The sequence below is a fragment of the Mustela nivalis genome (assembly GCF_964662115.1).
Source record: "Mustela nivalis genome assembly, chromosome: 13".
In the NCBI taxonomy this organism is placed as follows: domain Eukaryota; kingdom Metazoa; phylum Chordata; class Mammalia; order Carnivora; family Mustelidae; genus Mustela; species Mustela nivalis.
This window is the reverse complement of record NC_139032.1, coordinates 2353730-2639900: the sequence shown is the minus strand read 5'-3', so window position 1 is coordinate 2639900 and position 286171 is coordinate 2353730. Positions and strand designations below refer to the sequence as shown.

At 52.5% G+C, this 286171-nt stretch overlaps 2 protein-coding genes and 1 long non-coding RNA gene across 5 annotated transcripts; 2 read left to right on the top strand and 1 right to left on the bottom strand.

Moving 5' to 3' along the window:
• The first annotated feature begins 161704 nt into the window (after positions 1 to 161704).
• Positions 161705 to 173914, top strand: S1PR3 (sphingosine-1-phosphate receptor 3). 2 transcript variants are annotated; one of them, XM_082694229.1, is made up of 2 exons: positions 161705 to 161930; positions 169532 to 173914. In XM_082694229.1, the coding sequence occupies exon 2, from the start codon at positions 169554 to 169556 to the stop codon at positions 170514 to 170516; it is 963 nt and encodes a 320-aa protein (XP_082550355.1). In that variant the 5' UTR covers positions 161705 to 161930; positions 169532 to 169553; the 3' UTR covers positions 170517 to 173914. The 2 variants fall into 2 exon arrangements, with proteins under 2 accessions (XP_082550355.1, XP_082550354.1); XM_082694228.1 differs by having other exon boundaries at positions 169247 to 173914.
• A 1021-nt stretch (positions 173915 to 174935) lies between these two features.
• On the bottom strand, positions 174936 to 267417 carry SHC3 (SHC adaptor protein 3). The gene is made up of 12 exons (XM_082694224.1): positions 266952 to 267417; positions 242930 to 243000; positions 215768 to 215831; positions 214826 to 214945; positions 212730 to 212783; positions 208853 to 208904; positions 205341 to 205467; positions 197139 to 197289; positions 196101 to 196188; positions 195363 to 195518; positions 191908 to 192203; positions 174936 to 179738 (listed from the first exon to the last, which is right to left on the bottom strand). The coding sequence occupies exons 1-12, from the start codon at positions 267405 to 267407 to the stop codon at positions 179610 to 179612; spliced, it is 1764 nt and encodes a 587-aa protein (XP_082550350.1). The 5' UTR covers positions 267408 to 267417; the 3' UTR covers positions 174936 to 179609.
• A 937-nt stretch (positions 267418 to 268354) lies between these two features.
• LOC309845860 lies at positions 268355 to 285800 on the top strand. Of its 2 annotated transcripts, none has more exons than XR_014301555.1 (4): positions 268355 to 269564; positions 273036 to 273145; positions 276561 to 276753; positions 285623 to 285800. It is a non-coding gene; the product is annotated as an uncharacterized lncRNA (long non-coding RNA). The 2 variants fall into 2 exon arrangements; XR_014301556.1 differs by lacking the exon at positions 268355 to 269564 and adding an exon at positions 270725 to 270950.
• Positions 285801 to 286171: the final 371 nt, after the last annotated feature.

The window sequence follows — 286171 nt, the reverse complement described above, 5'->3', positions numbered from 1 at the left end:
TTCAGCTAGCAAACATTCACTGAACAGCCACTCTGAGCCAAAAGTGTGTAAGTGCACAGAACATCTCGGTGAGCAAAAAAGCAAAGATGCCTACCCTCTCACGGGGACATGGGTAGTTATGATAAATGCAAGAATATAGATCACCATCACGTGCCATCAGGTTGTTCTGGATGCCGAGGTGGGAAAGAGTGGGGTGGGACTTTCTGGGGAGAACGTGCTGGGCAGGACGCACCACCGGGGGGGGGGCAGCCTCCTCCTGGCTAGTCCATGCTCCTCCTCTGGGTGTTGGTTCCTAGTGCTGGGCTGGGGCATTTTGCCAAGGCTGGAGCCCAAGCGTGGTGTCTGTCCTGATATGTGTGTGGGGACACCAGAGGGCCCTAGAAAGGGGAGTAGGAAGTGCAGTCTCCTGCTTGACCGCCTGCCCCAGCCCTCAACAAGCAGCTCCCCAGCCTGGGATCCCGGATCTGAGAGCGACCCTGGGTGGGGCAGGAAAACCCACCTTCAAAGCCTAGCCTGTCCTTGGAAAGTGGGAGCCAGAAATAAGCAGCCGTTCTCTTACAGGTGTTTAAAACCATATCATCAGCGGCTCTTTTAAACTCTCCAAAGTCTGGGTAGTTGATAACAGAAACGTTACGCATATTTAAACACATTTGGATACAGTTGAAGATCTGGAATCAAACTTTAAAAGTAAAGTAACTTTGAAGTGAAGTAAAAGTTGCAACAATCAGGGAGGATCTTGTTGAGAAAAGTAGGTCCCCTGGCTGGGATGATGCTGGACATTTTGCCACCAAGAATGTTTCAAAGGAGGCAATTAGCAATGAGATCCATTGATGGGCATTTAAGTAAGACACAGGCAAGGTTAATTGTTCCCATTCAAACAATGTCATTTCTTGTGCACGCCTGGCAATTGCCTTTCCTCGAAATCTTTTTCTGGTGGTGGTTGCCTTTGCTCTGCATGGCCCAGGCACCTCGACAGGACAGAGTGGCTTCTCCGTCCTATCAATCCTCAAAGGGTGTTGATTTTTAACTTCCTGGAGTCAGCTTTCTGTGCAGCCCTATTTTCTATAGCACACAAAGCAGTGCTAATTTTAAATGTTTGCAGAGTTGTTTCTCTAAGGAGAAGCATGCTGGAAAGACGATGAAAGTTTCATGGAGTGAGATCACAGCAGCAACTGGGGGCTTGCGCAGCAGAAGTGTTATCTTATCCAGAACAGTCCCCGGACGTCCCGCTGCGCAGAGGCGTCTGCACGAGTTTGGTGTGCTCTGGGGAGACGGGGGTTTCTGAGGAATCAGCACAACGGGAACTTGCTGTTGTCTCGTAAGCCCGATGGGAAGTTCCGCGCGTGCACACACACGTATTTACATCCGTGCATTTAATGGATCACATCATAACGCTGCTTCTCAATCTTTCCCTTTTTGTTCTTTGCTTGTCGTTCCCGCGTGTCCCTTCTGAGACCCATCCCTGCGGCTAGCGGGTCTCAGCGCGTGCGTGCTGGTGCTCAGGGGGTGCTCCTCGCGTGGAGGCTTACCCGCATGCCGGGACACAGAGGACGGGGCCGTGCCACATTGTTCTGAAAGCAGAACACTAAAATCCTCCGTTCTTCTTAGTCTTCTGTGAACCTGGATTTATTGGGTTCTCCCCCTTAAAAAGCATTTAATTGAGCTCATCTTTGGTCACTGTGAATAATGCTTCAAAAAGTACTGGTGTCCTTGCATTTTAAAAAACGCTGTTTTTTTTTTTTGTTTGTTTGTTTTTTAAAGCAGTTTTAAGTTTACAGACGGTACAGCGATTTCCCACTTACCTCCTGCCCACCCACAGCACCCACACCAGCATCCCCGCCAGATGGCGCCCTGGTCACACTGAGCGGATCTGCGTGGAGGCGTTGTCACCTCCCAGGTACGTGGCTCACATCAGGGTCATGCTTGCTGGTGTGCGTGCTGTGGGGTGGGACACACGTATGGTAACCGGCCCTACAGCGACATGCAGCACAGACTCAGTGCCCCACTGCTCATCCCTCCCTCCCCCCAGCTCCTGGCCACCTCCGATCTGTCTGCTGGCTCCAGGGTTTTGCTTGTTCCCGAATGTCAGAGCACTGAAATCATAGACGTCCTTGTGTTTTTATTTCTATGGGGTAAATGAAAGAGGGATGGAGAAGTTTCAGTTTTCAATTTTCAGTTGCTCTTTGCTCATCTTTATCCGCCATAGATGCTGGAAAGGTACAAACCTACCCAGGAAAGCTTCACGGCTGGAATGGCCAATAGACTGAGTCAGCGGAGGGGCAGGGGCCTTTGCTGAGGCTCTTCTGATACTACCTTCTTCCTGCCTGAAATGCAGTTGGTGCTGAGCCTGGCACAGAGTCAGGAGAAAGGGAGCCGGCTCTGTAAGTCCGCTTTTGGCTCCGCGAGTGTTAGTTGGGCCCCTGCTGTGTTCTGTAGGAGGCTTGAAGGACATAGAGACACAGACAGCGATGGAGATGCTTGAGAAAGAAGGGACGTGTGTGAACGGTTGGGAGGACGCTGCCAGGTGCCCTGCGGCCGTGATACAGCAGAGTGACTGGGGTCTTCATCCAGCGGGGCTCACACAGGCCTACTGAGGACCTGGAATGGGAAGGGAGGAGCTTTCCAGGCACAAAGAGCACTGTGGGGGGTGGGCAGGAGCTGGTCCTGTTTCTGGCAACAGAGAGAAGCCAGCATGGCTGACCGCCAGTGCTGGAGACATGGGAGGGGCTGGGTCAGATGTGGCCTTGCTGCTCCTTCAAGGCTTTTGAACTTGGGCTGAGGAATGGATGTTCGAGTTGATAGTTTCTTTTTTTTTTTTTTTAAAGATTTTATTCATTTATTTGACAGAGAGAAATCACAAGTAGATGGAGAGGCAGGCAGAGAGAGAGAGAGAGAAGCAGGCTCCCTGCTGAGCAGAGAGCCCGATGCGGGACTCGATCCCAGGACCCTGAGATCATGACCTGAGCCGAAGGCAGCAGCCTAAACCACTGAGCCACCCAGGCGCCCGAGTTGATAGTTTCTTGATGTAGCTTCCCCCATCTTTAAGTTTATTGTAAAATAATGCAGTGATGGCGATCTCTTCACCTACTCTTTTCCAGATTTGCCGGATAATCATTTTAGAATAAATTCTGGAAAGGACTCAAAACGGATGCCTATTAAAGTTTCGCCATGTATTCCCAAGCTGCTACCTCCAGCTGCGGTGAGGCAGACACGCCCCCAGTAGCAGGACATTGCCTGGACCCCGTCGGCCCCACGCAGCTGGGCTCTCAAGCACCCCCAGTCCAACGGGTGACAAATAATTTTTCATGATTTCTTGCACCCCTTTTACTGGGTGTGTGGCTCAATCTCTGTGATGCTACAACATCACAAAACCCCTGTTTCTCTTTAGAAGTTTATACTTTCCTAAAATGAGCTGTGGGAGGGAATAATAGGGTTAGAGAACGGATTTAGGCTTTCTGTCTTTTAAAAACACTGCTTCTTCCTCTGGTCACCGCATGAATCGCTCCTCTCAGCAGATGCAGGATCCCCTTGGAGAGCTCTAGTCCTGTGTTCAGTTGGGACCTGGTGATGACACTGAATAGGGCCAGTCGGGAAGGTGTCTTTAGACACGAGCCACGTGGCTGTTGGTCTCCTCGTAGGGGTAGGAAGAGCAGAGGACGTAGGAGAGACCCTGGCATGACACTCTCACTTTAAGAATGTCTCCAAAAGCTGCTGTTCCTTTCCTATTGCTTGTTCTCGAGATAATTCTATGGGATCTATAAGCCAGTGAGCCGGTAGGCCTCAAGACACATTGTATTGTAGCACTGTGTTTTGAAAAGACAGTCACGTCATCAGCACAAGCAAGATGCAGTAACAGGTGTGGGAGAATATGATAACTCCTTATAAATTCCGTGCGTCTTCGCATGGCGTGGGGGAAGGGGAAGGCAGAACCGCGTTGTCCACCGTACTGTGGGTGCTTCCCCGGTGCCGGGCACTGTGGGGTTGGTACCCGAGTGCAGGTTCCCTCCTGCAGGAATCCCCTATCACCCCCTGAGGTGGACCACACACTTTACCCTGTGGAAACCGGTCATAAACCTGGAAACTGGGAAACACTAATACGAATGCCCGGACAAGCCAGAGCTCCGATGCCTTGTGTATTCCTGATTCCCCTGCCAGGTTGCTCACAGCCACCCGAAGTACCAAGTGGTCAGTCCAAACCCAAACCTTCGGGGTATACATATACCAACAACCGGCAGCAGGAGAAATAAGCAAGGTTTTTGAGAAAAAAATCATTCCTTTTTCTCAAGAAGAGTGCTTCTGTCCTTTTGAGGGTTTCCAGAAAAACCATTGCCCCCGAAGCAGTGTTCTTCAGATATTGAAATGGACGCTGACTGGATCGCATGGGATTTCCACGTAGGAGGAACTTGGGACCCATAAAGAAAGAACGTTTGTGCGTGGCGAGTCCCACAGGCTCATGACCAAGGGCTCAGGAAACACTTCACCCTCCGTGCTCTGAGCACCGAGAGGCGTGCGTAGGAGGACCACGGTAGCAGTGAGCTACTCACTGCACTGATTTCTCCTGGGCCTGTCAGTTTGCACGTGGACCCAGGGAACTGATGAGGGTGGAGACGGATGAGTCTGGAAACATCTTCCGTGAAGCAGTTTCCTTTGGTTCCTTTGTTTTCATTGTGCCTTTAAAGTGAATGAGGAAGTAGTGTGGCCACTGTGTTAGCCACAGAAGGACCGAATATTCTTATTGCGGGGACCATGAGCGAGTGCAGTTACATTTCCAAATACTTACCGTGTCTTCTCAGAAGCTACTTGTTCATTGGTTATCCTGGATATACTTCTAATGTCTAGGGATAATAAGCTATCTCACCATGTGCTCCAGAAACTCGACTTTGCTGAAAATACGGGTTTTCAAAGACAAATGAAGAAATCCTTTCTGGCTGGCTTCCAGTGCCCATTCACTGAAAAGGAGAGTTCAGATTTCTTGGTTCCATTTCATGGACATGGCAGCAAGTTAACTGTGCAAATCGATCCAAGTAGTCGCTTTGCTTTGCTTCAGTTGTAGCAGAGAGCAGAGTGTAAATCAGAATTCCCCTGAGAAGCAGAGCTCGTCGGGTATATATAAATATTCCTTCTTTCTTTCTTTTCTCCCTTCCTTCCTTCCTTCATTGTTTATGAAGAATTGACTTGTGTGATTATGGAAACTAAGTCAAAATCTACCGTAGAGGCCCAGCAGGCTGGAGGCCCAGGGAAGCCAATGGAATAGATAAAATCTAAAGGCTATCTGTCTGCTGGAGAATTCCAACTTACTCAGGGGAATTTTTTTGTTCTGTTCAGCCCTCAACTGATTGGATGAGGCCCACCCACACTCAGGAGGGCAGAGTTAATGTCATCCAAAAGCACCAGTCCAGAAACACCTAGAATAATGATTAGCTAAGTGTCTGGGCACCCCATGGCCTGGTCAGATTGACACATAAAATGAAACATCGTGGGAAGGATGCCATATAAACCTGGAAATGGGGGAGCAAAGGAAGATAGAATAAGTCTGAAGAAGGCTCCATGTCTTCCTTGCATGAAACCCTCACGCCATCAGAGCCTCACACATGAGGAGAGCTGGCCAGTTGGAGGCAGTTCAGTTTGGGGCATTAAAGGCAATCTCTCAGGTGGACTGGAGAGCACGAGAGGTCAACCTTCCTCGTTAATGCGATTCCTCAATTTTTTATTCTGGATTAAAGCATCACTTTGTTTTGTCTTATCAATTCTGGAGAAAAAGAGAAATCAATAACTTTGGATTCCTTTTTCACTAATTTGCTTTTCTCATTATTGTGTTAATATAGAAGTGATGGGAGTTTTTAGGAAAATATTCTATATAGCAAGTCCTATAAAGAAGTTAGTGATTATTACTAAACACCCTGAAGCCTGCATATCCCAGGGGGTGCCTTTCCTTCACATGGGTTCTCCAAGGGACACAGCACTTTCGCCAGAGCTGCTGGCAAGGCTCCCAGAGTACCTGGACCCTTTCAGGAGTTCCTTTCAGAATGTGCACAAATGGTCTGAGTGCTTCACTGTTCCCCTTCATCCTGTAATATGAGTTTGAAGTTAGAAATAGTCGAGTGGGCTTGGATGGCTGAGTCAGTTAAGCATCTGCCTTTGGCTCAGGTCAGGTCATGATCTCGGGGTCCTGGGATCGAGTCCCGCAGTCCTGGGATACTTCTCCCTCTGTCTGCTGCTCCCCCTGCTTGTGCTTTCTTTTTCTGTCAAGTAAATAAATAAGAAACAGTCAAGACTTCATAATACCAAGCCTTATTAAGAAGGATAGTGCTGAAGCTGGGTAAACAAGTTGAAGTAAAACAAATAGACTAGTGTTTCATCCTTGACCTATAAACTGGTCACAGAGTTAGATCCACGTGAGGAGAGTTAGATCCACGTGAGGACACTCATATAAGTTACACTCTGCTTGGGGGGTGAGGAGCTCTGGAAGGTACTCAGCAGCTTCCATTTTATTGTGAGAACCTAGCAGAGTATTTAAGGTCTGTGCTTCATCGAATGCGTCTGAGGTCCAGTTTGAAAAGCAGTCCTACCTGCTGAGTTCCAGGAGAGTGGTCATAGTGTTTAGCACTGGGCACTTGTAATATCTCTGGGTGAAGATGGAAAAACCAAGGCCAGTTGTAGCTTGAGTCCTATGTGTGAGCTTTAAGTTCCTTGCAATTCGGTTCCTGGCGTGTCTATCCTTGGCTCCTGGAAGGGAGGGCTGGTCTGTGGGGAGACCTTGGTAGCCACCTGCAGATGAGGGGGGCACGTGGGTCTCTAAATGTCCCAACCCACCTTCAACCCAAGCAGCTTTTCTTTCATTTGTTTGATGTGTTTTGTATCAGAGGTCCGTATACAACTTTATTTGGGAAGAAAAAGCATATGCCAAATAAGAAGCAAAAATCACAATTAAAATGAAAACATAAAGCTTTGAAACCACTTGTGTAGTAGAAAAAGCTTGTGTTTTGAATCTGAAACCTGGGGCTGACTGATAAATTTTGAGATTTTGATCGAGAATAAAAATTCTGAACCTGTTTCTGTAAAAATGGGCACATAGCATATAATTGCTATGAAAAGGAAAAATTGATGTGCATAACATTCTTAGCATTATATGTGGTAGGGAGATGTTGTACTAGTTAGGGCTCAGGCACAACTGCTGTAAAAATGAGCCTCCAAAATGCAGTGCTTCACAAACCACAGAATGGTGTTTCTCTCGGAGGGCAGAGCCCCCAGAGGGGAAGGTTCCCAGTGGGTGTCCTTTCCCACTGAGACCCCAGGATGCAGGCCCTGCTTCACTGCTGCCGCCAGCTCCCCCCAGGCCCTCCTGCTGTGGTTGGAGGCTGAGGCATTCTTCCAGGTCCTTATGTGTATTCCTCTTGTTTTTTCTTAGAGTTGTGCAACCTTGCATGGAGCGGCTGAGCCTTTAGGGTCCCACCAGGTGGACATCTAAGTCACATGGATTGGCTGAGCCAAGACGTGTTAGGGTCCCACTGGGTGGGCATCCGTGTCACACAGAGTGGCTGAGCCATGACTGGTTAGGGTCCCCCAGGTAGGCTTCTAAGTTTTGCAGAGTGGCTGAGCCTTTACCTGTTAGAGTTCTGCTGGGTGGGCATCTAAGTCATGCAGAGCAGCTGAGCCATGACTGGTTATGGTCCCACTGGGTGGCTATCTAAGTCGTGCAGAGGGGCTGAGCTATGACCTGTTAGAGTCCTACGAAGTGGGTATTTAAGTTGTGCAGAGCCACTGAACCTTGACCTGTTAGAGTCCTGCCAGGTAGGCATCTAAGTGATGCAGAGGGGCTGAGCCATGACCCTTTAGAGTCCCCTGGGTTGGCATCTAAGTCATACAGAGGGGCTGAGCCATGATTGGTTAGGGTCCTGCTGGGTAGGCATCTTAAGTCATGCAGAGGGGCTGAGCCATGATTGGTTAGGATTCCGCTGGATGGGCAGCTAAGTCATGCTGAGCCATGACCAGTTAGGGTCCTTTGGGTGGGCTTCTAAGTGTCACAGAGCAACTGAGCCTTGACCTGTTAGAGTCCTGCTGGGTGGGCATGTAAGTCATGGAGAGCAGCTGAGCCATGACTGGTAAGGGTCCTGACTTGGGGAATGTGGGCGACTTTCTATTTCGTGTTCAGTGGAGTTGATCCTTTCCCCGGGTGACTGAGCACGTGTCGCATCAGGCAGGGCACCATAATTCTTAAGTGTGATTTACCTGTGGTTCACGATGAGAAGCTGGGACCTGCAGGGGCGAACTCGCATTTCCAAGGTTAATGCACCAAACGGTATTAACCGCTAGATTTATTAGTTTTAACCGAAGGTGTGTACTCATGCAAGGAGGAAGTCGGCGACGTTAATGAGAAAGAATGACTCCTTGCCTAGCTGGGGAGTTTACTGATGTATAAAAAACCCCCAAAGCTTTGAACTCACATTTTTCCTCTTCTGTCCCCCAAAAGGCTTTACCTCAGGGCCATTCTCAGGGTGGAAATGAGTTGCAAAGTTATTCCACATTCCTGGTGTGTTGTATGTGTTTTATACCAGACTGTTGGGTCACTGTTGGCCAGGCTTCCCTAGGAAGAAAGGGCTGCAGGCACGGAGAGAAGGTTCTTGGGACAAAGCAGGAGGCGGTGACCCCCTCAGGAAGAGTCGTTTCCCAGCCCAGGAAAGCCCAGTGCGTGGTGAGAAGCTGAGTGGGGTGGCCCAGTGTCCTTACACACCTGCAGGAGGTGGGCAGTTTCCACCCCAGGGGCCGATGTGAATGGAGGAACAGAAGACCTTTCAAATAGGCTCCTCTGTGCTAGGTCCTCAGGACCACCATGTGGCCCCATGAAGAGCTGGGGGCAGGTTCCCATGAAGACAGAGATTGGATTTTCCTCCAACTGAGTGGGATGGAGATTTTGACTCAGATTTCATTTGATTTGGGGGAAAACATGAGACATTTCTAGCATTCCCACATTAATGTTTGCAAGTTCATTTTACTACACAGAAAAAGTGTATCTTAGGCAGTTACTATGTATCCAAGGTATTAATCAACAAAAGATGCAAATGAATCAAATATTTTTAGCTTAGTGAGCACATGGATAAATGGGTACCAGACCACTAGACAATGAGGGTTTGATTGAAACTTTGCATCTGGTTCCTATTAACTGAATTGGAGACAAAATCCTCATTCAAGTTTTCCTGCCAGTTAATTTAAAAAGCAATTTGGATTTCATGGGCCTCAGCTGAAGTTTGGTTTCAGGGATCCCAAAGGCTGTAATGAGCCAGCCAGGCTCCTAATTTCTTTTCCATATGTAAGAACAGTAACAGTCACCTCTCAAATACGACGTGGAGCATTCCACGGCACATCTGTTGGATGGAGACCCTCATCTCCGTAACTGTTCCCTGTGGTGGGTCCCTGGGATGCTGTCGACTTCTTGCTGCTAGAAATAATGACAGCTACGCTGGACTCTGCCGTGGCTGCAAATCATGACTGCCTTCTTTTTCTTTTTTTTTTTTTAATAATTTTTTTTAAAAAATTTGACAGAGAGAGATTACAAGTAGGCAGAGAGGCAGAGAGAGAGAGAGGAGGAAGCAGGCTCCCTGCTGAGCAGAGAGCCCTATGCGGGGCTCGATCCCAGGACCCTGAGATCATGACCTGAGCCGAAGGCAGCGGCTTAACCCACTGAGCCACCCAGGCGCCCTCATGACTGCCTTCTGAGGGGCTGCGCCCTCTGCCCCGCCAACAGCCCCAGAGGGCTGGCTGCCTTGCTTCACGTGGCTTGGCAAACAGATATATCCTTGTTCTAATTTATGCTTTGCAATCACTAATGATCCTGAACATTTTCCCATATGCTTATTAACTAGCCGCTTGGCTGGTGTTATGAATCCATTCAGTGGCAGCTGGCTTGTGCCTTTCGATCACTTCCGCCTGATGTGCAAAGAAGACGCAGAGACCCATTTCCCCGACCTGCTCTGGTGTGCTCATGTGATGGGAAAGGAAGCTGAACATTTTTAAACCAGTAAACCAGCCTCCCTACGCTCCTCTGCTGGTGTCCACGGAGCCTGTGAGCTCCCGGCCTGCTTCTGGCTCCTACCACCCCACCCCCACGCCGCCCCTCCCCGCCCTCGGGTCATCTTAGAAACCATATTCCCACACAAAAGAAGCGGCTTATGTGCGGTGGCTTTTGAGACTCATTTTTAACTGTTTTTTTTTTTTTTTTAATATTTTATTCATTTATTTGAAAGAGAGTAAGAGTAGGAACACAAGCAGGCGGAGTGGGAGAGGGAGAAGCAGGCTTCTTGACAAGCAGGAAGCCTGATTCCGGGCTCGATTCCTAGGACCCTGGGATCATGACCTGAGCTAAAGGCAGATGCTTAACAACCAAGCCACCCAGGCGTCTCTCAATTTTTAGCAATGTAACTAGCCAACCTAAGCTGTTTAGAAGGATGGTTAAGTTGCGATGTCTATAGTCTGTTCAGAATGGAGGGCTGGGTGAGGCTGCTGCTCTATCTTGAGTGTGAGACCATCACCTGCAGTCTCATTGGGGACAGAGACAAAGCCCCCTGACTCAACTTCCCCTGAGGTGTCAGTTTTATTATCAACTGGGCTGATCTACAGTCCCCGATTAGTCAATAAAACACTCATCTAGGTGTATCTCTGAAGGCATGTTGCAGATGTCATTAAAGACCTTCACCAGCTCACTAAGGAAGCAGGATTAGCCTGGACGACCCGGGTGGGCCGTATCTGATCAGCTAAAGGGGCCCCATGAGGAGAGCGGAGGCTTCCCTGAGGCAGCCCCAGCCTGTGCACAGGGATTCCTGCACGTCCACACAGCTGGCCCCACAGACTTCAGACTTGCCTAGTCAGACTCCAGAGTCATGTTAATCGATTCCTTGTTACAACCCTCTTCACGTGTACTTCCTAGTGGCACCGTGTCAGTGGTTGAGTCCTGGCTGACCGCTGCCCCCCACCACCCTTGTCACCTGCCTCTCTCCCCCCGCCCCGACTCTGCGAGCGCTGTCCTCACACCTCTGGTTTCCCTGGAGCCACATGGACACGGAGAGAGAAGGGCCAGTTACGAGAAACCATAAACCAGAGGCATCGTGAAGTTTTCTACCTGTCCCCTCCCATCCGGTATTTCATTATGAGGATTTTCAAACTGTACAAAATGTGAAAACAATTATAGCAAACTTGTGTTCAGCACAGATTCTACTATTTTATTACACTTTTCTCATCTGTTATACATTCACCCGTGTATTCCTCTACTTGTCCGTCAACTGTCTTATTTTCCTGGGGCCATTCAGAGCAGTTTGCGGACATTAATCCCTTTCTTCCTCAGTACCTCAGCGTGTACATCATTAATTAGAATTTAATATTTGTGTACAGCTCCTTTTTTTTCCAGGAAAATTTTATACAACTCAGTGTGCAAATTATAAGCATGCTCCTTCAGTGTGTGTTTGTTTTCTTTGTAAGATTTTATTTATCTGACAGAGAGAGAGCATGGGAGGAGGGCCAGGCAGAAGGAGAAGGAGAAGCAGGCTTCCCACTGAGCAGGGAGCCCAATGCGGGACTCGATCCCAGAACCCCAGGATCATGACCTGAGCTGAAGGCAGACACTTAACTGCCTGAGCCACCCAGGTGCCCCTTCATTTTGTTTGGACAGGTGCTTCCACCCATGTGGCCTGAACACCAGCAGGACATTCACATCACCCCAGAGGGCCCCCTGTTCCTTACCCGTAAATCCCTGGCTCACCCCAGAAGCAACCAATGGGCTGATTCTCCTTTTTTATAGAGATTAGGTTTCCTGGTTCAAGAAATGAATGACTATGATCACAAGGTGTGTGGTCTTCTGTGTCTGGCTTTTTTCACTCCCCATGATATTTTGAGACCATCCGTGTTGTTGGATGTTTATTAGTTGTTTGCTGCACTTTGCAGCTGAGAAACATTTCATTGTATGGCTAAATCACCGTTTGTACCTTCTCTTGATGGACAGCTGCGTTGTTCTGGGCTAATACGAATAAAGCTGCTGTGAACGTTCCGTTATAGTCCTTTCTGTGGACATAGGTTTTTCATCTTGATCCTACGTATTAGTCTAGGATGGAGGAGGCTGTGTCACCTGGTAGGTTTATGTTGAGTTTTATGTGGAGCTTCCAGACCATTTCCCAGGGTGTTTGCACAGTTTGACACTTGTTCCAGCTGCGTTTGGGGATTCTGATGATTCTGTGTCCTCGCCAACATTTGTTATTGTCAGCCTGTTATTTTTAGCCATTCTGGTGGGTATGTAGCAATAGCCCTTTTGGCTTTAATTTATACTTCCCTGATGACAAATGATGGTGAATCATTTTTCATGGTAACACTGTCTTGATCATGTGCTTACAAGTCCCTGAATCCACCCCAGCTTTGTGTGGGCGTCCTGGAGAGCTTGTCAAGAGTTACATTCTGAAATTCTGTTTTGAGAAGTGTCTTCATGAACTGTGAGTGGGGTTCTTTTTTTTTTTTAAGATTATTTATTTATTTATTTGCCAGAGATACAGAGACAATACAGGCAGGCAGAGTGGCAGGCAGAGACAGAGGGAGAGGCAGGCTCCCTGCGGAGCAAGGAGCCTGATGTGGGACTCAATCCCAGGACGCTGGGATCGTGACCTGAGCCGAAGGCAGCCGCCTAACCGGTTGAGCCACCCAGGTGTCCCTGTAGGTGGGATTCTTGATTCCAGTGGGGAATCTGGAGACAAAGAGCCTCCCACACATTCCAAGTACCCGGCAGAAGGGGCATCCTAATAGGGCAACAGAGCCCAGGTCTGGAGTTGGGTAAGAGTAAGGGGGTCAGTAGGACTATGGGGCCAGTGGGATCATGGGGGCCACTGGGATTAGGGAGGGCAGTGGAATCATGGAGCCAATAGGCTCATGAGGCCAATGGGATTAAGGGAGGCCACAGAATCCTGGGACCAGTGGGGTGATAGAGGGTGATAGAATCAAGGGGCCGACAGGATCACGGGGGCCGGTGAGGATTGTAGTGGGCAGCGAGGACCTTGGGGACTAATGACAGCATTAGTCCTGAGATTTCTGGGTCTTTTGTCCACCTCTGTGTATCAGCCGTGGGCTGTGTAGGGATGCTTGGGGTGGACTAACTATACAGGGATATTTTTTCCAATTATGGCAATGATTTTTTGTTATGAATTAATATGATATTATGCAACAAAAATCATCAACCTTTTCCTGTTGTACTTACTGTAACGACTCCCCCATTCTGAGGTTTAAGATCCCAGCTTCTCACGTAGTGACTCCCCCATGTGGGGATGGAATTATGATGGTTTTTAGATGTTGACATATAGGTTAATGCATAACTTCTCTTGCATCTATCACTCTGCCATTACTCACAACCGTGACTGAGCAAAGACTAACTCAGATACTCGGTCACCCAGGAAGACCGAGTCTTGATGGTCAGCAGCCCTCAAAGCAGGGCTTCAGGCTCCGTGAGCACCTGCATGGAAGTGACTAGCCTTGCTAACGACCCTAGATTCCTTGCCTGCAGAGGATCCAAGCCTCCTGCTCCAAGCAACACATGTTATACAAAGCTAGGCTTTCACAAAGTTACAGAATGAGGGGTGATTTTAAATATATATATATTTTTATATAGACATAATTTATTTATATATATGTCTATATAAAAATATATATTTAAAGAATATATTTATTTAGAATAAAAGGATATATTTATTTAAATATATTTAAAGAATATATTTAGAATATATTTAAGGAAATACATATATATATATTTATATATAAAGAATTTATTTATTTATTTATTTATTTGAGAGAGAGAGAGAGAGAGATTGTCAAGCAGACTCCCAACTGAGCTTGGGGCCCCATGTGGGTCTTGATCCCATGACCCTGAGACCATGACCTAAGTCAGCTTATCAAGAGTCAGATATCTAACTGACTGAGCCACCCAGACACCCCTAATTTTTATATTTTAAATGGATTTTGTTAGGTGAGAGTTCACTAGAGTGTTCATTCAGATTTCCAGTTCTTTCCCAGTCAAACGTGATCTGACTGTCAAAAATTGGCCATTGACTCATTCCTCGAGGCAGGCACAGACTCCGCCAGAACAGGGCCTCCCCAGACACTGGGGTCTTCCTTCCTCAGGAGACGAGACGGAGTCAGCCAGCATGTGAGCTGGGGATGCCCTGGTGCATGTTGGGCCTGTGTGGCTGGCAGAGCTGTGCAGGGCTGAGGGAGACCAGATGCTTGTGTCCCCCCAGAATTCACATGTGAAAACCCAGCCCCCAGGGTGATGGGGTGAGGAGGTGAGGCCTTTGGGAGGTGAGCAGGTGCTGAGGGTGGAGCTCCACGGATGTGATTAGTGTCCTGATTGGAGGCTCCTCCCACACCGCCGGGGTCCTTCCAAAGCACACTGCATGGGTTAGACAACACAAAGTTACTGCTCTCTGTTCTGGAGGCTAGGGGTCCAAGATCAGCACCCCCCAAATCCAATTCTAGTGAGGGCTCCTCCTGGCTGGAGGTGGCCACCTTGCCGGGTCCCTGCACGGCAGGGAGAAAGAGAAGCTCCCTGCTCTCTTCTTGTAAGGGCACTCACTCTTCCATCATGCGCCCCATTCTCATCACCTCATCCAAACCCAGTCACCGCCCAAAGGTCCCCTCCACATACCATCACCCTGAGGACCACAGCTTCAGCATGCGAGTTTGCAGAGGACATAATTCAGTCTTTAGTATTCTGTCCCCAAATCCTGTCCTTCGCTCATGCGAGATACCTTCTCTCTGTACCGCCGGCCCCCAATGTCTTCATTCATTCTGGCACCGACTCTCGCCGCTGATGTCTGCGGCCCCGTCTCGGTCACAGGTAGGTTGTACTTGAGGTGTGATTCCTCCTGAGGAGAAATTCCCCTCCCGCACTGAACCCATGACACCGGACAAATTGTGTGAAATAACGCCCAGGATGGCCATTCCTGTTCCAGAAAGGGAGCACTTGGAGAGAAGGAGGGGTGATGGGTCCCAGCCAGGCACAAAACAAGACAAGGCAGATTCTCGTAGATGATAAGGCTGGAGAACAGTCCTCTTTGGTTTGATGTTCTGCCTTCTGGACCCATGGGGGAGACTGATTCCATGAGATCTATGACCAGGAATTGGCTTCTGTGGTCACGGAGGCCGAGAAGTCCAAGATTTGCAGGCAGCAAGCTGGAGACTGAAGGCAGCCGGTGGTGTGGCTCTAGTCCAAGTCCCAGTGAGAAGGCGGAGAGAGCAAACGCGCTTTGAGTCCACCGTGTGTGTCACCAGCCCCTCAACTGATGGGTCGAGGCCCACCCACGGGGGGGGACAGTTTGCGTCTGTCGGTGTGGGGTTGTCCTTCCACCTACCTGTTCTACCCCCAGCCCAGATTCCCGTGTGCACCGTTAGCAGACAAACTGGGGACTTGCCTGACTTGTGGGTGCGATCAACTAGGGGAGGAAGATTTTCTTTGAAAGAAACAGTCTTTTGTTAGACAAGACACAGGAATGAGAGAGAAATCACAACTTAGCAAGTCCAGACCACACCTGTGGTGGTGAGTGGATTGCTATAAAAGGACACAGGGGAAGGCACGAGTTGGTCCTCATGGCTGCTTCCAGAGAGCACCACGCTTTCGCTCTCTTTCGGCTCAGTGGAGTGTCGGTTCCTGGGGAAGAGCAGGCTCGCTCTGTCTGTCCCGAGACTTCCTTTGCTTGGGTGGGAGAGTTGAGCTGCACTCAAGGCCTCCGGATGTTCTGATAAGTGGAAGAGACAAGACCTGCACCTGCCTAGTTCTCCAGATGGTGGAAGAGAACGTGGACCCATGTGTACCTGCTGGCTGGGGGCCTGCGTGCAGGGAGCCTGTGGGACATGAGCCGTGTCCTCTGTGAGAGCCACCGAGGCTGCCGCGGGAGCCTGGAGAGCAGACCAGATGTTTCTTTCTTATTTCCACTAGAAACCAGGCAGGAAGGGGCGGGGGACAGTCTCCTCTTCACAGTTGGGGAAACTGATTGGGGACCGATACGGTTGTGGTGCTGGGGGCTGTGCACCTTCCCAGCTTCTGAAATAGGCGCCCGGTGGCTTATGAATGCCGCCTGCCACGGCTGCCTGCCCGAGGGAAGGGCTGGCGGCCTGTCCGTGGAGGGCCCTGTGTGGTGGCTGGTGGCTCGTGGCCTCAGTGAGCTTTGGGGCGTTCCGCCCTGGGCTTCGCGTGCATTGGATTCGTGATAGGGGCCTCTGCAGAGCTGCCCCTGGACGGGGGGCAGCTGAATGAGGGCCTGTGTGTTCGCTTCACCGTGTTTATGAGCCCTTGTTCACACACCGTCATGACTACAGCGTGGCGTGGGAAGGCCTCGAAACAGGGGTTGGGACAAGGCAGAGCGGGCGTCAGTGCTGGCAGTTGGCGATCAGGGGAGCTGCCCCAGGGACAGAGGCCACCGCGGGGACGCTCCTCGCCTGAGGCCTGGTGGGTGTCCAGGGCAACGGACTGCAGGTGGTGGCAAGGCTGGCAGTGCTCCAGGGTCGTGGGGAAAGTTCCAGACTACCTGGTAGGAGAGCCTTGACCAAAGCTTCTGGGGCCCCGTGTCAGAAGCAGTGAGGTTCTCCCTTGGCTTCTGATAGTGTATTCAGGCACATGTCTGTGGCAGGTCGACTCCCAGCTGGAAGACAGCCCGTGGGGGCGTGGATCCCTAATCTGATGCCTGGGAGAGCCCTGGAGCTTACAGCACAGGCCCCGGGCTCCTGCCCAGGGCTTCCACTCACAAGGAGAGGGGCAGGCTGGGTCACCTGGGTCCTGGCGGTGATGCTGCTCTTCTGGGGAGGTTGCACGGGCGTGGCTGGCTTGAGGTTCCCCCGCAAGGCTCACACACCCTCTCCAGCCTCCCGACGTGGGCAGGCGAGTGGACCCAGGAGGACGGTTCTCCTGGCCGCCCTCCCAGCGGGGCCCCCCTGCACCCAACACACGCCTACCCGAGAAACAGTCTCTACGAAACTTTAGAAAGGTTTGTAGAGTGAAGAATTGGGTTGTGAAGATGGGCAAACAGCCTGAGCCCTGGCTGAGGGTCTGTTTCTGGAGAGCAGAGTCGTCATCAGCGAGTGGAAGTTGTCTGCGGCCAGGAGACCCAGGCCGCGATCCCAGAGCGAGTCCCAGCATCACGGAGGATGAGGGGCAGGAGCATCTGGGTGCGGGGGCCCTGCCCCGTGGTGTGTAGCACAGATGGGGGAGTCTGCCTGCACAGGGCAGGCTCTCATTCCGCGGGGCCGAAGGCTCGTCGGTACATCTGTCCCCAAATCCCACCTTGGTCTGCATAATCTTCCATCTTTATTCCCCAGCACAGCCGAGACAGCCTCAGGAGAAGGCCAGGCCTGCTTTATTCCTGGAACCTCGCTGAGTGGGGAGCACTGGTGTTGATGTATCTGGGGCAGCATCTCCAGGGGCCGCCCATCTGACCCATGACACCAGCCTTTCCTTCCCCCAGGATGAGCCATGTCCACCCCACGCTCTGCCCCCCCTCCATCCGTGGAGGACGGGTTTCTTGGGTCCCTCAGAGCCACAGGGAATGAGTCCCCGAATGCTGAATGGGGAGAGAGGATTGGGGGACGGGGAAGGTCAGGCAAGGTTGGGGACGTGTGCACGGAAAGGAGACCCTCATTTCAAGGTGCACCTGCTGAGCCTGGAGGAGGGGGCTCTGGGCTCCCGGGCTGTCGAGCAGTGAGTGTGGCTCTGGTGCCTTGTCATGGGGGGGGGGAGACTCCGATGCAGCCACCGGCTTCACTTGGCGCAGATCCTTGGTAACGGCCCTTCCTCCCCATGTAGCCAGTGGTCGCCGCAAACATCCGCATCCTTTGGACCCCGTGTGGCTGGAGTGGAGTGGAGAGGAATTCTACATGGGAATGGCTTCTAGGGGTGGAATAGAATGAAATTCCCTTAAACTCCCCTGTGACTCAGATTTTAACCCTTAAATCTGTGCAAATACCTACACATACAAATACAAAACCCCCATCGAAACAATTACTTTAATAACAATAAGAAAACGGAGACCATCAGCATGAGAAAACTTACAGGAGAACAAAGACCTTAAAATATGCTTGGGAAACATTGAAAGGGACACATTCAAAAGATGAACCCTTGTAAGAGAAAGAGCTAGAAGTTTAGTGCATCCAAACACAGAGGATCCTGCGTCCTCCTACAGGCCTTGGGCGAGTGAAAGTGACTTCTGACGGCATCTAGCCCTTTAACACAGAGTGTGCGCTTTGTGATTTATTTTTAGTCGGTTTCCTGGGAAAACTGTAATTTTCATTTTAAAGCAGCACATTTTAAAGTATAATGTTTTATTACAACTCATGGATAACACTGTTTTCTGTGGGGAAGAATTTCTGATTTTATCGTGGAAATCATTGTAGAAATATGAGTGAGTTTCCCAAAACTCACTTTGCAGACGTTTCAGGATCTGTTAACCCCACAGCCAGTGGGAGGACTCCAGCATCGGCCCCTGGAAACCACCTGCCAGATGTGGGGACTTAGTCCTGCATCTCAGGGGTGCAGCTTCGCGGTCCCTCTGCCTCCGCGGCCACCGCACCACCTGCAGACACACGTGTGTCACCCAGGATGCGTGGTACCTCAGGGAGGCAAATCCCACCCAGATCCTTCCAGATGGAATGAAGGAGCCGGGCAGAGCAGAGCCATGACTGCAGGACACGGGGGCATGCAGCATTCTTGGGCAAGCAGCCCCTGGGCCGGGGACCGGGGTTTCCCTGGTGACAGTCACGAGGGATTGTGTGACATATTTGGAACACAAAGGAGAGGTTAAGGGAGCCCACGCAAATGACATTCAGATGCTGGCAGCAGCTTCACAGCTGAGACCTCACTGGTGTTTCCCACGGCCCACATTCCCGCAGAGGCTCGGGGCACAGCCCTCAGGAGACGGGAGCAAGGGGGTCGAGGGCAGCCAGACTGGGGTCCTTTGGCTCCCTGTCTGTGGGTGACAGCACCTCCCTCTGCGGGTATCTGGCAGCCATCACCCTCACTCCCCACCTCACCTTCAGCCTGCCTCTGGCTCCTGCGAATCAAGAAATGCTCAGGGGCGATTTGAGCTGTGGTGTTGTTGTTTGTAGCTGCTGTCAAAGTAAAAAAGAAAAAAGGTATAAAACTACAACTATGACAAAACGGGTCTGCACTGTTTTGGTGGACTCTCTCTCAGCAGCCGGTCCCCTTCGAAAGGGACCAACTGTCCGCCCCTGCTTGCGGCTCTCCATGCTCTCAGAATAAACCCACCTTCATCCCCTGCCTGACTGGTGTCTTCCCTCCACACCCTCACCTGCGTGGTCTTGCTTCTTCCTCTCCTGCGTTCTGGCCTCAGGCCCCGTTTCGCTGGTCTATATTTGATCAGGTATGTTCCCTCTAGCCCCATTCATGATACAAACCGTGAACAAAATGGGGCTAGAGGGAACATACCTGAACAAATATAGGCCAGCAACCAAAACCCCACAGCTAAATACTCAGTGGGGAAAAAACCAAGAGCTTTCCCCCGAAGGTCAGGAACAAGAGAAGGATGTTCTTCCTCTCCACTTTTATTCAGCATAGTTCTGGAAGCCCTAGCCTCAACAATCAGACAGCAAAAAGAAACAAAAGGCATCCGTATAGGGAGAAGTTAAACCCTCCCTACTTGTATGGACATGATATTATCCATCGGAAATCCCAAAGATGCCCCCCCGAAACCACCAAAACAGTAAGTGAATTCAATAAAGTGGCAGGATATGAAATTAATACCTAGAAATTGGTAACGTTTCCATACACTAACAACAAAGTCATAGAAAGAGAAATGAAAAAACAACACCTTTAGTATTTACTCTGGCACCAAAAAGAATAAAATACCTGGGAATAAACCTAACCAAAGAGGTGAAGGACCTGTACTCTGAAAACTAGAAAACACTGATGAAAGAAATTGAAGGGGACACAAGCAAATGGGAAGATATACCATGTTCATGGATTGGAAGAGTCAATATCGTCAAAGTGTCCATGGTACCCGAAGCAATCTACAGGTGCGAAGCAATCTCCATCTAAATACCAGCAGCATTTACCACAGAACTGGAACCAGCAATGCTCACATTCATGTGGAACCACAGAAGACCCCGAATAGCCAAAGCAACCTTGTCCAGTGATGGAAGCAAACCTTCCATGTAATTAACCCCAGGCCGGCTGGCTGCCCACATACCTGAATGGCACATGGTCAGCCTGCACGTCTATGTTTTCTGGTTTCATCTGCATAGTAACTGAGTGAGAAAGTTACTCCATTTCCTATTTTGCAGGTGGGAAGTCTTACACTCAAGCCCATAGCCACTAGGTAAGTGAACCGGTCTTTGAAGGCACTGCCTCGGCGCATTTATTTCCTCCTTCTGTGGCTGCATATTTCAGTCCTGACACACAGGAAGTACTGTGATAAACACTGAGAATGCGGGTGTGAACAAGACAGTCGGAACCTGTTTTCACAGAGTGCATGATTGCACGGACAGGCGTTCCACACAGAGTTGCACGGGGAACATTGAGTTGCAATTGTTAGACAGGCAACAAAGGAGAGCTACAGAAGGCTGTTAGAATGTGAAGCGGGACTGGAGCTCTTCGGGAGGCCCTAGGAAAGCCGGAGACAGAGGCCACAGGGAGGAGGCCGAGCCACCCCTGACACCCATCAGCACTGGTCCCTGGCCCCTCCTACCCAGTCCCTCCACCAGCTGGAGGTGGCAACACGAGGGACCCAAGGCTAGCAGAAGTCAACCCAGCCTCTAAGTTCTGGGGTGGTTTTGTATACCAGGTTTTGTATACAGGACAGAAAACTGAAATAGAGCCCTGTGGCTGAACAGGAAACCATGTCTCCCAGTTTTGCCCATGATCGCTTGGACCCAAGTGCTCAGCACAGTCCGGGTTTTTTGGCTGCTTGGCTTGCAGCCAGGATGAGACCGAACACAGACATCAGCTGTTCCAGGCCTCAGGGCCTCCGGCTCAGAGTGACTGTGCTGGGGAAGATGGGAAGAAGAGGAAGCTCAAGTCCCAACATGCGTCCCTGGTCCAGAGCCTTACTAAATGTGTTGATAGCATCACTCACCTCTGGTCCCCCAGGGTGACAGTAGCTAAAAATCAAAAACAGAATTAGAGCGGTTTCCCAAGTGGCAGTGACAGTGGATCAGTGACAGCTAGGCATCGTTCGGGAAGCCGAGGCCTGGGACGCTGGGACAGGATGTGGGGGAGGAGGGGCCAGCCCCTGGCGTGGCCTCCGTGGCTCCTGTTGAGGAAACTATAATTTCCTTGCCTGAGGGAATCGCCCTGTGGGAGGCAGACGTACAATTACGCCCGGATCCCAGGGACGACTTCCAGAGTCAGATCACAGAGCAGGAAGCTTCCTGCGGTGGCTTGAACACATGTCCTCAGATTCCAAGTGGCCTCCCCTTGAACCTGGGTGGGCCTCTGGTGCCCGGAGAGGGGAGGCCCTACGGCCCGCCTGCCCCTTCCCCAGGACGCTTGCTCTGGGAGCCTCGGGCTGTCTTTTATTTTTGTTTTCCCTGCTTCATGACTTACGCTGTGTCAGTGTAAGGGCCCAAGGTGATGATCTGATCCTGCCGGACTTGTGAGACGACCACCCCTCACTGGGGGTCAGCTCCTCACCACCTCACGTCGTCACCTTCGGGGTGCATGTGCAGCCAGAACGTCTGCCATGCACGCTCAGCAACTCCGTGGTCTCTGAAGGAGTCCACACACCCTGGGGCCGGTCGTGAGGAGACCACGCAGGGAAATGGCCAGGGGCCCCAGCCTTTACGTGCCCGGCTGAGTTTGCCCGCCTGGGCTCAGACGCGTGACAGCAGCAGCTGGAGGATGGAGCCGCCCCCCGGTCTCAGGGAGACACCGTTGAGAGCCATCTAGCTCCGCTTGCTCGGCACACACCTGAGGACGGGAAGGACATACGATTGATTTGCTTGAAGCTGCTGTTTGGGGATGATGGTATTGCACTGATGGAAAACCGGCACACGTGCCCACAAGTGAATAGCAAAGCGATCCTGCTTTATGTTGGGAACAACTTGGGGGGTAGGGGATGTGTGTAAGCAGGAGCTGAGTGCACACACAGCAGGTGCCCTGAGGAGGAGGAGAGGGACATCTCACCAGGACAGTGGGACGGGTCACTTTATGGGTCAGCCTGGCTAGACCATGGTGCCGGTTTGGGGAAACACCAGTCCAGATGTTGCTGTGAAGAGATCGTCCAGAGGCGGTGGACATTTACAATCAGCTGGCTTTAATTAGATCAAGTTACCCTCTGCAGCGGGTCTCATGCAGTCAGCTCTAGGCCCTCAATGCAAAAGACGGAGCTTTTTTCAAAAAATGAACTGTGCCACCAGTCGGCACCGTAGAAATCCGGTCTTGTTTCCAGTCTTTGCATCTGAAACTGCATTATCAGCTCTCAGCTGAATTTCCAGTCGTGTGGTTTTGCCAGCCAGCCCCTAGAGTCACACACCACGGAAGCCCTGACTGGAGTCGGGTGCTGACCCCCAGGAGACTTGGGGCGTCTTCCTGGGGGGGCGAATGTGCCTTTTGGTTGTACAAGTGAGAGCCATCTGGCAAGAGCTGATGTCTGGTGCGGGTGCTTATCTTTCTGCACAGGAACAGTATGGTCAGAAACACCCATGATGGTGACCGGGACAAAGGGATGGGCTCCTGTTGGTCATCGCGGTGTATTACGTTGGGGGCCAGTTCCTAAATCTCCCTCCCGTTCGGAGGGATCTGACGCCGCATGGGTTTGGCGGAAGGCAGGCCCAGCCCCTCTGCAAGCTCGGGGACCCCGTTGCTCTCCTCCTCCCGCACGGAATCTAGGACCACTGGGAGCTCCCGTCCGGGGCTCCGGATCAGCAAGTCACAGGTGCTGGGTCATGGCGGAGGTCACTCATGGTAGAATCACTGGTGCCAGAAGCCTGGTGGAGGAGGGGTTTCGGGAGCTGGGGTGGGGGCAGCAATGTCCCCGGGAGATGGGACACTGCTCCCCTGAGGGGCTCTGGCTGTGCTCTGGGCTCCTGGCCTCAGCTCCTGCGTGCTCTGGGATGGCTCTCAGATCTCTCTCGACGGGGAGTGTCTGATGATCCTGCAAGGATAGGCTCTGGTTAGCCAGCGTCTGTTTGCACCCAAGAACCCTCACCAGATCAGCTAACAAGGGCTAGTTCCCTGTCTGCCCGCACCTTTTCTTCCCGTGTCTCCTGCTCTGTTCAACTGGGGTTCATCAGATTTCACTGGGACATTGCTACGGGAATACCCAGGTCACATGGCCCTGCATAAACACATCTGAGTAGGAACCATGTGGGCAGAGACGGGTCGCTCTCTCCCCGCCTTCTCTGCCTCTGCTTGTATTGTGGGGCACCACGGCGAGGCCTGATCCAGGGCAACCTGCTTTGATCCTACGTATGAAAGGGCTTGCATTCTGCTTTGCTGTGATCAACTCTTCTGCGTCTGCATCTCCGGGGCTTTGTCTGAGGAGTGAGCACTTGGGTAGCTGGGGGGTAGAAGTGACTTCAGGGACCAGCGCCATCCCCTTGTGGAAGAAATTGCCAGTTGGTGAGGGTGAAAGTTGACAGAGGACAGGGACATGTCACCCCACAGCAGCTCGGCGACAAAGCTAAAAGGTGTGGTATGTGTGTGAAATGGGCATCTCCTCCCTGGGGCCACACAGCAGGCCCAGACCTCCCAGACAAAGAGGAGGCCCTGACTTGTGACTTATTTCCATCAGCGCTTCAGGAAGCCCTAAGTCGCCCACAGAGGTACTGGCCAGGTCCAGGGTCGACACACATTTTCTGAAAGGGGCAGGCAGCAAACGTGTTAGACCCAAAACATCTTTTGGGAGGTGTATCTCATCACGACTTTGCTTAGTCATTGGGTCATGGTGATGATGGAAAGGAGAATCGTATGAGGTCACCGTTTTGCGGAGTGGTGTGGGCGGGCGGCAGGCCATAGGAAACGTTCGTGTCTGCCACGTGAGGTGAGCAAGCTCCAGGTGGAGTGGTTTTGCAGCAAGGCAGAGTTGGGCAGGTCCCAGCCCGGGATGGTGCTACCATGGGGCATCAGAGACATGGCAGGTGAACCCCCAAGTGAGGGATGCAAGTGTGCCAGTCTCAATAGGTAGGCCGGCAGCCGGGGCCACAGGACGCACCTCCTGGGGTCTGCTAGACCCCCCAGAGGCAAGGCGCCAATAGGCCCAGGCCAGGCCAGATGGACACCATCACTATTGGACTGGCGACACTTTCTTAACTGGGTCCAGGAGCTCTGGGTTCAGAGCAAATCTTCAAGCAAAGGTTTGATTCTAATGGCTCAGAAGTGCCCTTATTCAGCGAGCACAGTAATGGGTGTTGTAACAAAGCGGCAAGCTCCGTCTGACGGCCATTTCCTCACTTGAGCATCACGAAACACCAGAGTCGCATCTGAATCTGAGCTGCGTGTGGGCTGGAAGGAAGGGTCACAAGTGGCTCGTGCCAGGCTGGGGACCGAGGCCTTCCGAGCCAGGGGCAGTGTCATGTCCTCAGTGCCTTTTGAGGCCTGACCACAGCACTCACACACACTGGAAGTGACCCAGCATGTGGGATAGAACGTGAGATGTGCTGGGTTGAGTGGTTGGGGTGATAAATGCAATTTTAGCTTCTGCAGAGAATATATCATTAGTTTTCAAAAGTCACCCTGGGGGGCTCAGTCCCTTAAGTGTCTGCCTGCAGCTCCAATCACGATCTTAGGGTCCTGGGATTGAGTTCCCCACTGGGCTCCCTGCTCAACGGGGAGCCTGCGTCTCCCTCTGATGCTCCCTCTGCTCGTGATCTCTGTCAAATCAATCAATCAATCTTTTAAAAAACCGTATTTGGAGAGTAGATGGGGACAAAATCACAGAATCTCTGAGTTGAAACCTTTTCAGTTCTGGGTCTGGGTCCCACCTAGTGGCTATTTGGTCTATTTCTTAGTAACTCCTAACTGGAGACAAAACCCCTCTTCCTGGATGACTCCCTTGCAAACTTCTCCAGTGCTTGGGATGCTGTAGTTGGGAAGGTCAGTAAACAGCTGGGCTCCGAAGTTGTGTCTCCCAGTGTCTCCCTGGAGGCCCCCTCTCCGGCCTCAGGTCGGGACCCACTGTGGTCTCCTGGCCGTGGCTGGCTGGTCTCTGCCCCTAGGGGAAGTGCGTCATAGAGAGGAAGGTTTGTCACCTGAGCTCTGACTGCACCAGGCAGAGAGGGGTGCCTCCCCTGTGGACACTGTGGCTGCCATCAGAAGGCACTGGGAGAGCCAAGGCCCCTGCAGCCCGCGCCTGCACACACGGCCTCAGCAGCTGTACTGCTCTCATAGTTCCTTCAGGTTTACTGTCTATGAGGAGCCCCTCAAGCCAGTTTTTCAGGTGGAGCTGCAGTTTCTACCTCTTTCCCTGGTATTTCTGCAACTGACTCATCTGACTGCGGGAGGCATTTTGGGGGTATCTGCCCAGAGCTGCTGTCCCCACCTACCCCACAAAGGGGCCATGGATTCAGGCACACCGCGGACAGTCCGTGAGCTGGTGTGAGGCCCGAGGTGTGGGCGCTGGGCTCTGCCCCTGCCCTTCAGCTTTGGAGCAGGGGTCCTTGATCACCGTCTTGGACGCGCACATGGACCCTGCGGGTGTTTGTGCCTTGCACAAATGAATAAACAGAGTGGGTCATTTTAGTGATGGGCATCAGGACAAAAGTCACAGGCATGTGTGACTAGTGTCCGAAATAGTGAAGATTCATCATCCAGCGTGTGTTCTTTGAGCTTTGTCTCGGCTGTCACAGACTTGCCTCCCCCCGAGTCCCTGTCCCGCTCTCTGCAGCTGTTGTGAGGCTCATGGATGCGCTGGGATCCGAAAGCGTTCACCTCAAGCGCAGACAGCGCCACGCCGACAATCGGGGCCGTCTGGTTTCGGTGACACCAGATGGCCTCATGAGCTTTGCTCCTGATCAGCGGGGTGTGCTCATGGGATTTACTCTGTGATCAGGCATCGGCCTTGACCAGCCCTTCTGATGGCCCTTCCCAGGTGTTAACCATACCAGAAAGGCTGCGGGGTCCTAGCCTCCCTCGTTCTGTTCTGTGTCTTCTGGCAGAGCCACACTTTTGGCTGTGAAGGTTGTTCTTTCCCCCCACCCCCCTGAGCCCCCCAGGCACGCCCAGCCCGTGCGTGAGGAACCGGGAACATTCCGGCTCCTGGCTTCCCTCCCGCCGGGCCCCAGGCGAGGCGTCCTGATGCTCTGGGCCCTTTCACCTCTCCAAGTGTGTCTGAGTCCCTGGGCCTCTGGGGCATAAAGGGGCTTTGTCAGTGCTGAGCCTCATTTGCCACTTCAGAGCATCGTGTCTGTTGACATTGCAAAACAGCAGAAGAATTCGACAACGGGCCTTTTTAGAGTGTTCGTGGTGAATGCACAAAGGATGGCCCCAAGTGGGTCAGCAGCTGGCTCGGAGATCTTTCCGGGTGAGAAATCACATGTGGGCATTCAGCCTTCACGGGCCCTGTCCTGCTCACCCGGTGACTCAGATGGGCAAAGGCAGCGGGTGGCTCCCTTCCAGAAGACAGGCACCGTGTGTGCGGCTTCCTGGACGGACATCGGACACCCTTTGCCCTGCGGCATTTGTAGGAAGAATCCCCAGACCTATCTGTGATCACAGAGGTGCCCTAGCGCTTGGCCACCTCATGTTTAGGGGGGCCTTGAGCCAGAGGTTCAAGCATCAAGGCAACGGAACCTTCCGGAGCTTGTTGAGTCCCCGCCCCAGTGTACGGAGCAGCCAGACAGCCAGGCCGGCAGCTTTTGAGGGTCTGATAGGGACAGGATTGGGGGCAGATGCTGGCCATAGACGTGTGCTGTGCAGGGGACAATGGGGACAGGTCCCTGCTCCCTGGTCAGTGTGCACCACATGGGGTGACAGTTCACACCCAAGGATGAAGGGACCCCATCCAGAGAGACACCTGAAGGTTCACCCTAGGTGAATGCTGTCTGTGTGACCTCCAGGCTTCAGGTAGCAAAACGTGTCCCAATGAATGTTACATGTTCCTGGAGGCTGGGGTGCTTCATGAGCTCCCACGTTGGTGACATAGATAACAGTCTGCGCGGAGCTGTTGGGCAGAGCCATTGCTCCCGGTGGTGAGCCCCAGAGCTGTACTGGGCTGCTTTACTCATGGCAGGTTATCATTTTTTTAAAAAGGTTATATTTATTCATTCAACAGACAGAGATCACAAGTAGGCAGAGAGGCAGGCAGAGAGAGAGGGAAGCAGGCTCCCCGCTGAGCAGAGAACCCGATGTGGGGCTCGATCCCAGGACCCTGAGATCATGATCCAAGCCGAAGGTAGAGGCTCAATCCACTGAGCCACCCAGGTGCTCCTCAAGTTAGTTATAATTAATGACCTTTTGCAGTAAGGACATAAAAATTCATGCCAGACGTGAAAACATCTAGTAATACGGACCTCGCCTTACTTGCATTCAAATGAATTCACACTAGAAGAAAATGTTCATTAAATTAAATATTTTTTTAAAGATCGTCACACTCAGAGCTGCCAACCATGTGGAGAAAGAGCCCTATCATATATTTGCTGGTGGGAACACATTTGGTAGAACCACGTTGGAGTCCCCCAACTTCGTAGCACACACCAGCGCGCATAAGTGTGTTCCTGTTTTTCAAGCCAGCAGTTTTATTTCCAGAGATCACCGTGGGGAGACAAATGTGAGCGTGAACAGAGCAAACAGTCCATAAATGGGCAATTTATCAAACTGAAAATGCAGTTTGAGGAAGAGGTGAGTCGGTGCCAGGGTGCAGTGACAAGATGACTCCGTCCTGGGACAGGAGGTGCCGCGCACTGACTGTAGCTAAGAGCACTCTCTTCTGGATTTGGAAGTTGCTAGAACAGATCTTAAAAATTTTTTTAGAATGTTATATGGTGGTGGATGTTAGGCTAGACTTACTGTGACCATTTCACAACATACACAAATAAGGAATCGTTATGGTGTAGGCTACTGTGAACGAATGTAAGGTTACATGTCAACTGTATCTCAATAAACTTGGGGGAAAGGTGTATCAGAATAGTGGGGAGAGGACCAGTCCGTCAGAGGTTTTGAGACACATGGCTATCCAAGGAGAATTTTGTGTATCAGCAAAAATAAGCTCCCGATGGATGAAAGAGGGGAATGCTGCCTGGTAACACAGCGAGAGGGAGTAGAGTAGAAACGTCCGCCCTTTGAGAGTGGGGAGGGATTTGTGGAGCAAGAAACAAAGCCAGAGCTGTAGTGGAGACGGGCTGTGAGTTCACCAGGTTGTGCCCTTGTTCTCCTGGGTGCAGAGGACGCCCACCTCCCCACCCCCCCGCAGGGGAGTGAGTTCTGGCTGCTGGTGTGTAGGGACAGTGATGTGTGTCTGCCCACCTCTGTGCGCTGGGGCCGCACTCCATCTGCCATTCACAGGAGGGGGGCAGTGAAGAACTTGGGGACGGCGGGGGCACAACGAAGGGACCTCAGATCCCTGAGGCGCTGCCTGGTGGAGAGTTGCCAGGATGGGTTGCTGGCCCAGAAACGTCTGCATTAGAAATAAAATCCTGTGTGTGTGTGTGTGTGTGTGTAGACAATGGGGTTTTAAAGCCACGACTGATAATGAAATCATCAGTGGAAACCCTCCAGCTTTAGTTACATGAATGTCTAGGTCTTGTGTGTGGAGGACCAGATGCAAAGTAAAGTTAAACGCAAGCAGAGTAGAAAGCATTTGCAACACATTCAAAAATGACAGATGATAGACAAAAACACTCCCATAAGTCAATAATGAAAGGCAAAAATAATTTATTCAAAAGATAGACAAAGGTTAAGAAGAGGATATTTGCAGAAACTTGTAAATATGAAAAGATAAACTCATTTCTGATCATAAAATACAAATGAGAACCATAATATACCCATTATTTGCTTACTGGAGTGGGAAATTTAAAAAATTTATTTATATTCAAGGGTTTGCAAGTATGTGGGAAGTAGGCATCAGTACACTTTCTTGTAAACTGTTTTAGAAGCATGTTATAAAATGTGCTTCCCTTGAACCTATCAGTCCCGTGTCCCAGTGCCTCTAGCAGAGGAGAAGCCTAAACAAATTATGGGGACAGAGTGATGCATATTTGGAACATGAAGCTGTGCTCTAAAGGACTTGACCACAGAAGAAAGTGGAGTTCACTGACCTGTATTGTGAGATAATGTGCCTTGCGATATTGTTAATATAGGATGGTTCCATGTATGTAGACATTCCCCAGAATGTCTTCGGTATATGTCAAAACATGTGTGAGGATGTGGGAAGCGAGCGGAGGAGAACCCGTGGATGCAGGTGGCCAGGACCAGCATGGGGGCAGTGGTGAGTTTCTGCACTTCTGGGGTGTTTGAGTCTTTTACAAGAGTCTGATAAGTGTTACGTGTAAGATTTTAAAAAAGAGGAATGCTATAAGCTATAAAATGTTCATGGGACAAAAAAAAAATTTGTTTAAAATGTTCATGGGAATGAAAAATGACCAAGCAGAGGAATTGTTGTGACAATTATGAGAGTGGATAGTGGATGGACAATGCGTATGATGTGGCCTCCAAAAGAAATCAAAATTACAAAAGCACCGCGATGGTTCAGAGGGAGACATGAGTTTCTTTGAGGATGAAAACTGGAAGGAAACACGGCTCCATCTGCTGTGGGAAAGAACATCCTGCCTTAGCAGTTGAACTCAAAACCCTACACTCACCTGTCCCTTGCCGTCCGTGCAAACTGTGATTTGAACGTTGGGCATCATAAAATCCAGGTTCAGAATTCTTTTACAAACAGTAATCGAGCTATTGATTAGACATGCCTTCAGCTTACCTGGCTGCTCACAGCTTCTTTATCTTGCTGCGGCAGAACTGTCTGCAAGCACAGTGGGAGTGAGGTCCTCAGCATTTTAAGTGTCAGATATGGCACCCATGACTTTGCAGAGAACTTATTTTTGTATGACGCATCTCTTAAACAGTGGACACTCATGTACTCACTATCCAGACCTCATGAATTGTGCCACCCTTGCGTCCCAGCTTTTGCAGTTGAAGCCCCACTTGCGCTGGCTTGTTTATCTGCATCTTTTCCCACAGTGCACTGGGAGATGGCAGGGACTTTTCTGCTTCCTATTTTTTGTAGTTGGGACCCCCTCTTCAGAGACTTTATTATTTATTCCATCAAGTTTATCCTGATATGTTCAGTTATTTCAGAAAACCGTTTCCTTCTCAAAAATAGGTAGTTCCATCCGAGCCTATTATCTGGATATGAGCTCAAAATCATCACCATCGTCATTATCACTGTCATCACCTCCATCCCTGTTATCATCATCATCGTTATCACCTGCATGATCACCGTCACCACTGTCACCACCGTCACCACCGTCACCACCGTCACCACAAGTACTACCGTCACCACCATCACCCCATCACCACCACTGTCACCACCGTCACCACCATCACCACCATCACAAGTACCACCATCACCACCATCATCACCACCATCACCACCGTCACCACAAGTACCACCATCACCACCATCACCACCATCACCACAAGTACCACCATCACCACCATCATCATCACCATCACCACCGTCACCACCGTCACCACCATCACCACCATCACCACAAGTACCACCATCACCACCATCGTCATCACCATCACCACCGTCACCATCATCACTATCACTGTCATCACCTCCATTCCTGTTATCATCATCATTGTTATCACCATAACATGATCATCACCACCATCACCACTTTCTCCACCGTCATCTCCGTCATCTCCAGCATCACCACCGTCACTGCCGTCACCACCATGACCATCATCACCATCATTGCCACCATCGTCACTGTCATCACCAGCATCCTTGCTATCATCATCACCGTAACATCATCACTGTCACCACCATCACCATCATCACCCACCACCTCACCTGTTACACGTTTACCAGCACACTTCTGCCCCACTTCAAGAAGAAACAAGGTGTGCAAAGAGGGAAATATGTAAAAGTTTAGGAAATAGATTTAAAAAGTCTGCCATGGCCTCAAAGTATGCAGTTTGGGAAGCGTTTCGTGCATTATAACTATACCCTATTTGTGAGATTCTCGACAGTATACAGTGAAATGTTGAACCGCTTCTTCTAGGGACTGAATTCACTGTTCCAATGCGACCTAGTGCCAAGGTGGGCCATGAGACGGCTGGAATGTGGTTTCCTTTGAGCCGTCAGTGCTTGCTGAGCACTGTCCACACAGCAAGAGGACCTGGCTGTCCCGTCAACAATGGCTGTAGCAGCCCGTTAGCAGCCATCCCCAAGACCTGCCTCTCCCTCGACCCTCACATCAGGATCGCCTCTCAAGCCCACCTGGGCTCCTCTGACTGCCTACATTTCCGGGCCCCTCTGTTCTCACTGTGACTGCCCAAGAGCTGGTCTGCATCAACCCCTGGGCTAGCGCCCCGCCACAGCCCGTCAGGTCCCTGCCAACGCGGATGCAGGTGCAAGTCTTCCTGGAGCATCTCGCGTTGCCTTTATCCACACTCCCCATGAGCCCCTCTGGCGCCCGGCTCTACAGAATAGTGAGCACCCATGGCGCTGGTCCCTGCAGTGGTCCCTCCCGAGGGCCGTGCACGGCTCTCCCACCCACCCGCATCCTAAGGCTCTCATACTAGATTCCTTCACTTCATCTGATGCATCTCCCACATCAGCTGTCTGCCTTTCTTACTAGGCCGCAAACACACAGAATGTTCTTTTTCATGGTGGTGTATTCACACCCTTTCTTTCTACCTTTCCCCCAATTTTCCTGGGTCTGTCTTCAAGTCCACCCAACCCGAGCCTTCTCCAGAGACTTCTGTCGCCTCTGGTCAGGAAACGTTCTCTGAGATGCCTGCCTTTAGCGTAAACCCCTTGTAGACATCTCTCCATCCCATGCGTCTCTTCTTCCCCCGCTGAGGCACACGGTCGCAGCCCTGCACCCCCTGTGATCTCCAGGGCCTCCTGCAGGACGGATCGCGGAACTGCACTCTCACAAGGCTCTGCTTTCCCGGGGGGCTACCCGCAGCTCCGTAGTCTCCGTCAGTCTCTGTCATTCTCTGGATACGTTGGATACGTATCTCCATTTTACTGGCAGTATTGTACAAAGAGTTCACGTCCAATACGACTGCCACCACCAACTCTCTTCCGAGTCGCAGGTCTGGAGCTGTCACTCAATAGCAGGTGCTTATCAGACCCCCAAGTTCTACCCTGACTGCCTCCATCCATCCATCCACTCACCAATGCCTGGGTCAGGTGCACAGGAAGGCCTCAGTACTCACTGCGCTAGGAGCAGAGTCAGCCTGCGAGATGGGCCTGCCGTTGGGTGTCCACTCTAGCAGACAAGACAGAGACGGGATGCAGGAGGTGCGGTGCCCACAGCCAGGAGCGCAGGGCGCAGGCATCCCTGCACGCAGGCCTGGGGGAGACACTTTGGCGGAGGCAATAGCTATGCTGAGTCCCTGAGCCTGAGGAGAGGTTTCCCCACTGACAGTCGGGAGCACACAGTCCCCTCCAGCGAGAGCAGCACAAGCTGCACTCAGGGGGCATGTCTGGAGACAGTTTTTAAGTCCACGCACTGTGACCTCTGGTGTGGAGCAGACAAGGCAGTGTCAGAGGGTCGTCCCCAGGCCAGGATTCATTCCAGGAAGCTCGGGGTCGGTGGGGGACAGAAGTGAGGCAGGGTCGGAAGTGGTGCTCTGGGCAAACACAGCCGCCCTTTGAGTGGCTGTGCAGACAAAGCCTGTGGACTGTCCCCTGAGGGGCAGGTAGCCGGTTGCTGCCTCTGCATACCTTCTGGTTCCCGGGCATGTGGGCTTAGCTCCTAGAGCAGAGAACACCCCCGGCAGAGAGTCACAGAACTGGGATCACGTACGAAGCTGTTCCGGGCCACCGGCAGGGCGAGGAGAGGGCTGGGCTGGGCTCCTGCCTCCTACAGCCGGTTCCCATTTCCACCCCCGGCTCACCCCCTGTCTAGTGCTTATCACCAGCTACTAAGGATGCTTTCTTTATTTATCATTATTCATCTTGCTCATTATGAAAGCCCAACGCTCACACAGAACCTGGTAGAATTCCATGTGGCACAGATGTGGGCAGGGGCCCTCTGTGCTGCTGACTCCCCGAGACCTGCCAGGGTACAGCCCCGTCTGTGCCCTGGGCACGCTTTTCCAGGGGAGCCTACAGTTGCCCGACTGCACGTGGCTTGCAGTAATTTCTGCTTTCGTCTTCTTACCTCTCCCTGAGCTGTCAGAGAGGTCTGTTGTGAGAAATCTGGGTCCCAGGCCCCAGGTGATTCCTGAAACCCTTTAGCAGCCACACCTGAGTCCTCTGTCTGTCCCACCTCTGGCGGCAGGTGCAGCTCCAGAGCCACCCAAAGTCTTAGCCCAGTGAAATCCTTCCAATTAAAGTCCAGATCTCTCTTTGGTTCTTTGGGTCCTGTCAGCACATCTACGGCTGTAATGATGCCATTTACACACTGTTCTAGCTCTGCTTACCCAGATGTTCTGCTTGATGGTACCCTGACCTCGGCAGAAAGGTGGTCTGGCAGCAGCCAAATCCCCTTAGGCTGCAGATGCAAGGTCCTGTTCTCCTTGGAGGAATGTGTTGAGTTGCATCACTGTCATGTGTTGGGGGAGTCTCCCTGTGACCTGGACCTGACAGCACCCCACCCCCAGGGACTCTCTGTTGGCCAGGGGGAGGGGGAGCTTGATCCCTGCTGCACTTGCTGACAAGCAGAGGCGCCCTTCTTCCTTGCTCCCTGCTGGACTGTCTACAAGAGCACTCATTTCCAGGCCTCTGGGTGGCCTCTGGTGAGATCCGCAGGTCAGCACGCTCCCTACGGAGGTGAGCCCGCCTTGGCAAGCGTTTTCTTGTATCTGTTTTTCTTTTCCTGACTCACCGCATCCCTGCCCCTCCCCACCCCTGCTTTCCTGGGATCCCATTCTGGGCCCAAGGGTTGGGCTCCCCTCCCTGGAAGTCAGGGCGGCCCCTTGCTGCTGACTGTGGTATTGAGGAGCTTATGAGTCAGGGAGGTCTCTGGGCCCTGCCCTCCACAGACCCTGAGGTTCCACGTGCCCCCCGCCCCTCCCACCCTGTTCTCCATGTTCTCCTGGGAAGCAGAAGGGGTCATCCCATTGAAGTTGTGGTTGAGTATTGCTGAACGAGGGAGTTGCAAACCTTTCCAAAAAGTCAGGAGTAGAGAGGCCAGCTACAGTTCCCCAGAAAACTCACTTGTTTTCTATCTTCATGTGTACGTTTCACTAAATAATTACGGAGAAGGCTCTCATCACGGTTCTCAAGCAGACGGAGGGAAGGCTGCGCAGGCCATTGTGCGGAGCTCTGGGAAGGTGATCAAAGTGCTCACATTCAACCGCCAACACACACACACACACACACACTCAACCGCCAACACACACACACACACACACACACACACACACACACACACACACACACACTGATGCTTCTTTACTCCCGCAGGGTGGGGGATGGGTTGAAGGTAGAATTCCTCCTACGTGCCCTAGACACACATCTGCCCTCAACACACAGCTGCGGGGCTCAATGGCCAGACTTTGCATGTGACTAGAAGTGCTCCTTATACTTGCCCAGAGCTCAGCGTTGCATTTGATGGGAAAGGAAGGGGAGTCAGAGCCTTTGACTCTGCCTGCTTCTAGGGGAAGTCAGCCCCTAAGCCTTTAATGTCCCCATCAGCATGAAGTTGGGGGGCCACCCAGGGAGAGAGTTCCTGTGATGCTCAAAAGGACGGATTCAGACTCAGCTCTCCTCCTGGATCTGGTAGCGGATCAAGAAAATGGACCATTTTGGTCCTGTTTTGATAGTATGTAAAACCCAGCACAGACCTCCAGAAAAACACTTGGTGTCCCTATTGCTTTCATTCTGTTATTCTAGCTCCTTTTAGATGAGTTGATGTAATTTGTATAAAAATATCAGTTGAAAATAAACATTTCCCTGCCGTGAGCATTGTGTTTCCTGGGGACTGATTTGCTGGCAGAGAATCCAAGGGCCTAGTCTTTCTATTGATCAGAGGTCCAGTGGGGAGGATGGAGAGAACTTAAGTATTGGCAGAAGACAGGCTTCCTCAGCCTCAGTACCCCTGACATTTTGGACCAAATAATTATTTATTGTGGACAGCTGCCCTGGGCCCTGTAGGATGTTGAGGGCATCCCTGACCTCTGCCCACTTGGCCTCTGGCTCTATGGCTGGGTCAGGACATCAGAAATGTCACTGGGTGGTAAAGTCTCCCCTGGTGAGAATCGTTCACATAATCTTACCCTGCGAATGGTTGGCATCCACTGTAGTTTGACAACCTAGAAAAGCAATGGCCATAATGTAATAATCCTTCCATGGCCGTCTTACTCATTATACATCTTGTTTATGGTGTTTTTGAGAATTCGTATTTCTTTTTAGGGGGCAAGGGTAGTCCGTTTCTCGGACATACCCTACTGACTTGGTGTTTATATTTCAAACAAAACAGCAGTGAACGAAATTTCCAAATAGGAGGGAAGGCCTGTAAGTCTATTCATAAAATGGTATTTTAGGCCTTTTTGCAGGCTCTGAGGGCCATGTGCTCTCCTGCCTGCCGGGGAGGCCTCCGAGACTGCTCACTCTGTCGGTGGCTCTTCAAGGGGCATGTCCTGGGACGCTTCCTCCAGCAACCGGGCTCCGAGGGAGTGAGACCACTCTTTCGCTAGGGGACCGTTTTCATATTATAGCTTTAAAGACTCACAGTTTTTTGTTTTTTTGTTTTTTTTTTAATGCAGTCATGTCCATGAATAGTAAGTAAAGAAATAGAGATAAACAAAAATGCTTCCTTCATGTCCCCTTGTTCTGGTTCTTGATTTAGTTCCTTTCGGGTTTGCAGAAACAATAGCTGCCGTAGGGAAACTCGCCTCTCCTGACTCGCCGAATGTACATCTTCTGAGATGTGTCGGTGGAGTTCGCAGTTTTCACGACAGACACAGGCATGATGAAGTGCCGTGGGCTCCCGCATCACGTGGGCTGGAGCTCGGTCCTCAACTCCCGTCTATACAGTGGGGCAACACCATCTTCCTCCCAGTGCTTCCGCTGGGACTCAGTGGAGGCCCAGCCTTGGGAGGTCATCTCTGACCTTGACCCCCTCCACTAAAAGGTGTGGTAAAAACCACACAATAAATCTACTGTCCTAACCATCGTTGAGTGGATAGTGAGCAGGTGTCCAGGGCTCACTCATTCTGCATGGCTGGATCTCTGTCCCTGGCAATGGCCATGCTGCTGTCTCTGTGAACTGGACACTTCTGGGTCCCTCATGCAAGTGGGATGGTATTTGATATTTTGTGACTGGCTTATTTCCCTCTGCACGATGTCCTTGGGGTTTCCGAGGCAGGTGTCATGCGGCGGGTGTCAGAATTTCCCTCCTTGAAGGCTGAAAGATAGCCCACCGTGTGCACATAGCAAATGTCTGTCATCCACGGCAGACATTTCATCTTGTCCCGAATCTTGTCTGCGGTGAATGACCCCACAGTGAACATGGGGTTGCAGATGTGTCCTCAAGATCCCGGTTTCAATTCCTTTGGATAAATACCCACTTTGGTCTTCTTCTTCTTCTTTTTTTTTTTTTTTTTTTTAAGATTTTTTAATTTCTTCTTGTAACGGAGAGATCACAAGCAGGCAGAGAAGCAGGAAGGGGGGGGGAAGCAGACTCCCCACTGAGCAGAGAGCCCGATGTGGGGCTGGATCCCAGGACCCCGAGATCATGACCTGAGCCGAAGGCAGAGGATTAACCCACTGATCCACCCAGGCGCCTCCCACTTTGGTCTTTTGGACTCTTTAGTCCTGCGATCATAATTTTATATAAAATTCAGAGACTCTAATCTTTTTCTTTAGCCTGGTCTGAGAGTGACTCACAGTCAGCAACTGTCTTCCTCGTCTCTTGTGTCCCCAGCACCTGACTAGTGCTCGATAGAGCTTGCTGTGTGCCTGGCAAGTTGGGCCAACAAATTACTCAGTGGTCAAATGGAAATGGTGGCTTGCCCGTGGAGGCCCCCAGTAAATACAGCATCTCCTTCTGCATCATAGGGCCATGGAGATAGGGTTGTATTAGGCTCAGTGTGTACACTTCACTTAATAACGTGTTCTCTGCTACATTTGGGCTACAGACAACCTCCTGGGTCTGAATACGGGTTTTTGAGACAGCAGTATCTATTCTATTTCTGTTAGGATATGTGACAGTTGCCTTGTTGGTAGGTGCGTCAGTAGGACAGGAAACGTGAGAACCAGTTCAGTACAAGTGTTTACAGGAAGACAGACCACCGCTGACCCAGTATGTGTGACCAACACAGGAGGGAATTTCTGGCCGCACCTTTGGCCAGAGCGCAGTGTTGGGCCCCGCACAGAGCCTGGCGGCTATGAAGTCGGGGAAGGTCGGTTTCTGCACACTGAGGTACTCGTGCACCCACGTCTTATAAGATCTTTCATCCAGCACCACCCACATGGTTTTTCCCCACCCTCGGTGCCTTCGTAAAGTTAACTAGCAGTGGGCTGTGAGCGGAACAGACGGCTTCCAGGTCTTGTGAGAAAGGAATCGGTTTCTTCTTCGGGGGGAATCCACACAGGCATGACCTGGTCCAGTCTCTGAGGGAAGGCGGGCATCACTTACACACTCGGCTCAGCTCTGGCCCCTTTATCTCTGGTTCTGACAAGGAACATAGCACCACCGTCTGGGACACCGTTGGGTGCCCTCCCACTCTGGGATTGACCGCTCGTCTTGAATTAGCTGCGGCCTCTAGCATGCAATATCAAGACAGCAGCGCCCGTCTCTGCCTGCCCAGAAGCATGGCATAGACGAGCAACCCTTGCCACAGTACAGCCCGAACCAGGGAACCTGCTGGCTTGTGGCTCTCCTTGCTGCCGGCACGAGGTCAGCACACAAGTTTGCCTGCAGCACATCGAGGGGACTGATGCTGATGACTTCCGGGGCAAAGGTGATATAATGAAGATGAAAGCCCTTTACACAGCGGCTGTCCTGTTTCATCTGACACTCACAGTGTCCTCAGCGGGATGGCCCTCAGACCTTGGGAGAGTTAGTGGCCACTGCGCACTCTTCCCGTACCTGCCGGTGTGCAAAGCTTGGCTCCCGAGAGGAGGAGCCCATGGGGGAGCCAGGGGACTGGTCGGGCAGAGAAAAGCCGGGCAGGAGCCTTTATCACCATCTCCTCGGCAAGGGGCGGGGGATGCAGGGCGGGCGGCCTTAGGATCGGCAAGTTGGGAGGACTCCAGCAGGCTCTGGGGTAGGCGGATGTGCTGGGTGTCCGGCAGCTGGCCCTGGGTGACCAGGGAAAGTGGTACTGGCCCAGAGCGTGAGTGCAGAGGAGGAGGTGGTGGGGTGGGCTCTGGACGGGTTGGCTTGCCTCTGAGTGGTGTGTCTACACACAAGGCCAGTCTTTTGTCTCTAGAATTGCTTGGCTGTGGGAGAGGCAGCGCGTCCAGGGTCAGCAGGGCCCCAGATGTCAGAGACACAGCTGGGGCTCAGTGGCCGGTTCTGGCTTTTTAGATCTAAGTGGATTCAGGATCGATGCAGTGAACTGCATAAAAGTCCAATGCCAGCATATCTGTACATCTGTTTAAAAAAGAGATTAGATCATTTTTTTTGAAACTGAGATCTTTATCTGGAAGCCTCTCCAGAGCTGACTTTTGGGGCAGAGCTGCCTTTTGGGTCCGTGGGTGGCTCAGTCAGTTAAGCATCTGCCTCCAGCGTAGGTCATGATCTCAGGGTCCTGGGATGGAGCCCCGCATCGGTCTCCCTGCTCAGTGGGGAGGGTCAGTGGCAGGCAAGTATGTTGCACAGTGAGAGTCCTTGTGGGCCATCCGCTGTGGACTTTGGGGACCCAGGTTTTTGGTTATCCCTGGTACTTCTATTGGAGGGAAGCCTTAGAGTATTGGAGAAGAGAGATTGAATCACTGGGCGTGATAGGGAACCGAGCCCTGGTTCGCCGGCACAGTCCAAGTACCACGAAGGGAACTGGCCACACGACAAACATCCTCTGCAGAAGGCAAATGAGAGCCTTCACTTACCCTTGATAAAAGCCAACCCTCATTTGAACAGTTTGGCTAGCAGGAGCGAATAAATGTCCTCCAACTTAAGTTGGTTTTGACAGCATCCCAACAGACTCATCAGAAGGGGTGTTGGAAGGGAGAGAACATTCTAGAGATAGGTAAGCAAATGTGACAAGGGCATGCAAGGAGCTTGGCTTGGGTGGAGCTTAGAGAGGGAGGGAGAAGTAAAGACGTCAGCTGGAGGACCACGAGGCCTCTGAGTGCTGACTTACCCTCGAGCCGTGGGACACACTCAGGGGCTTCCTGGGGACACACTCAGGGGCTTCCTGGGGGAGGCGGTAATGGCCTCATTTCGCTTACACTGTGGCCAGCAAGGCTCAGATCAGAGAGAAGGAAATCGGTTATGTTCTCAAACACTCCGGTTTCAGGTCCCCCCTTATCCTCAAAAATAAAAAGTTTTTGTTTTTGTGGGTTGTATCGACCAATACTTGTTAAATTAGAAATCAAGACAGAAATCTAAAAAATTTATTTAATCTAGTAAAAATAGCAATGATTAGTTATTATTACATATGAATATAGCAGATTTTAATGAAATGTAACTATGTTTTCAAAAACAAAAAAAGCTTCAGAAAAAAAGAGGGTCTTGTTTTACCCGTTTGCAAATATCTCTAAGGTCTGGCCCAATGGGAGAAGCAGATGGTTTCCTCTGCCTCCACAGTCAGTCTATGGAGAGTTTTTGGCTGATGCACACAGTCTGATGCACACAGATAGGCAGCTGGAAAAGAGATGGATGTTTTAATAGTCTTTTCAGATCATTATGCGTCTTTTTCTTTGATACTACACCAAAATTCAACAAGTGGTAGTTCCTTGAAGGCTAGCTGCTAAGTAAATCCGAAACCATATCCGCACACTTGCATTCTATTACATTAAAATCGATTGCCTCTCTGGTGCTTAGAATGGCTTTTGCTCATACTTGTTTGTGACTTTGCAAAACCATGAATGCATCTTGGGGATCCCCAGAGATCACCCCTTGAGAATTGTTTCAGTAAATCAAAGCAGCTCCGCCAGGAGCCTGGACAAGGGAAGCGCTGGAAAGAAAGTGAAAGAAGAGTGGGGGTGTGCGGAGGGCGGCATCGGCATCTGGGGTCCGGTATGATTTATGGGAAGAGGAGGAGTGCCTCCGGGTTCTCCCCCGGTGATGTGTGGCCTTCACTAACCTTAGAACACAGGGAGAGGATTACGTTTGGACAAAACAAGGGGGTTCTTCTGAGTAGGTTGGGACTCGGTGCTTAGCAGACGTCTGGGATGTCACAGACATGGGGTTCCAAAGCTCACGAGTGGTCGTGGATTGGAAGCCATCAGCATATGTGCTGTAATCAAAGCCAGAGACAGGTGAGATGTCCTGAGCGGAGTCTGTGGAGCTTGAGAGGAATACTGGGAGCAGAAACCTGTCCCCCCAGCAGACATCTGGGGGACATAAAAGAGGGAGGCGTGGTCCAAAGAAGACAGGGGGGAAAAACCCAGGAAGATGCCATGAGATGGAAGCAAGGCAGGAAGAGAACGCCTCCCGAAGGAGGCGGCCAATGGGAATGCCTGTTGCAGGTGGTTGAGGAAGACAGGAACCAACTTGGCACCGTGTTGAGAGCATGGGCCCGTTGGTGCTGTTGGCAGAGTGTGGTGGAGCAACGCATCCAAGTCAGAAGTTCCTCCCACTTTTCCTCCCACTTGTCTTTATTGAGCACCTGCTGTGTGCCAGGCACATCACATTGATCATGGTCCTCACTTTCATGATGATTGTAGTTAATATTATAGAGAGGGGAGAACATTGTTGAGTAAAACCACAAATGTGCTTATGAGTCTGTGGCTGTCTTCAAATGAACTCTAGGATAAAGACAAATTCACACTGTTATGTTCAATGCTAAGCTCCAAAATGCTCTGAAGACTGAAAGATTTTTTTCCAACTCATTTGGTGGCAAAGAAGTATAGTAATATACTATATGACCCTCTTATGGAAACTTCTGAATTCCTGATAAATTCACAAAGATTTCAGGTATGAGATCATGGACCTACACTGGCTCCATTTTACAGATAAGGAAACAAGACGCAGAAAGGTGAAGTTACTCCTTCATGTAGACACAGCCACACTGGGCTGCCGCAACTGGCTGACTCCCTACTGGGATGCCCAACGTCAAAAAAAATGGTACCTCTATCTATCCATCCGTCCGTCCATCCATCCATCCATGCACCCGTTCACCTGCCCACCCACACTTACATTCATCTGTCCCTACAGCCACCCCCCCAGGCGGCGAGCCAGCCACGCACCCGTCCAGCCATGCGTCTGTCTGTGCGTCTGGTCCACCCATCCGCCCACCCACCCATGCATGCGGGCGTCCATCTATCACCCATTCTTCTCTCTCTCCTAAAACATTTAATTGAGACTTTACTATGTCTTAGGCTGTAAAACATGGTTCAAAGTTTTGGAGAAGAGATGAAAACTTCTTTCTACTAAGTGGGGGTTGCAGAAAGTACTATTTCCACAGGTGTTACTTAGGACGTTTTGGAACTCGAGGTTCAAATGCTGGTTCAAATGCTGAGCTGAGTGCTGGCTGTGTAAGGTATTAATCAGAAGGGTTCTTCTAGCCCCCTCACCCAAGGTCAGGGACCACTTCTCATTCCTTTTGGCCTTTGTATTATCCCCAGGAGGCCTTTTTCAGTGTTTGGATACTGTGATCTCTCAAAAAAATTGACAAGGAGGAATTTAATGACTGATTGACTTTGTGCTTCAGAAAGTGGCAGAATAAAAACCAAGGGGTACGAACGCATATCGTAGAGCAGCCTGCAAAGGAGTCGTAGAAATATTTCTGGAAAACAGAATAAGAGAATCCATGGGAAAGACTGCCTTCCAAAGGAGAGGCAAGGCTATGGGAGGGAACAGTACAAAAACGGTACAACCAAGTGCGAGGGGGCCCATGAGGAAAGGGGGCAGCATCAGGAGGGGTCATGGGCTCTGTGCCAAGGAGCACCCCTGCGTGCATGAAGAAACAGTTGACGAGGACCTTTAATGCGCAGAAATGGGGGCCTGGGGCTCTTGACATGAGGTGCCCCGACACCTGTCTCTGGGTCACGCCATGGTTCCGTATCAGGGTTCCTCTCTCGTGTGGGATTCTGGACTCACCTTGTCCACAAGGTCATGGCTGCCTCCCAGCCCCAGCTCAGCACCTCTGCCTTGTCACGATGGCGCACCCCCACATGAGCTGTGGGCAGGAGGGGTCCTGAACATTGGGGTTCTCGTTTGCTGAATTTTTTATGAAGGATGAGATTGTTACTTAAAAACTTGGGTGTTTTGGTGTGTTTTGTTTTGTTTTTGACTTTCCAGCTGCAGAACCCTTCCCCCCCCCAAAAAAAAATTTAGTGCCCAGCCACTGTCCTTAAAACAGAGGGTGAGCCTTTGTGGTAGAGGGTGGACCGCCACCCCCCATGCCTGGGGGGTGGGGACGTGGCCACCTGCTTGGTTATTCTCTTCTTGATTTCCTCACAAGCTTGCATTTTGTGGGCGCCTGGGTGGCTCAGTGGGTTAAGCCGCTGCCTTCGGCTCAGGTCATGATCTCAGGGTCCTGGGATCGAGTCCCGCATCAGGCTCTCTGCTCAGCAGGGAGCCTGCTTCCTCCTCTCTCTCTCTCTCTGCCTGCCTCTCTGCCTACTTGTGATCTCTCTCTGTCAAATAAATAAATAAAAAATCTTAAAAAAAAAAAAATTAAAAAAAAAAAAAAAAAAAAGCTTGCATTTTGTAATATATCAGAGGTCGACTTTCACGATGTGTGTGCAGGCTTAGGATATGTGGCCACATTTGTATATCTGTTTTTCTATACTGTAGGTTATATGTGCACAAAAGATAGAAATATTCCATTGGTTAAAAGAGAAAAAGGATAGGTAGAGATCATAAGTATGCATTGTCTCATTGAAAAAAAAAATAGATTCTGGGCTTTCAGCAGTATGGTTTGGATCACACTCTACTTGAAGGCATTTGAATTACAAAACTGAATCCAAGCAGAGCATGTGTTGCTTATCAGTTCTTGAAAAAAATTATTTAAAAAGTCATGCCACGTTTTTGTTACTCTTGTAACTGTTCTAATGAAACTACAATGATCTCTAGGGAGTTTGCCCCACTTTAGGACACTCTACTTGAACCTTGAACATCATGGGCGTTAGGGGCGCCATTCCCCACACAGTCAAAACTCTGCGTATGATTTTCGATTCCCCCACACTTAACCACTAGCAGCCGAATGTTGACTGGAAGTCTTATCATAACATAAACAGTCGATGAACACATACTTTGTATGTTATGCGTATTATATATTGCATTCTTACAATTAGTAAGCTAGAGAAAAGAAAATGTTAAGAAAATCACGAGGGAGAAAAAAATGCATTTTCGGTATGTCCCGTATTAATTGAAAATAATCCATGTATAAATGGACCTATACAGGTCAAAACAGGAGGTTCAAGGGCCCACCATAATTGTTGGAGAAATTACACAAGTCGTCTAAAATCACACGGAGAATAGGAGGTGTAGTCTGGATTCATCCCGTCTGGCCTCGCCTTCTCTGCTCGTACCGCTATTCCCGGCCGAGGGCGAGAAGTAGAGTTTCTGGTCAGAAGCAAGGGATCAAAGGAAGACTCCCGTGACCAGAAACCCAAGTCCAGAAGTTATAAAGCCTCACGTTCACAGGGCTGGCCTGCATCAGGCAGGGGGCAGAAGCCGGCGCGCCAGCGGCAGACACACACACACTCACCAGAAGCTCCGTGCTGCTGGGTGTCGTTGGTGTCGGGGCCCCCCGTGCCCCGCAGAGGGTGAGAATGTTTTACCAAAGTGGCTGCTCTCCTGCTGTTAGAAACAATTTGTTGCTAACAGAGACAAGTGGACCCTGCTCTGTTGTGAGACGGTCCCAGGGAAACATGCCTCGTGGAGGGTGTGTGTGCCATGTTCCTGGTGCCATTGGTGAGTATTGACAGTGCTCATTGCTCCAAGAGCAACATTTCCAAGTTATTGGAAACTTGGATTCCCTGCCTGTCAGAAAAAACCTAAATCTCTACTGCACCAAGACTGCTGCGTGGGTAATCTCCTTTCTCTCTCAGAAACCCCGAGGATATGGACATTTTTGTCATATGTAGCCAGGCTTTGGAGAAATTATATAAGTTGTCTAAAATCACACAGTGAATAGGATGTGTAGTCTGGATTCCTGCTCAGGCAGCCTTACTGAAAAGCCTGGGGCTCTCAGTGACCTCACTAGCCTTACTAGACCTCACCAGTCAGTGAAATATTTCAGTGTTTAGAAACTCTATACCATTCCAATTAGTCACTACAATGTGCGGCTCGAGTTGGCAATGACCTCATTGGCTTGTAAGCCTTCGATGAGAGGAAAGTTCCACTAATACAGTTTTCAAAGACGAGATTCAGGATCTCATCAGTGGTATATTAACTTTTTCCCCTTGGAATTAGGATTCGTGTAATTCTGTGCTTTGGTTGTGTAAGGAACACAAAAGATTAACCCGCAGTAAAGAGCCAAAGAAGTGAAAATAAAATAGTAAAAACTCTACTCAAAGCTGAATGCATCATCATGAGACAGAGAGGAGATTCATTTTGCATTTGCAGAAATGTAAGGCACAGCCTCTGACCTCTCCCTTACCTGCTCGCCACAGGCAATCCCCCCTCAGCGCCAAGAAGATGCTCCCACCGTCTTCTCTTTTCACGGTTTCTGCTGAGAGTCATCTGTGTGCCTCCCCGAGGCCCCTGTGAAGTGAGCGTGCCGTAACATTTTTTCTGGTGGCTCTGAAGGTCCTTCTCTGTGTTGTCGATTTTCAGCAGGTGACCATGACGCTCCCTAGGTAGGGTCTTCTTTGCATGTAACCTGTGTGGGGTTCACTGAAACTCTCACATCTGCGGGTTTCCTGAGTTTTGAGAAATTCCCTTTGAATTCTGCTTCCATCATAATCTCTGTCTCCTCACTAACACTTCAGTGACGTGGCATTAGGCCATTCCATTGTGCCCCTGGTTTCCTAAATGATTTTTGCCCTTTATGTTCTTTTAAAAAAAAGATTTTATCATTGAACATTATATCAAAAATCAATGATGTACTCTCTATCTTGGCTAATTGGATTTAAATAAAAAAATAAAAATAAAACAAATAAAATAAAATTTTATTTATTTGAGAGGGAGAGAGAGGACAAGCAGAGGTAGGGGGAGAAGCAGACTCCTTGATAAGCAGGGAGCCCCGTGTGGGACTCGATCCCAGGACCCTGGGATCATGACCTGAGCCAAAGGCAGAGGCTTAACTGACTGAGCCACCCAGATGCCACCATCCTTCCTGCTCTTTAAATTCTCTCTCTTTCATTCTGGGTATTTCTATTGACCTCTTTTTCAGCTTCCTGATCCTTTCTTAAACTGTAACCGATCTGATCATAACCCCATCTATCGAGTTTCTGATTTTGGTCACTGTGTCCTTTCAGTCCTAGAATTTCCATTTGATTTCTTTCTTATCTATTTTAGTTTTTTTTTGCTAAGTCCTCATTTTGTCATTTGATTTCTTGAACATATGACTCATAGTTATTTTAAAGTCTGATCACTTGCCTATCTGGATTTGTTCTATATATTTTTTTTTCTCTTGGCTCTATCTTTTGGTATATCTGGAAACTTTTTGTTGCATGGTAGACATTGCATATAAGAAACTGCAGAAGCCCTGTCTATGCTGTCCAATAGGGTGGCCACGGGGTGCCTGCTGAACCCTTGACTGGTGGTTAGTTTTGTTTAAAATACTGGGTTTCAAACATTTGGCACAAAAAATATGAAATAGCTCAATTTTTATATTGGTTATATCTTGAAATAATGATATTTTGAAGACGTTGGTTAAGAAAAGTACTTTATTAACATTAATCTCACCAGTTTGTTTTTACTTTTTAAAGATGGCTGCCAGAAAATTTAAAATGACTTCTGTGTCTCAAGTTCTATTTCTTCTGCACCATGCTCTTCCAGATGGTAACATCCCCTCCAGGAAGGATTTATGGTAGCTAGTTTCTGGCACCCTGGTAGAAGGGTGCAGATCACATGCATTCAATTATAGATTGAGGTGATTGGGAGCCTGGTGGAGTCCTGGCATGATGCCGTATCTTGGGGTCCTAACAAGCCTAGGAAGTTTTCAGGGACTCTGCTCAGAGGCAGGCTCAGAACTCTAATACCTCAGCATGTGAGTTTGCCTAAGTTCTGTTTGGCTTGCTCTCTTGGTCTGCTTGGCGGCCGCAATAAAATACTACTGGCTGGCCGACTTAGACAACAGACATTATTTCTCACAGTTTGGGGGCTGGATATTGGGGACCAGGGTGCTGGTGTGGTGGGTTCTGGTGAGGACTCTCCTCGGAGCCTGCAGATGGCCTCTTCCCTTGGTGTCCTCACATGGGGGAGAGAGAATCAAGATCTCTGGTGTCTTTTCTTCTTCTCCTCCTCCTCCTCCTCCTCCTCCTCCTCCTCCTCCTCCCCCTCCTTTTTTTAAAAAAGATTTTATTTATTTATTTGACAGAGATCACAAGTAGGCAGAGAGGCAGGCAGAGAGAGAGGAGGAAGAAGGCTTCCCGCTGAGCAGAGAGCCCGATGTGGGGCTCAATCCCAGGACCCCAGGATCATGACCTGAGCCGAAGGCAGAGACTTTAACCCACTGAGCCACCCAGGCACCCCTCTCTGGTGTCTCTTCTTATAAGAACATTAACCCATCACAAGGTCCCCACCTTCCTGATCTCATCACCCCACCCCAAAGGCTATCACGTTGGGGAGTAGGGCTTTTGTGCGTGACATTCAGTCCACCACACCAACAAGTATTTAAAGTCTGCAAATGTTCCAGGTTAGAACTTGGACCGGAAAGTCAGACTAATGTCTCTGCATTTTCTGCTCATGAGATGACTGGTCTCTCTGGCTCTGGGCCCTCCACCCCACAGTGGTGTCCTACTGCTGAGTCCTTAGCATCTGCACATCTGCACATCTGCACATTCCTGCAGAGGTGAAGCCGTGTGGGGTGCTTGGCTCACCACAGTGTCCCCCTGCTCTGTGGGACCTTGGTTAAGTCCTAGCAGCCCATCTCCTGCATCTTAAGACAGATGCCGTGGTGCTTTCTCCAGCTTCCCCCAGAGGCATGGGCAGGAAGCGGCCGCCATCACAGACTGTCAGAGCCTGGGGTGGGTGTGGCAGGTCACCAGCTCACACGCCTTCCTCCCAACAAATGCGAGCCCGCTTTCCTCCCTTCATGACCATCCCTTTCTGAAATTCACAGCGTGAGTCTTTCCAAAGCCGGTGCTCTCCTGAAGCTAAACCTTTCTATCCAGCCTGTACAGGGCGAGGGCTAGGAACAGGAACAGCTTTGGGGCCTGCTGGTCACAGACATGGGAGTCCATCGGTGGCAATGACCTTCATGACTTTTGTTATGCTTGCTTTGAGCATTCTTGGCTAACCTTGAGCTTATTTATCTCCATGTTGTAGAACATTGGGAGGTAAGTGAGCCCAAAATTACTTGTTCATTGTTTCTAGAATGTTCTTTCCCTTTGGATACCCCCCTCCCCCCACCGTGTGACAGTTTGTGGCCATTCTCTTTGCCTGGGTTGACCCTTCATTGTTCATAGGCAAGTGGTTCCCTCCAGCTGCCAGCAGAGAGTGTGGCGTTGAACTCTGTGCTGTTGGACATTCGACAAAAGCTAAGTGGGGAATGAGCATGGGGTTCAAGTCTCCTTCTGGGTGGCCAAGAGTCTGTGCCCGGATCCATCAGCAGTGCCTCCTGATTGCCCTCTAGTAAGGACTAGGAAGCCTTGACTGAATTTTGTGTGGGATTGATGCCATCACCTGCCGTGGGAGGTAGAGGACACGCTCTCCGTATGAAGCCATGCCTTTTTTGGAATTTGGAACAAAACTTCTCTCTGGTGTTAGGATAAGGAATAACTAGACTGGTCCTTGGAAAATTCTTTGTTTTTATATTGCAAACTATGAATTATGTAACCAGTGGTATTTTCCTCTTGCATTGGCCACTCAATTGCTCAGAGTCATGCTTACAGCTTTCTTCTAACAAGCATATGGGGCCCACCACATGTCTCTGCTGTGCTCATCCCAAGTCTGCCTTCGAACTCTTCTCTGACCTTAGTGTTCTCCGTCTACCTCTCGCCCCATCACCCACACTGCCCTAGATCAGACCCACCTCTCCCCTTGCCCCACTACTGTGGCCGCCAATTTATTGTGTTTCCTCCATGCAGTCTTACCCCAATGTATTACCTACACTAGCCAGAATCATTATCTGTATTAACTGTCTACTGCTGTGTAACAAATTAGCCCCTAACTCGGTGGTTTAAAATAACATATTTATCATTCACCATTTCTGTGGGTGAATAATCCGGACAAGGCTTAATGGAGTGTCTCTGACTCAGGGTCTCTCAAAGGCTGCAGTAGGAGCTGATGGGATCTACGTCATCTGGTCTTCTCAGGGCAGCTCACCACTGCTGCTGGCTTCCCTCTGTGGGAGCAAGGGGAAACTATGAGAGGCATTCCAGATAGGAACCATAGGAAGCTGACCATTCTGTCCCCGGTGCTCTATTCTGTCAATCAGAAGTAAGCCACTAGGTCCAGTCGCTACTGAGGGAGTGGGTCACAGGGCCAGAACACCAGGATGTATGGATCCTTGGGGCTGTCACGGGTGCTGTCCACCCCGTCTCCTGATGCACAGAGTGTGCTCTGCTGACATTCCTCACATCCCTTCAATGAAGCCCAAACTCCTGGACTCGATGGGCAGGGCAACCTGGCCACAGCCGCCCCTGGCGTCAGTTAGAGAACCTCCCTTGCAGTCTCCATTAATCCTTTTTTTCTAGAAAGAAGAAAATGGGATCCATTTGGCTTCCTCTTCTCTCCGTCCCAGATGACATTTTCATAACGTAGCAGACTTCTCCAAAAAGCATGAAGCAGATGGTTAAACATGTCGTCAGAGTGGTGTGCCTTCCAGGAGCTGACCCCTGCGTAATTGGCATTTGTCTGTCACGGGACTGGAATGAGCAAAGACGCTCAGGAAGGCCAGGGCACATGACTGCTGGAGGCGCTGCTCAGGCGGTATGCATTAACTTACTCATCCCCCACGCTGCCTGCACGTATGCCCTTTCCAGTCCACTAGGGCTGGGCCCCAGAGACGGGCCTGGAGTCTCATCTGCATGTGCTAAGGCACTGTGGCGGTTCACATTGGCAGATGTGACCTGGCAGGGGGCAGCTGGAGCCTTCCACAGCAGCCAGCACCAGGCTCCTGGTTTGGTTCCCGCAAACAGTTTTCATTGGCTACTTTGGAGCATAATAACATTTTAAGAGAAAGGACAGAAACAACAATTTTGCACTATTTTTAACATGTTTTGGGATTTAGTGAATTTGATTCTATGAAGAGATTTTTTGGCTGTTGTTTATTTTACTTTGTTCCCCAAGTAGTCCTTTTGAAACAAGGACATTTAGAGAAAAAATTAAGTTCCTTTGGAATGCACAATTCAGTAGGAGGATTTTTCCAGAAAGTTTTCATCCTGGTTCTTTCTTCTAGAAAATATAAATAACCACAAGAGAAGTTGGTAGAGGCAGACTTGTTTTGGAAACCTCTGCCATCGGGGGCCCGCAGGTGACTTTAACTTTTTCTTACCTGTTTCTTCTTCATTCATCTTTTAGCAAATATGGTTCAATTTTTTTTTTTTTTTTTTTTTTTTTTTTGAGCAAGAGAGTGAGAGCAAGCAAGCAAGCATGGGAGCAGTGTTGGGGAGGGGCAGAGCGAGCGAGAGCGAATTGACGCAGGGCTCATCTCACTACCCTGGGATCATGACCTGAGCTGAGGTCAAGAGTCAGACACTTAGCCAACTGAGTTACCCAGACGCCCCAGCAAGTGGGGTTCTATTTTGGGGATCACGTCAGGTGATTTCCAGCTAAAAAAGTGACACCAAGACGGGTGGATTTGGGCTGAGTCAGGAAACCTCTTACAGCTGGTGACAAGGTGAGGCGCTGGCGGCTGGGGCATGTGGAGAGAAGGCAGCCGTCCTTGGGGACCCTTAGGAGGGTGCGTTGCTCTGGGCAGGAGGTAGGAGATGAGCACATGTGTCCTGCTGACCGGCGATTCCCACCGTCCAATGGCCTTGACGCCTTTCCCGCCCAATGTCTGAACCAGTCACAGTTAACGTTACCTGGAAAGATAGGCAAACCAAACAGCCATGCCCCCTTTGTGAGTATTAGCTTGCACGTCTGCCCGTGTTGTAGAAAAGAATGTCTCTGAAGATCTAGGTCTCCGATAGCAGCACCTTGCGGACCCATCCTTCCAGAATGAGTTGCATCCTGCTAGACTGGGAGCGCTGGGGACTTCCCTGCATTTTTCTCTGCCCAGACTCTTAGCTCCTGCACACGCCGTTCTCCCGTAAATGATGACTTTTTCACTTGTCCCACCTACCCCACCCCAAACCAAACCCGTATGTCTTAATGCATGCCATATTAACGGTGAGCGATTTCTGCTAATTACCCTCGTCTTGCAAACTTCAGCAGCACGTGGAGGAAAATAAAATGTGTCCGTCTTTAACCAGTTCAAACTGGCTGAGTCCAAGGGATCCATGTGCCCTTTAAAAGTCTGGTTTCCTGTCTCCCCTTCCTAGGAGTTTATTTTCTGCTGAACACAGGTTTAGAGGAGCTTTTTTTTTTTTTTTTTTAAAGATTTTATTTATTTATTTGACAGAGAGAAATCACAAGTAGGTAGAGAGGCAGGCAGAGAGAGAGAGAGAGGAGGAAGCAGGCTCCCTGCCGAGCAGAGAGCCCGATGCGGGACTCGATCCCAGGACCCTGAGATCATGACCTGAGCCGAAGGCAGCGGCTTAACCACTGAGCCACCCAGGCGCCCATAGAGGAGCTTTTAAGAAACCAGTAAAATCAGGGGGCGCCTGGGTGGCTCAGTGGGTTAAAGCCTCTGCCTTCAGCTCAAGTCATGATCCCAGGATCCTGGGATCAAGCCCCGCATCGGGCTCTCTGCTCGGTGGGGAGCCTGCTTCCTCCTCTCTCTGCCTGCCTCTCTGCCTACTTGTGATCTCTGTCTGTCAAATAAATAAATAAAATCTTAAAAAAAAAAAAAAAAAAAAGAAACCAGTAAAATCAGGGACCAGACCAACTTCTCTTCCTGAGACCCGTCAGGTGGCCCAGCCTCTGTCCTGTGCTGGCGAGACCCCGTTTGGAGTCTTGAATCTTTCGGACGCCGGCCCTCCTGGGATGCGCCAGGGCCGGCCCTCCCGGCCTCCCTTGTCCTCTCCCACACCGGAGTGTTGCTCCATGCGGAGAGGAAGCTGCTAAAACTCAGTTCAAAAACAAAACAAAAACAAAAAATTGTGAGAACACAATGTGTTCTCACACACCTCATTACATTTGGAAAAGGAGCCCCGTCTGCAACGGACAGCCCGGTGACTGCCTGTCTCGCTCAAACCTCCCACGACCCGTGACGTGCGGGCCAGTCACGCCCACTCTGTAAAGCAGGAGACAGAGGCTCACGGGTGCAAGGAGACTTGCCCGGGGCCGTGGCGCTTGGGGGTCAAGCCTGTGACTAGATGCGAGCTGGTTCCGCAGCCTTCCCGGTGGGTCCCGGAGGATATTGCTCGCTAGGTTCAGGGTCGGGCCACACTGGCAGCGTCCTCCATGCTCCCGGTCTGGAGGCCTTACGTCTGCACCCTCAACCCCTCTCCTATTCCCACAGTTGCCACTGCCCTGGCCACGTTCCCGTCCCCAACCCTTGACATGGGGCGGTCGCTGCATGGCCGCTGTGCAGGAGGGCCATAGGAATGGGAGGTGGGGGCTTGGGGCAGAACCAGGGCACCGAGCTACAGACACAAACTTAGTAAGACGGCCTTCTTAGGAAATAAGTCCCCGTAAGTCATGCATTTCCAGAAGCTGACAAATACCATGTATGTCACAATGTCATAAAAATGACATGTTTTCATAAACCCCCTGTGGAGCATGTGGGAACTATTACTGCGCTGGTGGCAATCTGCATGTTTCTTCTGAATAGAGTGTGCGTTCATGGCCTGGCTGTTTGGCCCAAGAAATAAGTTCTGATATGTTGCGTTACACGTGATTCTCATCAAAACAGGGAAACTGTATGCTACGTTTACAATTAAGTGTACTGCATTTGGAGCTTTTCTGTGACACGAGAACGCTGCTTCTGAGCAGCCGTCAGCGGGAATGGCCCGCAGTTTGTGAGTGTCATGATGGGAAGACTCTGTGCCTTTCAGACCACGCATCCCCCTGCCCCTCCCCTGCCCCCCAGTGCTGTAGGGAACGGTCCCGGGTCTTGGCACAGTGGGCAGGAGCACATCTCAGGAGGTCATTCCCCTGCAGTGGTCAGCATTAGGTTAACCATCCACGGAAGTGACTAACGCCATAAAAAATGCCGCCAGTCGGTGAAGTGCCTGACTCTTGATTTCAGCTCAGGTCATGATCTTGGGGTTGTGGGATTGAGCCCCGTGTCAGCTTCGTGCTCAGTGTGGGGTTCTGCTTCTCTCCCTCTCCCTCTCACTTTGCCCCTTCCCCTACTCGGACTCTCCCTCTCAAAAATGAATAAATAAATGGTGCTGGGAAAATTGGACAGCTATGTGTAGAAAAATAAAACTCGACCATTCTCTTACACCATACACAAAGATAAACTCGAAATGGATAAAAGACCTCAACATGAGGCAGGAATCCATCAGAATCCTAGAGGAGAACATCGGCAGTAACCTCTTCACATCGGCCACGGCAACTTCTTTCAAAATATGTCTCAAAGGCAAAGGAAACAAAAGCAAAAATGAGCTTTTGGGACTTCATCAAGATCAAATGCTTCTGCACAGCAAAGGAAACAGTCAACAAAACAAAGAGGCAACCCACGGGATGGGAGAAGATATTCGCAAATGACCATACAAAGGGCTGATGTACAAGATCTATAAAGAACTCCCCAAACTCAACACACACAAAAGAGATAATTGCATCAAAAAATGGGCAGAAGACATGAACAGACACTTCTCCAAAGAAGACATACAAATGCTAACAGACACATGAAAAAATGTTCATCATCACTGGCCATCAGGCAGATTCAAATCAAAACCACATTGAGATACCACCTTACAGCAGTTAGAATGGCCAAAATCAACAAGACAGTAAACAACAAGTGCTGTAGAGGATGTGGAGAAAGGGGAAACCTCTTACACTGTTGGTGGGAATGCAAGTTGGCGCAGCACTTTGGAAAACAGTGTGGAGATTCCTTAAGAAATTAAAAATAGAGCTTCCCTATGACCCTGCCATTGCACTACTGGGTATTTACCCCAAAGATTCAATATGTAGTGAAAAGAAGAGCCATCTGTACCCCAATGATCATAGCAGCAATGGCCACAGTTGCCACACTGTGGAAAGAGCCAAGATTCCCTTCAATGGATGAATGGATAAGAAAGATGTGGTTCATATACACTATGGAGTATTATGCCTCCATCAGAAAGGACGAATACCCAACTTTTATATCAACATAGACGGGACTGGAGGAGATGATGCTGAGTGAAATAAGTCAAGCAGAGAGAGTCAGTTATCATGGTTTTACTTATTGGTTTCACTTGTTTGTGGAGTATAAGGAATAACATGGAGGGCATGGGGAGATGGAGAGGAGAAAGGAGTTGGGGAAATTGGAGGGGGAGATGAACCATGAGAGACTGTGGACTTTGAAAAACAATCTGAGGGTTTTGGAGGGGCAGGGGCGGGGGTGGGAGGTTGGGTGAGCCAGGTGGTGGGTATTATGGAGGGCATGGATTGCATGGAGCACTGGGTGTGGTACATAAACAATGAATTCTGGAACACTGAAAAGAAATTAAAAAAATAAAAATTAAAAAAATGAATAAATAAATCTTGAAAAAACAAGAAAAAGAAAATGTTGCATGTTAATTAAAAAAACAAAAACCAAAGCAAAACAGAGATCAAATGAAGCGTGCTCCCATGTTCCCAAATCAGCTTTCCATTGTCCGGATCCCAAGTGCTCAGAGGCACAGGGATGGCCTCCAGCCTGAGGGGCCGAGTGAGTGAGGGGCTGCGGGAGGGAGCGGCCGTGCCCCAGTTCTGCTGTGGGTAAACCTCTCTCCAAGCCCTGTGGAGGCAGGACCTTGTGAAGGGGCTGCTTGGGACCCATCGCCACCTCGCAGGGCTCAGTCCCACCCAGTCCTGCCTGCCTGGGCTCTCTGGATGCTGGGCGGGTGCTGTGGGTTGTCCCATACTTCTGATGCGCTCAAGCCCTGATGCCCAGGACCTCAGACTGAGACTTCACAGAGGTGATGAAGGTAACATGAGGTCACATAGGGGCCCTGATTCAGCCTGCCTGGGGTCCTCATAGGGAGCACATGGGGAGGACAGTCGCCTGCGCACCAGGCAGAGTCCTGGGGAGAAACCAGCCCTGTCCATGCCCTATCTCAGTTTTCGGGCCTCCAGGGCTGGGAGACGGGGATTCCTGGTTGAGTGCTACAGGCTGTGGTCCTCGAAGCAGGGCTCAAGGCTCAAATACTGTGGGGTTCCTGGGAGGCGGCCGCAGTGTTCCAGAGCTCAGTAATGTTTAAGGTTGACTTGCAGCTGAGTTTATTTACTGCACTGTATAGCTCTGACTGCCGGCCAGAGGAGCGTGTACCCGACAGCAGAGTCCTTGCCCCTTCTCGGTTGACGTAGAAGCAAGCATGAAAACGTAGAAACCCGTAAAACTTAGTTTCAAGTAAAATGCATTGCAACAATGCAGACGCGTTCTGGTGCGGCACTAGAGAGAGCCTGGTGGTGAGGCCTGTCTGTGGGGGGGGGGGGTCACAGAGACTCTCTGAAGCCCCGACCCCCTGAGGGAGGCCCCGAGGAGGCCCAGATCACTGGGAAAGCCAACGCACAGGGAGGGGACCCAGGGCCGATGTCCTCGGGTGGAATCCACTTACGTGGGCTAGCCAGGCAGACACAGTGGGAAAAGAGGGGAGGCCCAGGACGGTGGTCTGTGATGATGGCAGGGCAAGCCAGGACGAGCTCGCAGGGTCAGCACACAGAGGCTGGGCTGCGTCTCATGACTTGGGTCACCCTGGAGGGCTGGACGCAGGGGCAACACCGTAGGACTCCCCCCCGAGGAAACAGCTCTGTCTGGTGTGGAGCCTGTGCCGGGGGGTACAGGGGATGGCAGAGGGAGGCCAGCTGGGAGGCTGTGAGGTCACCTTGCTGGGACAGTGGAAGAGGAAAGGGGGCTTGTTCGGGATCTATTTTGGAAGTCTAGCCCATCGAGGGAGAAAGCGGACATTCTGTGGGACCCTCACTGACATGCGGGAGGTGGGCAGGGCGTGTGGGCCGCGGAGGACACACTCCTTCGGGACTATGAAGTTAGGGTTGTCTGTGGGGAGATGGAGAGGCCCGGCGGTGGCCGCCTGATCGGCTGAGTTGGGAGACAGTGATGTAAGCAAGCGAGAGTGATGGAACCAGCAAGAGGGATGAGAGCGAGGTCAGAGAGCTTCTTCCCTCCAGAGGGAGGCCACTGCCGAGCCTCCCTGGGGACGGGAGAAGGACTGTGGGAGCGGAGGTCCTGGTGTGCACCTGCTCAGATGGCCCTGCAAGGGGCTGCACGTGTGCGGTAAGGCCTGAGGGATTCCGTGACTCAGGCTGGAGGACGAGACAGACAGGTTCTCAGTGAGAAGCGACTGGGGGACTGAGCAAGGGCGGGGAGGGATTAGTGGGTTGACCTGGGAGTGACCAAGAAGGGCAAGGGGCCTGGGAGGGCAGGTTCAGCAGGGGCGCCCCAGATCTTGTCCTGAACGGCTGACGAGGAGGTGGACTCGAAGATGCTCTGTGATCATCTGGCTGTCTCTGGTGTAGACCAAGGGGATAAGAGCGGTGCTGAGATGAAGTCCCGGCGGTACAGGTGCCAGTGGCTGGACTCCTGCAAGATCTCGGAGACGGAACTCCTCCGGCACCAGTGGGGGTCCCGCGAGGAACAGACTGCGTGAGAAGTTAGGCTGTTCTGAGGGGTGGTTCATGGAAAGGGTGGTAACGAGGTGTTGCAGGAACCACAGAGACAGCGAGGGACCCAGGGCGAGCAGCAGGGAGGGGGGACAGTTGCTGGTCCCAAAGGACAGAGGCAGCTAGAGAAAGCACCTGGAGTCAGTCCAAGGTGACCTTTGGGAGGAATCGGTGGGAATAAGCTCTCTGATCTCGCTCTCATCCCCCTTGCTGGTTCCTGTTGGGGCTTCCCAACCACAGCCAGGGACGAGAAGCTGCTGGCTTAGCCCACGTACACCGGCCTTCTCCGGCGGGACCGAGGGCGGTGATGGGTGGAGTGACCAGTGTAAGATACTGGGCACCTGTGAGGTTGAATCACCCTGGCTGACCCTGAGCCAGCCGCCCAACCTGAGCAAGGGGCCATCTAAGTCATCCGGCCCCCTGCCCCGTCATCTGACCTCCGACGGATGTGGGGGTGCAGCGGGGCCCCCACCCATCCGCCCTGCCTGGGAGGATGGTCTCCCCGACCCACAGCACTCTGAGAAGTGACACCTGTCCTTTGAAGCTTTGGGGGTGGTTTGCTGTGCGGCAGAAGCTGGCTTATTCAAACTCACAAGGGAACGTGCAGAGTGACAAGAAGAGAGGAGCGTTGGAGCAGAACAAGGGTTCAGTAAACGTTAGTCACTCCTGACACGGTGCTGTGTTCTGTTGCTTTTCCCTGTGAGCACTTCCTTGCCAGGAGGGTTCCTTTCTCTGCGGGAGCTTGGAGAGTCTGGCATCCGTGGGGGGCCCCGTGGGAGGCTGGTGCTCGCTTCTGCCCGGGGACCGTGGCTCTTCTCTCTCAGTTTCTCAGCTGGCAGTGACCGTCGCATATGGCTCACGTAGAGCTGTGCACAGCGCAGGTCTGGGTATTTGATTTCCCACTCCCTACTTCTGCTCATCCAGGTCTCAGACGCATGGCAAGCTTCTGCGGTGCTTCCCTGAACCAGCAGTGGGGTTTTGCATGTGCCTCCTTGAGAAATGGCGAGGAGTGCTCTGTGGCTCCCAGCCTGATCTGGGCACCCCTGTCCCACCGCCGGTCACCCCCATGGGATTGGGGGTCGGGGGTCCACACCAGTCCTGCCCTGTGCCAGTTTCTGCTCTAAGCTCCGTCGTGGTTCTGAGACTATTCCTTTTTGTTCTTGTGAGCTAGGCTAGGCGTTCTGCATTTCTAGGCCATCGTGTCTTCGCCTTTGCCATGGTGGCAAACTCAGATCTGCTCAGCCTGCCGTGTTGGCGGACGTCGCCAGCAATTGTCTTCTTGGCAGATCTAGTGGGTCTTCCTTTTCTCTGGATAATGTGGAAAATGCCTTCCAAACCTTGACTTTTGAGCTGAAAGTTATTGTCCCCCAGAGCTGTCTTCGAGAGGCTGGTTCAGATTTTCCTTGTAGTATTTTTCCTGGTAAGGCTCTTTCCCGGGAATTTAAATAATTCTCTTCGGTGTTGAAACAAGGCAAGGTCCCTTCGTGCTGCAAAGCTCATGTCTAGCAGCTCCCCGCCCTCCTTGGGACTGTCCCTCTTCCGTCTTGTCCACGTTTTGACACCTTCCGGTGGTCATCTCCCGCCTTGTAAATGACACACTCACATGTCCTGCTTGTTTTGAATTTCAGATGTCCCTTCCTGACTGTGCACCGGGAAGTCCAGGCACGTCCTCCCTCGTCCTATCCACCGCTCACTCCACCACCTCCCCTCCCTCCTTCCAAAGATGATCATTACATTGTATTTTGTGATTTGATTGATTGATCTAAATGACCCACTTCAACTCTGTTCTCCACCCCAGCCCCTTCCCAGGGCATCTCAACTCTACCTAGTTGGAATACAGACATTAGCATCTAAAGTTCCCCCAACTCCTGGCTCTGTTATCCATCAAATCCGTCGGCTGTATTTTATGGTAACCCTTGCATTCTGTTTTGCTCAAATTTCTATATTCTGGGCATAGATTGACACTAAGCATTGGGGAGAAAAGCACAGCCTTGACAGTGTGTTTTATGTCACTATTCATTCCCACTCTTTTTGCAAGGACCACACGTTCTCTGCAGGAGTCTCTCCGCCGCTAGGACAGAAATGCTCCTGCTCAAAAATCAAAAGCCTTCTCTTGTGTCTCCCACCGAGTGCTTCCCATGTGGACCATCACTACCTTCTGCTTCTCCCCTTGAGCTTCTGTGGCCTGTATTTCCTTTCCAAAAGAAAAATGTGCTTCACTTATTCATGTTTCTGTCTTCAAACGTTTATTTGACACTCCTTCTGCCAGGCAGCATTCTGAGCACAACGAGGCAGATGAAAGGGACCCCCGTCCCTGCCCTTCCCTTCATGCTCCCGGGGGGGGAGGACACCAATAGTCGCTTCGAGGGGCAAAGTGTGTTGTGGCCTCAGAGGCCGGCGCTGCGGAGGTGGGGCGGGCGGCCCCGGGGAGCGCCGTGCTGGGGTGTCTTCCCGGCGACGTTCTCCCTGGGACTACGTGCGGCCCCTTCCTCTGTGGGGTCAGGAGCATACCCTGAGTCCGCCATGTGGCCCTGGGGGCCCTTGTCCTGGCTCATTATAGGCCGTCCGTCCCTCTCATCCTGGCCGTCAGTGCCCTGGCCAGCTCTGGTCGCAGGACACCGTGTTTGGCCTGTGGCGCTCTGGCCCCGGGGCCGGGCAGAAACCCAGTGTCTCACCCGTCAGGTGGGTGATGAGGTCCCGCTGGTCTCAGGCTTTGACCTTCCGCTATGGGGTAAGGAGGGGGTACAGCCTTTTGTGCCCGGCATTGGGATAAGTGAAGCTTTTGCTAAAACGGGTTCAGCTACCCAAAACGGGCAGTTTTCTGAGATATGGTAGAGTGAGGGTAGCAATCTTGGTAAGGTATCAAATTCATATGAAACTGTCCAGTTTTCCTCTTTTATTATAAGAAATACAGTTTTGGTGTCCCAAAGCATTTAGAGGGCCAACCTCGCGGATGTGGCCAAGGACATGGGTCACAAGCTCACAGTGCTCGACTGCTTCAGACCATCAGGATTTCTTGTCGAGAGACTATGATAGGGTGGGGTGGTCACGAGTCATTTTTATTCTTTTATTTGGCACTTTCTGTATTCTCCACATCTTACTTAATAAACACAGCTGATTTTTACAATCAGAGTAAAACAAAAAAGTTTAAACAAAAAGTTCATCGGATCGGCATAAAAGGGCCTTTGTTAACTTTCAAAATTCTATCTGATGGAGTTTGAATTTATGCTTAATTCAATAAAGTGACTTTTACATGATGTCACAGAAAGAAAGCAAGGACAAGCAGACTCTTAACTGCTGTGGAACATTTTATATCAGTTCCATCTGGGCACAGCAACGTTTTGTTTGTTTGGGTTTGGACAGCTAGAAAGCCAGGGCAAGTGGATTCGTGGACGGTTGCAGACCCTTCCCCCACAAGTCGGGGCGCAGTGCTGGGTTGTGCGCTGCGAGCGCATCAGTTAGGATTTGCTGGTCTGGGCTGAGCTCCCGTTACATGTGCTCAGAAGACTGCAGTTTCTTCCCTTGAGATGGTTTTGTGTTTCAGAAGGGCCACAGGGCCCTCTGCTCTTGGTTTCCTTGTTCACGTGTGTCTTAGATTGGGGCTGGAATCACACAGTCTGCCGGTCCCTGCTGTATCAGCAGACCCCATAGGCTTTGATGGCAGACTACGTAGCCATCTCTTGCCCCTTGTGGGCATGGACAGCGTGCTACCTTGTGGAGAATGTCACCCTGGGGGGCGGTCTCACTGACTCCGAGCTGGGGGGTATCTCTGGGCTCTGAAGGATGCACTGTGTACGGGCTGGCCTGCAGCCCCATGGCCCTTTGACAGGTGAGAGAGTCGGAACCAGGGCCTCTTGTCCTGCATGGCGGTGATGGACCGCTCGCCCAGTTCAGCGCGGCCTGTTGGATGTGGGCTCCACTATGGGCTCCTTCCTGCCGCCCAGTCTTGTCAGGGAAGGTGCCTGCCATGGAGGGAGACAGAGTCTCAACAGCCTGCCCCAGGCACGCCGTGTGTGACCAAAATCAGGCATTGGCTCTCACCCCAGAGCGTGCACGCCGGAGGAAAGCCGGGGTAGCAGCTGGAGTGGACATCAGGGCAGGTTTTGTGGAGTGATTGGAATGTCTGCAACCCGATGTTTCTTAAAAACTTGCTACAAAACCCTAATTGTCATGTTTGGTACATTTTTTTCCCTGTTCTTTGGATAAATTGCACAGGGCAAATGCCACTTCAGAATCTAGTGTTTACAGCACAGAAAGTCCCTCCGTAGTGAGCATGCATGTGTAGAGAGAGAGAGAAGCTTTCTGGAAACCCAGGGCAGGCGTACAACAGGAGGGCAACGTGGGACGGCAGCATCATGATGACCCAAGTCCCCCGAGCACAGGGCCAGGGCCAGGCGGTCGGCATGGGCTAGGTCATCGGCTGGTGTTTGCGTGGGGAAGTCTATCGGGGTGCTTCAGGACACTAATGGGAGTTCAGAGGGCACAGGTTTGGGGAGGACGGTTAGTCTGGGGAACACTGGGTTGCAGAGCAAGCAGGGATCTTGCTTGTAGCCCTCTGAGTGTCTGTACTAAAGCCCCAGGTGGGGGAAGTGTGTGCACCCTCCTCAGGGTCCCTCGCCACGCTCTCTTTGGAAGACAAAATGGAAAGGTGTTTTAGACTCGGGATGCCTAGACTCACACGTGCCCCCCCTTGCCGACTGCTGTGGTATTGGTAAGCCATGCCCTGTGTCCATGTACCTGTGGAAGTAAGAGACAAGATGGTGAGATGCCACTACCACTCGGCATGTGTGCCCAGAACAAAGAGACGTTCAAAAAACAGGAACTCTTGAAATTATCATCGGAAAACTGGGTTCCAGAGAGTACCGGCCAGCTCCAGGCCACCCAGTTGTGTCCCTGGATGGCTCCTCTCCCCCTACTTCCCTCCTTCTGCCTTTGGGTGACTGATACTAGAAATTCTACATGAATGTGCTCTTCTCACAAGCATAGCAGATGAAACAGGGAATGCCGGATGCTTCCATCTTACAAAACAATGACATTTGTGAATGTGTATCAGGGCTCAGACCTAAGACTTCTAGAGAGATTGCTGAATACCAACAGCCATAAAAGGTGTCTGGTTTGGCATTCCAGCATCCCAGAGCAGCCCACACCACCATTTGGTCACATCTGGTCTCCATCAGGCCTGAAGTGTTACATAAATACACATGGTTTATAGGGTGAGGAGGCCTACAGAGACAGCCCAGGCTTTGTTCTGAGCTCTGCAGATGGGTCCAGGTGACAGCCTCGCAGCCCAGGCAGTGCTGTCCCAAGGGACAGAGCTCTCTGCTCCCAGCCATGGGGTCCGGCAGAGATACCACACTCTGTGCCCGTCCATCCAGCTGCCTCACTGCTGTCCGACACACCGGGAAATCCAGTCTTCCAGTAGAAACCTCTGGTTACAGAGAGCTGATGGAGTTCACTTGGTTAGACAAGAACAAAATACTTTATGACCCTATAGGCTCTACCCATACACCTACCCACCCATCCACCCATTCATTCCCCATCCATCCATCTACCCACCCACCATCCAGCCATCCAGCCATTCACCCACAACCCACCCATCCATTCACTCATCCATCCACCCACCTACCATTCACCCATCCCTCCCTCTATCCATCCATCCATTCACCCACCCACCATCCATCCACCCACACACCCATCAACATATTCATCCACCCTCCCACCCAACTACCCACCCATCCACCCCACCATCTACCCATCCACCCACCTACGATCCATCTACCCATCCAACCGTCCATCCATCCGCCCGTCCATTCATCCATACATACATCAACTCACCCATGCATCCCGGTTCCATCTACCTATGTAATGAATATGAACTCTTTGCATGTGTAAAGTGCTATTCTAGGCACCGGGAATGCAGCAGCGAAGAAGGCGGATAGAGAACTGACCCTTGTTCCACGTTCCAGAGTGAGGGACTGACATTAAATAATTGCACAGTTATGTACGGGCCAGGGTGATAAGTGCTCAGAAGGAGGATTTCAGAGTGCTTGGAGAACACGGAACAGGAGATGCCTCATAACTGGGAGAAAAAACAGACTTTCCTGCTCTCAGAGATGTGCAGCGGGACAGCCTCAGAGCACTGGCTACAGACTCTGGCCCGACTCCGGCCTCTGGGTTGCTGTGAGGTTGAGTCCTGCTGGTTTGACTGCTAATTCCTTTCCTGACAGATGCCTCCCAAATAAGGCTCTCTTCTACGCAAAACCATTCAAGTGTCCCTAGAGTCCGTTCCCTCGAGCAATCTAACTGAAGGGCTGAATCCCATAAAAGCAAAGAGGAGGACGGGAGGAAACAGGCAGAAGTCCCTCATCCTGATGCCCTCCAGGCCCTGCTGGAGGCTGTCTGACCACTGCCATGGACCTGCAGACCACCATGTGTGCGTGTAGAGGGGCCCAGGCCTGTGGCAGGGTGGTATGTCCCCCCAGGGTCTCATCTCTGTGTTACGCCCCTGCTTGGTGACCCTGACCCTAACAAGCCAGAGGAAAAGAAGTCTCCCTGCTCCTTGCCTTGGGGGAGGCAGAGCGCTCTCCCCTCCGTGAATGCCTGAGGTCGGGGCGGCAGCCAGGCAGGGCTGGGCCTCTCGGAGGATGGCTGGTAATTACACCCGGGAGGTGGTGACGCTGGCCTTGTTTCTGCTCCTTGTGGCTTTGCCTGGATCTTTAAGAAAGCGAACAAACCCTCTGCTTTGTGCTACGGTGTAATTTCTATGTAGGGACAGGACTTTTCGGTTACTCCCAAACTGGCTACCTGTTAGCAGTGGCTGCTCATTTCCTTGCATGCAGAGTAGCAATTACACAGCCAGAGGGCATCCACCCTCGTCTGTTCTCCAGGACAGGCCCTCTGTGAGATGCAGGGGACGTCTCTGCCTTCTGGAAGCCTCTCTTAAAATAAACACACAGACTCCTCCCTGGGTTATCTGCCTGGGAATAGGAGAGAGGCCACCACCTCGAGCTGCTCTTGGAGTCATGGGCAGCGGCGGCACCCGGAGACTGTGCAGGACAGAAGGTGGAGGGGCGGGAGGGGTGTGTGTGCACAGGTGAGCGCGCTCAGGGCACACTTCCCGCACATGAAGCCCGGACATGCTGTGTCCCCAACTGTCTTTTTAAGCTTACCAAGAAACGATTTCCACCCAAGCATCATGATGGTAAGACACTGGTGGGCATGAAGCTCCTTGCTGGACAGAGGACCACATGGCTTGCCCTGTGCCAGGTAGCAAGTTCTCCGCACAAGGGAGGAGAACGTGAGTGTCCTTGCGAATCAGAGCTGTAAGGCACCGTGGACACCCCTCCCTAAATTAACTGGAGGAAGCCGAAGGCCACGAGGTCGAACAGAGGTCCCCAACCTCCTCATGCCCAACTCCCATTTTGCCCGAGACAGGCCGATTCTGCGGCTCAGCCCTGGCATCTAGGAGGCCCCGGAACAAGGAGACCTTGATGGAAGTGGAAGACCAAAGGACGGGGACACGTCGGTTCCTTCCTCTGGATCTCGAGAAAATGGACCATGCTTTCCAGGGGGCTCGACTTCTGCCCAGCCCTCCGCGGGCTGGCGTGGGCTTCCCTGGCAGCCCGGGAACAGGGGAGCCGCAGCTCTGGCCGTTCGCCAACACCCTCCACAGACACAGTGTCGGCTGCCTATGGGGTTCATGCCTCGAAAGTGCAGCCTGAATGAAATCCTGGGAATTTCAGAATTCAGGAGCCAGGGGCCTCCCTCCAACACCGAAGTATGTGCTTCTTTCAGACATGGCCCTTCCCTGGGGTCCAGCAGCGTGTTGGAAGTTCCCTCTCTGCAGGGACCCACACCGCCGTGCTGGATGTCTCTGCGTGTGCTCCCGTATGTGGACAAACCAGCACCCAAACTCCATGCTCAGTGCTAAAGACAACCCGGATGGGGACCCATCCTTTGAGGGCTCGGACGACAGTCAGACAGACTCCATATTTTAGCACAGGGTGGGGAAAACAGGTGGTGGCCAGTCAGCATTCTGGGGGCACATGTCCTCCAAGCTCCTTTCTTTCCCATGAGCTCAGTGAGCCGGATGGGGGGCCCCGGGAGAGTGGGGCTTGTGGCCGGGCTCCCGCAGCCTGCACTTTCGCAAGCAGGGGCCACGTGGGGAGGGGAAGGGTCAGGAGGCTCCCGGGGGCCCAGAACTGCTTGGTGTGCACAGATGGCGGCCGCAGGATAAAGCTGCTGGGCCGGCTGGGGTGCGCTCACTGGCTCAGGGCCATCCCAGCTTTCCCCGCCGCAGCCCCCTCCCATCCAGGAGTTTCTAAAGCAAAGCAGGGGTGACTGGCTGCAAAAGGAAGACCCCACACCCACGAGGAGTTGGGTTCTGGATAGATGATGCGTCCTCCCGGTCCAGCTTCCAGAATGCTGCATCCCCCCCACCACCCCAACTTGTCCCTGAGGCTGCCTCGGCCTCGCGGCCCCTCACCCACCCCAGAGCCATCCAAGAATGTGGAGAGGTGCTGTTCCTCTGGGGGTGGGCGCCAAGGGCAGCCAAGGCGGCAGGACTGGCGGGATTCCTCCCTGCACTTCTCCCTTATCCTGCCTTGCTGATGCTGGCACCCCACGCGGTGTCCTCCCACACCTCGTCCCCGCATGCTTGGGCCGAGGCCAGAGGACCCCGTCTGTATGCACACAGCAGCTTGTACCGGGGGCGCATCTCCACTCCGTGACAGTCATAGGGCACGTGTCTCCTGTCATTCACCATGCACAGGGCACCCCGTGCAGACGGCCCGATGGCTCCATGCATGAGGTCCTTCAGAGCACTGACACCCACCCCCAGAGGCAGGCCACCTGTGTCCTGTTGTCGCTGGGTCCCCAACATCCACACAGAGTGGCCTGCGAGCTCCCAGCAGATGCCCACTGAGGACTGCATCCGTGGGGGCCGCACACAGACTCCAGAGAAGGCTCGTGTCTGGAGACGACCATGTCCTTGTGCCCACGGACCTGCCCTCTGGGCTCGACAGGGTGGGGGAAGACTGAGGTCAGCTCCTCAGCGGCCTGGCCTCCTCCGGCGGGAGATGCCTGGTGCTGTCCTGCGGTGGGAGGCCTCGGGGGGATGGTCCTGCGGTGGGAGGCCTCGGGGGGATGGTCCTGCGGCGGGAGGCCTTGGGGGGATGGTCCTGCGGCGGGAGGCCTCGGGGCCCTCATTATTCCCGGACCCGGGGCCAGCTGCTCTCCAGTCCGGCCCCACACTGGGAAATGCACAGCTCTCGGCTTCCGTGTGGAAAGGTCATTCCATCTGCCAAAACTCAGGTGAAACCGAGATCTTTTAGAAGCGGCGAGCTTGCCTTATGGCAAACCATCCATGCTCTAAAAGCAGGACAATGTCAAGAGCAGCCCTGGACGTGCACAGGGGGCATGCGCCCTGGAAGCCCTGGAAACCACGCCCAGACAGCGGTGCCCACCAGGGCTGTGGGGGCAGCAGAAGCTAGGAGGCACCTCCTGAAATTGTATTACTTTGAAAACTGTGGGCTGAAGCTTCTGTGGACTGTGCTGGAAAGGGAAAATACGATTTTCCTTAAGAATTTATCATTCTCTGTACTCAGCCTGGGTCCCCATGACCCAGCATCCGGTTTGCATTTATTTTTCTAAAGGGAGACCTCAGCGCGGGTGGGAGTTCCAGCAGAACTGCCGGCCGAGCCAGGAGGGAGGCTGGCTGTGTGATGGCTGCTGCACGGGGGGGTCAGACGGAGGGGCGGGGGTAGAGAGTTGGGGGTGGGGGCGGGGAGGCACCCGCTTTCCAGGTGAGGGAAGGGGGCCCGAGGGACATTCTGAGACCTGAGCCCCCGTCCCACCACCTGCTGTGGATGGTGCCAGGTGAAGACAGACCTGCCTCGCAGAGCGGGGGCCCAGACTCGAGATTCTGGGACTCTGCTGGGAGACGGGACGGCAAGCAAACCAGACCAGACCTCAGGTGGTCACGGTCACCCATGTACATCCCGCTGCCTGCCAGCCCGCGCACACGCAGCTCTCTGTGGACTCGACTAGGGTCTGTGAGTTGGGTTGAGTCCCCCTCCAGTTCCCAGCACCCGCGTCTCCAGGCTCGTACGGCTAGTAGAAGGTCGATGTTCGAAAGGCCCTCCGGATCCTGAAACATAAACACGGCATATTAAGAATGTTTAAAAAAACACAAAGATGGTTTCCAGCGTCTTCCCAGCTATCTGAGTTCATGGGCTGCTCCTCTGAGAACCGGGGAGATTAGCCTTAAGAGGAGATGCAGATGGCCAAGTGTGACCCCGGGGGACCCAGCCCAGGGCCTGTCACACAGCTGTTTCCTGATTCCCTCCCCCTCCAGTAAACACTTGATGAGTTTCGGGCCTGGACTGTCCCAAACCCTTTGATGTATGGGGAGGAGGAGCGGGGCGCAGATTTCAGTGAACTTGAAAACCAGGCGGGAACCTCTGTGACCCCAGGGGCTCGGGAAGGCAGGCTGGGCTGCGAGCGGGCTGGGGGCCCTGTGGGAAGACCAGGGTGCAGCCCTCCCCGCCCCCGCCCCGACCTCGTCAAATCCTGTCTGTCTGGAAGGGTAGGAGGCACACGGAGGCCCGCACAGGAACGAAAACATTTCCATCCTCAGTTTCCATAATTACAGGCCTAGGCTCCCCGCAAACGGGAGAAATGTGCCCACGTAGGGACTCAACATGAGGCACGAGGAGGGGTCTCGGGAGTGCCTGGGAGTGGGGACTGCGTGTGGAATGGGTGTGTCTGTGCACAGGCCACCGCTGGGGAAGGAGTGCGGGTCCCGTGGGAGACCAGCCACACCGGCGCACGCTGGGCGTCCACGCTCGAGATCACGACCAGCTCACGGGGGCCTGGCTCTACAGGTCTGATCAGGGTGCTGTCACAAAGCATCTCAAGGCCAGGCTGGAGCGGGAGGGCGAGCTGCCCGTGTGTTCGAGTGCTGTGGGCGTCTGAACTGTGTTGGGGGGAGACTCCCCTTGGGACAGCTGTCTGGAGGGTTGCAGGCGGGCACGCAGGGTGTCCCATCGGCGAGTGCCGCTCAGAGTGGACACTGGTCCACGAGGCCCTTCCTGTAGTCTGTCTCCCGTGTCTGACTCCCGTGTCAGCTGTGATGGCACAAACACGCAGGAAGCAGAACTCGATTTCCTGCTCTCCGTTTTGCCTTCTTGCTGAACAGTCTCAGAGCATTCTCTTTTCCCTGAATCAGCCATAAAAGATCAACAAACCGTCCTCAAGTCTGGGGAACCCAGGACCTCTGCTCACCCAGAGGAATGGAGATTTATTCTGCTTTCCCGACTCAGGGCCTGGAGACTTGTGCAGCAGGCGCCCAGCGGCTTAGTGCCGGAGCGAGCGTGGGCAGACGCTGGTGTGCTCCACCTCTTCCCCGGGCCGTGAGGCAGAGCTCTCCCAAGCCTGAGGACCTGCTTGGCTAGAGGCTAGAAGGCTAGAAAGGCCTTACCTGCCAATTCCAACACCTCCTTTCCTTTCATGTCATAGGTGAGGTCTAAAGACTTCATTGGCGTCTTGGAAGAAGCAGCGCCAAGGCCCTTCCCAAATGCTCACACTGTCTCTCACCTGAACCCCTACTCCAGCGTGGGTGTCTGTGTGGAAGGTCCCGAGAGCAGCCCTACCCACCCTGTCCTTTGCCCCAGTGAGTGGGCCCGGAAGCCAGGAAGGTGCTCTGGTTCTTCTTTCAATGAAATAATGGGCGTTGTTTTAGTAGAAGGTGAGGGAGAGGACAGTATTTGCCCAGACTTCCTCACCCAAAGCATGGTCTGTTGTCTTAACTCCCTGTCCCCTGTCCCCATGTGATGCCAACGGAGGACCTGGGCTTCTTGGCAACGCAGGCCCCAACCCTATACCTGCCCAGACCAGACCATGGGAGATGGGGAGTGGGACCCTTGAAGGGACAGCCCCGACGTCTGTGGTAATGATCAACCAGATTCCCCAGGTGCCCCTCCCCCTCTCCCTCTCGAGGGTTACACCTCCTGAAACTATAGTCTGTTATCGAAGCCCGAAAGTGGACATTGGCCCAGCATGTGTGTGGAGTGCCACGTCATTTTATCACCTGTGTAGATGATCCCCACAACCATGGGCTGTCCCATCACCATGGAGGTCTCCCTGTCACACCCGTCTCCACCCTGGCCACTCACTATCCTAACACCTGACGTTGCTGGTCTGCTCTTCGTATCCGCAGTCTTATTTTAAAGTGTTTTAAAAGTGGCACAATCTTTGGCTCAGCATGTTGCCCTGAGATCTCTCCACACTGGGTATCGACAGTTCACTTCATTTTGCTGCTGAGTCATACTCCGTGATATCCACAGACCTCCACTATTTCAACTTTACCTCTTGAGGTGGTTTCTAGTTTGGGGTTATGAACATTTGTATGGAGATTCCTGTATGGAGATTTTTATTTCCCTGTGATCAGTGCCCAAAGTGGCGTTGCCGGGTTTTATGGGAAGTGTATGTTTAGGTTTTTAAGAAACTGCCAGACTGATTTCCAGGGAAGCTGCACCTCCTTACACTCACACCAGCGATGGATGCAAGACCTAGTTTCTCCCCACCTCGCCAGCACTTGGTTGTAACTATTTCAGCTGCTGGAATATGTCATAGAGAGACAGATAATAGATAATATAATGTTATCTAATATATATGCATTCAATATATTACACATGTAAACTTTTTTGCTGGTTGGCCGTCTGTGACTTCCTCCGTGAAATACCTGTTCATGTCTTTTGCCCATTTTTCCAGTTGGGTTGGTTTTGTTTTTACTCCTGAGCTTTAAGAGCTGTGCAAATGTTCTGTATGCAAGTCCTGGGCCATCTGTCCCAGTCCACGGCTTGTCTTTTCACCCTCTTCACCTTGGCGTTCTGAGACCAAGAGTCTCTAATGTGGCTGAGGTCCAGCTCTACTGATTTTGTCCTCTGATGGATCCTTGTTTTGATGCCATGTTTCTTCATCACTCTTGGCCCCAAAGATTTTCCCCTGAAAGTTTAATAGCTTGATGTTTCACATTTAAACCTGTTACCTGTTTTGGGCTAATTTTGTATAAGGTGTGAGGTTTAGCTCAAGCTTCATTTACCTGATGCATGTTCAGTTGCACCCGCACTGTTGAAAGACTGAGATATAAGACTAAAACATTGTTTTCATTTGTCATCTTATTTATGAATACATAGGTGAAATCACATTTCTTTGAGATGTGTTTTTTTTAAGATTTTATTTATTTTTTTGACACAGAGAGAGCACAGGCAGAAGGAGTGGCAAGCAGAGGCAGAGGGAGAAGCAGGCTCATCGCAGAGCAGCGGGAACCCGACATGGGACTTGATCCCAGGACCCCAGGATTATGAATTGAATTGAAAGCTGTCACTTAACTGATTCAGCTGCCCAAGCGCCGTTTGAGGTAGGTTTTGACAGTGAAACTTCTTGTCAAGAAGGCATTGGATCCAACGTGCGTGCATAGGATCTGATGTCTATGTCTTCTCAAGGGCAGAGCGATCTTATCCTGGGGCCTCTGTTTGGTGTGTGGGTCAGTTTCCTGTGATGAACAACATGTTAGCAGAATGGCTATCTGCCACTGGTTGATGGCAGAATGAAATCTCTGCCTATGCTTCATGCCATCAGCACTCAGCCAGCTTCTCAAACTAACACAGGGCCCACAACCTGCTTTTCAGGCATGTGGGTGCACATGGGGCTTGTCTGAGACATGGGGCCATATGGTTGCCATTGGGAGCTCGGGGTCTAGTCCCCAGAGAGTAAGAATCTGTTTTAGGAAACACATAGAAGGGATGACTAAATGGCTGGGAGTTAAATCTAGTAAACTTTGTCAGTATGAATCTTCTTCTAGCACATGGCTTAAGTTTATAAGGCAGCAACCTTCTCTACATTCTTTATAAGGAGATTTAGTGTAAATTCAGATTTTTTTTCTTCTACCACCAAAACAAGAATGATTTTCTGCTTCTGTTCTGAAGAACTGATGTTTGGGCGTGCATATGGTGTTTGGACTTGGTGTTGATAGAAAGTAATGAGAGTGAGGGCTTTTGTTCGACTGTCCTATCAGCTCTCTGGGTCCTTCCCTGTGAGGGCAAGGTTCTGTTTACTAGTCAGCTATCTAATTAGCTTATTTTCACATTTCTTCCATTTAGGGGGTGAGTCTTCTTTTGGGAACTGGGGGGAGATGAGCATCAAGGCAGAACTCCAGTGATAGGACAATCCCTGTGGCTGTGGTCGACCCCTGGATCTGGGCTCCCTACATCCGGCCTCCACTGTAGGCCTTAGTGAGACCTTTAGGCAGGTAAGATGTGCAGCACGGGACTTGTCCTGGAGCCCAGGAAGGGATCCAAGACACCCAGATAAGGTCCTGATAGGATCAAGAGGTCATTGATGCTGGCTGGTTGTCAGTGAATCGCTCAGACCTCCAGTCTGCATGACTCTGTCATGGGGACACTGCGATGTTGTTAGATGAGTAGCATGGACACTCATCCCACTCTACCCACCACCCCAGTCAGAGCTGTTGAATAGACTGGGTGCCTGTTTTTTGTCTGGACTACAGGGAACACAAGGACAGTGCCCACGGCCTTTTCCATCTTACCCCTCTACTTATCCTTTACTTGGGCAATAAGAAGCCAGAGGACCTTCTGTGGATACTTCTTGGCTTTTTAAATTCCAATTAAGTGGTATAAATGAATACAGCAAGACCTCTGGGATAGGAGACATGGTCTTGCTGTGATCTGGGCAGGAGACCTTCATAGATTATGGGCACTTAACTGGGGCCTTGAAAGGAGCATGTGAATTAGATGGTGAGTCCCGCTTTCCCTTGGTACACTCACAAGTCTCCTTCACAGAACCCTGGACAGATTGTATGTGTCAACCAGCACTCATGGGTTAAACAGCAGAGAATCTAGTTGTAGACAATGAGATCCAGATTTAGGCAGAAATTTGTGTTGAAACAACGCAGGCTCCATTCCCTGGGAAAATAAAGAGAAAAAGGTGAACCTCATCTGGTGGTGCTGGAGAATGTCCCCTCAGAGAGAGACCATCACACAGGGAGGGGCTGGGAGCTGGGCAAGGAAGTCATTACCATGATGTTTCAAGCTTGCAGCTCCAAATCCAGAGCAGATGGAGAGTGTTAGGTTGCATTTCTGAGCTGGATTATAAATCAGCTCAAGGTAGCCTTGGCATTTCCTGAAAACCGCTGCAGCCTCACTGGGGAACATTCAACATTCCCCTGCAGAGAGCTGTAGCAGACCATGCTGTTTAGGACAATTATAATTGAAAAGAAAGATTGACAGAGTTGATTTAAAAAAAAAAAAATGACCCGACTGTGTGCTGTTTATGAAAAGTTTGTCAGCATAGGTATGTTAAAAATAAAAGATATCCCATGAGACTGTATCAATGAAAAAAAGCACAAGAGCCCATATTAATTTCCAAAAATGCAGATTCCAGACCAAAGAAAATATCTAAAGATAAAGAAGGACAATACATAAAGGTAAAAAGATCGACTTTCCCAGGAAGACGTTACAATTCTAAAATGTGAATGCAAAAAACAACAAACACTGAAAATACATGAAGCCCAACCTGGTGGAGCTGAAGGAGGAATAAATAAATCCACAGTATGGTTGGGAACTTCGGTACCCACATCTCATCGCCTGGAGAGAAAATCAGCCTGGGTAGAATAAGAGCAACACAATCTACCAGCAGTATCTAATTGATTCATGTGCAATCCTTGACCCCAGAGCAGCACATACACCTTGTTTTTCAAGTGCCCACGAACAGCCACAAAAACAGACCCTATCCTGCGCCAAAAACAAGTATCAAAGAATGTAAAGGATTTGAAGTCATACAGAGAATAATATGTGAGCATAACAGAATTAAGCTTGAAATCAACACAGAGACCAAAAAAAAAAAAAAAAAATCTCTAAAGAAGCTGAAGGTAAACAGCACACTTCTGAGAAATCCAGGGATTCAAGCGGAGGTGTCACAGGAAATGAAAAAAACACATAGAACCGAATAATGAAAGAAAATGGAAACAAAGTGTATTAAGGAATGTGGGATGTGGCTAAGGCAGTTTAGAGAGGAAAAGTCATAGTAGAAAATGCTTACATTAGAACAGAGGAGTCTTGCTCCATAAATCTACGTCCACACCTCCGGAAATAGAAAGAGAACAGCAAACAGATGGAAAGGAGCAGAAGGAAGGAAGTCACCAAGTTCAGAGCAGACATCAGTGAAATAGAAAATAGGCAAAGAGAGAAAACGAATAAAACTACGAGGTGGTTCTTCAAAGGGGGAAAAAAAAATCAGTAAAATTGATCAGCGTGCTGCAGGTCTCAGCAGCACCAGGATGGAAACCAGAGCCCTGCAGGCATCCCTCATCCGTTACTGGGATTACAGGGAAACAGGGAAATGCTCTAGATCACTTTATGCTCATACATTTGAATATTGAGAAGAAAAAGGTCTTTGAAAACCTAACACTGCTGAAGCTCAACCAGGGTGAGATAGTCTGCATAGTCTGAGAATGACGAAATAAATTGAGTTCATAATTGAGGATCTCCTGAAAAGGGAGTCTCCAGGCCCAGGCACCTCCACTAGAGGGTTCGACTCTATACTTGGGCTTTTGGTTCAAGACATTATTCTTATTATAATGGTGCAGAAAGGGAATCTACTTCTGCAGAGTATCGTTAAGGACTCTTTCTTCTTCCCAGAGACCCTAGGGCAGGAGCCGCTGTGCTGTGTGTGCTCAACCCTGTGGTTTCCTACTTTCCCATCTCCCAGGGCCCAAGCTCTAGCTTTAAGCCAGATGCCCGCACTCACTGCCCATAGCACCACCACACTGTCTTTCCCCACTAACTCAGCAAGTCCGCAGGAAACCCCAGGCACTGGTGGGTTTTCACTCTGTCTTCTAGGGTTTGGGGCCAGAGCCCATGAGTCTGACATGCTAAAGGGCAGGTCCGTGAGCAGGAAATCCTGAGCTCAGAAAGACAAGACGTGTCTCTGAGACAGCTGGAGGAGTGAGCTCCGACCGGGTGTGCGGCGACGGGAAATGTTCGTTAGGATTTGTAGGTGATGATGGGGCTTTGGTTATATATTTTTTAAATGGTCTTTACATTCTAGATACATCTATTGCCCTGTGTCCAGACAATGTCTGTTTCCACCAGCAGCTGGGCTGCGGGAGGCTGCATGGGGGTGGGGGTGGGGTGCCCATCAGGATCCCAGGGTTTCTTCCAGATGAGACGTGGGGGGGTACGATGGGCAGGAGCATGAGTGCCAGGTCCTCCCTGGACAGACACCGGCGGGAATGGTGTGTGGCTGCCCTGGACAACCAGGTGGCTGTGAAGTCTGGGAGCAGTCACCTTGTCGCCGTCTGGTCCACCCCTAACCAACGGGGGATGGCAGGGGACCTCCAACAAGATATTTCCCCCCTTCCTTTTTCCCGTGTCTCCTAGACAGGAGGTTTGGTCAACTTGACATTTTTACCAAAGAAGACATGGGGAGGAGTGGGGGTGGGGGTGTCCACTCACGTCAAGTGCCCGGCCCTGCGTCACCCCTCAGCCCTGTCCCTCCTTCCGGAAAGTGTGGTCCCACAGCGGGACTTCACTGTGACTGTGACTTTCCTCACTGAAAGCAGGACCACAGTTTTGGGGAGGCCCTGGCGGGCCTGGCCAGAGGACCTCAGTGGACCCTCAGATGCCACACCCCAGCCCCACCGTCCCTCATGAACCGAAGGCCCTGGCCTCTAGCAATAGGAAGAGGGGATGTTTGCGGTCACAGCCTCGCACCATGCTGGGAGCAGACCATGTCCTGGCAGGGAGCTTCTCCGTCTTTGCCAGGACCCTGCTCCTCGTAGCTGTCGGTTGTTGGCAAACTTCTGAACGCGAGGTTGCAGCTCGGGGCAGCACCTTGAAACCCGGGGCGGCACGGCCCATGGCGCTGCCTGGAGCAGAGGTGGCTGCAGCTGAGGGCAGGTGGGGGCTTTCCTGGGATTTGCTCATGTAGGAGGCATTCCGTTGGCTGAGAAGACGTTCCCTTCCGAAGCAGATAATGCCGCGCAACGCTGGAATCCTTCGGCAAACCTTCCTGCAGTTTGGGGGAGAAACACTGTCAGCAGCCTCAGGAGGTGGTCGTGTGAGGCTAACGTGGGGCTGGGGTGCCCCTCTCGAATTTCCAGAGCATTCACCATGCTCGAGGGCTCTGGCTCTCAGACCCACACGGGCTCTCGGGCTGCTTGGGGCTCGAGGCTCTGCCCCCAGCCGTGTGACATCACAGTGGCCGCGAGGGACCACGGCACCCACGCCACCCCCTGTGGCCCCCCACCCTCGTCTGAGTCTCAATGAGTGGATCCAGAGTGCCAACAGCGCCTCAGGCAACCTTCCTGACGTCCCCCCCCCACGGAAGCGCTCCCACTGACAGAGCAGGTGCACACGTGGCAAGAGAGTGCTGTCCTCCCCGTGTGAATAGCTGACACTGCCTCCAGTTTGAAGCTTTTTAAAAGCAGAAATTTTTTTTTTTACAATGCCATTGACTTATCGTGATTGCTTTTTATAAGGGCTGGGGATACGGCACTGCAGGTGACAGAGCCAAAAAGAAGCAGCCTGGGCACCATGGCGGACGGAGCGGGAGCCGGTCAATGGCCGTGGGTGCCCACCTCCCCCGCCCAGCCCCCCGGCCTTCCCGATGCCCCAAGGCCGCGGCAGGTGGGGGTCTGTTGGCCGGGCCAAGGCAGAATACAGCTCGGTCACGCAGGGTGTCCTTAGCAATGTGAAGAGTCACCCTATGCAGAACCATAGATGGGAAGATAACCTCTTTGTGCCGGTGGAACGGGAGGAGGGAGGCGTGTGTGTGTGTGTGTGTGTGTGTGTGTGTGTGTGTCGGAGGGGCGGGAAGGAGCCTTGGGGACGCCCCCTGGAGAAACTGCTCTCTGAGGACAAAGATGGAAAGAGTGGTAGGGGCTGCATCAGCCCGGAAAGCTCTCCAAGCCCAGGGATCGACCAGGGCCAGGGATCGGCCAGGGGAGACCAGGCAAGGACTCAGCAGTGACCCACCCAAGGACAGGATAAGCGCTTGTCGAGGGAAGCACGTAGGCTGGTTGTGGGCTTCATGGAGGCATCAGACGTGGTGACTGTTTCAGAATTTACAGTTTAGAAAGTATTTCATGCAGGCCACGAAGCCAAACTCCACCAGTTTAAACCTGCCACCCAGAAATATAGAATAACAGATACGGGTTGCAGGGCGTAACTGCGCAGAAAAGTGCTACAGAGCGAGCGTTCAGAAAGAGAAACATTCTGTTTAGAGACCTAGAGTGGGATCGCTGTGGGGTTCCTGTGTCGGGAAACAAGGCCGCTGAATGGGCTGGTCCTCGGTGGCAGGACTGGGCTGCATCCCGCATCCACGTGGAGAGCCGGCGGCTAGACCAGATCCGCATCAGCTAGGATGGGAGCGGGAGGTCAGTGCTGGGGACGGTCAACCACAGACATGTGACCTACCTGTGCGACCGCCCGCGGCCTGTGCCCACGTCCCTGGAGCAGCTCACTGTGCGCTCGGAACTCAGTGCCGGGGCAGGCGAGCGCTCGCCTCTGAGGTCCACGGCATTGCCTTAGTTTTGGGGGGCAGGACACCCCACACCTGAGCCTGGACCTAGGGAAACTCGTGTTGGTAAAACTGCTGCCCGTGACCGTCGGGAGGCTCGTCCCGTGGCTGCCTCAGTGGACAGAGGCATGAACGGAGATGCAGGTGTGTGGACGGACGAGCTTGGGGACGCTGGGCCATTTGCAAGGACGCGGGAGCTGGGGCCGCTCACGGTCGCGGTCTTGCGGGGCTGGAAAGCCAAGTCACAGGCAATGAGGGGTGGACTTAGAGGAGCAGAGGCCAGCGGGAGGGCGGCGCACCTTCTCCAGCGAACAGAGAGAAGAGGCCGACATGCACCTGAGGGCTGCCTGCAGGTCAGGCGGCAGGAAGAGCAGTTTCGGGAGAGCCCTGGGCGTGGTCGCTGGAGCTCCGTCCTCAATGGAAGCCAGCAGACCAGGAGCCCCGTCCAGGTTCAGAAGGAATCGCATCTCCAGAGAGACCACGAACACCCTGTGACCCACAGATGACCCACGGGCCGCCACGGCCGATGGCATCAGCGGCCGCACCACCACGGACGGGTCTGATCTCTCTCCCCACTCAGGGCATGCTCAGGGCCACGGCGGAGCCACCATCGTGGGATGGCCACGGCCAGGCTCCGATGGGACGTCGGCGCTGGGAACCGGGTCACCGTGCTGGGAGGAGGCGGGGCATCTGGGGACTCAGGTGGTGCAGGGGCAGGATGGCCGTTGGTGCAGTCTCCCTGGGAGGGGGTGCCTATGAGAACATTCGATGAGTGAATCCTGGCGGGGACCCGATAGTCTGTGACCACCAGGGCAGAGGTCACGGAGACTTCTAGTGTTCATCAGACCCATCTGCACTCCCACATTCCCAGACTCTTGACGTTAGCCTGGTCATGTGATGGGTCCTGGCCAGTCGGAGGCGGGCAGCTCCTTGCAGACCTAGTTCCTGAAATGTCCCACGCCATCAGCCACGTCTGCACTGTTCATCCCTGCGGCAGAAAGCAAAGGGTCCTGAGATGCCCAAGTCACTCTGTGAAAACAGCCCAAATTCACATCAGACATGCAGGGAGCAAGATTAACCCCCCCTTTTTTGGGATGGTAAGCCACTGAGATTTGGGGTTATCTATTACAGTCTTGAGGGTTAATGAGTCTGTCCACGATGATAAGCAAAGACGATGAACAGATACATGAAAGTGGAAAACACCCAAATGGCCTATAAAAATGAAAAGATTCTCATCATGATGAAAGGCAAAGCAGCACTTAAATACCATTTCCCTGCCCTATCAGATTGGCAAAAAGCCGTCCATAGACAGCGAGGAGAAATAGAAGCTTTCAACATCGATGGTGGCAGTGCTTGGAGTCAGAGTTCAGGGCCGGAGACGGAAATGGATACGAGCACTCTGAGCGGGGAGATCGCGCAGATAACAGTGCGCTGACGGGCTCCGGGATCCGAGGGGCGCTGGGAGGCGGGGAGGAAGGGGCTGCGGGCTGCGGACGTATCGCGGGATCAGAGCCCCTGCCCGCGCCCCGGAGCACACAGGGCCCCTCCTGTGGCAGGGGCGTGGGGGCCTGGACAGTGCCGTTGGAACCCCTCGATTCAGGGCCAGCGTCCTCCTCCTGTCCCCGAGGCAGGAGAGCTGGGATGCTGGCCGCGAGCGCCCACACACAGACCTCACAGGCGGGAGGCGGCGGGGGCAGCAGACGAGGCTCCTGTAACCCTCTGGACACCCAGAAAGCAGAGCACGTCACCAGCACGGCCTCCCCCGGAGACACAAGCCCTCGGGGACAGAGGCCCTGCTTCCTGATCCACACGGGGCTGTACAGCCAAGGGGGCTGTCAGTGTTCAGTGTCGGAAACAGTGAACTGTCCCTCAGCCTAAGTTGACTCCATGATTCGTTCTGCTACAGTGAACACTGGGAAACTGCACCGAAGCTGACTCGGGGGGCAGGAGGGGGAGGTTGGAGAGAGAGCAGCACGGCTCTCTGCCGGTCACAGGAAGAACTGGGGACTCCAGGCCCCTCCCAGAGGAAGCCGTCTTCAGCGGCAGCCCCTAACCGGGAGAGAGGGGCACAGCGTCTCCCACAAGAGACCCACCGGCCCTGCGGCTCAGCCAGGGAGAAGCCGTCACCGCCCTGGACTCTGGCTTGCCCCCAGTGGACCTGCCGCTCAAAACAGCCCCCTCCGCCCAAACACCCTCTTTCTTCTCCGTAGAATCACCTTCCTCTCCTTTGTCTGCGGGACTCGCCTTGTTTCTCCTCGGTTGCGGCCTTCCGGGGAGCCTGCAGAAGCCCCTCATTGCCAGTAGAATAGTTGGCCGTTTTGTATTTAAGCTTAACAATTCATACAACGGAATATTACAGAGCAGCAAAAATAAATGGACCAGATCTACATATGTTAACAAAAGTGAACAGCAGAAAACATTGTAATTTAAGGAGAAGGCATGTGACGAAGATACAAGGCAGTAGGCGTGCAAATGTCTCGCCCATCATTACCTCCTGAGTGGGTTCAAAGTGTTTCCTAATTAAAATGAATTAGAAAGTGATGTGAGGGCAGAGGCTGAAGGGGTGCCCTGCTGTGATGGGCACAGGTGACGGAAACATGATGGAGTGTGACTTCCCGAGTCAGAAACAGAGCAGCCATGGGACTGCAAACCAAGCTTCTAGTCCTTAAAACCATCAGAAATAGATGAATAGCACGGAAAGGGGGAATTCGGAAGCTCAACGCATGTTTATTTGTAATCAGCAGAACAGCAAGTTCACTGGATAAAAAGCTGGACTGGTCAGAAAATGAGATCAACTTAGTTTGCCGCCTGTATGCCTTAGACTCCTGATCCACACCCCTGGGTCTTTCCATCGTCATTTAAGTTGGTTTTTAATTTACTATAAAAAATGAATTTCAGTTGGATTTGAGAGCTAAATGTAAAATCAAAATTATACAAATAATACAGACAATTGAGGAGAATATGAATGACAGAAATAATCTTTCAGCTTTATTGTTACTTCTGTGGTTCAAGAGAAATCAGTGTGATACGTGTCACAGACTGGCCCAGTCCTGGAAATGAGGGCCTCTCCAGCAGTCTGTGATCTGATCTCAAGAACGTTGGCTTTCATGTGCAGCTATGTTAGATGGGTTTGTGTGCTGTTAGAGAATGTTCTGGAGAAGAGCTGTGGGTCACCATGGGGCGGTGCCACTCTCTGCTCCAGATGGCAAGTAAGACCTTGGAGAAGGTGGACTCTTAGCTGGTCTGGTTTCCTCGTGCGGACTGTGGGACTGTGCGGATGGTCTCGGGACAGAGAGGCATGTCCACACTTCCTCCTCCCCCCTCCACAGCCTGACTCCTGCGCGCCGCACCTGCTGCGGAGTTTAAAAACAGTCATTAGCTTATAGGAGCTTTTGCTTAGAGTCTATTCCTGATTTTTCTGTTCAAAGACAAGGATAGCAGAATGGGAAAGGAAGCTAGATTTCCTCTCCCTTCACCCTGCGGCAGGCAAGGCACGGCTGACCGTGTGGTGCCCACGGGTCCTTGGGAGAGGCACAGAACCAGCAGCGTTATCAGAGCTGGCCTGGAGTGCAAGGCCGGCAGGGCGACAGCCGCAGAGCACAACTAGTCTCCATGGGGCGGACGCTGGGTTCCAGCCAGCGCTGGGCCCCTGAGCCGGTCCCTGCTCTCCCCACAGGGAGCTCCGCCCCGTCTCGGACAGTCTGCCCTGGGGACACCAAGCCCTGGGCCAGCCGGCATGAGGGCGGTAGGGGGCTTTGTTTTACTTTATCTTTTTATGGCAAAAGAGTATGTTTTGAAAAGATTGCCCCTCACCAGGTCATTTCAGGCACCTTCTCCAGCAAGTGCACCTTTTCTCTCTGGTGGCTCCCCTATGCAGCGCTGGGTTTTCCTGGGGCCTCCAACTCCTCACCAGAGGCCAGGGAGAAGCTGCCTTCACGTGCAGATGGGACGTGGGTGGGTGAGGAGGGGCGTGCCCAGCAGGTGGGCTGAGTGCACGCACGCTGTGATCCCAGGGACAGCGGGTCCGTGGGCTCAGCGTCCTCCCAATGCCCCTGAGTTCTCTTGGATGAATTCCGTTACGTCGCAGATCCCGGGGGATCAAATGTGGAAGTTGAGGAACTCCCTAACCCCGCATGCGGGGAGGTGGGTGAGAGCATCCCAGGCTCAGGAGGACTGTGGCCATGCCCTTCTGCTCCCCTGCACAGCCTCCTTTCTGGGCTTTGACCCTGCCCCCCTCCCCCATGACAGAACCCACCCTGATAGGCTCAGGGGCCATCTCATGGCCTGCGCCCGGCCCTTTGGGTTCAATGGCACCCAAGTGTGGGACATTTTGTTGCTAAGGAGGTAGATTCTGTCCCAGGTTGGAAGGGGGCAGCCGGAAGGCACTGCGGCCGGCGTCGTGGAGACAAGGAGAGGAGCGCCTGTGCTGGGAGAGCGTGGTGAGAAGCGGAGTGGGGGAGACAGGTCCCGGCCTCGAATCTGAGCGCCTGGGTCTGCTAGTGCCTGAAGCCAGCCCTGATCTGCGTCCTTGAGTTCTGAAGCCAGTAGATTCCCGCTGTGTTCAGCAGGAAGATGTGGGTGGGCTCACTGGTCCTGATCTTGGATGTGGCTCTGCACTAGAGCCCCTCTGCTCCTGTGGCATGATGGGTGTTCAGGACTTGTTGTCGGGAAGCCCGAGCCTGGATCTCCTGCGATCAAAGCCGCTCGCTCTCTAGTCCCCCACACTCATGCATCCGGTGAGCCCTCCTGGCCTCTCCCACGCAGACCTGCTACGAGCCCAGTGAGTGTCTGGGCACAGTGCAGGGGGCGGGCACCATGTACCTCCCATGCACGACAGCTGGGCCCTGCCCAAGGGAACGCCCCCCAAGCTACCACCTGGGAGACTCCAGGACACAGTGCCATGGAGGGTGAAAATGCCCGGCCGTGGGTAGGGGGCCCAGCGCCCCCCGTCTGTGCACCCCCAGCATCTGCATTTCTGCATCAGGTCAGAAAGGAGTCCAGGAGGGGGTCTAGGGCAGAAACCCTCTGACCTGGCTCTGCTGAATCTAACAGGAAGGGCGTCAGCCACGCAAAGTGTGACTCCGGATAAGGCTTCTCTCGTGGGACTTCTGGACCAGGAATGTCTCTCAAGGTTTCACTCCTTGACCTACAAACTTGTCTCCAAGAAGCAACTCATCATTTCGGATGGCCAAGGAGTCAAGACTTGAGAAAGGGAGAGGGTGGCATCAAGCACATCTGTCCGGAGCCCACGTGGCCGTCCGCCCTGCAGACTGGTGTGGGGCGACCGGCTGCCCAGCCTGCCTTCGGAGCACCTGCTGGCTAACCCCTCTGTAGAAGGCCATCGTGGCTGCAGCCCAACCTCTGCGGCCCACATGGCAGCACAGGCATCCCCGGACATTCCTCCCTTTGCCAAATGTGCAGGGGCCGCGGCTGTGTTCCCTGCCTGCTCCACGACACAGCCCTATGAGTCCCTCCGCACCTCACCAGCCCGAGACCGGACACTGGGGACAGCCTTGAGCTCACTGATGTCATTCAGACTAGCGTGAGCCTGCTTCGACTGTCTCATCTGATCCTTCCCGTGGAAACCACGGTTCGAGATTCCGGCGCATGCTTTGGCTCACTCCCCTGCTGGCTGATTCCTGTCGCTCCGACTGCATGGCCGGCGTGCACTCTCCTCTTGCCCGGCAGTCATCTCCTGAGCTGTTGGTCTTGTCCTATCTCTGGTTTTCATTAATACTCTATACTTTATTTTTTTTTAAAGATTTTATTTATTTGGGAGATAGAGCATGAGCGAGCAGAGAGAGAGGGAGAAGCAGGCTCCCTCTCACTGAGCCAGGAGCCCAATGCGGGACTCGATCCCAGGACCCTGAGATCGTGACCTGAGCTGAAGGCAGACACTTAACTGACTGAGCCCCCCAGCTGGGGCTCAGTCCCCATACTGTATACTTTTGGAGCATGGCTGCAGTGACCACGGTCCTCTCGTGGATTCCCAGCTCTGGCCGTACTTCCTGGGAGGGGCTCACCGCGATGCATCTCCTGTTTTCAGCTCCAAAAGGCAGAATGTCTCCACTGAGTGGGAAGACGCTGTTTGTTCTTTCCTGTTTCTCCAGCCCAGGAGATACACATCAACCCAGAGTCTAGGGATGGAGTTGTTTGTTATTCTTGGAAGAGCAAGGAGAGAGGAGGCAAAATCTTGCATCAGTGTGCTTGTCCCCAGAGAGTCGTTATGCTGATGGGGGCCCCACAAGGAGGCCAGCTTGTCCGGGGCAGGGGGCAGCTAATCCTCTGCCCCATGGATGTGCCCCTTCTGTGACAGAAGGGAGGTGGGTGGCTGGGCCTGGACTGGACCCCGCCGGTGTGGGTGCTCCTGCCCTTGGCTGCACGACCCTCTGGCTCCCCCAGCCCCGCCCCACTGTCGCCCAGTCCCCCTGACCCAGGGGCCTCTGTTGGATGTGCCCCACTTCGGAAAGCCAGGTTTGAAAAGGACAAAGTTCAAATATGAGCCAGCCGGCCCTATCCACTTCTTCCCACAGAGCAGTGAAGTCCACAGCCATCGAAAACTTGTGCGGACGCCCAGGGACAGAGCCGGATGCAGCTCCCTGCCCCGTCGTGAACACGTTTGTCTTTCTCTGTTAGCGCAGACACCGCAGTTTGCATTTTTATCACGCAGTTACAAACAACACTCAAATGCAAACTCAACAGGCTTCCAAAAGACGACTGTGAGGCTGTTGACTTGGGAGCAACACCGAAACACAACCAGTCAAGGTAGAAAGTCAGCCCTAGTGGGGTTGCTTGTGGCTGTATTACGGGCTCGGGGAGACAGGGATTCTGTGCATCTTCATAAGTCGTCGGTGTTGCTTCAATTAACGGGTGCAGAATGGTGACACACGAGCATGACATGGGGGTGTGTCCGCTCCGGGGTCCCCGTGATCTCTGTGAGGGTGGCCGCCGGCCAGCTGTGTGGAACAGTGGGTCCTCACCGCCCATCCACACCACTGCTCTCTGAAGCTCCACGGAGAACTGTGGCCCCCCTTTCTACCCTTTAGCAAAGGGAATCCAACTGCAAAAGGCATCTGAGGGCAGCGTGTGACGTGTGACGCTTGCCGCTGACCGAGGCCGCACATGCCTCTCCCACTGCGGCCTCCCGGCAAAGACACGCAGAGGAGGCGAGCTCCAGCGCGCTCCTGCGTCCCCTGCGGGCTCACCCCTCAGCCTCTCCTCCACGCCTCCCAGCTGCGTCCACCGGACAAATGGCTGCTTGTCCACCCAGCATCTGACGTTCCTTCCGCAACAGGATGTGACTGTATTCTGGGGGTCAGCTTCCCGGCTACAGCATGACGCTTCCCATCCTGCACTGCAGCCAGGAGTGGGGGAGCTGCCCCGTCCTGGAGAATGAGAGGACCCAGCGGGCAAGGCTTCCGGGAGGGTCTTTCAAAGAAATGGACTTCGTGGGCCATTCTTTCTCCTTCCTCCATCTTTCCTCCTTTGTGACTCTGGAATGCAGATATGATGGTTGGAGCAGCAGCAATCATTTGGGATGACGAGAAAAATGTGAGGGTGGAGGCCGTGGCTGAGGGTGGGGGGACCCCGAGGGTGGGTTCCACAGGTGGCAGATGATAAAGTCAGCGATAGACCGGGACACGGAAGTAACAGGAAATCATCGTGCTACACCAGACCTGCTTTCCTAAGAATTTCACACAAATGGTGTGTGAAATACGCCTTTAATATATAACCACAAGTCACGGTTCGATGCTGACGCAGTCCCCCGCGGGCCTCTCCCTGTCACCCGCCCGCATACACACAAAGAGCCTGGATGCTCGCTTCAAGGGGCTCCGCTGCTTGACTTGTGTTCACTCAGTTTTCTCTTCCCTTTGTCAGGAAAAAGAGCCCTTTTCCCTGGAGTGGCGACCTCTCCTCCAAAATCTGTTTTGGGTAGAAGAGTCCTTCTTGGGGGTTCTTGAACAAGACAAACTCTGTGCCTGCCAGTGCCTTCCCTTTCCTCCCGTGTTCCCCAAACACACTCCTCCCTGCAGTGTTTCCGACAACAGCCGACCGTCTAATGAGAAGCTCCCAGACCTGCCCAGGTGACATCGGGGGCCCTTCTCTGTGCTTTCAAAGCGCGTCCAGGATAGCGGGGTAATTGGCTGCTCTCTGTTTCCCTCGTGGGAGCTGGGAATGCTCCAGAGCGTGTCCAGCCAGCCAGCCTCTACTGAACTCCTGGCTTTCGGACGAATGTTTGTTGAAGGAGTAAGTGAGTGGTTGTAGAGTGCACTTGAAATTTAGCTGGATGGATCTGTTGTGACATTATTGGCTATTTGGTTAGATGCCCCAAGGAAAGCCCCCAAACTTGACCTGGCCCAATGCCCCTGCTCTTTGGGAGGACTGTAGAAATGGCACCGTCATCTTCAGCTGAATGCATGCGTCACCCAGCCCGAGACCAGCAGGAATCTGTGGTCAGCCCACAGAGTTGTGAGAAATAACACTCAATCCCGGAATGGCTTATTACACGAGCAGAGAGTTGACCTAAGATTCTTCTCCCCTAACTCCCTGTTCCACCATTCACGAGGTGACCTGAGCACGTCCCTGTCCCTGAGAAGAGGACATGGGGACAAAGCGTTGGGGGGCGGTGAGGGCTGGCTGGGGGCCGGTGTCCTCAGAGTGACACCAGGCACGGGCTCTGCCTTTCTCTGGACCCTTGTAGTGACCAGCTTCTCTGGGCCTCCATGTCCTCTGTCCACAGGCAGCCTGAGTCGGCTCAGGGAGTTTTCAGAGTGTGCCCTGAGGACCAGTGGGGTGTGTAGCCAGATGCTGGAGGGGCCAGGCCAAGGGCATCCCCGGAACTTGGGGTGTGAGACTCTCCCCACCTGTTGGAGAAGCTACTCTTGTATAGGTTTTATACATTGGGCTTCTGTCTAAGATCTTATTTGAGAAAAGCATTTAGCTTCTTTGAACATGTGAAAATCACCGAACTAGATTATTTTCCAGGCCCTTTGGGGACCTCATTGAGTAAGTCGGAAGCCCATGGCTCCAGTGGGAGCCTGCTCTCATTTGGTGTCTTGACGCAAACATCCAGAAAAACCCAGCATCCAAACACCCTGCGGTTTCACATGGAGCCAGAGTATGTGCAGGCGTGTGGTGGGCGTCAGTATGAAGACGTGACTGGCTGGTGGGGTTGTACGCCGCGCCACCACTGCGCCACCGTGCACAGCAGGTCACTTTACCCATATTGCAATGAAGTGATTTAAAGGAAAAAGAAATTAGTCATGTGCATGCCTTTATTTTTGGACTACAGCTTCTTCTAACGCCCTGTCCCCCTCATGTTCCTTCCCCGTGTCCCAAGAGGCATTATTTCCATTGAAAGCATTAAGCAGACTAAGCAATGAGATTTATAATTTTCTTTGTTAAGCAAAAGGAGATTTAAAATTTTCTTTGTTAAGCAAAACTTTCTTTGGAGTGTGTAAACCTTTTGAAATATGACCACTCCAAGCCCAATGCTGAGCCAAGTGCAGCCCCTGGACACTGACCACAGTTAGAGCTTCCATGTTTGCTAGGCGCCTTAGCCGTTCTATCTGTCTGTCTATCTATCATCTACCTGTCTGTCTATCTGTCCATCCATCTATCCATCTGTCCATCAATCTACCTATCTATCTGTCTTTATGTATTTTTAATTTAAGTATAGTTGACACACAATGTGACCTTAGTGTTATGTGTACAACATAGTGACTTCACAAGTCTATACATTATAATAGGCTCCCCACAAGTGTAGTTCTGCAAAAAATTGAAAATAGAAATACCTGGGTGGCTCATTGGGTTAAGCCTCTGCCTTTGGCTCAGGTCATGATCCCAGGATCCCAGCATCGAGTCCCATGGGGGGGGTCCCTGCTCAGCGGGGAGCCTGCATCTCCCTCTCCCTCCGCCCCTCCCCACTCGTGCCCATGCTCATTCTCTCTCTCAAATAAATCAATTAAATCTTAAAAAAAAAAAAAAGAAAATAGAAATACCATATGACTCAATAGTTCTACTATTGGGTATTTACCTAAAGAAAATGCAACGGTGAATCCGGAGAGCTACAGCACCCTTACCACTCCCGCAGCGTTAGCTACAGTGGCCAAGATACGGAAGAGCCCTAGGGTCCACCCACAGCCGAATGCGAAAGGAAGTTGTTCTATTGAGACAGTCTCTGCTCGGGGGCCTTTTCTGGTGACCTAATGACCATATTCTTATAAAGGAGGGGCAGCTTCTGGATTTAGGTGAAAACTGGAGAGAACTGTGTCGTGAATGGATTTGCAGATGGCGGACCAGAGCGCCCCTCTGCCCGCTCTGAGGCAGTGTGAACACACCCCCGGGGTTCGTTCCTGCCAATGTGGTTTTAATCCAGAGCAAGGAATTCTGCAAACTTACATCCTGGGCCGCTCCTAATAATAGACTGCCCCCCGCCCCCATGCGGGCAGAGACCGCGGCCCGGGAATGCTGCGTCCTGATGCGATCTGCGGGCCGCGGCCGCCGGTTACGGCTCAGCCGGGGGCTCTGTGTTATTTATGACCCGCCTCCTCCCTTTCAAAATCCGTCAGCACACACTCATGGAAGTCAAATTAGAGGCTCTGGCCAAGGCCTGGGCTTGGGAAATGCACTTTCCCCTCCTTCTGTTGGGGACAGCCGTGTCCAAGAAGGCCCCACGGAGGGTCTGGGAGAAGGGCCTGGGGAGTGCGCGGCCCCCGCATGTCTCCGTCCACATGCCCAGGCTAAGAACCAGATTCTTGTACACATGCAGGGCCTTTTTTGGTTAAATTTGCTTCTTCCTGTGGCTCGCCACCCCGCTTGCTCCCCAGCTCCAGAAGAGATCTCCGGTCCAGCACTTACCTTCCAACCGTTTCTAGTTGGGTCCTTCTAAGTCACAGGCTGTCCCCACATATGTCCTGCGAGTCCCACCCCATTCTGTCATCTCAGCCCCTTCTCTCACTGGCCAGAGCCGCCCTGAGACGCGTGCTGACCCCTCCGCACTGATTCTCACTGCCTGTTGTCCCTCGGTGTGTGTGGACGGGACCCGGCCGGTAGGCACCCCCGGACAAGCCATCAGTGGACTTCCCCGCATGCATTTTCCACAAGAGAACCCTGCCATTCGGGTGCGAGCGAGAAAAGCAGTGGGCCAGTGTCAAGATGCCCTCCTGCCCATGTGGGCGTGGCCTGGAGAAGGCCCCGGGTCCCCCGGCTGCAGCCAGAGGCCCTGTTTATCCACTCTGCCTGTTAGGACCCAATACCCAAGGAGGGAGTGGGGCCCCTTGTTCAAGATCAGTAAGAATTTCAAGACGGCAGCAGCAGAGCACCCCGTGGGTGCGACCCTCTGCTCCGGGCTGGCCTGTCATCTGTCGTTTCTCTTCTGTGCTCTGTGTGCTGTTTTTTCTCATATAGGAACCTTGTTATCTTTGCCAACCTGCCTTCAGCTCCCGGGAAATGGTGCACAGCTTGGCTGCGTGAGGAGGAAGGTGCTTTCTGAGGGCCGGCGGCCACGGTCGGGGGTGGGGGGCGCAGAGGGACCCCGTCCTCGCCTTGTCTTCCTTGCTCTGCGTCGTGAACCCGCCTTGGGTCACCTGGCTCCAGCCCGAAGAATATGTCTTCCTGCCCTCCCACTCCCGCAGGCAGCCCCTGCCAAGCTGCCCCTGTGTTCCGAGCAGCCCTCAGACCGGGCGCTGTGCCCGTGACTCCAGGCACAGGCCACTCTTCCTTGCCTCCTCCTGAGTGTGGGGACGGCAGGGTGGCCGCCCGGGGCATCCTCCCAGAGACTGGCTGGTGTAGGGGAGTGTGCGTCACCAGCCCGGAGGCCCCTGCAGCTGTCTAGACCCCAAGAGAGGGGGGTTACCACAGCACAGCCACAGGACCAGCTCTCAGAGCCTCCTCCCTGCCACGTGTGACCGCAGAGTCCCTAGAAGAACATGCTGGTTGGAAATACAGGGTGGTGGGATGAAAACCTTGCAACATGTGTATCTTTAAAATCATGTGATTTGTCAGGTGCACAGGGAAGGCAGTTGGGGGGTGGTAGGTGCTGTGAACTGCATCAGGCCTGCCAGGTCGCGTTGCTGGCCTCCTACGGAACAGGTTGAGTGCCAGCCGGCACTCTGAACTCTGACCCGGGCTTGGTAAGCCCTGTGTTCGATGTCTCCACAGCCCGTTGCACGATCGTCAGGAGAGGAAGAAGTGTGCACACACGGATTATGTTAGGTCGTACGCTGTGGGTACTTGGTTTGGTTTTTCGGGGAAGTAAATGTTTGCAAATGAAGGATTGGGGAGCTGCAGCCGCAGAAGGAAATAATTGGCCTCCTGCACTGCGAGGTCGGCTGGAGGCATGGCCCCTGTATGTTGGGGCAGGAGTGACCCCCGAGGTCCGGGGGATGCCTGCCTTCAAGGTTATGCTCGCACTGGAAGCTCTCCTTCCTCGGGGCACATGGGGCTTCTGCAGGGGCGGGCCCAGGGCTGGAACGGAAAAGCTCAGGTGAGGGCCTAACCGTGGAAAGGCGCGTTCTCGTTCACTTGCCCCACAGACATCTGAGCCCTCATGGCTGCGGACTGTGGGGTGCCGGGGGCAAGGGCAAGGGAACCCCTGCTGTGGCCGGAGTGCACAGAGAGGGCACAGGGGACTTCAGAGCAGCTGCTCCGACCGAGACCCAGCGCCCCAGCAGCTCTCGAATGCAAGAGAGGGACCTGACGTCCTCAGAGCGAGGAGGAAGCCTGGGGACCCCAGAGGCTTTCCAGGGCCAGGCCCTTGCAGAGGATGGACACGCTGGGGCACCATCGGTGCGGGGTCATCAGGCAGGCCTGGACGGCACCCCAAATTCCTAGGTTCAGCAAGCGGGTACCCCAGGGTTCTTTGGCAGGAAGTTGTCTGAGGGCCCGAGGAGGGGTGGTGCGGGGACCCCTACATCCCGGGCCGGTGACCCTGTGCCAGAGCGGGGAGTCTGAGAGGCACCCATTCAGACACTGGCGGGTGGCAGCCCTGGCCTCGGGGCACTGGGAGGATGTGTCCTCTCTCTCCAGGTAACTAGAGCCCTAGGGCAAGTGATGCTCAGCAGGGGGTAAGAGGAAGAGCAGGGATGCGGGGGGGGGGGGCAGGTGCCGTAGGAATAGGGTCCTGATGAAATGCAGGGGGAGTCGTGGGGGGTTGGGTGGGTGGTGATGAGCAAGCCTTCCAGAAAGTGTGCTCTAGAAGGGAGGACAGATGCGCCGTAGCACCATGGGATTGAGGTTCCCAAATGCGTGTGGATGGAGGCCGATGGAGGTAACAGCGGGGTTGTTTTCAGAGGAACAGGAAGGGAGCGGGGAGAGGAGGGGACTCACAGCCCCATCCGGAGCTGGGGCACCATCTCCAGAGACAGACTAGACTTGACAAGCATCACTGAATTTCTGGCTGAGATGGAGGCAAGCCGGGTGCTCATGTCCAGCTGTACAGGTTGTACATCACAAAGGCATCACCACAAGGCATCACAAAGATGCCTTGCGTGGTGGAAGGCATCATTCTTGCAGCCGGTGGTGTGGGCTTACATCATTTTATGATAAGGGGGACTTCTCCCTAACCTGCCACAATGGGCTCTGAGTGGGGCAGGACCCTAGGGCGTCTGCTGAGTGTGAAGGGAAGGGCCAGGTGGGGTTTGAAGGAAGATGGAAGCCTGGGAAAACCAGGAAAGAGATGCAGAGAGGAGAGGCTTGCAGCAAGCGGTGAACGTTCTCCTCTTTCTCTTGACCAAGTGATGCCCGGGTCTGCCTGTGACTTAACCTTCTAGACTGTGACCTGACACCTTTCCCCAGGGACAGAGTCACAGACAGGAAGCCTCGGAACGGACCTCTGCCATCAGAAGACCTGACATGCCTGCCTAATTTTTTTTGAAAATCAGAGTGAAGTATTTAATTCCTTTGGTATTTCAAAATACTCAGCAAAGCCATTTCCTTCTAGATCTCATGTTAGATTTTTTTTTTTTTTTAAGTACTGATGGAATGCAGCTCCTGGCCACTTCTGTTTAACCCAAGCTCAGAAGTGCTCACTGCCGGCCCGAGGCCGCCCCGTTACACCGGACCTGCTGGGCCGTCGGGATGGTCTGGGCCAGCCACGTCCCCCTCCCGGAAAGGACATGGTGCAGCCTGCTGGCTCCGCTCAGGGGCTCACAGCCTCCGTTTCTGTGAGTGCGGCCTCATGCCGGGGAGGAACACTCTTCCCCTGCCGAGTGCACTGTTGGTCTCCCTGAAACTCGCGACCCAGCGGGTATCGTGGATTTGGGGGCGCTGGCTCAGATCCAGTCCTCGTAGGACTTGTGTGGCCATTAGTAATTGATGCAACTTTCCTTTGTCACAAGTAGAGCGGGAGAGACAGCAAGGCCCTCCAGGAGTGGATGCCCATGTAAATGAGATCACGCTTTTGAAGCCCAGAGCACAGCCTGGCAGAGAAGTCAGAAAATATTAGCTGTCACGGTTGCCTGGTTTTCTTTAGCACTTTTTTCCTATGTGTGATATCATTACTATTAACAACAACCTTTACAACACGAGAGTCGCTGAGTCACCCTTGGGCCACGCCTCTGGGGTTCCAGCCAGAACCAGTGCGAGGGTCCCTGAGCACCTGCTCTCCACCACGCAGGTGCGGCCAGGAGGACAAGCCAAGACAGCGAGGATGAAAGCTCGTCTCCCTCAGGCCTCACGCAGGCGTACGCCGGGGCTGGGCGCGAGCAGGCCCTCTGGGTGTGCAACCCGCACCCAGGATTAAGGGCTCATCTTCCTTGCGTTCTGCTGCACGTGTCAGGTAGTGAGATGCCGGAACAGAGTTACCTGTGAGCTGGGAGAACCTGGAGCGCTGAGCAGCTCTGGGCCAGCCGGAGCTGCCGGGAGCACGGTCAGTCCCTCAAAGCGCAATACCTACCCCCACGCCTGCGAGCAGGGCTCTGTTATCACTTGTCTCTGCACTCAGAACATTCCGATGAGCTCAGCGTGGGAGCCACGGCCAGGAGCCCAGCCTCTCTCCCCTGCTGTCACTATTGCAGACAACCTGGGCCGTCCCCTCCGTCACAGTGCAGGTGACCACAGGGAAGGACTCTTGGGGTCCTGGGCCGTCCTCCTCTGTCACAGTGTGAGTGACCACGGGGAAGGACTCCGGGGTGCTGGGCTGTCTGTGTGCCTAGGTCTCTTCCCCTGCATCACGAAACAAGCAGCACCAAGCCCGTGTTCCCCTTGTGCAGATGAAATGCATAGAAGCAGGGAACCGTAACAGCCGTGACTGCCGAGTCCCCTAACTCCCCAGCGAACCACGAGACGGCTCCTCCGCACCTGGTGCCCTGGCCGGAGTCATGCCCAGCAGAGGCTGCTCCCCGTGTTTGTTCCGGTCTCTTCCAGGGCCAGATCTCCCTGCGTCTCTGCTCCCTCCCGTCTCCTTCGCCTGGCCTCTGATCAGGCTGTGCAAGCTGCTTTCTTCCTGCCGCTGGGCCTGCAGGGACCCTACCTCCAGCTTGCTGTGCGTCAGTAGATCCCGAGTCTCCTCTCCAGGCCTCTCCCTCCCAACCCTCCCCGAGAAGCCCGGGGCTCTATCACTGTGCTCATGCGTTCCTTGTGCGGCTCCCACCCTGGCGGCCGTGGGGCTGGGGCACGGGCCCCGGGATGCCGAGTCAGACCTGAGCTAAACCCACTTCCACTGCTTGGCCCTGATGTGCCTTGAATTTGGTCTCTAATTTATTGAGTTTGTGCTACACTGAACTCCTTCCTGCGCTGGCAGGTGTTTCTGTCTCCGTGCGAGCGTGGCTCAGGAAGCATCGTCACAGGCTTGCAGACCCCGCGATCGGCACGCTGAGCTTACAGCTGGGTCTCGGGGCTGGAGCCAGTGCCGTGTGTCCTCTGGATGCCATGGGTGACTTCTGTTCTGTCTTCCTGAATGAAGTAGGTGGTTCCCCTGCTTCTGGACACTGTCATGGGGAGCACGTGTGCAGCCGCGCCACTGGGTCGTGGGGTGGATGGGGCGCGTGGGTGTCCACTGCAGTGTCCCTGGCACCCGGAGCAAGGCCTGATGCCCAGTTGCCCTGATGCCTGGGTGCTGATCCCCGTGTATCTGAGTGGATGGTGCATGCAGAGCCCTGGCCCAGGACCCGGCGAAGCGCGGACGAGCCGCTGTCAGAGGGGGGCTTGTACACGAGCTCAAGCCCGTCACCGTCCTCCGCCGAACCGTCGCCGCCGCCTCTGTCAACCACCGAGCCTAGGATGGAACCTGGCTCGCACGCAGCACCTGGCAACTCCCGTCTGTGCCCTGGGGAGGGTGGTGGCCCCAAGGCAGACAGAGCAGCCAGACCGGAGCTGCCGCCCCCAACATCAGAACATCAGAATATTCAGCACTTGCGGTGTGGTAGGCAATGGGAGCTCACTTTTCTGTGGTTCTTCTGACAAAAACCAAAGGGCCGGGGCGCCTGGGTGGTTGCATCTGCCTTCGGCTCAGGTCAGGATCCCAGGGTCCTGGGATGGAGCCCCGCCTCGGGCTCTCTGCTCAGCGGGAAGCCTGCTTCTCCCTCTCCCTTTGCCGGCTGTTTTGCCTACTTGTGCTTTCTCTTTATCTCTCTATCAAATAAATAAATAAAATCTTTAGAAAGGAAAAAAACAAAACAAAACAAACAAACCCGAAGGACCTGGTCCTCTTGTTCTTAGACAAAACTGGGGCTTTGGTGGTTAAGTTGCCCCTGGGCATGACAATCACAGAAAAGTAAGCGCTAAATCAACGTTTTGATATTGTTTACTTGGAAGGGCTGTTTGCCTTGCCCACTGGCCCCTGTGGCTGCCAAGGGGGCAAGGTCACAGAGCGCCCCTAACCCCCGGGGTCGACGGCAGGCTGTGCCTCCAGAGACCCTCCAGGGTCTTTCTCCCTGACACTGAGCAGTGCCCCAGAATGACCTGGAGGAGGTTGTCCTTGCTGCATCGAAACAGAATAAAGAACATCTGGGGGTCCTTTCTCCTTTCCAAGAACAACACAGGCTGCAATTTCTTTTTCCTTTTTAAAAAAAATTAACAAGAGAGAAAAATGCCCCTAAACTCCTAGGGGAAATCCAAAGACAGCTATTCCCACCACATTTTGAGGAAGTCTTGGACATTTTTCATTGGCGGACAGCAGATTCTCAGAAGGCGACTGCCCTTCTGCAAAAGCCATTAGAACGCTTCATCTGGATGGGGTTTCCAGAACAAAATACTGTAGCCCCACCGGGCAGCATGCAGACCCAGCCATTGGAGCCCATGCACGGGCCCAGAGGAGCCCAGCTCTGCAAGTGCGCCGCACTCATGGGCCACAGACCTCTCTGTTCTGCCCCCGCGGGGGAGCCTGAGCTGGGGACCCTGCACATTTCTGCCCCAGCAGGCCAAGGTGAAGATCAAGGGGAGTTTCATTTCCCGAATGGGCTGCTTCTTGTAGTAGAGGGAAGAAGGGCTGAGCCAGGGCGTGAGCCCAAGGCTGCTTCTGAGGTTTCCACCACAGTTGGACGTGCTCCAAAACAATGGCACAGGGACAGGGCGCCTGGATGGCTCAGCCGGTGACGCATCCGACTCTTCATGATCTCAGGGTTGTGAGATCGAGCTCCATATCGGGCTCCAAGCTCAGCAGGTGGGGAGTCTGCTTGGGATTCTCTCTCTCTCTGCCCTTCCCCATTTCTCTCTCTCTCTCTCTCAAATAAATAAATAAATCTTAGGAAAAAATAAATAATGCCCAGGGGTGAGCTCCCATTTGCAGATGATTCTGCCGACCGCCTCTGTGTTGTGGGAAACAAGATCACTTAACTAACGGGGAGTGGGCCGGAACCGGAGCCCAGGTGCTCCTTGGAGCCACATCCTGTCTAGTGGTGCGGAGGCCTCTAACATGGCTCGCCACCCTGTGCCCTACAAGCCATCAGCTACCGATGCAACATCTCGGGGCACCTGGGAGCCACACCTGCACTCTCACTGCTCACCCCGACTCCATGCGCTTGCTGGCTCAGATGATGTCTGGCCCGGGGCAAGGATAGTCTGGGCCTCACACACCTAGATATGTTAAAGCCCTGGTCCCAGCCCAAAGGAGACCACAAGCCAGCTGCTTATACGCAAGTGTGTGGGTGCACCAGCCGGTTCCTCAATGTCTAGGTCAGCCCTTGGGACCAGCGGTGTGTGTTGGAGAAGTGGTAAGGACTCGGGAAGAGGCCTAGTGGAGGTGGGCTTGGGATGTGCACACAGGGAACTCTGTGGTTTAGGGTATCCCCGGCATGATCTAGAAGGAGGAGTGTCGGCCCCAGGTGGCCCCTGAATGCCTCTGCCAGAAGAGACCCAGGAGGGCAGGTCCAGGGTGAGCCTCCGACTGCCAGTCCTGACCAGGGTCCCTCTAGTTGGGCTGAGGCCAGGCCGCCATCTCCTGTCCAGCCATACCTTCTGCCGCATGATACCAGCCTTTCCAAGCCATGTGCCATCCCTGGCATGTGCCGTGAATAAGTTTGTCATGGCCCACTTGCCTAGGATCCTCTCACCATGGTCTGCTGCCGGACCCCAGCCTCCTCAGCTCCTATGTGGCTCTCAGCACACTGTCTCAACATCACTTTAAGGTTTGCCTTCTGGACCAGTTGGAGATTTTGTCTGAGCATAATACTCAACACCGAGGTTGTGTTTAATCAATACGTTGTCTTTGCTTCGTGCCTGTCCTGGAGAAACAAGAGATCAGCTTCTGCTCAGGGTTGCAGATGCCCAGGAGAAGAAGGTTAGAGCAGTCTGTGCTTGGATGGTCTTCTCCCTAGGCCAGAAGCCCAGCTCAGCACCATCTCCCTGGGAAAATCCCAGAGAGATGTGTGAACGTCACATAGCATCACCCAACAAACAAACGTCAGACACTCCCTATGTATCAGATGCTGGCTGGACACTGGCTTACAGAGGAGCGGCCGATTGGCAAAAACACGCATCTGGGGCTCACATTTAGTGGCAGCAAAGGTCACTCGCCAACCCACATACCTGTGAGCATGGTGTCATCCTGCCATGCCCTGTCCAGTCAGGTAGAGCAAGCCCTTGTGGCTGCTTTGTTCCTGGAGACCAGGGATCAGGGGAGACATTATGCTGAGCCCCAGACACCAAGCAGAAGGCAGCCATGAGCACAGTAGTAGAGGTTTAGGAGCAGAAGGAGAAGACTTTCTACATTAGACAGGGTCAAGGGGGATTTACTGCCACAGAGCAGGCTTAGGGGATGGAAAATTACTAAGAGGAAGCATCATGGGTAGTGGGGGGCGGGTGTTTCTTGCTGAACCAGCCTGACAGGAATGCTGGGGGCAGGCCAGGTGGTGAGTCATCACCTGGAGGGTGGAGAAGGACCAGGGGACTTTGTTAGACACTGAGGGTGATCACATATTGACGGCGGGGCTTCTGGCTACACAGACCTAGCAGGAATTTTACTGAAATTGGGCAGTGCAAAGCTAGATGCAGAAGTTGGAAGCCTAGGCTTATTTGGGAAAACTCTTCAGAGGAGCCAGACTGAAGGGCCTTTGCCAGTAGCTCACTCCTTCCCAGAACCCATTCCCCCTGAGGCCTGAGCACAGACAGTGGGCAAGGCTGGCAACATGGAAACACACTGAGCACCCACAGGCAAGCATTCAAAAGTGTAAATCATCCCGGTAAAGGCAACACTGCAGACAAATTCAGCATGTGTCACACTGTAATGGTCATTTGTAAATTACTTTTAACCCTGATATGTAAGTCAAAATAGAAACATTTGTTAATGGCTACACAAAAGAAAAAGAAGCAGACTCTGAAAACCAAAACACAAGTGTGTGTGATGGGGAGTAAAGCGTACTTTTACATAACAATGTAAGTTAAGATGTTATCAGTTTAAAATAGATGGCATATAACAATAAGATATTTTATGCAAGCCTGGAGCTAACCACAAAGAAGAAAAACCTATAATAGGCATGTGAAAGATCAAGAAAAATGTATCAAAGCAAATTGCTACCCAAAGCCATCAAATATCAAAGAAAGACAGTGAGAGAGGGAGTAAACCATCACAAAATAGACAGAAAAGAACAAGCAAAATGCAATAGTGAGTCCTTACCTATTGATAATTATTTTAAATGTAAATGGATTAAAATCCATCACCAATCAAAAGAAATAGAGTGGCCAAAGAAATTAAAATAAACAAAAACAGAATCCAACCTATGTGACTACGAGACTCATTTTACTCTTAAGGACACACACAGGCTGAAAGTGAAGAGATAATATTCCAAGCAAATGGTAAGCAAAAGAAAGCAATACTTTTTTGGTACTACCTACCAATTGACTTTAAGTCTCAAAGTGTCATAAGATACAAAGAAGGTCATTATATAATAATCAAAGTGCCAGTCACCAGGAATATATAACATTTATAAATATACATACTCAACATCAGAGCACGTAATGTTGCAAAGCAAATATTGACTATCTAAAGACAGAAAGAGACAGTAATATGGTAATACCAAGGTACCTCAATACCTACACTTAACATAATGGATAGATCATTCAGGCAGAAAGTCCATAAGGAATCAATAATCCGGAATGCTGTGGACCAAACGGACCTGCCAGACGTATACAGAATGTTCCAACCAATAGCAGAACACACATTCATCTCATGCACACCCAGAACTTTCTCCAGGTTAGATCCCTTGTTAGGACACAAAACAAGTCTTCACAAATTTAAGGAGGCTGAAATCACATGAAGCATCTTTTCTGACCACAGTGTGATTTCTTCTTTGTCTCATTGTTTGAGCATGTTAATTTCCACCTATTTGTGAATTTTCTCATTTTCCTTCTGTTACTGATTTCTACTTTCATTTCATTGTAATCGAAGAAGATACTTGTTATGATTTCAGTCTTCAAAAAAACTCCCCTGCTTTATCAAGGTATAACTGACAAATAAAAATCATACATATTTAAGATGTTCAATTTGATGTTTTGATATACGTATACATTATCACCATGATTGCCGCAATAAAGCTAATTAACATATCCATCCCTCACAGTTACCTTTTTTTGTCTTCATCTTGCATAAGTGAAATTTCATAACCTTTGACCAACACAATCCCACTTCCCCCTCCCCCAACTCCCAGCAACCACCAGTTTCCTCTCTGATTGTAGAAGTTTGGCTATTTTGGGTCTCACATATAAGTATTTGTCTTTCTGTGTCTTGCTGTTTCGCTAATGTCCTTTAGCTCCATCCACGTTTTGCAATTGGCAGGATTTCCTCCTTTTTTTAGGGTTAATAATTCCATTGTATGTACACACAGACACATGCACATATTTTATATATTTATTTATTTAATTTATTTATTCATCTACCCGTGGACGTTTAGGTTGTTTCTGTATCTTGGGTATTGTGAATAATGCTGTAATGATCATGGTGGGGGGGGTGAATATGTTTTGTATCAGGTAATTTTAAGTTTCATTTCTTTGAATAATCATACCCAGAAGTAAGATTGCGGATCATAGGTTGTCCTATTTTTAATTTTTTGAGGAACCGTCATACTGTTTTCCAGTGACTGTACCAATTTACATTCACACCAATAGTGTGCAAAAATTCCCTCTTTTTTCCTAAATCCTCAATGACACTTATATTTTCTCTTTCTAATAATAGCATTTCTGATAGGTGTAAGGTGGCATCTCACAATGGTCTTGCATTTCCCTGACAATTAGTGATGTTGAGAATCATTTTATATACCTGTTGGCCATTTGTATGTCTCCTTGAAGAAACAAATAGTCTATTTCTCTTTTTAAAATTGGGTTATTTGGCTTCTTTGCCTTTTGGTTGAAGGAATTCCTTATATACTGTGGATATTAAGCCCTTATCAGATAGATGGTTTGCAAATATTTTCACTCATTCCATGGGTGGCCATTTCACTCCCTTGCTTGTTTCCTTTGCTGTGCAGAAGTTTTTGGTTTGAGGGGCACCTGGGTGGCTCAGTGGGTTAAGGCCGCTGCCTTCAGCTCAGGTCATAATCCCAGGGTCCTGGGATCGAGCCCCGCATCGGGCTCTCTGCTCAGCAGGGAGCCTGCTTCCTCCTCTCTCTCTCTCTGCCTGCCTCTCTGCCTACTTGTGATCTCTGTCAAATAAATAAATAAAATCTTTAAAAAAAAAAGTTTTTGGTTTGATGTGTTGTATTTTCTTGATTTTGTCTTTTTTTTTTTTTTTTTAAACTTTTGTTCCCTGTGCTTTTGGTGTTACATCCAAAAAATTATTGCTCAATAAATTTTTTCTCTATGTTTTCTTTTCTCTAGTTTTATGGTTTTACGTCTTATGTTTAAGTCTTTAATCCATTTTGAGTTTGTTTTTATGGGTGGTGTGAGATAATGTCATTTTTCAAGCATTTGTTGAAGAGATATTCTTTTCCTATTCTGTGTTCTTAGTATCTCTATTGCATACCAGATAGCAACAAAACTACAATGATGTTTGACAAAGTAAACAAAATAGACACACACTTAGCTAAACTAAGAAAAGGAGAGAAAATACTCAAATAAGATTAGAAATTATAGGGAGCTATGATAATATCAATTAATATAAAGTGGGGTGTTGAAGCTACTTGCTATTATTGTACTGTGAGCTCTCTCTTCAGTTCTGTTAATGTTCTTTACATACTTAGGTGCTCTGGTGTTGGGTGCACATATATTTGTAAGTGTTGTATTTTCTTGATGAAGTGACTCTTTCGTCATTATATGATGACTGTCTCTTGTGACAGTTTTTAACTTAAAGACTATTTTGTCTGGTAGGAACACATACAAGCATAGCCATCCTGCTTTCTTTTGGCTGCATTTGCATAAAATATCTCTTTTCATGTATTTCGTTTCTGCCTTCTGTGTCCTTAAAGCTAAAGTGAATCTCTTACAGATAAGATATAATTGGATCTTTTTTAAAAAATCCATTCAGCCACTCTGTGTCTTTCAATTGGGAAATTTGACTCCCATATATTTAAAGTAATTACTGATAGGCAAGTTCTTACTAATGCCATTTTGTTGATGTTTTGTACCTCGTTTTTTCTTCTCTCTTCCTCTTGCTGTCTTATCCTGGTTTTGCGTCCGTTCTTCTACGTCTTCCAACCACAGGATGGCTGCCATGCTTCGACTATCAGAACCTCATACAAATATGTCTAAAGGCCGAAAAAAAGGAAAGGAAGCTCTCCTCACATTCCTATCTTCTTTTATCAGGGAGGACAAAATTTTCTAGAAATGTTCTCATAGATCTCTCTTTGGGTCCCATTCCCACGGCTGTCTTTAGCTGTAAAGAAAACTGGTAAAGTGAATACCTGATATTTTCGGCTTGAATTGTGGGTCTGGCCAAAAAAACAATAGTGACTTAGAGAGTCCGACAGACCAACACCCACTATTTGGCAACATTTATCCTGACAGATATGGGGCAGGGATTGCAGAATCCCAGGAATTCCCCGTAAGACTCTCCCAAATATCCTCATTAGCATAATAAGTAAAACCAAGACACTGGTTTCCAAAGGACACCTTGAGCTTAAGAACCCAGCCAGATCATAACCACAAACACGACCATGAGTCTAATATTAGAGAAGGGAGAGAAGCAATATGCTTCCCCAGTTTTCCAGACATAGAAAATGTTAAAACTCAAAATAGGACAAATTCTCAATAGTATGTGGAATCAAATGCATGAAGTGTAAAATATTTCACCACGAGTTTGTGCATTAGACAACATGAAGTTCAAAAATTTATGTTGGCACGCGCACTTAGTTAAAAAGCCCTGCAATCGCTTTGAGGCTCAGATCAATATTTTCAGTGTAGTGCCTCCAAGCAGCTGGTATTTTCACCACTTACATTGGTGAGCTCACTTGTTTCTCTCAATACTCATTCACAGCTGTGCATGTTAGTAAACAAAATCAGCATCTTGGTAACTGATTAATTGTGTGTTTAAGTTAATGTCCGTTCTCAGAAACACCTCTGCAATCACAAATTCGGTGTGCAGAATTGACTTTGACCGCAGATGAGATTTAGATTCTAACGTCAAGCATGGTATAGGACCCCTAGCCAGAGAAATCAGACAAAATAAACAAAGAAAAGTATCCAAATCAGAAGATAAGAAGTAAAATTAATCTCTGTTTGCAGATGATAAAATCTTGTGTGGTGAAAACCCTAAAGACCCCCCCCACACACACACACACCCCTTCTAGACCTGGTAACTGAATTCAGTAAAGGTACAGGATACAAAATTAACATACAAAATCAGTTGCGTTTCTGTGAACTAACAATGAAAGGGAAGGCAGGAAAATCCCATTTATGATAGCATCCAAAGGAATAAAACACCGAGGAATGAACTAAGGAGGGGAAGGACTTGTACACAGGAAACTGCATCATCAACAAATAAAATTCAGGAAGACACAGACACATGGAAGGACCCGCAGTCCTCGAGTCCACGCCTTTCCCTTCGGTCCTGTCAGTTGTCCCCTCATATACTGTGGGCTCTACTGTGCGGGGCACATATGGTTATCATTGTTGTATCTTTCCGGATATCCTGGGTGAATTCACTCTTCAATCCTTATAAAGCATCCCTCTTTATAGTAACTTTTTTTGTTCTAAAGGACTTTTTTTTGGGGCTGATAGTAGAGCAATGACACCAGCATTTTTATGGTCGCTATTTAATGATACATCTTTTCCTATTGTCTCATGTTTAGCCCATTTTCAATCTTTGACTCTAAGCTGCAACCCCTGTGCACTGCATATGATTGTGTCTTGTGTTCCGTTTCAGGTGAACAGTTTCTACCTTTTGATTGGATTGTTTCATCCACTTAGGTCTGATATTATTGATATTATTGATGTGGTAGATTGATGTCTGCTGTTTCACATTTTGTTTTCTTCATGTTTGATGGCTTTTCCCCCTTTCATCTTTCTTCATTGCTTTTTTTTTTTTTTTTGGCACGGAGTTAAATTTTTAGCGTTAGGTTTTAATTAATGGTGTTCATTTCTCTTCCCTCCTTGTTCTCAGCTTCTCATATGACCTGACACCCACTGTGAACCTTGAAGTTTGCTGACTCTTCTTCTGTCATTTCAGAATGCAGTGTTATCTCAAACGTTCAGTCCCTCCAGTGAATTCTTCACGTCTGTTCCAGAATGTACCTTTCATTTTTTCTCCAGTTTCTATCTCTTTGTTTGATTTAAAAAATCTCTTTGTTCTTTATTTGATGACATTGTTCTCCTGCCTTCCCATTCTTCTTTATGTGTGGTTCCCTTCAGTCCCCCAAGGTAATCATGTACCTTACCGGTCCATGAGGTGCAAAGGCAGTACAGATGCATGTTTCTTCTTGTTTCTTGTCCACTTGCTTAAAAAACGATTGCGTAAAACATCATTCATTATGTAATGAGGTGTGAAGACGTGTTACAACGTAAGTGAGCCTCGATAGCATTATGCTAGGCGAAGAAGCCAGGGGCAGACCGCCGAGAGCGTGACGGCCCTTCTGTGAAAGTCCACGTTTTATAATTTTTTGTTTAAAATCTAAATGAAAATAACATGTATCACCATTCTGGATACTGACCCCTTCACCTACTGAGTCTTGTTTCTATGTGTTTGCTTCTGGCTGGACGGTCTCACTGCAGTCTCTTTCCGCAGTAGTCGGAGGGCTCTGATGTCAGTCCTCCGAGGGCTCTGTCCCGGACAGTCGCTCCGGGGGCCGGTGTTTGCACAGGGCTCTCTCAACTGTCTCTCTCGCCTCCCTGTTACGCTGTCCTTCTCTCTTGTATCTCGCCAGTTATTATGCTCCGCTAACTGGCAGCTGACTGCTCTGTTATTTTCAAGGATATTCCGAGGCACAAGTTGCTCTGCTATCTGATCCATTTAAACTGGGAGGCCAGACTTTAAAGTTTGTTCCGTTCTCTTTTCTGTTGTTCTCTGTAACTTAGCTGACCTACGGTTTGGCCCACTGCTGCCATGAAGGTGCCGGCTTCTGCTTCATTGCTTCCTGTCCAAACCCTCGCTGCTCCTGAGCGCTCCCCTCGGCTTGCACACCCCCCCACATTGTTTGACGTAAGTCTGTTTCTTGGAGGAGAGTTTTGGAACTCTCTGTTCTTTGGCCTGTCTCCCCTATGAGCAAAGTTTTGGAGCCATTGACCTGGAACAGGGGAGTGACAGTGATCCTGCTCTCCCGGGATGAGGGCCCTGGTTTATAGGCAGAGCACTGGTTGGGGATGGAGCCTCTGGTCTTCTCCACTTGTCCCTCTCTGCATGGAAACGTGCCCGATGAGCAAGCGTGGGTGAGGGTGACAAGGGCCTCAGTGTGCTTCGTCTGCGTGCCAGGATGGAGAGGCTGGGCAGGAAGCTACCGACCTCTCAGCTGTGCCAACCTGGGCTTTCGTCTCAACACACATACCCAGAGGCGATGAGCAGCGCTGAGGCCTGTCCCTCCCCGGAAGCACCGCAGTCTTGGACGGGCAGAGGGTGACAGAGGGACAGGTGTTCCTGCCGGCAGTGAAGCTGCCCTCGTGCTCATCCGGGAGAGAGGAGGGAGCCACAGACTCCGGCTGCTCTTACCAAAATCTGTTAAGTGTTCTTAAGTTAACATTTCTTTATTTTCCACACGTCTTTTTAGAAAACTTCCAGAGACCCTAAGTGGTTGAGTTTCTAAAATACATTTCACTAGTTAGGTTGTTGTACAGGGGAGCAGGTGTGTGGAGCTTCTCAAACTACCGAATCTACAGATTATTTTAAAAATTCACTCCGGGAGTGCTGGAAGACAAAGGAAAAGGTTCTCTCAGAAAAGAGAAAAAAGGGAAATAGAAGAGAAGACAAAAGACCTACAGGGCAAATCTGGTAGTCAAGCTACGGAGTGACAGGAGTTCTAGGCGAAAAAGGCAGAAAAAGGTTAAGGGGAGGAAATTATCCTAGAAATAACACAAGAATTTCTTGGACCTGTAGGACATGCATCTGCCGATTGAGTACATCTTCTAAAGCCTAGTGTTCATAATTTAAAATCTGAATAGTTAATGATATTGTGATAGTTTTCCGGGGACGAATGATAGCCACACTGTAATGAGAACATGTAACGTCCAAAGGCGTGGAGTCGCTTCACTGCACACTGGAAACTACTGTAATGTTGTGTGTCAACTGTACCCAAATAAGAAAAAAAACTTGGAAGAAAACAAAAACAAAGCTACATAATTATGTAATTTCAGGACATAAAATAATAAACAAAATGGTTAAAAGTCAAAAACAGACTTAACGTAGTGATCATTGGGCCATATCTACAAATACAGAGTTGTTACAGTGCGCCCCCGAAACCAATATAACAGTACATGTCAAGTATGCCTCAGGAATAAAAATTTTAAAATGTTAAAAAAAAAAAACAAGCTCTACCACCTTCAAAGGAACACCATTATGAATGACTAGCTTGAGAGCCGAAGACCATAGAGCAATCCCTTCAAAACTCTGGGGGGGAATCATTTTGAACATTTCTCTAATACCCACACCAAACATTACATATAATGACGGAATCAAGACATTTTGGACATGGAAGAACTTGAAATGTATTTCCCAGTGACCTGTCTTTGGCAGATAGTTTTGGGTGTATTTGTCTGAAATGAGGTACGAAAGCAAGTCAGAGCATCCTGCGAGCCCGGAGGCAGTGTCTGCACCGGAGGAGGGCATTCCAGGACAACAGCAGCGACCCAGCTGTCCCGGAAAAAGGCCAACCCCGGGGGAATAGAGGGGTTCCAGGAGGCACTGAACACTGAGGTTTGGGGAGGGAGTGAGGAGTGAGGGCCACTGAAGGGTAGACATCTTTTGCTGACCAGGCAGGGTAGAAGCAGCCAGCCCCGGAGACCAGACGCGCAGATGGAGAACCGCAGAACGCCCTAGCTGCTCGGGCAGGAGGGCGCACCCCTTCCCTGCAAGCGGTTCCACCCGGCCCAGGGGAGGCAGGAGGCGGAGCAGCGTTCATGACTGTCAGGAGCTAAATGATACACAAGAGCGAATGGATGGGAAACCAGAGCAAGCAGCTCCGTAGCTACAGAGAGAGCGACTCAGAGAAAGAGCTAAAGCCGTTAACGCGCGGTTGACGCCGAGGATCGTGGAGGATTTCATTCGTTGTCAGCAGTGTTTGTATTGCAGGCCTTCTGTGTGACTTAATATTATCGTGATATAGGATTTTGATTTTATAAAAAATTTTTTACATGTATTTTAAAATGCTTATGATTTTGCTTGGCTCTTAATTTCTGTGGGTTTGTTTGTTTTCCGTTCTTTTGTTTGTTTGTTTTTAACGACTGCAAGGCCCAGCATAGCCAGGAAAGCATCCGGGAGCCGCGAGGCCGTGCACAGAGCCTGACGCATTTGTCTGCGCCGTGTCCAGTAAAACTTCGGTTTATTTTCCAAATGCAATTATTTCATCTCCAGGTCACTCCCTGGCCATTCCCATTTTGTCATTGTCCCTCAGTATTGGTTGTGAACTTCGCTTTTGTGGTCTGTTAGCCAAAGCCGCCAGTCTCTGCTGCGCAGCCGTCTGGGCCCTTCAGGCTTCCGCTCAGCCTGCGGGCCAGCGGCCTGGAGCTTCTCCCTGCAGATTAGGAGTCCTAAACTCTTCTCCAGGACGTGGCCTTCTCCTGACGTAAGGAGGAAGGAAGTAGGGCAGATCCGAGCCAGAAGGAAAGCATTCCCTGGGAAAAACGGGGCCGTGTCAAACATCAAGAAACTTTCTGAAGCTAAATCTTCCTACCGCCTCTCTTCCTCAGCTCATCCTTCGTTGGCTTGTTCATGCGGTTGGAGCGTCTGCTCCGTGACTTGCGTCTTCGTAGCATTGGGGCTCCTGATGTGAGAAAGGGACATCACGGGCTCCTGCCCTGCTCCCTCTTCACCTGGGCGGGTGGAGACGCTCACCTGTCCGTGCTCACGGCCGCCGATTGCCCAGCTCACACCCGCCACCACCACACACACTCAGCTCACACCCGCCACCACTGCACACACCCATGAGAGAAGGCATTTGCTCTGAGGCTTCGATCTTCCGAATTCCCAGTATAGTTTGCTTCTTACGCAAAAGTGACAGAGTTCACGGCAGAAAGGAGTGAGGAGACCCCACTAGCACCACATTCTTATCAGTTGTCCGTCTGAGATGGAGGAGACTGAACGACTGAGATTATTGGAAGCCCGAGTTCCGCACAAGCCACTGAGCAGCGGGTCGTCAGCATCAGGAATAAAACCATCCCCACAAGTCTTGAGCCCAGTCACTGAGCCAGAACCAGAGCTTAAAATCGGTTTTGATTTTTAAAAATTAAATCTTTATGTATTAAAATGTGACTGACCCAAATATTTAAGTCACTGTTATATTTCTTGAAATAACATTGTTTGAATGTTTGAAAAAACACAAAATGTTTGAAAAAACATAATAATATTTCTTGGAAAAAAAAAATTTTTTTTGAACAAGGACCCAGTCTCTTACTGTGTTGGATGCTCCTGTGGTCTTTTCACTGTGGCTTTTGAAAGTGTGCAGCCACGGGGACACCCCCACCCCAATAGTCTCCCGAATCCCAACACATACCTTCGGGAAGCAGAGTGATTTGTCTCAAGACTCACGTCAGCCCTGAGATTGTGGGGAGGATGACTTACCAACAACACCTGGGTCTATGATACTCATACTATGAGCAATTACATCCATGAATTACATAGTACCCACCCCCCGCCAGTGTGCGGGGGTGACGACTGTGCCCTCTGCTGCCTAAGGAAGCACACATGACCCGGACACCGCCGTCCCGTTCCAGGGTCAAACCACAGCATCCAGCATGTGGTTCACGCTGGAGGACTGTCCAAGCCAGCCTGGGTCTTCAATAACAACCTCTAGGAAGCCCTGCAAGAGGGGAAAGTCATATTCTTCTCTTTTGCATTTGAAAGGATCCGTCTGGTCATGGAGTGTGTTGGGATTATGAAAAGCTTGGCATGATTGCAGATTCCTTTTCTCTCACTTACTCGTTAAACCAAATAATGATGGGAAACATCACATGTGCCCGTCGGAGTTGGGACCCGGTGAGGATAGCGGTGAGTGACGTGGTCGGAGCCTCACGGTCCAGGGCGGTGAGTGACGTGGTCGGAGCCTCACGGTCCGGGGCCCGTTTCCCGTCGTCCACTTGCTCCTCTTGACTGACAGGATGTGTGTGGACACCTGGGAGCCCCTGGTAGGTGCTGGAGACACACTGCGGCCCTGCTGCCGGTGAGTTCTATTTCACAGGAGACGCAGAGGACATGTGAGTGTCATGAGCTCCAGACCTCCAGGCTGTTGTTTGTCCAAAACCTTAAGATCCTTTGACAAGCCAGCTGTTTCTTAGCAGGTCAGAAGATACATTTATGCTTCCTCCCTTGTTGGAAAGCTGTAGGAAGGGAGAAAAAAATTCCCCTAGAGGTCACCCTCTGTTTTGGTGGACTATAGGTAATTTATCATCTCAACTCCTGGGAAACCACACCGTAGCACCCCGCAAAAATTTGCTCAAGGACACAGATCCTTATCTTAAGGTCAAGGCAGAAACTTGTCAGAGGAAGTCCAGAGAGGCTCCCGAGATTGCCGGCGTGCGGAGTCTCTTGTTGGGAATCTTTGGAAAGATGCCGCAGCGCCTGATTGTAGACGCCTCCTCCCGGGGCCTCACCAAGGTGTGTGCTCTTCAGGAGGATGAAACGTGGGGCTTGCTCAGTGCGAGAAAAACCAGCTTTATGTAGACCAACAATGGCTCCCTTTCCTTTTTCTGCCCTAGAGAAGCTTGTCCTAGCTGTCAAAGCCAGAAGCAGCAAGCGGTTGAAGGACAGAGGATGGGTTTGGTGTGTGTTTCCTCCCCGACACCTACCACACAGCGTGAGCTTGAAAGATTAAAGCAAGGCAAGCAACCCGAGGCTTCCACAGGGAAAACCGGAAAATAACCGCGCGTATAGCCTCCTCCTTCCTCACCCTGTGCGGGACAGTGTCTGGCAAAGGAGCAAAGCCAGAACTGAGCTCCCGGTAAGACCGCTGGGGGCCAGGAGGGGGCACGGAGGTGCGGAGGCTGGAGGCGGGTCCAGAAGGGGCAGCCGCGGGTCTGTGGGGCTGGAGGAGGCCCGGCTGCCCCTGGCTGGAGGGAAGAGAAAGAGAAATGGGGCCTTGAGACTTGAGACGGGAGCGTCCAAAGAAGACTTGTGGGGGCTCTGCTCTTGCCTCTGCATTCCCTGCTCTGGCCGCGGAAGCCCGGCGGGGAGACCCGCACAGGCGGCCGGGCTCGGGGGGCGGGTGCCCGGGGCGGGTGCCCGGGGCGGGTCCAGGAGCGGGAGCGCACCGGCCCGGCTTTGTGTGGTTCTCATATTTTCAACTCGGCTGCTTCACCGTTGCCAACCCCAGACGTGCGGCCCTGTCACAGCCAAAGCCCACATGCTCCCAGCGAGTAAGTGGGTGTTCGCGAAAAACGTCTAGGGCCCAATGACAGACGACACGCAGGTATCTGCTTGAGCCCAGGTGATGGCCGGGTAAGTGCGCGAGGGCCTCCTGAGACCGCGAATCTCATCGGGACCAGGGGTTCACTCTCCGGAAAATGCGGTAGGATGTGTTCTGAATGCCAGACCGGCGCTTGGGCAAACACAGCAATCCTGAGACGTCCGTCCATTAACAGTGCTTCGCATTTAGTTAGCATCAGGACAGAATCAAGTTCCAGCAGATTCCATAGCTCCAGTCATAAACTCCTGTAAAGACCACAGGCACCGCACTTCCTGTCTCATTTCTCTTCACGGTGAGAACCAGAGGGACAGAGAGCACTGTGACTTCTAAATGTGCGGAGAGCCCTCCCGCTTCCTGGCATATCTGGGCGCCTGGCCCCTCGGGCTGACCGCCCCGCAGACCTTGCTGCTGCGGGCGCAGACTGCAGGGGTTCTCCCCAGAAGGCCCAGGCTTTGCCGCCGAGCACCGCCCGTCACTAATCCGCTGGCCTCGGACCACACAGCGGCTGCCGGATGGCCACAGCATCACAAAGGCATTCCCGCGTCTGCGGCCTCTGAGCGAGCAGCTATGAAGTGCTGCGTCTTCTCTTTCCAGAAACCAATTAGTGTTCTCCGCCTGACCGGGCAGTGCTGGCGGCTTTCTCAGGGCGCAGAAGAGAAGCCGGCGACTGTGCCCCGGGTGGAGCCGTCAGGAGGTTTACGCAAACAAGGGGTTACTCTCAGAGCACACGACAGCTTTCTTTAGAGCAATGCAGACGGCTTGTGTTCAATTTCTTTTCAAAACACTTCCCCAAAGTAGTGTGTGGTGCGTAATGATGCCAATACCGTATTTCTGTAGGACAAACCCCTTGGCGGTGGAGTTGCTAGGTCAAAGACATGCGTATTTAAAATGTTGAAAATTATTGCCAAGCGACTTTCCAAGGGAGGTGTGACACCCGTTTATATTTCCATCAGAAAGATTACCCGTGCTCTTGTTGGTGCTGGATAATGTCAAACTTTTCACCTGATAGATATGAAATGATGTCTCATCATTGTTTAAATTTGCATCTTTTCAGTGAGTTACAAAGTTTGGACCCTCAATTCCTGTAAATGGCCACAGCTATTCCTTTTTGAGCCACCTGTTCAAGTCCTTTGCAGGCCTGAACTAAAGGATTGTTCATCTGCTTATTGATTTGTATGAGCTTTTTATATATTAAGGAGATTATGTGTGATGCAAGTAATTTTTATTTCCTGGTGGCATGGCATTCTTTGTTACTCTGTGTGAAGTTTCTGCAGAGCCAAATGTCACGTCTGGAATTTATAGCGTATTTAGAAAGTATTTTCACAATTTGTGAAGATCTATAAAATCTACATGTTTGGTCTATAGTGCTTTTGTGGTTTAATTATTACATTCACTTTTTAAAAAACTTATGTGAAATTTATTTGAGGATGAATTAAGGAATAAGCATTTCTGTGATTTTCCAAGTAAGAAGCTACCTCCCTCCCTCCTACCCCCTCACGGCCCTGACTCAAATACACCCTTTTCTGAAATGCCAGGTGTCCTCTACAGAGCTTCCACCTGCCTTCGGATCTGTTCCTGGACCCCGGGCTGTGGGCTTGTGGGGGAGCAGAGCGACCTCCACCTCCGTGGGTCTGCGCCTACCCAGCACTGCAGTGTCATGGCGAGGCTGTGATGCAGGGTCACTCCCAGGTGTGGGAGGCTCACATCTCTCGGTTTCTCCTGACAGGGCTTGGGCCAGTCCTACCCCTCCCGGCACACTTGACCACCACCTCTTTGTTCCTTTGCTCCTAGTTTTGCCAGAGCATTGAGAACTACACGGTCGCTCTTGCGGTCAGGGATGGAATCGTACCAGTTTCCGTCTCTGTTTCGTCTTCCCCTTTCCGTGGGGTCTCATTTCAGCTCGTTCAGTCGCTTGCTGGAGTATTTAGAACAACATTAGCAAGGGAGGTTTCCGGGGTTATCTTTGTCTTATTCTGATTTTAAAGATAATGCCTTCGGGGTTTGCTGCTAAATGGCAGTTGAGAGTTTAGGTTTGGAAATTGCTTTACTTGGATTCAAATGCCAACTCTGTTTCTGACCTGGTGCGTGGCTTGGGACAAATTCCTTAACAGGTGTTTTTTTTTGTTTTTTTTTTTTTTTTTAAGATTTTACTTATTTGTTTGACAGACAGAGATCACAAGTAGGCAGAGAGGCAGGCAGAGAGAGAGGAGGAAGAAGGCTTCCCGCTGAGCAGAGAGCCCGATGTGGGGCTCAATCCCAGGACTCCGGGATCATGACCTGAGCTGAAGGCAGAGGCATCAACCCACTGAGCCACCCAGGCGCCCCAAATTCCTTAACAGTTTTAAACCTGGAGTTCCCCATCTGTTAGATCGAGATGGGAATATTGCACAACTCTGTGTTTTCTTTCTTTGTTTTATTCCCCCCTATTCTCTGTCAAGTATTAAATCCCCCCTATTCTCTGTCAAGTATTAAAATCACTCTTACGTCCATTTCAATGTATAAATGTAGAAGTTTCTTGTCTTGGTACAGGCTTCAAACAATGCAAATATCAGAATCACATATGTTTTTGAAAGCAGGACAGAGCATCGGTCTGGCTATGTGCCTGGTAACACTCGGGAATTTTCACGCTTTCTTTTGCTTTTGTTCATCTCTTTAGATTTTGTGTTAGCCCCTTATCAAGTCAAATTTTATCATTTCTATTTTCCTGGAAAATCATCTATTTAAGTTTTGTTAAACAGTTTGTTTAAAAGGCAGGACACCTCTTCCTGGAACCACAGCTGCCAGACTGCTGTTTGGGACACAGACCTTTCAGGCTTCTGCTGAGCGTTCGCTCCGGAGTAACAAATACTTCCTAGCAAGTAGGCGAATTCACAGATGTGGAACGCACAAATTCTGAGGGTGAACTCTGTCTGTGCTCTGATTTTCTAACACATCACGATTTTCCGTCTGTTATCATGAGGAGCGTCGGTCTGCCGCTTTCTGGTGATGCCCTTACCAGGTCCGGTGTCGGAAGGTGGTAGCCTCACCATGAAGTGGAGAAGCATATCTTCTTCCTACTGCATTTTCTGGGGGGAGCTTCTGCACAATTTGTGTTGTTTCTTCCCTAAATATCTGGTAGAATGCACTACTGAAGTCATCCTGCCCTGGACTTAACTTTGTGGGAGGGATTTTTGTGTATACGTGTATGTGTGGGGTGGGGGAGAGGGTGCCGTATTATTTACCACCTTCTTTTAGAATAAACGTTTTATTTTTGAACAGTGTTAGAGTGACGGAAATCTTGCAAAGACAGTAGCAGGAGTTCCCCTAAACCTCACGCCCAGTTCCTTCTGTTGTAATATCTTATGTTACAATGGTTCACTTTCTACAATTAACGAGAAAGTGTTGATAAGTTATTAACAAGTGAAGTCCACTCTTTGTTCCTATCCCTTTCATGTTCACCTAATGTCCTTTTGTTAGCGCCCCAGAACCCCATCTAAGATAAGAAGGAAGGACGGAAGGAATTTAATCATTACAAAATAAATGCCTGTAACAGATGCCGAGTTGTTTTGTTTTGTTTTTAAGAGAGAGGAAGCATGAGTGGTGGCGAGGGGGAGAAATAATCCCGAGTGGACTCCACACCCACCAGCACAGACCCCGGCACCCAGCTCAGTCTGGCAATACTGAGATCATGACCCGAGCCAAAATCAAGTCACGTGTTTAATGGACTGAGCCACCCAGGCACCCCGACGCAGACCTGTTCAGATTACCTGTTTCTCCTTGAGCGACCTCAGGGGTTTGTGTCTTTCAATAAATTTGTCCCTTCTTCTAGGTTGTTGAATTTATTGGCATAGAGGGATTCCTAGCGTTCCCTTACAGGGTATTACTGTCTTTGGACTGTGTGCTATGACATCTCTCCTTTCTGTTATTGGTAACTTCTATCGTCTTTCTGATCTGATCAGATTCAAGGTTCATCAATGTTGGGACGCCTGGGTGGCTCAGTGGGTTAAGCCTCTGCCTTCAGCTCCGATTATGATCTCATCCTGGGATCGAGCCCCGCATCAGGTTTTCTGTTCAACAGGGAGCCTGCTTACCCCCGCCCCCGCTGCCTCTCTGCCTTCTTATGATCTCTGTCAAATAAATAAAATCTTTAAAAAAAGGTTTTTCAATGTTGACTTTCTCAGAGAAAGAGCTTTTCATTTTGTTGATTTTCTCTCTTACTTTCTTATTTTCCACTTACTTTTTTATTTTTATTATTTCTTTTCTTTTGCTTACATTTTGTTTCCCGTGCCCTACTTTCTCTGGCTTCTTATGGTGGAATCTGGGATAAGTCATTTGCAACATCTCCCCCCTAATATATATATATTTAATACCATAAATGTCCTTCTACCTAAAGCTTTCGCATTGTCTCACAAATTCTGATATGCTGAATTTTATTCTCAATTAGTTTGAAATACTGTCTGGTTTTCCGTTTTCCTTCTTCTGTGAATTATAGGTTATTTAAAAGTATGGTATTTAGTTTCCAAAGGTTTGGTGATTTTCCAGATGTTTTTCTTTTGTCGATTTTAATTTAATTCCATGGTGGGTGGCCTAAGAACATATTTTTGCACAAGTTTGAATCTTTTCTTCTCTTTAATGTCTTCTTTTTTTTCACATAGATGCTTATGTTCTCTATTTTTATTTTGCTTTATTATTTTTTTGATTTGAGTGTGGCTGATACACAGGATCACACGAGTGTCAAGTAGCCTATTGCGTGATTTGACATATTTATACATTATGCTAGGCTCACTGCAAGTGTAGCTGCTTTTTATTTTGATGTAGCCCCGACGGTTTATTTTTGCTTTTATTTCCCTTGCCTCGGGAGACACATCTGGAAAAATACTGCTACAGCCGATGTCAGAGAAGTTACTGCCTGTCCTCTTTCATAAGATTTTTATGGTTTCAGGTCTCACATTTAGGTCTTTAATCCATTTTGAGTTTATTTTTGTATACGGCACCAGTAAGCGGTCCAGTTTCATTCTTTCGCATGCGGCTGTCCAGGTTTCGCAGCACCGTTGGTTAGAAGAGACCGTCCTTTTCCCACTGAATATTCTTGCCTCCTTCGTTGTAGATGACTTGACGCTATGGGGGTGGGTTTGTTTCTGGGCTCTGCGATGGATGCATGGATCTGGGTGTGTATTTTTACGCCAGCACCATACTGCTTTGACGACTACGGCTTTGTTCTGTACCTTGAAGCTGGGGGAGGATACCTCCAGCTTTGTTCTTCTGTCTCAGGATTGCTTTGGCTGCTCCGGGGCCGCGTTCCCTTTGTCACTGCGTCTGTCTCTGGTTGTTTGTCAGTCCTCAGTTCCTCAGCAGGAACTGTCCTAGGAACACGTGTGATTGGCCAGGTTCTGGGGAGGATGTGAGTTCAGGGTTTTTCTGCGTCACCATCTGGAACCAGAACTCCCTGCCCTTTGATTTCTCCGACGTTTTAGATTGCAATCATCTGAATTTTTTCCTTATGCTTAGAAAAGTCTTGTCTTGGACTATATTTCTATATATATAAAAAAGCAAGTAGCCTTTATTCATGGTGTCAGATATATTTTTTCCAGCTTTAATGTACGTCCAGCTGAGGAATGACTGACCACTGTTTTTGGTCAGTGTTTTTGGTCAGTTTTTGGTGTTTTTCCTTTCCTTATTTACCACCCCTTTCTCTTTCTGCCTCTGTCCCTTTCTCTCTCTCTCTCTCTCTCTCAAGGAAAGTAGCAATGATAAATGTTAATATTTATGCCCAGATGTGACATTCAACATGCTTGGCTCAAACAAATTGGCAAGAGGGAAATTTCCTTCTGTAAATCTTTTCATGAACGCACTTGCCAGATGCTGGTGAGTAAGGCTGGTCAGATCCAGTCTTCAGGTCTGTCTCTGTGGGATACTTCTGAAGGCTTTCTGCTGAGTCACGTGCCCTCAGGGCTGTGTTCCCACCTCCTGCCTCCTGCGGGGCTCCTGGCCAGCAGCCCTGGCGAGGGGAGCGCGCCCCTCCAGGGTCCTTGCCTGCCTGGGTGTGTGGGTTTCCTTGGACAGCCTGGTCCTCAGCAGCACAGACCAGTGTGGCTGACACTGAGTCTTCTCTTTAATGTTCAGTCAGCAGAGATCAATTCATCCCAACCCTCTTTCGTGTCCAATTTTCTCCTTAGACCCTCTTTCCCCAGCATTTTCCCTGTTGGCTTGTCCCTTTGAGAGCGTGACCCAGACATAATTACTCCTGGGGCAGTTATGTGCGAGTGCAAATACCCGCGTACAAATCCTGGTTACCCTCACCCTCTTCCTTCCATGGCCCACGCGCTTTCTGTTTTGCACAGTTCTTCTGGATCCTGCCCCAGCCCCCCGAGTTCCCAGACAGATCTGGATATTCACTTAGACAAATGTCTCGTCTTCATCCTCACATCATGCCTTAGGTCATGAAATCTTGTTTGCTGTCCTGAGATTCCTAGTGTGCTCCAGAAAATCTTCAAGTTGCCAAAAGTCTACTTGTGAAACAGTGGCTTCCGTGGGGGCAGTGGGAAAGGACAGAATATCCCAGATACGAAGTTTATAGATCTTCCTGCTTGAAGAGTTTGTATTGACATCTTATATAGAAAGTTTTTACCATGTTTATATAGGTGTACATGTTATCAGAGGATGGCTTGCAGAATGACAAAAATAGTTCTCCTTCAAGGACACGGTCAGCACCTGCCTAACCTGTTAGTGGGGTACGCAGCAAGATGACAAACTTGACTCAGAGAAGTTAGATCTCAAGAAGAGATAGTGGAGGAAAGGCTTTGGAATGAGGACCCCCAGTTAGATGGGGAAAAGTGGTCAACGACCTACGTGGAGACCAGTGGAGCTGTAACTTTTGAAATTTTCTGTAAAAACAAACAAAAACCCACCACCACCAACAACAACAACAAACCCAGCTTTAAAGAGGTGTAATGGACATCAAATACATATTTAGAATGTACCTCTCGGAGTCTGTTGACATATCATGTATGAAACCATCACCGTAATCAAGATAACCATCACTCACCTGTCATCCCCAAGTCCACTGTCATCTTTTAACGGGAAATCTATTGAGAATGCGCACTGAGCCCAAGGAAGCTGTTTTCCTGGGTGGTCACCTTGAGCAGCATTCCTGCTCATCTGCTTTTGAGAAATGCCTGTTCAATTTTTTGCCTATTTTTTAAAAAGAGGTTATTTGTCCTCTAATTCCCCCAGGCATGCCAGAGAGTTGTGTTTTGTATTTTATACGAAGTCTCTAGGTACTTGTGAGACTTTCAATGTGTTGGGCATTTATGCCACTGTATTGGAAGCAGAATTCCCCACTCTCTGGTCCTGTATTAATTCAATCAAACACTACATTCAAGAGATACATTGTTTCATTTCCAAGAAGAAAAGTTTCAAACAGAGCATAGTTTCTCCTTCTGGTCCATTATAATACCAGTGATTTTTCTTTTCTTTTCTTTTCTTTTTTTTTTTTTTTTTTTTCCAGAAAACACTGGAACACAGTTTCCCCCCATATTCTTTCATTATATTTTTAATTTTATTTAAATATTAATTTGGTTAATCACTAGCAATTTAAATAACAGCTCATTGTTTGAATCTAATCATTGACAAAAACAATGCATGTTTAGAAATATCAAAATTGAGGGGCGCCTGGGTGACTCAGCTGTTAAGCGTCTGCCTTCGGCTCAGGTCATGATTCCAGGGTCCTGGGATGGAGCCCCATGTCAGGCTCCCTGCTCAGGGGGAAGCCTGCTTCTTCCTCTCCCACTCCCCTTGCTTGTATTTCGTCTCTCGCGATCTCTTTCTCTGTGTGAAATAAATAAATAAAATCTTTAAAGGAATCCAAATTTAGGAGTGTAGCAGACTGGAGCCCTCAAGCCAGCCATTTTTGTCCCCCAACATGTGGTCCACGTTGGGATGGTGCTGGACCCCATGTGGTCTGACAGCACACACTCGCGCCTCCCTTCCCAGTAGTCCTCTTCCGACACGCTACTTTTAAATGAAAGTCCTAAACAAATTTTAGAAAGAATCTGTATTTGCCCTTTTTAAGGGTGTAGTTTTGCTCATGGAATACGAGCTTCTTTGATTCCAAAACCCATACAGGGACTAAACAGAAGGAAACTCTGGAAATATATTCTTAACTCGGGGTTTCAGATTTCTATTCTTACTGCCATATTTCAGGTCCTGACGCACACCAGCTCGCCAGAAAGAGAAGGATTCTATATTCTTTGCCTTCTGATTTGGGCTGAGCAAGAAGGTGAGGGTTCTTAATCCTTTCCCCTGGGGTTCTGCAAGCTCCTGTTTTGCATGAAATCATTTCTGTCGGTGAAAGATTATAATGGACTCACTACTGTGTGGGGTTGACATCTCCAACGACAAGCTCTCTTTCCAGGCTCTGATTGTTTATCATATTAATGGGGTCCAGCCACCCTCCGGCGCTCAGCGCCCACGATGGACGTGACACCCATGCGCGGAGCCAGCTGGAGGCGGGCAGCCGGGATCGGGGCCCGGGCCGTGGTCCCCAGTCTCCCCTCCCATTCTCATCAGGGAAGCTGCAGGCCCACAGTCCCACTCAACCTCTGCGAAGGGCTGAGTCATGTCTCCAGGTCCATGTGGAGCCCCAGCCCAGGACGTAGGCATGGGACTGTGTTGCAGACAGGAAGTGTTTAAGTTAAAATGCAGTCACTAGAGTGGGCCTGATGCATCATGACTGTGTCTTTATCAGCAGAGGTCAGGGACACGGACATGCACGGAGGGACAACCCAGCCCTGGTGCTTTGTTATGGCAGCCGAGCTGCCTGAGACAATGTCCCCAATCCTGTGTCACACCGCTGGCCCCCCCCAGCTCTGTGCCAGGCCCTCGAGGGACAGCCACCTGCCTGCGTCCCCCGTGAGGGGCTCACCAGAGCCGCCTCCTCGTCTTCCCTTTGAGTGTCTTACCCCTGCCACCCCCTTCTGGGGGACAGGCGCCACCCCCTTCATCCGTCAGCGAGCCCTCCATTCGGGAAGTGAGCACGCCCTCCTCCTTATTTTGAGAGCACGGCCACCCTCCTAACAGCTCTTGAAATGTCCTGGCAGAGTCTGAGTTACTCTTGTCTGAATGTCAGTACCTGGTGGTCTGCCTCGAAGGGCGCCCTGAGTTTCAGAAATGGGACCCCCACCCTCTCTCTGGGGCTGTCTAGACCCGCAGTGCCCCAGTCCCTGGTGACGGGCCACCGCGGGCCACAACACATGTCCGTCGGGGAAGAGTATGTAATGGTGATAGAGCATGACCCCACATCTGGATGGGCCAACCAACAGCTCGGGAGTTGCTTCTGGGGACAACAGTGGCAGCTGAGGACACAGGGCCCGGGACGTTTAAATGGCCAGCCTGTCCCTGGAGCCTACAGGTCCCCGTCCTCAGCCGCTCACTGTCAGCCAGGCGCTGTGCCAAGTGATTCAATCCCCCCCAGTGACCTCGTGAATATAAAGTGGCTGTTACCACCGTTACTGCTCTGGTTCTCCAGGTTCATTCATCTGCCCAGAGCCGTGTGGCTAAGAGGCTGCCGACCGGGGTGGACAGGACCCTCCCACCGCGGTCCTGCGTGCCACACCGTCCTTTCCTGAGGGAGGTCCTCGCAGGGCACAGCCGGCTTTCCCGCCCATTCCCCCCCTCCCCCAGGGAATGGGCGCACCCCAGTGGGGAAAGCGCTGCTGCCCCAGACTTGAGTTTCCCGTCCCTGCAGGGCCCACCCGCACCGAGCAGAGAGCCTCTTCGAACGGTCTTACTGAAGACACTTAGGCTCTGAGAAGCCGTGGCTTGAGCATTCAGCTTAGGCATATTTACAAATACTTTCCAAGAAGTACAACTAATCCCACTGGCGATGGGATACCTCCGAGTGTGTTCTCGTTGCAAAAGTCGTGCTCCCACATCCCGGGGTCTGCGGCGCGAGGAGCTGGCGGCGAATCCAGCACCACCCGGAGCTCAGGCTGCAAAGCCCCACAGAGGAGCCGTCCGGGGTTTGCAGACGCTCTCGGGAGCAGAGGTCTTGTCTTCTATGTGCCTTCTGTGCACCTCCCAATTGGAAACACTTTCTCTTCTACGTTCTCGCTACACGTACAACCCGGCTCGTCCTGTGGAGAGAGCTGCCGTGTGGGCCTGGCTACAGGCAAGAAGTTCGGCAGAACCATCACCAAAAATAGATTGTTTCTGAGGTGGCGGTGATGACTGTTCTCCAGGCCTTACAGTAGACGTCTAGGCAAACCCTTGATGGAGCCAAAGGTGCTCTGCGCGGCTCAGCCTTCTGTGGAGACTGTGGCGAGCCAGCCTCTCCCGGCCGGGGGAGGTCTGCAGATGGTGAGCCGAGCTTGCTGCCCAACAGGCGTTGGGAAGTAGCAGCCCCGCAGGGAAGTGGCCGGTGTGGGGGGCGTGTGACTGTCTCCCCGTGGAGTCTCCAGAAAACCTCAAGTGCTCAATGAGGGGGTCTGTGGGCTGGCCCGTTGTGGCACAGCCGTGCTCCAGGTCCTGAGGCCGACGACCGCAGTGTGCTGGCTGTGGGACCACCCCCGGCACTCAGCTGCCCCCACGGACGAGGATGAACCCTTCATGAGCCTGGACAGAGCCACAGAGCAGACGTCTCACCAACTCGGAGTCTGCTGAACCCGACAGCTGGCGGGCTGGCTGGGGCAGAGCGTGCTGGGCCCGCCGCGTCATCCTGCCGGCCTCCCCAGGGCAGGGGCGCCTCCCTCCCCCGAGCCCCCAGGCCGTGTCCTGAGATGCTTCAGCTGGAAGCAGTAACCCCCGTGAGTCCCTTCCACGAGGGTGGCCATGGCACCTGGCTTCCATGATTTCCAGGAAGAGGAACACCAGCTCCACGCTGTGATCCTGTCTGCCTCTGCAAGGTGGCTAAGTGTCCAGGTTCCTTATCTGTAAGCTGGAAATCAGAAAACCCGGACAGGATCAAATGAGACAGCAGGTCAGAGCCTGCCCCCTCACTAGAGGGCGGTATGGATGGATCCTGAAACTGCTGCCCCAAAGGGACGGGTGTGGTGCGGTGGCGCACACATGGCTGTCCCACGAGGCTCGCGCCCGAGACTGCTGCACATGGGAACGCACCCCCATCACCCCAAAGATAGCTCCAGGGCCTGAATGCAGACGCGCCGCCTCCCCGGCTCGCACTGGAGCTCGCTTTGTCATCACAGGACGTTCTTGGTTCATTTAGATAATTTTGTTTGGGAAAGGAGGCAGGCACGGGGGAGTCCCTCTGTGATCCCCAGGGCTGCAGGACAGGCAGCTGGCTGGTAGTGACACTGCCCTGGGGCAGCCAGCAGAATGGAAGTTGACAAATCATCCATGGAGAGCTCACGTCTGAGCTCATGAGGTTGGGAAACAGCTCTCAGAGAGAGCTCTGTGATGAGAAGTAATTTGTGAAATGCAAACTTTTCACCAACCATCCCACCAAATAAATGCAGCACACTAACACTTTCTGGTTCTTGACTTGTTTTTAAGATTTTATTTATTTTTTTGTTTATGAGAAAGAGAGAGGGAGATAGCAAAAGCAAGGTTAAGTGCAGAGAAAGAAGGAGAAGCAGGCTCCTGGCTGAGCAGGGAGCCTGACAGGGGGTTCAAGCCCAGGATCACTGGGATTGGTCGTGACCTTGAGCTGAAGGCAGATGCTTAACCCGCTGAGCCACCCAGGCATCCCTGTTTCTTGAGTTTTTTTTTGGTGTGGGATTTTTTGTGATGTAAAATGTTGATTGTAGAATGTTTGGAAAGTGCCACGAGGCATAAGGAAGGATGCTGTAGCGAGCTGGGCCTTGGTGCCTGCGTGTGTGTGGCACGCGGGTGACACCAGGGGCCCGAGTTTGCCTCCATACAGCTGCTGGACGGTGGCCCTGCCCGGCACCTGTCTGTAGGGGCGATGGGCAGGCAGGGTTCACTTTGGCTGGGGGAGGGGGTCTCTGTGCCCTTGCTGGGGGCGGGAAAGGATGGGAGGAAGGACCCTCTTCTAGCAAGTTCCCAGCCCTGCCTGAAGCGTGGCTCACAAGACCAGAGGCTGCAGCTCCCCTTCTCTGGGATGGTGCAGGGGCACAAGGTCCTGTCCAGGGACTGTGGGAACTCATGGAGGACAAACCCAAAGCGAGTCGGGAAGTGAGGCGAACCACGTCAAGATGTGTCCTACTCCGGTGAAGGCACCGAGCCCGGAGTGAAAGGACAGCCCTCCGCAGCCCCACGTGACCTGGGCGCTGGGGGCCCCGGACATGGGTGTCTGCCGTGGGCCATCCCATCCTTTGCTCCGGCCGTAGATACAAAATTGTTACAGTTCTGTTTCATAACACTTCACATATAATTTTGTATCTATGCTCTTACTTTGAGGTCACAGTTTTGGTTTTATACCACTTTTTTCTGTTCTAAATTTTCTATGACAAGCATGCTTTGCTTTTATAATCAGAAAAATTCATGCTCTTCGAAAAAGAGGAGCTTGGTGAGTTGCAGAGCGTCTGTCCATGTAGCAGCTCAGGGAGCAGGTGGTGGGAGGGGCCGGGGGAAGGGGCGACGGCCGGTGAGTGGTTCGTTCTGGGACCGCGGGATGCTGGCCTGTCTGCGGGAGGTAGACCTCATGTGTATCGTTTTTAAGGAACAACTGTAAGGTTTACCCTCTTTTTTCCTCTCATTAACTCCTTCAAGGTGTGAAACGGAGGAGGTCGGCGTGGCAGGGGCCAAGCTGCCCCCAGTGCCATGCGTGGTCAACAGTCGCCAGCCCAGCTGAGCATGGTGTCCTGAGAGAAGGAGGACCCTGGCGTCTACGGTCTGCGGGCAGCTGAGAATTTGGCCCCTGCTCTTGAAATCCCGGCTCTCTCGACGGGGGTGACCGAAGCCCTGAGCTCCATTGGGCCACGTTGGAAGCATCAGCAGCCCGAAGTCCACAGCCAGCAGAGATCGCCCTGTGGCTTTCTGGAGCCTTCCTCGTCTGTCTGATGTCCCCGCTCCTGCGAGGCCCTGAACCCTGCCGCCCCTGCAGGCTCCAGCGCTCGGTCTGGGCTGGTGTCGGTGCAGCAGGACTCGCGGCCACGAGGAGAGGAGCGTGCCCTTCCCGTCCAGGGCCCCCCTCCCGTCCTGCTGATTTATTCCTCACCCGGCAGCCTTCATTCATCGTACCGCCGCTTCGAAAATCAGATGCACCATGAAGCGTCTTCCTGAGGGGACAAAACGCACCTTCGTGCGTGGGTGCACGGACAGTCTTGTGAAGATGCTGGTCCTCCACCAGCTGGTCTACAGAGTCACTGCAGCCCCATCAGAATGTCCTGCGGGCTTTTGGATGTTTGATAAGTGACTCTGAACACCCCCAAAGAAGTACAAAATACCTACAAGAGCCACGAGAACGGTTGAACCTCGGAACTCCTTTCAAGAGACACCATGATCTGATTTCCAGATTAGGGAACTTCCAGGAATCAAAACAATGCACGTTTTTGGAAACTATGGACAAAAAAGATCCACAGAATGCAACGGGTCCAGGGCTAGAGCCACACTATAGGGACAGCTGGTTCTGACCAAAATTCAAAGGCAGTTGGCTCAAGGAATAGTAGCCTTTTCTGTAACAGATACTGCCACCGTCAGACATTCAGACTCTAAAAGATGGCATCGTTGTGTTTTACAAAGTGAAGACGTGCTGGGGATGTGGGGCTGCAAGGGGCCAGTGGCCACCACCAGGACCGACACCAGGACCTTGAATCCTCGGTAGAAACTTGCCAGCGCTGTTCAGTCAACACAAACAGAGGAGAGATGGAGATGGATGATCGTAAAACACTACAAACACGTCTACACTTTCAAAATGACTTTTCTCAGAATTTCACATCAGGTGAGATACATATTTGAGGAGAATGGCCGGCTGGTGGCTTATCAAGACTCAGAGAAGCTTCTGGAGGGGGGGCCAGGTCCTGGAGGGAGGCGAGGCACCAAGGGCAAGCTGGGAGTGTGTTGGCGTGACCCCCAGCCGGGAAGCTCACTGTCCCTGGACATGTCCGGAGGGCCCAAGCGCAGCGTGTGGGGGCTCCAAGCAGGAGGGACAGCCTCTCGCACACACTTCCAGCTAGCCTGTTGCTGGCAGAGGAATAATATGGCAGGGACGGCCTCAGGATCCTCCCACCCCTCACACTCACCAGGTTCACTAGCGGAGTTCAAAAGGAGATGCTAAACCACCCCCCCATCATTTTAGGAAGGAACCTGGTCTCTCCAGAAAACACAGCTCATGCCTCCCAGGCAAGTTTGCCCCTGGGCATGGAAAGAAACCACTGGGCACTGTCACACCCACAGAAGACCTCCCTCTGAAGAAAGCTTGCTGCCACGCTCCTCTGCCAGAGCCCCTGGGTGGGGGGTGAGGGAGGTCATGTGGGCTGAGTCACCAAGTCCTGGCCTGTGTGCGGCCACCCCTTGGGGGCTCTGAGCACCTGCGCTGGACGCCAGACTCAGCTTAAATTTTTTTTTTAAAGATTTTATTTATTTATTTGACAGAGAGAGACACAGCAAGAGAGGGAACGCAAGCAGAGAGGGAGAAGCAGGCTCCCCGCGGAGCAGGGAGCCCAATGCAGGGCTCAGTCCCAGGACCCTGGGATCATGACCTGAGCCAAAGGCAGACGCTTAACGTCTGAGCCACCCACGCGGCCCCCAGACTCAGCTTAAATCGTGAGGGGAGGGGAAGTGAGGGGTTGGATCCCTGTCCTCCTGTATGTCCACAGAGTTGTTAAAATGAGAGAGATCTTGGCGAGTGTAAGGTCCGTTATTAAACGAAACGAGACTGAGACAGTGAAAGTTATTTAAAGCTTTATTTTATGCCAAGTATTAGAAGTCAGACTGACCGGCCAGGGGAACGAGACTGAGACAAGGTGAAAGCTATGCAAAGCTTTATTCTGTGCTAAGCATTAGAAGTCAGACTGACCAGCCAGGGCCATCTCTAAAGAGAGCGACCACCCTCAGCTTACAGGCTCACGAATTGACTGACTGACCGGTCAGGGCCGCCTCCGAAGAGGGCGACCCTCTCCATCTTACAGACTACCTTTTATAGAGCAAAAGTCTGGCCACACATAGGTGGCCAATGAGATTGTAGTCATGTTAGGTCACACTAGGTGGCCAATTGAATTACAATTTACCCTATAGTAGCTGTTTGACCCAACCTATTACTCTGGTCAGAATTGCTGCTCAAGGTTGGCGCCCAAACTGTGGGGTTTACATTCTTTGGTGGTTAGGGGAAAAGCATGTGTGTTTCTTACTGATCGGATGTCTCCACCTGGCCCGACGCGTCCTTGTATTCTGGGCTCTGTTACCAAGAACTGGCCCGACCTGGCCTTGTATTCTGGGCTCTGTTATTAGGACTGGCTGACCATATTTTACTGGTTCCCCAGACTTGCTTCTAAGTAAGTTCATCTGGGGGGAGGGGGCCAGGGTCAGTTTAAGTTTTACTGCACGAACAACAAAATGGCTTTTAACCAAGATGGAGTCGCTCTGGCTAAATAGGTCCTTACAGAGAGGTCTCCGGAGCAAATATAAAGTCTGCCCCATGAGTCACCGAAACCAGGCTCTCCAGAGGAGGTGGGGAGAGAGGGCTGGGGGGAGCCAGAGAGCGGGAGGGTGTTTTCTGTTTGGTGACATGGACAAAAGGGAGATGAGGTCCTGCATGGTTTATTGGGCATAATGAGTTGGATTTATGGGGTGGCTTTCTTCTGAAGATCTAAAGCCGTTTCCACACCTACTGTTTTGTTTCTGTTCGCAGCAACTTGAGAAACACAACCCTGTTGTGAAATAAACACGGAGCGCAGAGGTGCTGCTGGAGGCAGGACGCAGGGGCCCAGAGAGTGCAGCGGCCGCCGGGCTGGGGGTGGGGCGCGCAGTGGCAGGTGCTCCCCAGACCTGCTCGCCGCCTCCTCCGGGGTTTCCCGTTCCAGGTACCTTTGCCCATCCCTTTCCCAAAAAAACAGATTTTAGTCGAGGGCAGTTTTAGCTTCACACAAAACTCAGGAAGGAGCAGAGATCCCATGCCCCTGCCTACCGCGCACAGGCTCCCCCACCATCAGCAGCCCCCCCGAGTGGGCGTCAGTGGCAAGTAGTGACTAACCCACACGACCCACTGTCACCACCCAGAGCCCACAGCTCACGAGTGGGTTCACTTGGGGACGGGCCTCCTGTGGGTTTGGGCGGGTGTATAAGGACACGTGTCCACTGTGTAGAGTCCCACAGAGTCGTGCCAGTGCCCTGAGTGCACTCAACCCCCACCCTCCCCTCCAGGAGACCCCTGATTTTTCACTGTCTCCACACTCTGACCTTCTCCCGAATGGCTCCCCCCCCACGTACCCATTCCAGATGGGCGTCTCTCTGTTTGTAAGTGTCCTTAGGCTTCCTCCGTGTCTTGTCGTGGCCCGAGAGCTTGTTTCTTTCAGCACTGTTATTCTGTTGTCTAGACGGACCATGGTTTGTCTATCCATTCCCTGGCGAAGGACATCGTGGTGACTCTTCGAGAGTTTGGACGATGATGAACAGAGCTGCAGTGAACCCCGTGTGCAGATCGCTGTGGAGACCTCCGCGAGGGAGAGGCCCGGGACGGTGACTGCCGGACCCCTCGGGAAGGGCAGGTTAGCTTTTCTGCTGTTTTCTTCTCTAGGCTCCTAGCTGTTTTTCACCATGTTTGCATTGATACAAAGTTCGTATTGAAGCTTAGTATTGGTAGTATTGTAACATAGCACCACGTTGGTTTTGGATATCTGACATGGCGAGTTGACAAGTCTGTGCGCTCCAAGAGCAGCTCAGTTGATGAGAAACCACCAGTTTCCACGTTGTGTTCCCTCCAGCCACAAAGGGGAGTCCCTGTGGCTTCACTCACTCTGGCTTACGCAGACGTGCGACCACGGCAGAGCCGGGACCAGCCCGGAGGGTTGTCACTCCCTGCCTCTCAGACCTGGGCATGGTTGCGGGGTGCAGAAGGTGGCTGCTGTCCTGAATCCACAGTGGGGCCCAAGGCTGCCACCGGGGCTGCCAGCAAGAGGGTCAGCCCTGTTGTTTTGCTCGTTTCTTCAAGCACCGGCAACAGAGCCCCTGACACGCGTCAGCCTCCCTGCCGGCCCCTGCAGAGGTGAGGCAGGTCGTGGTGTCCCTGGAAGGAGGGGGGGTCCTGGCTTGGCTCATAGCCCACACCTCACAGAGGGCACAGTCCCTGCTCCGCTCCCGCAGAAATACGGGTCCCCGGGCTGTGGGCACAGAAGTGCGGAGACTCAAAAGGCTGACCATGTGGGACAGTCTCTGGGAAAAAGAGTGTGTTTCCTCCCAAATAACCAACAAACAAGTAGAGAAATAAATAAGATGAGAGAGGTTTGGGGAATAAAAGAATTCAGCAACTCATAGTCCGTGCAATGAGTGGGCCTCACTCGGTTCCAGGTTTTAAAAGCCACACGTAAAAAGACAATATAAGGATAATCAAGGGAGTTTGAAAATCCGCCTGGCTTGTGCTGGAGGTGGTGACGTCATGTCCAGAGCTTCTGGTCCCGGGGGCTGCCCACGCGGGCTTGCACCCGGATGGCCCCCTACATAAAGGGAGCGAGATGGTGGGTGACCACCGCGGCTGGGCTGGGGGCACCGGGGTGTCCGCATCCTGCTGCCCCTATGTGTCTCGGCTGGACGTGGAAACTGTTCAGACGTGGTTTACACAGTGTGGTGCCTGTAGCTTTTCCCAGTCCTTGCCCACACCTTCCTCTGCCCGAAGCTCCCGTGAGAAATTCCACAGCAGCTCTAGGAGACATGTGAGCCCCGTGCCCCCAGCCTGTCAGTCTCTCTCCTCCCACGAGGGCAGAGACTGTGACCGGAGCAGCCCAGACCCGAACCTTGGGAGGGAAGGCAGGACCACCTGCCACAGTGGGTGACGTCTTTTAGGAACGACGCCCATCTGGGTTCACGAGCCGTGGAAGCATTTGGTGCTGTTCAGGTGCCAGTGGCGGAAGCCACCTGCTGCTCCCCCAGCCTCCCTCCCCAGGGAAAGAAAACACAAAACAGTGGTTTAAAGGAGAGAAACATCTTCTCTTCCTTCTGAGGCCTCCTGAGCTGCGGAGGGGCTGGCGTCTGCTACGCAGTCCTCACGCCCCACATGGCAGCAAAGGCGGGTGGGCCGCATGAATCCAGAAGCCTCCCAGGCTACGAGCCCCACAGCTGGCGTCTTCCTTGGTGTCCTGTTGCCACTCCCGCAGGGGTGGCAGAGATGCGGGCCTGCGCGCCGACCAAACGGGGACAGACGGGCACTGAGCAGAAAGGGTCATGAACGGACCACACTTCCCGTCTTAGCACTCAGGACCTGCCTTTCAAACCTGTCCTGACTGTTCTATCAAGTCTCATGTAAGGTTGCCCAGTGGCTGACTTGGAAAACACGGGGCAAAAAACACCACGTCGCCCTTTAGCAGAGTGGGATTTGAATTCCGAGGCCTACCCTGTTCAGTGACATATACGTCCTTGATGTGTGGGGCAGAGACGGGCCCCCCTGGCCTGCAGGAAAGGCAAGCAGAAGTTTGCATCTTGTCTCTTCCCAAAAGGGATTAAGTTTGCAATTTCCAGACAATCTGCTTCCTGCAATTTGGTGACCTAAAAATAGCCTACACTTCAGCATAAAAATCCCTTCTGAGCTCTCGGTATTGATGAGGCAGGAGCCATGAATCTGGGTGTAGAGGGTAAGTTTGGAGCTCGCTGAGGGCCACTCTGCAGATGCAAAGGCCCTCTGGGCTCAAGAGGGAGATACCTAGTGAGGCAGGGGGAGGCAGCAACTCTCTGCTCTCCTCTCCAAGCAGAATTTAGTCTCAAGGCCCTAGAGATCTTTGTTCATTTAAAATGAAATGATGAAGTTAATACATATTCCTGTTGGAAAATTATAAAATGTAGCTAAGAAAAAAATATATTATTTTTACATGAGCTCTGCTAACTCTGTGTGTGCGAACTTGTGTGTGTGCGAGAGAGAGAGACCACATGTGTCACTAGGTATATTCTGCTTTTTTGCAAATGTGTAACTGATTTTAAAGCAAGAACCTGAAGTGATAATTGTCACACCATAAAGACTTAAAATAATTGAGATTCTGGGGACAAAGCTTGGAAATTTACACTTTGACTCTACTGGGCAATTCGGGAAGAGACGTTTTGGAAGGACTCTCTAGGTATTGGGGCAAGGCAAAGTCCAGCACAATGGAAACACTTTTCCCCACTCCAGTGGCTCTGGGGGGGTCAGTAAGACCTCAGGAGTCTGGAGCACAGCCGGCTGGAGGGCTCATCCTGCTTGGGGCCCCTCCAGCAGGGACCAGGAGCTCTGTTCCCACCTGGCCCATGCTCCTGGCTCCCCTTCCCAATGCAAGCTGGCGAGCCTGAGCTCTGCATGTGTGATCCTGTCCTCTCTCCTCTGTGCAGATGCAGGGAGAGAAGTTCAAAGGCGTCTGGGGAACAAGTGGCAAAGGCCGAGTCAAGCCCAGACCTGCCAACGCCCCAGGCCTACGTGTAGCCAGAGTGGGGTGGGGTGCCTGCCACTCCACTCGGGGAAGCACAGGGCCATCTCTCTCGTGCGTGTTCCTGAACAGCACACAGGCTTTCCTTCAGTCACACCAGGCTGCAGGAATGACCTGACAGTCCCAGGTGGACCGGCAACATGCCCGGGTAGGGCGGCCGACCTAGAAAACCAGCCCCGCGTACAGCTGTGTCTCTGATAGGATGGGGCCCGGGGTCCAAACAAGAGGCTTGTAAGGAGCCTTTGAAACCCCACACATGTGGACGGAAGCACAGCAGCAGCTGGACTCGCTGTGCACTCACCCGACCCTCCCCGGCTCTGTGCCCGCTCTGTCTGGGCGCAATGACAGAGAGGAATATGGCGGCCTGGCCGACTGGTGGTCCCCGTGACCAGCGCTCCCAGGATCCATGTTCCTGAGGGGCCCCTTCCCCCCTCACACGTGGGCTGGGCTGCAGACCTTGCATTTCTGGGCAGCTGGGCCACCTTATAAGGAATATGGTGGTGTCCTAGGTAGACCTCACAGAGAGGTCTGGCATGGAGGGAGATCGCCCTAGCCCCTGCACGCCCACGCGCTGGATGGGACGCGGGCCTGTTTCGTTCCAGCCCCCCACCACGGGAACGCAGCCCAGCAGCTCTGAAGCCCCCACCCCCACCCCTGGATTTCCCACCCACCTGTGGGACTCTGTTTGCTTCCTTGGTCCTGACCCGCCTCACGGGTCAGCTGTGCCTTTGTGGTTGTGGTCCTCAGAGGAGAGCCCCCTCCCCTCCCCACGCCGGCCCAGGACAGAGCAGGGATCAAATAGTGTGCATTCAGACAAGGCACCCCTGGAGGAGATGACTTACCCTGCGACCCAGAACCTTGGCCATTCAAGGAGAAGATTTATTGTTGAAGTCAATTATGAAAAAGATCACCAAGACAGCCAGCACTTAAATACCTTTTTAAAAATTTTATTTTTATTTGTTTTTTTAATTGAAGTATAGTTGACGGAAGTTTCGGGTATGCACCGTATGGTCTCTGTGCTGGGAGATGCTCACCCCAAGGACAGCGACCAGATGTCCCCATAGAGCACGAGGGTCGTCCCACCCGCCGGATGCCCCGTGCTGTGCCTGCCACCCTGGGACTCACCCCTTCCATAACCGGGAATCTGAACTTCCCTCCCCATCACCTGCCCCCACCCCTGCCTGGCACCCATCCGTGTGTTCTCTGTATTTGTGTGTCTGATTCTGTTTTTCGTTTGTTCATTTGTTTTATTTTTTAGGTTCCACATATAAGTGAAATCATATGGTATTGCGCCTTCTCTGCCTGACTCATTTCGCTAAGCATAATATCTTCTGGGTCCATCCGTGTTGTCCCAAATGTCAAGATCTCATTCTTTCTCATGGCTGAGTAATATTCCTGTGTGTGTGTGTGTGTGTGTGTGTGTGTACACGTGCCACATCTTCTTTATCCATTCATCTGTCGATGGGCGCTTGGGTTACTCTCATATCTTGGCTGCTGTAAATAACATTGCAGTAAACATAGAGGTGTGTATATCTTTTTGAATTAGTGTTTTCATTTTCTTTGAGTAAATACCCAGTAGTGGAATTACTGGATCATATGGTAGTGCTACTTTTCATTTTATAAGGACCCTCCCTACTGTTCTCCACAGTGGCTACACCCGTTTGCATTCGCACCGACAGTGCACGAGTTTCCTTTAAATACTTTTAACAGCAAGTGTTGTCTGCGCTGCTGATGGCTGCATTTTCTGTTTCAACGCTGATCCACAACCCTGGCGGATGGTTAGAATCCCCTAGAAATCTATTTCCAGAGCATTTAAGGCTTTCAAAAACACAGGTCACAGCTCGGAGGTTCTGACGAGCATCTGTGTTTGAGAGCCCTTGACCTTGGTGGCGTGTCGGGATGGTGTCCCTCAGCTGGTTCTGTGCTCTTTGCTGTTATGTCTGTTTTTCTCACCAACTCAAAATTTAGCCCCAACCGACAGCAAATGACAGAGATGCCGTTTCCAGCTGTAAAAGGAAAATTCTGGTAAACCCTGTTATCAATCACCCTATGTTTTAACTTCTTAAATTTTCATTGAAACAATTGTTCCGTTCATATGTAAGTCTTGGTTTTCAGATAACTCAATTTTAATTGTTGCTAAAGCTGTTTCTTAATCGTTAGCTGAAGGTTTGAAGAGTCAAAAGGAAAGTACTATTCATTTGTGTTTAATATCATGTATGATTTAGAATTCACTTTCACAATAAAAACAGCTCATTTTTATTGAGCTGTGGCCGTGGCCGTTACTCATGGCCAGCCTCTCTGCTGGTGGGAAGCATTTACTCGGGCTGACAACGACAGGACAGATCCCGCCTTTGCTGTGGGCATGGGGGGCCAGGAATGCCCATTGGTTCTCTTTTCTGACTCCTCCGTGCGCTGACACGGAAGCAAGAGGAGAGAAGCCAGACTGTAGAGCTTGCGAAGAGGAAGCCATCTTGTGCTCTGTGGGCCTCTGGGGGAGAACAAGCTCCCGGGGGGTATGCCCACCGCCTACTGCACCACGAGCCCAAACAAGCTGAGAGCCCAATAAACGTTTGCAGGGTGAGCACTGCGGCGCCACCAGCACCCTGATGTTAAATACAGCCTAGCCAGTGTGCCCTGTGCCCCCCGGGGACCCCTCCCCCGTGCAGTCCCTCCAAATACCGGCTGAGCTGACTTCTCTTCCCACACTTGGCTTGCTGGGAATGCTGGAAATGCATCCGTGCCGTGCGCGCCCTCCTGTGTCCGGATTCTTCTGCTCGGCATCACGTCAGGGGTGTTGTGCTGTCCCTGCAGACCTCCGCTCGTGCGGACGTTCCTCCCTGGGCTGGCGGCGGCGCAGGGTTGGGCAGGGGGAGCAGGTTCCTCAGTGGGGCTCGCTCCTGGGGCTGGAGGGGCTGGATCTTCCGACAGGTGTGTGTTCACCTGTACCGGGGGTTGACAAACCATGTTCCTACGTGGCTGCGTGTGTCTGTCCTCCCACCAGGGGTGTATGAGCTTCCATACACTCATCGCTCATCACTCATTACTGTTCCTCCTTATTGATTTGTAGGAGCTCTTTACATATTCTGGGTATGACCCCTTTGTCGAGTATTTGTATAAACTGCAAATGGCTCTTTTATAATCTTCGTGTTGTCTTTTGTTGGGCAAAGCCTGGCTGTTGTTTTCTGGTTTGCGGGTTATGCTGCCCTTCCCATCTCTTGGCCCCCAGGCTCTCTGAAGATCTACTAACGTTATTCGTCTTTTTGCACAACCGGCCAGCAGCTCTGCGGGTTTTCTGTGTCCACGTGTGTTTCTATTACCCTGGCTTCTCATCAGGATTCCCTCCCAACCCGTTTCGTTGCCTTAAACTGGCTATTCTTCCTCTGCCTTCTTGGGAGGCACACGTGAGTGATCAACTTCAGTCTTTCTTCTTTCTTGATCAGCACCTTAGACTATAGCTCCAGCAGTGCACACACCACGTGCAAGCTGATCCTGAGGCGCGCAGGGGTGTCGGGGAACGGCTGTGTCGTGGTTGCGCCCTCAGCCTCTGCGTGGTCCTGGCCCGCCTGCTGGGCGGTTGAGGAACATCACTTCCTTCCTCAGGATTTCAGGGAGGGGGCCCCCGTGGAGCCCCAAACCATTGTGTCACCACTCAGGAGGACGGAAGCCCCACACGGACACAGCAGCTCCTTGGAGCCCAGGACCCCGACTCGCTGTGCGGGCGTCAGCTCGTCTGCCAGTAGCAGCCCCTGAGTCCGGGTCCCTCCCTCCGTCTGATAGAACGTGAGCACAAAAGGGGGTGTTAAGAAAGGGTGGTGAGTACATCCCCCTCCAGTGGAAAGCAGGGCCGTGAAGAGATGTTGGTGCACCCACGTTCATAGAAACGTTATTCACAACAGCCAAGAGGTGGGAGCAGCCCCAGTGTCCACTGGTGGACGAGGAGACAAAGTGTGGTCCACAGGCACAGTGGAATATCGCTCCGCCCAAGAAGGGAAGGGATGGCCGGACACCCGCCGTGGCGTGCGAGGGCGTTGAGGACACGATCAGCCAGATGCAGAAAGACACACGGGTGACTGTCTTGTATGACGTCCCCCGAGGCGTCCCATTCACGGAGACAGAAAGCAAGATGGTGGCCCGGGCGCTGGGGACGGGCACTACAGGGTTGTTTTCATGCAGCAGAGCTTTGGTTTGGGGAGAGAAGAATGCTCTCCCGTCGGACGGCGGAGAGGGTCGCACCACTGTGTGAGTGTGCTTAATGCCAGTGAGTCGTGCATTTGAAACTCATTAAGACCACAAAGTTTATGTTGTCTGCGTTTTACTGCGAACGTTTGCGAACATTTTTAACGAGGCTGGAAGAGCTGGCTGGGTTCTCCCGCCTTCAGCCCCTTGTGGACATTCGCTGCCGTGACAGTGAACGGCCTGGGGTCGCTGGCGGCAGGGCCGCCGATGGGGGTCTGTCCTGCGGGACTAGGACTGCGAGCTGGCCTTGGGTGGTCCTGCCCACGTGCTCCCGGGCACGGCCGAGGCTGCTGCTGATGGTCGCACCCAGCGGCAGCGACATCTCCGGTATCCCAGGGAGGCTAAAGCTTGGCGCTTCACAGAGGCCACCGCAGCCGGGTTCCACACTGAAGGAATGTGTGCGCCGAATGGAGCCGGCCATCTCCGGAGGCCATCAGTCCCTCAGACACGGGCGTCTGTCCTCACGCCGTCTCCTCAGCAGCCCCAATCTCTCTGTCCTCCGGGGCTCAGAAGTCCAGGCCACCCAAAGCCCACAGATCTCCTGAAGCCTGTTTGGACCTCTAGAATATTCCAGCGCCGTCCCAGGTTGGATGTGCTCTGAAAAGTCTGACGCCTCCACCGGAGGTGTTTGACCGACTGCAAGCCCCAGGGTCGGTGTAGGCCAGCTGGGAAAGCAGGTGCGAGCGGCTGGGGTCAGCCTGCGTCCCACGCGGCGGGGAGGCAGGCCGGAGAGCATGCGGACTCCTCTCAGGGGCAGACGCCTCCAAGAGAAGGTGCCCTGGGCAGAGGGCCGCTCCTCCCTCCCTGGCCGGGAGAAATCACAGCCCCGGGCCGGGGCAGCACAGGAGGGAGCCAGACTGACACTCCCAGCCGCTGCCAGAGGTCCCGCAGGGGCGGCCCTGCCCACACACCCAGCACTGTTGTGGGGACCCCGTCACCTCCTCCAGTGGCACGTCCCGTAATGAGGCCCATGCGGATTCTAAGTTGAATGTCTTCTGTCCCATGGAAGTCGTCTCCAGAGATCTTCACCCGTCTGCTTTCCAAGAGACCAAAGCCCAACATGGGCAACTGGCTGATGGCATCTGTAGGGGACGGACGCCGTGGAGGATTCCAAAGCGTGTCCGGGAGCCAGGCCCCCAACGGCGCAGCCTGGCCCCCGGCCCCCTCACCGGCAAGAGAAGTGTGTCTCCTCAATGGTTCACATCAACCGCGTGTTTAACGGTGTTGTTGACCTTCATCTCTCTTTCATGAACTCACACTACACACATACACACAAGACACACATACACACATGTGTACACACACACATACACGCATGCAAACATGCCCACACAGGGACACACACACGGAAGGTTTAGAATTTCCACGACCAGCAAAAGGAGAATCTCAGTGGTGGAGACCCACTCCCCGGCGGTGTTTTGTTGTGTGAATCAGAACACGCTGCTGTTGATGTTGGTGATGTGTAAGACGCAAACTCTGACGACCCTCTTTTCTCGAAAACAAAGCAGCCTCAGGACCCCAGAGATTCTGCGAAATTCAGCTGCTTCATAAGACTTCCCCTCACTGGTTTCATTGTTGACAGTCGCTTCGGCCACTGAGACCCTGTGGTTGCCAAGGACGGTGTGTGCGCGGCCTGGCGCGGAGCCCGCGCAGCCTATCGCAGGGTGTGGGCCCACGGCCCTGCAGGTGGACAGAGCTCCCAGGTCGGCACACCTGCTTTGAGTAACAACGGCGGAGGCACTGAATTCTGCTAAGTGACCCTGGGGAGGTGGCCCCCGTCATCCAGGCCCTTCTGGATGTCCTGATGAGAACTGATGGGGTCACAGTGTCCCCAGGAGAGGAGCCACACACACAGTACGATTCAGTGGCCAAGGGGACGGCCTGGGGGCTATCCATGTGCACCTCTGCAGAAGCACTGAGCGCACAGGCAGAAGGAAGGGGATACAGGATGCAGGAGAGCCGGCGGCCCCTGCCCCCCAGGCCCACGTAGGAGTTTGCGAGGCCCCGCAGCAAGGCATCCCAGGCTGGGGGAGAGGCTGAGACAACAGAAAGCCATCGTCCCCACCCCGTTCTGGAGGCGTGAGGCCCTGGGTCCAGGTGCCGCTGCGCCGGCTCCGTCTGAGCCTGGGAGAGAGGCTCTGGTCCAGGCGCTCCTGTGGCTTACAGCCGCCGGGTTTCGGCTCACACAGCATCCTCCCGTGCGGTGTCCATGTCCACACTGCCCTTTTCTGTAAGGGGGCTGCTCATACTGGATTGGGACCCACGTTGATGGCCTCTTCTTAACTTGATTGCTTCTGCAAAGACCCTGTCTCCAAATAATGGCTTGTCTCAAGTGCTGGGGTTAGGACTTCAGCATACAAATTTTGGGGTGGGGAACAGACATAATTCAGCCCATAAACATGCAGAAAGGAGGGGTGCATGGTCCGAGGTGCATGGCCCGAGCTCTGGAAATTTCTGGAGTGCCCCCAGGAGCTCCTCTGGGTACCTGCCTGCATGGCCAGACCCCTTCTTTCTCCCCGGCTGGGAGAGCAAAGGAGCCACAGCGCTCGCCGGAGTGGGGGCTGGACACGACCGTGTCCGTGGCCAACTCCGATCTTTGAGGTTGCCCTGCGGAGCGTCACTGGCTGCCAAGGTCACGGGCAGGAGCGGGCTGGGTCCCAGCACCCGAGAAAGCACAGGGCCTGTTTCTGTCTCGAGAGAGTTTGGGGCTCCCTGGCCGGGTCTCTGCTTCTGCCCTCCTTTCTCACGCGAGCATCACCGCCTGTTCCCGGGGAGCTTGGAGAACAAACTAAAACCTCCATCTTCTGACGAGCTGTCTCACTCGAATCCAGTCTAGCAAACCTAGTGAAATAGGTGTTTTCAGTCTGGCACCCAAGGTCGTAGGATGGAACTCTCCGAGAACCCGCGGATACCTGGTCCCTTGGAAGGACTGAAAACAAATGTTTCCTCCCAAGGAAACATGATGAAATCTGGCTCATTTGGTTTGTTGTAAGTTCCCAAGATTCCTCAAGTCTGGCTAATCTCCAGAATGAACTGACAGGGTCGGGAACCTACAAGGATCTTGTCTGTGAAGGTGGAGAAAAAGCCATTTTTTTCCTGCCTTATTTAGCTCCGCTGACAGGGCCTTCTTGTGTCTCGGCACATTCCGTCGCTGTGGATATTCCCTCCCCGGTTCTCTCTATTCCGTGCGGAGGTACTGCATGTTGTCCGTGGCCCCTAATTTGGGACCCCTGCTCATCATTACACCCGTGGCTCCTCTTATGTCTCCTTGTTCTGACCACACACTGGTTAGGAGAGCTCAGAGCAGGGAGGATTTTTTCTGTTCGGTGTCCCACGACGTGGCCACCCACGGGCTGCAGACTCAGGTGCGTGGTGGCGTGGGGGCCCCTCCCCCACGGGAGCAGGCACGCAGCCCCGGGAGACGCTGTCCACACCCCGCGGCGCCCCGGTGGCCGGGGCTGCCCGTCACTGGGCTGGCACGGGTCTGCGTCCGCTCCTCTCCCTGCCTGCGGGTGCGTGCCGCTCACCGGCGTCGCCGTGGCTCGTGTGGGACCGTGGCAGAGGACGCAGTATCTGCGCGATTCTGCCGGCTTCCCTCTGCATCCCTGACTCGGAGCCTCGAACGGGTGAGCTCCTTGTCCCTTGCCTTCGGACATTTCACTCCTTCCTCTTTTTCTCTCCCTGATTGTTTGCAGAGAACAGATTTCTTCATCTTCAGGAATGTCAGCCTAATCCTCCGAAACTGGACATTTTCCATTAATCATGAATAAAAGGCCAGGCTGTGCTCCCCACGTGTGTTAATCTTCCTGCTCCGTTTGCTGGGCCCGCGGGGTTAACCATGTGCATGCTGGTTCAGGCCCTGTGAGGGCGGGGAAGGCTGGCCGCAGGCTGCTGACTCAGCGCCGTGGCCTCCCAGCGCTCGTGGTGCTGGACAGGAGCTGGGGTCACACTTGGGACGACCGGACGGGGAGCAACGCGGCAGTGGCCCAGGCCAGTACGTCGCTGCTGCCTTAGAAGTGTCGGCTCACCCTGGCCAGGGTCCAGGCGTGATCAGTGTCTGAGGACCTGCTCCCACGTCCGTAAGGCGTCTGGGACTGGAGCGCCTGTGGGACCTCGGCGGGTTAGTGTCTATGCGGCCGCTCACTCTGGCTCAGCTGTTGTGCCACACCGAAAGCCAGCCGCAGCCCGAAGCCAGGGGACTGGGTCCCTTTGTAAGCAGGACTTTCACGTGTTGACACCTGGAAGCAACCCCAAAAGCCTGATGTCAGTGACTCAGTGGGCGCCACCTCCCTTGGTTCAGAAGGTAAGAGCTGCAAAGGTGGGTCACGGCTGCAGAGGCCCCGCAGCTCGGCTGTGGACCAGCCACCCCGGGGGCCTGGAAAGCCAGGCGACCCCACTTCCTGACCGCAGCACCGGCGCCCGGCCTTCAAACAGTGGAGAAAACCGCGTTCGAGCTCCGTCAACCCAGATTTTAATTTTTATTCCAAGTTGAAGCCAATTCATGTCAAAGTCAAGAGCATCTTGGTTAAAAAATCTCTTAAACTTAAGATAAATAGAATCAAGTTCCCTTTGGCAAGATGCACCTTAGCCGTGTACCTGGCGGGAGCCGCGATCGCCGAGCCGCGGATCCCGTGGGGGAGGGTCTCTCCCTGGGCGGCCTGGGGGAGGGCAAAGGGCGAGGGCTTCGGGGACTCAGGTCAGGGTTCCGCTCTCAGCCGGTAAGCGTCCCCCAGCCCTTGCTCTGTCGGCATCCCCTGGTAGGAGCCTCCTTCTCCGGCTGGGGGGGAGGGAGGCCAGCCAGCGGGCTCTAAGTCTGCCTCGTGTTTTCTGTGAAGATGAAACGTTATTTAGCAAATCGCACCTTCCATGACCCTGCGTGGGGATACGGGCTACTCCCCATCCGTGCTCCCCTTGCCCTCGCATCCTGCTGGCTCAGCTCTCGTCCCGGCCGCAGGCAGGTGACAGCTCTGGTGATGAGGAGGAGTCCCTCCGTCGGCAGACACTCACCAGCAACCTCAATCCTGTCTACCCCCAGATGTCCCCAGGGTCGTTCTGCCAAATGCTACGGTCTCCAAGCAAAACCATCCTTCATGGGGGCATCTGACGGCTGTTCCAGGACTGCCCGGAGCCTTCCCTCTCTGAGGAGGAAAGAGCCGAGCTACGGGCGGTGTCGGTGTGAGCTGGGTGTTGTGCCCGTGGGAAGCTGCCTACGCCCTGGGTGGGAGCATCTGCCGCTGGCCCTGGGTCCGACTCCTGTCCAGCAGGGGGCACTGGGACAAGAGTGCCGGAGGGGCCTCTCCTTCGGTTCGGTTCCCGCCCAGCACGGATCTCATGGGCAGAGGCTGAAGCTATGCCATCTGTGGACCCCTGTGGTGGTGAATCCCATGAGCCTCTTCTCAGAGGGAAACATCAGCTGGGCCAATAGTAGAAATAGAAACTGCTGATTCGGAGTGTGGCTGAGTCAAGGGTATGTTTCAGGGTGAAAGGAGTAGAAGCTGATTATGGGGTGTGCAGAGGACAGGTGTGCACAGAGAACAGCTGTGTGCAGGGGTGTGTGCAGAGGACAGGTGTCTGCAGAGAACAGCTGTGTGCAGAGGACAGGTGTGTGCAGGGGTCAACTGTGTGCAGGGGACAGGTGTCTGCAGAGGGCAAGTGTAGGCAGAGGACAGCTGTGTGCAGAGAACAGCTATGTGCAGGGATGTGTACAAAGGACAGCTGTGTGCAGGGGACGGGGTGTGCAGAGGACAGGTGTGCACAGAGAACAGCTGTGTGCAGGGGTGTGTGCAGAGGACAGGTGTCTGCAGAGGACAGGTGTGTACAGGGGACGGGTGTGTGCAGAGGACTGGTATGTGCAGGGATGTGTGCAGAGAACAGCTGTGTGCAGGGGACAGGGGTGTGGAGCATGGCAGTGCGCTGTGGGCGGGGGAGGGTGGGGGCGAGCCGCAGCATGTTGTCGGTAGCGTTTGATGAGAGACCGAGCACAGAATGAAGGCTTTCTGTGGTTCTCCCGAAACTCACACAGTCATTTCAGGTCTCCATAAACATGAAAACCCTCACATAAAAACTTTCCCTAGTTAATGACGAGAAGCCGCTCACCCGCAGGGGAGGTTTTGTGGCGGCGACAATGGGAAATGCTTTGGGGGCACGTGATTGCCCCACAACAGTGAAAACTGTAAGCGCACCGGTCCCAGCGGCTCCTGGGGAGCCTAGTCACGAGTCCGCGCTGCCGCCTCCCAAGTGGCGGAAATGCTGACAGGGAGAGCCTCCCGAGGGCAGGTGGTGGACGGGGGGAGAGGGAGAAATCGGCGCCCTCCAGAAGTTTCTGGCAGAAAATTCGGCTTAGAACTAAGTGGCTCCATTGGGAAACACCATGTGTCCGGAGATACCCGTAGAAGAGCCGGGACCTGCGTGAGCCGGGGCATCGGGGGACCTGCGGCCCCGGGCTGTGTGCGGTGCCGTCCCCTTCCCGGGGGTGGGTGCGCCTGGGGCCTGCTTCCCCCCGGCAGAGCCCAGTGCAGGGGAAGGGCGTGCCTGCCCCAAGGAGGTTACAGTGAGTGGACGAGGCTACCTCGTCCTGCAGGATAGACACACGGGCCCCAGCCATGAGGGGCCAACTTCCGCTCACAACCCCGGTTGCGGGACAGGGGCCCCTGAGCTTCAGAGGAACACAGAGCCTGACGGGGACTTGCTTGCAGCCCTGTGAGATCCTGAGCTTGGAACTCAGTCCAGCCGAGCCAGGACTCCTGACTCACCGATGCTCCGAGATAATGAATGGTGCATTTTTTTTTTTGTCTCAAAAACAACTGCGTTGTAATATATTTCACATACATACAACTCGTCCATTATAATTCAGTGCATTTCAGTGTATTCACAGGGTCATGCAATCATCCTAGAACATTCGAGAACATTGTGGTGCCTCCTGGAAGAGCCCCCAGACCCGTTAGCTGCCACTCTCAATCCCTCCCTCCACCTAAGTAGCCACTGATGTAGTCTCTCTCTCTCTCTGTTTGTCTATCCTGGACACTTCCTATATATGGAATCCTATCGTACGAGGTCCTTCGTGACGATGCGTTCACATGTGCTGTACCGTTTCGGAGTTGGTAAACTTCTTTATGTATCCTGCACACAAGTCCCTGGCAGATATGTGATTTTATACAACGTCTATTTTGCGAGTTGTCTTTTCATTTCTTTGATGTACCTTTGGTGGCACCAAAGTTTTTAATTTTAATGAAGTCTAATTTATCTTTTCTTCTTTTGTCACCTGTGCCTTTGGCGTCATTATCTAAGAAACCATTGCCTAGGTGAACAGCATGAAAAGTTACTCCTATATTCTCTCCTGAGAGTTTTACAGACTTAACTCTTACATTTAGGTTGATGATTCATTTGGAGTTCAGTTTGTATGGTGTGAGGTGTGGGACCGAGGCTAGCCTTTAGCATATAGATGCCCACTTGTCCAACACCGTTTGTTGAGGAGTATCCTCTCTCTCCCCTTGTAAAAAGGAGCCGCCCATAGGTGTAAATCCTTATTTCTTATCTCTTAATTCTATTCCATAGATCTCTATGTCTGTCATTATACCCTGATTACGGTACCTTCGTGTTAAGTTTCGAAGTTGGGCTGTTTGGGTCCTCCACCTTTGTTCTTCATTTTCAAGATTGTTTTGGCTCTTCTGCACCTCTTGCCTGTCTATATAAATTATGAAATCAGCTGGTCAATGTCTGCTAAAAAAATGCCACCTGGGATTTTGATAAGGATCACATTGAATTTGTAGATGATGTGGGGGGTGTTTTTTGATGATTATTAAGATGGCAATCTTAACAATATTAACCCTTGTTACGCGTGATATGGAATGTCTTTCCATATATTTAGATCTACTCTAATTAACTTCGACAGTGTTTTGTAGTTTCTAGTGTAAAAGTTCTGCACTCACTTTGTTCCTAAGCATCTTCTTTTTTATACTATTGAAAACTGAAGTTTCCTTTCATTTCTTTTTCACACCGTTCATTGCCAGTATACAGATACACAACTGCATATTGATCTTATGTTCTGATACCTCACTGAACTCCTTAATTAATTCTCATGGTAGATTTTTATGGTAGATTCCTAAAGATTTGGTGTATACAATGTCATGTCATCTGGGAATATCATTTTTATCTCTTCTCCAATCTGGACGTATTCTTTTCTCTTTTTCTTCTTATTTTTTTGTTGGCTTGGCTAGGGCTTCCAGGGCAAGCTTAAATAGAAGTAGCAAGAAGAGATATCCTCGTCTTGTTCCTGATTTTAGAAGGAAATCCTTTAGTTTCTCGGCATTAAGTTTATCTTAGCTGTGAATTTTTCATAAATGTCCTTTTTTTAAAAATCAGATTTAGGAAGTTCCCTTCTGCTTCTTGTTTGTTGAGTGGTTTTACTATGAAAGAGTTTTGGATATTTTTCAAGTAAGTTTTCTGCGACTACTGATATGATCTTTTTTGTCTTTATTCCATTATATATTGCATTACATGAATTTTTGGATGATGAAATCAACTTTGTATGAGTGAGAAAAATCCTTTATGAGATCTAATCAATTTTCTTAAATGAATGTTTCATGACTTGCTAGATGGCTTTAGGACGACTTTCAGGACTTTAAATGATTGTTGGTTTGATATTGAAGTTGAAATTGTGGTATTATTGGAGAACCGAGTCCACAGAGCTCCTTATTGGTCATTTGGAAAAGCTACCAAGCATGGCGGCCGTCTGTTCCGTGGCATCAGAAACCGGGACGGGTGTGACTGGTTCTGACTGTGCTGGTTCTGACCACCAGTCTATTGAGAATGGAAAAGCAGCTGTAGAAAGGTGTAGGAAGAATGAGCGCAGGTGCGGCGTGGGCCCCGGGGTGCGACGGAGCTCCCTCTGCTCCTGCCCACAGCACGGAGCGCCCATGGCCCATTATTGACCTGAAGCCCCTCTGCTCAGAGCACCTTACCCCCTGAACATCAGGGAAACGATTCAGGGTGATGTAACTGCCAGCCCGAGACAGTAGCTGCAGATGTGACTTTCACAGACACTAGAAAATCGTTCAACTTAATTAAAAAGAATTATTAGCAAATAATCATCCTGTCAGGGACAGCGGGTGGATTGTATCTCAGTACAGCTGGGCTCCCCACAGTCCTGTGTCTCCTGTTAGGAAAACGCTCAGCTCTGTAAAAGTAAGATCGACTTCCTCTGATAATCCAGCCACTGAGAAATACTCACTCATCCTTCTTCCCAAGAACTGTCGCAGCCTCGCCAGCAAGGACAGGTCTGTAGTGCCAACCCTCTGGAGAATCGGTAACTTACTCTGGAGAAGGGGTGGGACTCTAGACGGTCACAGACATCACAGTGGATGTGACCCTGAATCTAAAAAGAGTCAGAGGCCCAGATAAGACTCAGGAGCAATGATTGCTGCTGGCCCTTCTCGGGGGGAGCCGACGGCAGAAAAGGGCGCCCATGCTGGTGGTAGGGGCTTCGCAGAGAAGGAGCTTCGCAGGGCTGTTCACGGTACCCATAACGGGGAGAACACGTTTGCCATCAGGCGGGAGGGGCGTGTAACAAGCAAATGGTCATGATATGGTGCAGACAGCCATAGGAAATGGTGTTTTGGGGGCGCCAGGGTGGCTCAGTGGGTTAAAGCCTCTGCCTTTGGCTCAGGCCATGGTCTCAGGGTCCTGGGATCGAGTCCTGCGTCGGGAATCTCTGCTCAGCAGGGAGCCTGCTTCCCCCTCTCTCTCTGCCTGCCTCTCTGCCTCCTTGTGATCTCCCTCTCTCTATCAAATAAATAAATAAGATCTTAAAAAAAAGAAAATGGTGTTTTTTGATGTTATATGTCATCTTTTAATGGCAGAAAAAGAAAATACGAGTTATTCTAACAAGCAGGGCAGAGGCATTATGCTATACAATCCTAATTGTACCATAAAGTACATGCTGGGGATTTCATTTATCTGGGTTGTGCGAACATACAAACACACAGATAGGACATGGGATCTTCCTATGTGCTACACACACGGACACACACACAGACACACGGACACACACACTTTTTAAGGACCCCAGCTGTGTGCCCCAGCATGCACAGTGCTAAGTGATTTAGAAACAAAATCTTGTTTACTGCTTGCAACCACTCCATGAAGGAGGTAAGTAGTGGGTTGAGTAGTGTCCTCCCAAATTCAACCCGCCTCGCACCTCTGCATGTGGTCTTATTCAGAAACAGGGTCTTTGCAGATGTCATTAGGTTACGACGAAGTCGTCCTGGACCAGGGTGGTTCTTAATCCAGTAACTGGTGTCCTGATAAGAGAAGGAGACGTGGGCACAGCCACATGGGGGTGGACAGGCCGTGCAAAGACAGAGGCAGATGCCTCAGTGATGTGCTGGGAGCTCAGGAGCACGCGGGATTGTGGGCCACCCCCAGGAGCTCGAGGATGCAGGGAGGATCCTCTCTAGCATCTTCAGAGGAAGCACGGCCCCACCAACACCTCGATTTGAGGGTTCTGGCCTCCAAAACTGCACAGAGCAAATTTCTGTTGCTTTAAGCAGCCTGCTGTGTGATACTTGCTATGGCAGCCACAGGGCATTAACACAAGTACGTTTATCCCCCTCTAATACATCAAGACAGCGATCAGAACTAAGTGCTCTGTGGCAGCCCCCACATTTGTAGTTGGCTGGGCGAAAGATGGGTGTCCTGGGCACCTCATTTCCAGCAGGTGCCGGAAGTGCGGGCAGCGTTGCAGGGCTGAGCCCCTCACTGTATCCCATGAACTCTGGGTTGGAGCATCAGGATTGAATTGAATTGAGTTGCTGGACACCTAGTTGGTGTCAGAAAATTGGGGGCTATTACTTATAAAATCGAATTAAGACCAAAATGTGATACCAAGATCCCCGTATTTGACTGGCCAAAAAAATAAGGAATCTAGGAGTGCCAGCAGTGGGGAAAGCTGTGAATGGAAGGGGCCTTAGACAGTCCCGGGGGCTGCAGATCAGAGGACCGCTGTGGAAGTGACTGACTTGTGTCGCAGAGCTAGATAGCCATGTACACGTGACTCAGCCACTCTGTTCTTCAGTGTGTATCCGTGGGAAACTCCTGCACACGGGCCCCAGAGTAACTGCACCACGTCCGTGCCAGCTAAGACTCTGAGACCATGAAAAATGACTGAGCATAGACCACACATAAGCATGGGCGTCAGTTGCAGAGTTGCATCACGAGGAGCAAGTCCCAGGGGATGTTACATGTATAAGATGGTATCCTTTTCCAAAGTTCAAAAATAAATAAAAAGAAACTGTATATATAGTTGGGGCATACAAACAATTCATCACAAAGCAAGGACCGACCCACACAAATTTCAAGCTAGTAAACACAGGTCTTGAAAAAGTCACCCAAACTGCTGATCGCTTAAATCAGGTCCACAGTTCGCCCTTCCACGCTTTCCCAGGAAGTCGGGCATCACGGCAGTTAGCAAATTACAATCTTAGGCAATGCTTTGCCCCGAGAGTTTTTCTCCACCAAGATGTGTCATTTCGGTTTTTATTTACTTGCTGATGGGTGTGAGAGGGTTTTCTCAGTAAATCCTTGGAGAATAGCCTTTCTTGTCATGTAGCAATGTTATGATATTTCATGGCATAATAATGTGAAAACATTTTGTTTGTATAAAACAATTAAGGCCTTTACAGGGTCATTTAACTGGGGATTTCTTTTTCCCTTTTCTTGGCAACAAACGTAGCTAAGCAATTCTGTTGTTCCTTTGGGTGGGGGATTCTATACACGGAAGGGGTGATGCTGGCACCAGCACAGGTTTGGAACATATAGCCCAGCGGCTCTGCAAATATGGCTGTGGTGAGGGGCCCTAAAGCCCTGGTCATGTCCATCTTTGGGATGAAGCCTTAGTTAGAGAGAAGGCAGGTGGCAGGAAGGATTCAGGGAGCAGCCGCTGTAGCAGCCGGACAAGAGGGTGAGAATTTTGAGGTGCCTAGAAGAGATCGAATCAAGCTCTAGGTGATCTGGTTCGAGGAGGAAAGGCCGTGAAACCATGGGCAGGGTATGGAAGAGCAGGAAATGCTTCAGACAGCGCTCACAGAGGGCTGGGGATCTGATCCGAGTCAGAAGCGGCTTCAAGCCATGACAAGATGGCCCGATGGCCTGGGTGCCAAGTGGGATGGGTGAGGTCATCAAAGAACAGCCAGTCTGCTTTGAGCACTGGTGGGAGGATTGTGTTTAATGTGGCATTTGTCAAAGTAGAGATCTACGAAGAAACTAGGTGAAAACCATCCATCTCTTTTTCTAATCATTTTAATTCTAGGAATTTATACCTTTCAAAAATATTATTAAACATAAGATTTCAAAGGATGCTACACGGCCTCCTATATTCAGGGTTCTTGGGGCTTCACAAAGCTTCTGGATCAACACTTACCTGAACCCCACTCCTATTGTTGTAGACTTCTGATTCAGGGCCTCTGTCATTTGAAGCTGCAAATATTCCAGCAGACATGGGAGCCGTTTGTACCGGGTGGTTTACGTTTCTAGGTCTCCCCCACCTACACTAACTCAGAGTAATTCTGCTGACCGAAATTAGCCATGAATTTCACCCCCTAAAAAACTCTTGCTTGCAAATCAGCTGCACCTTCAACTAAGGAAGGCCCAACAGTTTCCTTCTGGAAATGATAAAGCTATGGTTACATGGAGGACAAGGGAGGGAGATCCACTTTAAGACATTTTCACAAAATTTCACTGTGTAGGAGGCTAGGAACATGAATATTAAAACAACAATCACAAAAATGGAATTTGTTTTTGTTATTGAGACCAAGCTACAGGTCATCAAAACATCTGGAAGATTGGCCGTGCAGGGGACAAACACGGACAGTCACGGTTGGCTGGGGGCGGGGAAGGGGCAGTCCTCCCAGGCCCAGCCCTTTGCAGCCTGAGAGCACGGAGATGCAGACCCCGGCCTCCAGGAAAACAAAGGAAACCCAAGTTGGTTTTCTGAAGCTCAAACCCTCTGCTTATCAGCGCACACATGAACTTTCCGGTGTGGATTAGTCTTTTCTTGACTGTAGAAAATCAAATATGAAACCGTCGTCATTTGTCGTCATATGAGGGGGACCGTGGAGATGGGCAGCGAGCGCCATCCACCACCTGGGCCAGTGAGCGGAACCAGGCCCGTTAGTTCCTAAAATATCAACTTCTACCCAATGGCACCACAAGCCCCTGGAGGACCGGCTGACCCTAGCCCGGGGAGCAGAAGACATAGGATGAGCCTAGGCCATTTTGTTGCACTAGAAACTGAGAAAGTTCCCAGAAAAGAACGAGAAGACGACGAGGTGGGGCGATCTGACGGCACAGGAGCTGACCTGGAAAATCCCAGAGGCCAACGCCAGTGAGTTGAGCAACAAAATAAATAAGGAGAAGATCAGACCGGAACCCAGAGAAGAAACTGCGCAGCCGTGAGTGCACGCTGGCACAAGTACGTGACCAGAAGATCCATAAGTGGAAAAATGGGACAAATCTTCCTTCAAGAATCCCAAATAATACATGTATCAGGACTGGGGTTGGGGGGGAATCACCACGAGAACCACAGAAGTACTGTTGGCAGGGGCCACGGCCAGTGCTGAATCAGCGGGCCCTGGCTCAGCCTCAGAGGCCCTGCCACAAAAGGATTATTCATGACCGTGTGGTTGTAACGCATGTGCAGATTCTCTGATCCGCCTCCAGGATCCCACTTCTCCCCGAGTGTGAGCCTGCGTCTAACTCATGGAGGAGGAAACAGACATTTCACAGAGACCACACCTGGACCTGCAATCCAGGGTCCTAGCACCAGGGGCCGTCGGGTGGCACACAGCCCCTGAGGAGAGACCACGAGGCTGCCCCTGTGAGTGTCCTACCCCCAGTCCGTAATCCTGGTGTCACTAACCAGGGGAAGGCACCACAGGGACATTCGCAGAGTAGCACAGTCACGAAAACCGGACCCCAGGGGAGTAAGTCACGCAGCAGAGGCCCGGGGAACACTGGATAGGATTCTGGGAGAGAAGCAGGGTATTTGCAGAGAGACGCGTGGTGTCTGAATATTCTGGAATGCTGTGGATAACGTGCTACTAATGTGGTGGGAATTTCTTAGTTCTGATGAATGTCCCGTGGTTATGTAAAGTTGCAACATCAGGGACACGGGGCGAAGAAGGGAGCTCTCTGCACTAGTTTTATGACTCCTCCGTAAATATGACATTTTCTCCAGTGAAACGTTAGGACATTTCTAAAACAAGAGGGCGGGCCGTCAGAGGCTGGAGGGTGAGAGGCTTACTGAGCAAACAGCCGCATAACCTGGTGCACAAGGGACACCCAGAGTGCTGGTTCCCTTCCCATCCCGCGGTCTCCCCTCGCAGAGGAAGCACACACGTGCCCAATGTCTGCCCCAATGGGTGGCCATTGGATACATTTTTTCCTTAAGAAGGACTGTAACTGTCACCGGAGAGCCGTTTGAACGGGATCAATGGTCAGAAGTGGAATTTCCGGCACCAGCTCGGGGAGTCACCAAAGAGAACGGCCAGTGCTCGCGTAGTCACAAAGAATGCGCCTCCACCATCTGACTTAGCGACCCCATTTCCACTTGGAGATGTATCCTCGGGAAAAAATCCGGTACCCACGAAGACACTCACTGCTGGGAGGCTTCTCATAGTCCGAAAGAGAGGAAACATCTATGTATGAATTCCCCAAGAGAAACCGAAGTCAGACTTTCTTTTTGCAAACGCCCCTGCCCAGCATTCCCGCACTTGTCCACGTCAGTGTGCGTGGGCTCGGAGGCTTGCTCTGAACAGGTTTATCTTACACCCCGCATCCAAAAAGCCACCACATCTCATCAATACTCGTGAAACTAGGCCACCTGCCCACCAAACTCGCATTTCTTTCAGGAGTCACCTAATCTGTCTTTGCAACATGAAGGCCTGGGTGTGAAGTGACTTGTCCGCATCCATATCCGTCTAGTAGAGGCCGGGAAGTGCTGGAAACGGCCTTGCTAACTGGCTTGCCCATTCTGAAGAGACACTTCCAGCTACCAGCCGAGTGCTTAGCCGGAAGCTGAGACCGGCACCCAGGGCCCGTTTCCACACCCCACTGCAGCCCAGAGCTCACTTTCTACTCCTCCTACAGCCACGAAGTCCACTGGCCAGGCCACGGATCCCCGGAGATGCTGCGGGAAGCCAGGAGAGCAAAGCACTTGTCCGGACACGGCTTCCACGGACCGGTCCTGAAATTGCCCGTGACATCCCCCAGCCAAGTTCAGCAGCTGGTGCTTCTCCTCCCCTCCCCCCCAGCGCCTCCATTACCTCTGACTCTGCTCAAGAGACAACCCTCCCTGAGAGGTCCTGCCACCCCAGAGTCCCCAGGGCCCCCCACACCCCGACACCCTGTAATATGAAGGGAAGCAGACTTGTGCCATGCTCTGAGGCATTTGGGGTTCTCTGTAGAAAGCCCTCCCTGCCACTCTCTGCCTGGACAGGTGGTGGGCTGGCATCCAAACCTTGCCGTGTTCCATGGGCTCCCCGAACCCGACCCTGGTAAGGACCTCTGCTCACTGTAACTCGTGGGTCCCCAGGTCGGCATCACATTGGGCCAGGAATGGAACGGCTCACCTGCCTAGGGCACCAGTGGGGCCACGAAACCCAGTGTTCCAGTGTAGAAACACAACGGTTTTACTTCCCAGAGATGGTTCTCTCATCACAGCCATATTTGAATGTAATGCCTTGGAATTGTGCTTTTTAAAAAGGCAACAAATGTTTTGAAGCAGCCTCGTCTGCCCCCATCTATGGCTGGGGAAGCAGCTGGCCTCTCCTCGCCACACAGGTCCAGGCCCGCAAACAAGAGAAGAAACTTCCCCACCAGCTGCTCCAAAACATCTGACCGACATCTTCAGTCAAAGGCATAATCAATTGAAGGGAAAAATAAGATCAAATCCAAAGAAAAAGTCTAAGACATTTAGTAGGAGAGGTGGGTGTTTCATGAAATCAAGTTGGGTTATAAATGTCAGTTGACTTCCGGGGCTTTCGTGAATAAGGAGAGAGGAACCGTGATTCTGGTGGGCCTCTGGCTTCCCCCAGAGGACAGTGGTGAGGCAAGAGGCCAACCATCTCGTCTCAGAACTCCCAGGGAAGGGTCTCGGTGGGCTGAGTGCAGTGGGGGCGCCTCGTGGAGTCAGTGTGTGAAGCGTTCCGGACACGCTGTGGTGGGAGGCCTCTCGGGGCCCCTGGCTCCGTGCTGCTTGGTGAACATACCCCAATTCCTCACCCTGACTTGGGACACTGTTTCTTCTGCCCGAGTCTATCAGACGTGCCCCCGGTGAGTGCAGACTGCAAGCTGGGCACTAGTCCAGCTCCCCCTTGCCTCACCGAGCCGAGCAGGCTGTCCGCGTGGAGGGGTCCTCCCTGCTCTGGGGGGTTCAGCATCTCCCGAAGGCCTCCTGACACACCAGCCCTTCCTCTGTTCGTGTTTCTGGGTTTCCGTTCCTGCTCACCGAGCTCGGATCCATACCGCATCACAAGCAAGAGCTGAGTGACTTCAGGAAGGTTTCTCATGGTTCAGGTCCCTCCCCTGACCATGTCCTCGGCAGTTCAGCTCCTGCAGAGGGACCTGGGAGAGGACATGACTCAAAGTCTAATGCAGAAGATGTCTGCATGTCAGAGACGCAGAGAGGGAGCTTGTGAACCCAAGGGAGGAGAGCCCCGTCCACATGCCCACAGGTGGAGTTGAATGTCAACTTCTTGTCTTACAACCCCCATGCCAAGCATCACAAATGCTCTTGCTTTGAGGACATCTATGAAAAGTGTCCGGAAGAGGAGCCGTGCTGGGTCATTGACTCTTGCGGTTCACTTCTCCTGCTGGCGTTGTCCGCGTCCATCTCTCCAAGGGGCCTGAAAAGACAGCAGCTGTACTCACAATATCAGAAAACAGGCTTGAGCCTGGCTTTGCTGCGACTCTACACATTACTAAGGCCCTGTGCACTGTGCATAAGCATTCTTCCCGCACTGAAAGGCATGAAAAGTAATCCGTTTTCTAATCTACATTAGGAAGAGGGGATTTCCCCAGACCACGAACCCAGGGGTTCGCCCACTTCCCTCTTGCTGGTCCGCCTCGGGAATTCCTGCAGAGTCTGTGGGCCACCACATGGTGACGAGGGGCCTCGGGAGGCAGCCTGGCCTGGGCCCCCACCCACATGGCTGACCGCATCCGGCCCTGGCCCAGGCCATTCTGGGAGGCTCTGCTGTCTGTTGGGCCCTGATAGTCTGGGAGGGCTCTTCTTCCTCTGCCCCAAGGTGGAGTGTTGATCGGGGCCGGGAGACCCCTGCACCTTCTTGGGAGCCACCCAGGGTCCTGTCACCAGAACCCTCCCAGCCATGTACCCACTTGTCACCTTCACTCGACAACAGGAAGGAAGTTGGGTGTCTGGAGGGCTGGAGGGCTGGTGGCTGTGACGCAGGAGTGCGTCCACATCCCTCGTGTTCTTCCGTGTCCTAAGTGGGAGAATAACGCAGTGAGTGACAAGGAAGCCCAGGGCATGGTGACAGGGTTGTCTCTGAGCAAGGTGAACAGAGGACCAGGGACGCATGGGCCGCTCGCAGCCGCACAGTAGATGGGAAGCGGACCGATCGGTGGGAACTCTAGAATTCTCCCAGCTGCCTTCAGCTACTTGGGCCAGGAGTGCAGTCCAGGCAGGGTTTGATGAAACTGCTCAGGGATTTGCCCAAGATGGCTCAGGCGGCCAGCAGAGAGGGCGGGGGTCTTAGAGGGCTTGACCAGCGGGGTTGGGGCCGTCAGTGGGAATAGACTCCTTCCTCCCCGGGAGAGGCCAGGACACGCAAGAGGTGGACCCCGTACTGCACGGGGCACCCTGACACAGTGCTGGCAGGAGCCAGTGGCTGAGCAGGACAGTGAGGGGCCTCCACACACAGGGAGATGGAGCCCCGAGGGCCAGAGGCCTCCAGATCCTAAGGGCATGGGAGACCAAGGCCGGGAAAGGTCCATGTCCAGCAGCCACACGGGGAGATGGGGATGCAGGCTCCGGTGAGCCGGACCCACAGGGGGCGCTGCTCCTGGGCACGGCGGCCACCCGCTCAGCTGGATCTGCTGCTGGCCTGGGCCTGGGCCAGGGGATTGCAAGTTTCTCCAGGTGCTGCTGCACAGGGGACGGGCGGCCCTGCCACTCAGGGCCCCTCACTCCCGAGCTTGCCCGACCACCGGCCGGTCCTTAAAGAGCAGATCCCTGAGGCTGCACCTCAGCATTTCTGTCAACAAGAAGTGAAAGTCACCATCTCTGGGATGTTCCCAGTGAGCAGTCACAGGACCTGTCAGTCTGCCGGCAGATCCCTGGCTCAGAAGTGAAAGTTCTGGCAGCCCCCAGGGGCCAGCCCAGGCCAGGTCCCCTGCCTGCTCCTTCAAGTCAGAGCTCCTCCCTAAAGCAGAAAGCATGGCCAGCGTGTGTGCCCACGTGCACACTGGCTCAGGACAGCCTTGCTGGAACAGCTGGAAAGGCTCAGCCTGGCCGCGACAGGTGGGACCCTTCCTGCCACTCTGCCAGCCCCAGCTTCGCACCCCCACTGCAGCACAGCCACAGACATCAAGTCATTTCTGTGTGTGATGCCCAGAGTGCTTGGAGCCTGCCGCCGGGCCTCCACGGCTGGGGCTGGATGCCGTACCCATTCTGTGGGACAGATGGCAGCCCCTCCTTCTAGAAGTCTTTGTCCCCCTTGTTTGCTTTGTCTGGGAGCCCCCAGACCTCAGCCCGCTGTGGCCCACGGGAGAGCCCCCCGTGAGAGTGTTTCCCCCACTCTGCTGGATCGCTGGCTCCTTGAGGAGAGACATGTGGTCCTGGTCCAGCCTGGAGCCATGGGAGTAGCTGATGGATTGAATAAAACATCAATGAGTGGCAGGTGAGCGGGAGGCAGGGGAGAATTTAGGTGTCTGCGCCTGCGTTTTAGAGCTTTTCAAGGCCCTGGAGTTTGCTCCCTCTGGGACACGGTGCAGGAAACACAGGCCTGGTGGTATCTTCACCAAAGTGAGTCTAAAGGGGCCAGTATATGCCTGTGATGCTTGATGAAGGCAGGGACCTAATCTTCCACTCGTGGGATGTTCATGGGTACTTACCGTCCTGCAGAGTCAGCCAGCGTGGTATAAATGACACAGGAATGTCGGGAAATTCTAGGTTAACACAGAAAATACTCCACTTCATTGTAATTCAGATAAACTCAGATTCAGAGAGGGAAGGAAAAGGAGTTTTCTCGGACGATTTCAACGCGGGTAACAGGACACGGGGTGAAGATACTAGAGACCAAGTGGTCACTGGCATAAAAGATTTAAAAATCATCCTCAGGCCCACTGGGTTGCAGAAAGCACTCTTAAGGAGCTCAGAGGGGTGACAGGGGCCTGCAAACTTGGCCTCCAGAAAACGGGGCTGTCTGTACCTGGGAACGCTGCTCCACACGTGTGTGCACCAGCACAGACATGCACAGTCACACACAGACACGTACACACAAGCAGGCACATATAGACATATGCACAGGCACGTGTACACACATGCAGATACACACAGACACATGCACAGACAGACACTGACACAGATACATAGACATGGATAGACACATATACACATGTAGACATACACACACAGACACACACAGGCAGTCACATGTATACACGGGCAGACATACATGCTGACCCATGTACATACGTGTAGACATGCACAGACACAGACTTACACACTCACGCAGGCACATGCACACACACAGTCACCTAGACACACGTACTCATAAGTACACTCCACACCATTCTCAGGGTCATGAGGTGCTTCAGGACCACGGAACTGCTGGGCCTACATTCTCCCATCTCCAGGGTTTGGAATCCATCCAAAGAGGCCGTCTCTTTTCCCAGAGTCCTGGTTCCAAGTGCAGATCGGCCTCCTGCCCGCTTATGTTATGCAATCCATGGTCAAATGGATTGGTGAATCAAAGCCTGGTGACTTGGCAGGGCTGTGAACTCAACGTGACTTTGTTTTGTCTCTGCGCATCTAAGCCCACCTCTGGGGCTCCGACTGCCGAGGGAGTGAGTGAGTGGTCAGCCTGGCTGCGGGGTGGCCTGTCTCCCAGTGCTTCCCGGGGACACAGGGTGCCAGGTCCCAGTGCATGAGTCACAAGTACTCGCCTGTTTTGGAAGGTGACAGCCTTTATATGTGCATTTTCATCATGTGAATTTAAAAAATAAAAGTATCAGTTCATGGAAGAGATTGGAAAAGGGAAATCTCAAAGCAGGCTTGGGAACTATGCACTTTCAAGGCAGGCACAGGCGAGTCTTCACTCACATCAGAACTAGTTTGAAGGACACAAAAGCCATAGTAACGTGTTGCTAAATGCCACCTGAGGCCTCTCGATAATGAAGCTTGGGCTCTGGAGGCAGCTGTGGAATCCACATGGGGAGGGGGCTATTAGGGGTCCACTTATTTCTTCAGTGGTCAGGAGGGGACACAGAGCAAATTTGGCACATTGAGAAAAACTTCCTGCAGGAAGGGACCCTCACCTGGAAGCCCAAGTATGTGCAAAGGATTTAATGAGATGCTGAGGAAGGCAAGCACTCAAGGGAGGGGGCAGGAGATGCATGTACAAAGGCCCTGTGGTAGGACAAGGAAGAGGTTTCCATGGGTAGAGCTGAGGGAACATGGGTGTGGCCAGGTGGGAGGTGGCAAGAGCCAGGACACTCGGGTTACCAGGCAATGCAGAAAGAGGGCTCTGTCCTGAACACTGCTCGGCAGGGGTGAGGGCCGAGCAGAGGTGTGATCTCATTTTCCTTCTCAGAAGATCATTCAGGCTGCAGGGTGAAGGAAGGATGGATTAGGAGAATTTATGACTGCTACAGAAATTAAAAATGGGACGACTCTAGGTCCAGCCCCAAGGAAAGCCCAGGGTGAGCTTCTCGTAAAATAAAGCCAGATTTTCCTGCAAAGAAGAGCGAGGGGACATCAGAGAGAAGGATAAATACATGGCCACGGAAATAAAGGCCACCAAAAAGGTGTGGTCCATCCACATTGACAGTTGGCTGAGGGGTTACCGTGACCAAAAATAAGTACTGGATTTAGCAGCATGGGGGTCCTCAGTAACCCCAGCAGCAGGTGCTGTGGTCAGAGCGGTGGCTCACACCTCCTCTCCTCTAAGAAGCAAGATGGTAGCTGTGGGAGGAGGAGAGGGTTGTCAAGGGAAGGGTTGTTGTATTGTTGTTTAAAGTGAGAGCCGTTTCCCTGGGTGTGAATTCTGTCAGGCTTTCCAGTTGAATGTTTCCCACTGAGTACATTGCATCTCTCCCAGAGCCCCCACTAGAGTGGGGTACACTTACAAGCTTGGGGGGCCAGGGACAGAGAACAACGGAGCAGAGAGCTTAGGGAAAGAGATGCTTGAGCAAACTTTTGGGAGAAGATGCCTGGGCAGAGGTTGGAAACTGCCTTAGCAAGATGGGAGAAGCTGCAGAGAGGGAGCCCAGAAGTCTTTGGATGGGGACAGGAGGACTCTTAACTACCTCCTTACCCAGAGATGGCAGCATGTGATGTGGCTTGCAAATGACAGCATTGTAGACCAAGTGGGCATAGCCCGACAGGAACCTGATGCGAGATTCTACTGTTGGCCGGATCCCTGTCAACTCTCCAGTGGTGTGAAGGCCAGGGCCATCCTGGGGAGCTGACTGGGCCACCACCATCCCAAGACTTTCCTTCTCAGAAAGCTGGGATTCACTATTCTGGGTTGGATTTCTCATACTCAAAGCCTGTATTGTTCTCTTTCTTCATTTACTCTCATTTTGCTGAACGTCTTCTTCAAGTAGCTTCCCAAGATGGTTTGAACACTTCTTTTGTCTAAAAACATGTTTAGGATTCCCTCAGACTTGGTGGTCAGTTTGGTTGGGTATAGAATTCCAAGCTCTACCTAGGAAGCTGCTTTCCAGAGTGACTGCACCATGCTACATCCCTCCAGAGCACCTCAGTTTCTCTGGGCCTTCAACAGCACTTAGTATTGGCACTCTTTTTCACGTTAGCTGTTCTCATAGGAATGTAAGGAAATTTCATTAAGGCCTAAATTTTGCATTTTTCTAATGGCTAGTCATGTGCTTTCCTCCATATTCCTCTTCAAGCTTTTTGCCCATTTCCTATGTGAATTGTTTTATTTTATTTAATGTCAAATTTCCACAGTTCTTTATAAACTCTAGATATGAGTCCTTTGTCAGATGTATCATTTGCAAATATTTTCGTCCAGTGCATGGCTTGTCTTTTCTTCCTCTTAACAGGGACTTTTGCAGAACCAAAGTTTTAATTTTGATGAAGTACAATGTATCAGTGTTTTCCTTTTATGGACCATGCCTTGCTATCATAGTCTAAGAACTTTCCAGCAGGCCCTGGGCCCAAAGATGCTCTCCTATGTTATCTTACAAACATTTTAGGTCCAGGCCCATTTTTTTTTTTTTTTTTTGCTTGTGGACATCCAATTGCTGTAGCATCATTCATTGAAAAGATAATCGTTCCTTCATTGAATTGCTTTTGCAAATATCTGTCAAATATCAATTGACCCTTCCTATATGGGGCTATTTCTGGGCTCTCTGTTCTGTTTATTGATCTGCCTGTCTTTAGTCTTGAGTAATGTAATTACATCATAAGTCTTCAAATCTGGTAAAGTGACTCCTCCCATTTTATTCTTGTTTTCAGAAATGTTTTAGCAATCCTAGTTCCTTTGCTTTTCCATATAAATAGAATAACTGAATATTTAGAATAACTTAGAATAATTTTCTTTATTTGCGCAAAATTTATGAGGATTTTGTTAGGAATTGTGTTAGAGCTTTTGGAGAATTGAGTCCTTTATTTTATATATATATATATATATATATATATATATATATATATATATATATATATATATATGAAATGTTGAGTCTTCTAGTCCATGAACATGGTACATCTCTTCATTTATTAAGATCTTTGACTTCTCTCTTCAGCTCTTTATAATCTTCAGCATGCAGGTTCTGTGCATGTTTTGCTAGATTTTCACCTAAAAGTTTCATTCAGTGATTATAAGTTGTTCCCTATTTTTACTTTTACTTTTATTTTTTTTAAGATTTTATTTATTTATTTGACAAAGAGAGAACACAAGCAGGAAGAGTGGCAGGCAGAGGGAGAGAGAAAAGCAGGCTCCCTGTGTACCCTATTTTTAATTTCAGTTTCCATATGTTCATTGCTAGTATATTTAAAAAAAAACAGTAGATTTTTATAAGTTAATCTGTACCTGGAAGCCTTGATTATTAACTCTAGGAATTTTTATTTGTGTATTTTCATAGACTCTCTAGGACTTTTAGGAAGACCATCATGCCATCTATAAATTGGGGCACTTTTATTCCTTCCTTTATGATCTATAGGCATGTTATTCTTTTCTTTTCCTTATTGTGCTAGCTAGGATTTTGAGGACTATAATGAATAGAAGTGGCAAAGGTGGGCACCTTGTCTTGTTCCTGACCTTAGGGGAAAGCTTTCAGTCTTTCATCAAGTATGAGGTCAGTCATGGGTTTTCTTTAGATGTTCTTTATTAAGTTGAGGAGGATTGACTCCATTCCGAGTTTTTTGAGAATTTTATCACAAATGGATGTTAATTTTGCCAAATAGTTTTCTCCATCAGTTGATATGATCATATGTTTTTTTTCTTTAAGCTATTCATATTATGGATTATACTGCTTAAATTTTGAATGCTAAACCTGCATTCCATTCCTGTAATAAATTCAGCGTCATCACAGTAATCTTTACTTCTATATATTTATGAATTCCACTTGCTAATATTTTATTAGGAATGTATGTGTCTGTATTCATGAGGAATATTGATCTGTGGTCTTCTTTTTATACCATCATCACCTGGTTTTGATATAGGATGATTCTTCCTTTATAAAATGATTTGGAAAGTGCTTTTATTTTCTGAAAGAGATTGTTAGTGTTAATTCTTTTTTACATGGCATGGTAGAATTTTTTAGTGAAACCATCTGAACTGGAAGTTTTCTTTTTTGTGAACTCAGAAATGATGAATTCTACTTGTCAAATTGTTTATTTCATATTGGAAGAATTGTGGAAATGTGTACTTTCCAAGGAATTGGACTGTTATATCTAAGTTGTCAAATATATATGTGTAGAGCTGGTCATATTGTTCCCTTATTATCTGTGAGACGCCCTTAGAATGTGTAGGGACAGTCTCCGTTTCATCCTTACCATGCACTTGTGTCTGGCCCCTTCTTTGTCCATCTTGCAAAAGCTTGTCAATTTACTGATCTTTCAAGGAACTGCCTTTGTTTCTTTGATTATTTTTCTGTTTTAATTGAATTAATTTCTACTCTTATCTTTCTTTATCCTATCCTATTTAGGGTTTATTTTGCTCCTCTTGCATCATGAGATGAGAGCCTAGACTATTGATTTGAGACTTTTTCTCTTTTCTAAACTCAGCTTTTTAAGAGATATTTTAGGGGTGCTTGGGTGACTCAGTTGATTATGGGTTTGGCTCTTGATCTCAGGGTCATGAGTTCAAGACCTTATTTGGACTTCATGCTGGACATGGAGCCTATTTAAAATAAATAAGTAAAATATTTTTTAATCAAAGAGAAACGTTTGTGCATGGTTTCAACTAAATAATATGGAAGGAAAGCGTTTCACACATGTGCATATTGTAGAAAGTTGTAGGATTTCTATGATCCTTAAATACCCAGATAGTTAACACTGTACCCATTGAATATGGTACAATGCACCATTTTCCAGATGGGGACTCTGACACTCAGAAATTCAAGTTTCTTTAGTAAGAATTAAGAATGACAATAGAGGGGCGCCTGGGTGGCTCAGTGGGTTAAGCCTCTGCCTTCGGCTCAGGTCATGATCCCCGGGTCCTGGGATCAAGCCCCACATCGGGCTCTCTGCTCAGCAGGGAGCCTGCTTCCTCCAATCTCTCTCTCTGCCTGCCTCTCTGCCTCCTTGTGATCTCTGTCAAATAAATAAATAAAAATCTTAAAAAAAAAAAAAAAAGGAAGGCGATGAAAGCAAGACCCCCCATTCGTCTGCCCACCACAGCGCCCAGCCTGCCCGAGCTGTCCTCATGGGCTGGAGCAGGGGCTCTCAGGAAAGGATCTGGGTAGGTTCCATCCAGTCTCCCAGACCAGCTGCTCACAGCCCGGAACTGAGAGCAGATGTGGGGGCCGGCCAGAGTGAGGGTCTGTGGGTGGTGTCCATCCTGCTCCCCTACCTGTCCTCCAGCTCCAGCCAAGAGTGGTGGAGGGAGCAGGCCCTGGGCCGTTCCGCAGGCACCCATTCATACACAACGTCAGGCCAATGCCTTTCAGGAGGCTTGCAACGTCCAAAGAGCCAAATTAGATGAAGAAACTCCCAATGGACAGAGCATTCCAACCCTGCCACTTACCAGCTGTGCGCCTTTGGGTGCATGGATGATCATCTCTGCCTTGGTTTCCTTATCTGAAAAGCAAGATTATACCAGAGTTGGTCTCATAGCATAGTTGAGGAGTGATTCTGTGCGAAGCTCTTGGACAGTGCCTGGCCGGATAAGCACCGGGTCAGCACTGATCGCTGCTCTCACGGTCCCATCCAAACTCCTCCAGTCCTTTCTGCCCCAAACCCACAGGCCTTTGATGTTGGAGGAGTGAGGAAATCAGCAATTACTGCTGCTTTCCATGTCATCCTGTCTCCCCACCCCCACCCCCAAGCAAGCCTTCACTCAGCCAAGAAAAAGCAAAGCTGTTCGGCGCTGTTGCAGACACTTGTTCCAAAAGCCAGGAGTGCGGGAGGAAGACACAGAACCGGTCCAAGCAGAACGCAGACAGGTTTACGCACAACCTCCCCGTCCACAGCGAGCGCTGTAAGGATCGGATAAACACAACCTGGCATTTTTGTTGAGTTACACTGCAGACAGAGTGTGTGAACAGCCTTCCTAAGCAAGGGCACTGCTCCGGCAAGCCAGCCCCGCCGCAGTTTCCCAGGTGGGCCATCTGCGAAGACTGTTTTGGACCCTGCACTTTTTTGGACTAACACAGTCCAGTCTTCCCAGCACCAGGGCTGCTGCAGACAGAATTCCCGAGGTGGTGGGATTCAGAGCAGGCACCCCCACCGGCCATCAGACCACTCTCAGGACCAGGCACAGAACCCACAGGGCCTCCCCCAGCCCGTTCTTTCTCCTCCGGCTCCCAGAACACACAGACTTCTCTGGAAAACACAAACACACCAGACCCTTGCCACCTCCCTGGGCTGAGTTCACATTTCCGCATCCGCTCACTGAGTCTTCTGCCCAGCCGACCACAAATTCGGAGGTTCCCACAGCCACTTCAGGTCTGGCCTTTTGCTGGAACAACTCCCAGCACTCAGGGTAACGCTTTCCTTATGTTTGCTGGTTTATTACAAGGGGTCCAGGTCAGGAACAGTCACCTGGAAGAGAGGCAGAAAGCAGGGTGAGGGAAATGGGCCCAGAGCCCCACGCCCGGTGTGGGAGCACCCCCGCCCCGCACAGAGATGCGTCCAGCCACCCGCGGCTTCTCCAAGCCTCCCCGGAGACTGGGGACTAGCTGCGAGCGCCAACCCCTTGGTCCCTTGGTTGGTGCCTCTGTCAACCAGCCCCATCCTAAAGCTGTCTGGGCCCCCAGCCACCAGTCATCTCGCCAATGTACAAAAATAAATATATGCAAGGATTTTAGGAGCTCTGTGCCAAGAAAGGAACAAAGGCCAAATATTTATTTTCTATTTTACCGGTGGGTCCGTGTGTTCACCATACGTGGAGAGTGGAACACATTACCTCCTCCACATGATGGTCCATGTGTGGCGCACACACACACACACACACGTACACTGCATACACACGTGCACACCTACCCACATACACACGCACCCACATGCATGTACACACGCATGCACACGCCACCCACACACGTGCACACCCACGCGTGTACACACATGCTACACACGTGTATGAACACATACACACGACTTAGGTGCCCTTACAGAGTAAGAAACATGAACAGAACAGTTCCTGTCGTCTCCACTGGCTCCCGGCCGAGGCGCAGGGCGGGCGGAGCCGGGGAGGCAGGAGACATGAAGACACAGACAGACAAGGTGGTACCTGGAAGTACAGTTAAGGTTGTGGGGCTCAGCTTCGGCAGGTGTCTGCCAGGGCATGAACACTTGCTGTGAGACAGTCCAGGGACTCCGAGAATTCACTCGGGTCCGGTCAGGGTTATTGGACAAAAGGCCAACTTTGGGTCCGCGTCCCCACTGGTGTACGAAAGCGGCTTCTGCCAGCGCCGTGTGAATGACTTCCGTCGTGGTGGGTTGCGGGACAGCCACAAGGCCGAGGCTCCCCAGGGCTCCTTTCTTCCTCCCAGGCACCCCTCCCTGTGGCTCACGCAGCTGCCCTTGGCCTACCCAAGGTTCTGTGCACAGTGAGCTCACACCACACCAACCTGAGTGCGCGCCTCTAAGAACCATGGCATAGGCGACATTGACTGAAGCTGAGAGCCGGAGCAGAGCTAGGAACAGGTGCCCGCTAACTCTGACCCCAGGGACAGGGAGAAACATCCCAGATCCAGGAGGCAGAGGCCAGGAGAGGGAGGGGAGGCAGGAAGCAGGCGCGTTTCCAGGCCCAGGGGTCCAGCGTTGTTAGCACCTTGGCCCTGCTGGGTACAGCTTCCCTGCGGGTCAGAGCCCCCAACCTCCCTGCACCTGCCTGCTGGCCCACAGGCACCATAGCACTGGGCAAGGAAGGGTGTTGTTGCCTTTTGTAAAGTTATTAACAAGTAGGGATTACACATTCGTCGTAACACACAATACCTTTGTTCAAATGATAGTCAGATTTGGGGCATGGTGGTTTTCAAAAGGATTCACATATAAATTGTGCCATCTTTTAATTTTATTCCTGCAAGCCTAGATTTGGTTTCACAGCCTGAGAACAGAGGTGGAGAAATTTTTAAAGTATTTGGTACCTGACATTTTATTTTTCTTCAACTTTTTATTACGGAAAAGTTTCAAACATCCAGAGAAGGGGACACATCGTACAGCTCCTGCTGCCCCGCCCCCCGCCACCGCTCCAACCGCTGATTTTGTCCTGCCCGACCTCACGTGCCATATTGATTCTGCTGAGTCATCTGAAAACAATTTTCAGACACCAAGATGTTTTACCCTGGACAGTTGGTCTCCTGGAGATGCGGCCGTTCTCCCAGATGAGCACCGAGCTATGACGCACCAGTTCGCGCTGTCACCGAGTCTGTGACCTCATTCAACGCTCTGCCCATCCCAGCCTGTCCTCCCCACGTCTTCCACTGCCTGGCGTCGAGCAGGCCCATGCTGGTTGTTAGAAATGCTGCTTCTGTGGCCATTGCAGACCAACCCCACCCCTTTCCTGACAATGACCTGTTTGAGGGAGGTCAAACGCTTGGCTCTCTGCACCTGACGCTCCTTTCTCTGTGTCTTTTAGCCTGGGCTCTCCCCTTCTCTTTCCCACAAACCGGAAGCGAAGGCTCCAGGCTTGGCCTTTGATTCAGGGAAAGTGTCTCAGCAAGGACGCAGCATCGGTGATCCGTGTGCTGGTTTTGTAGCCGCTGATGTCAGCTTGGCCCCGCACCGGGGACGGTGAGTTCGAATCCCTGGGAAGGTGCCGACCGATGTCTCCGATGGAAGCGGAGAGTGTCTTCTCTTTCCCAGGCAGGACTGCAGGATCGACACGTCTTCTTCACACTGCCTTGTCCTCCCGCTCGGCGATGTCACTGAGGGAAGCAGAACGCAGAACTCCGAATTCCCCCACCCCTTCTCCATCTATGAGCCAGCATTCCCTGTAAAGAACTTCCCCGCGTTATTCAGAGAGGCGGAGGAGAGATTTTATCCAATAGACCCTTAGGGAGGCACTGGGCATTCTCTCTTCCAGAGAGAATATGGTCTCTAGGGGCTGTGTGGGAGCACAGAGCGCCCCCCAGTCAGGGTCTCTCTGAGCTTCATAGTCCGGGGAGGGAGGAGCAGGCGGGCTGGCGCCCAGCTTCAGCAGGGGCAGTGGGGGAGGGGGAGCGCTCAGGAGGGGAGTCTGTGGGGGAAAGGAGCATTTTCCTAAAAGGATTTTCAGGAATGCCTCTGCGTCAGATCCCCGTATCTCCCTTGGGGCACCGGCAGTCAAAAGGCCCGTTGTTTTTCAGGGCTTCAGGAGTCCCCTTCTGAGGCTGGTTTCGGAGGCATCTCCAGACCTCAGGGTGCCCCGTTCAGTCCGGATTTCAGAACCTGTCCAGCGAATGGAGACGGGACACCAGTCCTGGCAGCTTCGGCCAGTGACCAGTCATCCCACATGGCGCAAAGCAACTAGTTGAACGAATTACTGATGGACCAGCTGAGTGGCCAGGTGGAGACCTGGAGGCCGGGACGCTGTACTGCCCCCTGGCTCTGGCAGGTGGCCAAAGCAGCAGGTCTCTCTTCTCCTTGCCTTGGTTTAAAGCTGGAGGAGGCACGGTTGATCACAGTTGTGATTTGGGATAAAGCGGCTTCGCAGAGCCTGCTTGAGACACTTTCGGAAGGCCAGTGTGCAGACGGGGCTGAAGACAGGATTAAGTGGCAGCAAGGACAGCACAGGGGCAGCCCTCCTCTGAGCCTCCAGGACACGCCAGAGCGCTGCGGTGCCCACCCCATGTTCTGCAGGGTGTGGGTTTCTCAGCACAGACCAGCAAAGTGCAAACATGCCAGGCGCCCATCAGGGCTCAAACCCATTCCAAATAAGCATTTGCTCCCAGCTCTAGGGGAAGGTGGGACAAGGCTCCTTCTCTGGAAGCAGGAGGCCTCCAGATCTGGGGCAGGAACCCGAGGGGCACCTCCCCCCGCATCCTCCCTCCTGACTCCTGGTGTCCCTGCACCCCATCCTGTCTGCCCAGGCAGGTGCACACTTGCTGTGGGTAACAGGCTGGGGTTCCCTCCTGCCTCTCCTCTTCCTCTTCCTCCCTTTCCCTCTTGCCCCCTGCCTGTGCCCCCAGAGTTTCCAGGGTTGGTTGCTGTGTGCGTTCACCTGGCCTTTACTTTCCTTTGCCGGTGGAAAATTCTGTAGTCTGTCACCTCCCCGGGGCATTCTTTGGAAGCATTTGTCGAGGCTGTTTTATTCATCCGGACAAGAGAGTCCGTCTCTGTGGGGACAGCAGCCCCCGAGAGGGACCCATAGGCCTGGAGCCGGGCCAGCCTGTGTGGGGTGGGCCTGGGGTCCACAGCCAGTCCCTGAGCGCGCTAAGTCAGGAGTGAGTGGATGCTACCACCGTGAGAATGATAACGACGCCGTCACCATCATCACCAGCCGAACCCTCACCCGGAGCTCTCTGGCAGGGTGCTGGGGCAGGAGCCCGCCTGGGGCAGGAGCCTGGGACCAGCTGGGCCCCAAGGGCACCCAGGAGGGGGACTGGAGGGGCGGGAAGAGGAGCTCAACGGTGAGGCAGGCGCAGGGATCGGAGCGGGAGGGGCACGGAGGTGGGAGTGGGGAGGTGGGAACTGGGGCGGGGAGATGGGGGGCGCGGGGGAGGCGGGGCGATGAGGCGGGGACTCGGGTGGGGAGGGGCCCCCGCGCAGGGAGGTGAGGGCGCGCGGGAGGCAGAGGCGGGTGGGGGGCTTCGCAGATGGGGAGGTGGGCGTCTGGGAGCTCGGAGGAAATCGGGAGGGGGCGCCGTGGGGCGGGCCGGGAGCCGGGAGGAAACCGGGAACGGGGGCGGGGGGGGGGGGGCGGAGCGCGGGCCCCGCCCCTAAGAGCCGCTGGAAAAGTTTGGGCTCCGGCTTGCGCGCGCAGAGGCTGAGCCCGCGGTCCCGAGGACACGCGGCGGGGACGGCGGGGACGCGGCGACAGGCCCGAGCGACCGCGGCGACAGGGACCAGTCCGCGCCCCCCCAGCTCCTAGACTCTCCCGGTGCCCCGTCCCGCCGCCGCGCGGGAGCCGGGAGGCCGCCAGGATGCGGGTGGCCCGGGTGCCCTTCCCAGAGGGAGGTGAGTCCGGGGGCCGGGCTCGGAGTCCGGGCGCCCAGCCTGCGTGGGTCGGTGGGAGCCGCGGGGCCCGCTCTCCTCACCCAGTTCTGGCCCATCCCGGGCGTTTCGGGGACCCCCGGCAGCCCCTCTCGGGCCGTCCGGCGGGGGATGCGCCCGAGCGGCGGAGACCGAGGGCTTCCTCTTTCCGCTCCTGCGAAGAGCCGTTGAGGATCCGGAGCCGGGGGCTCCCCGAGTTAGGTGGGAAGTTCAGACTGAGCGGCACCTCCGCGACCTCGGCGAGAAGGTACCGCCGCCCCCACCCTCGCCAGCCTCCCCCACTTTTCCTGGAACGACTGAAAAGTGAGGCCCCCTCCGAGCTTGAGGACCTGGGGGCTCTGGGACTGTGTGGTTGTGGTCCTTCCCCTGGGAAAACCGTTCTTTTTCAACGATCCGCACCACAGAAGTCCATTGTTTCCCTCGGTTTCTTGAAGTAGGCAGCCCGGGCGGTCAGAATCAGGGCGCAGGACGAAGTCCCCGCTTTTGCAGTGGGACGATGGTGAGGTGCCCGCGTGCTGCATTCACAGCGGAGAGAAACCTGGAGAAGGGACCGGACATGTCCTTCTTTGGCCTGTCGCTAGCTTCGCCGCTTCTAACCGCCCTGGCCCCATCCGTCTCTCTCTGTCTCTCTCTTCTGACGCTGGCCACTCCTGGTGACATATTTCTTTGTGGGTTTTTATATTTAGATGTGAGAGAGGAACTTGTTGTTGGAGGTTTAAAGGGAATATGTTTTGTTAGACTGATAAAGAAGGGGGAGCGGCAGGAACACGGGGCTTTTATGAACGAGTATTTCAAGAGGGAGGGTCCACCCTGCCCACGATCCCCACCCCCAGCTGGAGCTCTGAGGGCTTCCAGAATGAGGCATCTTTCTAAAGTCTGGAGGCCAGAGGTTGCAGACCCTCGCTGTAGAAACTCACATCTTCCTCATTCATCTTTGGAACATTTTCTTCTTCTTCAGTAACATTCTTGCCGGCATGGTTATGAAAAACAGTTCCTAGAAGTACAGGGCAGGGTTAGGTCCCGCGGGTGTGTGATGGACAGGATGGGGGCGGGGAGGGGGCGCTTGTGGGGCGGGTGTGTTGTCCTCGAGGAGTCGTGGAAATGTCTGGCTCTGTAGGAGTTCTCAGGAAACTGATGCAGAGCTCAATCCAGAATGACGAACTCTGTGGCCATAGGAGGCCCACACAGTGGGTTTTCTCAGTGAACAACCTTCCCATCCTGCCGGTCGACTTGCTCTGTCACCTGACCCCAGAGACTGCACATCAGCCCTTCGGAGCCTCCCAAGGATGGGCCTACAATGGCATCTCCCCCAGCTTCACCTTCAGAAATGCCGCTTTCCTCTTTATGTGTCTGGATTCTGTAGAGTGCGAGGCTCCGCTTGTTTTTCTACGGGGTGTGGGTAGCAGAAAGTGGCTTCTCTTGAAGAGGGAGTCTCGGGGCACCTGGGTGGCTCAGTGGGTTAAGCCGCTGCCTTCGGCTCAGGTCATGATCTCAGGGTCCTGGGATCGAGTCCCGCATCGGGCTCTCTGCTCAGCGGGGAGCCTGCTTCCTCCTCTCTCTCTGCCTGCCTCTCTGCCTACTTGTGATTTCTCTCTGTCAAATAAATAAATGAAATCTTAAAAAAAAAAAAAAAAAAAGAAGAAGAAGAAGAAGGAGTCTCACACGTCTGCCTAACAATGTCCTCAAAATGTAGGGACTGATTTTCCTCCTTCCTCTAGAAAATATGGGGCTGATTTGACTCTGTGGCAACTTTTCCCTCCTCCCGCAGACACTTCGATACCTACAGTGTATGTATGTTTCTGTGATGGGAAACTGAGCATCTGGGCATGCCGTGACCTTGGCAATCTGGGGGTTGCCCTACTGTGAAACCCCCTTTCCTTCTGCAGGACTCGGTGTGTGGGAAGCCGCTGTGCTATGCTTTCTGGGGCCGTTCTGTCCCCTCACATGCGGCTTCCTCCTTCCTGTCTAGTGAGTGTGCGACCACTTCTTAGGATTACTTTGTGCCCATTTCTGTTGAATTGATTAATTGCCTGAGGAGACATTCCATGAGCTTTTGGAGGTAACAGGACGTGCTTGGTGGACTCCGTCCAGTGCCGAGACTCCCACACCCCGGGGACAGTGGTGACGGCACTGGGCATGGTCAGCCTCTGTTCTGTGTCGTTTTGCCTGTTTCTACGGCTGTGGGCGGCCCGGCAGAGAGCAGGGCCCCCGGGATGGCTCCGTGCTCTGGAGCGAAGCCTGAGCCCTTCTCCCTGTCCCCGGGGTCAGGTTTCCGCGCAGGTCAGCATTCCAGCATTTGGCGAGCCTGCTGGTGATGCTCTTGTCACCTCCGTCTAGGTGAAGACCATTGGGGAGGGGTGGAGGCCCCAGGAGACCTGACCCCCCACTGTGGTGCACAGGAGGCAGGGCAGGGGGAATCCGATGACCCAGACCCCCAGCCCAGCCTTGGCTTCTCTCTGTGTACAAACGGCAGATGCCGCCGTGGGGACAGACAGGCTGCCTGAAGGGCCATTGTGGGCTGCGTCACTGTGGCGCTGGGAACGGATGGGAGGGACCCCACTGTTAGGACTTCTTGGGCCAGATGTCTCTTATTTGCATCGGCTCTTTGCTGCCTGGAGGAGCTCATTCCCACACACCTTCATTCATCCCACGGCAGTCCGGGCGTGCGTCCAATCCTGTTACTAAGAACAAGCAGAGAAGGGAGAGTCTGAGAATGGGGCTGAAGAGCAGAGGGTAAGGCCTCTTGTGCCGAGACTGGGTGCCTTGCAGGGAGGGGACAAGCCCGGGGAATCCAGGTAACCAAGCACAGAGGTAGACCCTGGGGCCTATGGCCAGGCTCCTGCAGCCCATCCTGCCTACATGCGCTCGTGGGAGCGCGTCCATCTGTGTCTACTTTACCTGCCCGAGAGAGTCACATGTGGGAAAGCAGCCGGGCAGTGGCGCACCTGCCTATCCCGCTGCTCTCGCCGGGGGCCGGGGCCTGAGCTCCCAGCTGAGTGCAGGGGTGAGGGTCCCTGTGTGCACAAGGCCTCCCGCCGGGAGCTGCCTCTGAAAGTGACCACAAGGTCACTCAGAAATTTGGGGCAAGGGGAAATACTCATTAGCCCAGAAATTTCCTGGGGCAGCAAAATGGCCAGCCCGTTCTTCCTTTCCTACGTTCTTGTGAACAACAACAAAAAATCCTGCTTTCCAAGAAATTTTGCCGGTTATCAAATGCCTGGTGTTTTAGTTCTGTTTGGAGGATGAAAGAGTTGATTTCCCTGGGAAAACGGGCCCTTGACCAATAGCATCCTGCGTCTGACCCGGAGAAGTTCCTCACTGTCTTCTTGGGCTTCTCTTGTTCGCCGTGACAGAGGAGGAAAGGGAGAGAGACCCCAGACTCTGTGGAAATCTTCCCTTCACTTTTTTCTTGCCCTTCTTTTTATAGTTTGTTTATTTTTCAAGTTGACATGTGTAGAGAAAGTGAGTCACTAGCCTACAGAAGAGGACATCTGGAACCCATCGGCCGCCCGGGCCACCCCTCCCCACAGACGTGCCTCCTTGGGAAGGAGGGTTGGCTGGACTCGGTTTAACCTGGGTGATGCACGGTGGAGCCACCTTCTAGAAGGGGCTTCTCCTGAGGGCCTATCCCGCGCAGCAGCTTCTGGGACAGGCCTGCTCCTGAGACGCGCAAGACTGCCTCCCTCAGCATCAGCCTCTATTTCTAAGTTGTTTGGGGGAAACCAAGCCACGATCAGACTCTTACAATGAAAGTCAGATGGTGGTCTCTGCTGGCCGCAGATGCTTAACTTTTAAAAATAAAGCAAAGCGTCATCATTTGTAATGTGTAAGTCTTGCCCCTGTGGGTACTTCTCTAGCCGAGTGCCGCTAGTCTCTGCAGGGACCCTCGGCATCAAAGCTCTTCCTAGATGCCAACACGAGGCTGAGAAATCCAAGGCAGCCCACGGACGCACAGGCACAAGCTCAGGAGGACATTCCGACCCAGGCCCCGCAGCACTTGTTAGGACAATGACAGGGAGAAACCCCTGTGTCTGCAGACAAGAGTGGCTGGTGCGTCCATCCCCTGACCAGAGCAGGAATTACCAGCACCCGAGGACCCGGGGGAGCGTCCCGTGGGGAGAAGGACCCCGGGCACATTTGCAGGTCCCCATTTACATGAAGGTCGGAAACAGGCTATGGCCCTTGCGGGCTTAAGAAGCCAGCCTGTGGCCCCTTCGGGGGTTTGTGGCGGCTGGGACGGGCGGGACAGGCTGGCTTCCCAGGAGCTGGTGCTCAGGGTGCCCGGCGCTCCTCAGGATGAATGTGGCCCGAGGGCTGATGCCCCACCGGGTCCCACGCATGGCTGTCTGGCTCTGAGCTGGGGGGTGGGAGGGGCAGAGCCTTTTTCCCGCAGATTCAGGTCCTGCCACGCCCCTGAGAGGTAGAGATGGGACTCCTATGATGCTTTTGACCACAGATAGCAGCACTCCAGCGCATCCACAACCAACCTGGCCTTTGCCCAGCTCGTAACTCTCGGGATGATGCAGTCTGCGTGCTAATGTTGCTAATCCAAAGAAAACAAGCTTTTAGATTCTAAAGAGAGCCAGATGTCTTCCAGTTAACGAAAAATAAAAATGCGGAGAGTAGCATTCAGCAAGAGATGTTCTGAGAAAAAAAGTGCTCTTTGAATGATGAATATTTAATCAAGGGAAATGATAATTCAAACATTCGCGGGAAAAATACATTCACCCTTAAAATGCACGGACTGGGTTGGCCGTGGTCTGCTGCACGCCATCAGCGCCGTTCTCATCGTGGTTGCGTCCTGGGGGATACTGCCTTCGCTGCTGGCTCGCTTTCCTCCTCTGCTCAGTTCTTGGACGGTCCTGCCTGTGCAGCGAGGATAAGCCTTTCACTAGTCGTCCTTCCTCCTTACGTCCAGGAGGTCCAGATCCAGTGGGTTCCTGGGTGCCTATGTCCCTGCCCATGCTTGCGGCCCCGGCACAGCGGGCGGCGAGTTCGGAGGGCGCGAGGGACGTGGCCGGGCGCGGTCCTGGGGACAGAGGCGCAGCGGACAAGCTCCAGTTTATCGTGGTTTCCAGACCTTTCGGGTGGGGCTGCGTGCAGCCCTTTCTCGCCGCCTTGGGTGTGAATTCACGAACAATTCACGTTCCTCGCCCTGTCAGGTGGCACGCATGTTTCTACGGTTCAGACCGCGTGGGCGCTTGCTCACTGTGACTCCAAGTCCTGCTCACCACGTGTGTGCCATCGTTGCGGGAATGGAAGCCCCAGGGGGGAGCCGGACTAGTGGACAGGGTGGTCACCGGCCCGTGGCCAGGCCAGGCTGCCTGGCGTGGGGCATGTGGGGCCCCGGGTCAGCCGTGTGGACCCGGCACCGGCGGGGAAACAGCCGTTCTCAGGGCGCTGCTCCCTCCGACTTCCGGCGGGGCTGGCGGTTCTCCGGGCTGTGCCCAGGGCCCGGCAAGCAGAGCAGGGCCATGGCAGCTCCATTCGCTGCTCCCAGAGAAAGACTCATCGGACAAGCAGTAGTACAGAGCAGAGCCTTTGCGGGGCACGCGTGAGCGGACAGGCCTGGTGAACCCGTGCGGGTGTGAGCGTGAAGTGCGGGTGTGAGCGTGAAGCCGGCCCCAGGCGGGCTCACGGGGGGTCAGCAGCAGCATCATTTCCACCCTTCAAACGACAGCACTGCGAGTTGTTGTAAGGCGCGTCTAGTAGGCTCAGAGTAGCCTCGAGGGGCTGGGCTGACTCCAGAAAGTTTGTAGACCAGGAGGGATTCGACACGGGCTGTGAAGGACAGGCTGGAGTTACAGAAAGGAGGGGGCGGTGGCGGGGGCGGGCAGGACAGCGACCCACCGAGCGGACCCTGTGCCTCCAGGGGCTTCTGCGGGCTCGCACAACGCAGGGGGCCCCCAGAGGCCAGGGCCCACGGGGTTTCTGGAACAGCCACACACACATATTCACAGCCTTGGAGCAGTCTCTGCGGCAAAGGAACAGAGTGGTTCTTCCTAACCTCAGAGAACCCAAGCACCCCCGTGGCGCGGAGGGTCTGACAGCCTCCCCGGGCCCAGGCAGCAGCTGTGGGGCTGGGAAGCAGTGACCTAGAGGGTGCCGGGAGCGGGGCACCCCCGGAGTTACCTCTCCTTCTCTGAGAGCAGCCCCCAGCACTGCGTCCCTGGGTCCTTCCGGGACTGAGACCCTCTCGGGCCTTGCTGGTACTTGGCAGTGTGCTCGGATCCCACCACACCCCAAAATGCAGACCCCGTATCATTTGGGGAGCTGTTTGACTCTGAACCCAACTTAGGGCTATGACTAAACATTGTATAAGTAAAGAAAGTCATCGCGGGGTTCTCACGGAGGGCGGCGTCTAGCTGACCTTATTTGACTGCAGCAGATACTGAAACTCACGGTTCTAATTCGCAATCAGAGGATCCACACAGCCGCTTCCAGCTGTGTCGTCCCGTGAGGTGATGAGGGGCCCCCGGCGAGGGTGGGAAGTGCCGGGAGGGGACAGGGGACTAAATCTGGGGCTGTTGAGGGCCCGGTGCTTGGCTTTGCGCCTTCACCGTCTCCCTAGACCCCCCAGGTGTGTTGTTCCTTTCAGCTCACGCGCACGGCTGCGGCTTTGGGCCTCAGACAGCCTGAGCGCTCAGCCAAGTGCAGGGTCCAAGTGCTCGTCCTGCCTTCCCCGGTGGACGTCTGGGTTTCGGTTCTGTCGCGCCTCATGCTTTCCTTCCGTGGCCGTGCGTCCCTGTCCCTGGCCTCTCCTGGGGGCTGTCAGGACCCGACTCTGTCTCCAGCCCCGGTCCCAGGGACGCCGTTGGGACATAGAGCAGGTGCTCCCATGGTGTGGCTCCGGGCTCCCCAGGTGCTCCCCAGGGCCCTCATTCTGGTTCCATCCTATTGTGTTGACCCGGGATGATCCTGTTTGTCTCCAGGTCACGGGGAATCCTGGTTCGGCTGCTCCCGCGTCATGCATGGGGGAGCGTGGTTAGCACTTCCGAGTGCCTTGGGGTTCCCCGAGGGACATTTCCTTGGATCTATGTGTGATTACAGGAGCGGGCGATCGTGGAGCTCACATACTGATCTCCCTCCTGCGGGTTTGCAGGCACCGGGTGGCGTCCCGTGGCCGCCTCAGCCCCCAGGGAGCTCGGGGTCCCGTGTGACCGGACGTTTGCATACTTGTGGGGTTTAAGGGACTTCCTCCGACATTGCTGCTGTGGCTGCTGCCCCTAGGTGGTCTCAAAGCCCCTTAATCGCTGGGCGTCCCTGTTTTATCTTTGCAGGCTCCTGCTCTGCCCACCCTGGCTGGGGTCCGGCCGGGGCCACCATGGAAGCCTGAGCCGGACCGTGTTCTCCGGCCATGGACGTGCCCAGGGCGCCCTCTGGTGGGATCTGGAGCTGAGCCTGGCCCAAGCCATGGCCGTGGTCCCGACACCGCGGCCCAGGTCCTCCCCTGGGAACCAGACCCTGTACGAGCACTACAGCTACGTGGGCAAGCTGGAGGGCAGGCTGAAGGAGGCCCCCGAGGGCGGCACGCTCACCACCGCGCTCTTCCTCGTCATCTGCAGCCTCATCGTGCTGGAGAACCTCATGGTGCTCATCGCCATCTGGAAAAACAACAAGTTCCACAATCGCATGTACTTCTTCATCGGCAACCTGGCGCTCTGCGACCTGCTGGCCGGGGTCGCCTACAAGGTCAACATCCTGATGTCAGGCAGGAGGACGCTGAGCCTGTCTCCCACCGTCTGGTTCCTGCGGGAAGGCAGCATGTTCGTGGCCCTCGGCGCGTCCACCTGCAGCTTGCTGGCCATCGCCATCGAGAGGCACTTGACCATGATCAAGATGCGGCCGTATGACGCCAACAAGAAGCACCGCGTCTTCCTGCTGATCGGAATGTGCTGGCTCGTGGCCTTCTCGCTGGGCGCCTTGCCCATCCTGGGCTGGAACTGCCTGCACGACCTCGCCGACTGCTCCACCATCCTGCCTCTCTACTCCAAGAAGTACATCGCCTTCTGCATCAGTGTCTTCACGGCCATCCTGGCCACCATCGTGGTCCTGTATGCACGCATCTACTTCCTGGTGAAGTCCAGCAGCCGCCGCGTGGCCAGCCCCCACAACTCGGAGCGCTCCATGGCGCTGCTGCGGACCGTGGTCATCGTGGTGAGCGTGTTCATCGCCTGCTGGTCCCCACTCTTCATCCTCTTCCTCGTCGACGTGGCCTGCAGGGCGAGGGAGTGTGCTGTGCTCTTCAAGGCTCAGTGGTTCATCGTGCTGGCCGTGCTCAACTCGGCCATGAACCCTGTCATCTACACGCTGGCCAGCAAGGAGATGCGGCGGGCCTTCTTCCGGCTGGTGTGCACCTGCCTGGTCCGGGGCTGGGGCACCCGCTCCTCGCCTGCCCAGCCCGCCCTCGACCCCAGCAGGAGCAAGTCCAGCGGCAGCAACAACAGCAACCCCTCGCCCAAGAGCAAGGAGGACCCTCCCCAGAGAGCAGCCTCGCCCTGCATCATCGACAGGAACAAAACCCTGCAGAACGGGGTCCTTGGCAAGTGAGAGCAGCCGCCTCCAGGAGCGGGATCCTCGCACGCCCGTGGGACGGGGGCACTCTGCACGCAGCCACGGTCTTATTTATTGCATACCCCACCCCGGGAGCTCCAGAGCAAGGACTCGGGAAACCTACTTGCCAATAGCCTGTGTAGCGTGGACGTCACTTAAGGGGGGGACCCGGCGACTTGCCAGCTTAGTCCACGGTAGACAGTGTGCCCTGTCTGCATCGGCTCCAGAGTCTTCTGAATGTCCCTGGCTGTGGACGTGATCGGCTGCCTTCCCCTGAGTCCCAGCGGCCACTGTCTGTGGTGCCGGCAGAGGGAAGGTCGCAGGCCACACAGCGTATGGCGTGCCTCGCCGAACGTCACGGTGATGTTTGGGAACTTCACACTACATTGTGCACGGAGTAGATGCTGCTGTATCCGTCACATCCAGGTCACTGAGCACTGGTGTTTCAAACGTCTGCCATCGGTACGTGTCACTGCCTCCCTCGGGTGAGAGCAGCACGTGGCATAGTATAAGGATGTGGCTGGAAACCAGGCGGAGTCCCAGTCCCCTCAACTGACCTGAGGGCTCATGTTCAGCAGGCTTGGCTTGAATTCCCAGAAATGGCTGCTCCCTGGAGGGTCTCGAGCGTGTGGGTTGGACCCAAAGAGGCCGGAGAGCCAGAGAACTCCAGGGTTCTCTGCTTCTCCTCTGGCTTCTGTCCCTGTGGAATCCTCCATCCGAAGTCTTACTAGCCAAATCATGTAGTTGTTGGGGTTCCTACAGATCCCAGAAAAGCCAGCCAGGGTTTCCCAGGAGGCTGTCCCCAGGCCCACCAGGAAGAGAACCCACATTGGAAGAGGGGACCAACACCGTGGCCAGAAGCCAGAGGCCACGGTCTGTGTCACGTGATGGAACGTTTGTCCTGAGTGCGGAGAGCTTTACTTGCTCCTGTGTGGAGTCTGATTCTCTTTGACCGGAGAGCTGAGTCAGTGGCCCCGGGTTGTCCCCGTGGAGCAGCTGGGACAGTCAGCAGCTCTCCCCGCTCCCCAGCTGAGCCCGACGGTGCCATGTCAGGAGCGCGTCTGGGATCCGGTGGTTTGCACGATCTTCAAGGAAATGGAGTGATGCCGTCACCCCCTCTTCGGTGTAGGTTGGCCCTGCGCCCCGTTAGCAGGGAGTTGCTTAGAAGGCGTCTCTGTGCATGCCTTCCCCATGGATTCCAGCAGCAGGACAAACGGACGAGGAGAACGCGCACTCGTCTGTAAAGATCTCATAACCACAGAGGTGACGTGCTCGGTTCTTGGGAGAAACAGCACAGAGCAACCTTCCAAAGGACTCCACTTGGGCAAGCCCGCGTCAGAGCCCCTGGGGTCTTCTGATTCGCGGGACACTTCGACCGAGTCAAGACTCAGGAGATGTGTCGATACGTCAGCTTTCGAGAAGCTGGCTCCTGCGTGCTGTCCAATGTACGTTCCCTGATGGAGGAACATTTCTGTGGTCCTGGGCGGCCTCCACGTACTGATCAAAGACTTCCTCATTTTTGTTATTAAGAGTGAAGTCCTGTCTGTCAGGAGACGCTCAGCGGCGGCCATCGTGTTGGCTTCCTTCCGCAGTCGAGGAGGAGCTCGCGGTCTCCTCCGGGCACACGTCTGGAACGCGAGCACGGGGAGAAGGAGCCGGTGCTTTGGGGCACAGCCTGGGCAGTGTGTGTCCACGCAGCGGGCAAAGTGACTGCAGGGCCCCCAGCTCTGGCTCGGAGGGCTGTGGGGGGCCCTGGGGCTCTGGTGCTAATGTTAGTGACCCTTGCTCCTTGACCCCAATTTCTCAGAGACAACACAAAAGTTTGACGCAGTCTGAATGAAAAAATACGCCGAAAAGATGCAGGAAACGGTTACCTTTGATAGCGCTGCATGCGGTCTCCTGCATGCGTGTTTGTGCATGTTTGTGTGTGTTTGCATGTATGTATTATGTGTGTGCTGTTTGTGCACATGCATGTTTGTGTGTGCGAGTGTGCACTACTGTGTGCACATTCCTGTGTCCATGTGCTTGCGTGTGTGACTGTGTGTGCACAGGTGTGTTTGTGTATGCATGTTGTGTGTGTTTGCATGCGTGTATTGTGTGTGCACAGTTTGTGTGTGCATATGCATGTTTGTGTGTGTGAGTGTGCACCCGTGTGTGCATATTCCTGTGTCCGTGTATGTGTGTGCATGTGTGTTTGTATGTGTGTGCGCACCTGCGTGTTTGCGTGTGCATATTTCTGTGTGCATGTGCTTGCTCGCACGTGTGTGCACATGTGTGTTTGTGTGCATGTTTGTGTGTACGTGTGTTTGCATGTGTATGTGTATTTGTGTGTGCATGTGCACGCTGTCTACCCTACGTTAGACCTGCACTCGGCATAACTCGCCTGGGCGGGTGTTCACGGAGAAATCCTGCGGCACAGCCGAGGACCGCAGCCTGCAGCCGCCACCCTTGACTTTGCCCGCTGCGACCGGGCAGCGTGACCGTGACCGCGAAGCCCGCCGGGAAGACGGCAGCCAGGCCACCACGTGGACCCAGTCTGGGGCTGTCAGAGTACCTGCTCTCCATGGGAAGGTTCCAAGCTCTGTTCTCGCCCCCGTGAGGCAACACAAGACCCGGAGACTTTTCACACAGCCCTTCATTGCTCAGAGCCCCAGCGACAGCCGTCTGCACGGGAGCGGAGGAAGCGGCTATTTCTCTGCACCCCGGACCGGAGGATATAACGCGCTGGTGAAGAGCCTTCCACAGACATGTAACGAGGTGCATTTTATAGAAAACGTCTAATCGAGTGACCGACTCCATGCTTTGAAATTGTACCCACGAGGACAAAACCTCAACACCCAAATGTTTTTAGTATCTAAGTCAAGATATCAAACGGTCTGCTACATGGTCAGAAATGCACACACCGCTATCCCGAAATGAAGGCTCATTTTCTGATAACCAGTGAGAAGGAGACGAGTGGCATGGCTCCCGCGGGGGTGACCCCGGGGGACACCACGTCCCTCCACTCAACCCAAAGCCACATCACGTCCTGAAGGAGTGAGGGGTGCGCCGAGCCAGGAGGGCCCGGAGACCCCTGCCCGCCCCGCCGTGCTGGGGGCCCCTCCTGGGCTCCGCACTGCTCAGGCAGTCCCAGCTTTCGCGGGACAGAGCTTCGAAAGCTTCAGATCGGCGCAGGAATTCACTCCCAGCATCCAGGTGCTGTCCCAGCGTCAAAACAGAAAGTGGTCAGGAGGCCACAAAACCTGGACAGAGACCTTCCCAGCGACCCATGTTTGTCCCACACACGCTAATGGGAAACAGAACACAAAATTCTCAAATAATATTTATCAATATATAGAATTTGCCATTCAAATGCTTTTTAAAAAGTAATAAATATCCTGTTATTACACATGAAACTTCTATGGCGTTCTCTCCTGGTCCTTGGATTTGAACAGATGTTTAATTCTGAATGCAAAGAAACACTCACGTACTTAATTTTTTTACAATATTTATTCTGGAACAAGTTTTATTCAAAAGGCAAATGAACAGAGAACATTCCACTTGCAACCGACACACGGTCATTACAGAAAAAGGAAATTTGGTGTTCAAAGATGGATATGCCCCTTCTTTCCTGTGTTGATTGCTGCTTGATTCGGCTGGATAGAACATTTGGTTGTGGGAGAAAGGTCCCAGGTGAGCGTGAGCTCAATCCGCGGTGACACACAGAACCACACATGCTCTCCCTGTGCACTGACAGAAATCAGCGTTGTGGGGGGCGGCATCGTAATCTGGCCCTTTCTTCCATGAGAATGGTCCTCCTGGCCATCCGGGTGGGGGGGCGCTGCCAGCCTCCAGTGTCCCAGCTGACAGCAGCCGTTGTATGTGACACTGCCCTGTCCGCTCTGGGGCCCCTACCCTGTCTGCTTGCTCTGGCACTCCCACGCCAGCATCCCCCGGGAGCCCCGGCCTCCACCGTCCTGTGGAACAGGACTGCGTCGGCCATCAGGCTTGTCACATGCTCATGCCCCCTGCGTGCTTGTCCCCTATGAGGAGCCCAGCACCGTGCCTGCCACACAGGAACCAATGCACAGAGCAGGCCAAGAGCAGGTTGGCTGGGAGTGCCTAGAAGCCGGGCAGCCAGCTGTCCCCAGCACACCTGGTGGGGACAGCCTTGCCACGCCGGCCCCTCCTTGTCTTTCCTGTCTGGTCTCCGAGAGACGCCGCACGCTGCCGGGTAACACCCTCCGTCCTCCTCCACCGTCTCCCTCCTGGCCTGGTCTTCCCTGCTGGCTTCCCTCGCCTCCCGACCCTCTGGGACTTCCTCCGGGGCCTCCTGTCTGTTCCCATCCCCTGGCCCTCGGGCCGCACGCCCGAAGCATCCAGGACCTCCTCCGTGTATCTGCGGATGCCAAACTGCACATCTGGTTCACTTTCTGCTTGTCCCTGTTGGTTAAAATACCAGCACACGGGGGTGGGGGGGAGTCTCGAGGTGTGCACCGCCCAGGTGGCCTGCCTGCGCGCACACACACACACACACACACACACAGGTGTGCGTCCGTCCTGACCAGTGTAGGTACATGTGTGCATGCACAAGGGTGACATTCAAAGGCCTGGTAGGAAACTGCAGCTTTTCTAGCTACTACAAAATGGGCCAGTTTTTAAACTGTGCATTTGTTGCCTGCAAACTTATAAATATGTATAAACCCCATTATAAATAAATCGTAGCTGGCAGATGGCATTGTATGTGCCAGCAGCGAGTGCACGGAGTTCTAAACGCTTATTAATCCTCCATTTGGAAGGCCCAGAGCATGGACTCTGGGATCTGTGACGTGAGGTGGTGGGAAAACAAAGTCCTAAGTCAGAGGGGGACCTCAACAAGGGAGCGTCAGAGGCCAGCAGCTCACACCGCATGGCGGTTCTCAAAGTCCACACTCCCCACCAGCGTCGCTCAATCTACTAGAAATGCAAACTCTTGGTTCCTGTGCAGACCTCCTGGCGTGGGGCCCCGGGGGGGCGCCTCATTGTCCAGCCACTCCAGATCTGCTTAGCCTGGAGGCCAGTTGCCCTGCCTGGGACCCCCCCCCCGCCCCGTGCTCAGGTGTGCACAGGGCCTGCTTTCTACGTGTGATGGGCTGCTGGGTGACCGCGGACGTGTGTCCGGCCCCATCTCCTGCTGTCCTTGGTGCCGTGCATCTTCCGCATCACGGTGACCTGCCTGAGCGTGCCCTCGTCCTCAGCTTCCTTCCCTTCCCTGCCCCTGGGGCATCACCCAGAGAAACGACGTGCAGTTAGACCACCTCGGGGTCTGCTTCTGAAGCACCGCAGAAGCACTTCCTTATCCGTGTAAGGCTCGCGTCTTTATGCCTTTTGTGAAAAGAATGAGCATGAATGCAAACCCAAGGAGGAGCTCTGCGCCATTTCCCACCAGGGGCTGAGCTTTATACCCAAACGACAAAGGACCCTAATAAGTCCTGTGCTCTGTCTGAGATTCAGCCACTGACCGTCACTGCGCTCCAGCCAGTCTCCCGGGCCCAGCTCCCGCACTTCTGCAGCGGCACGTCCTAGACTGCTCCCTTGCTTGTCACCCCTGCGTAGCCCTGGCATGCCCAGGTGGCAACACCTTCTCATTAAGCGGTTTTCCCAATTCATTTCTCTCAGGACAAATGTTTTGAGTTTGACTGCAGCACCAGGTATTATCCTAAATCTCAGGACTGAGATCTGTCCGCGGCACACAATGACCTAAGCGCAGTTATTTCCACAATTCCCGTCCCCTTCCCATCGGGCTGTGTCCACCCGCAGAAAGGCGCAGGTGACCCGCCGGTGTGGCAGCCCAGCGAGGGAGCCCTTCGCACCTGCGTGAGGAGCAACTGTCCTTCCTGTTTCCGTAGATTCATGAGCAACCCCCCCATCTCGCGGGAGGGGTGCGGGCGGGTGGCGCTCGGAGACACCCAGCAACAAAGGTGAGGCCGTGCCACTCTGGGGAGGCCTGTGATCTTGTGGGAATTGCTTTCACCAGGGGACTGACTCAGGGAAGGGAGGACTAGAACCTTCGTCTCTGAGGGTCACTTATGGGAAGGAGCCACGTATGGGAAGGAGGCATCGGACACAGCCTCCATCCCTGGACCCTGGTCTCCGTCTGCCCATCCGCCCCAACACCTGAGACAGTGTCCAACGGTGAAACGTGTCACAGTGACGTGGCTGCTGGGCCCTTTGGCCTCTCGAGCCAAGAACCCGGGAGTGGCAGAGTCCACACAGAGTCGGGGCTGGAAATGTCTGAATGGTTGGCCGTCAGACAGTCCACGGGGTGGTTCGCTGCCCCCAGCACCAGGGCTCACCGAAACCACCGATGAAAGTCCCACTCGTTCACACGTAGTGGTGTGGGAGGGGGGGCAGTGGGTGGCATGGCTGTCGTGGGCCTGTGGGACCTGCCGTGCATGCCAGTGGCCTGGGCTGAGAAGCAGCATGTCCAGTGCCCCCTGGGCTCCGGGGGGCTGGGCACACTGAGCAGCAAATGTATCCGGGGACTCGGGGGTCCAGGAACACACAGCCTTGCCTGGCAGAGGTGTGGTCCGGGGCCAGACGAGGGGCACCGAGGCTGGGCAGGGAGTGGCCGTCTTTGCCTGGGAATCCTGATCTCCAGGCGCAGCAGAGCCCAGAAACGTGGAGGGAGCACAGCTCTGTGCCTGCCCATTGCATGGCTTAGAGCAGCGTGAAGCGCTCCCCGTGCCTCAGTTTCTCCCCCGTGAGTGGGGCTCCCTATCATGCCCATTTCACAGCCTTGAAGGGGAGCCGCGGAGACCTGTGGGGCCCCACCCCGCCTCACACAGGGGAGGGATGACCAGGAGAGAACAGTAGCCATCCGCTGGCGCTCCGGCAGTACAGAGAAGCCCAGATCTCCACTGGCCTGTTGTTTTGTAAGCAATCCTGGAATCCGAACTTCAAATAAATATTTTGAATTAATATTGAAACAAAATTTGATCGCCTCCAATATTTCTAATTTTCTAAATCGATTCTCATGCAAAAAGACAGGATATATGTTGCTTATCACCGCTGAGCGAATCACTGACTGCACAGCAGAGAGCTCTAAACCGTACTGATGATCATATCTCACATCCCCAGGAGCGCAAAAAACACAGGTCAGCTGTGCAGGGTCTCCGGGTCCCTAGCCAGCCTTTCCTACTTTGCCCTTAAATATGAGAATTTGGGGCCAGCCCTTAAGATTACTCAGGGGGGCCCGCAGGCCATCCAGAGAAGTCATTTCATCCGTTTATCATATGTGTGGACACTTGCACACAGGGCTGGGACCTCTGTGTATGTCTGCAGGGCTGCAGGCCTCCAGGGGATGGGACAGGAGGGTTCCCACAGCTGCCCCCAACCCGCTGCTGCCGAGACCTGTTCAGCTCCTATTGCTTCTGGGTAACGTGGAGTGGGTCTCCTCATGCGACTGAAACCAGAGCTACTCCAGGAGGGGTGGGTGGCCCTACATTAGTTCTAACCCATGGCAGAACATTCTAGGAGATCGAAGCCACTGTCTTCTGGGACTCCTTGGACGCTCAAAGGACAAAAACTCCTAAGAAGCCTCCACACAAATCTTCGGACCTGCCCGATGTCACCCACGCGCTGCACCCCACCTTCCATCCTGGACACACACCCACATCCTGAGAACAGAAATGGGGCTCCTTCAGAAATAGAACTTTGCAGAATTACTACTCGTCAGAATGTTTAAAATCCAGCCTTAACTCCTCATTCTTGAAGCACTTGCCCCACTATTCGTGTGCGGAAAGTCCCGCAGCCCTGACCCAGGGCCCCCGCGGGCTGTGGGACAGCAGGGGATGAGAGCTTGTGGCACCAGAGACAGGCTGCCAACCGACAGGTGAGCCCTTCGGCTTTTAAAAGACGGCATCTGTTAAATCACAAGTTAACCTCAACCAGGTGTTTTTTAAAACTAGAAACACTGTCCCCCCCTGTTGGCCCCAAATGACCTGGGAAGAAATCATAGGCCCGTTCCAGGGAGCAACTGGAAAATCTGTGGCAGAGACAGCCAGCGGCACTACCCACCAGCCACTTGAGCAGCAAAACCTCAATCCGATTCCCCACACTCCCGAGTCCGCAGCCCGAGACGAAGGTGAAGCGGGAGCAGCAGCCGTGCAGAGGTCTCAGGGCTGTTGGCGTCTGCCCCGGACGCAGCGCGTAGCGGGGGTGGCGTGCTGTCTCCTAGCGGCCACCCCGGCAGCTGCGATCGGCGTGCCGGCCGCAAGGACGCGGAAACCAAGACTTTGCCCCCCGCCCTCCGCACATGCTGGTTTGTCGTTACGCAGATGACCATACGGGAAGCACGTGCCAGTCAAGATCTTGGTCACTGAGGCTCGCTTTCTACCCCTATCTGGCCGTCAAACAGACCCCTGGACAACACTGGTCAAGACGGACAGCATTCCTGTGCCCAGCACTGCCACCGCCCGGAAAAGCTGGGACATCCCCCAGCCGTCTCCTTAGCACAGCGGCACCAGCCATCAGCACTGCGACCGCACAGGTGTGAGGCCGACAGCTGGGGGAGATGCATCACGGAGGAAGGGACACCAGCGGCTCCGAGTGGCAGCAACCAGGACCGGCGGAGGGTTCTGTGCAGAGCTCAGCTGCTCTGGGGAGCCGCCTGCCTTCCCCCGCTACAGCTCCACGTTGACCCCCAGCCCTCCTGCCTGCTTCTCTCCCCTCAGATAAAGCTGCAGGCAACACCTTCCTAGTGGAATTTTTCAGTAGAATGGGTCAGTTGAATTAAATTTTTGCCCAGACAACTACAGTCAAACATTTTTTTCCCATTAAAAACATACAGCACAGAACGTTAGTCTTACATCTCTCTTAGTCTTAAAAAATATAAATATAGAGGGGTAATTTGTACAGTGTATAGGTATGTACACCTTTAATATGCACACGAGAAAATCAGAACAAGTTTATGAAACTTGCACTTGACGGACACTTTCCTCCTGGGGCATTTGGATGAGGCTCTGAGCCCACGGGCAGCGGCCTGAGTTTCCAGAGCCTTCATATCCATCTTCCGGGAAGAGCCAGGACTCCTGACCATCGGTGTGGAGTCAGGACAGGGTGGCTGGCCGGTCACGGAGCCTTCTCCACCGGCTGCTGGAGGCAGAGCTCGCTTCCTGCGGAGACGATGGGCAGGCTGTTCTCCAGGTGGTGGTTGATGAGGTGGCTGATGCTGTCGAAGACCTTGTCCTTCGTCCGGATCTGGGAGGGACACAGAGGGTAGGAAATCATGACACACAGGCAGACGGGAGAGAATGCATGTGCTCAGAGCCAGCCAGACCAGGGGAACCTGAGTGGTGCCCTCCGGGGGTCCCCACACTCTCAGAGACATGTCTTCCAAGTCCCCAGTCATTGTCACTGGCCAGTCATCTGTCACCCCCCTTCAGCACCTACCTAGCCCTCCGCTACGAGCCTTTTCCCTGAAGTATCTGTCTAGCGGCTCTGCACTCCGATGGGAGGGATCCACACGGCTCTTCCGGCTCCCACCGGAGCGTGAGCCTGTCTGGGTGCCGACACTGTTGACCGCATGGCTCTGGAACCTTGGGATGCCCACCCGCCAGGTTCTCCTGAACAAATGAACACGTGGGCTTAGGGGCATGTGTGTGGAGAGAGGTCCACCGCTTCCCTCTGCTCACTGGGCCTGAGCCCTGGTTCCTGAGCTGCTACACTCCCAACGTAGCCCTTGCTTGAAGAAGGTAGATACGGCCTGGCCTGGGGCAGTCTCCTTGTCTTCTCTGGACAGGATCCCCCTGCGGCCGGCTCTTTTGGTGGGGGTGGGAGACAGGGCGGAGAGCAGGTGCCTGGCTACACCTGCTGGCCCTCCAGGCCTTTGGATGGTCCTCACGATGGCTCTGGGATGCCGTGGGTTCCTAGCCTCTCTCTCCAGCCTCATTGCTGGGGGCTGCCCCTCCCCTGGGGCGATCAGCTTTCCCCACCTTTCTCTCAGGGACTCTGAGGGCACTTCTATTCTCCTCCTCCTTTACCTGTCCCGGTATTCTCACTCCCACACCTAATGTGACTCTCTTGTCTCTCCCTCTCTACCAACCTACCGATGGGTTGTCAATCTCTGGGCCTTCAGCCCTGATCTCTTTCCCACCCCAAGTCTATACTCCAGGTGGGCCCATCAAAGCCCCCAGGCCATCAGCTCTGGGCTCTACCAACAAAGGCAAGAGCAGAAGCTTTGAAATGAGGATGTTTTCATCGCCTAGGGTCCCACTCTGAGGCAGGCCTCTGTCCCCACCGGTCTCTGTAAGCACCTGAGAGGAAGGGACCCAATGGGCCATGGGGCTCCCAACGTAGGAGGCAACCTGATGGGCACATTCAGAAAGAAATCCTTTGGTTAGACTTTGGGGCATCTTTTCATTGAAATTCTTCAATCGTCCGAGGTTTCTTGGAATTCCCATCCCAGAAAGACCCTGGGGTGACCCAAGATGGGGGGGCTATCTTAGAGGTAAGGGGTACTAAAGACTTGAGGCTTGAGCTTGAGACTACTATTGGGGTGTTGCTTTGATGTTGACTTCTTTTTCCCACTTCTTAGCGATTAATACTCATTTAAGTTCTGGGGCAACAGGGGTGAATGAGGAATTTTGACAGGAAGTGTCTGGGACAGTAGTGTCCACCTGGGCTCACATCCAAACCACCTGAGTGCATCCAGTAAGCCCCATGCCCAGGTCAACTCCACCAGGAGCTCATGGCGGGGCTCAGCCACTAGGGCATTTCACAAAAACCCTGTGACTCCAACATGCCATCCAAGCTGAGAGCCCACTGGTCAGCATCTTTGGCTGCCATAAACACACACACACACGCAAACAAAGGTACACAGAAGAGACAAATCATATAAATTTACTGCCCAAGGAAGTAGCCCAGTTTACTCCACTCTCCTAAATACTTACTGAAACTCCAGTCTGGCGCCTGGCCGGAGAACTTGCAGCCTACAGAGCTGTCTGTATGGACCCCCCTGCTATGTGGTTCAGAAAGGAAGAAAGATCTGAAATCAGTAACCCAAGCTTTAATTAGGAAACTAGAGAAAGAATAAAAAATTAGAGTAGAAACCAATGACATTAGGAACAAGAAATCAAGAGAGACATCAATGATCTCAAAGCTGGTCCTTCAAAAAGATTAAAAAATTAATAAACCTCCAGCCATGCTAAGAAAAAAAACACCAGAGGACACGAATTACTGATATCAGAGATGAAAGCAGAGTCATTACTATGGATCCTGGGGACATTAAGAAAATAAGTATGGAATGCCAGAAACAACGCGAGGCCCACATACTTGATAAACCAAATAAAAATGGACCATTTTCTTGAAAGACACCATCTCCTTAAACTCCTACAAGAAGAAATAGACTGTCTCAATAAGCCTATGTCTGTTTAAAAAACAGAATCTGTCATTCATAATCTGCCAACACAGAAAGCACCAGGCCCAGATGGGTTCGCTGGTCAATTCTACCAAACACTTGAAGAATAAGTGGTACCAAGTCCTTCCAATCTCGCTCAGAAGACAGAAGCACTAGGAGTACTACATAACTCACTCTTTGAGGCTGGTATTACTCTAATATCAAAAGCAGACAAAGACACTACTGGAAAAGAGAACTAGAGACCAACATGTCTTATGAACACAGATGCAAAAATCCTCAACAAAACAGCAAATTGAATCCAACACTGTACAAAGAGAATTACACACCATGACTGAGCAGGATGTGTCCTAGGGACGCAGGGCTTCTACATTCTGAAATCCATTAATGTGCTCCATCCCATCATTAAGCCTAAAGACAAAATACTGCATGATCATATCAATAGATCCAGAAAAGGCATTTAACAAAATTCAACCAATTCCTTTAAAATAAAAAAACTCTCAGGAAACCAGGAATGCAGGGGGGGGCTTCCTCCACTTGATAAGGACATCTACAAAAATCCTACCACTAACATCCTCCTCCATGATGAGAAACTTGAACAAGGCCAGGAAGTCTGGTCTCACACTCCTTCCACCATAGTGGAAGTCCTAGATACGCAGTCAGACAAAAAAGGAAATATAAGGCCAAGATACCATTTTCAACAAATGGCGCTGGAATAACTGGACGTTCACATGCAAAAAAAAAAAAAAAAAAGAAAGAAAGAAAGAAAAAGAGAGAGAGAGAGAGAAGAAAAGAAGAAGGGGGAAAAAATAAAAGGAGCCCAGACCAGACCTCACACCCTCACAGAAACTAAAAATGGATCACAGACCTAAATGTAAAAATGCAAAACTATAGAACTCCTACAAGATAACACAGGGGAAAGCCTGGATGACCAGGCATTTGGTAAAGACTTTTTAGATATAGTATCAAAGGGCTGATTCATGAATGAAAGAAATAATCAGAGGAACTTTATTAAAATTAAAAACCTCTGCTCCACAAGTGACATAGTCAAGAGAGTGAGAAGAGAGGCCACAGACTGGGAGAAGATAATTCTCAGAATTATCTCAGAATGAGTTGGTATCCAATATATACAAAGAACTCCTCTAACACTAACAGTAAGAAAACAAACAAACAGCTATCACCAAAGAAGACGTTCCGATGGCAAATGAGCACATGGAAAGATGCTCTGCATCACACGTCATCAGAGAAACACAAATTCAAACGAGCTACCACAAACATATCAGAATGGCCGAAATCCAGAACACCGACCACCCCGCATGCTGGTGGGGATGTGCAGCAGCGGGAGCTCTCCTCACTGCTGGTGGGACTTGCCACTTTGGAAGATGGTTTGGTGGCTTCTTATAAAACTAAACATGCATGAGGAGGAAGAGGCTGAGGCTCGGGGGCGGGGCAAGGTGTGGGAAGGAATCCACAGGGCAGTGGGCAAGGCGGTGGGGCCTATGCCTTCTGCGTTAGGCAGGGTGGGTTTGAGTTGCCTGGGGAACATTTAAAGTAGATGCCCAGCAGTTAGAAATACTGTTTAGAGATTATACATTAACAAGTACACTCCACCAAAGACGGAATGATTATATATGTCCTCTTCCAAAAGGTCACACTGGCTCGGACAAAGCCATCTGGCAGAGATGTTTCCTGATTAAAATCTGGTTCTGCTGCAAGAGCCTGCATCCTCAGACCTGCTGCCCTTTGTCTAATGTCTCAGCTTGGGCTAGATCCACCAGTAGACCCTCCACCCTCAGAGGCTCCAGCCCAAATACAACTAACTCAAGTGGGATATAGACCCATCCAGCCACACTGCCTGGCCTCCCTGAGATTTGAAATTAAGGGGGAAGTTCAGGTCCTTCCTAGACCCAATGGACGCAGTGCCAAAGAGTGCCAGGCTCACATCAGCCCCTGGGGGCTGGTCACCCTTGCGGTCTTGTATGCAATTGCTTACATCCTTCCAACCAACACATTGTCCCACACAAGCACTCATTTTCCCCAACAGCAGGAGGAAAATTTAGAAACTCACAAATAACCCAACCTCCCACTTTAAGACACTAATAAAAGGAAGCACGTTAACCCTGAAGCAAGCAGGAGAAAGGACATAATAAAGACAAAAGCAGAGATAAACAGAATGAAAATATAGGAAATCAATGAGACCTAAAGCTGGTGCTTTGAAAAGACCAACAAATTTGACAAAGTTGGAGGACTCACACCGTACCTCCCGATTCCAAAACTAATTACAAAGCTACAGTCATCAAAACAGTGTGGAATGGATATAAAGATTGGCATATAAACCAGTGGAAAAGAACAGAGGGCTTAGAAACAAACTCTGACGTACATGGTCAAGTGATTTTTGATAGCGGTGCCAGGACCATTCAATAGGAAAGGGACAATCTTTCCCACAAATGGCACTAGGAAGACTGAATGTCCATGTACGAAAGAAAGAAAGTACCCAGAGCTAAAGCCATATGCAAAACTTAACTCAAAATGGATCAAAGACCTAAACGTAAGACCTAATATTCTTAGAAGAAAACATGGGGGAGAAGCTTCAAGACATTGAATTTCCAATGGTTTCTTAGATTTGGTACCAAATACATAGGCAGCAAAAGAAAACCAGACAAATTGGGCGTCATGAAATTCATAAACTTTTGTGCATTAAAAGAACTATATCAACAGACTAAAAAAGCAACCGACAGAATGGGAAGGATAAATCTGTGAACTGTACAACTCATCTAATAAGGGATTAATATCCAGAATATATAAAGTTCTAAAACTCGACAACAAAAACGAGCAATCTGATTCGAAAATGGGCAAAGAACTTGAACAGACATTTCTTCAAAGAAGATCTGGAAATGCTCAATAAGCACATGACAAGATGTTCAACATCACTCACCACCAGTGAAATGCAAATTGAAACTACAGGGAGACACCACCTCACACCCGTTAGGAGGGTTGCTCTCCCCAAACCAGAACAGCCAAGTGTTAGCGAGGATGAAGAGAAATTTGTACAAACTGTTGATAAAAATGGTGTGGCCACTGTAAACTGATGGCTTCTCAAAAAATATTTGTTCATGGATTGTCATGTGACTCCAAACTCCACTTCTAGTTGGCTACCTGGAAAGTCGAAAGCAGAGTCTCAGAGAGATGCCTGGGTATTGTGTTAATAGCAGCGTTTTCCACAATAGTTAAACTGTGGAAGCAACACACGGGTCCATCGACTGATGAATGGGTAAGCAACATGGGGTCCACGCACACGTCGGAACCACAGGCAGGAAGGAGATCTGACACCTGATACAGCGAGGCCGAGCCTGAGGACACTACGCCGAGTGAAATGGGCCAGTCACCAAAGGACCAATACTGTGTGATTCTACTTGTGAGGCCTGTAGAGGAGTCACATTCCTAGAGACAGAAAGAACAGTGGATGCCTTGTGCTGGGCTGGGAGGGACAGGGAGTTACTTAATGGGGGCAGAGTTTCAGTTTTGTCTGATGAGGAGCTTTCTGGAGACGGCTGGTGGGGACGGCACCCTCACTACACGCACACATTCTGTACCACTGGACTACACTCTGCCCCAGTTTTGGTGACAAATTCCATGTTATATGTATTTTCCCACAATATAAAACAATCTGAAAGGAAGGAAGAAAAAAAATTGACAAAGGGTTTGAATAGACATTTCTCCAAAAATATGCATAAAAAGCCAAGAAGCACCTGAAAAGATGCTTGGCATTTTCAGTCATCAGGGAAACACAAGTCAAAATCACAATGGTGTACCACTTCCTGCCCGCAGGGATGGCCAGACTCAAAACACTGGTCGATGCCAAGGGCAGGAGCAGGTGCAGAGAAACTGGGGCCCTCGGGTACTGTAAGAGGGAACAGAAAATGGGGCGGCTGCTTTGAACAACCATCTGACAGTTCCTCAAGTGACAGATTATAGAGTTACCCTATGACCCAAAAAACCCACTCCGAGCTAGAGATCCGAGAGAACTGGGCACAGATGTCCACACAGAAACGTGGACATCAAGTTTGCGGCAGCATTGCTCCTAACAGTCTAATGTCCATCGGCAAAGCCGTCACAAGTCAATGTGTCGTGTTCATAGGTGGAACCGGCCTCGGCCAGAGGGTGGAATGAGCGGGTGGCGCGGGCTACCTCCTGGAGAAACCTGGAAAACACTACGCTCAGGACAAGAGCTTAGTCGCAAAGTCTACATATTGATCGGATTCTATCCAGAGGGGCGTCCATAAGGGAGACCCCGGGGAGGTTAAGGGACAGGGGCTGGGAGGCTGGGGAGGCCAAAGGCCGTCGCGCTCCTCTTGTGGGTGAAGGACGTGCTCCGGGTTGCGGTGACGGCTGCACGCCGCTGTGAATAGACTGACGAGCACTGAATCGTGCACTTGAGGCCACGTCAGACGGACACCGAAACCTGCTCGAAGCAGCAGGAAGCAAACAGGGCGGTCGGTGCTAACCCGCTAAACCACACAGGGAGCCGCGAATCCACACGGATGAAGGCAAATGAGCAGCATGAAGGTTCACATACATGGGCGTGTATGTGAAGTAGAGCCCACCGAGGCTGTTTTAACGCCTCTGTGTCTATCAGTTTATAGAAAATCCGGGCGTCAGAGAAGCCGGGAAATGAGACCGCAGGGGGCACAGCAGCCCGCATCACGATGTGGGGTATTCTGTAGACAAGTCCGTATCTAGTCGCTCGAACAAATCCCTGGTGTCAGGGGAAACAGAAGGAAAATGGAATACGAGGCACCACGTGCACCACGTTTGAATCCTGATTCCAACAAAGGTACCGAACGAAGAACGTCTTTCAGATACTCAGGGAAATCTGAACCTGTGGAGTAACCATCCTCACTTTTGTGGGCTGCAACAATGATGTTGTGTTGCTTGTGTGGGACACGGGGACAGCAGGACGTCGGGATACGCCATCGCTCCTGTTGCTCTCTGCTGCCTCTTCTTCCCGAATGAACAATCAGTCCAAACGCCTAGAAAGACGCGTGTCTGTGTTTCGGGTGGGGGCAGCCCCCGTGGCCCCCCTCAGGAGAGCAGAGTCCAGGCCGAGTCAGGAGTGTGCCGCGGGACAGGTTTGGTGGGGCCGGGGGCGGGGTCAGAGGCAGCGGCACCCAGCGGGGCACGCTGGGGGGGGGGGGACAGGGAGCCCATGGGGAGTGGCTGGGTGAGAGCAGCGTCCGCAAGGGAAGTGGCAGCGGCTGTGGTCGGGGGACTGGGGCTTGTCAAACAGCGGAGTTAACCAGAGAGTTGAAAATACGAAGGCTGTGGCCAGACTTCTCATTGCTGGAGAAAGGGTTATAAACGTAGAAAAAGAAAAAAGTAGGATGAGTTCTGTGATAATCAGAGTGGAATTGGAAGAATTATTGTGAATATAGGATTTCTAATGCACAGAAACACAGACATGGACCCAGATATGCACGTGTGTGTGCACGCCTGTGTGCACCAGCCTGTCCCCCATGGACTGCAGAACCTCACACCCATGTGCGGCTCCTGGTCTCCTCGTGAAAAAGAGCCAGGCTGGGGTTCCTTCGGAGAAGTGGCTGAGCGCGGGACCGCAGCGGGGGAGGGCGGTGCCGTGATACCCGTGTGTACTGAGGGAAGAAGGGGCAAAAGAATGAGGCCACGTCAGACGGACACCGAAACCTGCTCGAAGCAGCAGGAAGCAAACTGGGCGGTCGGTGCTAACCCGCTAAACCACACAGGGAGCCGCGAATCCACACGGATGAAGACAAATTCATTAGCAGCATGAAGGTTTGGTTGGGAAGAAAAAATTTAGGTAGGTTCATGGAGCCTGCCCCCAAATATTTAGTAATTACAGGGGAAGGAGTGGGTCTGCTGGGGAGAAGCCGGCCCAGCGCCCCCTTCGCCCAGCCTCCAGGTAAACGCAGGAGAACACCCCGTTCCTGGGACAGCTGGGGGTCGGGGGGTGAAGGGGGTCCGCGGGCAGGTGGTGGCAGCGTGTCGGGGTGGAGAGCTGAGGGGCGAGAGAGCCCCCCCCGGGTGAGTGGGGGCTGCCGCTCAGACCAGCAAGTGTTCCCATGTCATTGGTTGTTGAGCACCGTCTAGTCCGCCTGAGACAAGGAGCACTTTAAAATAACAAGGCTCTTTAAAGTGGAGAGATGGCGGGGGGACTTGTTTTCTTAATTACTCTCAGAATAAAATAAAATCCTAATACGTGTGGGGGCGCTGGACGGTTGCTGTCCTTCTGTGATTTCCCGAACGCCAAGCTGGCCTGTACTTTCAAATGTGCCACTCCCTGAGGCCACGTTTGGGAAGCCCACGGCACACCAGCCACGGGGGCAGGAGGCGCCGGCCACCCGTCCAAATGCAAGCAGGTGACCGCCCCAGTCTGCTGGCCCTTCTGGCCACAGGGACAGGGGCCTTGGGGAATATCTTAAACTCAGGAGGGCCTACTGAAGGATGGGGAGGGTGCTGCCAAGCGATGCCCGCGCCCCAGACTCCCTCTCCCGAGCTGCTCCTGCAGAGCCTGGGCCCCACCCTGCCCCGGGGGCTCAGGAGTTCCGCCCCTGCCCTCCTGGTCCCCCGAGACTCCCGCGACCCCAGGAGCCCCCGTCTTGTGCGATCAGGTTGGCGTACTCTGCAATAAATTTAGACTCAGAACCGTTTCGTATCCTTCTTTCTCAGAGGAATCTGTTCTGCCAAGTTTCCCCCTTTATAGTCAGGGACCAACCGATTCCCATGAAAATCAGATGAATAAATATTGAAGAGAATGTGCTCCACATCTATTTTGGCGTCCTGACGGCAAGGAAGCCACATTACATTTGGGATGAGGTCCTTCTCAGCTGAAGCCCTCCTCCACCAGATCGATTAAACTAGATGAGCCCACCCAGCAAAAAGCCTCCCAAAGGGACGGTTCTCAGGCGGTGTGACCTGCAGATTTCCTCAGCGGCACTAGACATTTTTCCTCCAAAATTGGAGCCATGTGGACAGCACGGCCTGGGTCCGTGGCACGCTTACACACCAGCTGTGAGCTCATGGCCCCAGCCCGGCCGCTCCCTAACCTTCCCTCCCCCGTGCGCGTGTAGAGGAGTGGTCATACCTGTCTTTCCATCATTGTCCTCTTGTCCACAGACAAGGACCGAGTAAATAAAACATTAACTGTCTTCGCTCTCTGAGATGATATAATTTAGATAAATTGTGAACCTCTCATCTTCAAAAAATACCCCAAATTTTCAGCTACACTCTTTATATTTTCACAGACTTGCCGGGGTGTTTTCTTTCCGAGAACACAGATGCCATAGCAGCCCTTGCACAGGGAAATCACTCTGCACAGGTTCTCAACACACACTCCCGTCAGTAGCACAGGCCCCTTAGCACCATGTGGCCTCTGCGGCTCTCAGCTCTCGAGAAAGCCCCGCGTCCCTCTGTGCCTCACCTGCCACGGGCATGTCAAACACGCACGAGGCGCCCAGCACGGTACCACGAGGATTAAGGCTGCTCCCTTCACAGAGATGATGGTCCAGTGGGGAAAACCAATTAATAAGCATGTTAACAAATAAATGAGTGCCTGTTTGTGACAAGGGCTTCAGGGTCAAAATAAATCATGGTGCGGAAGTAGGGGCCCGCCCAGGGGTTCTGTGTGACATGAGATGGGGAGGAAGGGTTCTCTGATCCGGAGTGAGCCTTGCTTGTTGTAAGAGGTGAACAGAACCCTATAATGGTCACACCCCAACCAGATTAGCAGCACAAACAAAAGGCAGCAAAGACCATGGAGACCGACCTCACCTCGCAAGTGCAACTGGAAATGTCCGAAAGTTAGTGTTAGATGCCCCAACCCAGCAACGCCGTGAAGACCACATCAGGACCAAGCAGAGCTCATGCCAGGGCGTAGCTTCAGAAAAACCTGCCTGAGCAGATCCCCACATTCACGGACTCAAGAAAAGACCACACTATTATTCCATTGTATCAGGCGATGCTGAAGAAGTATTCAATAAAATCCAGTATGACAAAAGTAATTAAGAGATTAATACGTATGACTTACACACAAGCAGGAATTGTGTTTTGCACCTGGTTCTCGGCCGTAGCCCAGGTGCCAAGCCAGTGCCTGGCCTCAGTAGCTATGCGGTCGGTGCACTTTGTGGAGTGAATGGACCCGGGAGTGCCAAGCTTTGGGCAGGTGAAGAGGAGCTACCAAAAGCTTACATCATCCTCACGGGAACAAAGCCTCCAACAGCCCCTTTCAGTCCGGGAACAAGACAAGGGCGCCCTCTCCCGGTCACCGTCCATGGGCGCCCGGTCAGCGCGGTGGGGCGGGACCATCCCGTGGGGTCGGGAGCGGGGAGGCAGGAGATGCAGCTGTTGGTGCCGGCCACTGCATAACCAGTGTCCCCGAAAAACCGCTGCCATCGGCAAGATTTCTGGGCACGGGATCACACCACATTCCTCTCCTGGCAGCAGTCACTGTTGAGAAAACGTAACCAAAGTAACACCGCGTTCAACAAGATTAAAACCAGACAGTCTAGGAAGTAACCAAACAAAGGAGCACAAGAACCTCCTGGAGAGAATTTTTTAATTCTAACAACGGGCATCTTAACGCTAAATAAGTAGACATCAGGCCATGTTCATGGACGTGATGACCGAAGGCTGCACGCGGTCGGCGGTCCCCAAAACTCGTCGGCAAATTCAACGCCGGTCCTACCAGAATCCCGCGTTCTCAGTGCCTGCATAAACGGGCTCTAAAACCCGAACAAAGAGGGAAAAGGCCTGAGAACACCCACGCTAGAGAGCACAGAAAGGAGTCTCACGAGGAAGCCGGGAAACCAGGTGATAAGACTGTTTCAAAGCCACAGTGACCGAGCGGCAGGGCACCGGTACCGGGACAGGAGGTCAGCAGGACGGAGCAGCGCGCACTCAGGACGCAACCCGACACGCCGGGCATGGGGTGTGGAGCACAAGGACCGTCCGCGGGACCCAGGTTGGCTCACTGCCTGCAGATCGAAACAGTGTGGGGTCCTCATCTTAGGTCATCTTCCAAGTACCTCCAGTGAGAATTAAAACATAAACGTGAAAAACAAAGCTTTCGAAGCCAAATGAAGAAAATATAGAAGAGCAAAGTATGTCTGTGACCAAAGGCGAGAAAATCCTCTAAAACTCAATACCGTGAGCCTCCGCGCAAGGGAAACTTCTATTTGGTGGAGAACATCACGGACAAAATGATCAGATGCGTGAGAACACGGGAGAGCTCACGTGGCAGCTGCGTGGCTGAGAACCAGTGGGAGAGTCCAGGGAGACGGTCAGAAGAGAAGCGTGGGGGAGGCGGGAACGTGATGTTTCCAGGAGGGACCCGGGGACATGCAGTCAGAGGACCACACAGCCAGCACCGAGACGTGCTTTCCTCCCCGTCGCACCACTCAGATTCGCCACCCAGGGAGGACGACACGGAGGAGGAGGAGGGAACCTCGGTGCTCAGCTGCCGCCCCGGTCGTCCAGCCATTCTGGAAGGAAAAGTGAGCCTCCGGTGCCACTAACTGTCCCCATATCCTGTGAGCAAAAACCCCAGCCCTGGGACGCGCCCTAGAAGACCCGCGGGGGAAACACACAAGAGGATTCTGGTGCCTTTAGCCCTTCTTGAGAGATTTCCACAAGGGACCTGCGGCCACAGAGTGGGGGACGCCCGGGAGACCAGCCGAGCGACGATTCCGCGTGTGGGAAGCACCCCGGACAGATCTCGTGCCGAGGGAAACGTGAACAAGAGGACATGGGATCTCACGTCCCTGGGGGCGGTGTCATGGTTCCAGGTCTCTAAGACGCACGCACGGTATGCATGTTCCCTGAGGTCCGTCTGTGGGGGAAATCCCCATGCCCACAGAAGGTGGGTCTGCACTGCGTTCCCGGGAAGGGCTGTCCAGGTGCAGGGGGAGAGGGAAAGTGAGTCACCCAGCGCAGAGAAGGGGAGTCCACTCTAAGGAGGCAGGTCGGGTCCCGCCCCGTGCTCACCGTGCCTTCCGGGTCCACGAGCAGCAGGTGCTTGGCCTGGCCATTGTGCCTTCCTGTGAGGACGAAGGAGCCCGGGTTGGTGGCGCTCTTCCGCACCAGGAAGTCCCCGTCGTTCTTCAGCAGCCCTTCGGCCTCCTGCCGGCTCGTCTCCCCTCGGTACCAAGGCTCCCCTTCCAGCTCCTCCAGCATCTTGGCGTCTGGGGCTCTGGGGGTGACGGGGCTGATGCACTCCACGGAGGCCGCTTTGCTCAGCACAGGCCCCAAGGACTGGTTCCTGAGAGCATCTTCAAAAGGTTCTGTCAACAACAATCACCAGAAACAAGTGAACCCCCAAGAAGAGCGAATATTAAAATGCACAAAGTGACCGATGGAAATGCCAAGACAACGTCCATAAGAAACAAACCGACAAAAAAAATGACTGACCGGTAATAGAAACCACAGCCCAAACTTCGGCACCTTTTTCTGACTAGTTGGGTTTCCCGAGACAGCCGGGTGCTGCGCCTTGTACCAGGGATTCAGACGCACCCTCTGTCTCACCAGTTAGAACGACTTCACTTTTGCACGCTGCACCAGGCCACGCATTATACAGACCACCTACTGCTTCTGGAACATCGGCTAGCCTTTTAACAAATCTGCTTCCTGCTGAATGAAAACCTGCCAATGCTAACAGAAATACATGAAAAGGAAGATAATCTGCAAGGTTAGATTTAGTGCAGAACCGACACCCAGCTATCAGATGTTTGCTTCAAAATTCTTACATCTGGCAAATTTTTAAAAGAGAAGAAAATGGACATTTTCCAGGTGCCCTTGTGTGACTTGGCCCAGGCTAGGAGCACCACCTCCCCGTGGCCTTCATTTGTGTCTGTGTGAGTGTCGGAGATGGAGCATGACCGCACGCCCTTCAGGACACACTGCCCACCGCAGGCAACAGACAACAGCAGCATGAAAAGTCCCCAAGGACATCTGATGAAACCTCGACTCTCCATTTTCAAAGGAGGTAATATGTACAAAAGCTCTCAAAAATGCCCACGGTGCCACACGGTGGCAGTGTAAGGTGTGATGACGACAACACAGGACCATGCCGACACGCAGCCCGAGAACGGGCACAGCTGCATCCCCAGAGTCCAACAACATCCCTGGGATATAGTCCACACCCACAGGTGTTCACCAAATGCTCTAGGAGGAGACCAATTGTTAGTAGAGAACGGGCAGGAGTCAGGTGAATAAATGAAACCCCCATCAGGGCATTTCGATACCTGTTACATTGTTCACAAATCTGGGAATAAAATCAGGTTAAAACTGGTGCCAAAATTAGATTTTTTTGTTTTTATCCTATTTTTCCTGATTATCTGGAGTAGCTGAAGGCTGTATTATAGCATTTCTACACCATCACCAACACCACCATCACTATGAAGACCATCACCATTGTCACCATCATCACCCTCACCATCACCGTCACCATGATCATGACCGTCATCACCACCATCACTTGCCACCATCGTCAACATCACCATTACCATCTCCACCATCATCACCACCATCAGCATCAACATCACCATCATCACTATCGCCATCATCACCACCATCACCATCACCATCAGCATCAACATCATCATCACCATCACCACCATCACCATCAGCATCAACATCATCATCATCACCACCATCATCACTGTCATCATCACCCTCATCACCACTCTCACTCTCACCATCACCATCACCACCATCACCACCATCACCATGATTATCATCACCATCGTCATCCCACCACTACCGTCAACACAAGGAGCAGCTCCATCACCACCACCATCATGATTTAGCTCTTGTGGTTTAAGAGAAACAACACAGAGTGCTGGCTTAATTCTTTTCCCAGACTTTTCAATAGCAACCAGCCTCGCCAGGGCCCTTTCTTCTTCTTGTCTCCCCTTCTCTGGTTGGGGAGCAGGTGTAGAAATGGACTGACGACAAAGCATGGTTCTGGTTCTGATTTTTCCATCTCAAACCCTTGTCTTTTCTATCTCTTCTCAGACTCTGGAGCCAGAAGTCACTGGTTAATTGACTAAAATAAACAGTAAAAATTGACCATAAATACTCATACTAAACTGCCTTTGGGAGGCATCATTATAGCTGGAACAGAGGCTCAGAGAGCCTCCACTTTGCCCTGCGTCGTGGGAAAGTGGCTTCATACTTCTGAGGCTGTTCCCACATGTTTTAAGAGATGGGATTTGATTAGATGATCGTTAAGGTGCCTCCAAGCCCCAAGAGTCTCCAATTCCTCTGTCAGTGGTGATTTTTGCAAGTCAGAATGGGAATCCACTGTCTGGGAAACCAAAGTGGCTGAGAAGAAATAGACTTTTGCTGGCAGGAGGCCGCCAGACTGTGGCAGCACGCACGCACATGCTCCGCCCCACACAGCCCCCATAGAGTGCACGCCGCACCGGCAAGGCTGCCCTGACCAGCCACGGAGCCATAGTAATGGTAGCTGCATGCAGGACTGTTGCAGAAATTAAATAAAGTAACGGGTGCCTAGCCTGTGGTAGACACTTGTTAAATTCTCAAGCAATTCCTCTGGCCCGTAAAAGTCTCAGGGAGCTGACAAAGCGGCATGAGCTTGTAAAGCTCTTTGAGAACTCGGGAAGCTCCTTCAAAGTTCCTTAGCCACAATTCCCACTTTCGTTACCGAGTTCCTGGCTGATTTACGTGCCCCTGCCCTCTTGATGCTGAGGGTCCACAGCATGTGTCCCCGCCCTGCTGAGGAGCTTCCTGTCACACTCCCCGTCCTGTGTGGGGGTTCACCAGGGCCCTGGTTGTCACCTGTGAACACAGCGTGGTTACTCACGCTCCACGGGACCCTCTGTTTGGCTCCCTCGCAGACCCCAGTAAGCAGAACGGTACGTGACCCACACGAGATGCTCAACGGAGAGGAACACGAGAGAGCAAGCGAGTGTGTGTACGGGAGAGCGAGTGAGTGTGCGCACGGGAAAGCGATCCAGTGTGCACGCGCCAGATGGCGGATCACTTCCTCGCGTTCGTGTTGGGCTTGGGCAGCCGACCGGGGGCTCTGTGAAGCAGGGGCGTGCGTGCCACCCCGGCATCCTCAGCCACCGATACAGAACTTGTCCCCTTACAGCTGACCAACATTTAAGTGAAAAAACGAGTGCTTTTCGTGTGTGTATCATTTGCCTTGACACACGGGCGGCTCTTCAAGAGGAGCGCCCGTTCAAAAGAGAGGGGCAGTGCTCTGCCCCCGGAACTCCGGGTGGTCAGCCCCAAGCAGAGGTCAGCCAAGGTCAAAGCCTGGAAAAGCCCACTCACAACCCAGAAAAGTGCAGACAGCCATCGCTGCTCATCAGAACGCTGCGAGCAGGAAGAATGTTAATGGCACAGGTTTCAAAAAGAAGGCGTCGCAGAAAGCGACCTCAGAAGACAGGACACCCGGATGAATGGCAACCCACTCATGTCGAAGAGGTCCTTCCGCGGGCTGCTCTCTGCGCTGCTGCCCGACGCCGGCGTGGCCTGAGGCGGGAGGTGCTGGGCGTTCACGTACGTGGGGGCTTCTCCGGGGACCGCGTGCGCTTTCCCCTCCGGCATGCCGTAGATGTCCAGGGACCCTGCAACAACGAGACGAGCCGTCTCTTTCTTACCGCGGAGAGGGTGGTCATTGGTGAGTCTGCCTGGAAGCCGCCCCCCGCACCGCTCCCCCTGCACGAGGGCGACCCTGCAGGCTGCTAGATAATTCCTCCCGTGGGTCGCCATTGGCTCAGTGCCCCTCTTTGGACCCTGTTCACTGCTGCGCTGCTCTGAGCAGGACAGTTTCCCAGCCTTCTTGTCAAAATGCGACGGGGTGGCCTGTGAGGGTGGACACATGACCACTAGGGCCTGACCGAGACCCTGGCCCTGACCTGGGTAGGGGAGTGGAGCGGGCCCAGCGGGGCCGAGGCTCCCGGGTCCCCGTATCCCCATTACAGAGGCCGCAGCCCAAGGAACAGAGCCGAAGAAACAGCCTCATTTCAATGGCCCTGTTTTGCCTTTAAGTGTGAGTGAGAGCTTTGTACGTTGACTCCATTCTAGCAGCGCAGGAGGCCCGGGGGGGGCGTGTGGCCGAGGACCCCCACCCACAGGCTGTGCCTCCAGGGACCTCCTCGCCGGGCCAAGAGTGTGCCGAGCCCAGCCCGCCTCCCGGTGCCTCTCACCTTGCCTGACGGGTGTTTGCTGCCAGTCCTCGCCGAACGGGTCTCCTAAGTGTCTCCCCTGGTAGTAAGTTTGCTCTTTTCCTGCAAACTACAGACACATGTAAATACACAAAGAGAAAAGGCATCGTCTCCCCCTTCCCCACCTGTAAACGCCACGGGGCAGTACAAGGGACCCCAGCAGAGAGTAGGGCGCTTTCCCAATTCCTCCCACTTTCCCCTGCATGCCTCACGGTCGGCGTTCGGTTTGGGGAGACAGGATTGCGTGGGTGTGAGGAAGAGGCTGCCTCGCATCAGAACTACGCGCGGGCATCCTGTTTTCATTCTCCGCCGCCGTCCCTCCCTCCGCCTGGCCGGAGATGAGCCCTCCTAGCGCAGCGCCGTCCCTCGAAAAGTAAACTTCGCTTGGCGCGTTTCTCTGCGTCGGATCTCGCTGCCCACAGCCACGCACACCTGGCCAAACCCACCCTGCCCGTCTCCGTGTCACAGCTATTGACACTTGATGTCACTGTTATTTTGTCACTTTTTTAGCATCATTGTTATTTGCACAAAGTAGGTGACATCAAAAATTTCTCTATAATGAAATAGAGATACTATAGCTCTAAAAAAGCAATGGCCTTACTGGCATACTGAGTTGGAGGACAAGTCAAAGAAATGAATAAAAGAGAAGGCTCTTGAAATTCTCACTATTTTAAGGGCCCACATCCACTCTCTTTTCAGGGAACACAAAGCCCCCCAGGCCTTTTAAAAGTCTTGACCTCTTTCTTCACTGAGCTCCCATAATGGGACCTGTCCCAAGAGGGAGGAGACCCCAGACTCCTATCTCCAGAATCATCGTATAATTTCAAGATACTGATTAACACCGTAAGATGTTACAATAAGAGCCTCCCCTTCTTGTCTACTTGGTGTCACCCCAGGGGAGAAAACAGGTGAGTCATCCTGTCAAAGACCGGACGAAACGCAGCCTGCCAGGTAAGTGGAGGAAGAAAAAAGGAAATAAAGCTCAGGCGGCCACGACCCAGGTTGGGGTCCAGGACTTACCTGGGCTGTGTCGGGGGCATGGGGTCTGGCCTGCAGCCGCACATCCGCGAAGCCCCCTGGAGGAGGTGTCTTGCTCGGGATGTTGTTGTAGTATGGGTGGTCCAAGCCATCCCCCTCCTCTTCAGTCCACGGCTCATCCAGACTCTGCATTCTGTTAGAAGAGGATTTTCCAGAGCTTTAGCCAAAAGTTGAGTTTGTCTTCAAAATGAAATCTAATGGGAGGACCTGCTACCCCAGACAAGAGAGTTAGTGACTGTCTCCTCACTATCTAGATCTCAACCCTGAAAAGCAGATGAATGGTTTGGCCGGATACTTCAGCCTTATTTGCAGTTCAACCTTCTGAAAAATTTCAGCCGTATTTGAAACAGGGAAGAACTCCTTTCTCAAAAGGACATTTAATTAGGAAAGAAAAGATTTATAGCTAGAGATAACCAGATCCTCAAGAACATTCATTTCAGTAAGTCAAAGCAAAATCAACTAAAAAGTGGAGATTTTAGTGACACAAGAAAAAAATGACAGAGTGAAAAATCTCTGAAAATTCTCTCTTCCATAAAACAAATAGGAAACTAGCAAAAAAAAATTTTTTTCAGGGTCAACTTTTTCAGAACCCTGAAAATTAATCAGAAGTTTGCAGCAAACCTCTGTGTGTGTGTGTGTGTGTGTGTGTGTGTGTGTTTAAGCAAACAGCTATAACAACAAAATGCCACAAGAATTTTAACTTGCCCTATTCCTGTCTCCACGGTAGGCTTGAAAACCAACAGCCCACAATCAGAGTGATAACCAGCAGCCTGGCCATCATAGGAGGGGACCAAACATCACTGAGTCTCTTTCAAAGCCCCCATTCCAGAGAATCTGACCTGTCTGGTCATTCCCTAAAAGACCCCATTCCAAGGCTGTCTTTATTTGACCTGATTCAGAACTTGTCCAGGGGAAAAAAGTCTCTTCCCCAGTGGCTTTGTAAAAAACAATTGGAGGCTAGTGTCCAACATCGTGGCTTCCTGAAACAGTGGAGAGCATTTGGTATTATAACAAACCAGTAGGTAACAAAGAGAGGGCTATTGAAAAGCTTAGAAGGAAAATCTGGGCAACAGGATGTCCATAGGGACTTTGATAAGCTTCAGTGTGTTTCTGGAAGTAAAGAAGACCACATGTTTGTGTAATATTGTATTCGAGATCTGGGTTGTGTGCCTGCTTAGGGAAAATGTGAAAAGGTCTTAGTTCTCACCTCTGGTTGAAGCCTGCATAAGCAGGAAGTAAAGGGTAAAGGAGAGTTGCCAACAGCTTGGCTGAATGTTGAGGAGTGCCCCGATACACAAACAGCTCCTCAGCAAATATGGGGAGATTTAATGGTCCCAAGCATTGAAGGAAATCTCTAACCATTAGCTAACTAATAAGGAAACCAAACAGAGTTGTCAGTGTCATATATGACAAAGAATACAGATTTTTACAGTGTTATCTTGGAAAGGTCATTAAAACAAACAGCCACGACAAATAGCAACAACAAGAAATCCTGAGGAGGTGAGCTTCTCAAAATTTGCTACTGTATTACTTAAAATTTCCAGTTTCAGTGAAAAATTAGAAAATATGCAAAGAAATAAGAAAGCATGGCTGATGTGCAAGAAAAAAGACTATCAACAGAAACTTTTCCTGAGGAAACTAAAATTGGGGACTAATGAGACAAAGATTTTAAATTGGCTACTTTTAATATGGAATAAAAGAAATCATCAACAAAAAATAAACATGAGACTGTTGTTTCACCAAATAGGGAATATCAAAATAGAGGTAGAAGTAATTTTGTAAAATAACCAAATAGAAAGGCTATAATTTAAAATGTTAATAACTGGAATAAAAAATTCAGGGGCACCTGGATGGCTCAGTGGGTTAAAGCCTCTGCCTTCGGCTCAGGTCATGATCTCGGGGTCCTGGAATCGAGCCCCGCATGGGGCTCTCTGCTCAGCAGGGAACCTGCTTCCCCACCTCTCTCTGCCTGCCTCTCTGCCTACTTGTGATCTCTGTCTGTCAAATAAATAAATAAATAAAGTCTTTAAAAAAATTCATAGAGGAGCTCCAAACAGGTGTGAACAGACTGAAGAAAGAATGACAGAACTTAAAGATAGGTCACTTAAGACTATCAAATCACAGAAACAGAAAGAAAAAAGAACTAAAGAAAATGAACAGAGCCTCAGAGACTTATGGACCTCATGAAGCAAACCAACATACACATGAGAGATTCCCAAAAGAGAAGGGATGGAAAGGGGCTGGAATGAGACACATGAAGACTTCAGGGCCAGAAACTTGTCAAATTTAATTAAAATAATTGTTTTACACATCCAAGGAGCTAAAAACAGAAAAAATACCCCAGAAAGGATAAACTTAAAAAGCTCCATACCTTAACACATCATAATCAATCTGTTTAAAGCCAAAAAGAGAGAAACTTGAAAGCAGCAAGAGAGAGGCCACTCATCATATGCAAGAGATCCCCACTAATATTACAACTAATTTCTCTTCAGAAATAACTGAGGCCAGAAGACAATGGGAAGGCATAGTCAAAGTACAGAAAGAAATACTGTGTAGCAAGAAATCTATATCCAGTAAAATTACCTTTTGAAAATGAAGCAAAAATTAAGACATTCCCAGATAAAAACCAAAGAAAATTCATTACAGCAGATCTTTCTTATAAGAGAGGCTAAAGGAGGTACTTCAGGCTGAAATCCAGCACTAAACAGAATCACATGTCTATACGAGCAAACAGACAACATCAGCAAAGTTAAACACAGGCAAACTTAAAACACAAGATGCAAGAACTACAGGTAACTACACCAATTAGATGACCTAGACGAAATAGAAAAATTCCTACCAAGACTCAAACTACCAAAACTCACTAGGGAAGAAATAGAAAATCTAAATAGACCTGGAAAGAGACTGAATTAGTGACAATTAAAAAAAACCTCATACTCCAAGAAAAGCTCTGCATCATGGCTTCCTCGTGAATTCTGTCAAACATGCAAAAAAGAGTTAACAGCAATTCTTTATAACTCTTCTGAAAAATACAAAAGGAAGGAATATCTCCAAACTCAATCTATGAGGCCAGTATTATCCTGAGACCAAAACCAGACAAAGTTATTACAAGAAAAGAAAGCTGTAGACCAATAACTGTTATGAAAATTGATGGAAAAAATTCCTTAACAAAATAAAAACTAAACCCAGTAAAATATAGAAAGAACTATACACCATAACTAAGTGGGATTTATCCCCGTGATGCAAGGTTGGTTCAACATTTCAAAGTCAACTGTTGTAATATATCATATCAATAGGATAAAAACAAATACCAAATACTTATCTCAATAGACACAGAAAAAGCATTTGACAAAATCCAACATCTTTGCATGACAAAGATACTCAATAAACTTTGAATAAAGGGACATTTTCACAATAAAGGGCATGTGAGAAGTCCATAGCTAACCAGTGGTTAATGGTGACAGACTGGGTGTGGTGTTTTCTTCCTAAGGGCAGGACAGGATAAGAATGTCCCCTCTCCCTACTTCTAGTCACCCTTATACTGGAGATTCCAGCCAAGGAAATTATATAATAAGAAGAAATTAAAAGGCACTGAAGTAAAACAGAAGAAAACATGGGTAAAAATTTTTGTAACCTTGCATAAGGCAATTGTTTCTTTTTTTGTGCCAATTAACCTCACCATTTATTTTTTTAAATTTCTTACTTAATTAAATTTGTTTAACATCTAGTGTATTATTAGTTTCAAAGGAAGAGTTCAGTGATACAATACGCAAAGCTCTTTCCATCTCATGCCCGCCTTAATGCCCATCACCAAGTCATACCATCCCCCACCTCCCCTCCAGACCTTCACTTTATTTCCTAGAGTTCAGAGTCTCTTATGGTTTGTCTTCCTCTCTGTTTTTATCTTATTTTATTTCTCCTTCGCTTCCCCTATGTTCATCTGTTTTGTTCTTAAATTTCACATATGAGTAAAATCATATAGCATTTTTCTTTCTCTGACATATTTCATTTAGCATAATCCTCTCTAGTTCCATCCATATCACTGCAAATGACTAGATTTTATTCTTTTCGATGGCTGAGTAATATTCCTCTGTGTGTGTGTGTGTGTGTGTATCTTCTTTATCTGTCATCTGTCAATGGACATCTGGGCTCTTTTCATATTTTGGCTGTTGTGGACTAGGCAATGGTTTCTTACCCATGACCCCAAAAACAAAAGCAACCGAAGAAAGAAAATAAGCAAACTGGAGTTCATCAAAATTAAAAACCTTGTACTTTAAAGGACACTCAAGAAAACAGGAAATGGGAGAAAATACTTGTTGATCATATATCTGGAAAGGGACTAGTATCCAGAATATATGAAGAACTCCTACATCAATAAATGGGCTACAGATCTGAGCAGGAATTTTTCCAATGAAGATACAGAAATAGGCAATAAGCACATGAAAATGACTCAATCATTGGTCATCAGGGAAATGCTAATGAAAATCACAGCCAGGGGGGCCTGGGTAGCTCAGTGGGTTGAGCCTCTGCCTTCGGTTCAGGTCATGATCCTGGGGTCCTGGGATCAAGCCCCGCATTGGGCTCTCTGCTCAGCAGGGAGCCTGCTCCCCCCTCCACCCCACCCCGCCTGCCTCTCTGCCTACTTGTCATCTCTGTCTGTCAAATAAATAAATAAAATCTTTAAAAGAAAATCACAGTCAGGGGAAGGTAGGATAGCTGTAATCAAAATGACGTAGAGAAATTGGAGCCCTCACACTTGGCTGGTCGAGGTATAAAAAGCTACAGTCGCTTTGGGGAAAAGTTGGCAGTTTCTCAAAGAGGTTAGCATAAAGTTACCACGTGATCCAGCAACGGCAGCCCCTGGTGTTCACCTGGAGCGCTGAGCACGCTGTCCACGCGGGGACTGTGCACAGCGTCACAGCAGCATCACTCACCCGAGCGAAGGGGTGAGCCTGGACAATGGGGACAAAATAAAGAATGGCCGTCCCAGAGGAGGTAGAGGGGTCCGGGGGAGGGTTATTTAGCCCTAACAAGGGCTGTGCTCGTCAATTCTACAACGTGGACGGATCTGGAAAACATCCTCCTAAGGGAAGGAAGCCACTCACGGAACTCTGTATGATTCCATTTATACAAAATGCCCCAAAGTGGCAAATCCACAAAGACAGAAAGATGAGCGGTTGCCCGGGGAGAAGGGGGAGAAAGAGGAGGAAATGGAGGCGACTGGTCCTGGCCAGACGTGACGGACATGCGCTCGTCTCTGAACGTGTGAAGTGCCACCAAATCAGATGCTTTCCAAGAGTTCTACCCAAGAGTTTTATTTGTGTTTTATCACAGATGAATTATATATTAATTTTTAAAAGCAGAACAGGGAGCATTAGCTACATTTGAATTGTTTGTCATGGTCTTCTCTGGTTTTGTGTTGAAAATGACCTTGGATTTCCATAAGAAACATCACAGGGGAAAAAAAAAAAATCTCCCAAGGAAAATCAGACCACACCAAAAAAAAAATCCCCATTCATTTGAAAGAACTATTTTTGATTTCCAGCTGGAAATGGGTGCTGAATCCAAATGAGAGTCTCTCCCCCAATAATGAATACAATGAGCAAGAAATAATTCACAAAAAAAGCCATCCACTCACCAGCCGCAAGAGAAGAAAGGCGAATCGTGTGCTGCGAACATGTTACCGAGATATTCGGGGCAGCCTGGTGGGCCCTAACACTGCCCCACTCCCTCCACGCCCATCTGTCCATGTCTCCGCTCCAAGCCGTGTGGGCGAAGGAGCTCGATGCACCAAATTCTCATACCTCTCGCTCTTATTAACCAAGATGGAGAGACTTGGCTTGAGGGAGTGAGATGAAACCCCAAGGAGCACTCCCCACCAACAGAAGCCTCTGTGCTGCTGCTGATCGCTGGGATCTTGGCAGATCAGGAGAAAAACAAGCCAGTGCCCCCTAGAGTCAGGTCCCTGGATGGGACACAATGCCGGCTGTCCCCAGCTAGAACAAAAGTAGTGTCCCCACCTCTCCTGTGCTCTCAGACCTGTTCAGTGGATGTGACCAGTAGCTTGTCAGATGAGGTCACGTGGGTGTCAGTCGGGTCCCCTGGTTCCTGTCTGCTTTAGAAATGGTCTGCCCGTACTTGTGTTTGGAGTCGAAGCCTTCGCCACAGACAAGCGCGCATCTACTTCACTGTCTTTCCCCAAAACTTTTTCAAACTCAATATAAAAAAATTCTATACAAAATTCCTACCTTCAGTACGTACCCAGAGAAGCAAGGCAACTCCCACACGTATTTTTGTACCTGTTTTTCATTTATTTATTTGACTTTGATGCAACATTTCCAAAGTACAGAAAAGCATAGTAATTAATATAAAAGATACATCTCCACCATGGAGATTAAACAAGTGTGAACATTTTGCTCTGTTTGCTTCCTTTTTTAAAAAAAGAAATAAAATGTATTAAACTTACTTTGGAAGGATGGATATACCAAATTAACAGTAAGATATGAATAGTGGAATCTGGGAGATGTCCACTGTAAAATTCTTTCTGGACGTTGGAATATTTTCACTGTGAAGTGTCAGGGAGGGGCCACCGGCCAGAGTTAAATCGCGCCCATCACCACCTGGTCCTCAGATGCTGTATGATGGGTATGTAATAATCTTACACGCTTTTCTACTCTTCATACACACGTTTTTATCCATAAACTACAGGCACAATTTTATTTATGGTTTTAAAACTTCCATAAATGTTTCCTTTTTCACTCCTTTTAAGATTTTTTAGGTTTATTCTGGTGACAGACACACACCGATCTACTTGAATGACTACATCCCATTGTATGGAAAACTTAAAGTCGGCAGAAGAGGATGGGCACTATCAGATTTCTACTCAGTGTGTGCAGATAATGGGTAGGTGGGTGTGTGTAAAGAGTATAAAAACACAGTCGGCCACGTTCTGTCCCCACTCTCTGCACACAGATGCGTCTGAATTCTGGGATGTGGAATTCACCAATTGGGAAAAATTGGGGTCTTACCAGGCATGTCCCCAACGGGTGTCTTAAAAGCCACTTCCCAGGAGATAAGAGGATGGATTAAAAGCGTCCGTCATAGGCATCTGAGTGGCTCAGTGGGTTAAGCCTCTGCCTTCGGCTCAGGTCATGATCTCAGGGTCCTGGGATCGAGTCCCGCATCGGGCTCTTGGCTCAGCAGGGAGCCTGCTTCCTCCTCTCTCTGCCTGCCTCTCTGCCTACATGTGATCTCTCTCTCTCTGTCAAATAAATAAATAAAATCTTTAAAAAAAAAAAAAAAAGCATCAGTCACGAAAGGGAGCAAGCTCAGAGGGAAGAGAGGAGCCTTCGTCATAACGAAGGTAAAAGTCGACGCTGCCTTCACGAGGAAGCCAGAAAGTGGGGCTGCAGACGTTGGAGCAAGAGTGGAAAACAAATTCAGGAGAAATAAGATTTCATGGATGGTGAACACAGCATCAGAAGAGGCTTTCAGGAGGCAAGCCCAATCAAGGACAGACCATCACCATCACCCCGTCACTTTCTCTGGACGTTTTATGCTGCACTGAACGTTCTTCTGTTCCCGGAGCTCGGTGGTACCTCTCCCAAGGAGAAGGTTTACTCCCCATGTTTAATCTTTCATCAGACATGAGTGTCAGGCTCTGCCATTCCCACAGAGAGAGCCGCCGAGGCTCATCCTGGCTACGGGTGTGTGTGCCCAGGGCACAGGAGCTCTGACTCCCCAAGCCGCCCCAGCTCAGGGCCTCGAGGTGGGGCCGCGCGTCATGGCCATGCGAACTACGACAGCAAGGACAAGGCATGTGTCACACCTGTGCCATGCAGACCCAAGGAGGAAACACACAGGACCCTTAGCTGGTTGCAGAGGAAATGGCACAAAACCTATTACAATGCATTCCTGTAACCTTGGCTACCGTCTCTATAGTTTCTAGAAAATGTTTTCCTCAACATTCGCAGCATCGCCCATATGTCGGCCTCCATCTGTGGGGCTCCTGAGCCGCAGCCTGGTCCCGCCAGGTGCCTCCGAGCCTGGGGCCCTGTGACTCACCATGTGTGCCCAGACCACACCCTGTGGAGGTCGTCTTGTGATATTCTCTCGAGTGATGTCGAGAGGAAAGTTTGTAAAATACAGAAAGGCCACTGTGAAGGGGGTCACAGCACTACTCACCGGCCGTGGAACGCAGGCACCTTGGAAGGACACTGCAAATATTGCTTAAAGCGGAGTTCGAAGGCCTGTCCGATGGAGCCAATGACATCCTGGGCCAGCCCGTCGCAGCACTCCAGAATGTGACACGCTGTGGACACAAGTGGCACAGGCTTTTCAGAGACACCGGGGCCACCAGGCTTGCCCACGCGAGGGGTGCATGTCCCTCACGGATGGTCCCGCAGCACACCTGGTCCCCATGCCACTGCTAGAAGATGCCAGCACGGGGATGCCTCTCTTAAAGGCTCTGCTCCCCTAAACTAATGGTTCTATTTGTAAACACATTTTAATATTTTAAATTTCATATGGATTGCTCTTAAGAATTTCTTAACAGTCTATAAAATACCAACTCAGAGCCCCGCAGAGAGAACCAGGATTTGGAAGGAAACGTTGATGGGTTAGAGAACCTGATCTAACAAGAAGCGAGGCCTGCCAGGGCCCCATGGCCCTGGGATTGGACCTAACCCAGCTCTCGAAGAGCGAGACCTAAGCATTGCACAGGGGCAACTGTCCCTGCACCCGCGACACCACCAAACTGTCTTCTGGCTGCACAAAGCCAGCCGGGCTCGGTGGAGCTCCCCCAGACAGCTTCCGGACAGCCGCTGCCAGTCCTGGGAGCCTCAGGCTTCTCTTCACCCCCAGGCGGGAGGGGTGCCCTGAGGACACAGGATACCTTGGAAAGAGCGGCGTGACGGTACAGCGGCTCCAGCTCGCAGTGCAAGCCCCTGAGAACGCTGGGGATGGCCAAGACGTGTGTCCCAAGGACACAGATGCTGGTTGTATTTTTATTGTTGATTATTGCTATTATTTTTTTTTATTGTTGATATTGGTTTTTATTAAACATCAACCTAGATACACAGAGCAAGGCCATATTACGTTGCTCTTGGAGGCACATGGTTGTGCATGACGCGGTGTGAGTGCAGGTGCCCTCCTGCCCATGAGGAGGCAGGGGCCCAGGTGGGAGCGGGGGGGACACCCTGGTCCCCAGCTGCCCGTTCCCAGCCAAACACGCCCACATCCGGTCTGCACCCGCTGCCAGGTCGGCACTTTGGAGATGGGTAGGCTGGGGAAGGGTCAAAACCCAGCAGCTTCCCCTCCTTCTGAAAAGCAGGGCAGCAGCCAAGGTGAAGGAAGGACGGGTGTGTGTGCCCAGGGCACAGGAGGCTCTGAGTCCCCAAGCCGCCCCAGCTCAGGGCCTCGAGGAGGCTTCGAGGCCGGATCCACCTGGGGGGTCCGCTAGTCTACACCTGTCTACCCGGCATGGAGCCCGAAGCCTGGGCGCAGCCCTCTTTAAGTTGGTTCCGGGGACATGTGCAAGGGGCAGAGCTGTGGGGGAAGATCCCTGCTGGCTGAGGGCCTGTCGTGCAGGTACAAGGGGGCGGCAGAGCCTGCTGATGCGGACCCAAGCCACGTCTCCGGGCTCTGCTCCCTCACCGCGCTCCCTGGGAGGAGCCCTGAACTAGTGAGCCCTCCCCAGGGAGCCACACACACCCCCAGCACTCCAGCCCCGTTTCCGGCCAACGCTGTTGTCTGGGGACTCCGCATCCTCCACCTTGCTCAGTCTTCTAGATCAGGGGTGTGTGCGGGCTCGAGGTCCAGCTCCCCCGCACAGATGAGGAGTGCGCTGAGCCTCCTGGCCCCGGAGGCGGGCTCGCCACTCTTAGAAAGTCATCTCACACCTGTCTGAGAGGCAGACACTTCACTGCCATGGAGCCGAGGTCACACTGGAAGATGGGCGGTGCCTAACCCAGGGGAACCAGAGACCTTAGAAGCAGATGGCCAGGTGCAGATGGACACGCGCTCAGGGCAGAAGCTGCGTGAAGACTGGCTGCTGGGGCCACCCGGCCACCAGCCTGGATGTCCAGCCTGGCCAGGGCACCTCCAGGAGCTAGGCCAGGCTGGAAGGATCCCCCTAGAAGCCTCGGAAGGGGCCCTTCCAGCACCTTGCTCTCGGGTCTCCTGGTCCGGGTTACGGCGTACTGAGCAGGAGCCTCAGTGAACCAGTAAGGCAGCCTGTCCGGGGAGGAGCAGGCTAGTGAGGCGCCCTCCCCCAAGCACAGAGAAGCCGCGGCAAGGCCAAGAGGTGTGGGCTCCATGGCTCGGCGAGGGGTCTCGGGGCCGGCTCCCCTCGGGGGGCTCATCAGGACCACCCCTACCTCCTCCTCGTCTGAGCACAAAGCTTTGTGGTTCAGAACTGAGAATCGCACTCACCTATGGCCCCCCCCGGACACCTACACCTGCGACAGAGGAAGGCTAACTCTGTAAGATCCCGTCATCTCTGACTTGGAGGAAGGCAGGTAGCCCGGCCACGCCTCTGCGGACTAACCCAGGGCCGGAGGAGGCGGGATGGAAAACCACCCTCGTGCACTTAGAGGGGAATGCAGATTTTTACAGCCTGACTAGGTGGTGACTTGAAAGGTACACTGTCCTACCCACCAGCAAACCTCCCTCAAATGCCTCTAGAAGGGGCCGCCCTACATCGGGGATAAGAACAGGGAAGGAGTCTGTATGCGGACCCCCGGGGGTCGGTGCACCTGGCAGAAGCGTCTCGTCCTAGGGCGTAACCTGTTCCCTGTGGGCTGTCGTGGAAACGTGTCCAAGACACAGCATGTGGGAGGGGCCGACCGGAATGCTAGGATCTCACTCACGCTGGAGTTTGACCACTAGAGAATGTATGTGTATGTGCGTAGATAGAAGTCCTGCAAAGCAAACTGGGAGCCACTAACAGGTGGTACCCGGGGTCGGGGGGGAGGAGAGGGGACCCCGGGCGCAGTGAGGAAGCCCCCTTTCTACTGCTAAAACACCAGCTGTGACCTTCCTCCGCCGGTTCTGCGTGGGCTGTGGGATGACCCGTGTTCAGGGGTAGCGCGGGGGCTCAGCCTGCCCCCAGGCCGCTCGCACCCATGGATGGGGCTTGGCTTTGATAGAAGGAGTGGGGTTGTGGGGGTGGAGGCAGGGTCGAGGAATAAAGGGTCTAGGAGGACGGAAGGTGCTCACGCGCCTCAGACCCCCTGTCCAGCTGCGTCCGAGGCCCTGGCAGCCTTGCGGGCTGTGAGAGGACAACAAGTGAGCTTCGCCCCTGAGCCCCAGGCCTGTGCGGGGCCATGGAAGCTTCTGGGATGGCGGAGTTGGCCACGGAGCTGGACCTGGAGCTGGGCAGGAGGTCAGGTGGGCTGTGGAGGGGCCCCGGGGTCACGGAGGCCGCCGGGTTCAAGGCCTGCGTGGGATCTGTGATGTGCAGTCCAGGTGCGCCATCCGCGAGCAGCTGCGTTTGAGCTCACGGTCGTCCAGGGCCTCCCAGCCCGGCCACTTAGCTGCCACCCCGGACTGCCCGCAGACCTCCGCTGTCAGTAGTAGCACACCGGGACGCACGGTCGCGTCGGCGAAGGGTGTGGACATGAGGAGGAACACCTGGTGCCCTGCGTCAGGCCGGGCCGCATGTGAGCAAGAGATCACGAGCCTCGGGCGCCGCTTACCTCTGCGATTAACGGGGTCCTTCGCCACATACGCCACGTAGTCTGTTGTGTCCTGTCAAAGAGAAACGAGACACCCCGTCACTAGTCACAGCCAGACACAACGCTCAGATCAGCTCAGGACGCAAACAGCCTGGTCAGGCGCGTTCCTCCCGCGTCCGTGGGCAAGAATCCCCGGACCTCCTGAGACGGGGAGTCTGACGCGGCAGGTGCCGCCGGGGCCTGAGCTTCTGCGGCCACCCCAGCTCGCGCTGGTGCTGATGCTGCTGTCCGTGCCCGGCCTCCGGCAGCAGGGACTTGACGGGCGGGACCCCGTTCTCGGTGTGTTGGACCCCCAAGGGGCTCTAACAACACTGATGTCCGAGGCCCAACTCCAGATAAGCTGACCTAACTGGACTGGATGAGAAGAAGGTCTGAGGCTCCCCGGATTGTTCTGCTCTGATGGGGGCTGACAAGCCCGGCCCTCAGCTCTGCCCAGCGGCCGTCCTCGGTCCGACCTGGCCGCGGCCTCTGTCCTGGGGCTCGTGAAAACAGACTGCGGGGCCCGCCTCAAGGTTTCTGATTCTGTGGGTCTGAAGTGAGACCCCAAATGTGCATTTCTGACAAATTTCCAGCTGATGCTGGTGTTGCTGGGCTAGAGGCCACGGGGAACGCAGGAGTTGGCGGCCGATGCCTTCGGGGGTGGACGAGATGTGACAGCTCTTTTCCTCCCAGACCAGAGCAGTAATTTGAATCCTTTTAAGACGGTCCAACACACGAGCTCTGTGGAGTAGTCTGGCTGCTCCAGGGGACACTCAAGTCTGCTTAGCAGCACGGAGGACCCTCTGGACTCAGAAATGGGCTGGGGCCGCCACAGGGGTTTTCGGTTCTAAACCAGCTGAGGAAACATAATTCTCTTCATTCTTCAAAACAGAAAAGTCTTCCCTGCAAAGGTGACATTTGCACCATTCAAAGAAGTCTCAGGGGGGCAACTGGTAAAGGTTCACCCATTCTGGCAGATACTTCCCAAATGTCACTGCTTCGAAGGTGCCAGAGTTAACCATGAGCTCCCGCTGAGTTCAGCATCTGACAGATTCTGTGTCGTGAGCTCCTCCGTTATTTCTCTCCGTGGGCAGGACACCCCGCCTTCCCTCTCTCTGCGGTGCTCCAGGAAAATGCTCTGACGGGAGGGGTGAGGACAGCGCGAGTGAGGGCGTGCAGGGTGGCGAGCCCCCACGGCGGGTGGCGCCAGGTGCTGGGCCCTGTCCACACGCCGTTTCCCAGAGTTCACAGTGAAGGCTCTCCCGGCAGCCTCTGACATGACGGGCTGCAGCCCGGGGTCCCTGTGGCGTGCAGCCTGCCTACACTGTTCCATCCGCCTGCTCTGCCCACTGGTATATCCATAGACGGAGCTGGAAAGGATGTGGACATGGCTTCTGGTCATTTCTGTCCAGGAAGATCTGGTCAGGATCTGAAGTCATCTGCAGCTCGGAGCCACAGATGCTCTTCCTGGGTTCAGGGGCTAACTGTCGCAAAGGGTCCTAGGACAGCACTCGTGTTCTCAGTCTGAGATCCGTGGAACCCTGAAGCGGGGCAGGTACCTTCCCCCTTGTTTGAGAAGGCATCAGAGTTTTTTTTAATTCGTGTTTTCATTTCCATGGTCATCTGAAAAATTAACACAAGAATATCCAGGACCGTCCGAATGACCACTGTGGTGTCAGTTCTGTGTGCAATGTCAGTGCCAAGGTTGTCTGTCGGGTTTCCGATATTACAGGTGCCAGGTTTGTAAAGAACTAGAGAAAAAAGAACACTTAGACTAGATGCTTTTGCCCCAACTCGAGCAATGAATGTCACATTTACTCATAATGATGTATCACTCAAGGGCTTGCTTGAATAGAATATATCAGTGGAAGAACTGAGTCATCCAGGCGGCCGAGGTAGTGGAGAGCTGCTGACCTTGAAGGATCCTGCACTGTGGTGGCCGGTTCCAGAGGCACGCTGAGAGCAGAGAGCCAGCGTCAGCAAAACCACCCATCAGAGCAAATTAATGTAACTTTGAATGTTGTCGGCTTTATTGTGTTTATCAGTATTAAAAGTGAACTGGATTGGGGTTTAGGGCTCAACAAGAAGTCGAAACAGGAATCAATACTGGATTTATATTTGTGCATATTTGGGTAACAAAATCAATTGGAGTCAGCACTCGTGGCATTTGCAAGGAAATTCTTCTTTTGAGATCCTTACTCCAGTCCGAGACATGCTGCTCTGGGGAAGGAAGGCCAGGAAAGAGCTGGGACGTGTGTCCCGTCCCTCCACTGGTTCGTGGTGAACCCAGAGCAAAGCTCTTCTAATGTCAATATTGATCATTTTCTGGCACGCTGTGCGGAGGGTGTGTATTGTTATTCAGAACATTTTTCTAGACATCACACAGCCACACACTGAACACCCCAGGTTCCGAGATGGGGTTTCCAGGTGCCTGTCCTGTGCCCATCCTGTCCCTGTTCCCGCGCCCCTAGACTTTCTGAGCCCGGCCGGCATTCTGACTCTCCTCAGGGGCCTTGGAACACTGTTAATCACAGTAGATTAAATCCTAGTGCACTTCTTGGGGCATTTGGATTAACAGCATTTTCACTGTCTTATTTGATATTTCAAAATGCTATTTCCTTACTGGGTAAACCAAAGCACAAAGTAGTAAACAGATACACACTTAGTGGCCAAACCAGGAATACAACTTGGAATTGTTAGTTTTATTCCAACGTCCACCAATTATAATGGCGACAAGCCGGTCTGGAGTGGGAACTCAAGCACAGCACGGACATGGATTTGATCGGTTGCAGTGGAACGTAACTGGGTTTCTGGTCCTCCTAGTGACATTTTCTGCATCAGAAAAAAATATAAAAATGTTATGAATTTCTTTAAGCGTCACTAAATGCTTCCTTTTTTTTTTTCTTTTAAATGATGAGACGATGAGGAAATACGAAAGCAGTTCACAGGCCTGTGTCCGTCCTGGAGAGCGGGCACAATGTCAACACAAGCCGGAGTATTTGGCTTCCAGAATTTTCCATCTCTTTGTGTCCACTTCTGATACCGGCATTAGATGAGGTTTAAGACAAGCTCTTGGGAGAATCTATTGCCGCAGCTGTGTTCTCTTTCTTCCTCTTACTTTTCAAGCTGGGTTGCCTCCCAAATTTCAGAAACTGGGTCCTCCAGCATCATATTGGGCCAGCAGTTAGAGCACCTGTAAGTCGATTAGAGCCGATGCTGGCTCTGGGGGAGGAAGAGGAGGAGGAGGAGAAGAAGGAAGTGGAGGCTTTCTGATGACCCCGAAACTGAGCGGGGACACCACCTCGTAGTGCTCCTGACCAAATGTAGGGAGCCAATTCCCTGTGACCCCACCTTCTGAATGAGAGAAGCAATACAAAAATAGAACATTCTCATCCTGCTCTCTCTCTCTCTCTGCCTCCTTCCCTGCTGGCAAAGCAAACCAGTAAGATGACAGCATTAAATTTGGGGAGAAAAATTCTAATTCCAAACATCTATGAATAAACCAGACTAAGTAAATTCATAGCCTTCCAGTTGACTTCAGATAGGAAATCAGAAGGCCCTCAGGAGGCCCAACAGAAACAAAGGAACGAGGCAGGACTCGCAGTCCGCAGACGGGAAACCCTGAGGACTCGGAGCCTGGGTCTGGTCCCATGAGCTCTTCAGAAAACCCTCACAAAGCCAACATGTGGAGGATTTTTGACAGCTTTGGGCTGATGAAATGAAAATTGGTGGTTGTCGAGAAAAGCTTATGGCATCAGGAGGGGGCATTAGGTATCCCAGTTACCCTTCCCAGGCGTGTGCTAAGAGGCACCCCTTGAAGCTAGGCCCCTTCTGGGGCATTCCCAGTGCAGGCACTTACCGGGTCTCCCCCTGACGCGAAGGAGATGGACTGCATGTGGTGGTTCGCAATGATCTGCCCAGAACGAGAAACGAGACACGTGGTCAGCACCTGGCCCACAGCTCTGGTCAGCGGCTCCCCTGTAGTGGGCTTTTCCCAACACAGCTGCTGCTGGTCCAGCCACTCAGCCAGAACCAGGTCACGTGCGTCTGACGGCAGCCCTCAAGGGAGGAAGGAGGGGTGCCCACTTCACGGACGGGGAGCCCGAGGCCCAGGGGCGACAGCGGACCGTGGGCAGCACTGGGACCACACATGGGGGTCTCCGACCCCCACACCGAGACACATGCACGGTGCAGTGTCTGTCTTCAGAGACCCACGCGGCCTGCCGCCCAGACCCGCGGTAAGCACAGAGGGGAACCTGTCACCGGCTTGAATCCCACGTGTGTACCAATCAGACAGCCTGCGTCAAGCGCGGGACCGTCCCGGGCACTCCAGGAATCAGTGGGATGGATTGGAAGGCCAGCGAGGACATTCCAAATTAATGTTAAACTGGGACATCCCCATGAGCATTGTCGAGGGCAGCTCGCGGTGGGCTTCAGGACACACTGAGGAAATTAGAAGCTGCCCTAAATTGAAAAAGCTACGTCCGTTTTCCCTGCTGTTCTTATCACTATTTTTATCATTTGGAAGACCATGTAATGACCCTGAAGTGAATTCCAGGGGTGGGAAGAGTGGCCCTGCCCCCACCCCAGCACCGCCACGTTGTCTCTGGACGGCTCCCCGCGGCAGGCAGGGGGAAGTTACAGAGGCGACACCCCACCGTCCCGGGGGCCTCCCCGCCACACTCCTGTAACTCTCGAACCAAGACAATGACTGCGCTGAGAGAAAATCAGACAGTTTAAAATGCCTCCTTGGGCTGTTGGCACTTGCAAAACCGCTTGGGATCTAGAAAGACCTGAGCGGATGACTGGATAGAAACCAGGAGGCTGGGCCCGGTCCCCGGCAGAGCCCCCTTGGTCTAACCCCCTGCAGCCGCATGCAGCCTTCCGGGACCCTTGTGCCTCCCGTTCCCCACAGGAGCCCCCAGGACGGCAGCGACCAGCAGCAATCCCCAAGAGAGGATAAACTTCTAAAAGGTGTTGATCTTTGTGTATTTAGTTTTTGCTCACGAGGCAGCTCTCATACTGGGGTTTGGAATTGACATGGATGTTAGGACTCGGGAAGAAAGGGAAATCGTTTTTGGACGCCACGATGCCTGACCGTTACTGTGTGGCTGTTCTCAGCCCTTGGGGTGAGATGGAAATTAAACGGAGAGCAACAGCTCTGGAGGTGGTGAACCGCGAGCGGTTTTTCCATCCTCGTGGGGTTCTGGTGCTTCACCTCTCTGAGCGCTCTGCAGAGGGGAGCGCTGGGCCCTTTCATGGTCGCTCTGCACGGGGCGGGGAGCACCCAGTGAGGCCAGCCCGTGTGCACTCCGCCACGGGAGAGCCAGGGGATGTGGCTGGGACACGCCAACCATCCTGGGCCGCGGTCCTGCCGTCTGGGAGGGTGCCCCCTCTTCTGAGCCCAGCCCCCACCATCCTCCACAGACAGTGACCCGGACCTGGCCAACCAGCTCCCCATCCTTTCTGCTCTTCCTCAGTCTGCTTTTTTAAGGGAGGGCTGAGGGAGAAGAGGGGACTAGGAGGCGTGTCCCACAGGACCGAGGGCATGGCCTGAGCATCCCTAGAAACTTGGGAGCAGCCGTGCACCGTGGAAGCGTGAATAGGGACGCGTGGTTCAGGGCCGAGGGGACCCTCCTTCCCCCGCTGCTGTGCAGAGCGAGGGCCTCTGCAGCCTGGGTCACAGGTGCTCAGCCCCGAGACAGCCCCAGAGAAAGGCTGAGCCTGCGGAACCCTCCTAGCCCACCACTAGATGCCGGTCATCGCAGCGGTGGGTGGACCAGTGTGAAAGACGGTGACCAGCTCTAGGGCGGGCGGGAGAGGCGTCAAAACGAAGCCCAGACGTTGCCTCTCGGTTCGATGCTGGATCCAGGCTTTACCTCAACACCTCTGGTGCGGGGCAGACGAGTAAGTGAAGCTGGGGAGCTGGGGGCGGGGCGTCGAGCGCCCACACACCTGTTTGGAGTCGGGCGTCCGCAGGTTCAGGCTGGCGGTCGATACGGTCAGCGAGATGCTCATCCCCGCAAACTGGAGGTTGGTCTTGCCCAGGATGCTGGACAGCATTTTGCTGGGAGGCTGTGGAATCAAACAGTGGGGTTTTAGGTTTTGATTCCGGTCGTCGAGACCTCTCTTGGTTCCTGTGGGCCGCACCTCCAAACCTCTACCCTCCCACCCCCTCGATGCTCAGAGGCTCGGGAAGGAGACGGTGCCACGCACGAGCTGGGGTGGGGAGGGGACCCACACCGATGCACGGGTTCTGCAGCACGCAGCAGGCAGCGGTCACTGCTCCAGCGCACACACCAGGATGAAGACCCTCGCGGGAGATCGGTGCAGGCGGACACGTCTCCTGTCCCTCCCGAGCCTGGGGACGTGCCACAGACCAGCGCCTGCAGCTGGCCCGTGCATCGTGGAGCTCTGGCGTTCGTGTCTACGGCCCCTGGACACCAGGTGCAACCCATGCGTCGATGTGAGGCAGCACGTCTTCGGGGATGTCACGTTGGAGCTTGAAATCGGCCAGGCGGGGTACATATGCCATGGAAACTGGCAAACACTACTTCTGGTGCTTCTTACGCAGCCCCAAGAGCCGCTGGTTACATCTCCCAGCACAGCACAGGCATCTATCACAAAAGCCGCTCTAGTGAAGTGGATTCAGGTCCATAAGCACTCGAGCAGCCTGGGCCCTGTCTCACGCGGCTGCTGTCATCACTCTCTGCGGAGCTAGGCCCACAGGGTGCAACTGGGGTGCTGACTTGGGTTGGCCAGTGACACCCAAGGCCATGGCAGGGGACCCCAAGTTCTTGTGTTTAGAAGTGCCAAGAGCCAGGCGGTGAAAGGGGGCCCTGATGGGTGGGGTGTGACTAACGGTGTCGCGCAGGGAGAAGACACGGGACACAGTACCTTTCTCTTCCTGAAGGCTCCTTTGGCGCCAGGGACAGCTTCACACACACGGCTGATGGCTTCCCTTAAGGGGGCAGAAGGAGAGCCATTTGTCACGTTAATCAGGATTCTGTGACCCAGAGACCACATGCGCACGTCCCCAGGGAAAACATCTGCTGTGCATCGGGCATAGACAGAGCCCCCCGCCCTGCAGGGGTCACCCAGTTCCCCTCGAATGAATAGGTCATCTTGAACCTCTGACGGGCAGCACCCGTGCTCTTCCTGGTGCTGGGGATGCATCCTGACCGTGTGACAAGAACTGAGGCCACACCCCTCTGTTGTACGTTTGGTTAGGATTCCATCTAATAAACCGGTACCCGGACATGCGGCCTCCTGGTGTTCCCTTCAAGGCCACGGTCCTGGCCCAGACCTGACCAAGCACTGCAATGGGCCAGCATCGTTCCAACGTGGCTGAGGGAGGAGAGGCGCTCCAGTGTGACACAGCTGGGTCAAACATGGGGTCTGTGCAGGGCAGCTCCCCCAAGCATGCGTTTACTGAGCAGCTACTACGTGCTGGGCACTCCCCTGAGGAATGGAGGCAAGGGGCCGTGATGGGAGGCCCGGGTGTCTCCCGGGGCAAGACACCCTGAGAGGTGGGGAGCAGGGAATGTGCCACACGGAGGCTGCTCGGGTCCAGATGCTGGAGGTGGGGGACGGGTGCCACCGGAGGGAGGACGAGGCTGGTGGCAGGTGCTTTCATGAAAGCAAACAGGTCTCTCTCTGAGCTGGCCTCCGTGGGGAGTGACAGAGATAAACCAGAGGTCGCTCTGAAGTCAGGAGCCCAGAAAGGAGCTGGGAGACTGTGAACCCCTCCCCTTGCTCGTGGGGAAAGGACAAAATAGTAAGAGAACTCAGAAAGAAATAAACCGGGATCTGAACACACCAAATGACAAGACAATGGGTCTTCAGAAACATGCTGCAAGCTTTCAACGCTACATACTTCTTGAAATTATTTTCTACCACCTAGAAAAAGAATTGCCACCACAAGACAATGGTCTTAAGAGAAATCTGCCCTTGTTAAATTAGGTAGGAGACTCAGGTAAGCCTCATCTTTGCTGCTAAATTCACTGCAGGGGTGGGGAAAGACTATTCTAGAAGTTCAGATGCCATGAAGACTAGAGAGTGAATCACCGAGACTCAGAAAAAGTTCATTTAAAAGGAATGAGTGTTTCTGATGTTTATGCTTAGTCATTTATTTTATAATAACGTTCCAACTGTGGTTCTATCGAAATGATCACTCAAGTACCTTCTAAAAGTAAATTCCTGTTGAAGAAGGTCAAGCTGTCTCTTTATAGGACGACATAAACCCCAGCATCTATATTTTATCTGTTTAATTAAAAAAAAAAAAGTTCACCGCATCTCTGCACTGTGCTTATTACATCAAGTGACAGACTTGGCTAAGCCAAGCAGCCAAGTCTCTGATGGTCTCAGCAGGCCAGAAAGACATCACCGGCGGGAAGCTTCCCGTAAGTCTCTCCTTAAATATCCATTATAAGCTTCGGAGCTCTTTCCTGATCCGCCAACGTGGACAATGAGAGAAAGAAATCAGCCTTGGGTGGCAGTTTCCCAAGAGGATAACCGTCCAGCGTCTAACCTGTGTGACATCCGTGTCTGAGCTGGTGGGCCACAAAGCTTGGGCCATGGGCCTCCCTCCCGCCTGTGCACGGCTTCTGAGAGAGGTGGGAACCACCCGTGGGCATAAGAATGGGTTGGGGAGAGACACAAATAATAAACCAATCTGTCAAGCGAGTCCTCCCACAGAGTCAGCCCGCATTCCAGAGCATTCAGAGACTCAATCTTTTGTCCTTAAGATTTGCAAATTTCAGAAATTCCAGAAACTTCTCCGAGCTCTAAAGTCGAAAGGATTCCCTTGCGGGTTTTAGAAGCCTCCAACACACTTGCAAATCAGGCTGCTCTTGAGAAAAATGGCCTCTCTCCATCACCGGCACACACTTGCTCCTAACGCTCGTGTGCGAAACTGCGTGCGTGGGAACGGTGTGTGCGCCCAGGCTGGCGGCGTCTGTTTCCACTCGAGAAAGGGGTGTGATGCGATGTAGGAACTGCAGCCCTTCGGTGCGGCTCCCTCAGAGGTCTGGCCGCGGAGCCACGATTCTCCTCAGTCCTTCTTGTCTAGCACTGTGTGTCTGCCTGTGCGGTCCTGACTCAGCCTATGCACGTAGGAATAGTTCTTTAGCTCTGCGTAAGTCGCCGAATCCCGGCTCGATTCTCAGGTGGCAAGAACAGGTGCTCCCCGTCATTGAGAACAGAGGTTGCGCCCCGACCCCACCTCGGTGAGCCACGACCTCAGAGCTCAGCTAACAGGGATCTCTGGCAGCTGTGCAGTCTCCGGGAAGCAGCTGGCGCCTCCCTCTGTCGCGGCCCCACACCGGCCCCGCCAGCACGAAGCGCTCATCCCAGCCAGCCGCGCCCTCGTGTCGCGACTGCTGCGCGGAGCGTAGCAGGATTTGAGAACTGGGTCCTTCGACTCACGAAGCACCGCTGCGTCCCCATTCATCCGTCTCGTGCTGCCCGCTTACCCTCCCCTCACACACATTCTGGAATAAAATCATAAATATAGATCGATCGGTAGATAGATGCCCCACATGGTGATTTTGCCGTAACAGGGTCATACTCTAGCCGGTGGAGAGGCAACAAACACGCGTGATGGCAAAGTGCGTCCATTCCACGAAGAAACGTGGTGACGGGAGCGGAACGTGCCGCCCCACGTAGGCCACACAGGCCACGCTGGCATCGGGGTTACTCTGCCCTGAAGGCCGCCAAGAAGCAGCAGTGCAAGAAACAGCTCTGCTCTTCCCTGCCTTTGCCTAAAAGCAGGACATAAATTTGCGGAGCTAGCCCCCACTCTGTCCACGGGAAGGACGTGCTCGTGTCATGGGACGGCCTCTCTCTTTCCCTTCCTACCCCTCAGGGCCCAGGGGGTGGTCAGCGTGTCCGCCCCGAAGCCACGAGACACAGGTGGGCAATGTCACAGAGCCAGACACCAGCCACACGGCGAGGACGGAGCCAGGAAGCTGCGGCGAGGACGGAGCCAGGAAGCTGCCCGCCAGGGTCAAGGGGCAGAGCGACTGGCTTCTGCTCGGTGCCATCTACAGGCAAAGAGAGCCCCATTCCCGGGACCTGCCGCCCAGACGACCAGGTATAACCAAACCATCGGGCAGGCGTCGAGTCCCATGGTAATCTCAGCCATCAAAAATGCTTCAGACTCAACTTCTAAAAAGCAGTTTCGCTGGAAAGGGTTGAAACCACCTAAGTCTTCCCAACGATAAGTCTGTCGCAGGAGGAAGGGACGTCGTGCGTTGGAAGAGTGTGCCGCTCTCGAGAAGTCAGCGGGGTGCCAAAGCGACCTTGCCAATGGCTCGTGGCGGCGCGGACTCCCCCGCCATCAGGGCCCCGGTGTGCCCGCGGCTGTGGTCTGCCCCCGCTCGTGCGTACAGCAGTTGCAGATCAGTACTTGCTGGTGGTTACGCCGCACAGGCAAGCTCCACCGGTCCTGTAAGTCCCCGTAGAACAGGGGTCCTTCATCAGGCTGCCCAGTACCCCCAGAATGAAAGAGGAAGCCCCGGGAAGGACAGGACAGGCGGACCCGTGAACAAAGCCCGCCAGCGGCACGACCAAAGCCGGTGTGCCCTTCAGTTAAAGGAACTAAGGTTAAAGTTCGCTCAAGGTCTCAGGGAGCGGCTTTGACAGATGAGGGGCTTCCTGTAGTCTCACGAATGCCTTCCCCGAATCTTCTCACCGTGGGGTTACACGGGTCCCCCACGTCCAACCCAACTGCTTCGCGACGCCGATGAACCAAGTCCAGCGACAGAAGGGCTCGGCGGCTGTTCTTTTGGGCAGACGTGACTTTATAAAGGAGTCGCGTCCTCAGGTTGGGTCCGTGGCTACGCTGCCCTGCAGGCCCAAGGGCGCCCCTGCCTTCGGGCCGTCACCAGCCGCCTGACTGGAGAAACATCCACAGACTTGGGGACACCCAGCCGTATCGACCCCTGCTGCCAGATTTCTGAACCACTTGCCTGTTTGGAGAGATGTTTTTGGAGATCGAACCCCACAAGCGTATGGAACCCAATTCCATTGAAATCCGCTGCCAGCTAGCCTGGCAGGAATGTCGGGGACACGAGCAAACCTGACCCCAAAGTCTCTGGCCCTTTGGATACACATACTGAACACAGCAGGGGCACCCTGCCAGGCCCTGTCCCCGTGCTCTTGACCATGGCCTCATTGAATCCACACACAACTGGAAAGTGGGGCCATTCACGCTGGTGTTACAGTTGGGGAAGTGGAGGCAGGCGAGCTAAGCCATATGCCCATATGCCCTAGAGCATGCAACCAACAAGTGCCTGCCCCTCAGAGCCCTGGCAGTGGGACCCGGAGACCACAAACCCAAAGCTACAAAGTCCGGCCACGTGGAGTTCTTCTGAACACCAGCCCGTGAACCTCCAGGCGCCTTTCAACCTGCTCCCCGGTAAGGCCACGCGTGACAGACTTAGAATCCCATGATCCTCGCAGAATCACGAGAGCTTCGACGCCCTAGATGCCGTTATAATCCACCGGGAGCTCAAGGGGTGAGGACCAGAAATCAGAATCTGTCCTGGGGAATAAAGCAGCTACGTGAACCCATGTTCCATGGCCAAGGAGAAGGCCACGGGTGCATCCGATGACGTGCTTGACTCTAGCCTAGCCATGCGGCGTGGGAGTGGGTGGACAACAGAACATGCTCCTGTCCATGTGTCAGGTGACCTGCAGGGACACAGCCGAGGGGAGCAGCAGGAGGCGGGGGGGGGGGCACCTGCTTGCCTGCTCGGGGCTGGCCTCCCTCCTGGTCCCCCGAGCCACCGCCTCCACCAAACACCGGCCTCCTCTTGGTCTCAAATGTTCCCGCGTCTGTACAAGGGTGGCTCCGTCGTCACCTGGAGGTGCCTGTCCTGTCCCGCTTGCCAGAGCCCAGGAGACGGAAGGCCATCCCCGTGAAGTCTTCCCCTTGAGTTCCTGCAGCTGGAAGGGTGCATGTCTGAGGGCCGCTGCCACCACCAGGCACAGGCCATAGGAGGACGCCAAATGCAGCCCTGGTCAGTAGTCACGTGCCACCTGGACATGGCCTCTGAGATCGTTTGCTATACATTATGAAGTTTGGCATCTTAAAAGAAAACCTTCCTGGCTGGGGGGAAAGGCCCCTCCTGGACTGGCCGATTCTCAGCCAAGGGCCAGCCCCGGGCACGCCTGCGATGTGCAGACCAGTGCACCCAGAGCCAGACCTCCTCTCTGGCCGTTTGCACACCCAGGACACAGCATTCCTCTCCTTGATCTGCCCCAGGGCCAGAGGCAGGCAGCTGGGGACACTGCGTCATTCGCTCAGAGCCTGCTTGAGATGATCTGTGCTGCCCTGCCCTGCCCACGAAACTGCATGAAGCGATGGCTTCGGCTCTCCTCTGCCTCCTGACCATCCTGGCCCTTCCTGTGGACCCATGTCAGGGCTGTCCCCCCTGTCTCAGGGACATGGGAAGAGACTCGACTGTGTTTTCCTGGGCTGCTTCTGTGTCAGCGCTGGTGGCCGTACCTGACTGACCATCACATAAAAACAAGGAACAGGGGCCTCGTGGGTTTCTATGGAGTTGTAGGAACAACAAAAAGTCTGATCCTTCCGTGATTAACTATGTGGGAAACATTCCTGAAATATTTCCATTAAGTCTTAAGGGGGAAAAGTCTTTGTCACTTTCCCCAGGCTCCAGATCCTGGGTTTGCCGGGAATGGAAGCTCTCTTTCCCGGGAGCTGGGACAGAGGGGGACGACTGGGTTCATTTCTCCTTGTCTGTGGCCAACAAGGACCATGTCTTCAGGCTCCATCTCCCAGCCGGGGACAAGGGTGTTCCCAGGACAAGCAGGGCACCGTGGGATGGGGGTGCACCAAATCACTGGTGTCTGGACCTCTAAAGAGATGAGATCAGAAAAATGTCACTGAAGCGGGGACAAAGGGGATTCTGGCCTACACCACACACTGTGACTTTGGGCATTAGGAAGGTGATTTGGGGTTGTTGTTGTTGATTTTTTTTCTTTTGTTTTGTTAGGATTTTTTTTTTTTGCATGCCTCATGTATTACATTCCTGTGGACTCATTAAAATGCACCCCAGCCTTTAGGCTTTGGTTCTCTCAGATCACAGATAAATCCGGAACTTAGGTGACTGTTTGCCTTACGAGTGACTATGCTCAGGGCATCAGACATTCAGTGCCTGCCCGAGGGTGTGGCACAAGTTCCAGGTTGTAAGGTTTGGCAAGTGCTGGAAAACCCCATCACTCGGACGTCTCATCAGGGCCCGTGTTTTCTTCCGACTTGCGAAGCTGAGAGGTCTTTGATCACAGCACCAAGCAGCTCTCTCCTGACTCCCACTAAGAGAAGGTTTGAAGGACCGGGTGCGAGAAGCCGCCAGGCAGCAGGCTGGGGTGGAGGGGACCTGGGGGCCGATGCTCTGCTCTGATCTGCCTCCCACGAGGCTTTCCCAGGAACACAAGCCTGAGGAAGGGAAGGCAGAACCTACTGCCCGAAGACACACACCGAAGACACACACTTTCCAAAACAGGGATGCACGGCTCTGTCAGCCCTCAAGGTTGTTAGTGACAGAAATGCCTGAGTCCCGGCACCATCTGGGCCGGCGAGGATCAGACACACGTTTCTTTGCCAATAGGACCCTGTGGATCCCTGCGCTGAAGGAGGTTGACAGGAGGAGGTTAGGGTGCACGTGTGAATTCTGCCCCCCGCCACCCCGGCTGCGTGAGGCACGCTTCCATGGGCTGAGGGCCAGACGAGGTCATCCAGGAGCCCGTTGGAGTCTCCTCACATTCACGGTGCCTGGCACGGGCCAAAGGCAGCGTGTCTGTCCCTGTTGCTGTCATCAGTATTCACGACAAAGCTCCCAGAACACATCGTCCTTCAGGACCGAGAGGAGGTTGGACCGATGGACGCACGCGAACTGGTCCTGAATCTAATTATACGATTGGCCCCGAACCACATGGGGGGAGTGGCTCGGGTCCACTTGTATGTGGATTTTTAAAAATAAATGTGGTACGGTCCCGTGAGTGTATCCTCTCTTCTTCATGATCGTCCCAATGACATTTTCCCTTCTCTAGCTTACTTTAGTCTAAGAATATGGCATATGATATATATAACATATGAAATCCGTGTTAATTGACTGTTGATGTTTTTGGTAAGGCTTCCAGTCAACAGGCTATTAGCAGTTATGTTTCTGAGAAATCAAATGTTGTACGTGGGTTTTTAACCGAGTGGAGGGTCAGTGCCCCAAGCCCTGTGTTGTTCAAGGTCAGCTGTCTGTACGTAATCACATACATGTGCCCATGTGCACATACAGACAGAGAGCGTCAGAGACACAGAGAAGGACAGATGTAAAGTCCCGGCAGCCTGTTCTGGCTCCAAACACGACGCACGTTCACATTGACCGTAATCGGATTCGTTTGCAGACATATGGTCCCTAGAAACATATGGTCTCTAGAAAACCACGGGAGAGTGAGCAGACCTGTGTGAGCATGAGCTACCGAGGAGTCCGCTCTCGGATCCTGCGGACATCTTAGTCCTAGTCTCCCGCGCCAAGAGGACGCGGAGGGCGGCTGGGGTGGCCGGTCCCCTCCGGCGCGTGGGTCTGCTGTGCACACGCCCCTCCACGCACGCAGACACACGTGCACGCATCCGGTGGGCCCAGACACTCTTGTCTGAGGTGCACAGATCCTCAGGAAGTCCATGATGAAGCAGAAACGAATTTTCCTCTTTTCCAGTTGAGGAGACTCGGATCCATGTACCAGGACCTGGGTTGTCAGCACGGCCGATGCCAGGCGCTCTTTCCGGAAAGAAGGAAACTGTGTTTCCCTCCTCACCTCGGCAGGGTTTCCCCGCCCTGGCCCCTCGTGTCCAGAGAACCGGGTGCAGATACCCCAAGACGGAGCAGAGCAGAACACTCCCGACAGCAAATGGCTCTCGTGCCTCGTGGCTACGTGGGGTCCCAGCTGGCTCCCCTCCTGATCGTGGGGGGCTGTCCCAGCCAGCTCCCCACTAAGGGCAGCTGAGGTCAGGGGGCCCCTGGAGTACGGAGTCGGGCCACACCCCACACTCCTGCCACTTCCGGGGGTGCGCCTGGTCACCACGCTATTAATAACGACAACCGTAAATTATTATACACACTAACTCTGGAAGACAAGGGACGTGAAATTTAAAAAGCCAAAGGACAAAGCCCTAGGAATAAGCACTCCGTGACTCAATGGGCCTCTCTTCAAAACTGCGTTGAATGTCAGGCAAAGAGCTACAGGGCCGTCAGGGAAAGGAGGTGGGTGGGCAGAGCTGGCCCCGCAGCACACCTGGCCGGGAGAAGCATGGGCAGGGCAGGGTCCGGAGAACCACAGACTCTGGGGTCAGGGACCCCGGGGAGGGGCTGGCCCCGGGCTCCTGCAGGCTCCCACCCAAGTCCTGCAGGAAGGACCTTGCAGGGAAAGAGCCCACCTGCAAGGAAGAGAGAAAAGTCTGGTTCAACCGTTCCTCACTGAACATTGCACTCATCAAACCCCTTGGGCGCCTGGGTGGCTCAGTCGGTTAAGCATCTGCCTTCGGCTCGGGTCAGGATCCCAGAATTCGGGGATCGAGTCTCTCACTGGGCTTCGTGCTCAGCGGGGAGCCTGCTTCTCCGTCTCCGTCTGCTCTCCCCCTGCTCCTGCTCTCTCTCTCTCCGTTAAATAAATAAAATCTTTAAAAATATCGTACCCCTCGTGTGGGCCGCATGCGCACCTGGAGTATTTACTGAGACAAGACGTACCTCCCTTTCCTCACCACAGTCTGCTCATCACAGACGGTCCGTCAGGAGACCTTCTATCCGTATCTACCTGCTTCCACGAAGAGGTGAGAACAGAGCCCTCGGACTGGAGAACAGGAGGGGCCCCCGCGAAGCCCAGGAGCCACTGGTCAGCCTTCGGAGAACGTGTCTGTCAGTCCCTGGGGGCAAAGGTGTCCTCGATGGGAAGGCAGAGCCAGAGGGGGCGCCTGGGGCAGAGGGCAGCGTCCGGGCTCACAAAGACTCTGCAGTGTAGGAGGGCAGCTTGCACACACACACACACGCACACACACGCACACGGACATGCACAGGTCATGAAGAGCCAGCACCCCCAGGACAGGGACAGCTGACCTGTCTTCGTGCCCCTCAACAACCTGAGCCACTTCCCCCGAGATGTAGGAGCTGCTCTTCCCATTCAGAAAAAATAAGTAACTAAGATAAAAGGAGTTCGGTTTGGAGAAGGCACGTAAGACTTCCCAGAGCCACACAGTAGTTCGAGGACTCAACATTGGAATTAGATCCTCCGGGGTCCGGAGCCGGGCTTTCCCGGGCTTGAGTGTCCTTCGAGGCTCACGCAATGCACACAGTGGCCCAGGGCCGCACTGCCCTCAGCTCCCCCATGAGCAAGCCAGCGTGCACCCCCAGGCTCTCCCAGGAATGAGGGGTGCCTTCCGGCAGGACCCCAACCCACAGGTCAGGGCAGCACAGTCCCATAGGCCCGGCTGCCTGGCCCAGTTTCAACACCACGGGGATTCGGGGCTGGGGCTGTGGCCATCTTCTCCCACAGCGAGCATCCAAGTACAAAAAGTAAAGAAATAGAAGTATCAGAAGATCGTCTGCATGGTCCCCCCACGAGGGAGCTCCTCAAGACGGAAAAACGTCTGGAATCAACACGCTCTGCTTTAACCCTTTCACTGTAATACAGAACAGTCCCAGCACACCTGGACATGCGGGACACCCCCTCGAGTCGAGAAGGAAATAGAGAGGAACCCAACAGAGAGTGGACGGGTGGTGTCACCGGGGAGGTCATTACAGAGGAGATGAGACCAGCCGGCAAAGGTCAGGGACGAGGTGCCAGACACTGAAAAACCGGCAGCAACAGCTTTTGACCATAAAACGGGACGGCGCATGACGCGAAGGCCCAGCGCAGCGGCGCTGAGAAGACGGGGCCACTCGTGCTGGTGGGAGCGTCAGCCACGGTCAAGGCGGGCGCCCTGGGGGACCGCGCAGGGGAACGGAGGCCCGCAGGTCCTCGAGGCAGAGCCCTGTCAGCCAAGCCCCCCGGGACTGGACGAGTGACCGGGGACCGGGTCGGCGCTCGGGCTTCGGGACGCGCAGCTGCCACAGGATGAGCGAGACCCAAAGCTCCGGACCTGCCCATGAGGAAGGACACCCGGGAGTGATGAGAGGGTGGGTGCCTGTGTGTGTGTGTGTGTGTGTGCGCGTGCGGGGTGTGTGGGCACGCGTGATACGTGTGTGTGTGATGTGTGCTGTGCGTGTCTGTATGAACGCAGAAAGACGAGCTGCCTGTCCCCGCACCGTGAGCGGGTGTGTAGAACAGGGAGAGACTTTCTCTTTCGTCCTGTATGTCTCCCTTGTACAATTTGTTACAAGAATACCGTTTTAATAACGTTTTTTAAAAGGAAAAATATTTTTAAAATAGAACAAGAAACAAGTCCATATTGTCACGCGCATCATTAAGTCGCTCCGTTCTACTGCCGAGCACATTTATAGCTCGCACAGAGCGGAACCCGCTCCTTCTCTCCCGGCGGGCTGGGGCCCGGCCGCCTCTCCCTCAGGGCCAGGGGACCGCGCTGCTGGGGCGCTGACGTCTGCGGCGTGTTGTCAGGTGCGGCTGTACGCACGCGGAGACTTAGCTTTGGGAGAACCCGACCAGCTGCATCCCACCGGCCCACGGTCACACACGCGACACAGGTGGCCCTCCTGGCGCTGATCTGCTCGAAGTTAGGACGGCCGCGGGCGGCCGTTGGCACAAGGGAAGTGGAGGGGAAGGAAGGTTCTGTCTGCTTTGCGGTGCTTCTATACAATTGCCCACAGTCATCACAGGGCACACGTACACGTCGCTGGATTTTACTTATGAAGTCAGCAGAGACGCTAGGGAAGGTAGAGTCCCATAACAATTTTTTAATGAGGCAAGAAGCATAGCCTACCGTTTGCCCAGCAGGGCACCCCGCGGGCCATGTCCAGGAGAAGCGGGCACACGCGGTCCCCAGAAGACACGTGCAAGAGTGAGCCTGGTCTCGCCCTCCCTGGGTGCCCCCGAGCAGGGAAGAACACGCTAGTGGGGCAGCGAGAGCATGAGTGAGGGTCGCAGACAAAAGGACGAGGGAGAGCGGAAAGGCGGGCCCAGGGTACACCGCAACCCCCGGTTACGAGTAGTTCAAGGCAGGCTTCGGGGGCCGTGGGGTGCACTCGGGACCCGTTCTGGGTCCTGGACTGGCTGACGGCCAGCGGGTGCCGACGCCTGAGAGCCAGGTCTAGTCCGCCGATGCCGGATACGGAGGAGAGGCGCCCTCAGATGAGAACAAGAATTTCGCCAAACGTACAAAACGGTACCCGCTCTTAGTGGGCACGACGTGATTCTTGATTCCCGAGAACCGGGACACCATTACTCGCGTGTGTCCTGGATTTGGGGAGCCGGGAGGAGATCGTGAAGCCGGCTCCACCCCAGCACCCCGAAGCGAGGTCTGCGCTCGACTCGGCCCCCCGACCCCCGATGTGGAGGCCTGAGCTCCTCCGCATCACCACGAGGAGGATCCACGGGGCGGGGTAACCTGGAGTGCACTCGTCCACACCACACGCAGTTCCGTTTCTCTGGGAGCCCGAGTTCTCACGAGGACCTGTGGGCACAAAGGAAGAGCCCGAGGCTCGGCGAAAGCGCTCGTGAAACGTGATGGAAACTGCCCCTTCTCTTTTCGTGTACTTTTGTTTTCTGCCGTGCCTCTAGGGACGATGCGATGTTTGCAATGACACAGAACCGAGTTTGGGGGCATGCAGGTTAGGGGTGTGCCATGGCTTTGGCCTGGAGACACCGGGCAAAGTCAAGACTCTGGTGGTCACAAGGTCGAGGGTGCGTCTAGCGGGTGGAGCTCCGCAGGGGAGCTGCTGGGTGTCCCAAACCGCCCGGGGCAGCCCCCAGCACGGAGCGCGGCCGGGCCCCGATGGCAGGGACGCCGAGGCCGAGGAGCCCCGTCCGGGAGCTCGGGTTTCATCTCTGCCCAGGGCGCTGGCCGCCGGGACTCAGGACCGACAGGACAGTGCGAAGAGGCACCATTCACACCGGTGAAGGGTGTCCCTGGAAGCAAGGCTGCGGGGACAGCCCCACCTTCACCACCAGCTGCTTGTCCTGCAGGTCCCAGGGGTCCACAAGGGCTGTGGTTCCAGCAGCAGGGAGGGTCGGCTGCTACTGTGGGCGCCTCCTCACCGGGGTCCAGAAACCAGATCCCTGGAGCGACCTGCCGGCTCCCTCCCCGCTCACCCAGACAGAGGGACCCGGGCTCTGGACAGAGTGCCTGTGGGACAAGGGGCTGGCAGTCACCTGTGCGAGGCTGGGGCCTGAGGAGGGGAAGAGGCTTTGCCCCACAGAAGAAAGCACCACGAGGACAGTGCACGGGCCGGCGGGGTTCAGGGCAGCCTCCTGGCACAGACCCCCGCCCCAACCCCGGTGGAGTGGGACAGCTAGGGTCAGAAGATCCCCCAGAGGGGGCTCTGCAGAACCGGGGTCCTGAGCAGATGCCCCAGGGCAAGGGCACCTGCCCATCCCTCCGGGCACCTGCAGGCATCCAACAGAGAAGGCTCACTGCCTCAGGACACCAGCCACTGAGCACGACCTCTGAAGGCAGGCCAGACCCACGGCTCAGCAACATGTCTCTCTCTCATTTCAGTGCATTTGAGTAAATGAGAGCGACCTCCAGGTTGGCTCGTGGAACTGTCTCTCCAGCGCTGAAAGGCTTCAGTGCACCAGCGGTTATAAACTGCTGATTCTGACGTGATCCGCGTCTTCACTCTTCCCGGCGGCAAGTGGTGAATAAGGACTTGGAGAGAAAGGACATTGTGCCACCACGGCCCCTCAAAGAAAGCCGTGTTTTCTACCAAAAATGGCCTTCATGCTGCTCACCACAGGCAGCCGCGCTGAGTTTCCCAGAAAAGGCCCCAGGGGCAGAAAGGAAGGAGAAATGATTTAATAACACCTTTCCCACACAGACTGTCTCACTAATCACATCCTCTGGGCCGCCACTATTAACAATCTGCTTTTTCTGATGCTTCGTTTTAGCCATTTCCCCAGACTCCTGCAAGCTTAAGATTTCGACAAACATTGGTTGACCACCGACCATGTGCTGGGCCACGAGCTTCTGGGGTCCCTGCTGGGAGTCCTGTTGCCCCGGCGGGCTCTGACAATGCCGCACCCAGACCTCATCCAGGAAACAAACCCTGTGTTGTTTTTTTTTTTTTTCAGATTTATGTATTTATTCGAGAGAGGGAGAGCCCGTGCACTAGAGCACAGGGGAGAGGGGCGTCGGGAGATGGAGAGAGAAACTCAGGCAGACTCCATGCTGAGCAAGGAGCCGGCCATGGGGCTCGAGCTCCCAACCCTGAGACCACACCTGAGCTGAAAGTAAGGGTCAGACTCTTAACTAGCTGTGCCACCCAGGCACCTCTGCTTTTTATTTGTTTTTAAAGATTTTATTTATTTATTGAGAGAGGAGAGAGAGAGAGACAGAGAGAACATGAGTAGGGGAGGGGCAGAGGGACAAGCAGGCTCCCTGCGGAGTGGGAAGCCCAAACTGGGGCTCGATCCCAGGACCCCAGGTTCATGCCCTGAGCCAAAGTCAGATGCTTAACCAGTTGAGCCACCCAGGCGCCCCAAACCCTGTGTTTAGAAGGCAGTGGGGTTCAATCCCCTGCCCCACCGGATTCAGACACCTTAGACTTTGTTATAATGACCAACAAATATGAATAGATTTTGATGATGGGAAAATGCTTATGATGCTAACGGAGGATCCGTGAATATAAGCTTTTATATACAGTCTGAACATTGTTATATCAAAAATGCATAAGAAAAACACCTTAACTGAACCATGTCAAAAGTGACATCATCGCTACTGAGACAAGGTGACATCATAGGGTGAGAAGGACACAATTTCTATCCTGTCAGAAGTACATGACCCAAAGGCAACAGACAAATTGAAATTGAGGGAAATTCTACAAAAAAGTCCACTTTTTATAAATGTCAAGACAACAGAAGGTTGGGGTTTGTGCCAGTGGAAGGGAGTCCAGAGCCGGGACAACTAGACACAATGGGTGATTCTGGCTGGAGCAGCCTCTTGATATCAAACCAGACAAGGCACTGCGAGAAAATTACAAGCCAGTGTCCCTGGTGAACACAGATGCAAAAGTCCTCAAAGAAACAACAGCAAACCCGACCAGCAGTATGCTAGAAGGATTGTTCACCTGGTCAAATGGGATTTATTCCAGGGACGCAAGGGTGGTCTGCAAATCAAGCACTGTGACGCTCCCCGGCTAATGTAGGACAAAAACCACACAATCATCTCGGTCACTTGAGAAGACTCATTGGACAGAATTCAACATATATTCCTGGCAGGAACTCTCAGCAAACTGGGTGTACAGGAAAGTACCTTAGCATAATTCAGGACATACGGGCCAAGCCTGACATCACACTCAGTGGGGAAGACCTACAGCTTTTCCTCTAAGGTCAGGAGCAAGATGGGGATGTCCACTGCCCCACCTCGATTCAATGTGCTGTTGCTTTTTCAAAACTGTTTTGGCTACTCTAGGTTCTTGACTGTTCTATGTACATTGAAGAACCAGTGTATTCATTTCTACAAAAAGGTTAGTGGGACTTTGATGAAAATTGCATTAAATGTTTAGATCGGGTTTGTTTGTTTTTTTAAAGATTTTATTTATTTATTTGACAGAGATCACAAGCAGGCAGAGAGGCAGGCAGAGAGAGCAGGGGAAGCAGGCTCCCCTCTGAGCAGAGAGCCCGATGCGGGGCTCAATCCTAGCACCCTGGGATCATGACCTGAGCCGAAGGCAGAGGCTTTAACCCACTGAACCACCCAGGCGCCCCTAGATCAGTTTTTAAAGACTACATTTTTACAACGCTGAGTTTTCTAACCTGAAAATACAATATTTAGTAGTTTGTTGTATATAAATCTCACATTTTCTTAAAATTAACACTGAAACAGTGTGGAGGTTCCTCAAAAAATTAAAAATGGAGCTACCCTATGACCTAGCAATTGCACTACTGGATATTTACCCCAAAGATACAGATGTCGTGAAAAGAAGGGGCACGTGCACCCCAATGTTCATAGCAGCAATGGCCACAATAGCCAAACTGTGGAAGGAGCCGAGATGTCCTTCAACAGACGAATGGATAAAGAAGATGTGGTCCACATACACAATGGAATATTACTCAGCCATCAGAAAGGATGAATACCCAGCTTTTATATCAACATGACGGGACTGGAGGAGATGATGCTGAGTGAAGTCAGTCAAGCAGAGAGAGTCAGTTACCATATGGTTTCACTTACTTGTGCAGCATAAGGAAGAGCATAGAGGACATTAGGAGACGGAAGGGAAAATTGAAGCGGGGAATCGGGGCGGGGGACAAACCATGAGAGACTGTGGACTCTGGGAAACAAACTGAGGGTTTCAGAAGGGAGAGGGTAGGGGTGGGTGAGCCTGGTGATGGGTGATTATAAGGAGGGCACGGATTGCATGGAGCACTGGGGGTTCTTTTCTGTTTTTAACATTTTTTTAAAGATTTATTTATTGGACAGAGAGGGATCACAAGTAGGCAGAGAGGCAGGCAGGGGTGGGGGGAAGCAGGGTCCCCGATGACCAGAGAGCCCGATGCGGGACTCGATCCCAGGACCCTGAGATCATGACCCGAGCCGAAGGCAGCGGCTTAACCCACTGAGCCACCCAGGCGCTCCGGAGCACTGGGTGTTCTATGCAAACAATGAATCATGGAACACGACATCAAAAGCTAATGATGTACTCTTTGGTGACTAACAGCACAACTAAAAAAATTAACACTAATTTGTGTTTTTATGCTATTCTATATGGTCCTTTAAAAATTTCATTTTGCAATTGATTTCTGCAACCTCACTTATTAGTTCTAGAAGCTTTTATGTAGATTCTTCAGGATTTTCTGTATAGATGGCCATGTCACATGTAAATAGAGACCATTTCATTTCTTTCTGTCCAATTTGTATGGCTTTTACATTGTTCTTATCTTAGCGCACGAAGATCTCGAGTACGGTATTAACTAAGGGCTGCTAACAATGGTGTTGGCTGTAGGGTTCTGTGGATTCTGCTTATCAGATTACGGGAGTGTCCTTCTACTCCTAGTGTGTTGAGAATTTTCATCATAAACGTATATTGAATTTTGTCAAAACCTTTTCTTCGTACATTAAGATTTCCATATTTTTTCCTTAGTCTGCTGATAAGGAGAATGACATTGATTAAACTGTTAATGTTGAGCCAACCTTGCAGTCTTCAGATAACCCTCCAGCATGTGATGTATTATTATCTTCTTGATAAATTGCTGGTCCAATTTGCTACCGCACTGTCAGGGTTCTCTATTTCACAAGGTGTTTTTTTGTTTTTCTTTTCATGCCTTTGTCTGGTTTTAGTATCAGATAATGCTGGCTTCCTAGAATGAACTGGGAAGTTTCCCTCCCGTTTTCAGGAAAAGACTGTGAAGAGCAGGTGTTATTTCTTCCCAAACGTCTGGTGGATTCCACCAGTGGAACCATGTGGCTCTAGAGCTTCTCCATGGGGAGTTTCGCTTTTTGATTTTAATTTCTTTAATAGACAAAGGTTTATTTAGGTTATTTTTTTCCCTTAAGCCACTCTGGTTGTTCTACCTTTCAAGGAATTTATCCATTTCATCTAAGTTATTCAATTTATTGGCATCAAGTTGTTCATGGGATTTTGTTATTATCCTCCAGAGCAGTAGTATCTGTGGGAATGTCCCCTCCTTCATTCCCTCTGTTGGTGATCCAAACTTTCTCCCTTTCCACGACTCATCTAATAGTTTATCAATTTTAGTGGTTTTTTTTTTTAAACCACCTTTTGGTTTTGAATGTTTTCTCTATTCTTTTTCTGATTCCAATTTCATTGATTTCCAGTGCTCTTGAAATGGCCTAAAGAACAGTGAAACATAGAGAAAACACAGCAATGATTCTGAGTCAAGAAATGGTTCACGATATTCAGACTCTGAGTTGGAAAAACGTTTTAGGGATACCTTTTTCGTATTGCTTATATTTTCCTTTTAACAGATGTACAAGGGTTATGGTGATAGAAATCTGTGCCTTCAGAAATACAAAATCGCCTTTTCAATATATATAGAAATTGATATGATTTTCAATACATATAAAAATTGAAAGCATTGTGTCATATTTTAATAGGCAGTGCTTTTCTTTTAATGCCTTCAAAATAACGAGTGGTTTTTTTCTTTTTACAGGAAGCAGTATTTTGGAGCGGATGGAATGTGGTCATGTCTTCAGATGTCTACTACCATGTCTAGTGAGGTGAGAGCGATTCAGACCATGTGGTCTTACAGCTCAGGGCAAAAGCGGGTGCTCCCGTAGCGGGACGCTTGGCCTGGAGGCAGGCACCAGGGCCAGGAGAATGAGGAGCAGCAGGTCAGCCTTGGTTCTGCAAAGGAAGCCTAATGGGGCATCCTGAGAGGTATATTCGGGAAGGTAGCTGGGGTGGGTCAGGCAGAACGCTGGCTGCGAAATTAAGAATTTTCCATTGTGGGGCACCTGGGGGGCTCAGTCATTAAGAGTCTGCCTTCAGCTCAGGTCATGATCCCAGGGTCCTGGGGTCAAGCCCCGCACAGGGCTCCCTGCTGAGTGGGGAGTCTGCTTCTGGCTCTCGCTCTGCCTTCTGCTCCCCCTACTTGTGCTGTCTGTCAAATAAACAAAATCTTTTAAAAAAATCTTCCATTAGATTCTGCAGGTAATGGATAAACAATGAAGGTTAATGGGGGAGTAGTACGTCCCAGGCAGACTAACCCCTGAGCAGGTGCCCAGGGAACTGAGGGAGGCTGCCCAGGGAGAGCCAGCGGGCACTAGTGTCTGAGCGAGGGAGGAAGGTCAGGTAGAACAGTCCTGGCTTCTACTCTGGGAGAAGACGCTGGCTGTTGTCACCGCAAGTACTCCAGGAGACGTGAGCTGGGCCCAACGGTCCAGGAGACGGTCCTGTTCTCACAGTGGTGGGAGGTGAGAACAGGAGCAGAGAGCCGACCCTTGGGACCTGGAACTGTGCCCAGCAAGACGCAGGTCTGTCTGGCCGCTCTCGGCGCAGGACTCAGAAGATTCAGGGGTGTGGACACAGGTCTGTGGCTTATGCACCCAGATGACTTAAGGCAACGAGACGGCCAACCTGGGCAGAGTATCATGAACGGGAGAGCGTCGATGTCCGCGAACGCGTCCCGAGCTCTTCTGTGCACTAGATGGCGCGTTAGGTGCTTTTCAGATATTAACTCAATCACTTCTCGACCCTTGGAAGGAGGCACCATAATGATTCCCGTCTTAAAGATGGGGAAACAGAGACGCAACATATTTAAGTCACTTCCACAGCTGCCCAGCTGGAGAATGGTTTCGTGCACACGGAAGCCCAGAGCATCTGTCTCCAGAACCTAGAACACGAGACCGTTCTCTTACAAGGGCAAGGAGATCTTTACGGAAGGATACATTGGAGTGGGGTGGGGGGACAAGTGAACTCCGAGAAAGAGACAGAAAAGGAGCAATCGGAGAGGTACTTCCTGACACAAATGTGCTTCTGGCAGGAGGATTATAAATACGCACCAGGCCAGATGGTTCCTGAGGAGAGTACGGAGTGAATGCCATCTACTCCTCTCTATTTAAACCATGCTAAGCCACCAAGTCAACTATGCTCTCCATTTTTAAAATTTCTGGATGAGTGGGATCACTTGAAAAAAAAAAAAAGATAAATGGACTCATTTTCAAAGCTGTGGTTTCATAGATGGGAGTTGCAAATGGTTGGGAAGTTATAGATAGATCTCTGGAGCTCTGCTTCTCCAAGGGCGGTACCTGGCCCGGGGGCAGCAGCAGCCCCTGGAGACTTGTTGCCAATGCAAATTCTCGGCCCCCACTCCAGACCTGCTGACTCGGAAACTCTGGGGGTGGGGCCCAGCCATCTGCCCGAAAATGCCGTCCACGTGACTTCAGCGGAGGCCCACGTTTCAGAAGGAGGGATCCAGAAAAGAAGACGACCTGTGCTGTGCAGCCAGTCTCCGCAGCCCCACCCCGGGTCGAGCACTGATGGAACGCAGACCATCCCTGCGGCCCCTCTGCCTAGCCTGCTGGGCTCTGAAAGGAATCAGACTCCAGGGGCGCCCAGGTCAGGTGGGGGCCCCTCCTCGCGGGGCAATATGGTAGAGGAAACACAAAGTTTCTCCATGCCTGCTGCCTTCACCCAGATCTTAGCAGGGTCGCGGGCACCTGGGTCTCACCCCACCGCGCCACGGCAGAATCCCACGGGAGGGCATCTTGACCATTAAGAAAGCTCCTGTGTCCTCAGCACGCCAAGAGTGACGTGCCTACCATGCAGAAGGTTCTAGCAGGAGCCGGCTTAGTAGGCTGCCAAAGAGGTAAATTAACAAACCAACAAATCCTGAGACTTTGCACGAAGCTCTGTGGAGTCCTCACCTGCTTTGCTGACACACGCAGACACGGCATCTAACCTTTCTGTGCATTCCGGAGACACCGGGGCTCACCCCAGCCACCTGCCCTTCCTTGCCACGCGTCCTGCGAGAGCCTGGCTCACCCTCACGGCCCAGCTGCCCCCCGAGCCTCCCGGCCAACAGCCAGCCTCTGGCCGGATGTGCCCATGCCCGCGGGTGGTGACCACAGCGGAACGTGTGCCCGTGCGCGGTAGCCGCTTACCAGAGTGTTAGGACCGCAAGGCCGGCCTGACGTGCTGTGAGCCAGGCCTCGAGGGGAAAGGGGGACGAGGAAGGACGTCGGGGTTGTCCAGGTGGGGAGGGAGCGAGAGCCAGGCCGGGTTCCGCAGGTCTTCAGGGCAAGCGAGGAAGACCCTGTCCCGGGGCGTCCTGCAGTCTGCGCTGGCGCGGCCCTCCGCCCACCGCCCCCGCCCGCCCCAGCCCGTCCACCCGGCTCGCCCGTCCTCACCTCCTCCGTCCCTGAAGCCCGCCCCAGGCCACCCCACCTCACCCCAGCCCATCCCCCCGTCGCTTCAAATAGCTGCGGGGCTTAGAGCCTCTCTTCTCTAAACCAGCCACATGAAGTTTTCGGTTATGAACACTTTTATTACATTTCCTCCTGTTATTTGGAGAAAGTTCACGGCAGTCGCTGGAGCACAGGACGGACAGCCCCAGGACGGACTGAGGGCGTGGAGCGGGGACAGAGCCCCGTTTGCACGTCCACGCTGCCTCCAGACGGAGCCCCGTACTCACGACTCCGGACCCTGAGCTCCGGCTCCCGGCCCCTGAGCCTGCGCAGGCCATCGTTCCGCGGCGGCCAGTAGGGGCCTTTGGAGCCCGCAGCGCTCCCCTATCCAGTGGCGTCTCGGGGGCTCGCCCCGCAGTCGTGTGCTTCCCCAAAGACGCACCTGTCCCCGTCCCTCGTCCCTCGACGGGGCCGCAGCCCTGTGGCGGCACGCCGTCTGGGGCCGCCGTCTGGGGCCGCCGCTGTGGCTCAGGTCTCCGCGCCACTTGCCAGCTTGTGCGGTCTCAGTCTGGGAGAACTTTCCAGTCCCGTATCCTCACATCTGGGAGCGCACAGCCCGCCCCAGGGCTCCTGAGCAAAGCCTCGCACAAGAGGCCACTCTGAGGTCGCTCACCGACACTTGACAGTGCTCACCCTTTCACTGACAAAAGCAGCAAGGGCTCATCGTGATGACGGGCTCTTCCCGGCGCTTTGTTCTCAAAATCCAAACGGCGGCCAGACACGGGATGTGACTGACACATGGTTGTTGGACGAACGAATGACACACTCATTGCAAGGCCGGAATGCACTAAGTACTTAGTACGAGAGCCGTGATTAGTATTATTACCAATTATTATTAGCAGCTGGCAAAGCAGGGACACGATAAAATATTAGACAATATTGGCTCAAGTGAAAATAAAGACACATTATTAAATATTTCACCCTTTTCAGTAACTTAACAGTTTTCTCTTCAGCTAGAAAAAAATACCCTGGATTGAACTGATATTGATAATTAGTAATAATATCAACGAGCAAACAATGTTACAGACTGATCATTGTATCAATTACAGTTACAATAATTACACTATCAGTGTTACTATCACACAGAAAATCAGAGAGAGGAGCCTGAGCCCAGAGAGATAACAAGTGGATGGGGCCCAGAGCTCGGCTGGTGCCCAGGGTCCCTAGACTCCCCCACGGGATTAGGAGCTTCATTGGGCATATGTAGGTTTCTCCTAGGAGGGGTCAGGACAGCTGCTCAGAGGGGCCACAGCTGAAAAGTCCGATTCAGAATGGACAGGCCAGGAACCGTCATCTTGACGCCCCCGAGCCCACTCTGGGGTCCATGGCCGGTGCCTATGACCCTGTCCAGCTGCCTCAGGGGCCCACTCTGGCACGGGCTGCTCTGACAGAGGCTCCTGCGGCATCCTCAGCCTGGCCAGGGATGGGGAGGGAGGGTTGTGTGCCTCTGTCTCTGCCCAGGACAATCCTCAATTTCACTTAACTTGGTGGGAGGCAGTGGTGGGGAGTGGCACCAGCGTCCCCTCCCTCTGGGAGAAGGAGGCCGGCCGGTGATGGGGCCTCTGTCAGCGACCCTCTTCCCTGCTCATCACCCAGGCCTATGAAAGCAATGGCCTCCCTCCTATGCTTCCTAAAAATCTACTGGCTTAAATGCTCCCTCCTCCGGGAAGCCTTCCCAGACTTGCTCAGGCCCTGGGGATGCTCTCCCAAGTGTCTGTGGTACTTCTGAAGGCTTGCACTGAACACCTGTAGGACTGTCTTGGGACTCTGGGCCTCTCTTGGGGTGTGGCCTGCTAAGCAGCTGTGCCCAGTACTTTCTCACACCCGGAAGCTGATGCGGGAGACATGGGTGTGGAGTTACGGGGGGGGGGGGGGTGAGGGAGAGGGACTCAGCTGTGCTCCAGAGCCGGGGGGTGGGGGTGGCTTGCACACGGGGAGCTGGTGTTGCCAGAGGAACTTCTCAACTGGAAAAACACCAGCTCCCTCCCCACCAGGCCTCACCCCAGGGGCACAGGGCTGCCAGAGGCTGGGTCCATGACACGTGTTCAGAACAAGTAAATTTAGAATGAAGCAGTAAGGCTAGAGTCACAAGGGAGTGGCTCTGAGTTCCCCGAATACGCAGGGACGGGTGGGCAGGCTGTCACACCCGCCGTCGCCTTTCTATTTCTGGCAGTCAGCTCGCCCCGGGCCCGAGCGCTACAGATCTGCTCCTCTTCCACGCGCCGAACTCCAGTCGACAGCAGAGGTGTCTGTTCAGTGGCGAGAAAGGAGCCTAGGAGAGCCACCATCCAGCGTTCTAACTCGGAAGCTGGGGCAGCACCCAGGCGCCCAAGCAGAACCCAGCCTTGCTCACCGTGTCCCACGCCACGTGCCAACGCACTCATCCTAACACCGCTGGTAGAGCGGATTTGCAAACACAGGACCTTCCGAATTACTTCCTCTGGGTTTGCAAAGGGAGAAGCAACAGAAGCAAGCCCCGCCCACTCGGGGCGGCGCATAGCTGTCACACCACCATTCTCAGACTGAGCAGATGTCCAGAGCCTACCACCCCGGGCTCTCCATCGTCCTACCGGAGGTGGGGGGTGATGCGATCAGAGCGTCCGTCCCTGGACCGCAGGCGGCTCCCCCAGTGGCCGGCAGCCCTACGCCTTCCTTCGTGTCCATCTCCGGCCATGGCAGCCGCTCAGAGCCCCATATCACATTAGCAGGTGCAGCCTTGCCCCACACCGCGCAGTACACTTGCTCTGATCCCCGACCGAGCTCGTGAGGAAGTGGCCGCGCCGCGCAGCCACGCTGGAGGCATGATGGGACAGGCTCGGGGCAGGTGGCTTGCAGGGGTTCGGCAGGGGCGCAGTCTCAGGAAGGCCCTCAGGCACACGGATGATGGACGATGGGGGTGGGTTCACCCTGGACTTGGTTCTTTGAGGGCACATAGAGAACGCTGGAGCCGGAAGTGCCTGGAGAAGCCGGCGCTGCCTGGCCTCCCCGGTCGACCGGGAGACGGGGTGGGGGGCGGGGGGACAGCGGGGAGGACAGAGTCTCGAGGCCAGGCTGCAGGCCTCGGGCTTGCCTTTTGGGTCACCACCAATGGGCCCCTCCACGTACAGGGTGGGTGAGACCAGTCCGCAAGCCAAGCGGCATCCTCCACTTTCACAAGCCCCCACGATCAGAGCGCCAGGTCCCCAGGGCCTCTGACCCTAGTCATCAAGTCACCAGGGTGAGTCCACTATTCTGTTCCGACTCAAGCCCCGGCAGCACCGACGGCCTGCCCAGCACGTTCAGACCCAACCACGTGGTCACACTCCCGACCACAGTCCACGCGTGAAACCTCAGATAGAAGAGATGACACCGTCACAGCGTTCCCACCAGCAGGCTGACAGCCAGTCCCGCGTTCACTACCCTCTGCCCTGCGCGGACAGTGTGAGGAGTGCGTGGCCGGCCCACACTCATCCGCTGGAAGAGAACAAAAGGGAATAACTTCCTGAAAGAGAGTTACCCAAAGCTTACCCAAGCTTTGATTTTGATTTTCACACTAAAGGGGCCTTATGCATGTTTCTAGAGAATTGTCCAGAAACGGTGATTCTGGAGCAGAACGGTGGGTGTGCATGCCACGGGGCATGCTAGGGAGCCGGTCACATCCATGCAGTGGTACTGGAGAAGGTCTGGTCCTGACCAGGGTCTTTGGGGCCCATGGAAACTACAGCAGCTCTTAAAATAAAGGAAGCAAAATCACAAAACCAGATTGCACTGCCGACTCCGCAATTCAGAAGAATGAGTTTATTTCAGGACCTAGACGATGCACTGACCGTCCACAGGAGCACACCAGAAAGAGTGGCACAGGCGCACGTGGCTGCCGACGGGACCGTCATCTGGCAAGTCCGAGCAGTGCAGAAGGTCAGCCGGAGTCATTTAAAGCCAACACGGATGGCTGGAGAAGGGCCACCTCGCTGAGAACTCTGGGCTTAAGTGGTATGTCTTTATAGCCTTCCAGGTCCTAAAAATGGCTTAAGATGACTCCCAATAATAGATAAAACTTAACACGATAAATAGCATAAAAATGAGCAGAGGACGAAATCCAAGGAAAGGCGGAAAGACACGCTGGTCCAGCGGCCAGAGGCACGTGGAGAGCCTCGCATCACTGTGCACGGGGCGCCCGAAGGGCAGAGACCACGCTCTCCCCCAGGTCCTCCCCACCTGACGTGGCTCTTCCCGCCATAACCCAGCTCAGCCCTCCACACCTTCCCCCTGCAACAGAGGAGAACCATCTGGAGAGAGGACGTCTCAGGGAGGTGAATGGCGTGGTCCACTCAGGAGGTCATCTGACCCCCGGGTTCAGGCCGGGCAGCTACTCTCGGGAGCACTGTTGGCCACCGTCACCTGGTTTGGAAATCCAGCTCGGTCCTCCCTGCTTGCGACTCTCCCCCCGACCTCCTGCCCGTCTCCCTGGGTGACGGCAGCCGGAGACCCTGCCTCACGCCCCTCCCCCAGGCCGAGCCGCCCACTCTGTGGGCGCCGCCCCGTGGGCGTCAGATCTCCCACGACCACCACCGAGGTGGGCATCGTGCTTGCGTCCTGTTCACGGGGGTGCAAGCTGAGCCCAAGCTTGCACAGGTGGAAAATGGCAGAGCGGGGCCCCACCCGTGGGACGTCCCTCCACGCGTGGGCGGCCTCCGGGCTGCTCCGCCGCCGCGGGTGTCCCGGTGCGAGGTGATTCACCGCGATCACCACAGCTAAGTATACAGTGGCCGGCAGCTTGCGGCCTGCTTGCGGAGTTAGCCGCTCGGAAGCGGCCGGCAGTCCACAGGCGGCTCTGTGGAGAGCATGACAGTCAGCCTAAACTCAGACCCAACACTCAGTTGACCCCCACAGAAGGACACGTGGTTGGCCTCCAAGAGACACTTACATCTACAGCTTGTACCCTCCACCAGAGGAGTAGGGGCTGGTCACTTGCTCACAGAAATACATATTTTTATGAACGGTGTGGCCAGGCAGCCCTTGGAAACACGTCTTCCCAGAGGCTGTTGACAACACCCTGATCACGTCTGTCCCCACCTCCCATTTCCCGGCAGCCTTCAGCATAGACAGCAAGTGCCGCGGGGACGCGGCCAGCACTGGGAGGTGGCCTCGGCCTCAGCCCTCTGCCCGGCGCCCCCCAAGGCTGCGCAGTCTTCTCCTGGAGCTTTGCCAAGGCTTCTCTCTGACCTTGACGAGTCACAACCTTGATGTTTCCTAGGCGTGGACTGCAGCTGTCCCCTAAAATAAGGACCGTGCCACGTGATCGAAACAAGGCAAGAAGCAAAAAGCATCGTGGAGACAACCACAGAGAGTTTTCAAAAAGCCTAACCAAGCCAGAACTCAACACACCAAGTCTCCTGAGCCCCAGAACGGCGCCCCCCTCCCCCCAGCCCATGACACCGCCTGCCTTTGCGGAAGCCTGAATGGACCGGGGCGGGGGGACGCACGCCTAGACCTCCACATCCACCGGGGGCTGCCCCGCAGCTTCCTGCTACGGTGTTACCGCTGCTCCGGGACCCTGATGGGAGGGAGCACCAGGGTAGTTCCCATCCCCCCCACCCCTGCTCCCCAGCCTGTGCCCGTCACACGCCCCTCTGTCGCTGCCTATGCACCTTGCTCCGCGGAGCAGGGGCCCGGCAACGCAGGATGGCGCACGTGGGCCAGCACGTGCCCAGCTGGCACAAACCCTTCGATGGATACACCAGGAGAACTGAATTGGAAGGAAGCCGTCTCAGAAGTGAAAGGAGCTATTAAGGGAATTCAGACGATTCTCTTTCATGAAACCACCAGCACACACGAGATGGCCAACAGTCCCGTGGTCCCCGCACCCAGACACGGGCCCAGCGCTCTGCCCACTGGCGCCACTCTGGTCCTGCCACCACGTCTGGAGGATCAAGCACTGGCTCCGTAACCTCCTGCTTCTCTTCCAAACACTCTGTTCAGAACACCGTTCCTTTGCCTTGGCGACTTCCATAAACCATCCTGTACCGACCCGCGGAGGCAGATTCTTCCCTCAGTGTGGGTTCAAAGGTTGGTGCGTTCCCACCGTGCATGCCTGGAGTTGCTTCGGAGGGGACAGAAACATCACTTCTTCTGAACGTGGAATTCTTCGGTGAGGAGGACATGCCACGGCGGTGTTTACCACAGTCAAAGTATGTACGATATTTAGCCGCTAATGACTACAAATAATGGCTTCCTAAAGTTCGGTCATTAGTTTTTGGCTTGCTAACCCAAAGATATGCACTAGACTGATGGAAGTGCCGTAAGTAGGAGGCGTTTTCTGAGGTCACTATTTAGACCAAGTAATTCCACAAACACCAAAGTGAGCAAAGCTTGTGGCCCAAAGCAATGGGCTCTTTCACAAACCCTCCTAGCTTTCCAGTTCTCCTCTTCCAGGTGACCTGAAATGGGTGTTTTTCTAAAGGTTTAAGCTCTACAAGTCAACGATTTTATTAAAAACAGTGCTTAACTATGGAACTGGCCCTCAAGGAGTTTAGAATCTAGTTGACAGCGGAGGACCTCTGTACACCTGCTCAACGTCACTGACCCCGTAAACAACCGGCTGCTTCTGAAATTACTACCGCTATGAACATCTCTGCCTGGAATCCATGCATTTTATTCTCTGTGTGGCTCTCTCCTGACACCTTCATTTTTCTCTTTAGAAAGAAATAGCACAGTTCAGTACATTTTGAAATATCAATCTGGTTTAAGAGTTTCAAGTATAAAGAAACGTTCACAAGCTCTACATGTGTCTGCAGCTCCATTATAAGGACAGCTTTGGAAGTGGGAACATCCCCAAGGTTCTTAAGCCTGAGGTGCACCTCACAGATGTGGGCAAACACATGGAAATCCTGAATCCACCAGGCTCTGACCCCCTGTCAGGGTCACCAGCACTCAAGGGGCAGACTCTCCTTCTGGAAATTTCTAGGCTGCTAATGCTGCAATCATTCCCTCCTGAAGTAAGATCACAGGAGTGCATGCTCAAGAGGGCTTACCTGGTAATCTGTGTTCTTGTGCTGAAGTCAAGAGACCTCATTGAGCGGAGAACTTCAATGCAGCCCAAGTACTGCAAGGGAAAAAACATAATCATGAGCCTGGGGGGCGAGATGAACAGATAGCTCCTAGCCACATGCAGGGCATTCCTGGAAGCTGCGCATGCTTCTTAAATCACATTTTAACTTTATGTGCCTCTCAAGGCTTTGTTCTCTTTCTGGAAAAGCAATAACTCACATCCATGAGAAAGTATCCTTGAAGCCTACAGGCCGCCAGACTTGACTCTCCCAAGATCCTTGAGTATTTGCATTTTATTCCGGAACATATTTTTCAAAAAACTTCTGTTGAAGTATGACGTGTACCATTAAGTGCAGAAATCTTAAGTGCATAAATCCATTATTGCCTAAACACGTCCCAGAGTGTGACCACCCCAACATCCAGACCTCGTATTTCTAGTCCTTTACAAGGGTCTAGAGGGTTATAATTTCTGAAGAAAGAATGAAAACACTCTAATACCAACATGTTGACCAATATTAGACTTCATTATTGAACCAATATATTTTGGGTTCTGTCAACAAACTATATATCTATGACCCTCCTAGTTGCTTTATTTTGGTTTACCAGAAAGCCCTCTTCTGCATTATATAACACCAACTTTCAGAAGTTTCAATTTACACATCTAAATTTGTAGCTAAATCTTTAATCCGTTTCACACATGTAAGCGTGTGTGCGTATGTAAATGTGCGGACATACCGAGAGCTGTACATAAACAACTAGATGGTGGAGATACAATATTTGTGTGCCAGAGCCCTTGGGAATTCGAAGGACAGATGTTTTATACCAATGCCTTTAAATTTAGACTTCGCAGGAGAGGCCTCATGGGGTAGTACAGAAGAGACTGCATTTGAATTATTCAGAAAACTGGAATTGGAGCCTGACTCTGTCATATCCAGTTATGTAACTTTGAGCAAAGCTTCAAAATTCTCTGAACGGAAGCCTCTGTACCCATACAACGTGACTATGCCTCCAGCCCTCGTGCAGCCACGTGACACCACAACCACCACATCGCACAGTTGCTGGAACACCACCACCACCACCACCACCGCCGCCACAGCCATGTGGATCCAATGAACAACATCATGGAGACACACAAAGCAGATGACCACTGGCACGGCAGAGTCTTGTGACTGCAGTGACCAACATCACAGATTTCTGTGCCTGCCAAGACGAACGTCTCAGGACCATACGGCTCCTAGCACCACTGTCACACAGTTACACAAATCCCACATCCACCGCCAAAGAGTTCCATGAATGACCCACTGATCATCCTCCATGATGCTGCGAGTCCCGTGAGAAGTGGGAACAACGCTGCAGGGTTGGGGGGGCAGGTGCCGCTGCTAGTACGGCTGTGCAGATGCCATCACCACCACGGCAGGGGTATGCGACTACCACTGCCGCTGTCACTTGGATATGTGAAGACCTCAACCCTCTTTGCAGAGTTATGGGATTGCCACATCCATCACCGTCACAGCATGGTGACATCACAGCAATGTCCCAGAGCTACGTGAATACCACCACCACCAACATTACGAAGTGAAGTAATTAGAATGACTGAAGTGGCAGAATGGTGTCAACACCACCACCGCTGCTGCTCAAAGATCCGTGAACACATCACCCCCACCACACAGAGTCACACAATTACTCATCCACAACTATAGACATACAGGACTACCCCACGACCACCATCACAGATGTGACTATGACAAGAACCACTGCAGATACCTGAGGAGTATGCTGCCCATCAGAGAGCTGCTGAATACCACAGCCAGTGTTGTCATTATGTGAACACAACTGCCACTTTGCAGAGAAATGGGAGTACCGTGAACATCATAGGCATGTGAGTCCACCGGCAAGACTGCAGCACTGCTGAAGGGATCACAGCCATCATGCAGAATTGTCTGAATACGACATCCAGTCTCACAGTTGCATGCTACCATGACTGAAGCTGCAGAGCTGTGTGAAGACCAAATCCTCCAGCACCGCAGCGTTACACGAACGCCATGATGAGAATTACCGAGTCTGATGGATAACACTCCTGGCTGTGCGTCTGTGGACGCATCCCCATGTCACCACTGCAGTTATGGAAGCATGGCACCGCCACCACTGTAGACTTATGCGAATACCACCGACACCACAAATACCCCACAAGCACCACTATAGTTAATTAAACACACCACCAAGAGCATCTTGGTTTCGTGGGAAGGTGATCAAAAGAATTGAAGAGGTCTGTGAATACTGTCACTGACTTCAGAGTTATGTGACTATAACCAACAGCCTCGCAATTATGGGGATACCATGACCACCAACAGAGGGTTATGTGAAGGTCACAGCAGCCCTGAAAAATTATGGGAACACCGTGACCACCCTTTCCGAGTTCTGTGAAGACCATGAGTGACTCTGCAGAGGTCTAGGATTGGCACAGCCAATACCATCTTGGAGCTATGTGAAGATCACCACTATGGCCATGTGGAATTTCCAGAATACCATGAGCACCATGGCAGAGCTAGGCGAATACCACCACATGGCCATCCCACAGACACGTGGACACCACAACTATTGTCACAACCACCACCTTGTGAATACCATGACCACCAACCAGGAGACCTATGTGACTGTCCTGACCAAAGTCACAGATCTACACGAATACCACCACCTTGCAGGGATGCACTAATGCCAACACAGCATCATCACAGATTTGTGTAGACACCATACCAAGTCACGGGGTTGTCTGAATTATACCATCAGCATTGTCACAAGATACATGACTGGCACCATCAGTTTTGCTCAATCATGCCAATGCTATGACAAATGCTGCAGGGTGGTAGGAACACATAATGAGCTTCACAGACGATGTGAACACAACCTCCAGCAACATTGCAAGGTCATGGGGAGACAAAATCTCCGTCACATAGTTATTTGACTACCACCTCTGCCACCATCCTGCTGGCATGAGAACACCATGACCAACCACACAGAGTCAGCAGAACCACACCAGCAACAACATCATAGAGTCACAGAAATGCGACTACCACAGTTGAAGATGATGTGCACGGAAACACCAGTACCATGCCAAGGCTATGTGGATCCATGACCGACTCATAGAGCCAGAGCTACATGAATAGAGAACCAACGATGCAATTATGGGAGTACTACCATCAACACAGCCATAGAGTTGTGCAACTACCAGGACCAACAAAATACGGTTATGGAGACACCATGACCAACACGACCAACTATGTGACCGACATGACCAATACCACAATGACATCTGAATGTCATCACCACCACACCACTGCAGGAATGGAATATCAGGACCCCCATAGCAGGCTTATGTGACTACCACGACGAACTTCACAGTCGTGTGGGCACCACCACCCAGAAGGAGAATTACACCACCGGTGCTGCAGAGTTATGTGGATACCACCATGGCATGACACGATGATGTCCACACCATGACAAATGTGCACACCTCCACCACCAGCACAGTCGTGTGGAGGCCACAATGTCAGAGAATTATGTGAACACCAGCGAAACCATCATAGCTACATAGGTATCACCACCAATAATACGGAATTCTGTGAGCACCATGACCGGCACACTTACATGACTACCACAACCACCTCTGCAGTAGTGTGTAAACTGACTTCTCAGAGCTCCGTAGGTACCTCCATCCCCACCAGCCATGTTGTTACCCTCACCGCTGTCAGAGGTGTGTGAATATAGCCACCACCGCCATCCCAGAGTGACACGAAGGCCACGACGAACTCCAGGGAGTCACATGATGACCACCACCACCACTCTGGAGAGTTAGGTGAGTGCCTCCACTAGCCTCACGGACCTGGGTCGTGCCCCCAATGTCTGCCTTAATTTGCCCCCTTACCATCAATGTGTCAGCAAGCTTATTTCTATCCTTCATAACGCTGTATAGCACTGCTCTCTGTATCTTTGACTCTCACGGGCGAAAGTACTTCCTTTCTTTTTTAATTTGGATTTCCCTGATATCTTGAGGATATGTGATTTTTCTCACATGTGTGTTGGCCATTTTCACTCCTTTTTCTGTAAGCTGTTGTTATCGTTGGCCTATTCTTTATGGGTTTCTCTTTTTCTTATCTTTTTCTTGTAGATTAATGGGATGATAATCTCTCATTCAATCATTTTTCTTTTGATGGTTTCTACATTTTACCTGACATAAGTTGTTACTACAGGAACACTGTAGTAATTCCTGTCATCACATGCCTGTCATATTCTCTATGGCTCGGGAGGGAGCCGTGTTGCTCAAGAAGGTCTTGATAGTCTCCTAAATTGTACTTAACAATATTTATTTATCACTTACCTATGCATTCACTTCTTTACATGTTTTTTAAAATTCATTTATTTGAGGGGGACATGCACACATGCAAGGGGGAAGGGGCAGAGGGAGAGAGAATCCTCAAGCAGACTGCCCACTGCGTGGAGAGCCCGATACAGGGCTCAGCCTCACGACCCTTAGATCATAACTTGAGCCAAAGACTTTGTGGTCTTTACGACATATGTCCCGTGCTTTTCTTCTCCAATGTATTCCAAGGCACTTTTTTTTTTTTTTAATTTTAGATACAATTAGGGATAACATTCTGGATTTTTGCCATTGCACGTCTATCTGGCTTTCACCAGAGAGAGAAAGTTATTGATTGAGGGTGTACGTAGAAAATTCAATCAGTAGGCCCAAGAAATGTACAAAGAACTACGGAAACTGGACAATGGGACCCAGAAAACATCCCAGCGGGGCTAGGAGACAGACATACAAAAGAAACTGTAAAGTGTTGGAGCTTGGATCCAAAGGTTCCTGCACCTGCCTCATACGAAGTCCAAGAAAAGGAAAGAAAGAGAGGAGAAGAAATATTCAAGAACAAAGAGAATAGAATGTTGAGTGTTGGACGAAACAGGAGTATCTATATTTTCAAGGCACTCGGAAATATGAAAAGACCCACTTGTGGACATATGGCAGCTCGGTTTCAGGAAAAAAGGACCCAGAGAGAAACATTGTGCAAACGTTCTGGGAGGGGAAGGGAAACAGGTTCCTCACGGAGCAAGTTCTCTTGCACACCCAGTACAAGAAGATGAACACCACCATTGAAGTCTGAAGAACAGCGGTATGCAGCCAAGAATCTTAGATCCACCCAAACTGGCATTCAGGTAGGAGGACAAAGCGAGGACTCAGAACGTTAACCACCCACAGATGCTTCCCCGAAAGAATTATTCCAGAAGAACAATGAATACAAAAAACAGGAGGACGTGGGCTAGGAGAAAAATAAAAAGGAATGAATCAACAGAAGTCACAGGTACGCCTGGTGCTTCATCGTTACTGACACGTAAGTTTAAATATTTTTTTTTACAGTGACAGGGAGCTCCATCTCAGAAGACCCCCAAATCGGCTGGCCAGGGCAGACAGAACACAGATGCTGGAGCTGGGGAAGCATGAGCAGGGGAAACAGGCAGCTCGGAAGGGATTCACGGCCGCAGCGAAAGCAACATACAATTACATGCATGTAAAAAGGCTGTAAACCCGGAAAAAACAAGAATAGGATGACTGAGCTCCAGACTGCTAGAGAATAGAATAGAAGGAGGAAGCAATAAAAGCAGTGAAGCCAGCAGGAAGAAGGGGAGAGCCAGAAGTACACAAAAGACCCGGGGAAACAGAAGTCAAAACAGGAGCGGGTCCAAACATCTCAGTAATCATAATCATCCTGAGTCGATCAAACCCAGCGGTTTAGTCAGAGCTTTCACCCGGGTTAAGAACAAGATATGTTACAGGGAGTGAGTGACGACGACAAGGTTGACAAGAAGGAGCAGATTCTCGACCAGGCAAAGGCCAGCACAAGGACCAGAGATCTAAGGGGGTCACTGTCTTGTTTACAAGTGTAGGAAACACAACATGAATTAAGTTTGAGAACTGTGCAAGATCATCTCTGCTCAGCAGCGAGCCTGCTTCCCCCTCTCTCTCTGCCTCTGCCTACTTGTGGTCTCTCTGTCAAATAAATAAATAAAATTAAAAAAAAAAAAAAACAGTGCAAGATTAAATTGAAGAAAACCTTGAATGAAGGACAAATAAGTCAAAGGAAACCTGCATCTGCGGAAAGATATATTGTGATTTCTGGACTCATGAAAATTGATCATTTTTGCTAGAAAAGACGTGATGAAATACCATGGAGAGACAAGTGAAAGATTGAGAAAAATGCAATCAATTGAACAGGGGAAAAAAATGAATGATCAGGCTACTCCACGAGGTTCTGCGAGTCATTACATGAGCCCATCAGCCCAAGAGAAAACAATGGGAAATCCAGAGGAAGCCAGACAGCCGGCCAGCAGCCCCGTGAAGACCAGTGTCAGCGCAGTTAAAATAACCCCCAACAGAGAGATCGTTTTTCACCCAGCTGAGTGGTCAGCCTGCGTGAGGAAGCAGGAAAAAGGGCTCTCCCTCATGCTCTCCTAATTTGGTGAAAACTTTTTGGAAGGCTGTCTGGAAGTGTCTGTGGAGATGTGACACGTGGTTCCCTTTGACCCAGCGACATCCTTTGTAGAACTTTATTCCTGTGTAAGTGCGTGAAATTGTACGTACAAAACATTCGTTGCTTCACGGCCTGCATTGTGACGATGTGAACCCCCTTCTCGAATGTTCATCCATAAACTCTTGGCTGAACATTTTGGACACATCCAAACCATGATCCCGAATGCGGCCATTTTTAAATGATTGAAGCTGAGAGTCTCCAGGAGACAGTCACTTCCTTCACATTGTACTGCTTGAAGTAAGGCACAGGGTCACCCCAGATTTGAGGGGGAAGGGCTCAGTTCTCAGTTCTCTGGAGACAGGAGAGCAGAGACGAAGAGGGAGCGAGTGCTCCACGAGGGGCCATGGGTAGGAGGCCCTACCTCTGGTGCTTCTGCCTTGTTTGAACTTTTTATAACAAGAACATAACCATCTATTCCTTGTACAATTACAGAATGATGAAAAACTTTAAATACGTTCTTCCCGGAAGAAAAGACCACGCTTATAAACACGGACCTCCATGCTAGGATGCAGACTTGGTCACAAGGCCCCCCTGGACATCTGGACACTCTAACTCCAGGGAGCTGGGACCTCCGTCCACAGCCCTCTGGGGTGTCACCTCGCTCAGGCGTGCTGGAGGAAGGGGGGCACTCAGTGAAACCAGCCACGCCTCTCAGATGGGCCTCCTGAGTTCCATCCCTGGCCTCAGCCACAGTCAAGGACGGGTGTGGGATCCCAGCCAGGCCAACAAGTCACAGTCCCAGGGGTCTGGCAGGAACTGCCTGCACCTTCTACCATCCAGGAGTGACAAGGTCCAACGCAGCTTCTGAGAACCAACAATTAATGGGAACCGCTCCTGAGCCACCAGACCTTCGGAGACTACATTAAGTCTGGGGTTGAGTCTGAACAGGACAGCGATCTGAATCCAAAGCCCCACGTTGGTCCAGCTGGTGGATGGAGCCTGGAGGAGAGAGGGCGGTGATGGTGGGGCACAGGAGGATGGAGCCTCTTGTCTCCTTTGGGCGAGGACACTGATTGCCCACAGCAGAGCTAGCGTTAGAGAAACGCTGGCAGGTCAGGTTGCGCATTTTGTTTCAAGGTAATTTCGAGGGACAGATGCACTGAGGAAAGGTGACTCCTGTCTTCAGCAGCGGGATAAATGCACATGCTGGTCCAAGTGAGGATGGGGGCAAACTCTTGGGGAACTGCGCGGCGTTCTCTCCGTGACGAACGTGTGCCTCCCCGTGACCAGCACCTCCACCGCGAGGGAGATGAGCCATGCGCCCGCCAAACAAGTGTGCGAGCACACGCACGGTAGCTCTGTTCGTGGGACCCAGCCCTGGAGGAACCACCAGGGACCCATCCGTGGTGTGATGAATCAATGAACAGCAAGAGAGTCCCACGAGGCAGTGGTGACACAGCAATGAGGACAGAAGAGCCACCACCACAGGCCACAGCTCTCTCCGGCCGTGTCACTCCCGTGGCAACCTCAGACCGAGCCCCAACGTGTGCCTGGCCCTCGTCCAAGATCCAGTAGGACACCAGCCGACAGGGCCCATGACCAAGGATCCATTCTAGTCAGGAGAGCAGGTGAATCATCGTGAGGAAGCCGCCGGTCTGCTGTTCCCTTGCCATTTGGGCTTCACGTGCCGTATCCCCACCCACGCTCCGGCCCCACCAAGCTTTCCATGCCTCCCACGGTCTGTGTCCACATATGCGGTTTCCCCTGCCTGCAAACTCTTCTCCCTCCCACCCCCCTCCCCTCCTCGAACCCTGCCGATCCCTAATGACCCCCCCGAAGATCAGACACTGAGAATCGCGTTCCTGATCCCGTGAGCACACGGCCCATGTTCTGCGCCCATGGAACCCGGCTGTGACCACAGTGCCTCCTCACCATTTGACCACGTCACAGCGCTCGGTGCAGACAATGTAAGAAAGCCTTGTTGTCGGGACTCAAAACCGAGAAAAGTAAAACCTTTCACCCCACCTTTCTTGTCAGGTCCCTAAGACCACAGCTCACCTCCAGAACGCCCTGTGCCCTGTGCTATGGTCCACAGATCTACTGAGGGCTCCAACACCCACTTACACAGTGTTCCCCAGAGGACTCTGTGGGCTGCATCTTTATCCCTGTCCACTTTCCTAATGCCTCGCGCGTAATGGGTACAAAATAAATGTTTGGTGACTGCATTCATCAAGGGCTAACCAAGTTAGAGTGACTTTCCACACCCCCCCAGTATTCAGAAGCAGATGGCTTACAGCACTTCATGCGCTCATGCAAGAATCTTGTGAACCGTAATTTCCTATTCATTTTTTTTATTTCACCTATTAGCACCAGTCTGGGCTGGTTTGTGGTACGTAATGTATTTGAACCTTCTGTTTCTGGACTTAGGACATCGGACCGTGCTGCGGCCTTCCCCCGAGCCGAATCCGTCGGAGTTACTGCTCGAGGGTGTGCATGGGAGGGTGGGGAGCAGTGACGGAGAAACGGGGGACAGGGCAGCCTCCAGCACCCCAGCCTGCCCAGCAGGAGGGAAGTAAAAGTACATTATGTTTGCAACCAGGAAGTCTGTCATTTTCTCCCAATAAAAAGTTTAAAAAATGTTTTTTCAGGGAAAAGAAACATAGACTCTAACCCTACTTGTATAACGTTCAACATCGGCTCTCAGGTTACCCCGGTGCCCACTTTCCCCTCTAGAGCAGAATCCTGCAAACACTGCAGGGAACCTTCAGCTGGGGCTACCGGCACATTCCCTAAAAAATCAGTAAGTCGACATTTTCCCACTTGAATCACATGCTTCAAGTTTCCCAACGATTCCTTATCATTTTAAGATGAATATACACTCTACGACGTGATCCTAAATCTGAACGTTGACTGGCATGTGGCCTCGGAAGCCAAGTATAAAATAATCACACAATTCAACATGGATTTGGTGTTTTACAGGCCAAGCACGAGACGACAGATGCTGGTCTGGCAAACGGCAAAGCCCCAAAGAACGTATCTGTGCCTGTTGCTGGAAGGTCAGGCGAGAGTGGACTTGGGACACACACAGCCCTGGGTTACAGACCCACTTCAGGGCTGACCACCTGCGTGCGCCTCAGCAAATCCCTGGACGTTTCTGAGTCCCCGTTTCTCCCTCTGCGGATGGGATGACCGTGAGAAATACACACGACGGAATGGGTTTTAAACCAGCAGGATTACGCCTCGGGTCACCAACACAAGCCCTAGACTCCGTCGTCCAAACACTGACTCTTCACCACAGCACGGCTCTGTGATAAGCATCTCCTGTCAGCTTTTCCTAAAACTTGCACCAACGGGCACGTCCACTCTCAGGGCGCGAGGGCGTCTTTCCCCTCCGTCCTTGCCAACTCGGCAGGATGCCGTGGCGGGTGACTGATTCTCATTTTGTTATTTATCTGAATATCATTATTTTTACAATGAACTTTACCGCTTCAGAAATGAGATTTTACTGACAGTTCAATGCCGCGTCTCTTTCGTCTGATCCAGGGCAACGATGAGGGGCACAGTCAGAACACGGACCCTTCCCCCTGGGCCCCTGTCACGTGGGCCACCTTCCTCCCTCTGCATCCAGACAACTGCCACTTGCATTGGGACCTCACATCCTCACCAAATCGCTTACCCCTGGCTTGTTTTATTTAGCATGACTACATTTTTTTGTGATGATGTTTTATTGATATATAATTCACGTGCCATCAGAATTCATCCTTTTGAACTGTTCAATCTTGTCATTTTCAGGAGATTCACAATACGATCCAACCACAACGACTATTTCATTCTGGAACACCATCATCACCCTAAAAAAAAGGCTGGATAGGGCCCATTGGCAGGCATCCCCACCCCCAGCTCCTGGCAACCCCCAACCCACTTCTTGTCTCTGCGGAGTTGGTGGTTCTGGACATCGTAAGCGGAATCACGTGGTATGTGCTTGCCTTTTTGGGTCTGGCCTCCTCACTCGTCACAATGTTGCAAGGTCCAACGTGCTGTAGCAGGTGTCAGCATTTAACTTCTTTTTATAGCTGAATACTAATCCATTATATGGACAGACCACAGTCCGTGTCTCTGTCCCAGCTGGTGGACACCGGAGTTCTTTCCAGGTTGGGCAGTACAAGCGAGGCTACCGGGGACATCCACAGAGGGGTCTTAGTGTGAACATATGTTCTCAGTTGTCTCGGGCACGCCCCCGCGAATGGAATCGTGGGTCACGTGGTAGCTCTGTTTACCCTTTTCAGGAGCAGCTGCAGTGTTCTATATCCCTGTCACCGGTGGAGGAGTGCCAATTACCGACGCCCCTATCATTGCCTGTCATTTTTATTTTAGCTGACCCAGTGGGCGTGAGGTGGGACGTCGCAGTGGTTTCAATTTGCAATTCCCCGATGACGCTGAGCATCTTTCACATGTTCATGGGCCATCTGTGCGTCTTTTGCAGAGAGATGTCTATTCCAGTCCTTTGCTTATTTTTCAATTGGGTTATTTTTGTTTTTATTGTTGAGTTGAAATAGTTCTTTATGTAATCTGGGTGCCCGTTCCTCATCAGACACACGACTTGCAAATATTTTCTCCCATTCTGAGGCTGCCTTTTTACCTTCTTGGTGGTATCCTTGGAGGCACAAAAGTTTTTCATCTTGATGAAGTTCAAGTATCTATTTTTGTTGTTGTTGTCTGTGCTTTCAGGGTCATATTTAAGAAACCACTGCCTGATTGAAAGTCACAAATATTTACCTTTGTGTGTTTTCTATGAGTTTTAAGGTTTTAGCTCTTACAATTAGGCCTTTGATCCATTTGGAAATCGCTTTTTTTTTTTTTTAAGATTTTATTTATTTATTTGACAGAGAGAAATCACAAGTAGATGGAGAGGCAGGCAGAGAGAGAGAGAGAGGGAAGCAGGCTCCCTGCTGAGCAGAGAGCCCGATGCGGGACTCGATCCCAGGACCCTGAGATCATGACCTGAGCCGAAGGCAGTGGCTTAACCCACTGAGCCACCCAGGCGCCCCTGGAAACCACTTTTTTATATGATGTGAGAAAGTTTCCAACTTCATTCTTTTCCATGTACACATCTAGTCGTCCCACACACCCCATCTACTAAAAAGACGGTTCTCTGTTGCGTGGCCTTGGTATGCTTGTCAAACATCAACTGAACAAAAATGTATGAGCTTACTTCTGGTCTCTCAGTTCTGTCTCATTGATCTAGGTGTCTATACTTGGGCCAGTAACATATTTCTTTAAATCAGAAAATATGAGTTCTCTAACTTTGTTCTTCTTCATCAAGTAGGTTTTGTACATTTGGGGCATTGATGCATTTTATAAATTACCTGATTTGTGGCTTCGTTAAGTCTCTATTTGATTAGTTTGTTTCGTCTCTGACTTCTTCACCAGAACATAAGCTGTAGGACAACAGAGACGACATCTCTTTTTTTATTCCCAAATGTGCCTCAGGACCTCTGCGGGGCCTGACATATAATATAAACTCAGTGCAGTCTGTTGACTAAATGAATGAATGATTAAATACTCCATTTTTATAACGATAAGTAGGAACAACGTAAATACTCAAAACTAGGACAATGTCTAAGTAAGTTGTAAAAATCAGTGGGACAGAATGTCATGCAACTATTAAAAGCCATGCCTTCCAATAAGATTAAACGATTTGGAAAATCACTGAGCCTGACCTCAATTTTGCATAAATGAAAATAAAGGACAGGGAAAAGTCATGGGAATTTTAGTAGAAGTCATCATGGAAGACTGGGATTACAGTTGGTTTTAATTTCTTCTTTTGTTTTTCTCTATTTTCAACAATTAGCATGTGTCGCTCCCATAAAAGAAAGCTAAGTACAGGTAACCCGACGCATCCGTGGGCATCCAGCTGTGCACGGATGTCTGGATGGGCCGTCAGAACGATTCCCCTGCTGGGATTTTGCTACTCATGAGGCCGATCCCTAGTGCCTTGAATAGTTTCAGAGTCCATCGTGGAATCAGGGTCGAGGCCATGGGGTATCAAATCAGTGTTGACCTCTGCCCGGGTCCCATCCATGACATGGGGACGCCTCACTCAGCAACCTGTGAGGACCCAAGGCCAGGGCGAACTGTGAACTTCACCTCTTCCAAATTCCCAGTGGGGCCAGTGCGTCTGGGCACGTGCAGGCACTACCGTCCACCCAATCAGAGTTCAAATGTCATCAACTGACAGAGAGCGTGGCAACTTCGGATTCAAGGGAAATTCTGTCCACCATTGCTATTGAATAATCGAGGTTCCAGAGTGACTCAATTTTGGGACACTTATTTGTTTGACTATTTATATATATTTGAGAAGAGGCTAACTCTAGATTTTACTAATTTTCCCAATCTACTTTACATAGGATTATAGCTCATTAAAGGTATATACTTGGAAAATTTCCTCAAAAGTAACCGTCAATTTGCTAAAAAGTTACTATTCACATTAAAGGAATGGCCCTACCTAACAGCCCCAATTTGACCATTATTGTTAAGTATTTTTTTCATTTAACAGGTCAGGGACATAAACTAATCAATGGTAGCAGAGGGCAGGAGACCGGCCCCCACCGTTGACTGGCAGGGAAATGAGGGAGCCCAGCGGGGCCTGGGAATAGTCAGGTGTCTGCGTGGGTGTCACATACGTGTTTATGTGCTCACCGAGCTGAACATTTAAGGTTGCATGGTTTACTACACACGGACCAAAAAAAATTGAAAGAAAAAAAAAGATCATTGCTTTCAAGAGAGCCGTTGAAGTTATTTTACAAAAATAATGCTCATCTTTTTCTGATAAATAATGTGCGTTCATTCTACAAAACTTTGGAAAATACTAACAGCATCAAAAAATAAAAATCGTTTCTCATCTACTCTGCAGAACAACTTGGCATGATGATAGATGCTGTTCAGAGCCCTGTGACAGCTCAGCTCTGCTCGCTGGCTTCTAGGGTGGCCGACAAGCTCTCTACCAACGCCGGTCAGCTTGGACCCCAAGGCTCTGGCTGTGGCCGCACAGACCCGCCCACCCCGACCGTGTCTGGGGCCACCATGCAGGCTGCTTCCTCCCAAAGGCTGCCCGGCAGCTGCGGGTTACTACCAGTCATTCACTCCCCTCCAAGAGAAGCCCGTGCCGGCTGCTGCTGTGGCCCAAGGACCATCTGCAAAGGCTGAGAAGCTGAGAGCCCGAGGCAGGGGCCAGGAAGACCACCGGTGCCCTCTGCCGTCCCCCCAGCTGTATCTCCACACCTGCCCGTGGAGCAGGTTCCCCGGCGTCAGGAGGCAGGCTGACCGGTCGCATGACAGGACAGAACTCTCTCTCCAATGAAGGAGTCACCGACCTCGCTCATGCAAGAAGGCAGAGGTCGGCCCTGACCCCCGGAGCACTGGTGAGCTGAGGCCTGGACTCCAGGACGAAGGCTACGGGGCCAGACAGCCAGCATTCCTGTGCCACTGGCCACACATGCTGCCAGCTGTCCCTCCGCCCTCGGGGCTGTGCCCTGCCCCATGTCACATGAGGGACCAGAGGCTCAGAGGCGCCCTGGGGAAGGAGTAGGCGAAGAGTCAGGCGAAGCCATCCTCCCACCCAATGGCCAGGGGCACCCCGGACCAGACACATGCTCGCATGGCGGGCACAGGGCCCTGTGGGCCGGTGCCGCAGGACAGCCAGAGTGGACACGTGGGCTGGCCATGGAACCAGGGGACGACCGGCCTTCAGCTTGCCCGTCTTCTTCGTGAGGGTTCCGCCCAGAGAGGGAGGAAGCTGGCCACTTGGGTTCAGCCAACCCTGCATCCAAGCTTCCTTCTCTTCCCATCTCTCATCTCATGGAGAAAATGATACGAACACAAGTGCCATCCAGGCTCTCATCAAAGGAGCCAGGAAGCCTTTGTGAGTGCTGGCTGGTGGCGTGTGTCATCCGTCTCACGCATGGCAAGGACGCTGCGTCAGGGGAGGAAGGGCGACCAGGGCTCGGTGAAAAGGAGACCACTGTGCTCCGCTTCATCTGAAAATCACCGCAGTGCCAGAGGCCGCATCCGGTCTTCAAAGTCCGAGGAGGCGAGGGGAGCAGTGCTCCCGCAGCACACACCCGGGCTGCCGCGGGAGCTGCCTCACAGCGGGTGTGCAAAGGACGCAGGGCAGACTGGCCCTCTCCATCCAGGTGTGTCCCCGTTCACCTCCGTGTACCACTGTCGCCCCCATCGGGACACCGAACTAGCTGCTCGGTCTCAGAAAGTGCCATCTGTCCCTTTGAGCACCCCTTTTCCTCACTCCTCCTTCTCCCCAAAACAAGCTGGCCTGGGCCCCAGTCCTGGGCCTCCGTTGGACGGGAACACATGTTGCACCACAGGCCCTTTGCACGGAGCCAGCTGGACGCTCCTCGCCCCGAGGAAGCAGCCACGGGCTGTGCCTGCGCTGGAGAGCCCTGGGGCTGGCCGGAGCCGCGGCGGGACCTGCGAGGCAGCCGCCATCCCGTTCCCGCGGCGGGACCTGCGAGGCAGCCCCCATCCCGTTCCCGCCACGCAGATCTCCGTCTCCTCCTCGCTGTCCGCCTCCCCGGGTTCATCCATCTCATCCATTTCTTCCGATTGATTTTCTGTTCTTCATTTCATTGATTTCTGCCTTTACCTGCGCGATTCCCTTCCTGCTGCGTTCTTGCCGTGTACTTTCTTCTTTTTTGGCGTCTTGAGAAACACGCTTGGGTTGTTGACGGGAGAAATGTCCTCCTCTCCCGGGCGAGCATCCGGTAGCGTGTGCGTCGCTGCCCGCTCCGTTTCCGCGCACCCCGCGCCCTCCGATCTGCGGTGCCTTCCTGTTCATTCAGTTCTGGGTATTTTTAAATTTCCTTTGAAATGTCTCCTTTGTCCTCTGTTATTTATAGGCCTGACGCCTAATTTCCAAGCGTTTGGAGATTTTCCCGTTGTCTTCCTTCATGCATTTCTAATTGGAATCCATGCCGGATCTCGGTCGTTCTGCTCAGGGTCGATCTCCGGCTCCAGCTATGGTCTGCCTCGGCGGCGGCAGCACGGACACCCGATAGCGCGCTTCCTCGGGCGGGCCTCCCCGAGCACTCTCTGCGCGGCCTCCCGCGCCCGCGTTTCAGCGTCTCTCGGTCCTGTATCCCCTGCTGACTCTCGGCGCAGAGCCCGGCAGCGGCTCCGGACGGGCTGCTGGAGGCTCCCGCCGGCCCTGTGCTAGTCCCTGTCTCGAAAATGGGCGGGGGTGACACACGTCATGGCCCGTGCTCTCGCTCGCCGGACTACCCCTCATGGAGACCCCTTCTAGTCAACCACGGCAGGACGCTCCCGTCTGTCTTCAACGGCTGCACGTGGCCATAGGGTACGGACGCATCAGAGCGCACTGCCCTCCCCACCCCCACGCTATCTGTGACGGGACATTCACTTTGCGGGACAGGTGGTCTCATCCCCAGGGACCACCGCACTGGCCTTCTCCGTTGCAGTTCTGAGCCCTGATGGCAGAGGCTATGGCTTGAGGCCCAGCGGAGTCCGACCAGCGGCCTGCAGCGGGCAGTGCGCAGGGAGGGTGGGAGGCAGAGAGGAAGGAGCCCTGAGCCTTTCAATAAAAGGACGAGTGACTCTGAAAATCACGAATAATGCTGCTTGGAGATCACAAGGAACCAGCCGTAAGGAAAACCCTACCCCCCTTTTTTGGATCTCAGGCAAAGACGAACTCACTCTCCATTGTGTCACCGTATGACCCAAGGCCCAGATTATCCTCAGGACAGGGCAAAACTCTAAAAATGGCTTGAACAGCCGTCCCAGCAGGTTCCTTCTATGGGCGGAGTCTGACATGAAATCTACAGCTGGGATGTGAGCAGATCAGGGAAGCCAAGAAACTGAGGTCCGCGGAGGAAGAAATGTTAGAGAATTGGAGGAAGGGGCGCATACCCTCGGGGTCCCTGCCCAATGCGGAGGAGACCCCCCAGCAAACGCCAGCAACCGGCCAAGGGCCAGCAGCGCAAGGGCCTCTCCAGTAGATGGGGAGCTTCCCGGCTCCAAGGCTCCGCAGCCCGAGCCCCAACACATGGCGCTGATGTCTCACTTCCTTCTGACCTGGGCCACCCCAGCGGACCCCGTTCCTGGACAAACGCCAGGCCTGCTCCTGCCTCCAGTGGGTCTCCTGTCCTGCCTCCCCCCGCTGGAACATCCTTCAGCCCCTAACCGCCCAGCCCCGCCAGTCTCCCAGGACAGGCCCCCACCCCTGCGGGAAGCCTTCCTGCCCGCTCCAGGCTTGCTCCGCCCTCCCCAGGCGACAGCAGCTTGCTGGCTCGAACCCGTCTCTGTCTCCCGCTCAGTGGGATCGTGCACTCCTTTGGGAAAATAGTCCTGAACCTCCTTGACATCCCGCAATGCCTTCACAGGGCATTAACGGCCCCTCGAAACAGTTCCTGCATCCACTGCCCCCCGCCCCCGCACCCGTCTTTTTCATAAATCTGGTGCTTTCTTTGGAGGAAGGGGCACCAGGAAGGGTTCAGGAGGTTAGCTTTCTGTGTGGAAACGTCCTGGTGAAATCTGGCTCTACAATATTTGACTTCATAATGACCACTCACGGCTCTCATTAAGGCTGATCCTCTCAACGAAAGCTTCCCATAATTAGCTTCAAAGAGAACTCGTGGGCCTGCTAATTGTGCTTGCCGTCTACGGGACAGCCTGGAAGGACCCTGGCTGGGCCACGCAGACATGCCTGTTCACAGAAAGAGTAATTATCGAGCCATTTTTTTAAATAGAAAAGAGTTCAAAATGTGCCTCTTTGGAGTTACATTCTTAATAGCCAAGTGCATGTAAACAGGCCCCAGGTCAGCCCCTGACCAGTCCCCTCGGCTCTGTCCAGTTCCCCTCTGGCCCTCGGCTGCCTCTCTCCCTCTGTCTCTGCCACTGTCTGCCTACCTGAGGCTCTGTCCCCAGGCGCGTCTGGGGAAGAGCCGACGGACCACCTTCCCCATAGCTCCTGGCCTCATGGAACATGGAACCCACTTAAGGAGTGACGTCCGCCCTGGAGGGCAGGGACCGTTTGATTCCTGTCGGCTTCTCAAGGGTCCCAGTGTCGGCACCTGCCAGGGACGGAGATAAGCAACACGGAGGCCAACACACAGAGCCCGGGACCCCCACGGGGACATCCCCAGCTCACAGAGCTGGATTCGAATGAAGGCCCAGATGGGGAGAATGTGAGCGAAGGCCAGAGGTGCATCTGCTCTGGGGGGTCCAGCTGTTTCCTGTGGCCCCAGTGTTGGGGCTCAGGGGACAAGAGAGAGGGCCAGACCATGAACGTCTGTGTCTCTTGCCAAGCAGCAGGACGGACTTCTGTCTGCACAGCCCAGCAGCAGAGAGGCCGAGACACGTATGTTACAGAGATAAGTGATTCGCCACATTAACAGCAAAAGGTGAAAAATACCTATTTATTTCACTAAATGCTGAAAAAAACCTTGGTAAAATTCAACAACTATTTCAGTTTTGAAAACTAGGATTACAGAAAACTGGGTTACGGAAAATATTTCTTCATGTGAGTTCCACCCATCACGGTGCTGGGAGGTGCAGCCTGGGGACATTGGTGGCAGGTGAAGCCACACAGCCACAGCACAGTTTGTGGGGTTTTGACCTCAACTAAAGATCGGTCCCTGTGTGAGGCCCACCCACCCAGAGACCGCCGCTGCGCTCAGTGCCCCGCCGTGCAGACACGCCATATCCACCCCGTACTGTGTATCTTCTATGCTACAAGTCAAATTTCTCTTTGTTCTTTGCTCCGGAAACATGCCCACCTGGCCATGGCTTTCCACGTCATCTGAAACCATCTCACTTCTGAATTAAGTAATTCTATGTGACTTCATGGGTCCTTGACGATTTCCCTTTAACATGCTGGGTCCTCACCGCACGTCCTCTGAACCCACGAAACATCCCGGGTAGCAGCGCTGTGCACTCTGACACACCCCCCCCCGCAGCACGGTCTGAACACCACAGAGCAGGCCCCTCTCTGCCAGCCCAGGGAGCTCGGGAAGCGGGAGCTGTCCTGCTGTGACACCCGCCCTGACACCTGGCTGCCCCCTTCCGTGACACCCGCTGTGACACCCGCTGTGACACCCGACTACCCACCTGCTGTGCCACCTGCCAGGATACCAGCCGTGACACCCGCCCCCTCCAGAGCCGTGCCACCCTGTGGGGCTGAGGCACTGCATCCACGTGAGGGGCTATGGGCTTTGCACGTGCTTCGGGGCGAGCCTATTGGCTGGAAAGCCCACCTCTCCCCTGGGTTTGCACGTTCACTGCCTACATTCTCCGCTACCAGGACTTTGTTTAAAAAACACGTATTGAGGGGCGCCTGGTGGCTCAGTGGGTTAAAGCCTCTGCCTTCGGCTTGGGTCATGATCTCAGGGTCCTGGGATCGAGCCCCGCATGGGGCTCTCTGCTCAGTGGGGAGCCTGCTTCCCCACCTCTCTCTGTCTGCCTCTCTGCCTACTTGTGATCTCTGTCTATCAAATAAATAAATTAAACAACAACAACAACAACAAAAAACACGTATTGTGCATTCCTCACCAGTAAGACACAATCAAAGATAAGCTTATACTTTTCAGGATTGAAGTATGATCAGTAGCTTATCTTCCCCAGAATAATTTTCTCTTAACACGAATATGAAAAAATGAATGAGATAATCAGGTATTTCTGGAAATATGACATTTAGTATTTTCTAACAAGAAAGAAAATCATCCCTGTCTAAAGTTATCACAAGTTGTCTACCTGTGGAGTGTGTGTGTGTATGTTTGTGTGCATGTGTGTGTATGCACACATGTGTGTCTCTGTGTGTGGTATGTGTGCAGTGTGAGTGTGCTGTATAGGGCACACCCATTTAACACACTTGCTATATTGTGTCACATAAAAATAGAGATGATACACTTTCCAGATCAAGCTAATAATTTTGTCTATTAATCTCAAAAGAATTTCTTAAACTTTTTCAAGCAATTTAGATAATATTTACATGTAAGCCACCCATATTACGAGATTTAAAAAAAAAAATTCTTACTCCACATCAAGGAACAATTTTGTTCATCTAGAACGGAAACAGAATTCAGTCAATCCCACCATGATAACATCTCCCACCGTGATAATGTCTCATGGCTATCCTTGAAACAAGTTTGCGGTGACCTTTGCTTATGGCTTCACAGGAATGCAACACTAAAACACGGAACATTTAAAGTATTCTTTTAAATGATTGTTATTTATTTATTTATTTGACAGAGAGACAGTGAGAGAGAACACAAGCAGGGGGAATGAGAGAGAGAGAAGCAGGCTTCCCACTGAGCAGGAAGCCCGACGTGGGACTCCATCCCAGGACCCCAGGATCATGACCTGAGCCGAAGGCAGAGGCTTAACGACTGAGCCACCCTGGCGCCCCTATTTAAGGTATTTTTAATGACACTGAGGCAAGTGGAAAAAATACCAATTAAGAATAATTTTTAGAGTAAGTGCCGTTTATGAAGGCCATCTATAAAGAGCAATAGAACATTTATAAATAAAATGAATAATTTATACCACCCCAAATATCATCAGATTCACAAATGGGAGAAACAAAATAATCCTTAAAGGAGTTGTTGTAAAAACAAGGCTTCATTCCAGAAGAAAAACAGCCCACAGTATCAGGAGGAAAGTCTGCAGCTCTGCTTGTTAGAGTGTCCTTCAAAGAGCCCCTAACAGAGACCGCGGTGAGAGCAGACGGCAGCCTGCAGACGTGCAAAGGGACCACCACGGTATTTGGCAGCGGGTCACCGTTCCTGTCTGTGTTGAGAGCGACCAGTGAGAACCCCAGCTCACCGCTCCTCACTCAGCTTCCAATTCTTGGGCACTGGAGTCGGCCCTGAATGCGGTCACCTCCTTGCCTATTTCGAGCATGTGGCATAATGTGCTCTAAAAAGGAGCCCTTCTCTTGGCGACCCTGGGCGAGCAGTGTACCCCCAGGCAGCCCCACAGTTACTGCCGCCCACCAGGCGGGTCAGAGTTGAACCTCAAGGCCATGCCAGCCTTCAGATGGCTCTCCTACCTTGGCCAGTGGCCTGCCCATGCCTGCCTCTCCTTCCAAAGCGGTTCACTCTGCAGGCCTGTGCACGGAGCACCCCAACATCACCCTCAGAACCTGTCAAAGACCAGCAGCAGCCACCATGGATGCCCAGCGGTAGTCGGCTTGGACTCTGAGGCCAAGGACGTTAAGGTGGGCAGAGTGGAATCAACACAATTTCTATCCACTTCCATGTCCAGATGTGGTTTCGAGATGGAATTGTCCTGAGAATATTCATCGGGGTTTTTTGCAGCTGTTTTACCAAAAGTGAAAACCAATGGTCAAGCACACCTAGTGTGTAAAGGACAGGCAGACCTGGGTAGGGAGAGATGGGTAGGGGGCTACGGGACCAGGCTCCCAGTAATCCCGGATGTGGAGAAATGCCAGAGACAAGGGAACATAAGGAGACCCCCTTGTTGGTCTTAAATGTCATAGACAAGACGTTTTCATTATAGCTACAAGCTGACCACTGAAAGTAACCAAAAGAGACCGGTCACGGGTGTTACCAGTGGTGACCTCAAGAAGACTTAAGTTCCCTGGTCAATTTGCTATGAAAGACCAGCCCTAAAAGCCCACAGTGGCCACGCATTCCTCACTTGAGAGAGATTTTTTCTTTCCTTCTGGTTCTCACCTTCACTTCATAAACTTTCACTTCACTACCCTTCTACGTCCACGAGATTCAGTCTTGGGCTCCGTGAAATGGGAGCCTGCACCACGCAATGCTAGGAGGGTACAAAAGTCCTGCCAGTGAGGCCTCCTGACGCCCATCCAGCCCTGGAGTCTGCATATGGGGGAGCCGAGGGTCCTGGGGACGTGTCAGCAGCAGACTCGCTGGGGGCACACGGGACGAGTGAGAGCCCCTGAGCTCAGAATTCTGGTGCTCGGGAGCGTCTGGTCTATGAACTTCATACCCTTCATTAATGAAGACGACAACCTGCTGTTGGAACACTGATGTTTCCTAGGTCAGCAGCCCCACCCCCAGACTCCCTCACAGTTTCCACTCCCATCTAAGCAGATGGAGTGGAAATATTTTTCAATAAAAATCGTGCAGACAGCATCCTCGGAGTGCCATAGCAGGTATGTCTACGAGGGGGAAATCCTATAATTACACAGCATATGGGTTTTCCAAAAAATAGGAAAACATGGGGGGGTCCTTAATTTAGAAATAAATTTAAATCCAAGACAATCATGAGTTCTTCCCCAAACCCCCAGCCTTCAGACTGACGGCTGCGGGGCAGGCATGTAATAAACATTGCCTCTTTCTCTCTACCAGTGAGAAAAAAGCCAAGATACTGATAAAATTCTTTGAAGATCGGCAAGCAATACCGAGTTAAGAGTTTTTTTCCCGCTTTTGTGATTTTTCCAGAGAGTAAGCCCATGATGTTCAACTCAACACAGGCAACACAGAAATGTGCCCCAGCAGAGCGCCGTGGGATCATGGGAATCAAGTGTGCGCACGGGACATTCTCCTTAGAGTCCAACCCCCATGCTGTGTGCTTCCAAAGTTCTCTGGGGAAGCCTGAGCTGATGTCCCCGTGACCACGGTTCACCACACTGAGCACTAAGCAGGCACACTAGGTGCCCCCGGGCACTGCCACCATTTACTGGGGGCACGATCGTGTGATTTCCCCCCACCCCCCAAACGCAGAGGCTCAGGCCAACCAGCTTCAGCCCACGGGAGCTCTGCTGTCGCCGGGTTCACAACCTCACACCAGCAGGTTGGCCTCGCAGCCCCGACGCGCTCGCTCGGCTCCAAAGCCAACCACAACTGACCTTTGGAACGAGTCGCTCCTCAAAAAGCAACAGCAAAGCCCTAAGCCAAGGGAATGATTTTATTTTTTTAAAGGAAAACTTTAAAGGCATAAGTTTAAGAATTCCCTCTCCTTTTTGAAAACTACCTCCTATGTTCAACATGACAAGCATAGAGAGAGAGCTTTGCCAAGGTCTGTCTATTTTAAAGGTAGGCTCTCTTTCTGGTGCTTTTTCGTGTTTCTTTTGTTTGTTTGTTTCAGACAGGAGTCCTGCTGGCCCACTGGAAGTCATCTACTCCACCATGGTTTCACCTCAATGTTCTCGGGATTTTTTGCTTGACTTTTTTTCGTTTTTATTTTGGCTCCTGGTTATATAATTTAAAGAAGGACCACAAGGAGAATAGTCACTTTCTTTTATCATAAACTCAAGCAGGCATGCATTTTTCATGCCGATCTCCATCCCTTCTGTAAAGCAAATTGGTCCATTTCAGAAGGGAAGATGAAGACTCCGAAAGCAGCCTCAAACGGGTGGCAAGCCCCGTGCCTGCACCAGGGACCACATTCCTTTGTCAGGTCTATTTAGACAGTTAAAGATAACCCACAGCTAACCTCTTCCTCTAATAATTTGGGCTCCAAATGGCCAAGATGCAACATTTCACCCGAGGCTGGGTCTGCTGAATGTCTGAACGGAGTCCATGGCTGATGTGCGGAGGCTAGACACCCTGGCAGGCTTCTCCGCGCGCTTGACGACACACCGTGGACAGTGTGTGGGTCTCACCGCTTTTTAAACGCATAGCCGTGCCTTGGAGTGACCTGACAAAGAAGAGACTCCCAGCCCTTGCCTCGGTCTGGCAGATGTCTGGCTGGCCACAGGGCACAGGGACAGCTCACGACTACCCATGAGGCAGGAAGACATGACTGAGAAGCAGGCCCGAGGACGGGGGCTGGGTGCTGGCTCTTTAAGCATCCCAAAATATTTGTACAAGGGAGGAATTTTATGGACCACATTGGGCATGATTGTATAATTCTTTGTGTTGGAGGAAAAACCTCCTTTCCAGCCAGCAGCTCCAGTCCCCATGCTTTTAGCCTATTTAAAGGGAAGGCTACAGCCCCAGGGAAAAACAGTCCCAAATTCTCTTCTGCTGCTGTGAACCAAAACCCCTTAGGTATGGAAGGAATGGCAGACACACGTTGCTGGGTAGGAAAGCACTACCCACTTACATAAAGCAAGGCAGCCTTTGGCCTGCACTGCTAGGAGCTGCGGGATCCGAACCACCCACCCTGCCTCCTGGGGCAGACACAGCAAAAGTAGTGACACCCACTGCGTTTCTCAGGACAGGGCTATGAGGTCCTTCCAAGTGTGTTCACTGTATGGGCCTGATGCCCACTTGCCCGGGACAGGGGCCCCTGCCCAGAGGGCCAATGGCCGGACACATGGCACAGCCAGTGGCCAGGGAAGTGGAGCGAAGGAGAAAGCAGGCCAGAGTGAGGTCACCCACGGCAAAGCGTCTCTCCGCGGTGCGCAGCGGGCGCGTTGGCAGAACCCCGGCCCCGCGGCCCCGCGAGCAGGCCAAGAAGGAGCGCTCGCCTCCCAGCCTCCGCGGCCACCCACCCTGCGGCCCGCGCCCGCACCCACCTTGACGACGTAGGTGACTCCGGCCCCCAGCACCTGGTCGCTGGCGTGCGGGGCGCGCGGCGGCGGCTGGTCGCCGGGCCGGCCCTTCCTGGCGGCGCGCATGGCCGGGGCGCCGGGGCCGGGGGCCGCGCTGCCGTCCGGGGCGGCCAGGCTGGGCGCGCTGCAGCTGCCCGAGAGCCGCGCGCCCGCCCGCGCCCTGGCCGCCGAGCGCCCGCGGAGGCCCGAGCTGGAGAGTTTCAGGTGGGACACCTTGTGGAGCAGGTGGCCCAGGCTGCCCGGCCCATCGTCGGGCGCCCGGCGCAGCGCGTCTCCGGACACCAGGTAGGGGGCCGCCGCCGGGGCCGCGCGCGCCGCCGAGACCTTGCCGCCGCCGCTCACCGACAGGTTGTGCAGAAGGTCGTCGACCGATGTCACCGAGTCATTCCTGAAGCGGTTGTACTTGGTGCGTGGAAGCATGCCCCTCCGTGGGCTGGCCGCATCCGCCCGGGCGCTGCAGGGGCGAGCGCGGCGGCCCGGCGGGACGCGGCGGCCGGGACAGCGGGGGACAGCGGCGCCGCCTCCCCGCTAGCGGCCCGCGCCGCCGCGGCCGCGCAGCCCCGGCCCCGCGCTCGGCTGCGGAGGGCGGCCCGCTCGCGCCGCTCCAGGCATCGCTTCGGAAGGGGAGCGCCCGGCGGCTAGGGCTGCGCACGGCGAGAGCGTGACTCACTCCAGAGGAGACCCTTCTCAACAAAGGCCCGGGGAGCACTGCAAATCACTTCCTGTAGCGCACACACGCGCACACACACGCGCGCGCACACACACACACACACACACACACGAAAGAAAGAAAGAAAAAGAAAGAAAAAAAATGCATACACCCACTGACTGCACACTAGAGCCAATCAATTCTCAAACTGCCTTTTCTACCTTCCCAGAGACTCCCTTCCGACCTTTGCTTGCTCGCCTCCCCATCCCCCGACTCAGCATCTGTGCCAGAGGTCAGTCCGGTCCCTTCGGACGGTCAGATGAACTTTCTGAAACCCCTTCTTCTCTGCTAAGGCTTCCTGTCCCCCGCTCAGCCCTCCGTGGGGACCCCTGAGTGTCTGACAGCCATGAGTTAAAATGTGACGAAGCCTTTTTAAGAATAAGATCTTCAGCGGATCCTCATGAATTCTGATTTGGAAAGCACCAGCAATTGGTAAATAGCCAAAAAAGAAAAAAGAACAGAAAAGAGAAGAATATTTACTCCCAGGTGAACATAAAAAACCAATTTCCTGGGTTTTTCTTTTTTCAAGTCAGCAGAGCAGCCATGACAAGTGTCTTTGTAGCAATGCAGCTCCTCCAAAAAAAAAAAAAAAAAAAAAAGAAGAAGAAGAAGAAAAGAAAAAGAAAGAAAGAAAGAAAGGTCTGCACAGAGCCCGTGAGGATGTGTCCCCTGCTAAGGACAACAGCCTTCCTCAGTTAGGGTTGGGTTGAAACCTGCTTCCAGAAAAGAAGAGGACCTCTCTGAGGAATGGTAGCTAGCTCCAGGCATCCATTCCAAAAAGGGGGCTGGGCTCGAAGCTTTATCCCGATTGAATGTGCTCGAGGTCTGGAAAAATGCCTACCAGACGTACAAATACATTTCAATGTCCCTTCTGTTGCTGCCTTGCAACCCTGCATGAAGGAAGGAAAAAAAAAATGCAGCTGCTCTGGTTACACAGAAAATCCGTGTCGGGAGTCAGGCTCCGCTTCGAGGGAGAGGCGAAGGCCTCCTTCCTCTCAGCGAGGACAACGGGGCGTTGGCGGCCCCCAGAAGGTCGGCGGAGACTCAAACCCTCCGAGCCCTTGCACCCGGGGCTCTGCCGGTCTCCGCCATGCTTGGAGATAACCCACCGGACACAGAGAAACCACCCTGTGCAAATTGCCACGCAACTCTGTGTAAGCAAATAAATTTATCTCCGGCACCCTGCCTTCTCCCACCCACGACTAGGCGTGTGCCCCCGGAGGCACCGACCCCAGCAGAACTTTATGGCCCCGGTGCCCGGAGGGCGTCTCCTGGCCGGCAGGTGAGGCCAGCGGCCTGGATGCAGGAGCGCAGGGCCGCGGCGGCTCCCCTCCCCGGGCGCAGGCTCTCATCCTCGCCCTTCCTCTTGCTCGCTTAGCAACAGCAAGTGCACACCCCATCCACGATGGTGATGGTGAGCGGAACTCCCCCCAGATCTGAAGCAAAAACGCCCTATCCTTCCCAAACCCCGCTCTTCATTAGAAGCAGACAAAAACAGCAAAATGTGAATGAGAGGCTGTTTGTGTGAATGGAAGGGCTAGCAGAGAGCCAGCGATTCTGTGAATGAAGCCGGGCCCTGCGAGCCGGTGCCAGGCAATCCCCTGGCTCCAGCGGCCTCAGCCAATGAGCAGCCGCCCTGATGACTCATTGAAGAAGGCTTGCTCAATAGTGGAAGATTCCATTTCAATCAAAGGCGGGATCTTTATTCCAATGGCAGTGTGGGAAAAAAAAAAAAAAAAAAGCCAGCCTGATTACAAAATGCATGGAGGAAGGCAGGACTGTCACGGACAGCAGAAAAACTAGTTTTTCACGAAAATTCAAGAACCGTTGTTCAGCTCCCAGTGTGAACAGGACGGCCTCTGCTGGAGGTGAGCTGTGCCCCAAAACTTCCATTCAGCAGTTCATTTACAAGCAAGAAACAACCATGAATGTGCTCCTCGGTTCAGCATTTATCATGAATGTACAGGAAACGCACATTCAAACCCTAGGCGTCTCGCCCTCCATTCTGTTTGTGAAAGGATCATCCAACACGCGTGCACGTTCTGAGTCTCCAAAGAAGGGGGAAAAAAATCCAAATCTCCATGGTTAACCCTTTAGCCAACAGGAGATTTTTTTTTTTTATTCCTTTTATTATGACGAGCCAAGTGGAGAGAAATTGGCCATTTTAAAAAATATCACAGTAATAGAAATGTACTGCATATGAGAAGATCTGTAATCAAAGAGGCTAGTTAATATTCCAGGGATGCAGTAGAACGGTAAAACCTCACTTTCCGGGAAGACGATGGGGGCGGGGGTGGGGGAGCTGTAAGCCGGGCAGGAAACCCACACTCTACCTGTCAGGCCATGCCCGGCGCCCTCACCCAGGCTGGTCCTGCCTACTCTCAGGCTATCATGGTGTAGAAATCGAAGACCGATGAGATGTTCGTTGTTCGGCAGCACAGAAGCAAAGCAAAGGAAGGAGACCACCATAACACCAGCCTCCAGCCTCAAGCATGCCTGAGGTCATCGACAGTAGCTCTTCCAGAATATTGTGGTTTCCAGAATACTGTGGTTTCCCTTTTTAAAATCTATTCACTTAAAGGTGTCTTGTTTTTCTATTGCTGTCATAATCCCAAGATCAGTGGTTTAAAATGGTGTTTTATCTGCCGGTGCTGCAGGCAGAAATCCAGCATGGGCCACCCGGGGTAGAGTCCAGGGTGGACGGCAGTGAGTTCCTTCTGGAGTTTCTAGGGGAGAACCCCTCTCCTCGCCTTTCCTGTGTCTAGAGGCTGCCTCTACCTGCCTGAAGTTGGCTCATGAGCTGGGCCCTGAGGACGGTGGCTTTGTTCCCGAGAAGCTTTCATTCTACCTGGAGAGGCAGAAAATCTGACATTATCACAATAACCCGGTACACTACGCAACAACTTAAATGTATGGGATACGAACCTTGCGCAATGGAGCCTGCTGACCTTGGCCGCAGGGTGTCAGGGGGGAGCCTGCTGACCTTGGCCGCAGGGTGTCAGGGGAACCTCAGCAGGGGTGAGGGATTTCTGAGATCTTCCAGGGACATGGGGGCAAAGAGACACCTCCGGAAGAGGGGCTGTCTGGGGAACAGCCCAAGGCCTGCACCGCTCAGCGTTTCCCGAACCTACGTAGATGGTCGGATGGGGGCAATGTTGGGAGGCCAGGCCGCTGAGACAGCTGGACGTGGAGGGTGTGGCTATAGCCCGTGTCTCCCTCATGATGTGGGATTGGAGGCTGCATGGTGTGGGCAGGTTTGTATTGTATGTGGACACCTTGAACAGTAACCCAGGGTGCTCTGGGTGGTTGAGAGGGTGGCAGATAACAGCACAGGGGAAACATGATGGGGTCTCGAAGGAACGCAAGGGCGGCGGGATGGAGCGGAGTGGGTGGGCCCAAGATACGGTGAGAAGGTTGAATAAGCAGATGGGGCAAGTGAACAGGTCAAGCTTGTCTGGAGGCGGAGCTGAGGTGGAGTCTGGAGTAGCAGGAGCCCCATGGGAAGCAGGGAAGGCCACAGGACTGGGCCGAGGGAGAGGTGGGCCTGCAGAGCCTCCTCCTGGCTTCCTCAGTCCTCACCCGTCCTCACTCAGCAGCCACCAGAGCGTGGCCGTCCAGCCAAGTCCTTCTGTAGCTGAGCTCCTGAGGGAGGGGGCCATGGAGACCTCCTGTCTCCCCACACCCCTGTGGCAGGGAGGAGGACTGCTGGGGAAGAGTCTGGGCAGAGTCCTCTTCATCTCCCAGGGAGAGGGATAGAGAGCAAAGGCCATGCTTCTGACGGACGGTGAGGCTGAGTGTGTCTCACCCATTGGAACACAGAGTGCAGGTGGAGGAAGGAAGGTGAGCCTGGGTTCTGGGTGCGTGGGAGTGGCACGTCCGTGGACAGCCGCCCCGTGCTGAGGAGTGGAACTTGAAGGCCATTGGCCTGCAGGTGATGCTGAGCTCTTTGGTTACTGGTGCACACTTAGGAAGGAGGAGGGACGAAGGGGATCCCAAGGAAAGGACAGGCTGCCCGGGTGGGAGCTGCGAAAACGTGACCAGGAGTCGGAGGCATGTGTGGAAGCCTGGTTGGATGGACACCCATCCAGCCAACCATTCTTAGCTCGGCTGCTGTGACAAAATGCCATAGACCGGGCAGCCCTAACAGCCTGTATTCCTCCCAGTTCTGGGGGCTGGAGGTCCAAGATGAAGGCTCCAGCAGGTTGGGTGTCCGAGAGAGCCCGCTCCTGGCTCCTAGAGGGCTTCTCAGATGTCCTCACACGTGGCTGATGGGGCAGGGGGCCCTCAGAGGTCCTTTTATAAAGGCACTAATCCCATTCTGGGACTCCACCCTCAAGACCCACTCACCTGCCAAAGACCCCATTGCCTCACACCATCATATTGGGGGCTAGGTTTCAATACGAATTGGGGGGTGGAGGGAGCCACACTGGTTTCAGGAGATGATCAGTGGTGGTTATCATGAGCGCTGTCGCAGCCATAAGTACTTAGAGCATCCCGTACCGGGCCATGAACACCTGTCGTGCCCCTCAGCTCCCATGGTCCGTGAGATTGTACTTAGATCCTCTTCTGCACAGAGAGAATCCAGGGATCAGAGGGGTTTATGAAGTAAGCCAGGGCCACACAGGGTTAGGAACTGGCCCAGCTGCCTGACTCCAAATCCACACTTATGGCCAGAACCTCACCCAGTTCAGAGAGCTCAGGTCAGGTATGTATTGAGAACCATGACACTTCAGCAAGGAGAATGAAGGGGCTACCACTTAGGTCACAGGATGGTGTCAAACACATGAGAGATGAGAAAATAGATGGAAAAAAAAAATCGTGCTTTCCAGAAGGCAGAGTGAAATACAAGGGAAGATCTGAGGCCATGGCTAGAGGTGTAGCATGGAGTGTAGAGCGAGTGATGGAAGAAGGAGAGGTGCATTTAGGGGGAGACCAGAATGGGAAAGATGAACATTTAGGGAAGGGGGAAGGCCAGGAGAATGGGCAGAACTATCACCCCAGAGGGGAGAGGTTAGAGAGGGGGGAACTGGGGATCTGCATTGGGGTTGAGTAGGAGTCAGGGATTCTAAGGAAGAGACCTGGGTAAGCAGGCACTTCCAGGGGTGGGGTTGAGGGAGTCCAAAGGGCGGTGACACCCCAGGGATTCCTTACATCCACCTTACGTCTCACTAAGGGTTCTTACCCCTCGCACCTATGGTGCTGGTGGAGGACAGTGACATCTCCGGAGCCGGTGGAATGCCAGCTGGGATTTTGGAGGAGAGCTGACGGGAAGGCAGAACCAGGGATGGGAGGGAGTGGAGAGGAAACGCCCCCTCTTGTCTCTCCCCCATCCACGCTAGGTGCCTTCTCTTCGCCAAACCCGCAGGAAGCCAGAGTGCAGGAGCCCGGCCATGGCAAGCTGGGCGGGGCAAGGAGAGCTGGATCCCAGATAACTCTCTCCGCGGCCCTGGTAAGCAGTCAGAAGTTCTTTATGCCTGACTTCGATGCTGTACCTGGTTTTCTGTACAACATGAGAAAGTGAAGTTTGTACTGAAAACGTGAGAAGGGTTCATTCCGGTTGAGGGGGATTTGAGTTGAGTGGTAACAGAGGATGCCACCAGCCATGAGGAAGAGGACCGTGTTGCTGCAGTATGTGCCCCCCCCCAACTCTGCGGTGCCCCTCAGGGCAGAGGGCTGGTCTTCTCTGATAGCGTACATCCGCCTACACATCAGCTGGGAACAAAGTGAATTGTTGGCTGGAGACTCATCCAAGGACGCAGGTGGGGGAGGGAGGGAGGAGGACCGCAGGCCGACAGGGTGGGCAGGAGGCCGGAGGGAGGAAGGACAGAGATGCACGTGGCCACCGAAGGAGAAGCAAGTGCAAGCCCAGGGGTCTTGGAGGCCTGGGGAGGCCGCAGCCCGGCTTCTTGGGGATGCACATCCCAGGGAAGCGGATGGAAGCAGAAAGTCCCTGGTGGTGCCCCTGAGGCATAGGTGGGGAGAGGAAGCAGCCACAGCAGAGGGCCTGCGTGGGGTGTGTCTCAGCTTCACTAAAGCCAGAGGATGGGGGTCGTCCTGTGAGGAGGCTGGAAACAGGAGGGAGGTTATTGCTGATGACACTGTGGGAAGGGGTGGACAGCTGGACACTAGGGAGAGGGAGAACAGGGCACAGAAGCCTCAGAGGGGAAGAAAAGCAAACCACATCTAGAACTAACTCGTGGACGCATTGGGCGTCAGAGCCGGGGGAGGGCCCCCAAGGTGGCAGATGTGCTCTCTGCAGGGACCCTCAGGGGCACACCCTTCACCTGCTGGGTATAGGAATGTTTGGGTGGGAGATTACTCTGTAACAGGTCCCGCAGGTGGAAACCCAGTGCCCAAATCGTTGAGCCCCACAGTTCAGCACGACGGACAGTTCCCCGAGCACGACGGACAGTTCCCCGAGCACGGCCGGAGCTCCCATTCCAGAGGCTGTGGCCGCTCCAGGGAGGTCTCTCTCCAGTGCTCTCTCTTCACTTCTAAGCCCAAATGTTGTCCCTCCCTCCAGAGGCTGATCCAGCCGCCCACACCCATGTGAGCAGTGGGAGGAGGGCCGCTCGCTGCATCCTCAGTGGACACGACTCCACTGCCCCTTGCCCAGTAAGCCTTGGGCTGAGAACCCTTTATGTAGAGGTCTATCCAGTCCTGATGAGCCTGTCCTGTAGATTCTACTCGTGCCCCATTTGACAGGTGAGGACCGTGAAACCGGGAGAGGTTGAGTGACTTCACAGGGTGACCCAGCTAGTGGGAGGCAAGCAGGGAAGCCAGCCTGACCTCAACACTCAGAAACACAACCCCACAACAAGACGGGGGTTCCTCATTCCAGCCCTGCCACTGCTCAGTCCCTCTCTGTGGGAGGAGCGCAGGAAGACAACTGCCACCTCCGTGCACTGTTGCCATGGTGACCAGGCAGCAAACCACAAGTCCGTGCAGGGCCAGCACGAGGTGTTTTATTACTGGCGAGGTAAGGCAGGTCACCGTCGACTGCACACACAGAGAGGGGAAGAAGCAAACTTGTCCTTTGGTGGGAAAGTGGTGGAAGTGCTGGCCCAGTGGGGGAAGATGGAGCAGGGAGGGGATGGCGTCCGTGCACGCTGAGGACAGACCCAGCAGAAAACAAACTGGTCCTCACTTCCCAGAGAGGAGTCTGAGGGCCGAGCCTCAGGGAAAGAGGGAGAGAGAGGACTGCCGGGACTGGCCCTCGAGGGGCTGGCTGGGCAGGCTCCACTAAAATATGCGAGAGCCTCACTTCCCTTGGAGAATAAACCGTGGCTTTTCCTGAAGAATTAATTCATTCAGAAGAATTTCAGCGGATTCTGTATTCCCATCAACTCCTCGACCCATGTGCATGTCAAGTTTTACGTAGGAATTATTTTGTGCTTGTGTTTCCTCAAAAGAATGTATTCTTACTTTTATTCTTTTGAGATTTTATTTATTTATTTATTTATTTGAGAGAGAGAGAGAGAGAAAGAGGGAGCAAAAGCGGGATTAGATGCAGAGGGAGAGGGAGTGGACTGCCCCCTGAGCTGGGGTGCCCGACATGGGACTGGATCCCAGGACCTGAGCTGAAGGCAGACGCTTAACGGACTAAGCCACTCAGGTGCCCCCAAAGAATGTATTTTTTAGAGACGTCTCGTTTTATTGTATGATCTCCACATCTCATGGTTGAATGATGTTCCATGAAGTTGAGATGTGATTCCCTCGGGCTCCCCATCGGTGGACCCTGGTGTTTCCGGTGTATGAACGTTGTGGCCGCGCCATGACGGAAGCCTTTGGCCCTCCAGCTCCCTCTGTTTCCCTGAATTGGTTCCCAGTAGAAGTCACAAGGGAATGCAGACTTCTGAGCTCTTGACTGGTGCGGCCCGACCTCCTGGGGACCCCCGATGGGTTTTCACTGCCGGCCGCTGTCAGTTGGAGCACAGCAGGCTCACGGCAGCCTCGCCAGACTTGGGCTTCGGTACTCTGTAAATGGCTCCTTGAGCATTGGGACCGAGGTGGGTGGAGAGTGTGCCAGACGTCGGCCTTCAGTCTGACTGGCTGCTCCCCACCCAGGTGGTGAGATTTGCACAGCCCTTGATGGGGGTGGTCTGCCTGTGCCCGGAGCCTGAGCACACAGGGCCCACACCTCTCCCTCAGCGGCTCACTTGGGGCCTCAGACTCATCCTTCGCGGCTCACATGATCATTTTGGCTATTTGTTTTTGAAGATTTTATTTATTGATTTGAGAGAGACAGAGTGAGAGAACATGAGAGGGCAAGTCAGAGAGAGAGGCAGACTCCCCACGGAGCTGCGAGCCTGACGTGGGTGGGACTCGATCCCAGGATCCCAGGACCATGAACTGAGCCGAAGGCAGTCGCTCAACCAACTGAGCCACCAGGCGCCCCTCATTTTGGCTATTTTTAACTTGGGTTTTTTTTTTTTTTCTGCCAGTCTCTGTGTGTGTTTACCATCTTAGCTGTTTTAAAAAATATTTGAGCAGATATAAACTTAAGTACAATATTAGTTACATTGTGTTATGTAATTATTTACGTACTATCTGCTATATTAAGCGTTGTGATTTACACATAATCATGTTACTAACATACTTAGATGGCCATCATTGCTGTAACATCGGTGTGGATTAGTTATAAGCGCTGATCCCTTGCCATGGACACGTGCTGTTTACACATAACTACAAACCCGTACTTGTAGAACGTTTGTGTATCTTCATTATATGTGTTACTGCTCTTTCACAGGGATGCGTTATGTCGTGATTTGTACATAATTAGATATACTGACAACACATCCAGTCTGTGTCGGTGCCGTATTTTTGCATATAGATTCTATGTATTGTTTCTTCTTCATGTGGAGACACAGTGACCACACATGGACATCGATATGAAGACAGCTAGAACCCCAGATGGCCTCCACTGTCTCAAGGCTGAGAAGGAAATGGACACCAGTGGCCACAGCGTGTCGGTCTAGGAGTCTCAGACTTGAGGATACTCTGGCAGACTTGTCACCACACAGAGAGCTGGTGTCACCACCCAGAGTTTCTGCTCCGGTGAGTGAGGGACAGCTCCCAGGGGACCTCAGTGCTGCCCAGTCAGGAGAGAGCTGTGTCACAGGAAGGGACCGATGAGGGAGAGCATGTTCGTGGGGTAGGTGGGGTGGTAGTCTAGCTGGGCCCCAGCATGATGGAGATGCTGGTGGAGGCAGCCGTGGGTGTGAGTCTGGGTATGGAAAGGTTTGGAAAGAACGAGTGGAGGTAAGACAGGATGCTTCGATGCCATTAAAGCCACAATACCAATGAGGTCAACATGGGGATGAGATGCCTAAGGAAGGAAAGTGGTTTCACAATCAAATCGTGGGTCAAAACTAATGCTGGGTGGTTTGAGAGACAAACAGAGCAGGAGAGGCCAGTGGGACCAGAAGAGTACACACAGCAGCAAGAACAGAGTCCCACGGGGCGCCTGGGTGGCTCAGGGGGTTAAGCCGCTGCCTTCGGCTCAGGTCATGATCTTAGGGTCCTGGGATCGAGCCCCACATCGGGCTCTCTGCTCAGCGGGGAGCCTGCTTCCTCCTCTCTCTCTGCTTGTCTCTCTGCCTACTTGTGATCTCTGTCTGTGAATAAATAAATAAAATCTTAAAAAAAAAAAAAAAAGGAACAGAATCCCACAATTGTAAACACAATGGAATGCACCGCTCTGGAAACAAAGGGAGGGACAGATTTCAAAGAGAAACGGGCAGACCTTGTCCAACGGAGCCCATGCAGGAAAGACGCAGGGATCTCCTCATTGCAACAGAATTGTTTCAACAGGGGATTGTGACTGAGACACGACTCTGCACAAAGGAAAGGATCAAAGAATGTTTACTAAGTACATGCACTGACGACATAAATTCTACCTCAAGAACTCAGTCTCAAAATAAAAGAGAATTCAGCATATTTCCACCACGACACCCACCCCCCGGATATTCTTTTCCTGGGGCAAATGAAGACAGACTTATTTATAAAAAAAAAAAAAGACACGAGCATAAATTTTGGCAATATCTTCATTCATATAGAATACTAGAACAAACACAAATGTCCGTTATAAAGAGAATGGATATTTTGTGATATGCTCTTACAAGGACAAATTACTCAGCTCTAAAAAACAGGATGAACCACTCATTCATCTAAAACCATGTGGGTCTCTAAAACATTTCTTCGAGCAAGAGACAGACATCGAAGCTCACAGTGTGACTTACCTCATTGTCAGAACATTCAACCGCCGCAAACTAGAGGTGTTTCATCAACACTAAAACAGGCTGCCAAAGTCCTCAACAGCCAAACTATGGAAAGAGCCCAGATGTCCTTTAACAGATGAATGGATAAAGAAGATGTGTTATAGACATACAATGGAATATTATTCAGCCATCAAAAGGAATGAAATCTTGCCAGTTGCAGTGGCGTGTTTGGACCTAGAGGATACTATGCTTAGCGAAATAAGTCAATCAGAGAAAGACAAATACCATATGACCTCACTCATATGTGGAATTACAGAAACAAAACAGACGAACATAGGGGGAGGGAAGGAAAAATAAAATAAGATGAAATCAGAGAGAGAGGCAAACCGTAAGAGACTCTTAACTCCAGAAAACAAACAGGGCTACTGGAGGGGAGGTGGGTGGGGGATGGGGTAACGGAGCGATGGGCCTTAAGGAGGGGACATGATCGAACGAGTACTGGGCGTTACATGCAACTGATGAATCACTAAGTTCTTCCACAAGACGAAAAACAAAAGCAAAAACAAACAAAAAGCAGGTTGCCGGTGCCCAGGTTGGTAGCACTTTAACTGAAATCCTACCGAGGGCTCTTTTCTGGGTTAATGAATCTAGTTTGTATATTGATAGAGCTTTTGGAAAATGTAGAGAGTCACACATTTCAAAAATTGGTCAAGCCATACCCTTAAGCGCAGGTTTTCACTATACTTTCATTTTGTGTTGATGCGCAGACATAGACGAAGAGGTGAGGAAGAATGCTCTCCACGCGGTGATGGGAGGAACACATTTTATTTCTAGATCTCTGCACACCGCCAGCCAGATGACTGACCTATCGGTGATGCCAGTTGCCGATTGGATTCCGGATGGATGTTGGGTGTCTTGTGGGGTTCCACGACGACCGTGCAGAGCCTGTGCCGGGCAGTGCCATGGAGGGGCTGCCTTCCTCCGTGGAGCATGGCTTTGGGATGTCCCGTGGGCAGCTGGGAGAGGAGGCAGGGGAGTTGCTGCCCAGTGACTGCCTCTACAGCTCACTTTGCACAGTCTCCCATGGGAGCCTGGGGAGTGTCTGCCTGTCACGGGCTTATTGATGGGTCTTTTATTTATGCTCAGACTCATTCAGTCCGTTAGAAGTGAGCTTTATGTAAGATGTGAAAAGCAGCTTGCGAAACCCTGGATGCAAGGGTCACGGAGAGATGCCAACTCATCGACAAGCTTTGTGCAGCCAAGAAGGAGCACGCCACGGCTGAGATGTCTCTAAGGAATGCCCGGAAAGGGCCACTCAATGCACCCAGCCTTGCAGATGCTTACAGAAGGGAGGTGAGGGCCGCCTCGTTGCTGCAGAAATTAACTTCTGTGGCTCGAGAACAGAACGAAGAGGGAGTTCAACGCTCCCAGCCAGAGATGGTGAAAGATGCCAGAAGTGTGAAGTCCCTGGAAGAAGAGGCTCTGAGAACGGCCACACCACAGGGAGCTTTTCCTAACCTGCCTGGAGGCCAGGAGCCAAGCCCTGGCAGTCCCTTCCCTGGAGCAGCCCTGGTCCCTCCCCTCCACTCTGGCCTCCCAGCTGCCAGGCTGCCTTGGCCACGCCCACCCCCACCTGACCTTCCCGGAGCCGGTGGGTACAGGGGAGCCCCTCCCTGAGCGGACATTCCTGGAGCTCCGCGTGCTGGGCTTGACCATCAGCTCCTTTGTGGACCGCTTCTCCAGATCTAAAGAATAGTAGACGTCAGGACACGCCAAGAAATGGGAGACCTTCTTTGTATTCACAGAATGTTCGGATCCTCTCCTATTTGCAACGAGAGAAAAGTACGGAAGCGTCGAATCGTTTACGGAACTTGAGTCATTGAACCACATTTCTCAAAGCAGTTTTGGTAAATATTATTTCTATATTAATCTTACAAGTGAACCATTTACATTTTGTTCTCCATGTAAATATTGCATGATAATTTGGGAATATACACAGCTTATCGATAAGGACGTTTAGCTGGCAATAGCAGTATTTTCTCTAGAATGGAATTCTCCCCAGTCGTGAGCTGCTACTCAAAGCAACTTTTTGCCTGAGTGTGTATCACTGAAAAAGAAAATATAATTGATCTCTTTTGAGGTGGCGTTAGGTGGTACACTCTGAAAGAAAATTTTATATTTTAATATTTATACTCTAATGCAACAATGGCAAATTTTTAAAAATAAGTTGGATACTTTACAGAGAGATGGCTTGCTTTCCCCGCAAGAATCCTGCAGAAAGGTTCTCTGGTCAAGAAGAAACCCAGGTGGACAATTTTGGGGAACCTGCATTTTGCTGCCTCTCACTGCTCTCTCCCTCACCAGCTAACGCTGCCCTGGAAAGCCAGGGGGAAAACTTCTCCCATGCAGATAAGCCTGAGCCCTACGGTTAGTGTCATCATTACCATCATGATCCCAGGGTAAGGATCTGAGCCGCCATAGAGTCTAAGAAGCCCCAGCAGCTTTTCCTTGTGTAAGATTGTCCTGGAATCTGGGTCCTCACTGACCCTGAGGCTGGGGGTCAGGAGTGGTGCCTGGAAGCCAGACAAGGGCCAGGGCAGAGATGCTGAGGTCAGGGACTGAACCACATGCCCGCTACTGGTCACAGGTCAGGGACAGGAGGCCACATCCCTTCCGAGCCCAAGAGTTCAGGGTGGGAGCCTGCAGCAGGGCCCGGGGGGGGGGGGGCGATCCGCAGAGGGGAGGTCCCAACTCCACAAGCCCCAGAGCAAGAGTGGAATGCTTCTGGCAAGGACAGGACTCTTTGTTCCAGGCTCAAGGGTGAAAGGCGGCTGCCTTCCAAGATCTCCGTCTCGGTACCAGACCAGGAGCTGGTGGGGAGCAAGAGAAGAGGCTCTGCTCAGCTTCGTCGTGGAGACAGGATCCGTCCAAGAGGCCGGGGCGAAGAAACGGCTTGGAGGGTCAGGCTCTGCAGAGAGAAGAAAACGTTACCCCCCAAAATCTATTAAAAATATCCTCCAAAGGATAAGGTTTGCATCTGTGAAATAAGACAAGATCCCAAGAAAGGAAGGGAAGAAGGGGGTGGAGGGGACCCCCACTGCTGCCGAGGTGTGGGACTTAGGCAGAGGAGAGTGGGCTGCCGTGTCTCCCCATGCGCCTTCCACAGCTGTGTGCCCACGGAAATTCTGCCCACAGGTTTGTAGATCGAGTGTCAGAATCAGAAACCCCACCAGAAAAAAGGTGTATGCTCTCCGAGGCCTCTGATTTTGAGACTTTTGTGACCCCATGGTCCTGCCAAGAGGACCCGGCTGCAATAGTGGGCCTCCAGGGATGGGTGCAAGTGGCCCACAGGGGGAAATTTCCCAGGACTGTCTGTCTGCCCCGTGGGTGTCCAGCAGGGTGGATGGCTGGTTTCAGAGTACCCGGTACGAAGTGGTTCTGCCAGTCACCAGCTTGGCTCATCGTTGGGCCACTCCTGGGGCAGCCTGCGTGGTGCCGGCCCATCCTCAGGGCCTGTCCATTGTCGCTGGCTGGGGCAGCAGGGCACACAGCACGCTCGCAGGGAAGTGCTAGCTGGCGGGATTGCAAGCCGGTGCAGCCTGCACTGGTTGGTTTCCGACAAGGTTACCCGTGGCTTCCATGCCCACCCAGCAAGCCCACTCCCCGAAATCCAGCCCAGAGAAATGAAGCTGTACATTCACAGATGTTCACAGCATCGTTATTCACAACAACCAAGCAGCGGATATTTAGCAAAGGAAAGGATCTGCAGATTTCGCAGAAGAGAGAAATACTGCCAGGTTTCCAAATGGGGCACACTGTGCGTTGAGCTTCCTCCGAAGAGTCGTGCGCATGACATTAAGTTTTGCAATGAAAGCTTAGGGCAGTTGCCAATAAGGAAGGTCAGTCAAGGGCAGTGACCCTGAGAATCATCGGGACGGGGTGCTGGAGCCCACCAGTGTGGAGTGACGTTCACGAAGGTATGAAGTTGACAGAAGTGATTCGCTGCACAATGAGCACTGCTGCGATATACCAATATACTATGACCTACCATAAAGTCACTTTTAAGAATCTGTTAAAAACCTGTATCGTGGGGACCTGGATGGCTCGGTGGGTTAAGCCTCTGCCTTCGGCTCAGGTCATGATCCCAGGGTCCTGGGATCAAGCCCGTGAGTGTAAACATCTCAGAATTACAGACCGATTCTCTTCGTCTTTCCTCACGTGTTTCATGAAACCAGCAAAGCTTGTTTCGGGAAGGTGGTGAGCCCTCCCCAAAGGGGCCGAGGGTGGGACCGGCGGGGAGGGGCCCCCTCAGAAGAGCGAATGTCGGCGGCTCTTCGCCCCTCACCCCTGCCCCCGCTGGGGAGCACGGTTTCCAGCAGAAGCGAGCGGGTCCCATGACTGAAGGCACCCTGCTGTTTGGTTCTCTGCTCCAATGACCCAGTAGGTAATTCACACCCATTAGGACAGCCATTATCAAAAAAAATATTTAAAGAGGAAAATTACAAGGTGGGTGAGGACGCCGAGCACTGGGAACCCTCATGCGTTGCTGGGGAGCCGTAAGTTGGTTCCTCAAAAATTAAGTTCCTCAAAAAATTAAGCAGAATTTACCGTGATGGTCCCACAACTGCCCCGCTGGGTGTATACACCCCAAAGACTAGCACGGATGTCTGTAGGCCCCTCTTCAGAGCAGCATGGTTCTCTCTAGCCAGAGGGTCGAAGCAGCCCCCGTGTGCGTCAGGGGAGAGACGGGCAAAGAGAACTGGCGTACCCGTATGATGGAAGATGATTCAGCTCAAAAAGGAGGGGTGCTCTGGCACCTGCTGGACGCGGATGGGGCTTGTGGGCACTGCACAAAGTGAAGGAAGCCACCACACGATGGCAAATCCTCCCTAACTCCGCCTGCGTGCGGTCCCTAGAGGAGTCACATGCCTAGAGACAGAGAGTGGAGCGGTGGGTGCCAGGGGCTAGGGCGAGAGCGGGGTGAGGACCTCGTTTTAATGGGCGAGGAGCTATGTTTGGGACGGTAAGAATGTTCTGGACATGGATGGTGCCAACGGACGCACGCGGTAAGTGTGGGGCAAGAGGAGATGCGGCCAGAGCACTCTGTTGCTGGCAGGCAGTGGCTCAGGTGGTTTCCGCCATAAGACGTCCACGGCCACGCGGCCTGCTGCCGGCAAGTGTTCAAAGAAAAAGGAACCCAGGCTCTTATTAGTGCAGGGACGGCTCGTCCCTACCTGATCTGCGGGGCTCTCTCGCAGGCCTTGGTCTCCTTATTTTGTATTCGGAGGTCTGTATTCTGATGACAGGGCCCGTGGAAGTTCCCGGAAACCCGGGGACATGGCACCCTCAGCCTCCCGTGGGCCTACGACTCAGGACCCGCCGCCAGTCAGCTGCGCGCTGGTTAATGCCGTGAGCAAAAACCCCACACCCCAGACCCCTGGAAGAGGGAAGACGTTGATCCAGTTGTGTTTTCTGCACAGACGGTAAATGAAGCCATTATTACAGGGGTTTACCTTGTAGCTGCTTTACTCACGACGGTCTTCATAGAAGGTATTGGTCCTAAGGTCCTCTGCCTTAGAAAAATCTGGACATTTGTACATCAAAATAGATGAAAACCACAAGTCAGTAAAGAAGCAGTGCAGACCCCGGCGTGGCAGAAGCAAGGAACCCGCCTCCCCGGGGCAGGGCCTTCGGAAGTTAACACGGCAGCCGGTGTCGGTTTTAGAACAGTGTTTCCTACTGAAGGCGCTCATTAGTTTCTCCATGGAGACCCGTCTTCTTCCAGTCAAGAGCTGACCTCTCTGTGTGTCAGGTAGCCTGCACGGTTTCTGCTGGGGTGCACATCTCAGCGGAGGGGCTGAGCGTGTTTTGCTCTGTAGGTTGGATGCCCGTGTCCTGAACACTGTCCCGACCACAGTCACTAGACCGAAAAACAACGCAAACGCCTAAAAATAAAGACTTCAAGGAAGAATGCCAAACCTTGGTGATGAGTCTTTCTCAGAGGCGAGATTTCTGGGGAATCTATTTGTCTCTGTGCTTTTCTGTAATTTTGTTCCTATAATTTCTAACAGTTTTATGAGGAACACAGATCTATCTTGCACCAGAATAAAAGGCTACTTTTTAAAACAAAAGTCAGGTCCTCACTACGAAGAATTGTAGAGAATGATTTAGTAGTTCTGATTCAGAGAAGCACATAATGTCTTCTAAATAGAAACAACATCTCTCACGGCAGCCCTAGAAATTTCCCCAAAATCAGACATGCAGAAGGCTCAGTACTGGTTACACTGGCAATACGCTCCAACCCAAATAAATGGTAATTCATTATAAATAGTGTTGGACAAAAGCATGAATGGCTCATGAACATTCCGTTAACATGAATTCAGGTCAAATTTGTAATGACCCTGTTATTAAAACAGGTTGCGTCCATACCCTTTCTGCCTCTCACGTACACAAGCCCCTCCGTAGTATTTTCACGTGTGGACAAATATCTAAATGCATATGAAACTCCGTATCCTAAAACAAATAATTGACCACCAAGTGCCTCCCAAACACGGCTTTAAAAAATGCAATATTATTCCAATTTAATATAGCAAACATTTATGCTGAATTCTTTGGATGCAAGACTTGTCACAAACATGCTTTGAAAAGGAAAATGAAAAAAAAAAAAAGTCGTGGCGCATTCATTTCTTAAACACACTGAGAACTACTGTCATTATTTCAATGAGAAATTCCTGCAAACTCCTCCGGCTCCTGCTTGCCTCGCTCCTCAAGTTACAATGTGTTTCCATAGCAACTCAGTTGCTAAGGGGGACCCGTGAGCATCAGTGAGCTATCTGCACTTTGAGATGCTGTTAGCCTGAGCAGTGGGGCTGGCTGGAATATTGAGATTTAATTTAGGGTCTTTCCCTCCTCTCCTCACAACGAATTCCGTAGAAACTGTTGGCAATCTTCCCTATGGGAGGGAAAACGGCAGATCCTTCCTAGGGTCGCCTCCGAGCTCCTGTGCCCTCGGGATCGCACTGGCCTTCCTTTTCACCACCCTCCTGTGACTTAAACCACAGAATTCTAAGGAAAAACAATAATAGCAATTACCAGCATTACCAAATGCCACACGAGACTGGTTTTGTGGAGTGTTTATAAATGCCCAATATAAACCAAACAGAAGTTGTAGGAAATAAACATCATTTTGAATCAATAATCTGAAGGGCTTTAAACATTAAATATTTAGAAAGCCCCAAATGAAGCAAATCAAAATATTTTTGAAGTTTCCTTTTCCATGTCTGCGAAATCATATTCTGGCAGATTGTAACATTTCATCAGAATCCTGATTGGAATCCAGAATCTTCCATCAAGCCAATTTGGATGGACTGTTTTCTTTGTGGGGGATACGTTTTATTGTTGCAAGTGATAATGCCTCGGAGGGGTCCAAGTCTCTCGATTCCCTTTTCTTTGCTCTTGAGCTCTGCATGTGGAAGGAGGCCCTTTCTGAGGGCACACGGAGGCTGTCTTTGGCTGAAACGGGGCTTAAGAACCTCACGCAGCTCGGGGCCCCGCCAGGGCTGGGTCCCTTGTTGCACTCGGACGTCGCCTCAGGACACACGCTGGACCTGAGAAACTCATCCTTCACAAAGGAAGGGAACCAGGTACACATGACACCGAACAGCCTGTTCCCTTCTCATTCACAGCCTGTTCCCTTCTAATTCCAGCCCCCCATTTCCCAGCTGAGGACACCCGGCTCAGCGCGGCAGAGGACCCGTCCACACGCGGAGCCGCCACGCACGGGGCAGGCGCGGAACCTCGGTCCTCTGGCTCCAGCTGGCACTTGAAGAGAGGCAAGTGACACAGACACTGGTTAGCAGGTTAAGACGCGCCGGTCATTCTACAGTTCCTTGTTCGTTATTCTGTTTCCAAACTTCCTTTTATTTTACTTAAACATAATAATCGTAGTGACTGTATCCTGTGTCTAAAAATTCCAGTGTCTGAAGACTTTGGGGACCTATTTCTGTCCACTGTTGCTGCCGGTTCCCGCCCAAGGTAGCTTCTTTCTCTCCGTGCACTCTGGCTGAGGGCTGCCCCCTTCTTTCCCTAACTTCAAGCAGGAGAGTGTTCCGATGTTCAGGATAGGGTTTAGGTTTCTCCAGAGAGGATGTAAGTTTTTTCCCACAAGTTTCCCGGGCGCGCCGTCAGAGTCCTTGTCAAAAAGAAATTCCATGCGTTTTAGGTCATCCCAGTTTGACTTCAAGCTGAATGTCGAT

Coding starts and splice junctions, on each gene's coding strand:
- SHC3 (XM_082694224.1), bottom strand. CDS start 267,407: ATGCTTCCACGCACCAAGTACAACCGCTTCAGGAATGACTCGGTGACA. Junction 195,519..196,100: donor GCAAACACCCGTCAGGCAAG/GTGAGAGGCACC, acceptor TCGTTGTTGCAG/GGTCCCTGGACATCTACGGC. Junction 179,739..191,907: donor TCGTGGACCCGGAAGGCACG/GTGAGCACGGGG, acceptor TGTCCCTCCCAG/ATCCGGACGAAGGACAAGGT.
- S1PR3 (XM_082694228.1), top strand. CDS start 169,380: ATGGCCGTGGTCCCGACACCGCGGCCCAGGTCCTCCCCTGGGAACCAG.